A 288,358-nucleotide genomic window follows, 5' to 3' on the forward strand; every position below is an offset into this window, starting at 1 on the left:
ACACCGACTGCATCACACCGCAGAGCTCTGCACATGCAGGGCGCTGCTGTCTCTGCGCTTATTCCAAAAGTTCTTTGGTGTGGGCCTTTTATGAGACGAGTGCAATCAGATCCCACCGCTGCTATTTGCAACATATGTCTCAAGCGTATCTCTCGTGGCCAAAACATCTCCCGCTTGGCACCACATGCTTGACCAGACATATGTTGACCTGCCATGCAGTTTGTTGGCAAGCGCACCTAAAAGGCCCACACCAAAGAACAAAGAGGACCTCTCCTTGCTCCTCATCAGCTGGGATCTCCAACCCCACTATACCTTCAGTCTTCTCTGAGACCTGCACTGAGAGGAATGAAGGTGTAGAATTAGGTGTGTCACAGCCAAGTACTTGGGGGCAATCTGCTATCGGTACACCAACGTCAGATTGTACCAGGCAAATTTCCCTGCCCCAGCTGCTGCACCGCCAAAGGAAGTTAGCTCCCAGCCTTCCACATGTCCAGCGGTTGAATGCTAACTTGGCTAATTTGCTTGCACTTCAACTGCTACTTTTTCAGTTGGTAGACTCTGCCCCATTCCGTGAGTTTGTGGAACGTGCGGTTCCTCGGTGGCAGGTTCCCAAACTCCACTTTTTCTCATGGAAGGCGATTCCGGCTCTCTACCAGCATGTGGAAGGCAATGTCTTGGCCTCGGTGGACAGGGCGGTCAGCGGTAAGGTGCATATTACCGCTGACTCATGGTGCAGCAGGCATGGACAGGGACGTTACCTATCTTTCACCATGCACTGGGTGACTCTTCTGACAGCTGGGAAGGATGCAGGACAAGGTGCAGTAGTGTTGGAGGTTGTTCTGCCACCACGCCTCCACAATACTACTAGTGGTGATTCTGCCACACCTCCCTCCTCCACCCCCCCCCTCTTCTTCTTCCTCCATGGCCTCTTCCTGTGCTGATTTGACTTTGGAACCAGCGGTGCTCCGTAGGCGTTCAAGGGGCTGCGCAAGCACGCAGGCCAAAAGATGCCATGCGGTGCTTGAGCTGGTGTGCTTGGGGGACAGGAGCCACACTGGGGCAGAGATTCTGTCAGCTCTGCAGGGGCAGGTTCAGAGGTGGTTGAAGCCATGCCAGCTTAAGGCAGGTATGGTGGTTTGCGACAATGGCACCAACCTCCTCTCCGCCCCCTGACAGGGACAACTGACCCATGTGCCCTGTTTGGCTCACGTCCTTAACTTGGTGGTGCAGCGGGTCTTGGGCAGGTACCCAGGCTTACAGGATGTCCTGAGGCAGGCCAGGAAAGTCTGTGCATTTCTGCAGGTCATAGAATGCCAGTGCTCGGCTGGCTGACCTCCAAAAGAAATTTAACCTGCCCAAGAACTACCTAATCTGTGACATGCCCACCAGGTGGAACTCAATGTTGGCCATGCTGCAGCGGCTGCACAAGCAGCAGAGGGCCATCAATGAGTACCTGTGCGAGTATGGCACCAGCACAGGGTCAGGGGAGCTTGTTTTTTTTCCCCACGCCAGTGGGCCATGATCAGGGATGCATGCACTGTCCTGTCACCATTTGAGGAGGCCACGAGAATGGTGAGCAGTGACAGTGCATGCATCAGTGACACTGTCCCCCTTGTCCACCTGTTGGTGGACAGGGCACTTGAGGCAGAACAGAGGCAGGAAGAAGAGGACTTCCTTAGCTCTCAAGGCCCCCTTTATCCAGACAGTGTTCCTGCGTGCCCGCCGATCACACAGGAAGAAGACGAGGAGGAGGAGGATTGTGTCAGCATGGAGGTGGAGCCTGGCACTCAGCATCAGCAGCAGTCTTTAAGGGATCATTTACAGTCCCAAGAAACCCATGGACTTGTACGTGGCTGGGAGGAGGTGGCTGCGGATCATGTCGTCCTTAGTGACCCAGAGGACTCCGGACCGAATGCCTCAGCAAACCTACGCTGCATGGCCTCCCTGATCCTGCAAAGCCTGCGGAAGGATCCTCGTATTCGTGGTATCAAGGAGAGGGATCAATACTGGATGGCAACCCTCCTTGATCCACGTTACAAGGGTAAGGTTGCGGACCTTATCTTGCCGTTGCAGAGGAAGCAGAGGCTGAAACATCTTCGGGAGGCCTTGCAGAAAGGTCTGTGCAACGCGTTCCCAGAGACTGGGAGGTTACAAACTCCTGTTCCTGCACAACGTGTTGCTGAGGCTTCAGTCAGTCAAAGGAGCAGCGGTGGAAAAGGTGGCCGTCTGACCGATGCGTTCAGACAATTTTTGAGTCTGCAGCCCCAAGGTATGATCGGTTCCAGCAACCATCGCCAGCGTCTGTTTTACATGGTGCAGGAATACCTAGGGGCAAGATCTGACTTGGACATCTTTCCCACCGAAAATCCTCTGGGTTTTGAGGATGGATCACTGGCCAGAGCTTGCACAGAATGCAATTGAGCTACTGGCCTGTCCTGCATCCAGCGTTCTTTCGGAACGCACATTCAGTGCTGCTGGAGGTTTTGTAACCGATCACAGGGTGCGCCTGTCCACCGACTCGGTCGATCGACTGACCTTCATAAAAATGAATCAGTCTTGGATCACCACCAGCTACCAAGCACCTGATGCTGATGTAACCAAATAATTTTTTTGAAATGTCAGATCCCTTCAAGACTGCCTATGCTGATGCTGAGTGACTATCCTCTTCCTCCTCAGTGATCATGCTGATAGCTTGTAAGAATATTTTTGGTTCTGGGAGCCGACACCAGTGGCTAAGGCCCAATTTTTCAGCCCCTGTTTAACAGGGGCGTGTAATTACAATTTTTGATGCAATATTTTGCAAAGAGGGTTCGTTGCTGCACTCAGCTAGAGTATTTGTGAGGGGTTGCAGTGCTGTGGCACCAGCACCAGTGCCAGTGCCTAAGGCCCAATTTTTCAGCCCCTGCTTAACAGGGACGTGTAATTACAATTTTTGATGCAATATTTTACAGGAGGGCTCGTTCCTGCACTCCAACTAGAGTATCTGTGAGGGGTTGCAGTGTTGTGGCACCAGTGCCTAAGGCCCAATTTTTCTGCCCCTGTTCAACAGGTGCATGTAATTACAATTCTTGATCTAATATTTCACAGCAGGGCCCGTTTCCGCACCCACCAAGAGTAACTGTGAGGACTTACAGTGTTGTGGCACCAGCACCACCACCAAAGGCCCAATTTTTCTGCCCCTGTTCAACAGGGGCATGTAATTACAATTATTCATCTAATATTTCACAGAAGAGCCCGTTCCTGTGCCCACCAAGAGTAACTGTGGGCTTACAGTGTTGTGGCAACACCAACACCTAAGGCCACAATTTCTGCAGAGTATATAGGGCAGGCCCCTACTTTCAAATATCCAACTTACAAACGACTCCTACTTGCAAATGGAAGGAGACAACAGGAAGTGAGATTAAATCTACCCCTAGGAAGGGAAATTTTCTCCTGTAAGAGTTAATATGGGAAAAACGTGTCTACTCTCCATTGATGCTTTATCACCAATCCTTGTTTCACTAAAGACCCAAATTGTCAAAAAACATTTGTCATTGGGACAGAAAGTGAGGTAAAATCTTCTGAAGAGGTGCACAGACAGCAAAACAAATGTCACAGGGGTGATAACCCTTCCCTAAGTTTTCCAAAAAGCTTAAAAATATATTTTTTGGCTGGAGCTACACTTTAAAAATGTACCCGTTCAAAATTACAAACAGATTCTACTTAACAACAAACCTACAGTCCCTGTCTTGTTTGCACACCTGTATACTGCTGTTCAGAGGGCCTGGGGCCCCACGCTTTTCCTTTTTAAAATGACTTTTATCACTTTAAAAATGTCATTTTATGCAGGGACTGTTCCAAGCACGGGAAACACGCGCCACTTTACAGGCATACTATAGACACCCCCCAGGTACGATATTTAAAGGAATATTTTACTTTTTTTTTTTCACTTTAAGCATCATTAAAATCACTGCTCCCGAAAAACGGACATTTTTAAAACTTTTTTTGCATTGATACATGTCCCCTGGGGCAGGACCCGGGTCCCCAAACCCTTTTTAGGACAATACCATACAAATTAGCCTTTAAAATTAGCACTTTTGATTTTGAATATTCGAGTCCCATAGACTTCAATGGGGTTCTAACGTTCGTGCGAATTTTCGAAGGTTCTGGTGCGAACCAAACCGAGGGGTGTTCGGCTCATCCCTACCATTGGGTATCACACCTATACTATATTCTCAAAAGTATGTGGACAGCCATCCAAGTTAATAAAGTTTTGGTGTTTCCAGAATTCCCATGAAAAATGGTGGTGGTTTGAAAATCACCACTTCCATCCTATGTGCTCCTCAAGATATTGAAATGGTTATCAGATCCTACCAAAATCACCCCAAAACAAGAGACGGGTGTTACCAGATCCTGCCACAATCAACTGTGTCAAATAATCCAATTCCCAGAGACCAGGTTAGAACGTGTTTTGTTCATGGAAAATAAAATTTGTCTTAAAATGGATAACCAGGTCTAAAGCCGGCCATCGGCCGAGATTCCAGCCATGTATAGGCAGGCTAAAAGTACCCAAGTTGATCCATTGATTAACTTGGTTACAACCAACATGTGCCTATTGCTTGCAGCTGTTATAGCCGCTAGCAATAATCACTGGTTTCCTGGTGGGGATGGCTAACCCAAAACTCCTGCCAGGAGAACACAATGGCTCTGTGGGAGAAACTCCCCCAGTAAACACTGACTGTGTTGATGGGGAAATATAGCAATTTTTTTGCAACCAGTGGTTGCAGGAAAGAAAAACGCTCCATCTATGGCCAGCTTTAGATTCTCCTGAACAATACAATGGCAATATATACAAAATGAATACTGGATATTTTTCAGGTATCAATGGCCAATCTACAGTATATTAAAGAAAAAACAAAACAAAATTGGTAATTGTCACAAAAATAGTTTATTAGTTTCTATCCAATCTCCATATGCATTTTAAAAAGATCAACAATAAAAAAAAAATATATAACATTAAAAACTTGTTCAGAAACCAGATAAAGAGCCCATACTGGTACAAAGCAGCTCACTAGGTTCTATAAATAATACAAATAATAATTACCAAAAATCATACCTATATTAAAAATACAGCATTCATACAGAAAAATAAGCACTCTACAAAACTACAAACACCAATCTCTCAATAAGGCAGCAATCTGCAACTAAGTAGTGTTCTGCATAGTTTAAACAATGCATGTTTATTCCTGAATTTCATTGCACAAACCTACTGCTATTAAATAGGTTTTTGTTGATTTTTTTATTTTTTTGATATTTTATTATTATTACTGGAGTCTGTTGGAAGTGGGACCTCAAATCAAAGAGTTTATTCCATTTCCCGCAACCTCCTTGTAAACAGCAGCACCCTCATCCGCCTATACAGAGGTCTGCTTACAGAAAGTGTCATTTGGCTTCCAAAGAACTCAGATCTGAGATCACACTGAAGTGTGCGCACATAGGTGCGCTCCTGTACTGCCGCTCTAGTGTCTGTTAGTGTGGACAACAGTGTCCAAGGTCAATGAGGCAAATCCTAATCACTGGACATCAGGATGTGCCTGTTGAACCACATGCTCCTGTTTAGGTGCTTGAACAACCCTAATATTAGGATAGTAGGGAATTAGGATATTATACTTTCAGCCCGAGTTCACACTGATTTGGTGCGGGACAACGCATGTAATTTGCACAGGAATCGCAGTCTCTGGGATGCAATTTGAGCTATGACTTTGTATGGTTTAAATGGCACCACATTCGCACCAAACTCGTGCAGAACCCCCCTTTATTTTTGTCCACACCAGAAACGTGAACAACCATGTGATCCAATTCTGAAAATCGCACCGCTTTTGCAAACCAATTTAACTTTACATACACTCCGCAATTGGTTCACATGAGCGGGTTGTGACTTTGATGCGGTGTGGAATCCACAGCGAATTCACACCACATCCACTATGAACCGAGACTAAGGCCTCATGCATATGGGCAGTTTGGCCCCGTGTGTCAAATCCTGGCACCCCCCCGGGGAGGCACAGGTGCAGCATCCAGCCCCCTTTAAGCAGTCTGTCAAAATCTATTTCAGGCTGAAATACACAGCAGCTGAAACCTGCGCAGGGCGGGTATTTCACCCTAAAGGCCCGTACACACGCTTTGATTTTCGGACGTCAATTGTGTTACGGCGACAGATTGTCTGTAAATCTTACCGTTGGAATGGTGCTTTCGACAGCAGACTTCACTTTTTCGTCAGACAAAAGCTGGATATGCAGACTAACATTTTTGTCAGGTGTGAACTCAACGTCTGATTTTTGTTTCATTAGCACGGTTTTCATACGAAAAAAACTGTAAGAGCAAGACTAGGCATGCTCAGAAACTAAAGAATACATACAAAACTATTCAACATGTTACGTCATTTCTGACGTTGTATACTGTCAAGCGAAAATTCTCGTATTGTGAGTAACCTCTTCACTTTTTAAATAAGACTAGCATGCCACAAAAATTCGACGTTCTGTCGCCTGAAAATCAAAGCGCATGTACGAGGCTTTAGACCCCTTACACACGGGCTGTCCGGTCAGGTCGGCCTGTCAGTTTTTCAGGCGGATTTGATTGGATCTTGCACTCTCCCCTATAGAGCGGCGGATGTCAGGAGTCAGGATGACATGTCCACTGACAACTGCCGCTATCTGATCCTGTCCGCAAAATCCAGACGGATGCTGGTCCTATTTTCCATCTGTCTGGCTGATCAGATGAAAACTAACAGGTGGTCCATTTTCACCCGATTTCCTTAGGATTTGGCAGGCTGCTGGCCACGACACCTTTGCCTCCTGGGTGCCCAAAAACACCAGGATTTTACACATAGGGGTCAAACTGCCCATGTACATGTAACCAAAATATAATTATATATATATATATATATATATATATATATATATATATATATATATATATATATATATATATATATATATATATATATATATATAAAAAATTTATTTATTTTTTTTTCAATAAACAATGCAATGAGAAAAGTGTTCATTCGGTAACCCACCCCTACCAATCAGATTTCCCTGTGCAGTGAGAACACAAATATAAGGTGCATTGTGACTGCTCTATTTTGCACTGTTTATGGAAAACATGCCTGTTTTATTACTATATTATATTGTATCATACAATGTCTACAGCACCATTCTAGGAAAAATTCTCCCTGATAAACAGCAGCCCTTGGTTTATAAAGCCCCAATACATAGTATTAGATTTTCTGCAGATTTTGGTCTTCAGATTTACCAAAACCATATAATATGAGATCAAACCTTTATGCCCCGTACACACGATTGGATTTTCCGACAACAAACGTTGGATGTGAGCTCGTTGGTGGAAAGCCCGACCGTGTGTATGCTCCATCGAACATTTGTTGGCAAACTTTCCGCCAACAAATGTTGGCTAGCAGGTTCTCAAATTTTCCACCAACAAATGTCTGTTGTTGGATTTTCCGATCGTGTGTTCACAAGTCCGTCGGACAAAAGTCCAAAGTACAAACACGCATGCTCGGAATCACGCATCACTATTGAACTTCCCTTTTATCAGCCGTTGTACGTCTTATACGTCACATTATCTTTGTAATTGTTGGCCAACATTTGTGTGACCGTGTGTATGCAAGACAAGTTGGAGCCAACAACCATGGTTTTGTTGTAGGAAAGTCCGATCGTGTGTACGGGGCATAAGAGTTTCAATTTGTATGCAATCAGGCAGGCTCTTGCACTACATGGTTTAGGTAAATCTGAAGACAAAAATCTGCAAAAAAAATCCAAAGGCCCATACACACGATCGGACTTTGACAACAAACATGCAAATTAGCTGTTTTAAGGCAACATCCGACTGTGTGTACGCTCCATCGGATGAACTTTTTCGGTTTTCATCAGTCAAATGTTGACTGTGCGAACAGACAAACTTTCCTGCAACAAAAAGTCCTACGTTGGCTAGTCCGATCGTTTGTACACAAATCCATCGGAGTTTAGTCCAAAGTACAAACACACATGCTCAGAACCAATGCAAAAGATCAGACAACAATACAGAAGTTGTCCAAAGGGTGGCGGTAATGAGCTGAAAAACCACATGATTTGGTGAAAGTTGGCTGAAAAAGTCCTGCTGTGTGTATGCATAACAAGTTCACTGCCAATGCCCTTTGGACAGAAATCCACGGAAAAGTTTGTTTGAAGTCCGATTGTATGTACGAGGCTTAATAGTGTGTGTGTGTTCAAAACCCAAAACAGGTCATGAATAATGTGAACATCCTGACAGCTCTAAAGGCCGTACACACGGTCAGAAAATCTGAAGTTAAATTTCGTCCGATGAATGATCTGCCGATTTTCTGATCGTTAGTATGCTGCTTTTGACAGCCAATTACGAATTTTCAAACACAGACAAAAACTGGATGTGCAGGCTCCAAAATTTTTGTCTGATGTGACAACAACGTCCGATTTTCTTTTCATTAGTACGGTTTTCTGACAAAAAAAAAAAAAAAAAAAAATCTGAAGAGCAAGACTAGGCATGCTCAGAAATGAAAGAACACATACAAAATAATTCAACACATTACGTCACTTCTGACGTTGAATTCTGTCGACCGAAAATTTTCTGATGGTGAGTACCCTCTTCACCTTGGTAAACTCCAATTTGGTTAAGATCACTAGGTTCATGTTCACTGCTTTTTGCATTGCCTTACTAAATTGGACCAAACATTTTAATAGCTGGTCCCAAACAGTAAAATCCTATATGTAACCTTAGTTCGTAGTAGTTAGTTCACACCAGAAAGCGGTGCGGGAAACCAGAGTCCTGTGCGCGTTTCCCGCACAGAGTTCAAAATGCAGTGCAGTTGCGATCTGCAGCTGGTGTCAATGTTCGGTTTTAAGGATGAGCTCTGGCGTGTTCGCAAACATCACACGCAGAGCACGCCAGGAAGTCGGCACCGGGGAGCGCTAATCACAAGCAGTGAGACATTGTCTAATGCGCGGCTGCAGAGACCGGGAAATATCTCACTGCCTGTGATTAGCGCTCTCCAGTGCCGACTTCCTGGCGGGCTCTGCACGTGGCGTTTGCGAACACGCCAGAGCTCATCCTTATTCGGTTACTGACAACCCTAAACACAAGTACCATGCGATCCGATTGCAGCGAGGTTCCAAAAGTAGTGCTTACACTATTTTTAGTGTGGTGCAGTGCAACCTGAGTCCATTCAAAATGAATGGGCACAAATCGCACCACACTGAACCACATGTGAAAATCGCACAGGAAATTCCTAGTGTGAACAGACCCTGAAAGAAAGCAGTCATTAGAAATATTTGCAATTTCTTCTCTGTAATTGTTCCACCTAAAAGTGGTTGTAAAGGCTAAAGTTTTTACCTTCATGCATTCTGTTCATGAAGGTAAAAAAACCTTCAGCATGCAGCTCCCCAATACTTATCTAAGCCCGATGTGCACGAGACCCGGGGCTCTCCCAGGTTTCTCCCTCCTGATTGGCTTAGTTGCAGCCATTGGCTCCCGCTGCTGTCAATCACAGCCTGTCAGGCGGGAGTGGGGGGGGGGGGGGGGGGGGGGGGGTCGGACTGAGCCGTGCTCTCTGTGTCTAATGGACGCAGACAGCCAGCTCGGGAGCGAGCACACATGAGTGCCTCCACAGCAAGCGGCTTGATATGTGGGCACTCAGCAGGGGATCAAGAAGAGGAGGATTGGGGCTCCTATGTGCATAACCATTACACAGAGCAGGTAAGTAGAACATGTTTGTTATCTTTTTTTTTTTTTTGTTAACCACTTGCCAACCAGCTTCCATCGTTATACGGCGGCAGGTCGGCATGTTCCCGCGAATTGCCATAGCTGTACGTCGGCCCTTTAAACAGCTCTAGCAGGCACGCGCACGCACGGCGCAGAACATGATGCGCGTGGCCAGCGCCCGCGATGGCCGGCGGCCACACGCGATTGCGCGCACGAGAGCCAGAACGGGGTTGTGTGGGTATAAACACAAACATCCGCATTCTGTCAGGACGTCTGTTCCTACTGAGTGGGAACAGCGATATGCCTCCTCCTCCCAGCCCCATACAGTTAGAAACACCTAGCAGGGAACACATTTAACCTCCTGATCGCCCCCTAGTGTTAACCCCTTACCTACCAGTGACATTTACACAGTAATCAGTGCATTTTTATAGCACTGATCACTGTATGAATGTCATTGGTCCAAAAAATGTGTCAAAAGTGCCTGATCTATCCGCCGCAATAAAAAAAAAAAAAAAAAAAAAAATAGAAATGCCATAAATCTATTCCCTATTTTGTAGACGCTACAACTTTTGCGGAAAACCAATTAATATACGCTTATTGTGAATTTATTTACCAAAAATATGTAGAAGAATACATATCGGCCTAAATTGATAAAGAAATTACTTTTACATTTTTTTAAATATTATAGTAAATAGTATAAAATATTGTTGTTTTTTTTTTCAAAATTGTCGCTTTTGTTTATAGCGCAAAAAATAAATGACTGCAGAGGTGATCAAATACCACCAAAAGAAAGCTCTATTTGTGGGGAAAAAAAAAAAAAGGACGTAAATTTAGTTTGGGTACAGCATCGCACGACCGCGCAATTGTCAGTTAAAGCGATGCAGTGCCGAATCGCAATAAATTGCCTGGTCATTAAGGAGGAAATTTTTCCAGTCCATAAGTGGTAGGGATAACTTGGTTTTTGATCATTTACTTGTATATTCTCCCTGTCAGAGCAGAAGTACAAGCTAAAATGTATTGTAGGCTGCATTATCGGTCATTACAACAGTGTGAAAAGAGAAGTATGGGGTTTCTTAAAAAAATTAATTTATACTCACCTATGTGGATGCAACAATGATCTGATGCTGCATCTGTCCCTCACCTTCTCTGCACTGAGAAAAAAGTGATCAAACACCACTGATCTCTGTTCTTTCTTCTGCTTTAAGCAGAGAGTGGCGACCGTCAGTCACCGGCTCTCTGCTCTGCCCCTGCAGGGCTCACTGGAGCGTTGGGCTGTGGAGGGAATGGGAGTGGATGGGTCAGGGTCTCAGCGGTGCACTGAGAGGCTGAGCTAGCTGCCAGTCCAGGTATCTGGGTGGATCCGAATGTAAAGTTGGGATCGATCCATCGCCTGGACCGGCTGAGTGACGTTAGCCGGCAATGGACTTTAGCACACTGTCAGCTGAAAACGGCTCACCTAAAAGCTTTGGACATACGTCTTCAATTCCCAGCTTTACTCAACAAGCAGCTTGGAGAGCATGTCAGCTACCAGGCAGGAGATCAGTCAGCCCAAGCTGTCATGGAGATCTTATGACTAAATAAAAGCACACATACCAGAGATAAAGCTGCACCATTATAAACAACATAAGGGTGAATAATCAGATTCTTGTAAATGTTTATTTCTGCCTGGCTCTATTTTAGGCTGGATTCACACTTGTGCGATGACAGATATCACAAGTAATTTGCACTGCATTGCTGTGCAGATCACATGCGATGTCTGTGCAATGCAAATTTAAATCGCATCGCATTCAGACAAAAATGGTGCAGGACCCTTTTTCTGGTCACTGGAATCGGATCACATGGGTGTTCACATCTATGCGATCAGATTCCGGCACCATTTAACAGTACGCACTGCCAACCGATCTGGGGGTGTCATTAAATTTATATTGACACCCCCAGCAGTTTGCAGATCTCAGTGTGAACCAGTGTATGATGCGGGAACCAGCACTAAATCGCAGGGTTTCCCGCATCGCACCAATGTGAACTGGAACTTAGGGCTCGTTCACACTAGCTTTTCTCTCTGAAGAACTATCCGCATTGAGATCTCTTTTGACAGAGCATTTAACAAGCAGTGAAGAGGCATTGTAACGTCTCCTCACTGCCTGTTTAACCACTTGCCGCCCGTGTGGCTCTCGTTCTGGGTGGACATCATATGACGGCCTCCCAGGACAACCGCTCTCACGTGCAGCGCAGCGGACACGTCACGACCCCGATCTCTATAAAGAGCAGCGGCTCTTTAACCATGTGATCTGCTGTGTCCAATCACAGCCGGTCACATGTAAACACGGAGATGCCGGTGATCGGCGCTCCTTGCCTCACACTGACAGAGTGTGAGGAGAGGAGAACCGATCAGTGGCATCTCCTTACAGGGGGACATCTAGGTATTTAATCTGGGCACTGAACATCAGTGCCCTGATAACAATTAAGTGCCACCACTGCCCACAATTGCCAATCTGTGGCCATTAGTGATGCCAGTCAGTGCTAGCCATCACTGCTGCCCATTAATGTCACCCATCAGTGCGGCATATTCATGCCACCTAATCAGTGCCCATAAGTGCCACCTCATTAGTGCCCATAAGTGCAGCTTATCAGTGCCCATCAGTGAAGGAGAAAAAAAAATTACTTGTTTACAAAAATTTACTGACAGAAACTAAGAAAAACAGTTTTTTTCTTCAAAATTTTCATTTTTTTTTTAGGGAAAAAAAAAAACAAAACAAAAAAAAAAAACCACAGAAGTGATTACATACCACCAAAAGAAAGCTCTATTTGTTTGAAGAAAATTATAAAAATTTCACATTGTTACAGTGTAGCATGACCGCGCAATTGTCAGTCAAAGTGTGACAGCGCTGAAAAATGGCCTGGGCAGGAAGGGGGTGTAAGTGCCCTGTATTGAGGTGGTTAAACCTCTTAAACCCCGCACTAGAATGTCACAATTGCGTGCATTGCATGTGGTTGCAAGGAGCTTGCAGTGACCCCATTCACTTGAATGGTTCGAGCTGTACAGGCACTAGGTCTGCCAAAAGCAACAGGGGGTATCATTTTTGCCACAGCATGTGTATACCCCCAGTCGCTGTCTCTGCAGCTAATGGGGGTAGTAATTGGGTTGGTGGTAAAAAAGTGTCGCTCAAGTGCAACGATTTACCACCACCCATCTGCTAGAGGGATCTAGCTTTGTGATACACAATAAATATTTTGTTATTACTTTTATAATAATACTAAGGCCAAGTGCCATACACACATGCCATAAATGCTACATGCGCAGTCACTAAGCATTTAATTTAAGGCATGCTGCAATAAAAGCCAATAGAGGCAGTTTCAAAGCTTCAACACCTGCCACATTCTGCAGGCTGTGTCATTTTTTGCCTTGCCGTGAGGCAACTCAAGCGCATGCATGGATTGCATACAGCTCTATCCACCTCCAAATAAAGATCAAAATCAATAAAGAGTGTTGGGGAGCTGCAAAAAATGTGACCAAACTGCCTGTTTTTTCCGTCTGTGTGAATTAGTTACCTTCCTGTGTTAAAATACCTGCAACATGATCAATTCCCAAAGGTAAGTCAAATACATGAAAGTTTATGCTCTTGTTCCTACATTAATAATAAGGTAATGGCGCAAATAATAAATTGCATTTTTTTTTTTTTTTTTAATTCCACCCATCGCAGATTTCAGGTTGAGGAGCCACTCTCGTTGAATCTGGTAAAATCTGCTATAGCAATGTTCTTAGCCAGATTTTTTTTTTTTTTAATTGCTCTCATTCCATTATCAGTGGAGATTTTCAAGCTATTTCTATGCATGATCTAGCTCAGTGGTTCTCAACCTCAGTCCTCAACTACCCCCAACGGGCCGTGTTTTGGGAACTTCCCTTAGATAAAACAGCTCTTATCAATACCATGTCATTGATATTGATTTAAAGCAGCCGTGCAAAAGTAAAGGAAAACCTGAAAACATGGCCCGTTGGGGGTACTTGAGGACTGAAGTTGAGAACCACTGATCTAGCTCACCTCTGCATATACTTGAATGTAGACTAAATGTGGCTTGTGGGCAAACTAAGACTGGTCTATGGCATATGCAGCTCCTTGAGGGTAGGGACTGATGTGAATGTACAATGTATATGTAACGCGCTGCGTAAATTGACAGCGCTACAGAAGTACCTTAAATAAGAATAATATTGTTTAAAGCAGAGCTCCAGGCTCCTTCAGAAAATATTAAAAGTCAGCAGCTAAAAATTCTAAAATAAAGGACACTTACCTGTCCATGAATCCAGTGGTGTCTTCACCCGGGCCGATTTTCCAATCGGCTCTTGGATGCTGCCGGCGCCATCACCTCGGCAAAGCAAAACCGATAGTGAAGACTTACGGCTTCACAGCCGGTTCCCTACTGCACATGTGCGAAGCGCGCTGTGCTTTGTGAATGGCCCGGCAGCGGGGGAAGGAGGAGGGGGGGGGGGGATAAACCTGCGGCTCAGTTGGCCACATTGAAATCAGCCAGAACTGGGAGTACCTGTCAAAACAAACAACAGGTACCCGCTCCCCCCTCCCAAAAAGGTGCCAAATGTGGGGGAGGGGGCTGGGGGAGGAGGCAAACAAGCAAAGCTTCCCCTTTTGGGTGGAGCTCCGCTTTAATGTGCCTTGTTTACATATAGCAATAAAATCTTTATAGAAAAGACTATGGTCTCTGGCACTGGTATGCTGTCCGCTATAGTCCAATATTCATTAACTCTTTATTTATTACCCATTTTTCTAGATCTCATTTTCACCTTGAGCCCAGGTTCACACTGATAAGGGGTTAGAAATCGTGCGAGTTCAGCTGACAATGCAGTCCGAATTCAGGGGCGATTTGACAGACATCTGTGCAGGTTCATGCACAAATGTCTATTCAAATCGCCCCCGAAGTCACCAAAAGCAGTACAGGAACAACTTTTTGGGAACCTGTGCTGCAGCGCACCGTTTCGGGCGGTGCTTTTGCCAGCAATAGCCGCTGATTTGGCATGTGATTAGACATGTCAAATCGCATGCCAAATCGTCCCAATGTGAATATGGGCTGAGTAATTAGCAGCATTTGGAATCTCACTGTGCACTGATCATTTTCCATTCTCCTGGTTATTTTAGTTTTAATACAGGTTGTGCTACTGTAATAATGCCTATAATGGAAGACACCAGGCCACTTATACCAATAACACCCGGATTGGTTTGGTAAGCTCCTAGCCGGTCAAGAGGACTAAGAAGGTCACAGATATTTTTGATTGTGTCCAGTAATACAGGTGGGTTGTGTCTGAGGCTCAGGTAGAAGATGGTTAAAAAATTCTCAAGGACTTTTAAGATGGAATTGCGGTGGTTGAGGTCCGGTCCTCTCCCACAAACACCGCCGTTTTCGTATTGCTTCCTCCCTTTGCCCTCTTCCTCCATGCGCCTTTTAATTACATATATATCCCTGGCTAGGTGAAACAGAAGAGAGTAGAAATAGCATCGGGTTGCTCGAAGCCTCCACTTGGCCTTGTTGATGTCAGACACCAGCCCCACGCTGACAGCCCATAGCACGCTGTCACAGATGAAGTAAAGAACTCGGTTTAAATTGGCAGCTGTCAAGCAGTAGCACAAGGAAGGATCTGAGAGTTGGATAGCAGCTTTTGAAGCTTCAATGGCATGTATGAAGTTGCCCAGTCGGAACACTGAAAGACAATAAAACACAGTTAATTATTTATCTCTCTGACCTGCAATGTGACGATGTTCAGCACAGTGCAACCAAGTTCACTGAACAAGTTCAAATACTATGAAGTGCCTTCTCATGTTATAAAAGTGGGTTGATGACCTTACCAGATGCAAACACCATCCAGAATGAAGAGGAACAAGTCAGGAAGCCTTAAAGCCGAAATTTAGCTGGTTCAGCAGGGACCAGACAAAATTTCGATCGTAAAATACTCAATCAGTGCCGTTGGCTATAGGTGGATGGAGGAATTCTCCCTGATGTGTTATATTATTTTGACAGCAGGGACTTCTCCACTGTCAGAATGTGCTGATCATAGGAAAGTGAGTTTAACAAGACTCGTGGCCATTCATTAAAAAAATAGAAGAAAAGTGGTTTAACCTTAAACTACGTAGAGGGTTCTTTACTGTAAGAGTGCCAAGGATGTGGAATTCTCTTCCACAGGCGGTGGTCTCAGCAGGGGGCATTGATAGTTTCAAGAAACTATTAGATAAGCACCTGAACAACCACGACATACAGGGATATACAATGTAATACTGACATATAATCACACACATAGGTTGGACTTGATGGACTTGTGTCTTTTTTCAACCTCACCTACTATGTAATATGTAACAAGCTGGTTCAAGAGAAGTCAGTCCTTTGAACAACTTTTACTTTTGGGATAAAGGTTTTACATAAAATAAATAAAAGCTAATTATTGTAAGTACCAGCTCTGCACAGCGAACTGAGTGATTAAAGACTGCTGATTGTTCAGTTCTCACCATTCTGTGAGCAGAGAGCCGGGGACTGTAAGGGACTCAGCCCCCCCAGAGATCACTGGAGCGCTGGACTGTGGAGGAACTGGTTTAGGTGCTCAACGGGTCACGGAGAGGCTGAGCCAGGCTTCTGGGCGGATCCCTCACAGTTATCACCCTTTGCATCTCTTGACCCTCCCTCTTAGATTGTAAGCTCTAAGGAGCAGGGCTCTCGGATTCCTACTGTATTCAATTGTATTGTAATTGTACTGCCTGCCCTTATGTTGTAAAGCACTGCGTAAAGGATCCTTTCAGAGCCTGGACCGGCTCTGTGACGTCAACTGCATTCCTGTGATCCATAGGAAAAGTATGGCTAAAATAGCTTTGGCTATACTTCTCCTTTAAAGGAAGTTGAAAAATATCAGACTTACTGGCTGGATCACCAGGTGAGATAAAGAAAAAGAGGCCTGCTTGCAATCTGCATTTGGGGTGCCGTTATTACACTTGCATCAGCCTGCAGATTGCAAGGGCAGTGTATTAGAACACGATGTGGTTAAGCGCACAGGACGCGTCTTTCCAGCACTGTGTTATAGTGTGAACCATTGCTAAAGCCATCAAATGGTTGGTTCACATGTGCAGCACCATGGCAACTGCAGATCAAACAAGACCTATAATGGCAGCTTCCTGTAAAAAGTATAGGAGGGTTTAGTTCTACGTTAAGAATTTGAACACTGCAGAATAAAATCTTCGCTTTTGGGTTTAGATACACTTTAAAAGTGGTAACCCCCCCCCCCTCACAATACTTACCTGAGCCCCATCGCGATCCAGCAATGTGCACAAGAGCTCTCTGGAGACCCTCCCTCCTCACTGGCTGAGACAGCAGTGGGCTATCACAGCCACCGAGCTAATGAGCAGAGAGAGGGGGCGGGGCTGAGCCATGGCTGTGTGTGAACGGACACATGGAGCAGTGGCTCGGCAGCAAGCCACAACAAGTGGTTTGCTCTGGAAGCACTTGGCAGGAGGGAGGGCCAGGTGCGCCCCCAGGGGGCCTGGGAGGAGGAGGATCCGGGCTGCTCTGTGCAAAACCACTACACAGAGCAGGCAAGTATGAAATGTTGTTTGTTATTTATTTTTTAAAACTTACCTTTAAACCACTTGCCGACCACCCACCGCAGATATACTGCGGCAAGGTGGCTCGGCTCCACTAGCTTTCGTGGGCACGCACACTCCGATTGGCCAGCGGGGGAGCCAATCAGCAGGTCCGGCGGATGTCCGCCAGCTGCCCACGATTGTTCTCTGCAGAGACAGAACGGGGATCTGCTGAAGTAAACAAGGCAGATCTCCGTTCTGTCAGGGGATGACACTGAGATCTGCTAAGCAGGAAGATGGATCTGTGTGTTTCCCCAGTCACACAGTCCCCCATACAGTTAGAAAACACAAACAGGGAACACATTTAACCCCTTGATCGCACCCAATGTTAACCCCCTTCCCTGCCAGTGTCATTAGTACAATGTCGATGCATATTTTTTAGCACTGATTGCTGTAATCATGTCACTGGTTCCCAAAGAAAAGTGTCAAAAAACATCAGTTAGGTGTCCGATCTATCCGCCGCAATGTTGCAGTCTTGCTAAATATCACTGATCGCTGCCATTACTAGTAAAAAAATGAAAATGCCATAAATCCCCCATTTTGTAGAGGCTATAACTTTTGCGCAAACCAATCAATATACGCTTATTGGGATTTTTTTTACCAAAAATATGTAGAATATATATTGGCCTAAACCGATGAATACATTTGTTTTTTAGATTTTTTTTTGGATATGTGTTATAGCAGAAAGTTAAAAAAAATAAATAAAAATATATAAAATATATATTTTTTTAAATTGTTTTTTTTTTTTGTTTATAGCGCAAGAAATAAAAACCGCAGAGGTGACCAAATACCACCAAAAGAAAGCTCTATTTGTGGGGGGAAAAAAAGGACATCAATTTTGTTTGGGTACAGCGTCGCACGACCGCGCAATTGTCAGTTAAAATAATGCAGTGCCGTATCGCAAAAAATGGCCTGGTCGTTAAGGGGGTAAATCCTTCTGGGGCTGAAGTGGTTAATATCACTAACTTTAAAAGCAGAGAAACATTTGTGTTTACAAGAATTACATTCTAAGCTGCTAGAGTTGACGTGTTCCATAGTTCACAAAAAAGGTAATATTTTAACTTGTCGTACATGATAGCAAGGGCTTTATTTACTAAAACTGAAGAGGGCAAACTCTGGTGTAGCTCTGCAAGCAAAAAAAAAAAAAAAAAAAAAAAAAAAAAAAAAAAAAAAAAAAGCTTCCAGGTTTTATTGTGAAAGCTTAAAGGGGTTGTAAAGGTCTGTTTTTTTTTTCACCTTAATGCATTCTATGCATTAAGGTGAAAAAACGCCTGGCAGTCACCCCCCCCCCCCCCAATTTTACTTACCTGAGCCCCTTCATCTCCCCGGTGGAGACGCGCTGTCCCTCTCTCCACAGGGTCCCGGCTCTTGATTGGATAGATTGATAGCAGCACAGCCATTGGCTCCTGCTGCTGTCAATCAAATCCAATGACACGGGCGCTGTGGGGCGGGGCCAAGTCCGGCATTCGTGTCTCTGGACGCAAATGCTGGACTCGGAAGCGCGCCTGCAAGGTAACCCCCTCGGGAGAGTGCTTCTCCTAGGGGGTTATCTGATGTGGGGAACCGCGAGATCCACCGGGGGACCCCAAAAGAGGATGTTCGGGGGCCACACTGTGCAAAAACAAGCTGCACAGTGGAGGTAAGTATGATGATTTTTTTTTTTTTTTTTTTTTAAAACAAACGATCCTTTACAATCACTTTAATTGAACAAGCTGAAGTTATGCCCCGTACACACGATCCGAAAATCGGACGGCAGTTCGTCTGACTTTTTTCGTTTACTAGTGGTAAGTAGTAATTGAATAGCTTACTAAAGTCACAAAAATTCTCGTACGACAGAAAAAAAAAATTGGAAGTGATGTCATGCGCTGTAGTGTATGACAATCGTACGATCTGGTATCGTACAAGGAAAATTTTCACGCTTGTCTGATTGAATAATATCGGATTAACTGTCATGATCGGCTATCCAAAGCTCTGTACCAACGATCAGATTATCGTACGATTGCTTTGTTTTTTATGTCCGATTTTCGGGTCGTGTGTACGGGCATTAAGAGCCGATTGGCTACCATTGCACACCTGCATCAGATTTTTCACTCTCCAGTTTTAATAAATTAACCCCAAAGTGTCAGTATAAACCCAGGAATGAGAAGAGAATGTACAAGAGACATTTTGTAAAGACGTGTTTGTGTGTTATGCTTAGTTTATGGAGTATAGATCCTTACATTAGGCAGCATAGGATCCGAGAATAGCACATTCCCCTCTTCTTTACAGTACTAGATGACCTTTCACTTACTAAAGTTAACCTGTGCACTTCATATAACTGACTGATACAGCCCAGCAAATGGTGTTCAGATAACAGTGATGTAGTTGGACATTCTGCAGTCACTTCTGTGAAATAAGACACGATGGGGGTTATTTACAAAAGGCAAATCCACTTTGCACTACAAGTGTAAACTACAAGTGCAAAGTGCACTAGAAATTGCACTGAAAGTACAGTCGCTGTAGATCCGAGGGGGACATGCAAGGAAAATAATCAACATTTTAGCTTGCACATGATTGGATGATAAAATCAGCAGAGCTTCCCCTCATTTCAGATCTACCCCTCAGATCTACAGTGACTGCACTTCCAAGTGCACTTTGCACTTATAGTGCAAAGTGGATTTGCCTTTCGTAAATAACCCCCAATGTCTAATGTGACTGCGGCCTGGGTGTGCAATGGGGGAATGTGGATGACGGAGTTGCAGAAGATCAGAGCAGATGCATCTTTGCACAAATCACTGCATGATTGGAGTTCCTCTGAGAGACGTGTGATATGGGAATCTGGGCTACAAAAGAGATCTTCAGGTCTAGATGAGCTGAACTGTGAACAATGGGTAATAAATATTATTAAATATAAATATATTAAATCTCACAAAAGGTAAACCTTCTAAAAAAATAAAAAAGAAGGAGATATGATATTTTTAGAACATAATTATAATAAACCCTAAGAACTTTATTAGTTCTAAATTTACAATAGTTGTCCTTAGTCTAGGAATGTTAAATATAGATGGTAATGGGCATGATGTTCCTAACAAAATGTCTTCAGTAGCCCGTGCAGACATCCCAAGTCTCCCGCAACTCGCGGGAATCTCCCGCATTTGATGGCAGGGCTCACGGACACCCGCGAGTGTGACACAATGTCCCGAGCTGGTGAGTGTGAGGACGGCATTCATTACTGTTATACACTACAATGTCTTCTCTGGCAGCACTGTGTTCCTGGCTGGGCCTGGTGACTGTGCAGGCAGCCCCTGAATGGTGTATACACATGGTGGGAGCAAGGGAGCTATAGAGGAGGTTGCTGGTACCTGGGAGGCAGGTGAAATAATTTGGTGGGAAATCCTGACTGGTCAAATATTCTCCCAGGTAACCTTGTCTGGGAGCAGGGCAGGGGGACACTGATCAGAAGGGGGGTTTAAATTTCAGGTGATTTCCCCATTTCTTTGTATGCATCTAGGTTGCGCGAAATGCCGCGTGGCGCCACCTCCCTGTAATGGGCTTTTGCAGGTTGGGATGTCTGTCTGCCTGTGGGATGTTGCCAAATACTTGCTTAATCACTTCTGTACCACAGCCTTTTATCCCTATAGGACTGGACTGCTTCTTTGCTGTGCAATTAGTGCAACCGCAAATAATTACCCCTAGATTATTAGAGTGGTACCATATAACTGTTTTTAAGCCCAAAGCCAATTTGCCATTTAAGCTGATATTAAAGTGGTTGTATACCCTAGAACAAAAAAACAAACAAAACAGCAAGACAAAGGCATAATGAGCTAGTATGCATAGCATACTAGCTCGTTATGTATTACTTACCTGAGATCAAAGCCCCTGCAGCCATCCTCGTACATCGATCCGGTGGCCGACATCGGTCCCGGAGTTACTTCCGGGTATCGCGGGCTCCGGCGCCATGATTGGCCAGAGCCGCGATGATGTCACCCCAGCGCATGCGCGCCACCAGTAACGGCACACTCACCGAAGCAACGGCACATAAGTGCCGTTGCTTCAGTGCGCATGTGCCGATGACGTCGGCAAATACAGGGGATATCTCCTAAACCGAGATATCCAGGGTAGCTACAGGTAAGCCTTATTATAGGCTTACCTGTAGCAAAAAAAGTGTGTTGTAAGGGTTTACAACCACTTTAAAGTAGGAGTAAACTCCCATGTAGGATATTTACCTTTAGGTAAGCCTATAATAAGGTTTACCTATAGATTCAGTAACTATCTCGTAAATGTGCACCGTTTAGGAGATATTTACTTTAGACGCATACCGTAAATAGCAACTCCTGCGCGAAGAAGAAAGAAGAAAGAAGGAAGAAAGGAGGAAGAAAGAAGGAAGAAAGAAGGAAGGAAGAAAGAATTTCCCCATGAATCATTATCGCTCAATTCTGCAAGTGTTCTAATTTACTAATAGCTGTTTTGTAGCTGGTCTAAAACCGCTTTTTACATAAAAGGGACACTTTTCGGTTGCCATGGACAATCTCAAGTTTCCAGGCAGAAAGAACAGTATATAATATATATATATATATATATATATATATATATATATATATATATAGCACTGGACAAAGCATAAGGGACAAAGGGGAGGCGGAATTATTTGTAAGAATACAGTGTACTGTATGTATTATGTTTTTTTCACTTTTTGAATTTGGCGCCGGTCTCTGTCCCCATGCGTCGCGATGCTCACAGGGAATGGAGCCTGGCACTGTGATGAATCAAGCGGACGACGACACAGCCCGTACATGCAGCGGGGGGGACATCGCAGGATCTTGAGGACAAGGTAAGTAACTTTCCCAGGATACTGCGATGCAATCCCGAGTGTGGTAATGAAAATTCACCCCAAGCCACACTCGGGATTACCGACAGGGAGGTTAAAATTGCTCACGCTCGTGGAATGGCGACAAACTATGGTACCTAAAGTGGTTGTTAAGCCACTTTAACCTGTATACACCATCAGCCCTGCCTCCTATTGTAGTATCCCCCCTCTGTGTATGATTTATAAAAATAAATGCTGCAAAATACCTAATGTCACTGCCAAGATTGCGATTACATGACTAGCCAGCTTTCTCCTTTTCTCCTCTGAGAGATGCAGCGAGCGGGGCTGGGTTTTCTTGCTGATGTCAGTCTGGAGGGGAGGAGGAGAGAGCTGGCTGGTCATGTGATCGCAAATCTCTGGTCTTTAATGAGGTATTTACAGCATTTATATTTATAAATCATTCACAGGGGGGGGACACTGCAATAGGAGGCAGTGCTGATGGTGTATACAGGTTAGTGTTGTGAGAGCAGCAGGAGGGGGAGGGGTGGCTCACACACAGGACAGAGAGGGGAGAGGAGAGGAGGACACAGGACCAGAGAGGAGAGCAGAAAGCAGACTGCTGATGACAGAGGCACGTAAACTGACCACGGTGCCTTGTCTCAGCAGCCACGATACACCGTGGTCAGTTTACAGAGGGGTGGGGAGGATCAGCCAGGAGCACACGGGGACGGGGGGCTCTTAAGAATTTTTTTTATTTTTTTTATTTTTTTTTTTACACTGCCTCTAAAAAAACCTTAGTTAGACTTACCGGTGACGGTATTTCTACGAGCCTTTCAGGACAGCACCTTGGAGAGAGCGTAGCTCCACCTCTTAGACAGGAAACACTGCGTGACAACGCCCCTTTAAAAAGCAGCTGCTTCCACCATGCCATCAGTTGTTACCGAGAAATCCTCCGACATGCTGGAAAATATAATCAATTACCAGGTCCTATAATTATACTTTACATATGATAACCAAGGGAGGGAAGTAGGCTGCTGTCCTGAAAGGCTCGTAGAAATACCGTCACCGGTAAGTCTAACTAAGGTTTTCTCCCTTCGCCTTTCAGGACAGCACCTTGGAGAGGATAACCGAGAAACTTACTTCAGGGTGGGACTACTGCCTGCAAAACCTTCCTACCAAATGATTGGTCCGAGGCTGATAGTAGATCCAAGCGGTAGTGCCTTATGAAGGTCGAAAAACTGGACCATGTGGCAGCCTTGCAGATTTGCTCAGGAGATGCCCCAGCCCTTTCTGCCCATGATGCCGCCACTGCTCGAGTAGAATGAGGTAATACCCCTTCCGGAGGTTCCAGACCCAAAGATATGTATGCCTCTTTGATGGCCTGCTTTAACCATCTTCCAAGGGTGCTTTTGGAAGCTTTACCTCCTTTGTGAGTACCTTCCATTAAAACAAAGAGTGAGGATGACTTTCTGATTTCCTTTGTTCTTTCCAGATATTTAAGCAGGCACCTCCTGACATCAAGGGTATGGAAAGCTTCTTCTCCTGCTCCCGAAGGTAAAGGACAAAAAGTAGGGAGAATGATTTCCTGTGTACGGTGAAAAACTGAAGCCACCTTTGGTAGAAATGCTGGATCCGTCCTTAAGACTACCCTATCCTGTAGACATCTCATGAAGGGCTCTTTAATTGAAAGGGCTTGTAACTCACTAATTCTACGTGCGGAAGTTACTGCTACCAATAAAATAGTCTTTAACGTCAAGAAACGTAATGATGCTTCTTCTATGGGTTCAAACGGTGCCATAGTTAGACCCTGAAGAACTAAAGATAAATCCCATTTGGGAAAACTAACAACAGGTCTAGGCTTTACTTTTGCCATTGCCCTAAAAAATCTGATTATTAAAAGGTTCCCCTGACAGGGTTCTTTAAAAAAAAACTGATAAAGCAGCTACCTGCGTCTTGAGCGTACTTGCTGCTAACCCCTTCTCCAATCCCTCTTGAAGAAATTCCAAAACTGAAAATGTGGTACGAAAATCAAAGTTTTTACTGGAACACCAAGAATTATAGATCTTCCAGACTTTAAAGTAAATGTCTCTCGTCACTTTTTTTCTACTTGCAAGAAGGGTAGAAATAAGCCTCTCTGATAAACCCTTTCGTCTTAAGATTTGTTCTTCAGAAACCAAGCTGTTAGTTTGAGGTAAGCTGGATCTGGATGGAGAATTCGGCCCTGACTCAACAGGTCTGTCCTGATTGGTAATCTCCAAGCAGGTTTCACTGAGAGGTTCATCAAGGTTGAAAACCAGGGTCTTTTTGGCCAATAAGGAGCTATTAATATTAGCTCCGTGGACTCCAATCTGAATTTGGCTAACACCTTTGGTATCAGTTGGAACGGGGGAAAAGCGTAGGACAGATGGAAGTCCCATTTGTGAGCTAACGCATCTACTCCGAGAGCTTGATCCTGTCTCTGAAGAGAGAAGAAGACTGGTATTTTTGCATTTTCCTCTTTTGCAAAGAGGTCCACTTGGGGATGACCCCAACTCTTGGAAATCTTTTCGAATAATTCCTGATTGAGAGACCACTCTGCTTCCCTTATTTCTTTCCTGCTGAGGAGATCTGCTAAGGTGTTTTCCATCCCCTTTAGATGGACTGCTGATAGAGAGGCCACATTGTTCTCTGCCCATCTTAGGATCTGATGCGCTAGACCCATTAGGGTTTTGCTTTTTGTGCCCCCTTGCTTTGTTAAATATAATACTGTCGTCATATTGTCTGACAATATTTGGACATGTTGATTCACAAGAAATTCCTGGAGGGAGAGGAGGCTTAAGTGAACAGCCTTTAACTCTCTCCAATTTGAAGATCTTCTTGCTTCTGGTTTGGTCCAAACTCCCTGAACCGTTTTTTCTTTCAGGTGAGCTCCCCATCCCCAGGCGCTGGCATCTGTAGTCAGCCTTCTGGTTACCGGAAAGACCCAAGGAAGCCCTTTTGAAACGTTTCCTAGGTTCCTCCACCACCAGAGAGACCTTTTTGCTCTTGCCCCCAAGTTGAATTTCTTCTCCAGAGGTTCCTGGTATGACCAATTCATCAGGATATCCGATTGCAGAGGACGGGAATGCAATCTGGCCCACTGTACCGAAGGAATTGCTGCTGTCAACAGACCCAGAGCAGACATGGCTTGTCTTACAGAGATCTCTGCGTTGGATTGAAGTGTTATCAGGGTCAACTGCATCTTCTCTATTTTCTCCTGGGGTAGAAAAATTTTCTGTTCTATCGAGTCTATTTCGTACCCCAGAAACCTTACCCTTTGAGATGGAATTAAGTTTGACTTCTGAAGATTGAGAAGCCATCCCAAACCTCTTAAATGTGTTTGAACTGTCTGTAGGTTGACCTCTACTTGACCCCTTGAGTCTGCAAACAGTAGCAGATCGTCCAAATAGGGTACTATTGAAATCCCCTTCAGTCTCAGGGGCTCCAAAGATTCCGCCATCACTTTTGTGAATACCCTGGGAGAAGAGGAAAGACCGGAAGGCAGAGCCCGAAACTGCAGGTGCCAAATCTCCCCTCCCCCCAGATTGACTGCAAGACGCAGGAACCTTTGTGATGAGGGCGCTATTGGTATATGGAGATAGGCATCTCTCAAATCGATGGAAGCCATATGACATTTGGGGTTTAGCAAATTCCTTACTGAGAAAATCGTATCCATCCTGAATTTTTTGTATTTTATGGATCGATTTAGAACCTTTAAATTGAGAATCAGGCGGAACTTTCCTGATGGCTTTTTGACCATAAAAATGTGGGAGTAAAACCCCTTCCCCTCTTGATCTTTCGGAACCTGGGAAATGACCTTCTGTTGCATCAGTTCCTGTAACAGAGACTTCATGGCCAGAGCCTTTTCCCGATCCTTTGGCAGGTTTGTGATGTAAAACCGACTTGGGGGGCTTTGTGAGAATTCCAATTGATAACCCTTTTTGATTAACCCCAGAACAAAAGGACTCTTTGTTGTTTTTTCCCAGATTGGTAAGAAGTCCTGTAGTCTCCCCCCTACTAGATGGTTTTTTAGGGGTTTGTTCTGGGGTTCTAAAGAGTACCCCACCTCTACCTCTTCCTCTCTGAGAAGACCAGGGTCTCTTCTGTGTGTGGTCCTTTTCCTTATCGGTTTGTCGAAAAGGACGAAAATTTTTCCTCTGCTGTACCGTTTTCTTCTTCTGTGGGAAAGCTTTCTTCTTGTCTGCTGTCCTGTCAAGGACAGTCTCTAGTTCTGGCCCAAACATCAGGTCTCCTGAAAAGGGAATTCCGCACAGTTTTACTTTAGAAGCTGAATCCCCTGACCAGGTCTTTAGCCAGAGTGCTCTTCTTGCTGAGTTAACAAGCGCAGAGGACCTGGCTGACATCCTGATAGATTCTGCAGAGGCATCTGCCATATATTTTACTGCCTTAAGCAGGGTAGGGAAGGACTCCAATAAGTCCTTTCTGGAGGTACCTGCCACAACATGATTTTTAAGTTGCTCTAACCAGCACTCCAGATTCCTAGCCACAACCGTAGCCGCCATTGCTGGCTTAAGATTAGCTAGAGATGAGTCCCAGGCTTTCAGTAGCCCATCTGCCCTCTTATCCATAGCATCTTTGAGAATACCCATGTCCTCAAAAGCTAAATCAGTCTTCCTAGATACTTGAGAAAAGGCAGCGTCTATTTTTGGTTTTTTATTCCACAATAGTTCCTCATTCTCCTCAAAAGGAAACCTCCTTTTGAGGGTTTTAGAAAAAAACTGTCCTCTCTCTGGGTTCTTCCATTCCTTTTTAATAGTGTCTGTTAACACTTTATGCACAGGGAACACCCTGTGTTTAATTTCCTCCAGCCCCAGGTACATCTTATCATGCACAGACAGCTGAGCCTTTTCTTCCTGGATCTCCAGGGTAGTATAAATTGCCTTGAGTAATTCATCCACCTCCTCAAGTGACAGCTTATATCTAGATGATCTTGACTCTTCTTCCACCTCCTCCTCCTCAGAATCAATGGTTGAGGGTGGAATGCTTTCCCTTTCCTCCTCCGACTCACTTTCCACCTGTCTGGAAGTGGACTGAGGGAAACTGGAGTGAGAACTCTGCTCTTGGCTGGAACTCTGGCCGTGCTTTACAAGGGAACGCACTGTCCCTAGGGCCTCTGCTAACTCCTTCCTCACAGAAGATAAGAGCTCTTTGCACTCTTGTGAGGATTCTTCTTTTACTAAATCCACAATGCAGGATTTGCACAGTGGTTTGGGCCAAGAGTCCCTTAAAGAATTTTTGCATGAGGGGCACTTTCTCCCTGTTCTCTCTGATTTGGCAGTAGCTTTCTGAAACAGAGAAACAAGAAAAAACCCAGGTCCTTTAGAACTAAGGCTTCAGAGAAAAGTAGTACCTCCAGCCAACACCCCAAGTGCCCAGAGTCTCACTCCTTTGCTGAACTGCTAATGGAAACTGTTACCCCATAGCAGACAGCAGCAGGTTTTGAATAACCACATCAAAGATAAAACACCCAGTGATATAAAAGGAAAGAGGTGCCACCGCACCTCTCCTACCTGGGCCTGGCCGGGAACCTGGGCGCCTGCATCCGCCATTGCTGCTGACGATTCCGCTGTCTCCATAGTGCAATCTGCAGCTGCTGCACTGTGTACTAGGCTCCATGTGCCAAACAAAAGGAAGTCCCGGCCAGAGGACCCGCCCCTTCCTCCTGCGTTCCAGCAGCAGGAACCAATCGCTGCTACGCCCCGCCAGAAGTATCCGCCCACCGGAACTGACATCACCTGCTGTCCGGGATTCGGCGCCGCCATGCAGAGGCCTGGCATGGACGCTCTTACTGAGCACAACCGCGGCCCCCCGAACACCCCGGGTGGAAAACTTCCGGCAGACCATTACTCCTGTGAGCCGGAGAAGGAAAGGACACCGGAGCACCCTCCTCACGTAAGGGAAGGAGCTGGGTTGGTCTGAGTACCCAAACGTGGAGGTCCTGCCAAAACCCTCTCCTTGGAGAGAGCGCAGCCCCTCTGGTTCCCCAAGCAGTGCTTCCACCATGGCGGAGGAAACACTAAAACTGATGGCATGGTGGAAGCAGCTGCTTTTTAAAGGGGCGTTGTCACGCAGTGTTTCCTGTCTAAGAGGTGGAGCTACGCTCTCTCCAAGGTGCTGTCCTGAAAGGCGAAGGGAGAAAAAATCTGATCCCTTTTATTGCTGTCACAAGGCGCAGCCGAGTCCTGCTGTCTATGTCTACAAACGCAGCAACAGGACACGTGTACGTGCCCGCATGGGTGTCCATGAAGGACAGCGCTTCCCTGACAGGGCACTCGAGAAGAGGAGGAGCCAGGAGCGCCGTGGAGGGACCCCAGAAAAGAAGGATCGGGGCCACCCTGTGCAAAACCAACTACACAGCGGAGGTAAGTATCACGTTTGATTTTTTTTTTTTTTAAACCGAACCTTTACAACCACTTTAATGCAGAGATTACATTAGGGTAAAAAATGTTTAGACTTTAGAACTACCTTACATTTTTGTCCTCTTTTGCCATTTCCTTGTTTTACACAGGTAAATACAATCAAAACGTTAGCTGGTGGGTGATCATCCACCACACAGGAGAAAAAAAAAAATCAGTTTATGAAAATCTTTTATAACGACTCTCAGACACGTGTGCACATGAATTGATGTGATGTCACAGATTTTGCAAGTCTTCAACTGAATTTAATGGCATGGTGTATATAAATGCAAACATCAGGTTGGGTAGCACAGTGCTTAGCAATTGTGTCTTATAGTGTCCTTGGTTCAAATCTTGGCCAGGACGCTATGTACATGGAGTTTACAAGTTCTACTTGTATTCACAGGGGTTATGCCAAAGCCATGCTATTGGGTTAAAGTGGTTCTAAAGGCTGAAGGTTTTTTACCTTCATGCATTCTATGCATGAAGGTAAAAAACCTTCTCTGTGCAGTAGCCCCCCTAATACTTACCTGAGCCTGATCTTCTTCCAGCAATGTGAACAAGAGCCATTCAGCCAACGAGGGAGAGGAGCGGGGCCAAACCATGGCTCTGTGTGTGAATGAACACAAAGAGCAGCAGCACGGGAAGGAGGGGCCAGGAGCGCTGACTGGGGACCTGAGAGGAGGAGGATCAGAGGAGCTGCTCTGCGTAAAACCACTATACAGAGCAGGCAAGTATGACATGCTTTATTATTTTAAATGTAAAAGAATCCAAAGCTTTAAATATCACCTTAAATTTTCTAAAGTGTGTGTATCTACAAACTGGCTATGTACATGTGTTATATCGGTCATGCTAGTGCTAAGCAATTTGGGAAGCTTGAGGAAAGATCTGGTGAACTACTGTGTAAAAAAAAAAAAAAAAAAAAAAAAAAAAAAATTTGCCAAGAAAATTCTATGGAAAAAGACTTTCAAATTTATTAGATTCAGGTGCCCAGAGAATCGCAGAAAGTCAGATACAACTAAATGCATATAATCATATCTGCCCGGATGGTACCTGATACAGCTTTTCATTGATAGATCACTTAACAAGCAGTAGATCACAATTACACGCATTGGCCCTGCTGACGGGCTGCTGCAGCTCACAGGAATCCGAAGGACATCGCACATGTCGTCACCTGAACTTCCCAACACAAGGAAAAATGCAGAAGGATTGTGGTTACAGTGGACTGTCACTAGAGGATGATATTTTATAGCTCTCTGCAGCAAGAAACCCAGGAGTTGACATATTCAGCTCCTGGGATGAGAGATGGATCCCAGATGACAGCCATATCGTGTACACTTGTCTGCAGAACAAAATCCTAACATGAATTAAGAACCCTCTGTATGTTTTCTATTATACCTTGGTGAATGTTTCTCTACTATACGTTAAGGCCCTGGACTATTTGTGCAGCCCTTGGGGCCCCTGCAGATACTGATTTGTGATTCCCTATTGCCCTGGTACAGTAGTGATTTGTAGCAGCTTAATGTAATAGGTCTCTATTCTATGACTGTCTCATGAGGCAAGTCTCCAGTCTTAACTCCTAGAGCATGTTCACAGTCTCTGATATCCCTGCAGTCTCTGACCATCTCTTCCAAAATCTGATCATCACCTGTATTATATCCACAGTCTCTGATCATCCCTTGTATCATATCCGCAGTCTTGGACTATATCCTACTGTGCGTCTGCAGTCTCTGAATATTCACCGAAATGTATGTGTGGCCCTTTGGTGATGTCAGGGGTCATATCTGAAGCCCGCAAGTTGACCGCTGCTCTAAGGCTCCTTTCACACAGGTGAACCGATCAGATTCGCTGTCAGTTTTTCAGGGGGACCCTCCATTATCCTCTATGGAGCGGCAGATGTAAACACTCGCTGACATCCAATCCGCTAAAAGCAGGCGGATGGGGAACCGTTCCCCCATCCATCTAGGAGATCAGATGGTAATCAGATGTAGTAAATGGACAGGAGGTCTGTTTGCATCTAACCGCCCATAGAGGAGAGCAGGCTGTGTCTGCGTCTACATAAGCAAAGTGGACACGGACCAGCCATCCACCTGCTCAGTAGGGATCAGCAGGCAGATTCCCCGCTGAGCTGGCGAAGTCCGCCCCATGTGATAGGGGCCAAGGGGCTCATTTTCACACAGTGTAGTGACTGGCGTTTTTTCCATACTAGATGAACTTCATTCACTGCTTCAGTACATAGAAAAGAATTATTTTTGTACGTGCCCCAAAGCAGCCCAGAAGTGCAGTGCAGTGAACTGCAGTAAAATACAGACAAGCTGCATTTTACAGCAGCACAGAGGTAGGCACCACGTCACCACACAGCAGTGCAACATGAACGAAGTGTCAAAGAGAAAAAAAAAAAAAAAAAAAAAAAAGCATTAAGAGCTGAAATACACACTAGAAAAAAATAAACAATACAATACATAATCTTGTAGCCTCCTTACAGACATCTCTAGAGGTTTCCAAATCTGGTATCACAACCCTATGTGCTCCAGGAAAGGCAAAGGTGAACAAGCAAATAAGCAGAAAGCAGATAACAAAAAGGACATTGACAGGAGGTTTTTGTTGGGGGGTGGGGGGGTAAATCAGGAAAAAAATCTGGCACAAAGGCATGAAGACAACAGATGTTGTGACATTTAGGCCCCTTTCACACGGGGTGGACTCTGTGGAGATCAGCAGGGGATGTGTCGGCTGATCCCTTGCTGATTGGAGCAGAGCGGGTGGATGACATGTCCGTGTCCGCTCAGTTCATGCAGAACGAACATGGACACAGCCCGGTCTGCACTATGGACTACCGGGAGTAAGTGGAATCCGCTGTCTGTTTACACCTGACTGCCCTCCGATCTGATCTGCCTAGATGGAATACGGACCCCCTTAAAGTGGAAAAAGCGAAAAAAATAAAAATAAAAAAGGTCAGCAGCTACAAGTGTAGCTGCTGACTTTAAAAAAAAAAAAAAAAAAAAATCAGACAGTCACCTGTCCCACGGTCCAGCGATGCGGGCGTACGAAGCCCCGCTCCTCTCCTCGGTGCCGGCTTTCTTACTGTGGGAACCCGGATGTGGCTTCACATGCACGAGCCGCGCGCTGTGAATGGCCGGGCAATCTTCTGGGACCTGTGACATGTCCCAGAAGATTGCAGGGAGGGAGGGGGGAGAGGTGAACTTCCGGCGCCGCAAAGAGCCTCAGGAGGAAGTGGGAGCTGGATGCCACTAAAAAGAGGGTATCCGCCCCCCCTAAAAAATGACATGTCAAATGTGGCATGTCAGGGGCTCACCGTCACTTAAAGCAGAAGTTCCATTTTTGGGTGGAACTCCGCTTTAGGTTTTTTTTTTTTTTTTTTTTTTTTTTTTTTTAAAGCAGACTGGGAGGTAGGACACAAGTCTATAGGGGTGAATGGACTGACAGGCTGACCTGATCAGACCCTGCATGTGAATGGGGTCTTAAAATGCATGCCTGTGTCCAATTATCTTGTACATTTCCATATTTAACAGCACAACAGACAAATACAATGGAAGATAAAAATCAGCTTTGCTAATACAGTGATTAGAGAACAGGGGATTAGGTATTTATAACTATGGCAACTAAGGGAAGGTTCCACAGCCAATTCTAGTACTTACATTTACGGCCAGAGCTCATGTTAGATTCCACCCGTTTGAGCTTCATTACCACTTTCTCTCTGCCAGCTTTATTCTCTAACATATAACTAAGCAACATGCATGCATACTGAGTAGCTCTGAAATGGAAAAAAATGAGTATGATGGTTTTTTATGGAAAAAAAAAAAGCAAGAAAATGATTTACGTTTTATTTCTTGAAGATCAAAACTATATCTACTACAAAAAAAAAAGGCCTAAGCAGCCACTGATGACATTGCCTACTGATAAATGACAGATCACAGACAGAGAAAATGACAGCGCCTGCACAGTTGTACCTGAAAAGTCGATCTCTTCCTTGGCTTTGGTTCGTAAACTTTACAAATCCATCCATAGTAAACGCTTGTGTCAGACGGATTCTGACTACAACTGTAAGAAATGAGAAGGAAAAAACATTTAGAAAGGCTTTATACTGAAACTTCTGTTTTATTAGGAAACAAAATCCCACCCATGATATATGTAGTACAGTTTTTTTTTTTGCAAATCAATTGCAGATTTTTACCTGTAGGTATTGGTATCAAATAAATACAGTGGGTATAGAAAAAAAAAAAAAAAAAAATCACCTAATCTGCCTCAATGTGTGGTCATTTTTGCTGTGTGCTTTGGGTCATTGTCATGTTGGAAGGTAAACCTTCTTCCCATTGACAACTTTCTGGTAGAGGGCAGCAGGATTTCCTCAAGAATTTGATGGTATTTTGCCCCCTCCGTTTTTCCTTCTATCCTGACGAATGCTCCAGTCCTTGCTGCAGAGAAACACCCCCATACCAGAATATCACCACCTCCATGCTTTCTGTAGGAATGGTGTTATTTGGATGGTGTATTGGATTTCCTCCAGACATATCGTTTGGTGCTGAGGCCAAATAATAGGATTTTTATAACACATAGAGATTGAGTGAGCGCTAGGAACCAACTCAATGCTTGCCTCCAACCTGGTTTCTCCCGGTAACAGAATAAAACAAATGGTGAATGATGCAGCGCCAAAATATAAAAACACTGACTTAAAAAAAGTCCACACAGTTATTTGTATAATAGCAACTTTGGAAGGCAGCCCAGTTGAAGAGTAAGAAGGAATCTTCTGGCATAGCTGGGGATAAAACAGAGGCGCCACTCTGTGCAATAGATCAAATGATTTTTTTTAATAATCAACTGTAAACACGGTACTCACAAAAAGGTACACAGTCATGACAGGCATGTAGGTATATAATGCCGGACGTCCGTGAAGTGAATGGGATCCTTTGGCTGGATGGCTGCGATGTCCAGGGAACAGGCTGCACCGGTAGATGCTGACAATTCCTGTCACTGGAATGTACGCTGAGAGCCACGGGGATGAGGTCACTTCCGGAAAGTATTGCCAAGAAAAAAAAAAAAAAAAAAAAAAAAAAAAAGGTTGCGGAGCTATGGTCAGCTCCGCAAACGCGTTGCCTATTGGCTATACTTTCCAAAAGTGACCCCATCCCCGTGGCTCTCAGCGTACGTTCCAGTGACAGGAAGTGCCAGCATCTACCGATGCAGCCTGTTTCCTGGACATCGCAGCCATCCAGCCAAAGGATCCCACATTCACTTCACAGACGTCCGGCATTATATGCCTACATGCCTGTACCTTTATGAGTACCGTGTTTACAGTTGATTATCAAAAAATCATTTGATCTATTGCACTTAGAGTGGGTCCTCTGTTTTTCCCGGCTATGTCAGAGGATTTTTAAAACAGCTTACCTGTAAAATCCTTTTCTTGGAGTACATCATGGGACACAGAGCCTAAGTAAATAACTTAAAGCAGTGTTCCAGCCACGATTTTTTTTTTTTTTTTAAAGTCAGCAGCTACAAATACTGTAGCTGCTGACTTTTAATAAGGACACCATCCTGTCCAGGGAGCCTGCGATGTCGGCCCCCCAAGGCCGATCCGTCCATCGGATCGGGTGTCGGCGCCGCCATCTTAACGAAGGGAAACTGGCAGTGGAGCCTTGCGGCTTCACTGCCTGTTTCCTACTGCGCATACGCGAGTCGCGCGGAGCTTTGTGAATGGCCCTGTTGATTCCTGGGATACACACACATCCTAGAAGACAACCCGCCAAAGAGAACAGCGCCGCAGAATAGTAAGAGGCAGGTTAGGAAGACTGCCTAGCAACAGGGGTTTCTGTTAAGTAAAAAAATTTTTTTAATATATTTTTTTTGAGAATATTAATGTAATTTTTTTATTTTAGGGTGGACCTCCGCTTTAATGGGACGTCCCATAGCAATGCTATTTGAGGGGAGGGAGAGACAACCCGCAGGGTATCCCCACACTTGAGGACCTTATACTGCTGCCTGCAGCACACTGTGCCCGAAGGCGATATCCTCATGCCTCCTCACATCCACCCGATAAAATTTTGTGAATGTATGTACTGAAGACCAAGTTGCGGCCTAGCAGGTCTGAGTCATGGAGGCCTGGTGATGCACTAACCGACCTAGAGTGTGCTTTGACTTGAAAAGGAGGAATCTTTCCCCTTAAATCATAAAGTCTGAATTATAACTTGCCGCATCCACTTAGCGACAGTGGATTTCGATGCTGTCTGTCCTTTCTTAGTACCCTCTGGCAGAATAAATAAGACATCAGTCTTTCGAATCTGAGCAGTTGTCTTTAAATAGATTTTCACTGCTCTCACCACATCAAGACAATGTAGTGACTTTTCTTCCCTGGAACATGGTTTTGGAAAAAAAACGATGGCAGGACAATATCTTTGTGCAGGTGTAAACCTGAAACCACTTTTGGCAAAAAGGCTGAACGAGGGTGTAACACCACTCTGTCCTCATGAATAATCAAGCATGGCTCTTTACAAGAAAGAGCAGCCAATTCCGAAACCCTCCTTGCTGAGGATATAGCTACCAAAAATACCAACTCCCTTGTCAGAAGGACTAGGGGAATATGTTGTATTGTTTCAAAATGTTTCAAATGGCTGTTTTTTGTAACACAGACAAAACTAAGTTTAAGTCCCAAGGGTTCAAGGCAGGTTTGACGGGCGGAATAAGCCATGTCACCTCCTGTATAAAACCCCGGACTACAGAATGAGTAGCAATCGGTCCATTGAAATAAGACCGATAAAGCTGAGACTTGGCCTTTAATGAGTACTCAAGGCCAATTTCATTTCTACCCCTAATTGTAGAAAGGCAAGAATTCTGCCTATGATATATCTCTGAGGGTGCCAACCCTTGGATTCACACCAGGAAACATAAGCCCTCCAGACTATAATATACAGCCCTGGAAGCTGGCTTCCTTGCATTAAGGTGGAGATAACTGACCCGGAAAGCCCACGTTTCTTAAGAATGTGGGTTTCAACAGCCAAGCCATTAGATTTCTGCACACCATGACCTTCTGGGCCATGCTGGTGTTACCAGAATTACTGGTTTTCTTTCCAGCTTGATCCTGTAAAGAAGTTGTGGCAGCAACTTAATAGGGGGGAATGCATAGATCAGTGAGAACTGATCCCATGGGGTCACCAACGTATCTGTTCCACATGTGAGTGGATCCCTTGTCCTGGACACATAGTTCACTAACCTAATGTTGAATCTGGATGCTAGAAGAAGATCTACGTCTGGAGTCCCCCATCTTTAGCAAACAGCACAAAAAATGTCAGGGTGAAAAGACCATTCCTCCAGGAATAACCGCTGGCAACTCAAGTAGTCCGCCTGCCAACTCCCAGAAGGAAGACTGCCAATAGGCACGGAACATTCCTTCCTGCCCAGATTAGAATATGGTTCACCTCTCTCTGTGCTGAGAGACTCTTGGTGCCCCCTTGGTGATTGATATAGGCCACAGCTGTGGCATTGTCGGATTGGATCCTGACAGGACAATCCCTTAACCTGAAAGTCCAGGCCCTCTGAGCCAGACGCACTGCCCGAATCTCTAGGATGTTGATGGGCAAGGCTCTTTCGGTTCTTGATCACTGTCCCTGGACAGTTGTCTTCTCTAGTACTGCTCCCCAGCCTGAAAGGCTGGCATCTGCCATTACCACTTTCCAGATAACAGGTCTGAAGGATTTTCCTTTCAGCAGATTCTGGGTTAGTAAGCACAAACTGAGGCTTTGAGACACCATTGGGGACAGCTGCATTGGCAAGACCAAAGCTTGGATCGTTTTGTTCCAAGCAGATACAGTTTTGTAACAGTCTCAAACGGAACTGGGCATAGGGAACTTCTTCGAACGAAGCCACCATCTCTCCTAACAACCTCATGCAAAGACCTGACCATCCGCACCAGCTCTCGTATGGAGTTGATTTTTGCCAGAGGCAAGAACACCTTTTTCTGGGCTGTATCTATGCTCAGGCCCAAATACTCTAGCTTTTTAGCGGTTTTAAGGAAGACTTCTCTAGGTTGAGAATCCAACCCAGACCTTCCAGGTAACTGGTTGTAACGCTTACACTTTGCTCCAAGCGCGCCACCGACTGGTCTATTCGCAATAGATCGTCTAGGTACGCCATGACTGTTATGCCCTTAACCTGGCTAGAGGTGGGGCCAGCACTTTTGTGAACATCCGGGGTGCTGTAGCTAGCCCAAAAGGGCAAGGCTACAAATGGAAAGTGCTGCTGTTCTACTTCGAATCACAGAAACCTTTGGTGAGCGTGAAATATAGGGACATGCAGATATGCATCCCTGATGTCGATGGACGCCAGATGTTCTCTTCCTTGTAGGATAGAAACTACTGACCTGATCAACTCCATGCGAAAGGAGTGGATTTTCAGGAACGGATTTAGATTCTTTAGATCTAGAATGGGTCTGACATCTCCATTTTTTGGTACCGTAAAAAGGTTTGAATAAAACCCCAAACCTTGCTCTTCTGTGGGGATCTGTATGATCACCCCCTGAGCCAGTAATTGGTCTAATGCTTGAAACAGATTGCCTTTTCCCTGGATCTTTGGGAACATTTGATCTCAGAAAACGAGACGGTGGAAACTCCCGAAATTCTAGTTTATCCTAGAGACACCGTGGAGATGACCCATCTGTCCTGAATTTCCTCAATATCAGGCATCATCCAGATATCATTCTTTTCAGTCGGTGATTCCCTGCTCTGTAAGAACAATCATAGCAGCTGTTGAGCCGTTTGATCATTTTTACAGGCGGTGGGAGGGGACGCCCCCCCCCCCTCCTCCCACCACCCTCCAATGCTTCTGCCGGCTAGCGAGCCAGAGAAGGAATCTGCCAGCAGTTTAGCATGGAGATTTCCGGTGACCAGATGGTCTCCGGCAGTCTCTAGGACTTTCGGAGGCCCGAGCGCGACGTTATTGATCTCAGTCTTTCCAGCCTAGAGGAGAGATGTGGGGTCTTATAGACCCCACATCTCTCCATAAAGAGGACTTGTATGTTGTGCCCACATATGTAAACGGTGTTCACATTACACGTGAGGTATTGCCGCGAACGTTGGCACAAGAGCCACAATTCTCGCCCAAGACCTCCTCTGTAACTCTAAACTGGTAACCTGTAAAAAATTTGAAACTGTCGCCCATGGAGATTTTTAAGTACCAAAGTTTGGCGCAATTTTAAAGTGTGACACGTTAGGTATCTATTTATTCGGCTTAACATCTTTCACATTATACAAATTGGGCTAACTTTACCTTTTTTTTTTTTTGGGGGGGGGGGGGGGGGGGGGGCGGGGTTTCATGCATTAAAAAAACAAAAACACCTCGTTTAAACAATTGCTGCGCAAAAGTTGCAACAACTGCCATTTTATTCCCTAGGGTCTCTGCAAAAAAAAAAAAAAAAAAAAAAAAAAAAAACACACATATGTTCGGGGGTTCTGCGTAATTTTCTATAAAAAAAAAAAAAAAAAAAAAAAAAAAAAAAAAAAAAAATGTGATTGTTACATGTAGGGGAGGAGTGCCAGAATAGGCCCCGGTATGGAAGTGGTTAAGGTATTCAGGTGAAACTAAAATGGAATCATTTGGCTTCAACACCAAACGATATGTCTGGCAAAAATCCAACAGAGCTCACCATCCAAATAATGCCATTTCTACAGTAAAGCATGGAGGTGGTGATATCCTGGTATGGGGGTGTTTCTCTGCAGCAGGGAACTGGAGCACTTGTCAGGATAGAATATAAATGAGGGGGCAAAATACCAATCCTCAAATGCTTGAGGAAAATCCGCTGCCCTCTGCCAGAAAGTTGTCATAGGGAAGAAGGTTTACCTTCCAACATGACAATGGCCCAAAACAAAATAAAGGTGTGTTGCTCTACAGTGATTGATATTAAAAATACTGAAAACATTTTTTAAATAAACATTTCAGAAAAATCTCTCAAATGGACCATAATGGTGAAATGGCAAACTCCATTATTCAACTGTGGATAAGGTTATCCAATCCCTTCACCAAGTGAACACGCCACCACCACAATAGGTTGGACCCTTGCCAGAGAGCCTGGCCCCCTTATTACGAAGGGTCAAACAGGCTTGATGAATATGTCCCAGTAGGGGTCATCACCAGGGGATGTACAAAGGAACCACGTCAGAAACAGCTCCAGAGCATCCAGGGGACTCCACCCAAACGACGATCGTGTAGTCAGATCTACGCGATCAGAAGTCCCCCTTTTTATCAGAATCCTCCTATCACACCAGAAGTCCCCCCTCATCACATCAATAGTCCCCTATCACATCAGAGGTCCACCCTTCTTATCAGAGTCCCCCCTTCTTATCAGAGGCCTCCCCCATCACATCAGCAGTCCCCCCCCCCCCCTTTTTATCAGAGCACCCGCCCCCACAAGTCCCCCCTTATCAGAGTCCCCCCCCTCCCCATCACAAGTCCCTCCTTCACATCAAAGCTCCTCCCCTTCTTATCAGAGGTCCCTCCTACTTATTAGAGTCCCCGTTATTAAAGCCTCCCCATCTTATCAGAGTCCCTCCCATCACATCAGAAGTCCCCTCTTAGCATAAAAAAAACAGATTACAGCGCACACATACAAAAATGACTTTTATCCTGCAAGGCTATTTAAAAACACCCGAACATATTCAAAAATACTAGGGTTTGGTCACACTATATGGTCATAAAGTGCTAAGCCCACTTACTGCGACAAAGTACCCCGAATTAGTGGGTCCTACCCTAGTAATAGAATGAAAGATCCTGCGTCTCAACCATGGGAGATAAACTCCCCTATGTGGGAGAACTGAAGGGATTCCTCCTATGCACTGGTGGCCACTAATAAGAGGTAATGAAGAGGGGGAGGGGTGCTCCAGCCCAAGAGACCTGGTCAGGGTCCATACAATATACAAAAACATACTTGGGGGGGGGGGGCACACCCTAAAAATGCTTTACATTCAAGATGGTGCTGATATAAGACCAACAAACATTACAAAACAGATTACAGCGCACACATACAAAAATGACATTTATCCTCCAAGGCTAGTTAAAAACACCTGAACATATTCATAATAGAATGAAAGAACCTGTGTCTCAACCAAGGGTTCCCTCTTAGACTCCTCCCATCACATCAGAAATTCACCCCTTTTTATCAGAGTCTCTCCTATCCTATCAGAAGTCCCTCCTTATCAGAGTCCCCCCCTTATTTTCATTTGTATTCAGACCCCCCCCCCCCCCAGAGTCAATACTTTGTAGAACCACCTTTCTCTGCAATTACAGCTGCAAGTCTTTTTGGGGACGTCTCTACCAGCTTTGCACATCTAGAGAGTGACATTTATTCCCACTCTTCTTTGCAAAATAGCTCAACTTCTGTCAGATTGGATGGAGAGCGTCTGTGAACAGCAATTTTCAAGTCTTGCCACAGATTTTCAATTGGATTTAGGTCTGGACTGGGCCATTCTAACACATGAATATGCTTTGATCTAAACCATTCCATTGTAGCTCTGGATGTATGTTTAGGGTTGTTCTATTGGAAGGTGAACCTCCACCCCAGTCTCAAGTCTTTTGCAGACTCTAATGCTGCGTACACACGACCGGACTTTACGGCATACTTGGTCCGGTGGACCGGAGTCCGTCGGACAATTCGATCGTGTGTGGGCTCCAGCTGACTCCCCCCCCCCAAAAGTTTGACGGACCTAGAAATGAAACATGTTTCAAATCTTTGACGGACTGGAGTCCGGTTGAAAAGTCCGCTCATCTGTATGCTAGTCCGACGGACAAAAACTGAAGCTAGGGCAGCTATTGGCTATCAACTTCCTTACTGGAGTCCAGTCGTACATCATCACATACGAATCCGTCGGACTTTGGTTGATTGTGTGTAGGCAAGTCTGTTCATTCGCAAAGTCCGTCAGAAAGTCTGTCGAAAAGACCGCAGGACAAAGTCTGCCGTAAAGTCCGCTCAGGTTTTCTTCTAAGATTGCCCTGTATTTGGCTCCATCCATCTTCCCCCACACATAACATTTTGCTTTTAGGCCAAAAAGTTCAATTTTTGGTCTCATCTGACCAGAGCACCTTCTTCCACACGGCTTCTTGCAAACTGCAAACGGGACTTCTTATGACTTTCTTTCAACAATTACTCTTTTGCTACTCTTCCATAAAGTCCAGATTTGTGGAGAGCACGACTAAGGCCTGGTTCACACCTATGCATTTTTTTGTGCGGTTTCAGTTTTGCAGAAACACACTACAGTCCATTTAACATGGTTTCCGATGGGTCGTGTTCACATCTGTGCATGGAAAGGGCCAGGGACTTTGTTCTGATTTTTGGTTCCGTAGACTTCAATGGATCAAAAATGTGCATTGAAAACGCAAAATGCACCCAGAATGTGCAAACTGCATAGGTGTGAACCACGGCTCAGTTGTCCTGTGGACAGATCCTCCCACCTGAGCTGTGGATCTCTGCAGCTCCTCCAGAGTTGGGCCTCTTGGCTGCTTCTCTGAATGATGGACGGCCATGTCTTGGTAGGTTTGCAGTTGTGCCATACTCTTTCCATTTTCAGATGATGGATTGAACAGTGCTCCGTGAGATGTTCAAAGTTTGGGATATTTTATTTATTTATAACCTAACCCTGCTATAAACTTCTCCACAACTTTATCCCTGTCTTGTCTGGTGTGTTCCTTGGCCTTCATGATGCTGTTTATTCCCCAATAAGGATGAGCTCCTGTGTGTTTGCACACTCCACATGCAGAGCCTGCCAGGAAGTCGGCACTGCGCTAATCACAGGCGGGGAGACATTTCCCGATCTCTGCAGCCGCGAATTGGGACAGTGACTCATAGCCTGTGATTAGCAGGCTATGAGTACCTTATTCCCTAATAAACCTCTGAAGGCTTCACAGAACAGCTGTATTTATACTGAGATTAAATTACACACAGGTGGACGCTATTTACTAATTAGGTGACTTCTGAAGGGAATTGGTTCCACTAGATTTTAGTTAGGTGTATCAGAGTAAAGGGGGCTGAATACAAATGTACGCCACACTTTTCAGATATTTATTTGTAAAAAAATGTGAAAACCATTTATCATCCACTTTGTGTTGGTCTATAACATAAAATCCCAATAAAATACATTTACATTTTTGGTTGTAACATGACAACATGTGGAAAATGTCAAGAGAGCCCCCCACCCCATCAATCAGAAGTCCCCCCTTGTCTCTGTCATGAATCAGAATTACCCCCCATTACAGCAGAGCCCCCCCCCCCCCCCCCCCCCACAAGCCCTTGTTCACACCAATGAGATTTATCATGCGTTTTGACAAAACTGCATGACAAGTCACACCCTATTTTCGGCAATGGAACTGTTCAAATAGTTGTGAAAAAAAATTCCTGCACTACTTTTTGGCGATTTCATTGCGATTTGCATAGAATTCTGTTAAATGAAGTTGTAAACCGCAATGAAATCGCTGTTCCAAATTACACTGATCTACGGCTTTGAAATCGGCTGAATAAGCACAATTTCAAAGCTGCACTAACATACGAGAGTCCCTCTTACATATCAGAGCCCCCCCTTTCATATGAGAGTCCCTCCTTTCATATCAGAGTTACTCCCCCCCCCATTACATCAGAGCCCCTTTCATATGAGAGTCCCTCTTACATCAGGATCCCCCTCAGAAGTGGAGATAATAGATGTGATTGGTCAGTCTGTGTATGGAGTCTGAGGATCCCCTTCTAGTTGCAGACGGGATAAGATCTGGTAGGGGGCCGGATGTGGCCCCGGGTCATAATCTGAAGCCCCCACCATACATACAATGGTATCCAGTCTTTCAGAGGGGGGCTCTGATCTCCATTCCTGAGTGATGTGATCGGTGATCTGTGGGAAGCTCAGGGGACGCACAACACCATAAAGCAACACAGGACCATCGTTTTTTTTTTTTCTTTTACAATCGATTGATCTGGGTTGAGCAAAACCCATCAGGGGGATCTGTCACTCATCGCTCGGCTGTGACATTATTAATATTATTATGGATGGACTGATATCTGTTTCTATCATTAGTCCATAGATGGTTGAGTCTTATCTCAGTGTGTGTGACCACCATAGAGGTGACATGATCTGTCTGTGTATTCCCTCCAGAGCTGTGACAGGTCCACTTCATCTCTTCTCCATGACATGACCTGAGCCAACCAATCACTGCACACCTCTCACTGACCCTCATCAGCCACCTTACACCCAGGAGACAGAGGGGTCAGCTGACTCCTCCCCCGGCCTGCACTGTGACACTTCTCCTCACATTCACCTGAGACTCACACCTGCCTGCGCGTGCACGCCTCTCCACCTTCACTACTGAGTGCGCGCGCCCCCCGAGAGGAATGTCATGTGACCAAGCGGCCCAGTGGTACATCGCAGGGCCGCTGTTAGAAATCATGGGGCCCGTACAGCGTACCTGGGGCCACAACCCCTCTCCTGGCTCCGCCCCTGACCCCATCCTGTCACGAAATCTGGGGGAATGGTGGCTGAAGCTGAAAAATGTTCCAAAAGGTGAACCTTTAAAGCAGTGTTTTGCCCAAAAAACAATAAACATTAAAAGCCAGCAGCTACGCATACTGCAGCTGCTGGCTTTTAATAAATGGACACTTACCTGTCCTGGAGTCCAGTGATGTCGGCATCAGCTGTCGGGTGCTCTGTCGCCATTGCGGGTACGGGAACCTGGCAGTGTAGCCCTTCGGCTTCACGCCAGGAACCCTACTGCGCATGCGCGAGGCCCCGCTCCTCTCTCCTATTGGCCCGGCAACCTGGGGAGGAGGAGGGAGCCCTGCGGTGATGTCACAGCTCCATGGCAGAGACTCCCGGAAGTGGAAAGGATACCTGATACCTTGTCCCCCCCCCCCCAAAAGGTGCCAATTGTGGCACCGGGGGGGGGGGGGGGGGGGGCCGGGGGGGAAATAAGATGAGCAGAAGTTCCACTTTTGGGTAGAACTCCGCTTTAATAACCATTATTGTTCTAAACTTTTTACATCATTATAAAGCAGCAGAGATGTCTTCTTTTAGAAGTTTTTTGACAACAACTAATTATCAGGGATGAGCTCAGGCATGTCCGGACCGCAGTCTGAACCCACCTCAGCTTTACCACCAGGAAGCTTCACAGCACCCAACCAATCATAACTGGATGTGAATGTGAGAGACGTCAGTGTTTGGACATCTGTGCCCGTTCAGTTGGTGTCCCCCCCCCCCCCATACACCACAGACTTGTGTCTATTTACATTAGGATACCTCTGATCTGTCACATTTAGTGGAAAATTAGAAAAGGATGTTCTTTTCCTTTTTTTTACCTGAATGGACACAAGTCAATTCATATCTGGACTCCTGTAGACCTACATGGAGCTTTCAATCAGGTCCACATCAGTGGCAGCTGGTGCTCAAAATGTATGGGGGGGGGGGGGGGGGGGGTGCAAACTGAAAAAAAAAAAAAAAAAATCATCAATTGCTGCCACTGTGCCCATCATATACAGCTACTGTACCCATCGATTGCCACCACTGTGCCATCAATTGCTGCCACTGTGCCATCAAACATAGCTACTGTGCCCACTGGTCCACAAGAAAAACTGATAGGCAAACCTGATTGCAAAGCTTGGGTGAAAAATTCTTAAAGGGGGGCGATTCAGGGGGTGGTAAAGATGCAGCTTGGCCGTGTGTTTTTACTGTCCCCCCCCATCACATGTGTAAAATAGCATCTCACTATGTCCTCATGGTCATTATTATTCCGATGATCAGAGCACAGCAGGTTCTCTATGGCTCTGTCATGTAACATGCTGTGTGGTGCTGACAATATATGGCTGTGCTGTGTATACAGACTAGAACACAGCCATAAGAAAGTCATCACCACACAGCATGACAGAGCCATAGAGAACCTGCTGTGCTCTGATCATCAGAATGAGCACACAATGGGGGGTGTGGGGACTGAGCCTCAGCCTGTGTGTGTCAGTGTGTAAGTCAATGAGTGATGTGTGTGTGAGGTGTGTGAATTGTGTGTGATGTGTGTGTGTGTGTGTCATATGTGTGTGTCAGTGTGTGAATTGTGTGTGTCATATGTGTGTGTGAGGTGTGTGTCAGTGTGTCATATGTGTGTGTGTGTGATATGTGTGATATGTGTGTGTGTGATGTGTGTCAGTGTGTGATATGTGTGTGAATTGTGTGTGTCATATGTGTGTGTGAGGTGTGTGTCAGTGTGTCATATGTGTGTGTGTGTCAGTGTGTGATATGTGTGTGTGTGAGAGTGTGTCATGTGTGTGTCAGTGTGTGAATTGTGTGTGTCATATGTGTGTGTGAGTGTGTGAGTGATATGTGTGTGATATGTGTGTGTCAGTGATGTGTGTGTGATATGTGTGTGTGTGATATGTGTGTGTGTGATATGTGTGATATGTGTGATATGTGATATGTGTGTGTGTGATATGTGTGATATGTGTGTGTGTGATATGTGTGATATGTGATATGTGTGTGTGTGATATGTGTGATATGTGATATGTGTGTGTCAGTGATGTGTGTGTGTGATATGTGTGTGTGTGATATGTGTGTCAGTGTGTGATATGTGTGTGTGTGTGATGTGTGAATTGTGTGTGTGAGATGTGATTATGATGTGAGGTGTCAGGTGTGTGAATTGTGAAGGGGGGGGGGGGGTATTTCTTGCCTGTAGACCGGTGTCGGGATTTCTTTCAGTCTCTCCCTCCGGCTGCAGCATGGAACTTACTGAGGGAAGGGAGCCGCATAACAATAGAATCCATCCGCCCAGGAATGTATAGAGTGATCACACAGTACACAGAGAGACAGAAAAAAAGTCCCTCTCCTTCTCTCACCTCCTGAGCCCCTCTATCAACCTGATGGGGCCCAGGAAGGTTCTATATACCTGGCCAATCAAGTAGGTGCAGGTTAATAGAGTTACTTAGCTAATTCGTTTTATTAGCTAGAAATCTGTTCGCCCCCTGCTGGCTGTGCCCGGTACAACAAGGCTGGTTGTACTGTCCTATCAGCAGCCCTGGGTACATGATATTTCCCAGCCACGCCCCCTGGACTCGTAACACCGGAAGTGTATGCCTGCTGCTTCCTGGCCGCATGGTTACCATGGTGACAGCCGGCAACAAGCAGGGACACCAGCATGGGGGATGATGTTTGGAGGAAAGGCTGAGTGTGGATGACAGGTGAGATCCATCCTCCTCATATAACACACACACACATGGCTCTGTCAGTGTAACATGCTGTGTGGTGATGACTTTCATAATATATGGCAGTAATGTGTGTTACAGACTATAACACAGCATGTTACACCAACAGAGCCATAGAGAACCTGCTGTGCTCTGATCATCAGAATGATAATGACCATGAGTACACAGTGAGATGCTACTTTACACATGTGATGGGGGGAGGGGACAGTAAAAACACACGGCCAAGCTGCATTTTTACCCCCCCCCCCAATCGCTCCCTTATAAGAATTTTTCACCCAAGCTTTGCAATCAGGTCCGCCTGTCAGTTTTTCCTGTGGACCAGTGGGTACAGTAGCTGCATATGATGGCACAGTGGCAGCAATTGATGGGCACAGTGGCAGCAATTGATGGGCACAGTAGCTGTGTTTGATGGCAGCAATCGATGGGTACATTCGCTGCATTTGATGGGCACAGTGGCGGAAATGTCCCTCTTTTCTCCTCATTTGTCCCTCATTTTGGTCTGATCTATATAGTTGTATATAAAATGCACTTTTTATCTTTCAAAAAGTGTTTCCCAGTGCTAAACCTTTCATCCAATTTCTAAATTGCTGCATTTGTACATTTTAAAAGCCGGTATAATGGAATACTAGTGGTAAAAAAAAGCACTTATGGATCTAATTAACCTTTTTCCTTGGTTGATTATTCTTTAAGAGGGCGTGGCAGGGGGCGTGCCCTATGCCTACATACGTTTGCTAGTAGGCGCCCCTCATTCCTATCTCAAAATGTTGCAAGTCACAAAAGTCACAGCCGGACATACACTATACAATCTGATTGTACAACTTCCTGCAGATCTAATAACAGCTGTGTAGTGCAAGAGCCCCCCTAATGATATGGAATGCTGACCATACACTATACAATCTTATTGTACAACCACCTACAGATCTACTAACAGCTATGTGGTACAAGAGCCCACCTAATGCAATAGCAATGGGTAATGCAATGATATGGAATGCTGACCATACACTATACAATCTGCTTTACATATAACAACAGCTATGTACTATAGGAGCCTATAAGTCCCAGCTGCCAAGTTCCCCCAGAGCAGGCTCGCTCCCGAGCCACTACTCTGTATGTCCATTCACATACAGAGCCACAGCTTGGCTCTGCCTCCTCTCTCTTCTCATTGGCTCACTGGCTGTGATTGACAGCGACGGGAGCCACTGGCTCCCACTGCTGTCTCAGCCAATGAAGAGGGAGAGTCCCCAGTGAGCCAAGGCTGTCGCTTACATTGATGGATCGCGATGGGGCTCAGGTAAGTATTAGAGGAAGTTGGGGGGGAGGGGAGGGCTCCTGCACAGAGAATATGCATAAAGGTAAAAAAAAAAAAAACCTTGAGTCTTTAGAATCACTTTAAGGGTCTCTTTATAAATCATTTGTTGGACGAATATCACCAACATTTATGCGGCCTTGATGCATTTTGGCCAAAACTTCTGTAATAGATTAATTCTTATGATTGTCAGGCTTCATAGTGGCTGTAATGTGGTATATTGAGGGAGTTTAGAAAACCACACCACATTTTGGCCACTAGATGGTGATGCCGATCATATAAATAAATCTATTACAGAAATTGTGGCCAAAATGCATCCAATCTGCACCAATGTGTGTGACATTCGTCCAGCAAATGATTTATAAAAAGATACCTTAGACCTCGTACACACGATACGAAAATCAGAAGAGGAATAACGTCTGATTTTTGGATGGTCAGTACAGAAATCCATCACACAAAAGTCAAAAGTACAAACATGCATGATCGGAATCAAGGAACGACTGGGAAGAGTTCAGTCTAGTAAACTAGCGTTTGTAATCTAGAATTAACATTCGTGACGCGGCAATTGATGAAATGTAGAAATTCAGCGCACATTCTCATCTTCTTTAATGGAATAATAATGAAGCTGCTTTGCTGGTGATACTGATGTAGTTATGCCAAGCGTATTTTAAAAGGCATTTGTTTTGAATGATCTGAAAATTGCGAATCAACGTTCACCAAACTTCTACTAACATGAAATTAGCAGAAGGGGCCCAAAGGAAGGCGCTTGAGAAATGAACTTCCTCTTTGTACTCTCGCAGTACATCACTATGTTCGTGTTTTTATCTCTTTTTTTTTTGCACAAATTGGGCTTTTATTTGCTGGTAAATTGTAACAAATGTAGAAAAAATGATCCGCACTCCGGTTGTTGCTCTTAAAATGTTTTCATTTTATTAAATATCCACAGTGAACAAACGCAGATTAAGTCAGTTGACGCGTTTCATCCTAAGAGGCCTTAGTCATTACCTAAATGGTAACAAATATCCACGTTTTCTATATTATTAATAAAAAATTGCTTTTTTATAATACCTAAAACACACTCACCATGACCTTTGAACCTGAACCCGAAACTGACCTTGGATAAACTCGGATCTAGCTATATTATCTTTAATTTATTCATTTACTGAAAATTAATTAAATAAATGCAAAACATTCTCTGGCTGGATTAGGGGAAGAGGCAGGACAGTGGTGTCACACTCCCTACCTCATCCAATCAGAGAACGCATTGCATTTATTCAGAGTATGCAAAACATTCTTTGATTGGATGAGGTGAAGAGGCGGGGCGGTGGTGTCACACTCCCTACTTTATTAAATCAGAGAACACATTGAATTTATTCAGAATATGGAAAGCATTCTCTTAATGCCACCTGTCTTTTGCAGCTGACCTCCTGTTTTTAGAATGCAGCAGGGCAGCCGCTCGTTGCAGGACCCGGAAGCAAGTGCAAGATCACTAGAGTAGCTGTGACTACTTGATTTTACAGAAACCGATTCTTTGCAGCTGCTTAAAGGGGTTGTAAAGATGTTTTTTTTTTTTTTTTAAAATAACAAACATGTTATACTTACCTTCACTGTGCAGCTCGTTCTGCACAGAGTGGCCCCGAACCTGGTCTTCTGGGGTCCCTCGGCGGCTGTTTCAGCTCCTCCCCGCAAGCATTTACCACCTTCATGCGAGCTCCCTCGCACGGTGGTGAGTGCTTGCGGGCGCGCTCCCGTGATACAGCCGGCGGCTATAGACGCTCGCTGTATCACTCGGCCCCGCCCCCCGGCGCGCCGCGTCATCGGATGTGATTGACAGCAGCGCGAGCCAATGGCTGCGCTGCTTTCAATCCATCCACTGCAGCCAATCAGCGACCAGGCTGAGCTGCAATGAAGCTGACGAGGACGAGGAGCGAAGATTCGAGGCGTCAGGTAAGTAAAACGGGGGGGCTGGGGGCGGCGGTACTGTCAAAAGTTTTTTCACCTTAATGCATAGAATGCATTAAGGTGAAAAAATTTTTACCTTTACAACCCCTTTAATTTCGACTTCTACTCCTCTCCCTCCCACAGGCATTTAGTGGCTGCAGGAGGGAGATGGAGAGGATCGGTTTCTCTATATGTAGCCCCTCCTATCCAGGTCCTGTTTGCCCGCTGTTTCCTCCATCCCGGCCCCGCTGTTTCCTCCATCCCGGCCCCGCTGTTTCCTCCGTCCCGGCCCCGCTGTTTCCTCCGTCCCGGCCCCGCTGTATCCTCTGTCCCGGCCCCGCTGTATCCTCTGTCCCGGCCCCGCTGTATCCTCTGTCCCGGCCCCGCTGTATCCTCTGTCCCGGCCCCGCTGTATCCTCTGTCCCGGCCCCGCTGTATCCTCTGTCCCGGCCCCGCTGTATCCTCTGTCCCGGCCCCGCTGTATCCTCTGTCCCGGCCCCGCTGTATCCTCTGTCCCGGCCCCGCTGTTTCCTCTGTCCCGGCCCCGCTGTATCCTCTGTCCCGGCCCCGCTGTTTCCTCTGTCCCGGCCCCGCTGTTTCCTCTGTCCCGGCCCCGCTGTTTCCTCTGTCCCGGCCCCGCTGTTTCCTCTGTCCCGGCTCCGCTGTTTCTGCTGTCCCGGCTCCGCTGTTTCATCCCTCCTGTCCCCCCCCCCCCCCGCTGCAGCTCTGCTGGTTTCCCTCCTATCCTCTCCCACAGGCTGTTGTGAGGGGATCTGTCAGGATGGAGAGCAGGGAAGAAGCCTGGCCATTTCTTGTCTGAAACTACAGAGTCATTGTTCGGTTGGCTCAGTTTATGAATGAGCAAAAAGCCTCTGTACAGAGTTGTTCCTGTTCATTCATTTGGTGCTGCTGAGAGCTGTGTGCTCAATCTTCTTCTCTGTCTCAAAGGTGAAACATCAGAGGTCTGTTTAGACCCCTGATATTCCACCAAAGCCCCCCAACGGGGATCCTAAAAAACAAACAAAAAATAAAATGAAAATGTTAAAAAATAATAAAGTAACAAAAATAAAAAACTACTGACACCAATGAAGTGAAGAAGGCTAAATATAACTAAAATATAACTAAAAAAAAACAGATAAACCAGTAGTTGCCAAAGAAAAAACAAAAATGGGCTGCTCTAAAATGTCCGGGCCTATTTTTTTCTTAGTCCGGGCCTACTTCCAACTGCGCCGACATTCCACATGCAAGATTGGATGATGTTAGCTGGAGAAAATTTAGCAGTTTCATGTTTGGTTATTTTAATATTTTCCACTCTTATTAAAAATGTTGTTTATTTTTTTTTTGGGGGGGGGGTGGTTGCAAGTCCTAGGACACAAAACAGTCTGGTACCGGCACAGCCCTTAGGTATGGAATAGTTACACTGGACTAATGTAACTATGTATAAAGTTTGCATACCTCTAATTCTTCTGTAATATTCTTTGTTTTTTCATGTAGAACTTTTTCTGATTCTTTACTTTTTTTTTTTTTTTTTTAGGTAACATCACATGAATTTCTGAAGGGGTCACTTATTTAAGTCAGTTTGCAGACTGTTGTGTTCCTAGATCTCCAGCCTACAGGATGCCGATATACATTCGAAAAGGGCCCTTAGAAATCCCTCCGGGTTCTGAGAAGGACTGGGCCAGTGAAGAACATGAGGATTATTTCTTGAGAGATCCAGACCAAGCACGAGACTCTCTCCCACAGCCGTATCGCATGATCGCAAAAGTGGTAGAACGCCTGATTGACCAGACCATTGAGCTCATCAATATACGGGAACAGAGCCGCGAAGAGGAGAAACTCAAAAAGAAAACTGACATCTTACAGCCAGCTGCTGAAATCCATGTAATTATATTGCTCTGCATTTTTATTATGAATTTCAATATGAATCCCCTGTGTCATACTGCTTTTAAACCAGGTGAAGGTAATAAAAAGCTGCCTTTAGCTGGCCATACACTGCAAGATTTCTCTCATTCAACCCCTCGGCCTGAATGTTAGAAGTCTGTCTATTCCCCCCCATCCACCCTAAACAGTGTGAATGGATGAATCTTCTGCTGCCGGCTATTGTATTCTGACAGCCGCCACCAACAGCTGTTAGAATATCCAAACAGTGGCTGCATACAATAGTCGGCAGCAGAAGATTCATCCATAGACGCTGTTTAGCGTGGAAGTGGTGAATCGACAGATTTCTAACATTCAGTCAACATTTTCCATGCAACGCCTTTGATTTTCAGATCAATGGCTGTTGAGTGGGGGGGTCCTGACAGGGCCACCTATGACTTGAATAGCAACTTGTTCATGAAGAACTATCCAAAATTTGCTTCGTGTAACACCAACTTTAGGTTGATCCTGCTTTCTATGTCTCTATGTTTTTTTTTTCTGTCTTCAGTCTATCAGTCTGTGTCCTGCTACCTCCCACCAATCTTTGTATGATCACCTCTGGCAACCTTTTTGCCTGGAGGTATCACCCTTGAGCATCTGCTGCTATTTTGGTACAGCCGGTAATCACCTTTTGCAGCCTTTTTGTCTGAAAATACCATCCTTGAGCGCCTGCTCCTTTTTAAGTTGTATTTTTGGATCTGTGGAACCCTAGGTTTCTTGCAGAGGTGACTTGGAGATCCTTGAGCTATGGCTTACTGACCTTCCATCTGATGGTGCCTGCATAGTTTCAGGTCAAACGCCACTTGGCTGAGCCAACAAGGGTGATATTCTGGCCACAAGTGATCCCCACCAATATGAGGGGTATTTTCCCAATGACCCCTGATGGACTAAAATTAGCAGTGTTTACCTGAGACATGAAAAATACCTTAAGGGTTCCTCTAGGGCAGTGATAGCAAACCTTGGCTCCCCAGATGTTTTGGAACAACGTTTTCCATGATGCTCAACTACACTGCAGAGTGCATGAGCATCATGGGAAATGTAGTTCTGAAACATCTGAGGTTCTAAGGTTCGCCATCACTGCTCTAGGGTAAAAAGGCTGAAAAAGTCTGCTTTAACCACTTGCTGCCCGCCCACCGTCATATGACGGCGGGACGGTGCAGCTGTTATCCTGGGCCGCTGTCATATGACGTGACGGCCAGCCAGGCCCCCCAGGGGGCGCACACACATCGCCAGCAGTGCGCGCGCATGCCCGCCGCGTCACTGGGGTCCCGGTGCGCGTGCCCGGCGGCCGCGATGTCCGCCGAGCACCCGCGATTGCCCGGTAACTGAGCAGGACAGTGGATCTGTGTGTTTAAACACACAGATCCACGTCCTGTCAGGTGAGAGGAGACCGATGGTGTGTTCCTTGTACAGAGGAACACCGATCGGTCTCCTCCCCTTGTGAGTCCCCTCCCCCTACAGTTAGAATCACTCCCTAGGAACATAATTAACCCTACAGCGCCCCCTCCTGGTTAACCCCTTCATTGCCAGTCACATTTATACAGTCATCAATGCATTTTTATAGCACGGATCGCTGTATAAATGCGAATGGTCCCAAAAATGTGTCAAAAGTGTCCGATGTGTCCGCCGCAATATCGCAGTCACGATAAAAATCGCAGATCGCCGCCATTACTAGTAAAAATATAATAAAAATACTATAAATCTATCCCCTTATTTTATAGATGCTATAACTTTTGCGCAAACCAATAAATATACGCTTATTGCGATATTTTTTACCATAAATATGTAGAAGATTATGTATTGGCCAAAACTGAGGAAAAAATTTGTTTAAAAAAAAAAATTGGATATTAATTATAGCAAAAAGTAAAAAATATTGTGTTTTTTTTTCAAACTTGTCACTCTTCTTTTGTTTATAGCGCAAAAAATAAAAACCGCAGCGGTGATCAAATACCAAAGCTCTATTTGTGGGAACAAAATGATAAAAAATTTGTTTGGGTACAGTGTTGCATGACCGCGCAATTGTTATTCAAAGTGCGACAGCGCTGAAAGCTGAAAATTGGCCTGGGCAGGAAGGGGGTGAAAATGCCCTGTATGGAAGTGGTTAAAGTGTACCGGTCTGTCTTCCATTGTCCTTTTGTTGGGGCATTTTTATAGTCATGTACTGCAGATCCCAAATTAAACCCTTAAGTTACTAATTCTACATTAATTAGTTCCCCCTTCGGTCTTTAGCCTTAATGTTACCTAGGCCACATTCAGCTAACTTGTACTCAGTGGCTGTCCAGTCTCTCTAGGTTCTATGATCCTTGCTATAAGGGTGGAGCAGTAAGACTCGAGACCAGCAGAGTATTGTTAAAAGCTGGTAGTTCATAAATCAAAATTTGAATTGAAATGTTTTGCAATGCAAATTCACACTATAAAACAGCTATTCTAAACCTTTTTAACCAAATGAACTCTTGAAATATCTTTAAAGTTTCAGGGAAGACCCTGCTATTAATTACTATATCTACAGCTCATGGTATATTAGTGTGATGATCACAGGGAAGAATGCTCCCCATATTTGTGGTCATTGGGAAGAATCCCTTCCTTCCTTAAAAGTCCAATGGTGTCAGTGGGAACTTATCTGAGAGGCAGAAATTGGTCATTGCTCCAGGAACCCCTGGCAACCTCTGGAGGAATCCTATGGTTACACACAGTCTCTTTTTTTGTATATGGCTACACACAGTGGCAGCCGGTCCAGCCCCCCCCCCCCCCCAAAAAAAATAGAACAATTTATTTTTTTAAACAAAGGATAATATAACTAACGTTTTTTAATATCTTAAAGTAAAAAAATGTTAGTCATATTATGATTTATTTAAAAATAATTAGTTTTATGTGTGTGCAGTGCACTGCGGGGTGCCAGACTAATAGAAGTCTATTAGGTTCGTCATTGTTTTTTGGAAAATTATTTTCATTCGAGTTTTCATAGCATTACAAAAAGAGAACACATAAAACATTGAAGAGCAGCCTGACAACCAGACGGCACATTGTACATTTAACAAACAAGACCATAGCACTAGGCCAACAGTATAGCTCCAAGGCTAATACACAGCTATAAAAAAATATAAATGGGTAATATTTGCGTTTAAATGTAAACCACACATAAAATATCTGATCATATAGCAGCAGCTAGCATAAATATTGTTTGATTGCAAAATAAATATAAATAAAAGTCCATATGCAGCGCTAAAGGTAGCAATTTGTTGGGGGGCATATTCCTTCAACTAATATTGATTGAAGCTGCTGTGCATGATCGGATAGTAGAGGCTTTTGTGGATCCTATGCCCAGAAATCACCTCTGCTGATTACACTGTGTGAGAGTGGATGATGCTGTGATGTGGAGACACTCGATGTGTCTAATACCCCAATGCCTGTCACATTTGGCTTTCTGGTTAGAAGATTATATGTGAGCACTGAAGCTGGTGTGAGGATCTTTCTTCCTTCTCTCACCGTCTCCTTTGAACTTTTTCTAATACACAGCTATAACATCAAATACTTCACTGTACAATAACTCGAATATAAATTCTTTAAAATGTGAGTTCTATTGGCTCCCATTACTAATGACATTGTATGAGTCTATAAAAATATGCACTAGACCCTGGATATAGTACCCAAATACCCAACCTGCATCAAGGGAAGCTCTGTACTAAATCCCAAAAGAATTGTTACACATTTCGCAAACATAAAATATTGCAACCACCAGGAGCCTAAGGTCCGTCAATGTTTAACAAGCACGTGAATAGAGCCTGAGGCTCTAAATGGCTTGTTTTGAAGAGCACTGCGCCACGAACCCTCCCACTTTTGACTTTAGCAAATCAAAATGTGCCATTGCGTCACTTCCGGTTTCGTGTCCCAGCCAATCAGAGGCTGAAGATGGAACACGGAAGCTGCTGGGTATCGGTAGCCGTGACAGTCCAGGATGCAGGCTCAGTTTGAAGGTAAGAACCTGGAGGGGTTTGCGCCCCCCAAAAATTGTTAGCACCAGCCGCCATTGGTTACACAGAACCCTGGCTCAGAAACACTGCTATAGAGTAATACTGTGGAGAATGTTCCTCCCAGAAAGAACTACAAGACCCAGGTGACTCCTATGAGTTTCATTCAGATACACAGTCATGGGAGCTGTTCCTGGCCACACCGTGCTGCTCCACAGAATAATTTCCTGCCTATCATATCACTGATTGCACAGCTTAAACATGCCAAATGACTTGATTTCTGGGCACAACAATTATATTGCCTGATATATTGTTTTTAAAGTGTGAATATTCCATTTAGCTTTTTTTTTTCTGAAAAATACACCTTTGTGATCCCTTTTCATATTTTTCATGTATTTCTCCACCTGTTGATATGTTTCTTTTATTACTTTTTTAGGTATCCAGAAAAGTTAATTGTGTTGCTGCAGGAGCAAATGGATCGTTTTTATTTGTTGGCCTTTCTGAGGGTTTGATGGTTTACAGCTTATCGGGTGGTGACTGGATCTGTGGCTGGGAAGCAGATAAATTAGAAGTGTGCAGCCTGAGTATATGTCATGTGAAAAATCAGACCTACCTAGTTGGCACAGTGGATGACATGGGTAAACATTTGTCCTACATACTGTTACACATGAATACTTCAAAATGTTTTTTTTATATAAATGTTTCCAACTAGCCCACCCTGCACCCTTTATCAAAACCATCTATGTCCTAACACAGACCTGTTAAAAAGTTGCAGCCAAACCCAAACCAAACCACAGTTTCCGTTTAACTTCTCACTTCTTTGGGGCAGGATCACATGTGGTTGGACCCAAGCACTTTTATTATGGGAACGTCTGGACAACATGCATTACACACATTTTCATGCATTTTTATTCAGGCACTCCTATTGAAGTCTATGGGGCCAAAGATGCGCAAATCTACCCGAAAAGAAGCTCCTGTACTATTTTGAGCGACAGGTGCCTGTGCACTCACGTGTAAACAGGCAAGATTTAAAAAAATAGGTTTTTTAATGTTTGAAATGTTTTCAATTGAAGCTTAGCGCTAATAAATGCTCAGGTGTGAGTTGGGCCATATGCTGGACATACATTATGCAATTTTTTTTCCTTCAACCTCGATTTCCCCATCAAGACAGACAGGTAATCCCTCCCTCTGCACTATTGTATTCTTCCCCACCGTCAGATTACAATGACCACTGCTGCCAGCTATAGCCAGAGAAAAAAAAAAAAAAAAGACATCCAAGAGGTGCTGGGACTCTGATATAAGTTTATACGAAGTAGTGAGAGGGCAAAAACATATTAAGAGCCCACTGACTCCGGTTAGGCTGCTCAGGACAGACAAGACAAGGCTACCCTCCAGTGGGTACCCCAACAGGTTGCCACAAAAATAATGTGCATACATGGAAGGAGCACCAGACCAAAAAAAAAAAAAAGAGTCCAATTAAATTTATTGGTATTGTGCTAAAATACATCCAACGTGTTTCAGGGGTCAAAGTAACCCTCCCTTCATGGGGGGGGGGGCCCTTCAACGCTACAACAAAACATAATATAATGTAAATATAAATGTGACTGATAAGTCATGTGCCTAATAATCATGGATAATATGTATTTTATCCATGATGTTTCCATGTATGTATGTTTTTTTTTTCTGCTGTTATACAAAAAAAACCCAAAAAACAGGCTTTCCCATAGATGAATCGAAATTCAGCTGGAACCAGCTGAATTTTGATCCATCTATGGCCGACTTTAGCATATCATGGATAAGCTAATAGTTTGCAGTACTGTACAAGCCAGCTGGCAGCAATTATTATTATACAGGATTTATATAGCGCCAACAGTTTACGCAGTGCCTTACAACATGAGAGCAGACCGTACAATTTCAATACAGTTTAATACAGTAGGAATCATTAGAGCTTACAATCTAAGAGGGAGGGTCAAGAGATACAGAAAGTAATAACTGTGGCGGATGTGCTGATAAAATAAATTTACAGTTTGTTAGGTGGGGCAGGAAAGGCCTCTCTGAAGAGGAGGATTTTCAGGGATTGTCTAAAAGTGGACAGAGTAGGAGAAAGTCGGACAGATTGTGGTAGGGAGTTCCAGAGGATGGGAGAGACTTTGGAGAAGCCATGGAGGTGAGCATAGGAAGAAGAAACAAGAGAGCTAGAGAGCAGGAGGTCTTGGGAGAAACAAAGAGAACATTTTGGTTTTTATTTTGAGACTAGGTTAGTGATGTAGCTGGGGGCTGAGTTGTGGATCGCTTTTTAAGTTATTGTTAGTATCTTGAATTTAATTTGTTGGGCGAGTGACAGCCAATGGAGGGATTGGCAGAGAGGAATAGCAGACACTGAACGGTATGTAAGGTGGATGAGTCTTGCAGCAGCACTCGTGATGGACTGAAGGGGGCATAGCCTATGTAAAGGTAGGCCAATGAGGAGGGAGTTGCACTAGTCAAGGAGAGAGATAACCAGGGAGTGGATTAGAAGCTTTATGGTGTCATTGGTTAGGAAGGGGCATATCTTGGAGATTGAGGTGGCAAGCTTTGGACAGTGTTTGGATGTGGGTCCGAAAGGAGAGTTCAGAATCCAGGATTACACCTAGAACCTTGGCCTGCAGGGATGAGATTTTGAAGTGCAGATTTGTATTGGTTGAAGTCTTTGTGAGACCTATGCCCTGTACACACGATAGGATTTTCCGATGGAAAATGTGTGATAGGACCTTGTTGTTGGAAATCCGACCGTGTGTGGGCTCCATCACACATTTTCCATAGGAATTTCTGACACACAAAGTTTGAGAGCTTGCTATAAAATTTTCCAACAACAAAATCCGTTGTCGGAAATTTCGATCGTGTGTACACAAATCCGACGCACAAAGTGCCACGCATGCTCAGAGTAAATTAAGAGATGAAAGCTATTGGCTACTGCCCCGTTTATAGTCCCTACGTACATGTTTTACGTCACCGCGTTCAGAACGATGGGATTTTCCGACAACTTTGTGTTACCGTGTGTATGCAAGACAAGTTTGACCCAACATCCGTCGGAAAAATTCCATGGATTTTGTTGTCTGAATTTCCGATCAATGTCCGACCGTGTGTACAGGGCATAAGTCTTATGCTACAGGCGCCCAAGAGCATAGCTTTGTTTATTGAGACTTCTGGTGTCATCTGTTTGCCAAGGTTATAGGGGTCAGGGCCTGATTCTGTGTGTAGTAAGGGGTGCAAGCTTGTCTAGGAAGGATGACAGTGAGCTGTTGTAGATAGAAGTGGCTAGGTTGGGGCAGGGCAGGGCTGAAATTTTGAACAGTGTATCCTGTAGCCATTCTAACAGCAGATTTTCAGACCTGTTTGTGCAGGAGGCTTTGATGGAGAAAGGGTGGATGCAATTGAGGACAACCAATTTAAAACTAGCTCTTTTTTTAAAGACTGGTCTGCATATACCCTGCTTAAGCCCTGATGGCCGAAATGCATTGGATTTTTGACTGTTGTTTACCTGCATTAATAAAACAATGTTTTAGCCGACTTCCATGGCACCAGCCTTTCTCCCTTTTTGCATGGCCTGCATATTAGATCTTTGTATACATCATTGTAACACAACTGCAATAACTAACATGTAATCGTTATACTTTTCTTTCTATTATCAGGCATTGCTCGTCTCTTTTATTTTTCTGAAGAGAACCTCCATTTTGTGAAAGCTATAAATGAAACCGTAAGAAATGTTTTGTTTTAAAATGAGATGTAACCCACTACTGATACAAATACTACAGATATTATTTTATTGCTGTAAATTAATGTTCAGTTCCCCTTTGTCCTTGTTAAAACATCTGGCTAGCTTTTGGACCAGTCTTTCTCAACCTTGTAAACATGGAGGAACCCTTGATCATAGGAAGGAACGTTTCTAACGTTTGTAGTCAGTAGTAAGAATCCCCCTTACAAATACCTGAAAAGATCATAGGTTACTTATCTGAGAAAGTTGCTCAAAGCTCAAGGAACCCTTAACAACCTCTGGTCTGGAGGAACCTTGGTTGAGAAAGGCTGTTTTAGACAGTTCACCAGCAAAGAGGTTTGTTCATTGTGTGTGGAGTGGGGTGGGATTCAGCTCTACATCAGGGAGAATCGAAAACCTAGACAGAAGATCTCAGTCTTGTAACATACTCAAGCTGAAAGCAAAGCTGCCTTCTTCAAATATTCCATGTAGAGAGAGTCCACCAAAGGGCGAGAATATGTTCTTGATGTGCCCTATGTCCTCCAGTATATTGCACAGCTGTTATGGGTGGAGAATTTGTTACTGAATGCGCCTTTTTTCTTCAAAATGTAAAGGGGTTTTAGTCCTGTAGAAATTATATTACTAATGGTTTGATTAATGTTTTTAACAGGAAGATATAACCAAGCGCACCGTTTGTATTACATTTAAGCTGTCCCATGGAGGTGACTATGCTGGAGTTCTTTTGGAAGGTGTGTACTTTCTAATAATGAATTAATAAATTGTATGTAACGTTATAATAATACCAACTACATTAGTTATTTACATTCAGTTACAAGTAAAGTTCACCTTCTCTGCACTAATTAAATACCTACATTCAATTACTAAAGCTGGTCATAGATGGTGGGATTTTCTTTCCTGCAAGCATGGTTACAGTAAAGAAAATCGCTTGATTCCTCTGGAAACCCTCCCATGGAGTTATTGTAGTACGCCAGCAGGGGAGCTCAGGCAGCCATCCCTGCCAGGAGAACACACACTGATTATTGCTAGCGACTATAGCCGCTGGCAAGAGTCGCATGAAGAATCCAACATGATGGTTGTACCCAAGTCGATTTGGTGGATCAATTTGGGTAAAGTTACCATCCCTATAGGTTGTTAGAGGAAACTGCCGAGATTCCAACTGTCTATGGCTGGCTTAACAGTTAAGCCTAGTACACAGGGGCCGAATATCGACTGGTTCAATAGAAACCAGCTGACATTCGGCCTCTAAAAAAAAAAAGAAAAAGAACCTTGATGTAAATCAGCATGATAGAAACCATCTGTCTGTCACGTTGATTGAGCTTTAATGCAGGTCTTCGAGTCACAATTTTTTTCTTGTGTATCTGATATATTATCTTAGCAACTGTTACAAGAGAGACAGAGTAATTGCCCAAAAGCTGAATTCCAGGTATTGATTTTATAGCATAGCTACATTGGACCAATGTACTATAAGTATGCATATGCCTTACCTGTGGGACCTGTAGAAGCTGGAAATCACTGTAGCAGTCTCTGCTACTACAGTGAGTGTCTCTATCTTCGGGTCTTGTGCTGAACACCTTACATTTTTCTGAATGAACATAAGGTGTTCTCTGGACAAGTGAAGAGGCAGGACAGTAATGCCACAATCTTTGCCTAGTTCTATCAGGGAATGCCTTGTATTAATTGAGAAAAATGTATTCTGTGTATGGTTCCTGCAGTGGCTCGGCCCAGGACCGGAAGACAGCATGGTTCACTGTTGTAGCGGAGACCACTACAGTGATTTGCAGAGATCACACAGGTATGAACATGTAAACTTACATTTTTCTGCTGGACCAATGTAACTATGCTATAAACTCAATACCTGGAATTCAGCTTGAACCACTGGTGGCTAAAGTGGAGTTCCACCCAAAAATGGAACTTCCACTTTTTGGATTCCTCCCCCCCATTCGGTGTCACATTTGGCACCTTTCAGGGGGGAGGAGGGAGCAGACACCTGTCTAATACAGGTATTTGCTCCCACTTCCTGGCATAGATCACCGCGGTGATTGCGGTGAACAACGCCACTTCCGCCGCCTACCCCGTCCTCCCCCGTCCTCCCCCGCTGTATTCTGTGAGACACAGAATACAGCAGGGACCTGTGAGGATGCGCAGCATGGCTCGCGCATGCGCAGTAGGGAACCAGGAAGTGAAGCCGCACGGCTTCACTTCCTTATTCCCTTACCGAGGATGGTGGCGGCAGCAGCCGAGAGCCGAAGGACGGATCGGCTTCAGCTGCCGACACCGCGGGCTCCCTGGACAGGTAAGTGTCCATATATTAAAAGTCAGCAGCTGCAGTATTTGTAGCTGCTGGCTTTTAATATTTTTTTTCCAGCAAAACTCCGCTTAACCTCTATAAAAGAGACTTAAACTGCAAAAAAAAAAAAAAAAAACCAACAAAACAATCTTCTCCCGGCAAATTAATGTCATAATGTGCTACTAGGCATTGCACATTTTGAAAGACTTACCTGAAAACAAAGCCCTCCAGCGGTGTGCTGACACCGCTGACAGGGCTTCCATCTTCACTCTGTCTTCCTTCCAAGGTTTGTGGGCAGCCGTTGTTTGACTAGCGGGAGTCAGAATCGTGGCATGGCTCTCTCTATGGATGGCACGCCGTGCATTGAGAGCACAGTGCTCATGCGCTGGTGACATAACCGGCACCGCTAAAGGAAATATCTCCCAAATGGTGCATGTTTAGGAGATATTTACTGTACCTACAGGTAAGCTTTATTACCTTAGGCTTACCTGTAGGTACAAATTAAAAGAAAAAGCCTTTACTACCACTTCAGCCCCGGAAGAATTGGCTGCTCAATGACCAGACCATTTTTTTGCAATATGGCACTGCGTAGCTTTAACTGACATTTGCGTGGTCGTACAACGCTGTACCCAAACAACATTGATGTCCTTTTTTCCCCACAAATAGAGCTTTCTTTTGGTGGTATTCGATCACCTCTGTGGTTTTTATTTTTTGCGCTATAAACAAAAGAAGAGCGACAATTTTGAAAAAAACACAATATCTTTTACTTTTTGCTATAATAAATATAGTCTTGGTATAAAAAATCGCAATAACCGTATATTGATTGGTTTGTGCAAAAGTTATAGCGTCTACAAAATAGGGAATAGATTTGTGGCATTTTTATTATTATTGTTTTTTTTCTTTATCGTACATCACGGGAACAGAGCAGCTATAGTAATTACTATCTGGGTTATACGCCACCTATAGGTGAATGGACACTGGCACACCCAAAAGACAGGAAGTCCCCCCTATATATAACCCCTCCTATACAGGAAGTACCTCCGTTTTTTTCTCCAGTGTCTGTAAGGTCGTGGTCACTGATGTGATACATGTGCTCTTGGAGCATACTTGGAGGTCTGGACAGTTCTATTAGGAATCATGGACTTCAATTGGATCCATTCGAAAAAGCTGTCAACCAAAATGGATGATACCAGAGCCTCATTGGAAGGAGAGAAGATTCCTCGAGGTTTGCCTCTAATGCAGCTTTACAGCGCTGGACCTTGCGTAATGGAACCCTGTGCAGTGTTTGTTCTGACCAAGTGCCTTCCTGCAGGGTGCTATACATGTCCAGGGGAGTGGACCCCACATTAAGGGGGGGCCCAGTCTCTGAAGGTCTTTTATGACAAAGCTCACTGTGGTGGGTGAAGATTGGACTCCTGTTATGTTCAGAGTCCTGCAGCAGGAATAGTAAGTCTGCATTTGTTTGCAGTTTCTCTTTTTTTTTAAAAAAAGAAAAAAAAAAAAGAGTTCTGACTGTCTGTTTTCCCGGTGGCCACTGGGAGCAGTGTGCTGTTTAGTCATGCTATGTACTCTTACTCATGTGGACTGCTGTTATTCCTCCAGCCACTGGAGGACGCAGGCTCGCTCAGTATGGCCTTTTTTATATAGGCAGGAAGGGCGGCCATGCCATGTGGCAACAGGTTCAGTAGGCCTCTGGAGACATAGCAGCATCCCATGGATAATAACAAAGTGTGAGTACTTACTACGGGGGAACTGTGTGACAGACAAGTCACGATTATGTGCTGCATATTTACTGCTTATCTGGGGGGACTGTACAACTGTAAGTTGATACACCCCTGGTAGGTTAGCAGTTCACTTTAAAGTGTTGTTGACTGCCCTGTAGGCAGGTGCAGCGTAGTATACATGCTTGCAAACTTGTTGGTTAAATGCATGTTTAAATATACATGTTTGGAAAAACATGAGCGTGGGTGCATTTTAAGTACCGTATTTATCGGCGTATAACACGCACTTTTTTCCCCTTAAAATCAGGAGAAAAAAATGGGTGCGTGTTATACTCCGATCCCCGCCAATCTCCGCCATCTGTGCTGTGTACTCGACTCCGCTCGCAGTCACGGCCTGTCCCGCCTCCTAGCCTTTACGTCCCACCATTGGACCGGTGTTGTGTCCATCATAGGAGCCGGGCCAAGGGGCGGGACGGGGGCGTTACTGCGAGCGGAGCCGAGTACACTCGGCTCAGTCTATGTCGGCGGCGAGAGGAGCCGAAGATCTCGGGGGTGGGGGCGGCGGCGCTAAATTTAAAACAAAAACATGCTGCAGATGGAAACTGAAAGACTGCAGATGGAAACTGAATGGCTGCAGATGGACAGTGGAAGGCTGCAGATGGACAGTGGAAGGCTGCAGATGGACAGTGGAAGGCTGCAGATGGACAGTGGAAGGCTGCAGGTGGACACTGGGGAAGGCTGCAGGTGGACAGTGTGCAAGGCTGCATTGATGGGCATTTAAAATTTAAGTTTTTTTCCTTAAACTTCCCTCCTAAACTTGGGGTGCATGTTATACGCCGGTGCGTGTTATACGCCGATAAATACGGTAGCTCTATCTCCAGTATAGTGCATATGTGCTTGGCTAAATCATGCAGGTCTAGTATGGGGCCAACTGCAGTTAAGCAGGTGCTTGCTTGCAAACTAGCTGAAACGCATGGTTGCTGAAATGCGCGGTTGCTGAAGCGCACGGTTGTTGAAGATACATGTTTTTACATATTCGCATAAATATACATAGTTATACATGTTTGCATAAAGATACATGATCATTGTTGCACAGAATGCATGGTTGCACAAGGATGCATGGTTGCACAAAGATGCATGGTTATTCATGTTTGCATAAATATAAATGGTTATACATGATTGCATAAAGATACATGGTTGCATAAAGATGCATGTTTGTATAAATAGACATGGTTATTCATGATCGCATAAATATACGTGATCGCATAAAGATGCATGTTTTTACATGTTTGGATATACATGGTTATACATATTCGAATAAACATACATGCTTATTTGCATAGGACTACATGCATATGGGCTTATTTGCCCGGGTGCTTGTTTGCCTTGGGATACATGCGTGTGGGCTTATTGACCTTGTACTGCATACATAAATGCATGAATGGCAAGAATACTTGTATATCTGCATGTTTGCATACCTAGGTACTTGCATACCTAAGGGGTTGCATAGAGGTAAACCAACATTGTTTTAGGCCTGCATCCTTGGAGGACTGTATATCAGGTTGGATAATATAGTTTTTGCAATCACGTGGGTGTGTGTATTGGTCCAGCAACGCACCAGCATCTTTGCAGCCATTGTGCTACATGCTGGGTGTTTTGTGTGTCCTGTACCTTTAAGAAGGGGTGGGCTCCCTTCAGTCCACCTGCCCTCACTTATCCATTAGAATGCATGTGCCTCCACTGTGGGGACACCTAAATTTTAGTGTTAGGAGCACAGATTACAGGGTGCCGTGACGTGGCTCTGTGGCTTACGAATGCGTTTGCAAATGCGTGCGGACTGAACCCCTGTTTTTAACGCGTACTGTTAGACAGGTCAATTGGTTGTCTGCGAGCTGGTGGTAAGTAGGCTTGGAATTTTTTGTTGTTATTTGGATAATATAGTTGCTGCATTATTTACCTGTTATACCAGTTAAATGGTTCCAGAAAAGAGAGACAGCCGGGGGAAGCAGGGGCAACGCTCTAAGGTTCAGGGATCTGGCGGTGTCCACATCTCCCAATGGACAGTGGTTTCGGGTGCATCTGAGCCACTGTGGTGTTTGGCATTACAGTGTTTCCTGGCGCATTCATTTTTAGTCAGACTGCGGCCGCATCTCCTTGATCATGCCAGATCTCGGTTGATCGAAGCCTAAGCAGGATCAAGCCTGGTTAGTATATAGATGGGAGACTGCCTGGGGATACCAGATGCTGTAAGCTTTCCTCACCTGGGTGAGGGAGGCACCTGAGACTGCTGGGTTTTGAGAGTATTTCAGGCCAGAAAATCTTAGGGCACTCTCTGAGGTGGTTTGTTCCATCTTTAGCCGGCAGAAACCTGGTAGGTTAAGTGCACCTCTTGGGACTATCTGGGTCTGTCGTCAGTCTTTTGCCTTGCATTTGCTCTTGGAGCAGAAGTTTTGGGCTCATTATTGTAGCAGTTCCAAAGCCAAATAGGGACATAAGGTCTATCTTAAGAGCCGCTGAACATCATTCTGTTTCAGATAGGCTAGACTGTTCAGTGATGACCTCTCTACAAGAGTAGATTTCAGGGTCCATAATTATCTGTAAACGGACATCTTCGTGTGGCGGTTTGTTTCCAGGCTCATCAAAGATTTCTGTAATTGCAGTGGAAAGCCTTTTTTTGTGAATCTTCCCTTTGGGTTGGCCACAGCTCCGGAGGGTTCGCAAAGCATCTAGCCCCAGTGCTGGGCTTGCTGAAGACACCTCAATACTCTTTACCTCAATAATCTTTGCTCAGGAAGCAGTCAATTGCAGGGGTTCCTTCGATATATTTCTAAAGGAGGAAGCTGTGTTGGCCACAGCTCCGGAGGGTTCGCAAAGCATCTAGCCCCAGTGCTGGGCTTGCTGAAGACACCTCAATACTCTTTACCTCAATAATCTTTGCTCAGGAAGCAGTCAATTGCAGGGGTTCCTTCGATATATTTCTAAAGGAGGAAGCTGTGTTTACGTCAAAGAACTTTCTCTACATACAGCCCTACCCCAGGTCTTGGTAGAAGTTCATTCCCTGTCTGGAACTGGAAGATCCAGGCATTGCATTGCCGGAAGGCTCTGTTTCCGGGGAGTTGCAGAGCAAAAATTGGTGCTTGATATTCTTCCTTTTCAGGAATTTGGAAAATAATAACCACTGATGCCAGTCTCTCTAAGTTGACTTGAGGCTGGCTACAGTTCAGTGGGCTTGGTCTCCACAAGAGAGAATACTGTCCAATAGCTTGGAATTTTTGGCCAGTATGCCTTGCTCTGGATTATAGGACAAACCTGTTTGTAGGTTCAACCTGTCCCACTGCCAATAAAGGTACATGTACTGGTAACACCTTAAGGTCGGGTTCTCCCTTATTTGACCCCCCCCCCCCCATTTCGGATTCTGCCACATCTTTTGTGAAGAATCCGTAAGGTGGTAACACTGATATTAGTGTTGGCCGAATTAGCTCAGGGGGGCTTGGTACACAGGCATAGCGAGTCTTGCAGGGGTTGCTCCTTTGGACACTCTCAGTCCAGCGGGACCTTATGGTCTTGAGTCCTGTATCTCAGCACTGTTGAGCCCCTGGAAGCCAGCTTCGGGGAACTTCAATTACAGAACTGGAAAAAATTCAGGATGCATATTTAGCAGTGGATCTGCCACTTTATCAATGATACCTATGGTTTAAATAGCAAAAAAATATTTTTTTTCTGGGGAGAGATTCTCTATAAGGGGTGGGAGTATCTTGGGCCATCCATCATCGGATGTCAGTGTCCCAGGTAGGTGTACAAGACCACTATTTGGTCTTTTGTTTATACATCTACAGGGTTTTTACCAGGTTGATGTCAATCACGTGGAAGATACTGCCTTTGGCCTCAGCGTATTACAAATAGCAGAGTAGGTCCTTCTTTGGTGGCAGTTTCTATGATGGTGTCTCCCTCCCCTCAGGGGCATTGCTTTGGGACATCCCAGATAGTAATTACCATAGCTGCTCTGTGTCATGTGCTGTACAATAAACAAAATAGGATTTTTCCTACAGCTTACCTGTAAAATCCTTTTCTTGGAGTACATCACGGGACACATAGGCCCCTCCCCTCTTTTGGGAATTGCTTGCTACAAAACTGAGGTACTTCCTGTACAAGGAGGGGTTATATATAGGGGGGATTTCCTGTCTTTTGGGTGTGCCAGTGTCCATTCATCTATAGGTGGCGTATAACCCAGATAGTAATTTCTATAGCTGCTCTGTGTCCCATAATGTACTCCCAAGAAAAGGATTTTACAGGTAAGCTGTAGGAAAAATCTTATTTTTTACTAGTAATGGCAGTGATCTGCGATTTTTATCGGGACTGCGATATTGCGGCGGACAAATTGGACACCTTTGACACATTTTTGGCACCATTGACAATTATACAGCTATCAGTGCTATAAAAATGCACTGATTACTGTATAAATGTTACTAGCAGGGAAGGGGTTAACACTAGGGGGCGATCAAGGGGTTAACTGTGTTCCCTAGTGTGTGTTCTAAGTGTAGGGGGATGGGACTGACTAGGGAAAGAGAGAGATCGGTGTTCATACTTAGTATGAACACACGACCTGTCTCGTCTCCCCTGAGAGAACCGGGATCTGTGTGTTTACACACAAATCCCAGTTCTCGCTCTGTCACAAGCGATCGCGGGTACCCGGCGGTCAACACGCCCACCGGGCACTAGCATCGGTCAACACACCCACCGGGCACTAGCATCGGCTCTGGCGTGGTGCCGCAGGTGCGCGCACCCCCTAGTGGTCAAAAGGCGAACCGACGTACAGTTACACCGTTTCGCCCAGGGGAGCCAACCTGCTGCAGTGCAACTGCAACGGCTGGTCAGGAAGGGGTTAAAGAAAATAAATTCCTGCTCGTTCACTTTAGGCTGGCCCCTTTTGCAAGTATAGCTATGTAAAACATTCAAAATAAGTCCCTATACTGTTTATCACCCTGCTCTCCACATGCTCAGTTGCTCTCTTTTTTCTTTTTTTTTTTTTTTTTTTTTTTTTGGCACTGTGACAAAAATGTAGGCCGATCTGCTGAAAGCCTAAAGATTTACTGCTGTTGTGGGGCTCTGGGCTTCAGCAAGAAGAACAGAAGCAATGCTGGAGGCTATTTACAGTACACACTAATTTTGGTAGTGTAATTATTAATGTGGAATGTATGCTCCTTGCTAAAGAACATTATTTTTTATTAAGTTGTTTAAGGTAAAGTTCCGCTATTAGGCCTCATGCACACAGGGCGTTTTTCCTACCGCTTTTAGGAGCGTCTGTTTTTTTTTTTTTTTTTTTTACAGCTTAAAAATGCCTCTCCATGTTATTCTATGGGGGTGATTTACTAAAGGCAAATCCACTGCAAGTTGACTTGGAAGTGCAGTTTCTGTAGATCTGAGGGGAAGATCTGAAATGAGAAGCTCTGCTGATTTTATCATCCAATCATGTACAAGCAAAAATGCTGTTTTTTATTTTCTTTGCATGTCCCCCTCAGATCTACAGTGACTGAATTTCCAAGTGCACTGGCAGTGCACAGTGGATTTGCCTTTAAGCAATCAACCCCAATGTGTCCATGCACACATAGAAGCTGTAAGTGGCATAGGCGTTTTCAAGCTGCAAAAAAAAAAACCCAGGGCCAACAAGTTCTGGAGCAGCAGCGTTACAGCTGTAAAAACACCAGACGTGTCTAAATGCCGCTAAACACGTGTTAACGTTGTGTACAGCGCTAAGCCGCGTCAAGTGTTTTTAAGCTGTAGTAAGCTGTAGTAATTGCATTTGGGAGTGGAAAATAGAAGGGGGCAGAGAAACGCTAAATCCTGGCAATTCTGTCTGTTTTATTAACCGCTTAGCGACCGCCCACTGTAAATTTACCGCGGCCGCTCTCAGATCATGTACCTGGTACGTGAACTTGCAGTTCTGGGTCTGGGGCGTGTGCAACACGATGTCTGCCTGGACCCGCCGATCGTTCAGGAGAAAGGCAGAACAGCGGTCTGACTATGTAAACAAGGCAGATCGGCGTTCTGTGAGAGGGGAATGTGCTGATCTTGTGTCCCTGTCAAGCAGGAACACGGATCTTTTCATTTCCCGAGTCAAAGCACCTCCCCCACAGTTAGTAATCACTCCTAGGGAACACATTTTAACCCTTTGATCGCCCCTGATGTTAACCTCTTTCCTGCCATTAGTACAGTAACAGAGCATATTTTTAGCACTGATCACTGTATTAGTGTCACTGGTCCCCAAAAAGTGTGAAAAGTGTCAGTTAAAGCGGAGTTCCACCCAAAAATGGAACTTCCGCTTTTTGGAATCCTCCCCCCTCCGGTGTCACATTTGGCACCTTTCAGGGGGGAGGGGGGAGCAGATACCTGTCTAATACAGGTATTTTGCTCCCACTTTCGGGCATAGATAGCTGAGCCACCCGTGGGTATCTACGCCACTTCTGGCGCCTTTTCCGTCCCTCCCGCTGTCTTCTGGGAGACACACAGGTCCCAGAAGACAGCAGGGACCAGTAGAATTGCGCAGCATGAGATGCGCATGCGCAGTAGTAGTAGTACCGAAGATGGCAGTGCCTCCACCTGAGAGCTGAGGGACGGGTCGGCTTCGGGTGCCGACATCGTGGGTGCCCTGGACAGGTATGTGTCCTTATTTTAAAAGTCAGCAGCTGCAGTATTTGTAGCTGCTGACTTTTAAAAAAAAAATAAAATTAGGCAGAACTTTAAGTGTCCGATTTGTCCGCTGTAATATCACAGTCCCACTATATATTGCGGCGCTGACCACCGTCATTACTAGTAAAAAAGAAAAAAAATATATGCCATAGTTTGTATATGCTATAACTTTTGAGCAAACAAATCAATATACATGCATTGGGATTTTTTTTTACCAAATTATGTAGCATAATACATATTGACATAAATTTTTTATTGGGAATGTTTTATAGCAGAAAGTAAAAAATATTGTTTTTTTCTTCAAAATTGTCGGTCTTTTTTTGTATAAAGCGCAAACAATAAAAACCATTGGAGATCAAATACCACCAAAAGAAAGCTCTATTTGTGGGAAAAAAAGGACATACATTTTATTTGGGTACAGCGTCGCACAACTGCACAATTGTCAGTCAAAGTAACACAGTGCCGTAATGCAAAAAATGGCCTGGTCATGAAGGGGGGTAAACCTTCAGGGGCTGAAGTGGTTAATCAAAGCAATGGCATTATTTTACGCAGACTTTTTTTGTTTAATTTACATCTTAGAAAAGTATAATTGTGGGGACTGTAATAATGTCTGCAATTTATAAATGAAACAACCCCCTCTGGCTAGCGTAACTTTGATTTGTGATCATCAGCTGTCTTTTATATAATGTTGGTTTGAACTGTTTTCTCTCAAAACAAATCTATATTCCAGGTTCTGGGGAATGTTGGTTGGAAGTGTACAAGCTCCCCAAGGATTCCTGGCTAAAGGAACTGGATCATGCCCATGCCGCTATGCCGAGCACACCTATATTAAGCACTGAGGTGGGCCCTCTAACACACATAACTGAAATGCTTTTTCTAAATAGCAATAATTACCAAAACTGATATTTTTCTTATGGGGGGGGGGGGGGGGGGGCAGTTCTAAGCTGAATTACCTTTGTTCATGCTTTTCCTGGACTATAGAAGTGACATTGCCCCATCAGAGTTATGGTTTTGCAGTCCCTTGCCATAAAGACAACCTTGACCTGCTGCAATATCCATAATATAAAGACACAACAAAAAATCTAAAAAGATTTTTGGATAGATTAAAGAAGAGTAAGACCTTCTGTAAGGTCATCATTGCAATCTGTGACCACATTGGGAAGATATCTCCTTGCTTTTTGTCCCTGTGACATCTGGAAATAAGAGGGAACAGGTATAACTGCTACAAGAAGGTACTGACAGCTCTTAGGCTGGGTTCACACTTATTCAAATTGGATGTGGGTTTCCCCACATCCAATTTGCATGACAGGAGAATGTGATCGGCTCTCAATGGAGCCGGTTCACACAGCTCCGGGGCGGTCACGGAGCGCATTGCAAAAGGGTCCTGTTTGTCTTTGGCCCCATTTTAGGTCCGATTTCAGGCAAAAATTCGGACCTGATTCGCACCTGAAACGGAGAACAGGGACGCCCCGGACCCCCTGCTATGAGCCACGGCTGCAGCTAGTGTGAACCCGGCTATACTTTTCCTTACCCTACTAATAAAATGTTTTTTATTACTATATTACCTTTGGAGAGATTCTCCCTCATGTTCTGTCCTTCTAACCTCTATCCCTGAAATGAAAGTGAAAATCTTTTTAATAGTGACACAGCTTCTCTTTTATTAACCTACAAAATGTATGTTGTCCTTGGTGCAGGAATATTTAGCACACATATATAGTTGCATATATCAGATTTGCTGCATATAAGGCAGTCTTCCCATACCCCATACTGCATTTAGTGGATTTCATTAGTCAGTTTCAAATTGACTAATCATACGAAATGCAGATCAGTTGACTAATTAACCACAAAACCTGTATATTTTAATTTGCCAGTAATTAAATGAGCCTTTCTCAACCATTTTAACACAGTGGAACCCTTGAAATAATTTTTCGGTCTCAGGGAACCCCCTGCTAAAAATTACTATATCTACAACTTGCAGTATGTTAGTGTGATGGTCAGTGGGAAGGATGCTCCTTACATTTATGGTTATTGCAAAGACACCCCTTATAGATAACTAAAAAGATCATTGTTGTCATTGGCTACTAATCTGGGGGTCAGAAATGGATCATTGCACAAGGAACCTCTAGCAATCTCTGGAGAATCCCAAGGATTCCACCGAACCCTGGTTGAGAACGGTGAATTAGATGATAAAAGTAGTACATATCCTTTTCTTCATCTCAGTAACCTTTATCGTGTAAATCACTACTACAACATGTTGTATTACTTGCTTTTTTATTATTATTACTATTTTTTTGTTGTAGTAGCATTGTTCACTGTGAATATTGGGAACCTAATAATAGTCCTATTCTCCTCAGTACTTGAATCATCTCCTTTGTCTATAATGCTTAAAAAATACAGTTGAGGAAGAAGACTACCCAATGTCACCAGCATTTTTTTTTTTCACAATTTGTGATGTATTTTGATTCCCCTATAAATAGAAGTATCCTTCTCCAAAAGGAGGGGTCCACCATAAGGACTATGTTACACTAGCGGTCCTGTCGCTAGCACAACTCGCAACAACAACTCTAGAACAGGGTAGAGAAATACTTACCAGTTTCCATGTGTCGCTTCCTGACTGGCTATGTGATCAAGATGTCACTCCCTCCCTACCGGATTTTCCTTCAGCATGGGAGTAATATGTGTTCATCCAGCCAGTCAGGTAGTAATACATGTAAGCAGGTGAGTATTTTCTCTGAAGGTTCTAGCGATCTGTTGCTGTTGAGTTGTAGCTAGCAACAGACTCACTAGCATGCCATGGTCCTAGGGCCACATAAGGTTCTATCAGTTCAGTTCCAGACAGAGAGAATTATTTGTGTGGCCATTGGATAGTGCTTAATATCTACTCTATTGAAGGCGGTGTTGATTAACTGAAGGAACGTCACTCTCTACCTCTGGCATTAATAACCTACTTTATAATTAAGGGATGAACAGCACTGCACATGTTTGGATATTCATCTCTATTTAGGAACACTTTTTTTTTTTAATTAGATCTTATTAAATATTTTTCAAAGGTTACGCTCGGAAAGCACATAGCCTGGGACAACATGATCCCATATATTATTACATTAATAGAACAGAAATATGGCAATCCTTTACAACAGTTCTTACAAGCTAACAATAAAATCAATATGAATATGCATCACCACTTGTTGATCCTAATCATTTTTACTGTGCTAGCCAGTGTTTCCCATTGACAAAAGAACTGCCCAAAAAAACGTGAAAAAGAGAAAATAGTCTAGAAAAGAAAAGAAGGGAAAAAAAAGAAAAACCACACGCATATCTAGGCAGCTCCTATCTGACCAAGGAAAATCCTTCCGCACCGCCATTTTAAGTCAAGACAAAGTTATTTATGAGCACTTACTAAAATCTGTAAGGACACGTAACACTGCATGGGAGTTATTGTGGGTCTTTGGTGTTTTAAAAAACATTTTTTTGTTTGTTGAGATGGTAATATTTATTTATGACATGTTTGCAGTGTTTACAGTGTTTCCACAATCAGGGTAGTGATTCATTATTTTGGTTCATGGAAGTCCTACAATATTTGTACAATTTATGACCCTAAGGCCATCAGACTTGAAAGTCTCTGCCATAGGTGCTGATGGTCAATAGGAGAATGTAACTATTGACTGAATACCTTTTTAGCACTACAAATTACATCTCAAGGACTAATCAGTCAAATGTATTAGTTGAGTTATTGATCCAGGTAATTAATCCACTTGCCTCTGATAAAGTCAAGAATACTTTTCTGCCATTTTTGTATAAATAGGAAGATACCCCAGTGAGGTTTTTTTTATGGCTAACAAGGTTTACAGTGCCAGAACAGTATTTGAATAGTTTGAATTTGATGGCCTTTGGTCTTTTTTTTTTTTATCAGCATTAATCTATTATTTTAATACTATTGTCTATGATAGGTCAATCAAAGAAGCTTTTCCATTGTAAATAAAAATGGACCTCTGCTTTTTATTACAGTATTTCTCATTCTTACATGGAGTCAGGCATATTCTTTCCAGGTTCTTATTCATTTCTGGCAAATACCCAATAGCCCAGAGATTAGGTTTGTGGTTGGCAACCAGCATAATCAATTTGTTCCCCTTCCGTTTCACCTGTCCGCAACACCTTGGAATTTTACCAAAGTTTTTGCCTCAGTTTTGGCTTTGCTTCACGCTCAGGAGAATCATATTGTGGGGTACCTGGACAATCTTCTGCTAAAGAACTACTCTTCCCTGTCCCTGACGGCCAAAATATGCCTGATGGTACAAACTCTGCAGAGCTTTGGGTGGATCTTCAGACTGAGGAAGTCATTGCTGGTCCCATCTCATAGCTTGGAGTATCTAGACCTGACCCTAAACATGGCCTTGTCACTTCATCCTTAAGCCAGAAGAATCCCTCGATTTGTGCCTGCATGGGGAGGTATTGGGTCTCATAGTTACCTCCTTCGAGGCTTTGCCGCACACTCACTTTTACTTCAGTCTATTGCTGCTCAGTAATCTGACAGTGTAAGACAAGAAGACTCAGTCGTTTGACTGCCCCATGCATCTGTCCCCCAGGCTATACTCTCCTTATTGTAGATTTCCGTACTCCTCAATCATGGAGAAAGCCCTTTCTTCTCAATTGTGAAATGTTCTCACAACAAATGCCAGCCTGTGAGGCTGAGGTGCAGTCCTAGTACATTCTATAAGTGCTTGGGATGTGATTATTGAAAGAAGCTTGTCTTCCAATCAACATTCTGGGATTCAGGGTGATTCAGTTGATCCCTCAATGCTGGACTCCTCTTCTGCTAGGACAGTTGACAAGAATCTAGTTGGACAATGCCATGGCTGTGGCCTTTATAAATCATCAAGCAGGCAGCAGGAGATTTGATTGTCTCATAGGCAAAACTTCATGTTCCAGCCCTGTCCACCATTTACAGCTTAGGCGTGGAAAAACCTTGTCAGAGTCTGGATCCAGGGGAATGGGCCCCACTATCTTGAGGTATTTCAAGGCTTTTACCACAGATCGGGGACACGGAATGTAGATCTACTGGTGTCCAGGTTCAACATCAAACTAGACAGGTATGTAAACCAGGTTCAAGGACCCTTGGGCCTTCACAGTGGATGCTCTGATGACAGTGTTGGCTTATTTCTAGACATACTCAGACTCTTGGCAGATGCTCCATAGGTTTTTCTGGATGATCCAGACCTTCTGTTCCAAGTGCCAGTGTTCTACCCAGCTTCTCTGTCACTCACTTTAATGGCTTCGCTGTTAAAGCCATGGTCCTGAGGGACAGGTTGTCTTTGGGATTCTGTCATCCCTTCCCTAATAAAGACTAGAAAGTTGACTTCTCCTAAAGTCTACCATCACACCTTGAAGTTTTATTTTGCTTAGTGCGAAGCAAGAAACTTTCATCCTAGAAGGACTTTGTGGGATATATTCTGTCTTTCCTCCAGTCTGATCTGGATCAACATCTGGCCTTGAGTACCATCACTGGGCAAATCTTGACCTTTCTGTTTAAAAAAACCTCTGGCCTTTCATTCTCTAGTTAAGACCTTTTGTTCAGGATGTAGCTCACATCTCTCCTTTCTTTCCTCCTCTCCTGTGCCCCCATTAGACATCAATCTGATATTCTTTGTTCTACAAAGAATCCCCGGACTGGTAAATCGGGCATCCCGGTGTCTGACAGCGAGGCATTGCAGGACACTGGTACAGCGGGACCGGGGGGGGGGGGATGGGGAGGAGGTCCAGTGTAAGTTCACCTTACAGATTTTCTGTAAAGGTGAACTTACACTATAAAGTGTTTGTAAAAGGACATTAAAAAAAAACATGTTATACTTTTTATGGTGTTGCACAGAGCAGCTCCGATCCTCCTTCTCTCAGGTCTCCCACCAGTGTTCCTGGCTCTTTCCCCTTGCCGAGTACTCTCATAGCAGGCCGCTTGCTATAGGGGCACTCATGCGTGCTCGCTCACAAGACAGCTCTCTGTATCCATATGACACAGAGAGTGTGGCTCAGCCCCGCCCCCCCTCCCTTCTCCCTGACAGTAGCCGGAGCCAATGGCTCCTGCTGCTGCATCTCAGCCAATGAGGGGCAAGAGACCCAGCAGAGCCTCGGCTCCCGTGCATATCACTGGATCAAGATCATGCTTAGGTAAGTGTTGGGAGGGAGCTGCACACAGAAGGTTTTTTTACCTTCATGCATAGAATGCATGAAGGTAAAAAACCTTCATCCTTTAGAACCACTTTAAAGAAGCCCATGTCATGTACTCATAACGAATGACCCGAAAAATGAAAAAAAACAAAAAAACGAATGAAACGAAATCTAAAACTGACACCAGGAAGTGGCTTTACTGTAAATACATTTTTTTATTTTCTTCTATATACATGCTTGCTGACAAAGAGTAGTTCCCAGTGGCGTCGGGAGGGGGGCTAAGGGGGGCTGGACCTCCTAGTGGGCCCCCAAAAAGCCCCGGGACTTGGGCATTTACAAATCTATTATTAGGCCCGAACAGGGACCGATCTGACTCGGAGTGCGGCCGAGTGACATAGCAGGTCCCGCCTTTTGGAGCCTGCAGCGCCTATGATGGACGTCCCACTGGTCCAATCATAGGCGCTGCAGGCTCCAGAAGGCGGAAGTTACAATGCGGCCGCGCTGAGCACTATGAGATCGGCGCTTGAGCGGGCGGCTCTCCTCTCCTGTCCTCTCCTGTCTCTGCCTGCTGTCTAATGGGATGGGCGTGCCATACACTATGACTGAGCTGCAGGAGGAGGTCACGGTCACCTGAAGTTTGACGTGTAATGGTCAGGTAGGTCAGTGTGGATCAGGTAGGTCAGTGTGCATAAGGTAGGTCAGTTGGGGTCAGTGTAATGGTCAGTGTGCGTTGGGTAGGTCAGTGTAATGGTCAGCATGCGTCAGTGTAATGATCAGTGTGGGTCAGTGTAATGGTCAGTGTGCTTCAGGTAGGTCATTGTGCGTCAGTGTAATGGCCAGTGTGGGTCAGGTAGGTCAGTATGCTTCAGGTGGGTCAGTGTAATAGTCAGTTTGGTTCAGTGTGCGTTAGTGTGCGTCAGGTAGTTCAGTGTGGGTCAGGTAGGTCAGTGTAATGGTCAGGTAGGTCAGCGTGGGTCAGGTAGGTCAGTGCAATGGTCATTGTGTGTCAGATAGGTCAGTGTGGGTCAGGTAGGTCAGTTTTTAGTGGTCAGCATTGATGGGTAGTTCCCTATTTATTTAATACTGAAGGCTGCTATATGTAATGTTTTCTATTTTAGTTTTATTCATATTAATGCTGATTTCCTCAAGTACAGCAGATGTCATCGCTTATCTTCGTATTAATCAAAAATGTAAATGTCCATAGATTTAAATTCACATGTTTTATGCGAAATGTTCTCCTTCTGAACCCTTGGGACTGGATTGCTGCAGCTGCCATGTTATTTTGTGATTTCAACATCATAGTCTAGTATGCCAAGTGTGTTCAGTTTTTTTCACCTGCGTACTGTATCCACCAGGTGGCAGGCTTGTATATAATTATATTCCTTGTACCATAATTTCAGAACTATAAATTGTGATGTTCTGCAGGTATCGTTCTGTAGGTATAGTCCAGACTTAAACAAAGTGCCGCTCTAGACAGGAGTTCCGTGAAACACAAGCCCTGTTAGGGCAAACAGGTGCAGGCTCTGAAATGGATGAAAGAGCAAGAAAAATCCTGGACGGCCGCACATAGATACAACACCTTTTATTGTGAAATATAAATCCAAAATGGTCAGTCCATGCTATGTAGAGGTAAAGGCAATAGAATATTCCCACGCTACCCGGACCAAAAACTATAGCAACACACTAGTTGCAGCAAACACCGGGTTGGTCAAACCATAACCAAAAATAGAAATGTAAGTCAATGCAATTTACAAAAGTGACAATGCAAACACATAGTTATTATAAACAATATAAAGGGCTAGGTGCTGACAAAATAAATGTAAACTCCAACAAGCAAATAATGTAAGAAAAAAAATAAACGAGTGAATAATATCCTATATAGGATACATACAAATAAAGTGCTGGTGCCAAAAGTGAAATTCAGATACACACAAAGTCCTCAGGTGTGTAGTAATGAGTGAAAAAACATAGGGTGCTACTCCAACTAGCACTCTGCACAAATACAGTAATGTGACGGTGGTTTTGTGACTTTTTCTTAAGTGCAAATACACCTCTGTGCAATAGCCCCTTACCTTACTGTTGTAAGGTAACAGTGTGAACATGGAAATCCAAGATCCTGTAATAGGTCCCACTGAGGGCTTCTCCTCTGTGCAAGTCACCAGTGATTAATGAAAATATAAAAACTAGAGTAAAAAACAAAACACCACGAGTGGTGAGCTCGCAACTTGACGTCACTTCCGGTACCTATCTGTTCCAACGTGTATAGTCGCGGTCACATGACTTCATCAGGGAATAAAGGTTGGAAACATCACATGTGATCCAACCGTAATAATTTTTCCACTCTAAATCTCCCAATTTTAAAAAAAAATGGTTTGGTGTCCCGGAAGAAGCCCGGAAGTCCATCACTAATGGCTGCAATTGTTGGTCTATCCATTGACCTAAACTCTCATTTAATGAGCCTATTCTGGCCACAATGGGTCTGCCTTTGAGGGGATTTAACCCATTATGTACTTTCGGAAGGTGATGGAATACTGGCATTACTGGGAACTGAGGGATGAATATTTCTCTCTCTATTTCTCTCTCCAACAATTGCAGCCACTAGTGATGGATTTACCGGGCCTCCTCCGGGATACCAAACAACTTTTGTTAAAATTGGGAGATTTAGAGTGGAAAAAGTGATTACAGTTGGATCACATGTGATGTTTCTAACCTCTATTCCTCCATCCCACATACCTTTTTAGGCTTGCAGGCGGTTTCATATTTTTTAGGTAGATAGGACGGTTTTCACTTTCTCTACAGGATTTTATTTTGATGAGTCTGGAGTATTTACTTATACATAATCTCTTTGTGTTCGACGGGGACCATTACCTCCAGAAGTGTGGGGCATCCATGGGGGCCAAGTTCTCACCATCCCTGGCCAATCTATACATGGGATGGTGGGAAAAGTTCCGCATTTTTGGACCTGATAGTCCCTGCCAAAAGGACACTGTATTTTACTGCAGATATATTAATGACCTCCTCTTTGTGGTTTCTGGACAGCACATCAGTCTTGATGTATGGTTGCATTACATGAATGACAACCAATTAAATCTAAGATTCACTGGACACCACGATATGGTGTCCATTGAGTTTTTTTTGTTAGATGTGGTGTTAACTGAGGACGGTGATAGAATCACTTCCAATTTATACAGGAAACCCACTGCAGGGAATACCCTGTTGAGGACTGATTTTAGTCCTCCAGGACACACTATAAAAAGTATTCCAGTAGGCCAGTTTCTCAGGCTGAAACGTTTGTGCAGCAAAGATGTGGACTTCAAACAAGAAGCCATTCATATGGCCTCCAGGTTTGAGGCAAGACGGTATCCCAAGTCCGTCATCAATAGGGCTTTCAATATCGCTCCTTGATGTAAATTCTTAACAGATAAATTCTCTTTGAAGGGTAAACATAGTTTAGGGATCGTCTCTACGACCAGCTCCATGATATTGAGAAAAATCATTCCACCAATGTGGCCCGTCATTGGAATGACCATCACCACAAAGATGTGTCCAGTTTGGTCATCCAGGGTATGGAGTGAGATGTGTCTCACTTTTACGAGTGAGACACATTTTTAGGGTAACTTAGTAGCACTATAGGTCCTTTTTATACCGTCATTTATACATCTAATTCATGGTGATGGAAAACATGTCATGTAGCATGATGACCACTCGTTTAAATTTACCTCACCTTTTTGTCCCCTTTTTTTTCCTCCTTCTTTTCCTCCTGAAATTCTTATCGCAAATTATTAATTATTAATTGATATGGCTAACAATACTATGGATTTTTTCTACTGATTGATCTATTTATTTCATTCTTCCTCTTGTGTCTCATATAGATTAGTGTATATATCAAGTAACTGCATGTAAAATTATATGTAGCACTTACCACTGAAGGAGCTGCTGGTTATTATTTCGGATCTTTGCCGTCACCCCTCACTCACAGTTCACCATACCAGAAACTTAGAGTCTATACTGGGCCTTGCGCCCACTGATGTATGCACCAGTCAATTAGTTCTTTTTTTCCAATGCTTTTTATTAAACAACTTGAACAGTAGAGGGATGGAGGGTTTAAGGGAAAGTTCAGATACCTTGTGCAGATCACTGAGGAACTTTTAGAACCCGAAGACAAGCACTCCTTCAGTCAACGGATCTTGCTCACCTGGATAGGCCCCTCTCACTGACCTAGCAGCCGGAATGATGCACGGACAAAATTCTCTGCCACAGACTTGATAGAAACAATAATTGTTGAACAATCCTCTGCCACAGGATTTAGTATTAGTAGGACGATCCTCTGCCACAGGATTTAGTATTAGTTGGACGATCCTCTGCCACAGGATTTAGTATTAGTTGGACGATCCTCTACCACAGGATTTAGTAATGGTAATGAACACAGCAACACAGTACCAGTAATTCCTTTAAGCCATCCGGCAGTACTGTGAGGTAGATTTGGTTAGGATGCATCCTCCAATTGAGTCACCAGGCTCCTCTTGAGATACCAGCCTTTCGCTCGGTCCTCTCCAAGATGAGTCCTCCCCCGGATCTTTCAATTGCTCGGCTTCTTCCTGCAGGACAGACAGCACAGGACCACCTCTGAACCAGTAGGCCCCAGATAGCTTCTGGGCCTATTTGCAGTCATGCAGCCTCGGGCCAGCAGGGCCCTGAGACAGAAATGGAGCTGTCACATACCTTAGGCAAGGAGGGCCAGGAGGTGAGAGAGAGAAAAAATGGTGTCTGCCCCTTAAGTATCCTTTCCCAGAATGCACAGCGGTGAACCACTCCCACTGGGCTGTTTCTGGGGAAGAAGGGCACTCAATACACCTTAGCCTGTTGCCCTTCCATCACTGGCCTGTGGTGACAACGACACCTACAGACGACAATGTGGAACTGCACACAACACAGCCAATGCTGGAACAGAGGCTAATTTCACCATAATATTAAATCTGAACTATATGTACAGATAACCCGCTAAATTTACATGCGAGCACCTGGTCAACAGGAGCAGGGCGGTACATATACATTTATACTTCATGCGTTAAATACAGTATGTTCATAGCAATTCTCCGTTATTTTTCTTGTAAACATGTCATTGGAACAAAAACATTTTTCCAACAATTATTTTAATTATACATTTTTGTTTTATCTGTGATTTCTAATCTGTATATCAATTATTTATGATCTGCATATTAATTGTTTTATATATTGTCACATTGAAACATACGAAATCTTGAATTTAATTTTATTTAATGTGATTTGGTATAATATTGGTTTAAATCTTTACTTATTTTGTTATGAAAGCATTATTTACTTATGGTCTTGTTGTTTCATATGGGATGTTCTCTTAAGGGGATGCAGATTGTGGATGGTTTCCTTGATAAGGTGCCTTACATGCCTGCACCTGCTTCGGAGTTCTCCTTGATGTGTTCCTTGTTTTGACTTGATTGTGCAGGGGGGGTGGTCTTGATGAATATTCTTTTGATTGGCCATTTACCCCTATTTATATGCACAGTCAAACAATGTTACACTAGCTATGATTAAGCATCGAGCTACGGTGTGAAACGCGTTAGCTATTGCCTCTACCTCTGCATAGCATGGACTGACTGTTTTGGATTTTATATTTCACAATAAAGGTGTTGTATCGGTGTGCGGCCGTCCAGGATTTTTCTTGCTCTTTGATCATTCTGTAGCATTTTTTTGATACCTAACTCTATTGACTCCTTTGTTGCAAATGCCATGGTTAGTGTACTTGTGTAAGTAGACAAAGGGCAAAGTGCAGTACCCTACAGCAACCAATGAGCAATCACTTGAGCAATCATCGTTCATTGTGTCAGCTGCTTAAATTTGATTGGTTGCTATGGATTAATGCACTTTGCAAATCATCCCTACTATTACAGTGCCTTAACTAAGGCTGTAAATGTGTAAAGGATAAATCACTATTGGATTTCTGTCCCTGGCAAGCGAGCTTTCTAAAATGATAAATTGATGGCCGCCTACTGTTAGAACCCCAGGAGCTATTTTTCAATAGATCATTTGAGGTTACTTGATCATTTTGTTTTCATTGTGGATTTTATTTGTAATGAAAAGTAACAATTATTTGTGGCTGTTTTTTTCATTTTAGTCTACTGGTATGCATCTATCTGAGCCAAAGATCACACAACCAGTGCTTTTAATGAAGATTAAGCCACCAAAACCAATTACAGGTAACATGATTTCATTAATGATGTGTTTTAACATGTCACATTAGTTGACAATTTCACCTTGCACTTTTCACCTTCCCGTCAGGACACTGCATGCATGGAGCTTATATGTTCTTCCCCTGTTTACAGTTGCAAAGATGAACATTTGAGACATTGGGTGTCCCAGGCCATTACCATAGATCGCCAGTCCACAATACAACAGTAAAATCTAAATCTATGTTTATTGTGCTTTTAAAGTGGAACTTTACCCATAACAGTTTGATAACAATTAATGTTATCAAACATTCCACAATAATAATTGTGCTACTAAAACTAGTGCGTGCTGTAAATTGCCTCCAGCATTGCTCCTGCGTATTCCCGCTGTAGGCTGCCATTTTGTTGAAGCCCAGGGCAGTCACTTCCTTATTGGAAACTCTCCCCCTCTCCTTGGTTTCAAAAATTATGTTTTACTTTCTTCAAATAAATACAGTATCTCACAAAAGTGAGTACATCCCTCACATTTTTGTAAATATTTTATTATATCTTTTCATGTGACAACACAGAAGAAATTACACTTTGCTACAATGTAAAGTAGTGAGTGTACAGCTTGTATAACGGTGTATATTTGCTGTCCCCTTAAAATAACTCAACACACAGCCATTAATGTCTAAACCGCTGGCAACAAAAGTGAGTTGGAATACTGCCCTGCGGCCCAGTCTCTGAAGGGAGGGGATAATGCTGTGCTTCAGTATGTCACAGTACATGTTGGCATTCATGGTTCCATCAATGAACAATAGCTCCCCAGTGCCGGCAGCACTCATGCAGCCCCAGATTATGACATTCCCATCACCATGCTTGACTGTATACACTTGTCTTTGTACTCCTCACCTGGTTCCCGCCACACACACTTGACATCATCTGAAACAAATAAGTTTATTTTGGTCTCATCAGACCACAAGACATGGTTCCAGTAATCCATGTCCTTAGTCTGCTTGTCTTCAGCAAACTGTTTGCGGGCTTTCGTGTGCAACATCTTTAGAAGATGCTTCCTTCTGAGAAGATCAATTTTATGCAGTGTGCAGCGTATGGTCTGAGCACTGACAAGCTGACCCCCCACCACTTCAACCTCTGCAGCAATGCTAGCAGCACTCATCTACTGTATTTCCCAAAGACAACCTCTGGATATGGCGCTGAGCACGTGCACTCAACTTCTTTGGTCGACCAAGGCAAGGCCTGTTCTGAGTGGAACCTGTCCTGTTAAACTGCTATATGGTCTTGGCCACCGTGCTGCAGCTCAGTTTCAGGGTCTTGGCAATCTTCTTAGAGCCTAGGCCATCTTTATGTAGAGCAACCATTTTTTTTTTTTTCAGATCCTCAGAGAATTCTTTGCCATGAGGTGCCATGTTGAACCTCCAGTGACCAGTAGGAGAGTGTGAGAGCGATAACACCAAATTTAACACACTTGCTCCCCATTCACACCTGAGACCTTGTAACACTAACGAGTTACGTGACATCGGGGAGGGAAAATGGCTAATTGGGCCCAACTTGGACATTTTCACTTAGGGGTGTATTCACTTATGTTGCCAGCGGTTTAGACATTAATGGCTGTGTGTTGAGTTATTTTGAGGGGACAGCAAAAGATATACTGTAATAAAATATTTACAAAAATGTGAGGGGTGTACTCAATACTGTGAAATACTGTGTGTATATATATATATATTTCCAGCCTTGACTGTATGTCTTGGTTCACAAAGAATAAAGTACTCACTCTCATTGCCCTGTCACTGCCAGGGAGAAAGGAGAGAAAATTGGGAAGGTAAAATAACACACTATCCTTGTGAATGTAACTCTTTTATTGTATCCTTGGCAGCAGAGTTTGCCTTGTCACATCTCCTGCTTTCCTTTTCTCCCTCCCTAATCTGTGTTCCCTCCACACAGTCTGTGTCATTCCTGTTGCTTGCTTTCCCCTTCAGCAACAGTAAATCTTAAAGTGGTTGTAGAGGCTGAAGGTTTTTTTTTTTTTTTTTTTTTACCTTAAAGTGATTGTAAAGTCTTGTTTTTGTTTAGTTAAAAATAACAAACATGTTATACTTAGGGTCGGTTCACACTAGGACGACTTGGGATCCGACTTGTAAGCCCTCAAGTCGCCCCAAGAAGAGATTTGCATTACAGTGAATGAGAGCGTCTTAATTGACACTACTGAAGTCGCTCCAACTTCAGAAAAGGTTCCTGTACTACTTCGATCCGACTTCTAGGCGACCTGTACCCATAGAAATCAATGGAAGTCGCCTCCAAGTTGGATCTCTATCTATAGTAAAGCAACTTCACAGGAAGTAGTAACAAAAAAGTCACCACTACACATGCTTCCCCCTCCCTCCCTCCTGAGCTCTGATTGGCCACAGGCTAATTCTGGGGGCGACTTGAAGTCGTGTTATAAGTCGCTTTGAAGTCGCGTTGCAAAGTCGTGTTGAAGTCGTGTTGCCCATGTGTGAATCGAGGCTTACCTGCTTTGTGCAGTGGTTTTGCACAGAGAAGCCCCGATCCTCCTCTTCTCGAGTCTCACTTCGGTGCTCCTGGCCCCCCCAGCCTGATGAGTGCCCCCACAGCAAGCAGCTTGCTATTGGGGCACCCGATCCCAGAAACAGCTGAAACAGCGAAGGGAAAGGAAAGACAGATTCTGGTGGTAGGGGACTCAATTCTTAGAAGGACAGAGAGGGCAATCTGTGACAAAGACTAGAAGCGTCGAACTGTATGCTGTCTACCGGGCGCTCAGGTTCGGCACATCAGGGATCTTGTGGACAGATTACTGGGAGGGGCTGGGGAAGTCCTGGCTGTCATGGTGCAAGTTGGACTGGGCCGATTTCTCAGTCGATCACCAGTACTATAGAAGGGACAGACTGCACCTAAATGAGGTGGGTGCAGATCAGCTGGGAGTAAAGATGGCCAAAAAGTTAGAGGAGTTTTTAAACAAGGCGACAGGGGGGAGGGCCCAGAGGTAGAGATAGTCAGCATGGAAAATATTCCAGAGGGGAGTATTGGGGGCATTAGTGGTAGGTTGACTAAAGCACATAAACCCAAGGTAAGTATAGTAACAAGTCCTAGTTGCAATCTCGGACCACCCAATAAGAAGATAGTAAACTACGTGGCATGTTCACCAATGCCAGGAGCCTGGCGGACAAGATGGGTGAACTAGAGATACTGTTGTATGAGGAGGATTTGGATTTTGTGGGAATTTCAGAGACCTGGTTCAACAGATCTCATGATTGGCTGGCAGCCATTCAAGGATAAACCCTTTATCGAAGGGATAGAGAGGGTAAAAAAGGGTGAGGGGTATGCCTACATATCAAAAATAATGTACAAGTGAATGTGAGAGATGACATCGATAAGGGAGCTAGAGAGGAGGTGAAATCCTTATGGGTAGAGCTCCAAAGGGATGAAGCTAAGGGGAAAATTGTACTGGGAGTTTGCTGTAAGCCCCTAACCTGAGGGAAGAGGGGGAGACGGATCTCCTATCACAATTTGAATTAGCAGCCAGGGTGGGAAGTGTGATCACAATGGGGGATTTTAATTATCCAGACATAGACTGGGCGGAGGGAACCACAGATTCGTCTAAAGCTCGCTAGTTCTTAAATGTCTTGCAGGACAGTTTCATGGGTCAGATGGTAGACGCACCAACTAGAAATAAAGCGTTACTGAATCTACCAACAATACAGACCTGATCACAGATGTGGAAATACGGGGCAATTTAGGAAACATCGATCACAGGTCAATTGGCTTCAGTATAAATCACACAAATTGGAAAGGGGAATACAAAGAAACTAAATTTCAAATAAGCCAACTTCCCTAAACTACTAACCTTGCTAGAAGGCATACATTGGGATAAAATCTTAGGAACAAAGAACACAGAGGAGAGATGGGTTTGCTTTAAGAGCATATTAAATAAGGACGTTAGCCAATGCATCCCATTGGGTAATACATTTTAAAAGAGCGAACAACAGTCCTGGATGGCTTAACTCCAATGTAAAAATGCATATTAAAGCAAAGAAGAAGGCCTTCAAAAAATACAAGGTTGAGGGATCATCATCAGCATTCAGACTTTATAGGGAATGTAACAATAAATGTAAGAGTGCAATTAGGACGGCTAAGATAGAACACGAAAGACACATAGTGGAGGAAAGCAAAAAAAATCCCAAGAAATTCTTTAAGTATGTAAACAGTAAAAAAGGGAGGACAGACAATATTGGCCCCATAAAGAATGAGGAAGGACATCTGGTTACAAAGGATGGGGAGATGGCCAAGGTATTGATTGTATTCTTCTCCTCAGTCTTCACGAGTGAATCGGGGGGGGGGGGGCTTCAGTAACCAAAACTGCAGTGTTTATCTTCATGACACAACACAGGAAGCACCTCCATGATTAACAGAGCACAGAATTAAAATTAGACTTGGGAAACTTAACATTAAAGTGATTGTAAAGACTCGTTTTTTTTTTTAAATAACAAACATGTCATACTTACCTCCACTGTGCAGCTTGTTTTGCACAGAGTGGCCCCGATCCTCGACTTCTGGGGTCCCTCGGCGACTCTCGCGGCTCCTCACTTCAGATAACCCCCTAGGAGAAGCGCTCTCCCAGGGGGTTACCTTGCGGGCGCGCTCCGGAGTCCAGCATTGGGCGTCCATAGACACAAATGCTGGACTCAGCCCCACCCCCTGGCACCTGCGTCATTGGATTTGATTGACAGCAGCGGGAGACAATGGCTGCGCTGCTATCAATCTATCCAATCAAGAGCCAGGACCCCGTGTAGAGAGGGACAGCGCATCTCTGAAGTGGGAATTACGTGGCTCAGGTAAGTAAAACAGGGGGGAGAGAGCTGAGGTCATAGGATGCATTAAGGTGAAAAAACATGAGGGTTTACAACCCCTTTAATAAATCACTGTGACCAGATGGCTTGCACCCAAGTGTACTTAGGGAACTCAGTCAAGTAATTTCCAGACCATTGTTCCTACAGTCTACTGACTGGAATGGTACTAGCTGATTGGAGAAAAGCCAATGTAGCACCAATATTTAAAAAGGGCCCAAAATACATCCCTGGGAATTACAGACCAGTTAGCCTAACATCAATAGTATGTAAACTCTTGGAGGGGGTGATAAGGGACTATATACATGATTTTAGTAATGAGAACGGTATCATTAGCAGTAATCAGCATGGATTCATGAAGAATCGTTCTTGCCAAACCAATCTATTAACCTTCTATTAGGAGCTGAGTTGCCATCTAGATAAAGGAAGGCCCGTAGACGTGGTGTATCTGGATTTTGCAAAAGCATTTGACACAGTTCCCCATAAACGTTTACTTTACACAATAAGGTCCGTTGGCATGGACCATAGGGTGAGTACATGGATTGAAAACCGGCTACAAGGGCGAGTTCATAGGGTGGTGATAAATGGGGGGGGGGGTTCTTGGAATGGTCAGGGGTGGGTAGTTGTCAGTGTTCTGTGCTGGGACCAATCCTATTTAATTTGTTCATAAACGTCCTGGACGATGGGATAAACAGTTTAATCTCTGTATTTGCGGACGATACTAAGCTAAGCAGGGCAATAACTTCTCGACAGGATTTGGAAACCTTGCAAAAAGATCTGAACAAATTAATGGGGTGGGCGACTACATGGCAAATGAGGTTTAATGTAGAAAAATGTAAAATAATGCATTTGGGTGGCAAAAATATGACTGCAATCTATACACTGGGGGGAGAACCTCTGGGGGAATCTAGGATGGAAAAGGACCTGGGGGTCCTAGTAGATGATAGGCTCAGCAATGGCATGCAATGCCAAGCTGCTGCTAACAAAGCAAACAGAATATTGTCATGCATTAAAAAGGGGATCAACTCCAGAGATAAAACGATAATTCTCCCGCTCTACAAGGCTCTGGTCCAGCCGCAACTAAAGTATACTGTCCAGTTCTGGGCACCAGTCCTCAGGAAGGATGTACTGGAAATGGAGCGAGTACAAAGAAGGGCACTGCGCCTGGAGCCCACCCATTTGTGTGACATTGTCAAATTAATATTCACTAATGTCTTCCTGTTTTTCCTCCTGGCCAATCAGGAAGCAGGTCCTAAGACCCGATTGGCCGGGGGTTCTAAGACCCAATTGGCCAGGAGTCCTAAGTCCTGATTGGCCAAGAGAAGAAGCTACCGCCGGGACTTGGGAGGAGACGCAGGGGGAAGCCGCCAAAGCAACAACCTGGATGGGTTAAGTGTGAATCTGGCGGGGGGCCTGACCGGTGACGGGCGAGCGATGTGGCGATCGAGAAAATTGAGCACCAGGTGCCACTGCAGGGGACGGTACAATTACAATACAGTTCAATACAGAAGGAATAGGAGGGCCCTGCTCATGGAGCTTACAATCTAAAGGGAGGGGGAGGTGGTACAAAAAGTAATAGCTGCAGGGGATGATCTGATGGAGGTGACGCGGGTACAGTTCTGGAAGTGGGTAGACTTCTCTGAATAAGTGAATTTTCAGTGACCGCCTAAAGACGGACAGGGAGTTTCAGAGGATGGGAGAGGCTCTGGAGAAGTCCTGGAGGCAAGCATGGGAGGAGGTGACAAGGGAGCTCGAGAGCAGGAGGTCTTGGGAGGAGCAGAGAGAACAATGTGGGTGATATCTGCAGATGAGGTTGGTGATGTAGCTGGGGGCGATGTTGTGGGTGGCCTTGTATTTTGTGGTTAGTATGTTGAATTTTGCATAGTGGGGTAGGGGAAGCCAGTGAAGGGATTGGCAGAGAGGAGTAGCAGTCACAGATTGATTAGTAAGGTATATTAGTCTAGCAGCAGCATTTATAATAGACTGAAGGGGGCATAGCCTGTGTAAAGGTAGGCCAGTGAGGAGAGAGTTGCAGTAGTCAAGGCGGGAAATAACCAAGGAGCGAATACATTTATTTTGTGTTGTTAGGATGGGGCGAATTTTGGAAATGTTGCATAGGTTAAGGAGACATGATGTAGCCAGTGATTGGATGTGGGGACTGTAGGAGAGGTCAGAGTCTACGATTACACCCAGCACCTTGGCGTGTGTGGAAGGACCAATGGTTTTGCCATTGATCTCAAAGGTAAAGTCATGGAGAGGGGATCGGGGAAGAAGAAATAATACAAGCTTAGTTTTAGAAAGATTGAGTTTGAGGAAGTTGTGTGACATCCATACTGATATGTCACTCTAAGTTTGTGGTACGTGAGGAGATTGAGAGGGTGAGTTGAGGAGTAGAGAGATAAATCTGGGTGTTGTCAGCATGGAGATGGTATTGGAAGCCATGGGAGGTTATCAACTGGCCCAGGGAGGAGGTATAGAGAGAGAATAGGAGGGGCCAAAGGATGGAGCCTTGGGGTACCCCAAAAGAAAGTAGAAGAGGAGTGCAGGAGATGGTGTTGTATGTGAGTCTGAAAGTGTGCTGAGGTAGGAGGAGAACCAGGAAGAAGCAGAATCACAGAGGCCAAGGGAGTGGAGTTTGTTGAGTGGGTGGGTAACTGGGTCAGAAGCAACAGAAAGGTCCAAGAGTATGAGTATGGAGTACTGGCTGTTGGTTTTAGCAATTAGTAGGTCGTGAGTTTTAGTAGGGCAGTTTCAGTGGAATGTTGTGGGTGGAAGCCGGACTGTAGGGAATTGAGAAAGTTGTTGTCAGTGAGGTAGGAGCTCATACGGTTGTGGACAAGGCATTCAAGAAGCTTGGAGGCAAATGGGAGCAGGGAGATGGGTCTTAAGTTATTCAGGTGGGGTCCAGTGAGGGTTTTTTAGGTACGGGGGTAACCAGTGCATGTTTGGGTTAGAGAGTTTGGGATGGAGCAGGAAGGTGGGTGCAATAATTGTAAGGGGACAGGGTTCAGGGGACAGGTGGTGAGGGGGACCATTGAAAGGAGTTTGACAACTTCCTCAGTGGTAACAGGGTTGAAATAGGAAAGTGTGGTGATGGACCTGGTGTGCTGGTTTGGGGTGGAAGCTGGGCGCTGGATATCTCATTACGAATTGTCTTGATTTTATTTTTGAAATGATTGGCAATCTCCTGGGCAGTAAGCGAGTTGGTAGGTGGAGGCAGTGGGAGGTGAATTAAGGAATAAAGAGTAGAAAGGGTTTAGCAGTGTGGAGGCAGGAGTTGTATTTGAGAAGGACAGATTTGTAAAAGATGAAGTCTTGCAGGGATTTAGTTTTACGCCACGCTCACTCAAGAGTATGGCTGCGTCTCTTGAGACTTCTGGTGTCATCTCTTTGCCAGGGTTGTAGCAGGCGAGGCCTGGTTCTGCATGTAGAAAGAAGAGCAAGTGTGTCCAGGGAGGATGACAGGATGTTGTTGTAGATGGAAGTGTTCACGTCTGGGTTCATTTGGCATATGCTGGCCCAAACTAACTATTTCCTTCATTAACAGGTGAGCTTGCTGGGAGCGCTGTATAAACTGTAAGTAACCATCAGCTACAAACCATTTACATCACTGTGATCCAGCAGCGGGATAGGAACTTCCTGTCTCACTCCCGGAACAAAATCGAGTTGGGCTGAGCTCTGATTGGCTTAGGCAGAGAGGCAGACTAATGACATCACAGTTCCTGTCCCTCTGCTGGATCAATGCGATGTATACTGTATGTAGCTGATGTTACATACAGTTTATACAGCACTCCTAGCAAGCGCACCTGTTGGTAAAGAAAATAGTTTATTTGGGTCAACTTAGCCCAACTTTTTATGTAAAGTCACAGTAAACATGGAGTAATGGGTTGACATGATGGTACAGTTGTGGGGTATAGCAATCAATATCAGAATACATCACCCATTTATCAGTATAGGTAGAAGAGAGTAACAAACAGAATACCTTTCATATCATTGGTGAACCATCAGAAGCATTTACAGTGAGCCAAGAACTACGGTATTAACATTGAACTGTCAATGGCTGGAAGAATATTTGTTCCTATCCTTCCTGGCTGAAATACATTTACCCATCGCGAACAACTTATGGAAGTCATTTTTTGGGCTACACACATTACTGAAAAAGAGGTTTTTATTTATGTCCATAATATTTTTTTATACACTCACATTGTAAAGAAACATTTTTTTTTTTTTTGCATTCTAATTTAGTACAAATGAGTGCATGTTCTAAGTAATGCAGTACTAGTAGGTTCAGATTGAGAAAGAAGAAGGGCCACGCAGGAGCCATATGTTTCATATGTACCTGACAGCTAGAAGCCTGGAGAGATCATAATAAATACATTTTACAGACAATAGGTTATAGATTTTTTTTTTTAAATTGCATTTTTGTTAAGCTGTCATTTTTGATACAACTAGTCCCTGGCCCATAAACCTCTTCAAACTGCTCATATTTTGCTGGAACAGATTTTGCTGGTCCCTGTACAGCTCTGTAAATCTCCTCTTATGTCCTTAAGAAAACTCTTCCAGGGAGTAATAATATCTAGAATGGCAGCTTAACAGAAATGCAATTTAAAAAATATTTATTGATGGTGTACTGGTCCATTGCTTTTCATTCATCTATATTATGGAGTAGTAGGGGGAACTCCTCTATTGGGTGTTCAGCATCCAATTCTGAAAGATTATAAAAGGTAATAAAAGTAGAGATACACAGAATTTCCGGCCGAAAATTGTGTTTTCTACATTTTGCTGATAGAGAAAAAGATGCTGATAATGGCGCTAAAAACGCTCACGATTTTGCCGTGATTTTACCAAAACTTTTCTGTGCTTATGGTGTGTTTTTCATAGGTCATGTGTCTCAAAAAACGCATAAAAAATGTAGCACAGGTGCGTTATCGATGCGTTCTTGCTGCTTTATTAATGCTTTTCAATGGGGAGGTGCGTTTTTGGTGCGTTTTTTTTTAACTGACCAAAAATGCAGCAAGCAAGATTTTTAACACCAAGCGGAAGCACAACCGACCAGTGTGAAGACATACAGTGGGGACGGAAAGTATTCAGACCCCCTTAAATTTTTCACTCTTTGTTATATTGCAGCCATTTGCTAAAATCATTTAAGTTTTTTTTTTCCTCATTAATGTACACACAGCACCACATTTTGACAGAAAAACACAGAATTGTTGACATTTTTGCAGATTTATTAAAAAAGAAAAACTGAAATATCACATGGTCCTAAGTATTCTGTACTTGGCTGCATTCATCTTTCCCATCTTTCCCTCGATTTCAACCAGTCGTCCTGTCCCTGCAGCTGAAAAACACCCCCACAGCATGATGCTGCCACCACCATGCTTCACTGTTGGTTCTGTATTGGACAGGTGATGAGCAGTGCCTGGTTTTCTCCACACATACCGCTTAGAATTAAGGCCAAAAAGTTCTGAAATCTTGGTCTCATCAGACCAGAGAATCTTATTTCTCACCATGTTGGAGTCCTTCAGGTGTTTTTTAGCAAACTCCATGTGGGCTTTCATGTGTCTTGCACTGAGGAGAGGCTTCTGTCGGGCCACTCTGCCATAAAGCCCCGACTGGTGGAGGGCTGCAGTGATGGTTGACTTTCTACAACTTTCTCCCATCTCCCGACTGCATCTCTGGAGCTTAGCCACAGTGATCTTTGGGTTCTTCTTTACCTTTTTTACCAAGGCTCTTCTCCCCTGATAGCTCAGTTTGTCCGGACGGCCATCTATAGGAAGGGTTCTGGTCATCCCAAACGTCTTCCATTTAAGGTTAATGGAGGCCACTGTGCTCTTAGGAACCTTAAGTGCAGCAGACATTTTTTTGTAACCTTGACCAGATCTGTGCCTTGCCACAATTCTGTCTCTGAGCTCTTCAGGCAGTTCCTTTGACCTCATGATTCTCATTTGCTCTGACATGCACTGTGAGCTGTAAGGTCTTATATAGACAGTGTGTGGCTTTCCTAATCAAGTCCAATGAGTATAATCAAACACAGCTGGACTCGAAGGTGTAGAACCTTCTCAAGGATGATCAGATGAAATGGACAGCACCTGAGTTAAATATATGAGTGTCACAGCAAAGGGTCTGAATACTTAGGACCATGTGATATTTCAGTTTTTCTTTTTTAATAAATCTGCAAACATGTCAACAATTCTGTGTTTTTCTGTCAGTATGGGGTGCTGTGTGTACATTAATGAGGAAAAAAATGAACTTAAATGATTTTAGCAAATGGCTGCACAGTACTTGGAATTTAAAGGGATGCATTCTTCTTGAGCTTTTCTTGCACTAAGAGACCTTTCACACTGGGGCGTTGGGGGTGCCTGCGGTAAAGCTCCACTATTTTTAGCGTTGCTTTACATAGTTTTAGCGGCGCTTTTCAGCCACTAGCGGGGCACTTTTAACCCCCACTAGTGGCCAAAAAAGGGTTAAAAGCACCGTCAAAGTTGCAATTGATTTCAATGGGCAGGGGAGCTTTAGGAGCGCTGTACACACCGCTCCTAAAGCGCCTCAAAGATGCTGCTAGCAGGACTTTTTTTTGATGTCCTGCCAGCACACCGCTCCAGTGTGAAAGCACTTAGGCTTTCACATTGGAGTGATAGAGGTGCTTTTCAGGTGCTATTTTTAGCGCTATAGCGTCTGTAAAGCACCTCAGTGTGAAAGGGGTCTAAAGGTGCCGATAATGGCCAACAATAAATTCATACTCATTTAAGTTCATGATATCAATTAAAAAGTCGAATATAGTACAATTCTATAGGGTTGCACCGATATAGTTTTTTATTGGCGAGTACAAGTACCGATACTTTCGGTCAAAAAAAAGCTCCAGGGTTGGAGGCCGCCGTTCATTCCACCAGAGTCAACTACGGAACCCGTGAGTCACAGTGCCTCACTGGCACACTACCATCTCTCTGCATGGGCTTGTGATCGATTTACCTAATGTCATCAGTCTGTTGTTTAGTTTTCCAAAAATGATTGCTGCTTTGAACTTCTTATCTGTCTCTACCTATTTATTAGACAGCGCTCCCGCTGCTGAATTTTGTGAGTTCTAAACTGCCCACTAGATGGTGCTTCTATATATATATATATATATATATATATATATATATATATATATATACACACACACAGGAAATCTCATGCGATTCGCACAGAAATGGCACCACGTTCCTGTTTAAATCGCATGCAATTCTTTGCAGTGCGATTTTCACCCATTCATTTCGTATTGACGCAAATTTCACCACAAAGTATCGGTTTCGGTATCGGGAGCATTTGGGCGAGTACCGATACTTGCTCAAATGCCTGGTATCGGCACCGATACGCCCTACAATTATATGTAATTAAAATATATTTTTAAAACTGTCATTTTCGGTTTCGACCAAGTGCATCCTGCATTTTTGGTTTCGGCACCAAAATGTTTATGTGGTGCATCTCTAAATGAAAGGTATTAACACTTATATCCTATTTTGATGTACTGCCATCCTTGTATTTACTATATAGAAGTTTTAGATCCAGCACCTCGGAACATATTAGCAATAGCATATTAGCAAGAAAACAGTTTTTACAAATAAGGTAAGTATGGTGTATATCAACAGTTCAATATACAGTATGTCACAAAAGTGAGTACACCCCTCACATTTTTGTAAATATTTTATTATATCTTTTCATGTGACAACACTGAAGAAATGACACTTTGCTACAATGTAAAGTAGTGAGTGTACAGCTTGTATAACAGTGTAAATTTGCTATCCCCTCAAAATAACTCAACACAAGCCATTAATGTCTAAACCGCTGGCAACAAAAGTGAATATACCCCTTAGTTAAAATGTCCAAATTGGGCCCAAAGTGTCAATATTTTGTGTGGCCACCATTATTTTCCAGCACTGCCTTAACCCTCCTGGGTATGGAGTACACCAGAGCTCTACAGCTGCCACTGGAGTCCTCTTCCACTCCTCCATGACCACATTATGGAGCTGGTGAATGTTTGCGGTCCTCTGTTTGAGGATGCCCCACAGATGCTCAATAGGGTTCAGGTCTGGAGACATGCTTGGTCAGTCCATCACTTTAACCCTCAGCTTCTTTAGCAAGGCAGTGATCGTCTTGGAGGTGTGTTTGGGGTCGTTATCATGTTGAAATACTGCCCCGCGGCCCAGTCTCCGAAGGGAGGGGATCATGCTCTGCTTCAGTATGTCACAGTACATGTTGGCATTCATGGTTGCCTCAATGAACTGTAGCTCCCCAGTGCCGGCAGCACTTATGCAGCCCCAGAACATGACGCTCCCACCACCATGCTTGACTGTAGGCAAGACACACTTGTCTTTGTACTCCTGGTTGCCGCCACACACGCTTGACAACATCTGAACCAAATAAGTTTATCTTGTTCTCATCAGACCACAGGACATGGTTCCAGTAATCCACATCCTTCGTCTGCTTGTCTTCAGCAAACTGAGGGCTTTCTTGTGCATCATCTTTAGAAGAGGTTTCCTTCTGGGATGACAGCCATGCAGACCAATTTGATGCAATGTGCGGTGTATGGTCTGAGCACTGACAGGCTGACCCCCCACCCCTTCAACCTCTGCAGCAATGCTGGCAGCACTCATACATCTATTTCCCACAGACAACCTCTGGATATGACGCTGAGCACGTGCACTCAATTTCTTTGGTTGACCATGGCGAGGCCTGTGCTGAGTGTAATCTGTACTGTTAAACTGCTGTATGGTCTTGGCCACCATGCTGCAGCTCAGTTTCAGGGTCTTGGCAATCTTCTCATAACCTAGGCCATCTTTATGTAGAGCAACAATTCTTTTTTTCAGAGAGTTCTTGCCATGAGGTGCCATGTTGAACTTACAGTGACCAGAGTGAGAGCGATAACACCAAATTGAATACACCTGCTCCCCATTCACACATGAGACCTTGTAACTCTAACGAGTCACATGACATCGGGGAGGGAAAATAGCTAATTGGGCCCAATTTGGACATTTTCACTTAGGGGTGTACTCACTTTTGTTGTCAACGGTTTAGACATTAACAACTGTGTGTTGAGTTATTTTGAGGGGACAGCAAATTTATACTGTTATACAAGCTGTACACTCACTACTTTACATTGTAGCAAAATGTAATTTCTTCAGTGTTGTCACATGAAAACAGGGGTGTACTCACTTTTGTGAGATACTGTATGTAATCACTACATCACAATTATTAACTGATATATTACTTTTACTATTACCACATGTTGTCAACACATTTCTCATATGCGTTGTAACAATGTATAGCACCACCCCCTTCCAACCTTATACAACGTACACCAGCTTACATGCGTTTTAGCATTTGGTCCGGTTAAGAATTCACTAAAACTAAAACAAACAATGTTGCATAACTGCTTACAAATATCCCCTTTGTGTTTGTCACTTAGGAAGCACATTTAAATCTGTTCAAGAGGCTGTGCAGAAGAGTGATGACAGCAGTGTGTTTGGTACTGGACAGAATCACGTCATCAGTTCTCATCAATGGGAGCAGCAAGAAGCGATATTTATGGGCATATATGAAAAATATCTTAGCATAGATGTGCCAACGATCCCAGAAGGAGAGATATCAAGGTAAAGGAGGTCAGGACAGTGTATGAAAAATATTATTATGGCTTTATATGATGGCTTACAATCCAAATAAATACAGCCAAAACCATTAAACCATTATTGAAGGTTTCTACTTTTAGGTGAGAATGCAGAATCTGTTTCATAGGGCAATATAAGCGCTAGGTATTGATCTGTTCCAAAAAAAACTTTATGCTGCCATGTTCAAGAGAGCAGCATAAAGTTTTCTTTGGAATGGATCAATATTTAGAGATCATAGGGCTGGATTTACTAAAGGCAAATAGACTGTGCACTTTGCAGGTGCGGTTGCTCTACAGCTTCACTTTGCAAAGAATATTCAACTTCATGAAAGGAAAATAAAAAAAATGTTTTGCTTGGACACGATTGGATGATGAAAGTCAGCAGAGCTTCACCTCATTCACTAAGCTCTGGAGCAGCTGCACTTGCAAAGTGCACAGCCTTTAGTAAAGCCATCTCAGACTGCCCTATGAAATAGATAATATCTGCGTAATAGGGTGGGGGGGACCTTAAATTATAAAAACACCTGGCACCAACCCTTCTATGAAGTACATTTTATAGAGAAAGAGTCCCCACTATTCCTCACAAGGAGAAACTATGGAAAAAAGGGATTTTGAAGGTGAAGTTAATGTAAATATTAAAAAAGGGGTTCCCCTTGGGTAGGACTTTAACGGCACTAGAGTAGATGTCATGCATCAATAAGATAGAAAAATAGTAATATTTATTTGTTCTAGAAGTCACAAGATTAAAAGCATATATCATGGAGTGTACATGTCAACCATAACTGATATTGCAAATGGTCAAAAAAGATGTAGATTAGATCCTTCACTCGACGTGTTTCAGAGTTTGTAAGAGATACTCCTTCCTCAGGGATAGATAGGATATAGAAACTTATTGCAACAATCAGATGCTTATAGCACACTCCACAGGCTTAGGCAGGTGCAGGTGGACACTGGACAGGCTCCTCTCAGACGTGCTATCTTCCCTCAGGCTCAGGCTCTGAGCCACAAAGCACTGGAGAAAATCGAGGGAGGTGGGTGGAGCTGAAGCCAAAATTGAGTCACTAGGCGTGGAGTGGCGGAGGAGGAATTTAAATCCTCCTCCGGTCTGAATGCTGGGGCCTCGCTCTCTCCTTGTGGCGTTGTGACATCATTGGTTGCTAGGCGGCAGACGATCCTAGCAACCAGTGCACCAGCCGCAGTAGAGGTCAGTGGAGGATCGGCCTGCCACCCAGGGCTAATAATGTAAAATGAGCACTACAAGACCCTGGGATTTTTGAGGGTCCACTCGTGGCTATAGCCCGGGTCAAACATTATATTCCAGCTTACCAAATGACAACTAGTTGAATTTATATGCTTCTGCAATTTTTACTCATGTTTACTCATATCAAAATAGTACAGTTTTCCAAGCTAAAAAGAGATGTGCATAGTCCATTTAGTGATTTTAATATGCCTCTTTTAAATTCAAGTCCAACACGTTTCGCAGCTTGCTGCTTCTTCAGGGACCAAATGCAAAAATATCTAGGATATTGATAAAACAATAATAATACATACACATATTTCACATGAATTACCAAAAATCTATTTATTCAGCCAACTGGCTTACCACAACTTCCAACAGCATTTAAATGTTTATTTGATGTAGTCAATACCCCACATCACCAGATGGACACCAACAGTGAGAATCAGCCACTCTAACCTTAAGCCAATACGGGGAGGGGTGGTGTCAAAGCACAGAAACAGACAGTGAGGAGACAGAGGCCACAACAGGATGAACGCCAGCCAACAACATAATGGCAAGTTAAATGGTATAGCAAGCTATTCATATATACAAATAATGAAAAGCCATATCAAGACTCCTTATAACACAATCACATCACACGACAAACCAAACCACAACCAACAATCACATGTATGCAATACTCCGAACCTAACCTACACATACCACGACCATACAAAAACCCACCTAATCCCCCTAAACACTCAAACCGAACCACTGGTTTGAGTGGTTCAGTTTTCAATGTTTGGATGTGTATTGTATGCTAGTGGGTTGTGTGTATCTTGGGTAGGTAGTGTTTAGGGCAGTGGTTCTCAACCTTACTAGTGCCATGACCCCTTGATAAAATGTCCCAAGTTGTGGGGACCCCTAACAGTAAAATTATTTTCGTAGGGTGGGGTGTCAGCACCCAAGGCAATACAAGTAATTTGCGCCCCTAACCCACGGACATTTAGCGTTCCCTGAGTCCCTTCCACTCTTACAGAATGAAACCCCTTATGGTACATTTCAGGATGTATCACTCTTTCTCTTTGTTCTCCTTTCTTTCCCTTTTATCTCTCTCTATCCTGATTTCTTGTTTTTTTCCCCATCCCTCTCTCTAGCCGTCTTTCTTGTTCTTTCTCTTATTCTTTCTCTCCCTTTTTCATTGACCCCCCCCCCCCTTTTCCTCTCCCTTCCATGTATTCTCTATTTTTATTCCTTCTCTTACTCCTTGGTGGGGGGGGGGGGGGATGGGTGGCGGGGAGTTGGGATGAGTGGCAGTGCTGCTGGACTTTTTGGTGTCTCGTAGCAGTGACACCAATGCCGGCATCAGGAGATAGGGTCTCCTCCAGCCTCTCCCACTTCACATTCCTCACCAGTCAGCTGGCCTCTAGTCTCTGCCCCCCAGCCATGCTGTGAACTGAATGGGTGGCTACATAGAGGCTTAGTGGGCGGCCTCCAGAAACAGCCCAGATCGGAGGCCACAGGCTCCAGGGACAGCCCTGCTGAGAGGTTGCGAAAAGGCTGGGAGAGTGGTGCGGGCTTCAGGAACAGCCCAGGATTCGGTGACCCCTGGCAAATCGTCATTTGACCCCTGAGGGGGTCCCGACCCCCAGGTTGAGAACCACTGGTTTAGGGGGATTAGGTAGGTATTTGTATGGTTTTGGTATGTGTAGGTTGAGTTGAGAGTGTTGCACATATGTGATCATGTGATTGTTGTTAATGTTGCCTCTAGTACAGAGCCTTGTAAGTCCTTTTATAATAGAATAAGTTGGTTCCTGAATACGCTTTGGATAGTTGTTGGGATGTGGCACCGTACGTTCTTTTTTTCCCCAGGATTTGGTTGATTGTGTTATCCTTGTTTATTGTAAATGCTTAAAAAGTGTAAGCTCAAGTTTGGCTTTAACTTCAACCCCCCCACCACCACCAGAACCAGATTGACACTGCTGTTGTCCAAAGGTGTCTCTGTTGCTCCTTCACCCAGAGTGGGGGCACTCTAATACAGGAGGTGTGTTACTGACCAGATCACCAGGTCAAAATAGAGGGGAAAAAAACCTAAGAAAACAAATGCAACTATCTTGTCTAATGCCCCGTACACACGGTCGGATTTTCCGACGGAAAATGTGTGATAGGACCTTGTTGTCGGAAATTCCGACCGTGTGTAGGCTCCATCACAAATTTTCCATCGGATTTTCCGACACACAAAGTTTGAGAGCAGGCTATAAAATTTTCCGACAACAAAATCCGTTGTCGGAATTTCCGATCGTGTGTACACAAATCCGACGCACAAAGTGCCACGCATGCTCAGAATAAATAAAGAGATGAAAGCTATTGGCCATTGCCCCGTTTATAGTCCCGACGTACGTGTTTTACCTCACCGCGTTCAGAATGATCGGATTTTCCGACAACTTTGTGTGACCGTGTGTATGCAAGACAAGTTTGAGCCAACATCTGTCTGTAGGATTTTGTTGTCGGAATGTCCGATAAAATGTCCGACCGTGTGTACGGGGCATAAGGATTAGTAAGCTGCAGTATATTACATTTTTGGTTCTGGGTTTAAAGGCGAAGGCCAGCCTGAGCTCATTTGGCTGGGCTTCTCCTATGGATCACAGGAGTACAATTCATTTTGCACTCCTGTGTCCCGTTTTCATCAGAGAGCGGCTAAAGTCCACTCTCTGCTGACATCACCAAGATCAGTCTAGGCAACGTGTCATCGCGATTCTGGATACTGATGTCTGTCTCAACCTCTCAGTGAGCCGCTGAGATGGCTGATCCCCACCCCTTCACAGCTCAGCGCTCTAACGAGCGTGGAGGAGCAGTGCAGGAGAAATGTTGATTGACAGTCAGCATCGGTGGTGTTCAATCGCTCGACTCTCCGCGTTAGAGGCGCTGGGGGACAGACGCAGCATCGGACCAATGCTGCATCCACCTAGGTAAGTATTAATCTCCAAAAAACAGGATTCCCATACTTCTCCTTTAATGCCGCTTTAAGAGTTGGAGCAATTTCTATCGAACTCCTGATCTGGTCATACTTTCCAGTGCAGACAGGAGAGCGCGTGCTGTGAATCTCAATTCATGGCATTGCAGAGTGCAAAAATGCCCCTCTGACCCGAGCCTGTTGGAGGAAGTGTTCATAGGGCTGGTTTGTAAAACCTATATCAAAGGAGAAATACATCTTGTCATTACAGCCTTGTACAGCCAGTTTTGACTTTCATCCTTTAAGCCACATCTGGAAGATGAAACACTGTATTTTGCATCGCTCTGACTTTTAGAAATCACATATTTTTTCCAACCTCTGCAAGTTTCTTTAGATGAAAAGCCAACATTAGTAAGGCCTGGCTCACAATTTATATTTCTTTATTTATGTTAGCCATTTCATTTAGTAATAAATGGTTAAAAGGGAAGTATAATATATTTTCAGCAATGTATGTTAGGTATTATTTCAGGGTTTAAATTGAATTCGTTTTTGACTCCCATGTTTACATGCTTGCTCATCCATATTTTTGCAATTATAATGAACATAGAAATGTGCATATTTAGCTATGAGAAAAAGCATTTTAACTTATGCTTAAAGTTCAATTCTGGGATAATCCTAACTAATGTTAAAACTGTCTACTCCCTCCTTCTAGCACTTATGCTTACTAACCTGTGTAAGAAAGATATGTATACTTACCTATTTTCAGGCCACTCCAGTTCTCCTCTGCTCCAGCCAGTGCCAGCTACAGGTGAGAATAAAGACTGCTCGACAACGGCTAGTAAAGTCTGACATCAGCCAGAAGCTTACTATGGCTCATCTGTTGTCGGCGCTCCCTCTTCTCTCCTGCAGCAGCGTTGGCTGACACAGGGGAGCTGGATCACATGACTGGACCGGAGCTACCTAAAAATAGGTAAGTATATACATCTTTCTTACACAGGTTAGCAGGGGCGTTGCTAGGTCTACAAAAGATCTGGGGCTAGAGCCTATAGCAGCGTAGTAAAGAAAGTCATATGCTTGGGCGGGCATACACATGTATATACAGTAATATACGTGTGTGTGTATATATATCCCCAGAGAGCACCCCACTTACATCAGGGTCCCCAGAGAGCCCCCTTACATCAGGGTCCCCAGAGAGCCCCCCCTTACATCACCTTACATCAGGGTCCCCAGAGAGCCTCCTCCTTACATCAGAGTCCTCAGAGAGCCTCCCCCTTCCATCAGGGTACCCAGAGGGCCCCCCCACTTACATCAGGGTTCCCAGAGAGGCCCCCTTACATTAGGGTCCCCAGAGAGCCTCCCCCTTAAATCTGGGTCCCTAGAGAGCCTAGGCCTTAAAATCAGGGTCCCCAGAGAGCCTCTCCCTTACATCAGGGTCCCCAGAGAGCCCCCCCACTTACATAAGGGTCCCCAGAGAGCTTCCCCTCCCCTTGGGGACCCCTGCAGAGACTCGGGCTATTGGCCTCAGATTCGGGGCTATAGCCCCAAAAGCCACCCCCTAGCAACGCCCCTGCAGGTTAGTAAGCGTAGATGTTAGGAGGTAGAGGGGACAGTTTTAAATAGTTGGTGTTCTCTTGGAATTCCACTTTAACATCTGCTAAGATAGGCCAGCAGTCAAACAGGGAATGGATTGTATAAAGAATCAGTATGTATAGCCAAAACTTTACATTTTTGTTTTGGATAAGGTAGAGAGAGGTAAACCTCTGTCAGTTTATTATTTGCTGTATGTGTCCCACTGGGGAATTTTCCTATTACTACCTATGTCTGAGACGAACCAAGAAATAAAAAGAAAATCACTTTAGAGCAGCCTTTTCTCAAACTTTTTACCACATAGGAATCCATGAAGTAGGAAAATTGCCTCTTGCATAGGTGGTCAGTGGGAAGAATGCCCCTTTACAGTGGTGGTAAGAATACTGCCCTTACTTAGTTATAAAGTTCATTGCTATCATGCAGCTGGCTTATCCAAGTGGTGTTGGCCCCGGAACCTATGCAGGCACCATCGAGTGGGAGGTCAAACAACCACAGCTCAAGGAACCCCCAGCAACCTTTAGGGCAGTGGTTCTCAACCTTACTAGTGCCATGACCCCTTGATAAAATGTCCCAAGTTGTGGGGACCCCTAACAGTAAAATTATTTTCGTAGGGTGGGGTGTCAGCACCCAAGGCAATACAAGTAATTTGCGCCCCTAACCCACGGACATTTAGCGTTCCCTGAGTCCCTTCCACTCTTACAGAATGAAACCCCTTATGGTACATTTCAGGATGTATCACTCTTTCTCTTTGTTCTCCTTTCTTTCCCTTTTATCTCTCTCTATCCTGATTTCTTGTTTTTTTCCCCATCCCTCTCTCTAGCCGTCTTTCTTGTTCTTTCTCTTATTCTTTCTCTCCCTTTTTCATTGACCCCCCCCCTTTTCCTCTCCCTTCCATGTATTCTCTATTTTTATTCCTTCTCTTACTCCTTGGTGGGGGGGGGGGGGGGGATGGGTGGCGGGGAGTTGGGATGAGTCGCAGTGCTGCTGGACTTTTTGGTGTCTCGTAGCAGTGACACCAATGCCGGCATCAGGAGATAGGGTCTCCTCCAGCCTCTCCCACTTCACATTCCTCACCAGTCAGCTGGCCTCTAGTCTCTGCCCCCCAGCCATGCTGTGAACTGAATGGGTGGCTACATAGAGGCTTAGTGGGCGGCCTCCAGAAACAGCCCAGATCGGAGGCCACAGGCTCCAGGGACAGCCCTGCTGAGAGGTTGCGAAAAGGCTGGGAGAGTGGTGCGGGCTTCAGGAACAGCCCAGGATTCGGTGACCCCTGGCAAATCGTCATTTGACCCCTGAGGGGGTCCCGACCCCCAGGTTGAGAACCACTGCTCTAGGGGAACCATGGCTGCTCCAGAGTGAGGGCAATTAATCTTTTAGACTGTTGTCGCCGGGGCAGGCATCCCCATTAGCATATACAGTACCTTGAAAAAGTATTCATACCCCTTGAAATTTTCCACATTTTTTCATGTTACAACCAAAATCGTAAATGTATTTTATTGGGATTTTATGTGATAGGCCAACACAAAGTGGCACATAATTGTGAAGTAGAAGGAAAAGAGGCCAAGAGGCCCATGGTAACTCTGGAGGAGCTGCAGAGATCCACAGCTCAGGTGGGAGAATCTGTCCACAGGACAACTATTAGTCGTGCTCTCCACAAATCTGGCCTTTGAGGAAGAGTGGCAAGAAGAAAGCCATTGTTGAAAGAAAGCCATAAGAAGTCTTGTTTACAATTTGTGAGAAGCCATGTGGAACACAGCAAACATGTGGAAGAAGGTGCTCTGGTCAGATGAGACCAAAATCAAATTTTTTGGCCTAAAATCAAAACGCTATGTGTGGCAGAAAACTAACACTGCACATCACCCTGAACACACCATCCCCACCGTGAAACATGGTGGTGGCAGAATCATGTTGTGGGGATGCTTTTCTTGAGCAGGGACAGGGAAGCTGGTCAGAGTTAAAGGAAAGATGGATAGAGCCAAATACAGGGCAATCATTGAAGAAAACCTGTTAGAGTCTACAAAAGACTTGAGACTGGGGCGGAGGGTTCACCTTCCAGCAGGACAACGACCCTAAACATACAGCCAGAGCTACAATGGAATGGTTTAGATTAAAGCATATTCATGTGTTAGAATGGACTAGTCAAAGTCCAGACCTGAATCCAATTGAGAATCTGTGGCGAGACTTGAAAATTGCTGTTCACGGACGCTTTCCATCCAATCTGACTGAGCTTCAGCTATTTTGCAAAGAAGAATGGGCAAAAATATCACTCTATATGTGCAAAGCTGGTAGAGACATCCCCAAAAAGACTTGCAGCTTTAATTGCAGCGAAAGGTGGTTCTACAAAGTATTGACTCAGGGGGGCTGAATACAAATGTACACCACACTTTTCACATATTTATTTGTAAAAAAATTTGAAAACCATTTATCATTTTCCTTCCACTTCACAATTATGTGCCACTTTGTGTTTGTCTTTCACATAAAATCCCAATAAAATACATTTACGTTTTTGGTTGTAACATGACAAAATTTGGAAAATTTCAAGGAGTATGATTACTTTTTCAAGGCACTGTATCCCTTCACCTTCTGGTCACATCTCTAATGCCCTGTACACACGGTCGGACATTGATCGGACATTCCGACAACAAAATCCATGGATTTTTTTCCGACGGATGTTGGCTCAAACTTGTCTTGCATACACACGGTCACACAAAGTTATCGGAAAATCCGATCGTTCTGAACGCGGTGACGTAAAACACGTACGTCGGGACTATAAACGGGGCAGTAGCCAATAGCTTTCATCTCTTTATTTATTCTGAGCATGCGTGGCACTTTGTGCGTCGGATTTGTGTACACACGATTGGAATTTCCGACAACGGATTTTGTTGTCGGAAAATTTTATAGCATGCTTTCAAACTTTGTGTACCGGAAATTCCGATGGAAAATGTGTGATGGAGCCCACACACGGTCGGAATTTCCGACAACAAGATCCTATCACACATTTTCCGTTGGAAAATCCGACCGTGTGTACAGGGCATTAAAATTCTGGAGTTCCCATTCCTTCCTGTCTCTGTGACAATGGTCACCGCGACAAATAAAGAGTGTAAAATTCTACAGCGGAGACACAGACAGCAACTCTTCCTGCTCTATCCAAAATTAGAATAAAAGTTTTGCCTGTACCTACACTTTAACACACAGGGGAAGGATTACTTACACCAAGCGTATCTCTTTTACATGTATTGCTAAAGTAAATTAAATTCCTGTGTTCATTCCACATTGATGCACATGTAAAATAATCTTTCTTATTTGTTCAGGCACACCATGTTTCATTTTCTTCAACCTAATAAAATACTGCACAATGATACAGAAACAATGCAGTCAGGTAAGAGTTTATTTGTACTTTAAAAGAGTGCATCACTAAGGGTTCATTCACACCAGCCGCAACATTGAATGCACAGCCGCTGGCATGCACTGGGAGGAACAGTGCCGTGCCAGTCCTGGAGCATCTCGTTGTTTTTTTTACTTTATGTGTGCAAACGTATTGAAATGTCACAACTTCTATTGGCCAAATATGTTGTATGGCAGTGTGAACTGGCATGACAGGGAACAAGGCTTTTTGCCTTGTCTTGTGTTTGGACTGTGGTGGGCAAGACTGGTAAAAACTCAGTAAAAATGTGATCCTTACACACCTGCACCATCAGTGTGCTGGTTTTCTACAAAACCTGTTCCAGAATGCCTTCTTACACAGTGACAGGGTATCGCACTGTCACACCAGCCAGCAGGCGGTGCTTTCATGGTGGAAACCCCTGCAAGAGGTAACGAGATTGATGCTCGCATTCTTCACCAATTGTGACAACTTAGGGGGTTGTGTAACTCAAATGTAGCGCTTACCAGCGTGTTCAGTCCATGCCAGATATGCCTTTTCAGGGCCTTGCCTGCAAACTTATTTGAAACAGAAAATAAAACATTCACAGCAAACAGCTACCCTCAGAGGGGTTTCCATCATCAATACGAAACAAACAGTATTCAGTCTCCTGGCTCTCTTTGGCATCCCTGCTGCTCAGGCCTCATGCCTTGATCCTCCTGCCCATCTAACACAACATCTCAGTGCTTGTCCACAAACTCTGTACCTCTGTCAACTCTGTCTCTTCCCTGCAGCTTCCTGCTGGTCTGTCTCTTGGCTCGGGCCTCTGTCTGTCCTGTCCCATACAGCATGGTGCAGACATGCACACCTCTCTGCTCCCTTGCACCCACACACATGGACTCCTCAGAAGGGTGGAGCCCTGATCTATAGTCCTGATTACCCTAAGTACCCAGCACACACCTGCACCATCTGTATGCCTATCTGTAAAACCTGTTCTAGACTGCCTTTTTTACACCGTGACAGGGTGACATTGTTAATCCGCCTTTACGATCGCACAAGAGAGCCCAGAAAGGCACCAGAGGGCTACGGGGGGAGGGGATGTCCCCTCCCTCTGCCTGTAAAGCAATGCAGCAGCTGAATAGCTGCTAGGGTGGCTTTTATATTACAGGGAATCGCTGGCTGAAAACAAAGATATCTGAATGATGCCTGTAGCTACAGGCATCATTCAGATATCACCACTTCAACCCAAGGACGTCATATGATGTCCTATGGGCGGGAAGTGGTTAACATTTTAGAATAAAAATAGTGACAGCGCAGTCAAAGAGCTATAAACGGAATTTCATAACAAGAACATCATACCAACAGTCAGACATGGTGGTGGTAGCGTGATGGTCTGGGGCTCCTTTGCAGCTTCAGGACCTGGACGACTTACCATAATTGATGGAACCATGAATTCTGAGCTCTACCAGAAAATCGTAAAGGAGAATGTCCAGCCATCAGTTTGTAACCTTAAGCGCAAGTGTACTTGGGTTATGCAGCAGGACAATGATCCGAAACACAACAGTAAGTCCACCTCCAAATGGTTCAAACAAAGCAAAATTTAGGTTTTGGAGTGGCCTAGTCAAAGCCTGGACTCAAATCCAATTGCGTGGATCTGTAAAACCTGTTCTAGACTGCCTTTTTTACACCGTGACAGGGTGACATTGTTAATCCGCCTTTACGATCGCACAAGTGAGCCCAGAAAGGCACCGGAGGGCAGCGGGGGAAGGGGACGTCCCCTCCCTCTGCCTGTAAAGAAATGCAGCAGCTGAATAGCTGCTAGGGTGGCTTTTATATTACAGGGAATCGCTGGCTGAAAACAAAGATATCTGAATGAGGCCTGTAGCTACAGGCCTCATTCAGGTATCACCACTTCAACCCAAGGACGTCATATGATGTCCTATGGGCGTTAAGTGGTTAACATTTTAGAATAAAAATACTGACAGCGCAGTATTTTTATATTTGTCAGATTATGATAAAAAAAACAGTGTACTGAATAAAAGCTTTATACTGTATGCCCTTAAAAATTAATTTGGCAAATTTGTCTTAGAATTATTGTGATGTTTCCTACTTTTTAAAACTATTTGCTGTTTTAAAGAGCGTGATGTTCTCACATTGAAGAGATATATATTACTATACATATTACCATAATGGTGCATCAAGGTTTTATATTCAAAGCTTAAAATGATTGTAAAGGTTCGTTTTTTTGTGGGTTTTTTTTTTTTAAATAACAAGCATGCCATGCTTACCTGCTCTATGCAAGGGTTTTGTACAGAGCGGCCCCAAACCTCCTTTTCTGGGGTCCCCAGGCGGTGCTCCTGGCTCCTCCGCTTCGAGTGCCCCCACGGAGAGCCACGTTCCATGGAGGCACACGTGCGGGCACGCTCCCGAGTCTTGCTGCTACGTCCATTGACACAGACAGCAGGACTCGGCCCCGCCCCCGGCTCCCGTGTCACTGGATTTGATTGACAGCAGCGGGAGCCAATGGCTCCTGCTGCCGTCAATCTATCTAATGAGGACTCGAGACAGTGACTGGAGCTGCTGGGCTCGTTCTCGTCACTGGAATGATCGGGTTCAGGTAAGGAAAAGGGAGACTCTGGGGGTCAGCTGCAGCACAGAAGGTTTTTTTCACCATAATGCATAGAATGCACTAAGGTGAAAAACCTTGTGACTTTACAACTCCTTTAATTGAACAAACTGAAGTTAGAAGCCGATTGGTTACTGTGCACAGCTGCATCAGATTCTGTATGCACCAGTTTTAGTAAATCTCCACATTCCTTGTAGAATTTGGAAGGAGTAGAACCACTGTTAGGTAGTTATTGCTGTCTCTGTCCCTGTTGAACAGGTCTCCTTCCAGTGCATAGGATAAATCCTCCAATAGGGGACATGGGCAGCAATAACTACCTGACAGCAGTTTTATGCCATCTTGGATGGAATTATACTTTAACTATCTTTATGCCCACTAGATGGTGCTACCAGCAACATTCTCTATTCATTCTTGTTTGACTATATTATATATACTGTGTGTGTGTGTGTGTGTGTGTATGTGTGTATATATATATATATATATATATATATATACATACGGTGCTGTGAAAAAGTAATTTCCCCCTCCTATGCTGAATCATGAATGAACTGTGATTAACCACAATTTTTTGGAAAGCTAAGTTAAATTTCACTCGCCACACCCAAGCCTGATTACTACCAGACCTGTTGAATCAAGAAATCACATAAATAGAAGCTGTCTGACAAAGTGAAGCACGCTAATGGATCACAAAAAGCCACACATCATGCCACAATCTAAAAAATTCAGGAACAGATTAGAAACAGACATGTATCGGTCTAGGAAGGGTTTCAAAGCCATTTATAAGGCTTTGGAACTTCAGTGAGCCATGGGGAAAGCCATTATCCACAAATAGAGATAACTTGGAACAGTGATGAACCTTCCCAGGAGTGGCCGGCCTACAAAAATTACTCCAAGAGCATGACAACAACTCATCCAGGAGGTCATAAAAGAACCAGAACAACATCCAAAGGACTGCAGACCTCACTTGCCTCAGGTAAGATCAGTGTTCATAATTCAACAATAAAAAAGAGACTGGGAAGAAATGGCATCCATGGGAGAGTTCCAAGGCCAAAGCCACTGCTGACCAAAAAGAACACAAGGGCTCATCTCACATTTACCAAAAACATTTTGATTATCTTTTAGGCAAATATTCTGTAAACTGATGAGACGAAATGTAACTTTTTGGAAGGCGTCCTGTTACATCTGGCATAAAACTAATACAGCATTTCATAACAAGAACATCATACCAACAGTCAGACATGGTGGTGGTAGCGTGATGGTCTGGGGCTCCTTTGCAGCTTCAGGACCTGGACGACTTACCATAATTGATGGAACCATGAATTCTGAGCTCTACCAGAAAATCCTAAAGGAGAATGTCCAGCCATCAGTTTGTAACCTTAAGCGCAAGTGTACTTGGGTTATGCAGCAGGACAATGATCCGAAACACAACAGTAAGTCAACCTCCAAATGGTTCAAACAAAGCAAAATTTAGGTTTTGGAGTGGCCTAGTCAAAGCCTGAACTTAAATCCAATTGAGATGCTGTATCATGACCTTACACAGGCCGTTCATGCTGGAAAACCCTCCAATGTGGCTGAATTAAAACAATTCTGCAAAGAGTGGGCCAAAAATGCTTCACAGCAATGTGAAAGACTCATTGGCAGTTATCGCAAACGATTGATTGCAGTTGTTGCTGCCAAGGATGGCACAACCAGTTATTAGGTTTAGGGGGCAAATACTTTTTCACATAAATCCAGGCAGGTTTGGACAGCTTGTCTTCCTTAATAAATGAAACCATCATTTAAAAACTGAATTTTGTATTTACTCGGGTTATCTTTATGTAATAATATTTTTTTTGATCTGAGTCATTTAAGTGTGACAAATATGCAAAAAAAAAAAATCAGAAAGGCGGCAAATACTTTTTCACAGCATTGTATATACAGTATAAAACATTCTGATAACATTCAGTTTAAAACACATTTATTTATCCTTCTGTAGCTGTACCTAATGCCATAAGTGTGCACTGGAGTGGATGCCACAATTTCTTCATCTATCTGCTGGCCAAATCTATTAAGGATAAGGCAGGTAAATACTTTTTGAATAACTATAACAGTTTGCTGGGTCAGAAAAAGAATATAAGATACAAATGTGTATTGTGCTTTACTGCTAAACTTCCTAAAATATAAGGGCTTTGTGAATTTGTTTTCTCTTATGTATTTAGTTAAAAAACAAGTTTTTCTGGTTCACTGAAGCTACTAATATACTAATGACATAATAATATGTTAAATTATTAGATAATGATAAAAATATAATAACACAATGATATGCCAATAAAATATCAGATAAAAATAATGTAATTATATAACATAGTAACATAGTAATATGTTATTAAAAGTCAGTCTGACACTAGTATAGGTTTTCGTAGATTCCGCTACAATCATGCGATATTCTAACAGTGAATGAACTTAAAGTAGAACTATAGGTAAAACTTTTTTTTTCCATTTTAGGTAGAGAAAGGGAGGGATATAACCCTTGTAAGTTTTATTTTTGCGCTCTTTGTCCCATTCGGGGAATTTGCCTTCACTTCCTGTTCTATAGCCAAAATAGGAAGTGAGAGGAAATTCCTACAAATTAAGGAAATCTCTTGGGGGGGGGCCCCCCGGGTCAACAGAACTAGTGTCCCCATTGGAAGTTTTCCTCTACACTACTTTTCTGGGGACAACCCAAAATTTGGGATTTTCTTTTACTTTTACTTTCAATGATAAAGGTAAACAGAAGAGATTGAGGCTGGGTTCACACTAAAGATCGCAAGCTCACAGCAGGAGTCTGGTGCGTCTTCTTTTCACCATTTCAGTTCTGATTTCAACCCAAATTTTGGGCTGAATTTGGACCTGAAATGGACCAAAAGATGCACAGGACCCCTATGCAAATTCGCACTGGAGCCGCTCTGGAGATGTGTGAACTGGCTCCATAGAGAGCCGGTCACAATCTCCTGCTATGCAAATTGGATGTGGAGAAACTCTCATCCAATTCGCATAGGTGTGAACCCAGCCTGAGAGGGTGAATCTCCCTAATGGGTACATAGACAGCAATAAAAACTGACAAGTGTTCTAATCTACCTCCACTCTAACCAAAGCTAAAAAAAAAAGTTTTGCGTTTAGTTATACTTTAAATCTGAATTCAAGGCATACCTGTCCATCCAGTCCTAAGATTTAAGTAGGGTACACAATATTGGAAAATTGGATGAGCGATCGTCCAGTTTTCCTTGATTGTTCACAGTTGGTCGAACCGGAAGGTGCTGCTCATTGTACGAAAAATCTCATATGACAAAGGCATTTTTTGTTTTAATGTAGGAACGTTTTACATAGATTATATTGTTGTTTATTAATAATAATGTGCAGTCTTTCGTATTTGATTTTTCTTGTGCAAAAACGGTACACATTAAACGAAAATCGTTCATTCTGTTCACATATGTCACCTTGAAAATTTTCGTTTAAGTGGTCTGCCTCAGCTGTCGAACATTGTGTACACACTTTACAAAAACCATTGTTCCTCGTACAAAAATGTTCGCCCAATTTTCTTCTAGTGTGTATCCTACTTTAGACAGCTCATTCAGAGAGCACAGCCAAGTCAAAAAACATGAAACTAGTTTACTGTTTTGTGACAAATAATAACATCATGGTATTGGATGAATGTGTCTCTTTTTACAAAAGTGTCCTCCTATAGGGATTAAAGATATACGATTACATGTGGACTCTGTAGACATTGACCCGTGCCCCTGTCATGAAGAAGCTGGCATATATCAGTGAAACTGTTAGCGTATAAAGGAAAACTAATGTTAAAGAGGACATAAAAGCTGGACTTTTTTTTAACCTTAATGCATTCTCTGCATTAAAGTGTTACTAAACCCACAACAGTAAAATTAGTCTGTATATGCAGTAAAGCATGTTTGTTATACTCACTGTGGAACCTAAGAGGTTAATACTCTGCATTGTGTAAAAAGACTGTTTAATCCTGTCTCATCTGATCCTCTCCTCCTTCCACTGTCCCCAATATATTTCCTGATAATACAGAGCCAGGGGACAGGCTGCACATGCTCAGTTTGGTGTGTATTGCTAGAGAATGTTTTTTTTAATTTTTTTGGAAGAGTGCATGTGATCAGCACAGGGCCAATCAGCACTGTCCAGACAGAGGGTCAGAGCAAATGTGTCACCAAGCAACAGAACCCTTCTTACTTCAGTGTCCCTGGCAGCAGCAGCGGAGAACTCCTTACAGAGCGATCTGTGTCCCCCAGCAACAGAGCTCTCCTTACTTCAGTGTCCCTGGCAGCAGCAGCGGAGCCCTCCTTACAGAGCGATCTGTGTCCCCCAGCAGCGCAGCAGCTACAGTTCCCGGCTTTCTCGTGTGTTGTTCAGTGGAGAGGGGAGAAGCTGTTTGGCTGCCCCTCCCCTCTTCACTGAACACAAGGGTAAATAATCCTCATGACAGCGGCGGCCATCTTTTTGTAACCCGCCGGACGTTTTTTCCTAAAACATTCCAGATTTTCCCGGGACAAAGGCAAAATCCCGGGAAATTAATCGGGGCGAACTCCTATCAGGATGAGGATCCCAAAATTGGGATTGTCCCGGGAAAATCAGGACTCTTGGCAAGTATGCACATGTGCATTAGTGATACATGCACTTCTTATTTTTACAGTGCTTCACTTAAAAGTTGTGTTCCACCACCTTGTATAAGGAGGGCCACTAACTAGAAAGCTTTGGGCCACCAGGACCCTCATCACTTAAATGCTTAATTCTATGCTTGGTGTGTACTTGGGATCCGCTTCCTTTGTGCTTATATCCAATGCCACCAGCAGGATTAACCCAGAATGAGAGAACAATAACACGATAGTCGTGCAATACATTTATTAAAAGGATATATAAAAAATATATGCCGGTACACTCACATTTCCATGTGCCATGAAGCGGCACCCATTATGTACAGCCTGGTTAGTATACAGTCCTCGCCGCCGCTCGTCTCTCAAAGCCAGCGTGCGTTCCACCTGAACTGGACTTGAGGTCAATAAAGGTCCCGGTATTTCTGCCACTAGTCAGGCCTCAATGCATTTCAGCAGAAGGCTTCATCAGGAAGTCGACATCATTATATACATCATAGACATGTGCCTGAGACATCATAGGCTTATATGAGGCCTTTCTGGACACTGGAGCTGTATCCTAGGATTGCCCTATACAAGTCTATGCGGTTTCCCTTTGCAGATGCAGCATCTATCAGAAAATAATTCCTGCCTGAGGAAGAGTAAACAGCGCAGATAGACACAACTTCATAGGTAAAAAAGATAAATAATAGGTTGGGGGTGTTTGCATAGGTTAGTTCAGGAGTAGGAGGACCTACCATAAAAGTACAGTTGCTCTTTAATGGTTGGGTGCTGACAGTGTATATTTGGTGTGGAAGTCAGAAGTAGTGGCACAGAAGTCCCAGCAGTAAGCATACAAAGATGTTTGAAGTTCAAAGGAGGCCTTGGTGGATGCTAATTGCAAGTGTACCAAGTGCAATATTAAATATATTCTCCTGTATATATTAGGGCATACATCACAGACATGGCCACAAACCATGGAGCCTGTGTGGTAATAACACTGACAAACACTGACCTGATTGATCTTCTGTGCATGTGATACTTGCAAAAGGTAGCTTGGGGGGGGGGGGGGTGCCATCCCTTCTGGGAGAACACAGTGATTAGTGCTAGCTATAATAGCGGCTAGCAATAATCACATGTAAAATCTAACATGCTGGTTGTACCCAAGTTGATCAATGAATCAACTTGGGTACATTCAGCAAGCCCATACATGGTTCGAATCTCGGCCGGTCCCTGCTGAACCGGCTGAGATTCTAACTGTCTATGGCTGGCTTTTTTATACCCAGGAATCATTATTCCACCTACAATTGCATCCTGTTAGCTGTCTGGTGGTCCACAGGGTAGAATCACAGAGTTCTTTCCACAGTAACTGCCACCATTTACACTGGATAAGATAGCGGTGAATGATATTGCAATTAAAACAGTGGCGCCCGCTCCTTTAGGGGTGCAGGGGCACCGCCTCCCTAATTCATGCACCCGGCCCCCAATTGTTTGCCGTCCACCCACAAAAAAAAAAAATGGAGCAACAGCTGCCACTGATCTAAAACTTACTCCATGACCTTCAGTGGGAACAGTCCCAGGATTCTATCACTGACATTGCAAACTGCTACACATCCAGAGGACCAAGTACTAACTTTGGCAACACAAGGAAAGGACCACTTAGAAAGGTATATTCAGAAGTTGGAACATACAAACAAGGCAGAGCTTTGGCATATTAAAGAAGAGGTTACACATACCTAGAATAGGATGACTAGATGTACTGAGCACATTAACAGGGAACAGGAATGTAGAATGGATCATGCAATCCAAGATATAGATGACCTAGAAAAACGTAATTTATGCAATAATATTACAGGTTTTGGCTTGCCTGAAGCAACAGGCCCTTGGGACCTTACGCCTACACTACACTATATTTAACTGTTTATTGTTTATTAAGTGCTTTTAGAACATAGGGGACATTCACAGTTCCTTGAAATACTCAGTTTACCCAAATTAGAGTTACTACTATAAGCAACACAGTGGTTTGGTGTTTAGCACTTCTTTTATGCAGCACTGAGGTCCTTGGTTTGAATCCTGGCCAGGACACTATCTGCATGGAGTTTACTTGTTTTCTCTTTGCATGCGTGGATTTTCTCCAGGTACTCTGGTACACTCCAAAGGAATGCTGACAGGTTAATTGGTTCCCATCTAAAATTGGCCCCAGTATGATAGTCTATTGAGCTTGCCCAAGATGGCTGTGGCCCCCTCAGACCTGGTATGAGGATCATTTTGATGGAGGGAGATTTGAAGCTTAACATCAAGGACAAACACTTTAATTTAAATAAATTCCTCAATAACCACTAAGGATATAAAATCGACTTTGTGTACACCAAAAACCTTTGCATACATAGGTATTTCCTTGTAAAAGTAGTGGTGACATCTATAATACAAATATATGCTACAAATAGTCTGTATAACAGAGCTGTGAGAGGGACCAAACAGGTCTACACACTATAGCCTGTTTGCAGAAAACAAGACCAGTCACCCTGCACAAGGAGGGAGAGCAGCAGTGACCGGTCTTTATCAAAGGAAGCTCCTGCACAGAGGGAAAGTCTCACACTGAATTACTGCACAGATCTGGAAGAAATACACAAAGTACATGAAGATTCTAAGAAGAAGGCGTGTGCCTCTTGAAGTATTTAGATAAGGTTGCTTATCCTGGAACTTTAACTTCGCCTTTCACTCAGAAACAGATTCCTCCAGAACAAATTTTACATATCTAGAAATAGACTTAAAGCGGGGTTCCACTCAAATTTTTAACTTAATCTTACCCCCTTCAGTTAATTGCATAGGTGTTCAAATGCTGCACAAAATTTTTTTTATCGCTGTAATTACCTTTATATTGTACTTTATTGTGGCACTTCCTGTCTCTCCTCCCATGGGAGTAGGCGTGTTTATTGCTTTTCCCCGGCGCCGCACTGTCTCCTGGGAGCTTAGTGTCAGGCTTCCCAAGATTCAGTGCGGGAACAATGATCATGCGTGTGAACAAGCTGTGAATGAACAGCATTCACCGCATCCAGGAAATCAATGCTTGTGGGCTTCACATGCCCACAAGCAAGATGGAAACAGCCAGCATCACATTTTTAAAGTTATTCTTCAGTACAAAAACAGACAGAGGCAGAAATTTTACACCCAAACTGTGAGTATTATTTTGGGATTAGCAAAGTTTCTCAATGACCTAAGAAAAAAAAAAAAGATTGGTCTCCGGACTCCCACTTTAAAGTGGTTCTTCAGTCATTCTCCAAAAATTAAAAGTTGGTTGCTACAAAAACTTAAGCTTCTGACTCTAAATAGACTCACCTGTCCAAGGATCCAGGACTGTCCTCACCCGAGCGGATTTCTTCACAGGTCTTCGGTCACTGTTGTCGGCATGTTAACTGCGTGAAGCCGGCTGTGACTGTTTGCAGCTTCACAGCCAGATGCCCACTGCGCAATGCGTGAGTCGTGCTGCGCTTTGTGAATGGTCACACAGCCTCTGGGACCTGTGACTTGTCTCAGAGAACTACGGGAAGGAAGTGGGGGGAAATTCTGCTCAAATCACCTAGGCTAGCAGTCTCCAAGCATCCCGGCACCAGGGACCAGCCCGGCAAACGACAGCTCCTTCACTCAAGGAGGAGGGGGTGTTTGGGGGGATTTACAGCCTGTCAACTCACCTGCCTCCCACATATTTATTTGTTTTTTTATATAATCTTTATTTATGTTCACAATTCTGCCGAAACGGTCAAAAAGACAATAACGATCAAATAACAGCCAAAAAAGGGAAAAGGACAAAGCAGCCCAAGCGGGTATTTGAACAGAGTACATATTATAAGGCCCGGTTGGCCATCCAACATAAAGGGGGTGTTTTGGGACAGTGGCGTCTACTTCGTGGTAATGAAACCATATCGCTATTAATTTGTCTCTAGCCCTGCTACCAAACTTTATCGGCATTAATGAACAGACACCACTGATTTGGACAGAAAAAATAAAGCCAGATGGCAAACAGATAAAGGAAACCTAAAACATTGAAATCAATCAACAAAAAGAAAAGTAAAGAAAGAATGCACTCTAATAAATTATGCTTATTAGTCATGTATTAAAAATCTCAGATGATCAAGTCAAGTCTATAGCATTTCTGACAGTTACACTCCTCCTACCGGGACGGTGTCTGTTGGTTGTGTGTTTGTGCGGGCCTCGTCTACATAATGAATCCAAGTGGCCCAAATTCCATACCATTTATCATGTTTGTCCTTACATGTCGCCATCCATTCCTCTGCAGCCCTAATATCGTTTACAAGACGAATCCATTCTGAGCGGCTTGGAACTTGTCTGCTTTTCCAGTAGATGAGGATCAATTTCCTAGTCGCATTCAGGAGATGAGGCAGTATCCACTTTCAATAAAGGCTGAGAGGGATGGTGGGGACATGCAGGAGGAAGCCCATTGGATTGTGAGGGAGGTCTATGTTCAATATGAGGTTTATTTGGGTTCTAATGTCCTGCCAGTAAGGTTGTAACTTAGGGCAATCCCACCAAATGTGTAAAAATGAACCCCTATGTCCACAGTCCCTCCAGCAAGCATCTGAGGAGGTTGGGTATATTTTAGCGAGCTTGGTAGGGACCCTATACCATCTAGTCATTACTTTGAACCCATTCTCCTGCATTTTCATGTCAGCAGAACTAGAGTGAGTAAGGCGGTATAGATGGTCAAGTTGCAGCTCAGTAAACTCATGTTGCAGGTCTCTTTCCCATTCTCGAATGTATATTGATTTCCCCTTGGGTCCTTGCCCTAGCAGCATCTCATATAGGACAGATATAGATTGGCGGGATTGGCAGACATGCACAGCTTCTCAAAAGGAGTGGAGGAGGTGGGGAAGCATATGGCTTGAGGTAAACCACGCGCAAAATGTTAAAGCTGTCCATATCTCCAGTCGTCTAAGGGGAATCTACCGTATCAAGCTCTAAGTTCCCACAATGGGATTAATCCCTGGTCTTGGAAGAACCTACCACACCTCACCTCGCCATCTGCTGTCCAAGTACAGAAGAAAGACGAGTGTTCCCCTGGGGCAAACCAGGAGAAGGCTCCTAGGGGGGCCAGTGGGGAGAACCAAGGGGCAAGCTGTCCTGACCTGTTTAGGGTATCCCGTAGCTTCAAAGCATGAGCAGTCACTGGGGAAATAGAGGCAGACAGACCTCTATGTGCCTTGTGTAGCCATGGGACATGGGATAAGTTGCGGCCAGCCATAACATTTTCTAAGGATACCCACACCTTAGTGGACATGCCATGGTGCCAGTCCAATATCTGTTGCAGGGCGATCGCCTCATATTTGCGTATATCTGGGACACCCAGACCTCCCAACTGCTTAGGTCTCTGCAAGATGCAAAGAGCTAACCGAGGGTTTCGTCCCTGCCAGATGTATTTTAGAAACATACTGTTAAGGATTGAAAAGAAAAAAAGGAAACAATATCAAGTTAAACATTCAGTTCACAAGACCTCCTCTGAGGGGGTATGTTGGGGAGAGTGTGATATGGCCCGGGGGGGATCATCTCTAGACCTGCCCCTGTCCTGTCCCCTGTGACGTGCAGGGCACCAAGGCTGTGAGCATGCAGGGAGTGGGATCTCCGGTGAGGACCTCCAATCTGGAACATCAATGGCGGGTAATCCCAAGTGTTGCAGGAACTGCGGCAGCTCATCTTTATTGCGCAAGATGACTTGGCGGCGTCTGGAAAGATCTGGGAAAAAGGACAACTTTGCGCCATCAAAGTCCATGTGGCGGACACCTCTGACGTGAAATAGTATGCGTTCCTTCAGGGAATATTTGCTACCAGCTCTTTAGCAGGGACGGACTGCACCTAAATGGGAAAGGTGCAGATCGGCTGGGAGAGAGGATGGCTGAAAAGTTAGAGGGGCTTTTAAACTAGGCGACGGAGGCAGGGTCCAGCTATAGAGATAACCAGCGTGGAACAAATTTCAGTGAGTAGTAGAAGTGCAAGTGGGCGACACAGTGGTGTAATGGATAGAACTTTCGCCTAGCAGTAAGAAGGGTCGCTGGTTCGAATCCCAACCACGACACTACCTGCCTGGAGTTTGCATGTTCTCCCTGTGCCTGCGTGGGTTTCCTCCGGGTACTCCGGTTTCCTCCCACACTCCAAAGACATGCTGGTAGGTTAATTGGATCCTGTCTAAATTATCCCTAGTATGTATGAATGTGAGTTAGGGACCCTTAGATTGTAAGCTCCTTGGGGGTAGGGACTGATGTGAATGTACAATGTATATGTAAAGCGCTGCGTAAATTGGCGCTATATAAGTACCTGAAATAATTAAATAATAAATAAATAAGTGAATGTGAGGGATGACATCACCAATGGAGCAAGGGAGGAGGTGGAATCCTTATGGGTAGAACTACAAAGGGGAAAATAATACTGGGAGTATGCTATAGGCCCCCTAACCAAAGGGGGCAGGGGGAGGCAGACCTCCTATTACAGTTTGGAATGGAGGCAAGGATATAATCCCTCATTATAATGAGGGATTTTAAATATTCAGACATAGACTGGGCCGAAGAAACAGCCCATTCATCTAAGGCACACCATTTCCTAAATTACAGGACAATTTCATGGGTTAGATGGTAGATGCACCAACAAGAAACAATGCGTTACTAGACCTACTGATCACCAACAATACAGACCTGATCACAGGTGTGGAAATAAGGGGCAACCTAGGAAACAGCGACCACAGGTCAATTAGTTTCAGTATAAATTGCACAAATAGGAAACATTTAAGGGGAATACAAAGACACTGAATTTCAAAAGAGCCAACTTCGATAAACTACGCTCCTTGTTAGAAGATTTTAAATGGGATGAAATCCTAGGAACAAAGAACACAGAGGAAAAATGGGTGTGTTTTAAGAGCATATTAAATAAGAGTACTGGTCAGTGCATCCCAATAAATTTAAAAGGGCTAATGAAAATCCTGGGTGGCTTAACTCCAACGTAAAAATGCATATAAAAGCAAAGGAGAGGGCCTTCAAAAAATACAAGGCTGAGCGGTCATCATCAGCATTCCAACTGTACAAAAAATGCAATAATAATGTAGAGGGGAAATCAGGGTGGCTAAGATAGAACAAGAAAGGCACATAGCGGAGGAGAGTAAAGAAAATTCCAAGAAATTCAAGTACATAAATAGTAAAAGAGGGAGGACAGATCATATTGGCCCCATAAAGAATGATGAAGGGAATCTGGTAACAAAGGATGGAGAGATGGCGAAGGTACTTCATTTATTCTTGTTAGTCTTCACGAGGGAAGCAGGAGGCTTCAGTAACCAAAACTGCAAGGTTTATCCTCGTGACACATCACAGGAAGCACCCTCATGGTTAAAAGAGGATAGAATTAGGAATAGACTTGAAAAACTTAACACAAATAAGTGAACGGGACCAGATGGCTTGCACCCGAGGGTCCTTAAAGTGGTGTTCCACCCAAAAAAAAAAAATACATGAATGTGCCTAAAAAAAATAAAAAAAAAATTTGGAAATTTTTAATTTTTTTTTACTCGCCTCTAAATGCCTGTTGCTAGGGGGTCCCTTGTAGTCTGCCTCTTTCAGTGCCTGGGCTGGTGACATCACTTCCCCTTGGCACAGGAAGGGCTCAGCTCTGCCCCCTCCCTCTTGTCAATCATCTGGGACCCATTACAGGTCCCAGACGACTGAGCGGCCAATCACGGCGCGCGGTGCCGTTCGCGCATGCGCAGTGGGTGCCCGGCTGTGAAGCCACGGCCCGGCGCCCACAGTTGCAATGCAAGGAGGGGGAGATGAGTGGGGCTTCGATCCCCCGCATCACTGGACCCTGGGACAGGTAAGTGTCCAATTAAAAGTCAGCAGCTGCAGTATTTGTAGCTGCTGACTTTTAATTATTTTTTTTTTAAATGGGAACTCCTCTTTAAGGAACTCAGTCAGGTAATTAACAGACCATTGTTCTCAATTTTTACGAACAGTCTACTGACTGGTATGGTTCCAGCTGCTTGGAGAAAAGCCAATGTAGCAACAATATTTAAAAAAGGACCTAGATATATCCCTGGGAACGACAGACCAGTTAGCCTAACATCAATAGTATGCAAGCTCTTGGAGGGGATGATAAGGGACTATATACAAGGTTTTAGCAATGAAAACGGTATCATTAGCAGTAATCAGCATGGATTCATGAAAAATAATTCTTGCCAAACCAATCTATTAACCTTCTATAAGGAGGTGAGCTGCCATCTAGATAAAGGAAGGGCCCGTAGATGTGGTGTATCTGGATTTTGCAAAGGCATTCAATACAGTTCCCCAAACGTTTACTGTACAAACTAAGGTGTGTCGGCATGGACCAAAGGGTGAGCACTTGGATTGAAAACTGGCTACAGGGGGAAAGTTCAGTAGTGATAAATGAGGAGTACTCAGAGTACTCAGAATGTACTGATGTGGAAAGTGAGGTGCCCCAGGGTTCTGTCCTGGAACCAATCCTATTTAATTTATTCATAAATGATCTGGAGAATGGGATAAACAGCTCAATCTCAGTATTTGCAGATGATACTAAGTTAAGCAGGGCAATAGCTTCTCCGCAGGATGTGGAAACCTTGAAAGAGGATCTAAACAAATTAATGGGGTGGGCAACCACATGGCAAATGAGGTTTAATGTAAAAAAAAATATAAAATAATGCATTTAGGTTGCAAAAAAATGCAATCTACTCACTAGGGAGAGAACCTCTGGGGGAATCTAGGATGGAAAAGGACCTAGAGGTCCTAGTAGATGACAGGCTCAGCAATGGCATGCAATGCCAAGCTGCTGCATGCAAAGCCAACAGAATATTGGCGTGCATTAAAAAGGGCATTAACTCCAGAGATAAAACAATAATTATCCCACTCTACAAGACTCTGGTCCAGCTGCACCTGGAGTAGGCCCTCCAGTTCTGGGCTCCAGTCCTCAGGAAGGATGTGCTGGAACTGGAGAGAGTCCAGAGAAAGGCAACAAAGTTAACAAAGGAACTGGAGGACCTTAGTTATGAGGAAAGTTTACAAACCCTGATCTTCTTCTCTCTAGAGAAGAGACATTTGAGAGGGGATATGATTTCAATGTACAAATACTGTACTGGTGACCCCACAATAGGGATAAAACTTTTCCGCAAAAGGGAATTTAAATAGACACGTGGCCATTCACTAAAACTAGAAGAAAATCGGTTTAACGTTAAACTGCATAGAGGGTTCTTTACTGTAAGAGCAGTAAGGATGTGGAATTCTCTTCCACAAGCAGTCATTTCATCAGAGAGCATAGATAATTTTAAAAAACTATTAGACACCTAACATACAGGGATATACAATGCAATATTGACATAAAAGCGCACACACAGGTTGGACTTGATGGACTTGTGTCTTTTTTCAACCTTACAAACATGTAACTATTCAAAGGCGTGGAGGCAAACTCCTGAGACTGTGGCAGCTATTGTAAACTTGATCAAGAGCCATAAACATGACAGTACTCCCATACAGTGCCTTGAAAAAGTATTCATACCCCTTGACATTTCCCACATTTTGTCATGTTACAACCAAAAATGTAAATATATTTATTGAGATTGTATGTCATTGACCAGTGATGGCAAACCTTGGCAACCCAGATGTTTTGGAATTACATTTCCCATGATGCTCATCTACACTGCAGAGTGCATGAGCATCATGGGAAATGTAGTTCCAAAACATCTGGGGTGGCAAGGTTCGCCATCACTGTTATAGACCAACACAAAGTTGCACATAATTGTGAAGTGGAAGGAAAATTATAAATGGTTTTCAATGTTTTTCACAAATAAATAACTAAAAAGTGTGGAGTGCATTTGTATTCTACCCCCTTTACTCTGATACCCCTAACTAAAATCTAGTGGAGCCAATTGCCTTCAGAAGTCACTAATTAGTAAATAGAGTCGACCTGTGTGTAATTTAATCTCATTTTAAATACAGCTGTTCTGTGAAGCCCTCAGAGGTTTGTTAAAGAACCTTAGTGAACAAACGGCAACAAGGTCAAGGAACACACCAGACGGGCCAGGGATAAAGTTGTGGAGAAGTTTAGAGCAGGGTTAGTTTATAAAAAATATTCCAAGCTTTGAACATCTCATGAAGCACTGTTCCATCATCTGAAAATGGAAAGAGTATGGCACAACTGAAAACCTATCAAGACATGGCCGTCCACCTAAACTGACAGGCCAGACAAGGGAAGCATTAGTCAGAGAAGCAGCCAAGAGGCCCGTGGTAACTCAGAGATCCACAGCTCAGGTGGGAAAATCTGTCCACAGGACAACTATTAGTCGTGCACTCCACAAATCTGGCCTTTATGGAAGAGTGGCAAGAAGAAAGCCATTATTGAAAGAAATTAGAAGTCCCGTTTGCTGTTAGCAGTTAGAAGCCATGTGTGGCACACACCAAACGTGGAAGAAGGTGCTCTGGTCAGATGAGACCAAAATTTAACTTTTTGGCCTAAAAGCAAAACACGTGTGTGGCAGAAAACTAACACTGCACATAACCCTGAACACACCATGCCCACCGTGAAACCTTGTGGTGGCAGCATCATGTTGTGGGGATGCTTTTCTTTAGCAGGGACAGGGAAGCTGGTCAGAGTTGATGGAAAGATGGATGGAGCCAAATACAGGGCAATCTTAAAAGAAAACCTGTTAGACCCCTTTCACACTGGGGCGGTTTGCAGGCGCTATTGCGCTAAAAATAGCGCCTGCAAACCGACCCAAAACAACCACTGCTGTGTCTCCAGTGTGAAAGCCCGACAGCTTTTATTCCCATGATTAAAAACTTACAAGGAACTGAACTCTCTATAACCCGATAGATTTTGAAAACACTATTCACTTTATGAAACCTTTAACATAGTTCCCTTAACACAAAAAACGGGCATATATCATTGAAACAACATTGATCACCTTACTGAAGAACACAGTAAATTGGTTGGAAGAACCCATTTTTGGGGAAGAGGTCAATACAACCATTGCCTCCTTATTAAAATACAAAAGCCCTGGCCCAGGCAGACAAAATTTTATAAAACCTTCAGACACTAAAACCGCTGCACTGACATTAACATTTAATGCAATTTGGAAAACAGATCTATTATAATGACAGTCTTTGGAAGCACACATTGCAGTACTCCTAAAACCAGGGAAAGATCCAACTTTATGTGGCAACCTTAAAGTGGTGTTCCGGCCGAAATTATACTTTTTAAATAAAAATACCCCTATAATACACAAGCTTAATGTATTCTAGTAAAGTTAGTCTGTAAACTAAGGTCTGTTTTGTTAGTTTATAACAGTAGTTTGCTATTTTATAAACTTACAGCAGGCCGTGGCCATCTTAAGTGTGGGCATCTGAAGCCAGACTGTATTTCTTCCTGGATCTCATCCTTGCAGATCTCGCACATGCTCAGTGCAGCACAAGCAGTGTAATAGGTTTCAGGTTAGGTTTCCATAGCAACGTCAGTTTCAAAGGAAGTTGCTGCCCCTTCCCAGAAGGCATTGCAAACAGGAAATGATGGGATGGGCCGCGGCCAGGGAGGAGGAAGTGAAAAATGAATACAGCATATACAGTAGGTGCTGAGTAAAAAAATAAAAAAATATCCAATTTGTTTGCAGTGCACAGTTTAGTGAGGGCTGCTGAAGAGTTGTAAAAGTGGGTGGAACTCCACTTTAATTCTTGCCTTAAATTGTTGCTAAAGGACTTCAACCCCCTGTTTTCATTTAGATCAAGTGGGATTTACCCCTGGAGGAGAAGCCAGGGATAATACCCCAAAAAAACATAACAATCAAATATGCACAAATCAGATCCATATTGACCTGCTTTTTATCTGCATTAAAAAAGCATTCCTAGAAGAAACATTATCCCAAAATAGAATATGAAGTAATTGGTACAATAAATATTATTCAAGGGTTTAGGAGATATTTACTATTTCCCCGAACGATTCTGTCTTCTGCGCATGCGCCGATGTATTCAGCGCATGCGCACTCTTGAAAGGGCACGCTGTGCCATTTCAAGCTGGGGTCATGCCGTGACTGGCGGCTTCCTCGCGCATGCGGCCAGTCACAGAGCCGGAGTTCGCGGCCCCGGAAGGAAGAGGGGTGAAGAATGAATGCTCGTTGCCAGTGAGGAAACCGGGGACATCGCAGGCTCCTGTGTCAGGTACGTGACACATAATGGGCTACTATGCGATGCATAGTAGCCCATTATGCATTACCTTTGCAGGGAAACAAAGAGGAAGTAAAACCCACCAGGGTTTACTTCCTCTTTTAAGTGATCCCCAAAAAACTAATGTACCTTTCTTGACCTCAGCTGTTTTAAGTACATGGGACTCCTTTATGAAGATGGGAAACATTTCTATTAGAGTGGGTCCTAAGAACTTGAAAACCTAGATTTTCAACCTAGACTCGACACCACATAATTTCTGTCATAAGCCTTCCAAAATAGAACTAGAAAACCATAAGACCCCAACACCTACAGGTTTTTTTATTCCCATGGGTAAAAAAAAATTACCATGGATGGAACTAACACATTTCATCCACTTCCTGGGCCACTTCCACATGTTCAATAGGTCATTAACGGCCTATGAAATAATACTCACTCAAAAAAACTAAACCCTGTGACATCCACCTTAAATAATTTATTACTCCAGAAATGTTCCTCCACTATTCCACACATTACCACAGGAGAAAATTAGCTCAATTTGACCCTAGGGTCAAATTGGCAAAATTCATTTACACTGACACATACACCATCTGTGCGGTACAGTTCCCAAGAATTGCAATATATAGACTTGATGGTACAGATGCTCATCAGATAATATGATCTGCAGACACCTCCCAATCATTGGAGGTGTAATCCAGACATCAGAAATATGGTTCAAACCTTTTGTACTGGGAAACAGTTCTGCACATATACATTAATGTGACAGGTTGCACCATTCCTAACTCCCCACAACTTTAAAAAATGTTTTAATGAGTTTGGTTATTTGCAATCCAAGTAAAACACACAATATAATGAAGGTTGAACTACTATGATGCTGAAATAAAACTTTTTGTCATTTTAAAACTTATTGAGCAATTATTAAGGACATGTTCACTCCAGAGCAGTGACTGACATTTTTCTATGCGCCCCATTCTCACTACAACACAGCCCAGATGTGCGGTACAGAGAGGTACGATAAAATGCAGACATGCTGCATAATGTTGCGCCTCAATGGATGGCACCGCATGTCTGCAAGCACAACGTAATGCACTGCTTTGCAGTGACATGAATGAACTGGGATTTTGTACATTTTAAATGGAGTTCACCAAAATAAAAAACTAATAATAGGTAGCTGACAATTTAGTGAGTTCACCTCAGGTTTAGGAACTAATAAAATGAAAATTAAAAGGTACCATCATCCAAGATGAATTCTATTCAAATGGAAAGGGAGGTAGGGACAGTTGCTGAAGCTGTCTTCCTACACCCACAAGGAAAATGGACTATCTCGGTACCAATGAACAGAAAATCGGCTTAAAAAATAATTATTACATAAAAAACCATAGATAATTACAGAGATCGAAAACAAGAAAACAAAGGGGAGGAAGGTCGATACAGTATATAGGTACTTGTAGACTTCCTAAATAATTTACTGGTTATAGAATTTGCTCACAGATTTATGCAATCCTCAACAGTTTCGCAATCAAGGGACTGCTTCTTCAAGAAGATAAATCTATAAAGGTAAATAGTATATATGAAACAGTCGTAGAAAAATACATATAATATTCAGCATCAAACAACAAGGTATATGATAAATGCAGCAAAAACAGACATAGCTGCTTACCAATGAGTCCACAGCCAGGAATACACTTCAGTCACCACAGGCTTCCCCCATGGCGGACATGGGGGATTTATGCGGGTAATGATTTGTCTGATTATAAATACATATATATATATATTTATATTCAGAGAAAAAAAAGGGGGGAGTGAATGGGAGAGAGGGAAAATAAGGAATGGAAGAAGAAAGGAAAACAGAAAACAAAGAAATAGTATAAGGCTATCAAATAATAGATACACAATAATAAAAAAAATACCCATTAAATCACACTGTAAAATGTGATTGTGGTGTTACAGCACGAAGGGGGGGAAGGGGGGGAGCTTGTGGTGACTGAAGTGTATTCCTGGCCGTGGACTCATTGGTAAGCAGCTATGTCTGTTTTTGCTGCATTTATCATATACCTTGTTATTTGATATTGAATATGATTTTTCTACGACTGTTTCATATATATGATTTACCTTATAGATTTATTCTCTTGAAGAAGCGGTCCCTTGATCGCGAAACTGTTGAGCATTGCATAAATCTGTGAGCAACTTCTATAACCATTAAATCACTTGGGAAGTCTACCTTAACAATAAGTAACTGTATACTGTATCGACCTTCCTCCCCTTTTTTGTTTTCTTTTTTTTGTTCTCTGTAATTTTAAATAGTTTTATATGTAATAAACAATTATTTTTTAAGCCGATTTTCTGTTCATTGCTACCGAGATAGTCCATTTTCCTTGTGGGTGTAGGAAGACAGCTTCAGCAACTGTCCCTACCTCCCCTTCCATTTGCAAATTATAGGGAGCTGTATGATGCAGTAAAATGCACCTGCTGCACATCACTGCAGCCCAAAATGGACAGCTGGCTGCACTTTAAACCGCTCCATTTTAATGTGTGGGCAAGTGTGAATGGGCCCTTAAATGTCTTAAAGTAGCTCAAAGGATAAGTGAAAGTTTGGTTGTAAAAAATAAAACAAACATTGTTTCTGGCACTATGCTTTATCTTTAAAAACCTTTATAAAATCCTTAGCGCAGAAGTCAGGCAGCAAGTCAGCAACTGAGTTTCCATAGAAACATGAGCATTGAGATGTCTTTTTCAATATGTCATATGCACTATGTAGCCCTACAGACTGCAAATTTAAGGGAGGGGCATAAATAAGATACTGTCTATTGGTCTGCAGGGTGCTCGTGCCAATCTGAATAGGACATCTTCGCATTCAGGTGTCTGTGGAAACCCAATTGCTGATATGATGCGTGGTGTGCAATGGCTTTTGAATCTGAAAATATTTTTGTTACTCGAAATAGATGACGTGCAGGCGTTGTGTCCTGATCATGGAGAACAGCAAACGCAGCTGAGCCCTGTGCTGCCTGGGATTTTCACATCTTTTTAGCCGGCTTTTTTTTTTTTGGTCTTTTCTCTGTCAGTGTTGATCAAATAGAGAATTTACGCCGGACCCCTTTTACAACAAGACCTGCGTGAGTACTTCATAATCTCTGCTTCTCTAGACTCACCTTTGCCTTTTCCCATCATGGCGCCGACTAAGATGGCTCCCAAGTTGACTCAGCATAAAGACCCTGCTGTGATTACCCAAAAGTTTGGCTGCCCCACTGCAACAAGGACTACTCTTCCTAATGGACTACTAATATCCATCCCAGCTTGCCCGACTCAATTTCAGAGGAGAACACAGAGCTATCACAAGTGGTCTCCAATTTGGCAGTCCCAGAACTGTGATCCCTGCTTCAGTCTCTTCCCACTAAGGATGATCTGCATACGTTGGCAATGGAGTTCAAGGAAGCCTTGAATGCAAAGGTGGATGCCATTCGGCAGCAGGTTTCTTGTACAGTGACCAAGGTAAAGGATCTATTGGCTCCTGACTCGACAAGGAGGAATGTTTCCTCACAAAGTATCAACGTGCTCCTATCTCCCTGTGACTTAGAGTGGAAGATGGAGAAAATTGTTCCCATAGAAACAATATCCACCTACGAGGCCTCTCTGAAACAACTTCCAGCTCCAATTTTTAGGTGATAGTGATGGCTATTCTGAACAAAGTGCTAGGGAGTCCACTGACCGATGCCATTGAATTGGACAGGGTCCACAGGGTTACTGCCCCAGAAGCGGCTGTCCATCCAGCCCATTGGAAGTGCTTCGCTATTAAAGAGAAAATTATGCAGCATGCCTGGCACCTGAGTCCCCTGAAGTTTAATGGGACATGAGTTACTCTCCTACTCTCTGCTTGGTCCCCCACCCCCTCTACCCACTAACTCACTCACTGCCCAAGAGATTGCCAATCACTTCAAAGACAAGATTGATGCAATTCGTGAGGATACCTCCACTGTGCGTACATCTTCCCCACCCAACATACCTTTCCTAACAGCACATTCAACACTTTCCTCTTTTGAATTGGCTACTACTGAAGAGGTTACAAAACTTTTCTCAGATGCCCACTTAACCAATTGTCACCTGGATCCTGTTTCCTCACAACTACTACGGTCACCCTCTTCTTCTATCCTATGCTCCCTCACTCACATCTTCAATCTCTCCCTCTCTAGTGGCACCTTCCCCTCCCCTCTAAAACATGCGCAGATCACTCCCATACTTAAAAAGCCCTCACCGGACCCTACCAACCTGAACAACTTAAGACCCATCTCATTGCTCCCATTCACCTCTAAACTTCTAGAACGCTTAGTCTACAGCCGTCTTAGCTCCTACCTCAGTGAAAATAACCTTCTTGACCCTTTACAGCCTGGCTTTTGCTCACAGCACTCCACAGAAACTGCCTTACTAAAACTCACTAACAATTTACTAACTGATAAAACCAACAGCCAGTACTCCATACTCCTACTACTTGACCTCTCTGCGGCCTTTGATACTGTTGACCACCCGCTCCTTCTCAATTAACTACATTCCCTTGGCCTCCGAGATATTGCTCTATCCTGGTTCTCTGCCTATTTATCACAGCGCTCCTTCAGTGTCACCTACAACTCTGTCTCCTCCTCTCCATTGCCCCTTTCTGTGGGGGTCCCCCAAGGCTCTGTTCTTGGACTCCTTCTCTTCTCTATCTACACCTCCTCCCATGGTCACTTGATAACCGCCCACGGCTTCCAATACCACTTATACGCTGATGACACCCAAATCTATCTGTCTACTCCTCACCTCACTCCTTCAGTCTCCTCTTGCATTATTATCTTACTAACTGACATATCAGCATGGATGTCGCACCACTTCCTTAAACTAAATCTCTCTAAAACTGAGCTATTAATATTCCCCCCTGCCCGTGCCCCCCTCCATGACTTTTCCATCAAAATCAACAATGCAACCATCAGTCCCTCCCCTCATGCCAGGGTACTAGGTGTAATCCTAGACTCTGACTTGTCATTTCAGCCTCAAATCCAAACGTTGTCAAAAGTTTGTAGAATTCACTTCCAGAACATCTCTAAAATTCGCCCCTTTTTAACAAATGAAACCACTAAGCTCCTCATTCACTCCCTTGTTATCTCTCGCCTTGACTATTGCAACTTCCTTCTCATTGGCCTGCCTCTCCATAGACTATCCCCTCTTCAGTCTATCATGAATGCTGCTGCCAGACTTATCCACCTTACCAACCGCTCAGTGTCTGCCAACCCTCTCCTCCAATCCCTACACTGGCTCCCAATCACCCAGCGAATTAAATTCAAAATACTAACCACAACATACAAAGCCATTCACAACTCTGCCCCGAGCTACATCACCAATCTTGTCTCCAAATATCACCCAAATCGTCCTCTCCGCTCTTCTCAAGACCTCCTACTCTCAAGCTCTCTCGTCTCCTCCTCTCATGCTCGTCTCCAGGATTTCTCCAGAGCCTCTCCCATCCTCTGGAACTCGCTACCTCCACCTGTCCAGCTATCCCCTACTCTTGCTACCTTCAGGCGCTCCCTGAAAACTCATTTCTTCAGGAAAGCCTATAACGTCTCTAACTAATCTTTTACCACTTCCATCAGCTTATTCCCCACAGTTACAACCTTTTGTACCACCTGCCCCACCCTATTAGATTGTAAGCTCTTCTGAGCAGGGCCCTCTTAATCCTCCTGTATCTTATTGTATTATAACTGTATTGTCTCCCTTTAATATTGTAAAGCGCTGCGTAAACTGTTGGCGCTATATAAATCCTGTATAATAATAATAATAATACCTGACATCTCCAGAGCCACCCTTTCTATGTGTAGAGTAGTGAAACCTCTGCTCGACCTCACCTGAGATCACAGGGTGCTTTACAAATGAGGTCACCCCTTTCATATCTTTTTTTTTTTTTAAACAATAGTTTTAATTAAGGGTTTTACATGTTTACAAACCATACTTAGAAAAAAAGGTAGAATGAAATGTGGTGCATAGTACACCAGTAAACAATTCACATACTACTTATAACGTGGAGACTTCAATGTAGACCTTGATCTCCTAATGGATTCCTTTAGAGTCTCTTCAAACTTCTCCTATCCCTACTTAAAGATATTTAAATTGTGCCTGGCACTTTCAGCACAACTCTCAGGACTATACCCTTTTCTCCTCAGTGCATTTCTGCTACTTCAGGGTAGGTTACTTTCTTGTGTATCATGCCCTTCTGGACAACATTTATGAGTCCACTATTGAACCTATTCACATCTCTGATCCTGCTCCCTTCAAAATAACTGTTTATCTCACATCTCAACCTACTCAGCATTCCTATTGGCGTCTTAATGAGAGCATTCTTTAAGATGAGCAGCTGAAGGCTGAACTGCAGACAGATCTCTCTTCCTTTTTCACTTTATACAATACCCCTAATATGAAGCCACTCTCTACCTAGGAAGCTGATAAATGCTTCATCAGAGGTTCTTTCATTAAATTAGGTGCTAGGCATAAAAAGAGCTCTTTGATTTTACAGCTATGGAAGCCCTTGATTCACTACCTTGGAGCCCAACATAAAAAAATGCAGATGATTAGATTGGCAACCATACTGAAAGTCCTGCGGGAGAAAGTTAACTTCCTGCTGCTGACTAAGGTAGAAGGTAAACTGTGGGTATAGGATAGTGTATATGGAGGTTTTCTATTTGTGTGTACTTTTTTTTCTTTCCTGTGTTGGTTGAACTGGATAGATTTGTGTCTTTTTTCAACCAGATTAACTATGTAAAAATGTTATATAGTAGGCGCATGTTTTACAAATTTGGTAATAAGTCTAGCAGGCTACTTGCTCGATCCCATAGAAACCCTTCCACATGGGTCTTTGTTTCTCAATTGCCAAATCCTCCAAAATTGCAGACTGTTTTTAAGGATTTTTACTCATCCTTATATAATCTAGAGCCCATAATGCATCTGTCTCCGGACAATAGGGGCACTCTCATCACCACATATCCCTCAGAATCCTCTCTCCCCACACTCGGGGAAAAGCACATGGTCCAGATAGTCTTACAAAGTTATACTATAAAACATTTCAACAATCTTTAGCTCCTCGTTTCATAAAAGCATTTAATTCCATACAACAGGGCCTCCCTATCTTGCAGAGCCTTCAATCTCATCCATTTTTGTTACTTCAATTCCTTAGTAATGCATTTGCTCTCTACAGATGCTGAAAAGGTGTTTGGTAGAGTTAGCTGGTAGTTCATGAAACTTTCTATCCAATACACTGAGATTGGAGCCAATGTGTTGGCTTGGATTAACAATGGCACGCCCTAAGACAGGAAGTTCACTCCCTATATAACCCCTCCCATTACCAGTAGTACCTCAGTTTTTTCACCAGTGTCTTAGGTGTTGGTCACGAGTAAAGATGTGCTATGCGGAGGCTCCACTGGAGTATTCCTTTCTGGAGTAAGCCTTTGCAACCGGATCCATCCAAAGTGCCATTAAGGTCAAAGTGGATGGTACGCGGGCCTTGTGGCTGAAGAAACGAGGTTTTGCCTGTAACGCTTCTCTTTGAGATCTGAACCCTGGGATCCAGTGCTTTGGTCATACTACAGTGCCATAAAGCTTACTGGCAGGGTGCTATACAGGTCCAAGGCAGTGGAACCAGAATAAAAAGGGACCTCAGTCCTTGAAGGTTTTTTAACGGAGCCCGCCATGATGGGTGAAGATTGGGTCTGTTTGGTTGTACCACAGAATCCTGCGGTGGGATAAGGTAAGTGGAGAATCCTAAGGAATTAAAAAAAAAAATTTCTTGGGATTTCTCCTTGCAGTAAATGTTGTCATGCCTAAAGTCGCCACTGGGGGCTGTAGGGAGCACATACCTGTTCTATGCTTTCAGATCTCGCTCTGTGTCAGCAGAAGCTGCAGGCTCCCCCAGCTATACGTCCTGGCCACCGGTAAGAGGTTTGGAGGAGGGGATTTTGTTGAAATTACCCCCACCTGGGCAATGTTTCCTCTCCCCACTCCAGGAGCAGGCAGGGGGACGCTCAGGGGGACGCTGAGGGGGTTGGCGGTTTGCCACTCTGCTCCCCCTTCCACCACCCTTAACGGCGGCGGCGGCCCTCTTTCCCCATGATCTCCTCATCCACCCTCCCCCCCACACGCCAATCCGATTGGATGCCCATGCGCGAGCAGGAATCACTTTTTTTTTAAAAGAGAAGGGGGGCGTAGTGAGAAAGTAGGGGGGTGTGGCTTAGCACAGTGTTGGCGCGGGCATCACAGCGCAGGACAGCATGGTTTACAAAACCTCCATTCCCAGACCCGCTGGCTGACGGAGGGACACAGAAGCAGACCTGGGCATGTGAATGTGGGACACAGGCATTCCCCAAGGCACATTCACTCTGCATCAGGCTGAGCGTTTAATAGCAGTAACAATTACTGAACTATTGCTCAGCAGTGGGTGCGTTTTTCTTTGTAAGTACCTCTGCATTTGTGCTTAGGACTATGCATTCCAGAAGGGGACGTACAAATTCCTGAAAAAAGGGGACCAAAGGTATCACCCTCAGGCTCTGGGGACCCTAGTCTCACCTCAGCAATGCCTTCCCCTACTGAAGGGGTAACTGATCAGGGTGAGCCATCGGGTTTGTCTAGTGTTGCAACTGTTTCCAACACTTCAGCCCTTGTCTACATTACTGAGGATGTTTTCTCCTCAGCCTTGGTGGGGTTGGAGGAAAGATTGACTGCTCTAATCGCATCTTCCCAGCAGGGCAGAAAACGCAATAGGTCCCCTTCTACCGCCCAGGACTCTCGAGCAGAGGATCGGTGGGTGGGGGAGGATGAGGCCCCCTCAGGGGACCGTGAGGAAGCTGACTCCTCTTCCGAGGAATCAATTGTGGAAGAACCTTTTTCAGCTTTACAATCTGAAAAATTGCTGGTACAATCACTTACAGAAATGGTTCGCTCCACATTTAAGCTACCCTTAAATGAGTCAGCTGAAAAACCCACTTCTTCTTTGGGTTCCCTAAAGCCTCCCCAAGCTATGCATGCTTTTCCTGTCCATGCTTTGTTGGAACAGCTTATGTATTCTGAGTGGGATCACCCAGATAAGCATTTTCTCCCTCCTAAAAAGTTCTCAACACTTTATCCTATGGAGGAGAAATTCACAAAAAGATGGAATATACCGGCAATTGATGCTGCTATTTCCTCTGTGAATAAAAATTTAACTTGTCCGGTAGACAATGCCCAAATGCTTAGGGATCCAACCAATAAAAGATTGAAATTCCTGTTAAAAAGCTTGTTTTCTTTGGCAGAAACAGTAACTCAACCTGCAGTGGCGGGAAGAAAACCTACAAAGCAGAATGTTAAGGCCTCTTTATGAAGAGGCGCCCTCGCTCGCGCGAGTGGGGGAAGACTTCTGCAGTTCTCAAGGGTCTGGCAGGAAGAGTTTCGAGACAAATGGGTGGTCTCCACAGTAGCTCTGAGTTCCGGGAGTTCCCGTCTTCTCATTTTCTGAGGTCAAACTTCCCCAAAGATTCAGAGAAAAAGAAGTCTCTCTTTCAAGCATTAGACCAGCTTTTGTCTCAAAGAGTGTTTATGGAGGTTCCCATAGAAGAGCAGGGATTGGGGTTTTATTCAAACCTCCTTATGGTGCCAAAACCAAATGGAGATGTCAGACCCATTCTAGATCTCAAGGATCTTAACCGATTCCTAAATATCCGCTCGTTTCGCATGGAATCAATCAGGTCAGTAGTCTCCATCCTGCAAGGAGGAGATCTTTTGGCGTCAATCGACATCAAGGATGCATACCTGTATGTGCCTATTTTCCCCACTCACCAGAAATATCTACGTTTCGAGGTAGAAAAGCTCCATTTTCAGTTTGTAGCTTTGCCTTTCGGTCTAGCCACTGTACCGCAGGTGTTCACAAAAGTTCTGGCCCCTCCTCTGGCCAGACTAAGGGCTCAAGGTATAACAGTTATTGCATACCTAGACAACCTGCTCTTGATAAACAGGTCAGTAGCCCGCTTAGACAAAAGCGTGGTCACCACAGTCAACTACCTGATAAACCTAGGTTGGATCCTCAACCTAGAGAAGTCTTCCTTAAAACCAATAAGAAGGTTAGAATACTTGGGTCTGATCATAGATACAGACCAGAAAAGAGTATTTTTGCCCCAAGCAAAGATCAGCGCCATAAAGGAGCTGGTCCAGGTCATCGGGGCAAAGAAGGATCCTCCTATTCGCCTTTGCATGAGGTTGTTAGGGAAGATGGTGGCTTCATTCAAAGCAGTTCCCTATGCTCAGTTTCATTTGAGACTGCTGCAAAACAGTATCCTATCCGCTTGGAACAAAAAAGTCCAAGCCTTAGACCTCCCAATGCATCTATCTCCAAGGGTACGCCAGAGCCTCAGTTGGTGGTGGTTAACCAAGAATCTGCAGAAGGGGAAATCCTTCTTACCAGTTACATGGAAAGTGGTAACAACAGATGCCAGCTTTTCGGGTTGGGGAGCAGTCCTAGAAGAGGCGACTGCCCAGGGGAAGTGGTCCAGAACCAAAAGGACCTTGCTCATCAATATTCTAGAGATTCGGGTAGCACGCTTGGCCCTGGGGGCCTGGACGTTCAGATTGCAGAATTGTCATGTCAGGATCCAATCTGACAATGCCATGGCAGTGGCCTATATCAATCACCACCAGAGGGGCACAAGAAGTCATGCAGCCCAGAGAGAGGTGATCCATATCCTAACTTGGGCAGAAAACCACGTACCTTGCCTATTGGCAGTCTTCATTCCAGGAATAGAAAATTGGAAGGTGGACTACTTGAGTCGCCAGCAGTTGTTCCCTGGGGAATGGTCCCTTCACCCTGATATCTTCCTGGCAATATGCCGGATATGGGGGATCCCGGACGTAGACCTATTTAAGTCCAGGTTCAACAAGAAGATTGACAACTTTGTGTCAAGAACAAGGGATCCACTAGCATGCGGAACAGATGCCTTGATGACCCCGTGGGATCAGTTTTCACTGATTTATGCATTCCCTCCGATTCTGCTGCTTCCATGACTTCTTCGCAGGATCAAGTAGGAAGGGAAGTCTGTGATTCTTGTGGCCCCAGCATGGCCCAGAAGATCTTGGTATGCAGAGATCATAAAGATGGCGTAGGGGACCCATAGACCCTACCACCACGTCCGGACCTACTCTCGCAGGGTCCGGTATTCCATCTTTCCTGACAAACGTTAAATTTAACGGTTTGCTATTGAGACCCACATTCTGAAGAAGCGTGGGCTGTCAGGATCAGTTGTATCTACTTTGATTAATCCAAGGAAGCCGGCCTCCAGAGTCATATATTATAGAGTCTGGAAGGCATATGTTTCCTGGTGTGAAGTAGAATCCTTGCTTTTCTGCAAATAGTGTTATGCCGCGTACACACGGTCGGACTTTCCGGCATACTTGGTCCGGCGGACCAGAGTGTGCCGGACAATCCGCCCGTGTGTGGGCGGCGGCGGACTTTTCCGGCGGACTTCTTCCCAAAAGCCCGCCGGACCTAGATTTTAAACATGTTTGAAATCTTTCCGTCGGACTCAGTTTCGGGCGGAAAGTCCGCTCGTGTGTGTGCTGGTCCGACGGAAAGCCCGCTCGTGTGTAGGCTGGTCCGACAGACCAAATACGACACGAGGGGATGGTATTGCATCTCGCGCTCGCTGCAATAGGAAAAACAAATCTTCCTATTGCGGCGAGCGCGGGGCATACCAGGCCCTTAGGTCTGGTATGGATTATAAAGGGGAACCCCGCTACGCCGAAAAAACGGCGTGGGGCCCCCCCTAAAATCCATACCAGACCCCGATCCGAGCACGCAGCCTGGCCGGTCAGGAAAGGGGGTGGGGACGAGCGAGCGCCCCCCCCCCTCCTGAACCGTACCAGGCCACATGCCCTCAACATGGGGGGTGGGTGCTTTGGGGGAGGGGGGCGCCCTGCGCCCCCCCCCCCAAAGCACCTTGTCCCCATGTTGATGAGGACAAGGGCCTCTTCCCGACAACCCTGGCCGTTGGTTGTCGGGGTCTGCGGGCGGGGGCTTATCGGAATCTGGGAGCCCCCTTTAATAAGGGGGCCCCCAGATCCCGGCCCCCCACCCTATGTAAATGAGTATGGGGTACATGGTACCCCTACCCATTTACCTAGGAAAAAAGTGTAAGTAATAAAACACACTACACAGGTTTTTAAAATATTTTATTAAACAGCTCCGGGGGGGGGATCTTCCTCCGGCTTCGGGGGTCTTCTTCCGGCTTCGGGGGTCCCTCCGCTTCATCTTCTCCCGGCGTCCGGTTGGTTCTTCTCCGCTCTCCGGCCTCTTCTCCCGGTGTCGCAGGTCTTCAGCCGGCCCCTCCGCTCTCTTCATGTAGCTCTATTGCGAGCGGAGGTCCGGACTTCCGGGCTTCTTGGCTTCTTGGCTTCTTGGCTTCTTGGCTTCTCTTCTCTTCTCTTCCCCCAGATGTTGACACGACGCTCTCTCCGGCTGGACTGGTCTCTGAGGGCTGCGTTGTGACTTATATAGGCGGAGACCCCGCCCCCATATGATGTCACAGTCCCTGGGCATGCTGGGACTGTGACGTTTTAGGGGGCGTGGTCGACCACGCCCCCTAAAACGTCATAGTCCCAGCATGCCCAGGGACTGTGACATCATATGGGGGCGGGGTCTCCGCCTATATAAGTCACAACGCAGCCCTCAGAGACCAGTCCAGCCGGAGAGAGCGTCGTGTCAACATCTGGGGGAAGAGAAGAGAAGAGAAGCCAAGAAGCCAAGAAGCCAAGAAGCCCAGAAGTCCGGACCTCCGCTCGCAATAGAGCTACATGAAGAGAGCGGAGGGGCCGGCCGAAGACCTGCGACACCGGGAGAAGAGGCCGGAGAGCGGAGAAGAACCAACCGGACGCCGGGAGAAGATGAAGCGGAGGGACCCCCGAAGCCGGAAGAAGACCCCCGAAGCCGGAGGAAGATCCCCCCCCCGGAGCTGTTTAATAAAATATTTTAAAAACCTGTGTAGTGTGTTTTATTACTTACACTTTTTTCCTAGGTAAATGGGTAGGGGTACCATGTACCCCATACTCATTTACATAGGGTGGGGGGCCGGGATCTGGGGGCCCCCTTATTAAAGGGGGCTCCCAGATTCCGATAAGCCCCCGCCCGCAGACCCCGACAACCAACGGCCAGGGTTGTCGGGAAGAGGCCCTTGTCCTCATCAACATGGGGACAAGGTGCTTTGGGGGGGGGGGGCGCAGGGCGCCCCCCTCCCCCAAAGCACCCACCCCCCATGTTGAGGGCATGTGGCCTGGTACGGTTCAGGAGGGGGGGGGGCGCTCGCTCGTCCCCACCCCCTTTCCTGACCGGCCAGGCTGCGTGCTCGGATCGGGGTCTGGTATGGATTTTAGGGGGACCCCACGCCGTTTTTTCGGCGTAGCGGGGTTCCCCTTTATAATCCATACCAGACCTAAGGGCCTGGTATGCCCCGCGACGGGGCTAGCAAGGTGTCAATCTCGCCGATAAAAGCGGCAAGATTGACATCCTTTTCTAGTCCCGTCGCACCTGAGTCACGTTCAAAATGAACGGACTTGTCCGTGTGTGGGCAAGTCCGTTCATTCTGAAAGTCCGCCGGAACTCCGGCGAAAGTCCGTCGGAAAGACGGGCGGACTTAGCCCGCCGGAAAGTCCCGGCGTGTGTGGGCAAGTCCGTCCGTTTTAAAGTCCGGCGCACCTGGCGGACAAAGTCCGTCGGAAAGTGTGCCGGACCAAGTAGGATAGAAAGTCCGCTCGTGTGTACGCGGCATTAGAGATGAAGCTGGCCTTGAGTACTATAAAAGGCCAGGTCTCGGCCTTATCGGTATTGTTTCAACAACCACTTTCTTCGCATTCTTTGGTCAGTAGCTTTATACAGGGGGCAATGCGGCTTAATCCACCGGTTAGGTCACCCCTGAACCCTTGGGACTTGAGTTTAGTTCTGTTGGTATTACAGAAACAGCCTTTTGAGCCAATACAACATATTCCCTTGGTCCTTTTGACAAGGAAGCTAGTTTTTCTGGTAACCATATCTTCGGCAAGAAGGGTATCAGAGTTGGCTGCTCTTTCTTGTAAAGAGCCATATTTAATCATTTACAAGGATAGGGTAGTATTGCGTCCTCATCCTAACTTTCTACCGAAGGTAGTGTCAGGTTTTCATCTAAACCAGAATATTGTTCTACCTTCATTTTTTCCAGAACCCTGTTCTACGCAGGAAAAGTCGCTACATTCGCTGGATGTATTGAGAGCAGTCAAAGTCTACCTGAAAGGGACTGCTTGGATTCGAAAAACGGATGTTTTATTTGTGCTGCCTGAAGGTCTTAGGAAAGGACAGGCAGCAGCGAAATCTACTATTTTTTTATATATATATATATATATATATATATATATATATATATACTGTGTATATATATATATATATATATATATATATATAAATATATATATATATATATATATATATATACTGTGTATATATATATATATATATATATATATATATATATATATATATATATATGCCGAATCTACTATATAAGTGGATTCGGCAAGTAATTGTTCAAGCTTATGGTTTGAAGAGGAAGATTCCACCTTTTCAAATCAAGGCGCACTCCACCAGGGCTGTTAGTGCTTCGTGGGCAGTGCATCACCAAGCCTCCATGGCTCAAATCTGCAAGGCAGCAACTTGGTCTTCAGTCCATACATTCACTAGATTCTATCAGGTGGATGTAAAAAGGCATGAGGATATTGCCTTTGGGCGCAGTGTGCTGCAGTATAGGTCCTCAAGTCTGATGGCGCCCTGTTTTGTTTGTGTCTCCCTCCCCTCAGATAGCATTGCTCTGGGAAATCCCACATAGTTATTACTATGGCTCTGTGTCCCGTGATGTACGATAAAGAAAATAGGATTTTTATAACAGCTTACCTGTAAAATCCTTTTCTTGGAGCACATCACGGGGCACAGAGGTCCCTCCCCTCTTTGGATACACGTATATTGCTTGGCTACAAAAACTGAGGTACTCCCGGTAATGGGAGGGGTTATATAGGGAGTGAACATCTTGTTTAGGGCGTGGCAGTGTCCATCACCTAAAGGTGGCCTATATACCCACATAGTTATTAATCTAGCTCTGTGTCCCGTGATGTACTCCAAGAAAAGGATTTTACAGGTAAGCTGTTATAAAAATAATATTTTTGTCACCTGCCCTGAAATAATGATTCCTAACCTGATAAAAGAATTGGACTCTTAAGCCTCGTACACATGATCAGATTTTCCGCAGACAAAACCTCGGACTTTTGTCCGAAGGCACGTGCCTGGATTTTGTCTTTCATACAATCGGCAAGGAATTGTCGGCCAACAAACACGAACGTAGTGACGTACTACGTGGTTTTTCAGCTCTTTAGCGCCACCCTTTGGGCTCCTTCTGCTAATTTCGTGTTAGTAGAAGTTTGGTGAATGTTGATTCTCGCTTTTCATTTTGCGATTTTCAGTTCGTGCTTTTCAGTTCGTGCTTTTCATTTTGGGCTTTTCAGTTCGTTTCTGAACGGCCATTCGTTAACCAGACATGTTGTGGAATTGGAGGAGATAACGTGTTATTTATTATTGGCCTTGGAGTTATTGCTTTGACCCAAGTCCAGTCCAGGAACAGGGGGAGGAGGAGTTCTTGGACCAAAAATTGGTTGCTTTATTAATCGTGACCAATTATGTCATATGCCTTTGCTGCGGGACCTCCAGGAGAATAATCCAGATGATTTTGGGAATTATCTCCGGATGACGGACCCCTGCTTTCACCAACTCTTGGCATTGTTGACCCCCTATATTAAGAAGCAGGACACATGCACGAGGTTTTTATTTTATTTTTTGGTTGAATAATAATGATTTGATTTGTTATATTTTCTATATTTTTGGATGCAAAGAATGCACTTTTTTGTTAAGTTCTATTGGCAGATAGCATGTCTAATTGTATTTGTTTTCTTTTTTTTAATGCACAATAAAAAACATGTGTAGAATAATACTTGGCTATGTGTTTTACTTCAAGTATGGGAGTAGGCAGTTACATTTAAAAAAATACAATGTAAAATTGACAAGGCACACCGCTTTAAGTACTCCTTGCCCCATGACATGCCATAATTGGCATGTTATTTTTTTTTGGGGGGGGGAGGCTGGGTACCTGGTTTGGAGTGGGACTTCCTGTCCCACTTCCTCCTTCTGACTTCTGACCGCCTAGGCGATTCCTAGGTGGCCCCTTCCTCCCAGCAATGTTCTGGGACACGTGACAGGTCCCAGAACATTGCCTGGCTATTGACGGAGCGCAGCGCGGCTCGCGCATGTGCAGTGCACGCCCGGCTGTGAAGCCGTAAACTGTCACAGCCACACTCACAATGTCGGCGCAGCGAAGAGGAGAGGGTTAGAACGGAGGCTTCGGGCGGCCGCATCGCTGGACCGTGGGACAGGTGAGTGTCTATTTATTAAAAGTCAGCAGCTATACTTTTTGTAGCTCTTGACTTTTAATAAACTCAAAAACCAGTGGAACTCCGCTTTAAAAACTATGGGATAATGGTGTTGTGGTAACTTGCCACAAAAAAAAAAGCATAATAAAATTATTCTTGATATCACTAGAAAAAAAAAAGCCTTTGAAAATTTGTTTGCAATAACTCCATCAGTATCACCAGCAAAGCAGGATCATTGTTATCCCATTAAAGAAGAAGAGAATGTCCGCTGCATTTCGAGATCTCATAATTTGCCACGTCACGAATGTTAAATCTCCATTACGAACTTTGGTGAGACATCTCCTTAATTTGGCTAGGGCTTGTATCCTGGTTCAATAGATATCCACCTCACGTTCTGATAAGTACAAACGACTTCATGAGTCTACCCCAGCATAGGCAGAGATGTACTAAATCCTCTCTCTCTCTCTCTCTCTCTCTCTCTCTCTCTCTCTCTCTCTCTCTCTCTCTCTCTCTCTCTCTCTCTCTCTCTCTCTCTCTCTCTCTCTCTCTCTCTCTCTCTCTCTCTCTCTCTCTCTCTCTCTCTCTCTCTCTCTCTCTCTCTCTCTCTCTCTCTCTCTCTCTCTCTACTTCCTCAGGAAAACAATATTTTTTGCAAGGATGCATGACTTCCCCTTTGACTAGCAAATTTCAGCCCCTCACAGTTGTTTCAGTAGTCCTTTTAATTGAGGCCCTGCTCTAGACAATTTTTTTACCAGACTAGATTTTGATACTTTGACTATTTAGCTCTACTCCTTAGATTGTTAGTCTTTCCCTGCAATGCTTTTTTAATATCGATGCATCAGGGTCAACATTGATGGTAGAATGATTGAATTTTGTTATACTTTTTCATATTGATGCTATAAATAAATATTATTTTTTGAATAGATGAAGTGAGCCAGGAGGAAGAATATTTATTTATTTTATGATCACGTCTCTATTTATCCTTTGATGATTGGTTTATAGAGCATCCTGCAATAGCAAGCTGGGAGTAATCATTTTAGAGTTGCCTCAACAGTCTGGGTGTTCTTGTTTGCTGGAGGCTGTATGTGATAAAGAAAAATGTAGTGTACATTTATTTAAGATGGCACTGGAATTTGCATTTCCACAGCCAATGCAAATATTTCTTGTAATGCGTGTAATATTTTTATTTTCTATGATTGTCAGCTCCATGTTATGGCCATAATCAGAAAATTAAAGCATTATGACCTGTAGCTAGAACTGCTGATTATTAGCAAATCAAATTTTTATAAATAAACTCCAAAGAGTTGTAGAAATGAAGGGATGAATGTCACACATTTGTGCAGGCTCATGATACTCACCCTTCTACTCTACATTTGTGCAGGCTGGACACATTCTCCCCATATTTTCTATAATCGATTTATTTCCTGTGATCGTTGGATCCATCTAGTGGCCAAAATGCAGTATAGTTTCCCGAAATACTTCAATGAGAACATATATAGCATTTTGGCAACAAGATGGCGCTGACGAACATAGGAATTAATCTATTACAGAAAATATGGGGAAAATCTGTCCAGCCTGATCAAATATTTGAAACATTCATCCATCAAATGTTTTATAAATAGACCCACAAGTGTATATAGCATATGCCAGATGTAATATGCTTGTATTGTTCTCTTCTGTTGATTTCGACAGTGGTAACCCAGGAGGCTTGAAGGTCAGACGTCACTTCAGCAATGATAAACCATTGTAGGATAACAACTGATTGAAAAAAATGGTCATAGCTGGCATATAAACGGCTTTTTGTGTTTCCACACTGTAGAAAATAAATTGCATGTGAATCAAAGCTTGGAGGGTGAAGGACTAGTTAGTGTGCTCCGAAAAAAAAAATACATTTGAGAGTAGTCATGGGCTGTTACCATGTGAGTGTAATTCACTTATAAATAAAATAGCTGTCTATTAGCAATGGTCCTATCTTTCATGTGTCACTTGGATATTTCAGCCTTTCTTGCATTGATTTCTACTCCCTAAGGTCCTGGTCTTTATTTCACAACAACATCTCCAAGGCAGGATGGGATTTATTACTCTGGATCTAATCTCAAGATTTCTTTTCTCTTTTTTTTTTTTTTTTGTAAATTTTCTGTAGGAAGATACAGTTAAAGATGTGCTTCTTTCAGCAGCAATATTTTCGTAGGCTATTTGCCTGCCCATGGCACACTTTCCATCATAGAAGACAGGCTGAAGATAAAATGGTCTCCTAGCATGTTGGGATCGCTGCTTTTCAAGACCAACACTGCCAAAATCAGTTTAGTGGAAGGGGTTGGGGTTTGGTCATCCAATGCCACTTATCTTTGTCCCCTTGTTCCACCAGTTTAAAGCCCTTCTGTGTAACAGTGGGCTACAGCGCCCTCTGCCTTTGTTAAAAACGGAACTTCAGTCTTGCACAGTTTTGAAGGCTCTTCTTCTGTACTAAAATTGCTAACTCAGATTTCACTGTCCACTGTAAGCTTCTCATAGTGTGCATTAGAAGCTGCAGCAAGACAGACAGAGCCTGCCTGTAGGATGTCCAGTATCAGCTAGACCGAACTTTTCATTCATTAGATTTAGTTTTTTTTCAACATGGAGGCTCAGCATTAAACATGGGTAGTAACCAGGCCGGTCTTCATGCAAATGCAGCCTACCTAGGAATGCCAACTCTTCCAGACTGACATCTACCCATCAAGGCATTTTATTAATTCCTCTGAAGAGATAGCCCACTGCTTTCCTAAGGGCTGGGGGCTATTGAGAGGAGTACTGAGGCAGGGTGCTGTGATGTTATCCGGAATCTATGTATTGGAGCCTGACACTCCCTTCCACCAGCTATGATCTGCTGCATTGCATAAAAAAATACAAAGTAATGACATCACTGGGCTTGAAAAAAGGTTTGTGAGGTTTTATATAGGAATGGTATTAGCATGTTGATGAACAACATCATCGCTTCTCTGCCTTTTGGCTAAGAGCAAACATAGTATCTGTTCTTATCAGTGTCCAGTAGAGGTGCTTTGCCATCATTCTGGCCTTTTGGCTGGGATGACTGGCTGTATGGTATCCCTGCTGGTATGTTGGGGATCTCGGGGAATCTTCATTGTAAGGAACCCGAACTTGGCATGCACCAAGAAAGGTGTGGATTGGCAGTACTTCCCTAGTCTGGGGGATTCCAAGGGGCCCAATGCCTCCTGATTTGAGCAGTGCTACCTGGTCTGGCCAGGGGCTGGGAAGGCAGAGAACCTGCAATGTTAAGGGCTCCTTGGGAGTGGTATCCTTGGAGTGTTTCAGGTATATCTTGGGTGTGGGACCCCATGATGAGAAAGGGGACTTGGCCACAACACCAAAGCTTTTTTCTGCCTCATGGTCTAGGCCTTTTTGTTGAGACTGGGGCAATTTTTGTTATTTGTCTCCAGGCGTCTGTCACTTCACTTTTTTGTGTGTGACCTTTTCATTCAGGACTGTAGGGTGTGGGTCTTCAGGCCTACCCTGAATTCTAAGGGGAGTATGTGTGGACATCAGGTTCCTTCCTCCTCTACCTTTGGCGTCTCTCTTGGGGAGAGTCACCCACCCAGTACTCATTGGTTGGCTTCGGCTGATCACGGAGAGCGGGCTCCACCATGCCTTTTGACTATGTGGACCGGAGTGTGCCTTGCCTCCCTCTGGAGTCTTGTGCCCTGTGGGGTGGGGCAAGGAAGGGTCCTTCCTCCTCAGAAGGGGACCATGTGACACACTCTAGTGCACTTTTGTGTGTGTGTTCACATGCACTTTTTTGGTTTACTTTACGGATGCACTGTAAACGATTTAGATCAAATACATTTTAATATTACACAAAGATAACCTGAGCAAAGGAGGTTTTTAGGGAATTGAATGGTGTGTTTATACTGCCAACATCCTAAATAGCATCATAGAGAGAGCATGCACCAAAGTGCATTGGGGGATGCCCCCTTGGACTTTTAATGGCAGAAATAAAGTATAGAGGGTCAAAAATAGATAAAAAGGCACAAAGGTTTATTATTGTACAAATAGTAGAACAAGTATATATTGCATACAATACATTTTTAAGCCAAATGTGTTTATATCAGTACATCAATGAATCAATATAAACAAAAAATGATTTTGTTTGGTAACCCAAACTGGTGGTCAAAAAGCACTGGCCAAACCAAATTAAGGTCAGCAATATAGACTTTTAGACATATACCCGTGTAAAAGATACAGAACCAGCAGCTGGCTGTAGACGTTGCGAGTAGCCACACCTCCAGGAGCCTCCAGCTCCTGTTCCTCACACTGTTCTAGAAGCCTCTGATAGCACACCAGATTTTCCGCCATCACGGCAACTGGCATCTTCCCTGCGGGCCCCCAGGGCCTCCGTCCTGCACAGATAACCTGAGTAAATACAAAATGCAGTTTTCAAATGATGAAAAAAAGGGAAAAAAGCGGTCCAAACCCACCTGGCCCTATGGGAAAAAGTAATGGCCCCCCTCTCTTGCGAAATCATGAATGAACCGTGATTAACCACATTTTTTGGAAAGCGGAGTTAAATTTCCCTTGCCATACCCAGGCTTGATTACCACCAGATCTGTTGAATCAAGAAATCACTTAAATAGAACCTGTCTGACAAAGAGAAGCATGCTAAAAGATCTCAAAAAGCAACACATCATGATGCAATCCAAAAAAAAATTCAAGAACAGATTAGAACAGTCTGGAAAGGGACTCCAGCGAACCACGGTGAGAGCTATTATCCACAAGCTGGAGGGCCCCAAAGGATTCCTTTTATTTGTAGGGATTTCCTCTCAATTCCTGCTTTGGCTATGGGACAGGAAGTGAAGGGAAATCTCCCCAATGGGACACAGATGACAGAAATAAACCTTACAGGGGTTATAACCTTCTCTTACTAATTTGCAAAATAGAATAAAAAGTTTTGCCTATAATGCTACTAAGTTAACAGTCATATTTACTAACAATTACCTTTTGCCTTTTAGATGTTGACCCAAAAGCTGATATCGTGTGGCCGTGTTCTGCTCCCATTAAATTCTCAGCAGTCAGCTCTTGTACCTCATACCTAACCCTTGCACTTGAAAATGAAACCCTTGCAGTATGGGACATGAAGTACTCTGGTAAGACTTATGCTTATGATTTTAAAGTCATTTGCAGCATGTGGTTTCTTTAACTGATTTACTTGTAGACTAATATGGAAAATTCTTGTTTCCCAGGTTTTCCTTTGGCTGTTGTTGCCCTCCCAGAAGGACGGCATATAGGTAGTCTTTATTACTTAGAACACGATGCTTGCAGTAAAGAACCTCCAGCTGCCACTAGAGCCCAGATCTTGGTGTGGTGTACTGATAAATCTCTATACCTCGTCACTGCAGCAGGGGGTAGGGAACATGGTACGGTTCTTCTTCGAGAAAGGTGAGGCCTCTGCATGATCTACATCTTTTTCTATACAAAAGTTATCCCCGCCCTAGTTTAGATCTCACCAGGTATGAAGCTGATCTTACTTTCCAGAGATGAGAGGTTCCAGGTGCTGGCTCATGCTAGTAGAGACCAGGGATGGACTGGCCATCGGGACTACCGGGAGATTCCCGGTGGGCCGATGGCTCAGTCTGGGCCGCTTTCACTTTCAGGCGCATCTGCGGTGCGCGGCGATCTACCCGTCAACCGCCAACAGCTGACGCCTGACAGGTAGATCGAGATTAGCCAGCATGCAGAGTAGCGCAGGGAGCTTCTGTAGTAATAAGTTCTCTCTCGTGTCATCACGCTGTTCTCCGGCGGCCCCGCCCCCTCCTCTCTTCTCGTCTATACCAATTGGCTTGTAGGATCATCTGGTATAGACAAGAAGGGAGGAGGGGGCGGGGCCGCCGGAGAACAGCGTGATGACACGAGAGAGAACTTATTACTACAGAAGCTCCCTGCGCTACTCTGCATGCTGGCTAGTAAGACCCCACAATGTGCCCTGATGATGTGCTATGTGCCCCGCTATGTGCCCCATCATGTGCCCCGCTATGTGCCCCATCATGTGCCCCGCTATGTGCCCCATCATGTGTCCCGATGTGCTATGTGCCCCATCACCCCATCATGTGCCCCATCATGTGCCCCGATGTGCTATGTTCCCCATCATGTGCCCTGATGTGCTATGTGCCCCATCATGTGCCCCGATGTGCTATGTGCCCCATCATGTTCCCCATCATGTGCCCCGATGTGCTATGTGCCCCATCATGTGCCCCGATGTGCTATGTGCCCCGATGTGCTATGTGCCCCATCATGTGCCCTGATGTGCTATGTGCCCCGAGCCCTGATGTGCCCCATGCCCTGATGTGCCCCGATGTGCCACGTGCCCTAATGTGCCATGTAGCCTGATGTGCCCCATAATGTGCCCCATCATGTGCCCTGATGTGCCATAATGTGCCCTGATGTGCCATGTGCCCCGTGCCCTAATGTGCCATGTGGCCTGATGTGCCATGTGCCCCATAATGTGCCCCATCATGTGCCCTGATGTGCCATGTGCCCCGTGCCCTGATGTGCTATGTGCCCTGATGTACCATGTGGCCTGATGTGCCCCATGCCCTGATGTGCGATGTGCACCATAATGTGCCATGTGCCCCATCATGTGCCCTGATGTGCCATAATGTGCCCTGATGTGCCCCATGCCCTGATGTGCCATAATGTGCCCTGATGTGCCATGTGGCCTGATGTGCCCTGTGTCCTGATGTGCCATGTGCCCTGATGTGCCATGATGTGCTATGTGCCCTGATGTGCCCCGTGCCCTGATGTGCCCCGTGCCCTGATGTGCCCCGTGCCCTGATGTGCCATGTGCCCTGATGTGCTATGTGCCCGGTGCCCTGATGTGCCACGTGCCCTGATGTGCTATGTGCCCTGATGCGCCCTGATGTGTTATGTGCCCTGATGTGCTGTGTCCCGATGTCCTATGCCCTGATGTGCCTTGTGCCCCGATGTGCTTTGCCCTGATGTCCTAAGCCCCGGTGTGCTGTGCCTCAATGTCGTGTGCTCTGATGTTCTGTGCCCTGATGTGCTGTGTCCTGATGTGCTATACCCTGATGTACTGTGCCCTGATGTGTTGTGCCCTATTAGCTGATGTGCTGGGCTCTGTACCCTGATGTGCTGTGCACTGTACCCTGATATGTTGTGCCCTGTACGCTGATGTACTGGGCACTGTACCCTGATATGTTGTGCCCTGTACGCTGATGTGCTGGGCACTGTACCCTGATATGTTGTGCCCTGTACGCTGATGTGCTGGGCACTGTACCCTGATATGTTGTGCCCTGTACGCTGATGTACTGGGCACTGTACCCTGATATGTTGTGCCCTGTACGCTGATGTACTGGGCACTGTACCCTGATATGTTGTGCACTGTACGCTGATGTACTGGGCTCTCTACCCTGATGTGCTGTGCCCTGTACCCTGATGTGCTGTGCCCTGATGTGCCTTGTGCCCTGATGTGTTGTGCCCTGATGTGCCTTGTGCCCTGATGTGCTGGGCTCTGTACCCTGATGTGGCCTGATGTACCGTGCCCTGATGTGTTGTGCCCTGGGCCGGTCTGGATGAAGTCCAGGGCCACATTTTTGTCCCAGTCCAGCCCTGGTAGAGACTATATGCAAACGAGAGGATCCGTGCATGAGTAAGCACTTGGATAAGTGTGAAACACGTTAGCCTATGATCTGTACACTCTGTCCATGATGTCCTGTATCTGATGTGTTCTTGATTTTAAAATAAAGAAATTTGGATTATTACTTTCTGGAGTGCGGCTGTCCGGATCCTCTCGTTTGCATATATATCTTTTTCTAGTTGTCCATCAGATCTTCACAGCCGTTGCCACGTCCGAACTGCCATTGCTTGCAATACAGGTTGGGGTCTTTTGCAGGATCCATATACAACTGACCAGGGGCATTGCTAGGGGGTGGCTATTGGGGCTATAGCCCCGAATCTGAGGCCCATAGCCCCAAGTCTCTTGCTACAGGGTCCCTGCCTAACCAGCAGGTTGCGGGTGCTGCGGCGGGTGGGCTGGCTGCATGAGAGAAGCGGAGGAGTGGAGAGAAGCGAGCGGGTGGACAAGCAGAAATTACATCTCTCTCCGTCCGCTCCACATCAGCGCTCTTCACAGCCAGGCCCCTTCAAATTGGGAGCGAGGTGCGACGAGCAGCATAGAGGTGACATCTCTCACTGCCTGCTACACATCAGCGCTCTTCCATCCTCACAGCACGGTGGAGTGGAGGTCACGTGCTTCCTGCCATCGTGGAGCTCCACTTTGCAGCCAGACCCCCTTGCTTCAATGTGGGGGAGGGGGCAGTGAGATGACATCTCTCACTGCCCGCCCCACATCACCGCTCTCCTGCCCTCACTAAATGGACCAATGCTGTCAGCCTGCCACCAATGCAGCATCAATGCACATTTGGTGGCACTGGCTGGCATGGCAAGTGACAGTCTACAAATGGTGGAAAGTGATAACCCACATCTGGTGGCCGGTGACGTGGCAAGTGACAATCTGCAAATAGTGCCAGGAGACCTGGCAAGTGACAATCTGCAAATGGTGCCAGGAGACGTGGCAAGTGGCAATCTGCAAATGGTGCCAGGTGAAAGTGGCAAGTGACAATCCACATCTGGTGGCAGGCAACATGGCTAGTGACAATCCCCATCTGGTGACAGGCGACGGTGGCAAGTGACACACCCAGGGCTCCCACTGATTCTGAACCACTTTATTATATATTAGAATGTAACAATAGAAATAATGCACTTCAATCACCCTGACACCATATCAACCATTATGCCATGATGATTGAAGCGCCAACACCAGCCATCGCCCATGAAAAATTGCTTACCACCGGTCTCCCCCCCACCCCCGCATGGGCATGCAAAAAGCTTGGTGGCCGCTGCTATGGGCTCTAGCCCCAGATCTTTTGCAGACCTAGCAATGCCCCTGCAACTGACCCTTTTCATGCTGACCTCCTGTCTTCAATTCACTGTTCTAAAACAACTATAGATGATTTTGACTTTTTTCCTGCATTCTTGTTCCTACACAGCAACACAATATTGAAGAGGAAGCTCAGCCCACTTATTTCTCAGTATAAGTTTCATTGATTTCATTCACCAAAAAATGGTCTTTAAGCCCTTGTGTAAACAGGTACATGCATCATAAAATGCTATCTGTTTACTGTGCCCCAGAACCCAGGTGCCTATAGACATGAATGTCTGTATGGGGTAAACACCGGTACTCATGTAAACCAGGGTATAGTGTATGGATGTATTCTTCAAACACAGAGTTTCTGCATTTGGAGAATACCTTCATACACTACACAGATTTATGTGAATACTGCCATGTACCTTCTTAAAACCACAGGTACTGCCGGTCTTTGGGCCAGGTCTTAAGCTTGCTACACACTATACAATTTTCTTGTACAACTTCCCTTTAGATTTACCAAAACCATATGCAGTAATATCTTGGTTTACGAGCATAATCCGTTCCAGAAGAATGCTTGTAATCCAAAGCACTCGTGTATCAAAGCGAGTTTCCCCATAGGAATCAATGGAAGTTCAGATAATTTGTTCCAGTGTCACTGCTAGTGTATGCAGTTTCGCATGTGGCCAGAGGTGTTGGGGGGGGGGGGGGGGGGGGTGCCGGAGACACTCGGAAACGCTTGAAGACCACTCAGAGACACTCGAGAATTGAGTGTCTCCGAGCGTCACCGGCACCCCTGCACCTCTGGCCACATGAGGTACTGCACACCCCAGGGGCTTGAATCCTGCTCGTCTTGCGAGACAACGCTCGCAAACTGAGTCAGGATTTTTTAAAGAAAGCTTGTATTGCGAAACGCTCGTAAACCGTGTTACTCGCAATTCGAGGTTCCACTGTAATATGGGATGAAACCTAAACACTTTTACATTTTATTTCTTCTTTTTTTCATTTTATGGACTATTCATTTATATGTAGGATTTATTTATTTTAGAGATTTGCACTTTATATTTATAATTTTACACATAGCGCTACATTTATTTATTTACTAGGGCCTTGCATTACATAGTTGAAAGTAAATGTAAAGGAAATTGAACAACAAAAATTGGATAATGTGTATCCAGCTTTACTGCACCAATACTCGTGGGGGTAACACCTTGCCCAAAGGTGTGCTCACCAATGCCTGGGACCAGGTGAAGATTGCGGTCATGTGAAGAATCAAACATTAAGTCAGTCCCGACTCAGAGATGAGCCACTTGTGTGTAGCAGTAATAAACAGAGTTCTTCCATAAGATGTTTTGTCCCAGATAACTACACACTTGTACTGATATATGTGTTGCATTCGGAGGGACATGCAGAGCCATTGCCCACTTCATCAGTCCAGCCTACCTCCTAAACCTCACTCCCAGTAACAGAATGATACCTATAGCGCTGGTCTCATACATATCCTAAGTTAAATCCTTCCTATACCTAGTGATCAGGCCTTGTATCTCCATAATACTAGTCTTCTCCCGGTGACCAGAGGAGATGGACCGCTAGGGAGGGAGTCAGAGCACCAACCCCCCCCCCCCACCATCGCCTGTCACCTAACCAGGTACCAGGCCAAAGGACAGGTTGCTGTTCTTCTCCTCGGTTACCCATGGCCACTACCTCCCCGTCTTGCAAGTTAGCCCTTTTTGTAGTGGTGTTACACATACCCCATAGTACTTTTACAGACCCGTGTTCTTTAATAATACACCAAGACTTGACATGAACCCCTTGAATAACTTAAGACCAGGCTCAAAGCAGTTGAACAACTTTTACTGAGTATTTAGCAGAACATGTATAACATGAATAAATGTCCTTCTCCTAACTACACCTAAGGCTGGGTTTACACAATGTGTGGCGCGGCTTGCAGCAGGGGGTCCGGTGCGTCCTCATTCACTGTTTCACGTCCAAATTAGGTCTGATTTTTTGCCTGAATTCAGACCCGAAACGAAGTCAAAGACACACAGGACCCTTCTGCTGTGCGCTCCGCGGCCGCCCCAGAGATGTGTGAACCGGCTCCATTGAGAGACGGTCACACTCTCCTATCACGTGTATTGGATGCGAGGAAACCTCATTCAATTTGCATAAGTGTGAACCCAGCCTCAGTGTGGCTGTCCCAGCATACCTGTGAAGGTGATGTCCTAGGGGAAAAGGAAGAACTTGCATAGAGGTGTCCATGGTGGTGGGGATCGCAATGGGTCGGCACTCTGAAGGTGGACCATAAGTCCCAGCAAACTTCTGCAAGGTTTCTGCTTTCTCTAGCCTTTTAGCCCTCTCACACTTAACCCTCCAGGACCTGAACCTCTTCGCTTTTAGATTACCACAGGAGGGTAACTAAACCCCAGAACATGATCAGGGATGGCAGCAAGAAACATTACCCCTTCCCGCTGACCTGGGCAGCCAAGTAGCTAACTGAATATGCAATATAGTTGGCCACCTGCCTACGGGTCTATTCAACAGGCAGCTTGCACACCTGGGTTTCCTTGGCACAGGAGAAAGACAGAATATTGCCCTGTACACCCGCAATGAGACCTTAGTATGCCAAGTGTCTTTTTATGCTGGTGCCGTGGTACATTAGAGAGAGTGTGCTTATTTAATGAGTGGACAGGAAGTCCATAGGCTTTGTCAGGTCCTGCTTTACTTCCTAAGGCCTCTTGCACACTGCAGCTTGAAAAAGCTCAGAACAGCTTTTTTTTTTAACTGAGCTAAAATACAGCCCATTAATTGTAATGTGCCTATGCACACAGGCGTGTAAACAAGCGCCGTGTATTCTTCAAAAGAAAAAAAAAAAATAGAAAAATCAGCATTTTTGGTTAGTAATTTATGCCTCATGTACGTAAATGAATGCAAATACGTGTAATTACGCAAAAATGTGAGTGATTGCGTGCTAAATGTGTGCAAGTGCCCATTTTACATATTGTGCAGAACAAAAATACGAGAATACGTTTTCGTGCATGTGTGCAAACGCATGTGCTCGAAAATACATACAAAAAAAAAAAAATCTGAAAAAGTAGATGCTTAAACAGGAGTATCCTGTGCAAGAGGCCTAAGGCAGTGTGAATAATTATCACCGGGTGGTACATAACCAATACTTTAAAATATATCTAAAGGCAAAACTTCTCTTCTGTTCTTTTCAAGTTTCAACTGTAAAAATGTTTTATTTCTCAGCATAGACACAGTATCATCTAGCTCTTTCCCTCCCATCCTGACTATCCCTGGCCCATCTCTTCTCTCTCATTCACTAGATTTCAGTTTTTTCAATCACGCAGGCTTGCATATGCACTCTGCCTTAAAGCGCCCACTTCACCAGAATAAAATCCACCCATCAAGGCATTTTCATCTTTGACTCTTCCCAAGTCGAAGCCCATTGCTTGCATCAGGGCTTTGGGCTCTTGAGAGGAATACAAGGCAGTGTGCTGTGATGTATTTAGGAAGCTATGTACAGCACCCTACTGGCCCCTCCTACCAGCCATGATCTGCTTGCATGGCCTAGGTAAGTACAGACACACAGTGATGATGTTATTGGGTCTAAAATAAGGTATGTAATGAAATGGAAAGGTATTATTTAAACATTTAAGTAGCATGTTGATGACGGAAGAGAGAGGAACTGGGAAAGTCAAAATAAAAGTATATTAAACCTCAGGTTTAATGCAAAGAAAGACATTTCCTGGCAACTACATCCACTGGGTGGAAAACTTTATAGAAATCTGCCTACAAAAATAGAGCACTAAAACTTATATTCAGGGCTTTTTTTCTCAGAGAATAGGTGCAGGAACTCAACCATGACCACCACACTCACCTACCTGCCAAATGGCATCAAATAGTAGCTCTTCCCTCTGCATACAACCCCCTCCCTCCACTGCCCTCATCTTACCCCCCTCCTTAAAAGCTCCACCATCTGTCATATGTCTTACCTTTGTTGCAATATTAAGCTGAAACACCTATCCGGCTGTAGTGACTCCCATCATACTATACTATACTACCGTCAGTTGCAAGGGAGATTATGCAGTAGGAGCATCAACAACTGGTCACCAGGGAAAAAATGGAGACCACAGAGGGCGCAGCCTACCACACACCCTCTCATCAACAGAGGGACATCGCTGACTGCTCCTGTCCCTCTGTTGGATACTTCAGGATCCTTCAAACTGTTCCTGCCATATCGAGGTTTCGGTTACCCATGCCTGTCTGACCTGGTGTCGCTGACATCCAGGTCCATTGGTTATGGTAAGAGTACCCACTCCCATTTTTCTATTGTTGTCCTCTGTTACCGATACTAACCCTGGTGTTCCTGGCTCCTTATATGAAGAAACCTTCGTTTATGGTGCCCCTGGCTTCCTACATGAACAATCCTTCATTTGTGGTGTACCCGCCATCGCTTGGGATTGACCCACTTGGGATTGACCCACTTGGGATTTATTATTTTTTGTTTTCTATTGTTTTACAATTGGGACTTATTCACGATTAGATTGTATCACTCATGTATATGTTTATTCATGTATTTACACAGTTTTTAGCACTGTTTTTTCACTAGCGCTACATTTTCACTCACTACCATTCATGAATTTTGTCACATTCATATGTAGCTGCTTTCGTTACAGGATAGCGCAATAATTTTTTTTTTTTTTGCACGCTATTAGTCTTGCACTACACTCTGGGGGTTATTTACGAAAGGCAAATCCACTTTGCACTACAAGTGCACTTGAAAGTTCAGTCGCTGTAAATCTGAGGGGTAGATCTGAAATGAGGGGAAGCTCTGCTGATTTTATCATCCAATCATGTGCAAGCTAAAATGCTGTTTTTTATTTTCCTTGCACGTCCCCTTCGGATCAATAGCGACTGAACTTCCAAGTGCACTTGTAGTGTAAAGGGGATTTGCCTTTCGTAAATAACCCCCAATGTGTTGTAATCATTTTATAACAATGACAATAAATGAAAAACAAAATCCAGAAAAAAGTATGATAAAGGAACCAAATAAAAACAGAACCCAAATAGTGCCAAAATATGCTCAATAGTCCATAAATAGTCCCATCGATCCAATAAATGCCCGTGCCATCAAATACTATATGCGAAAATGTTTCAGTCTCCAGTGTTCAACTTGCAGTGTTTATTCACCACTTCGTGCAAAAAAATTGCATGCAATATGTGCACCTCCTTCAGATGGACTTTCACCTTAGGGTTATGATCTTACACTTAAGTAGGGTCACAATTCACTTGTGTCCCACCTTGGGGGACTGAGATAGATCTTTTCCTGTTCCTAGTGTAAAGCTGGATACACACTATACAATTTTCTGTAGATTTTTTCCTTTAGATTTACCAAAACCATATAATATGATATCAAACCTTAAGAGTTTCAATTTGTATGCAATTAGGCAGGCCCTTGACTACATGGTTTTGGTAAATCTGAAGACAAAAATCTGCAGAAAATCTAACAGTGTGTATGGGGTCTTACTTCCGATAGTGACTCCATTCAGCCATATGTATGTAAAAAGAAAAACCACTGCACATAGTGCTTAACTACTGACTACAAGTCATGTACAGACAGGGACTATGAGGATAACACACAATCATTGGCCGGCTCAGTATAACACGATGAGGAGGAGGTAGATGCCAATGACCGCAGAATTCAGCCACCAATTAAATATGAATTTTAGTTGTATGGCCTGTTTAATTGATAATCACACCAAATCTCCAATGTATTGTAGGCCTAAAGGTGGCATTTCAAGCTATTCTAAAAACACAGATTTACAGGTGACAGGATTGCTTTCCATCTACTGGAAGATTAACACATCTTTTATCTCTAATATTGTTTTTCCAAAGTACTGGCACCTCCGATAACCAGATCAGTGCAGTATCTCCCATCCACTCCCTTCCAAGTATGGTAAGATTTTATATACATTCAATTATGTTACTTTTTTTTTTTTTTAAGAGAAAACTATTTCAATATCTCTGTGCTTTCCCTGCTGGTCCTAACATTTTTAATCTTTAAGACCCCTTTTACACTGGGGCGGTGCAGGCGTTAGCGGTAAAGCGACGCTTTACCGCTGTTATAGCAGCGCTTTTCAGCCACTAGCGGAGCGCTTTTGGCCCTTGCTAGCGGCCGAAGTAAGGGTTAATAGCAATCGTGTTGCAGCGCTTCGGCAGTGCTGCCCATTCATTTCAATGGGCAGGGCGTTTTGGGAGCGGTGTATACAACGTTTCCGCACCGCTACAAAGATGCTGCTTGCAGGACTTTTTTTCCCATCCTGCAAGCGCACCGCCCCAGTGGGGGAGCACTCGGACACTGGGGTGGCTTGATAGGCGCTATTTTTAGCGCTAAAACGCCTGAAAAGCGCCCCAGTGTGAAAGGGGTCTTAGGGTAAGCTTCTATAACATTATGCTTTCCTTATAAATACGTATGCATTGGCCATGGTAACCAGTGTTATTCCATCTGTCGTTTCTAGTGCACATTGGATTAGGACCTAAAGGATAAGTTTACCTTTCTGAACATGTTACACCCATATTTAGGGTGTAGCATGTAACATGTTCAGCATCAGACATCTCCTCCCTATCCCCCCCCTCCTTGTGACAACGAGCAAGGGATCTTCTCCCAGCATTCGCTGCCACAATTCAAAGAGAGTGCGGCAGTGCGGGGCTCACACACGGCCGCATCATTGATTTACAGATCCTTGTAAATCAATAAACTACAAGTACCAACAACCTTTGCAGATGTCGGCTTGTAGTTCTCAATATACTACCAGAGCTTATTGAATGCCGTGGTAGTTGATTGATTCTTCCTGTCAGTGTAAAACTGCCTGCCCATACTACTGTATGTACGGGCAGATAACTTACACTTGCAGTCTGCAGGAGACCTGCCTGGCATCAGCGAACTGCTGATCGCTGGTGCATTGTTTTCCAGACATTGTTTTCCAGACAAAAAATAGTACATGCACATTTTTTTTACCTGCAAAAAAAAATAACGTTTATTGTTTTATGTTAAAAGGTGAATTTATCCTTTAACCGCTTGCTGACCAGCCGCCCTCATTATAATACGGCAGGTTGGCTCGGCTGTGCGAATCGGCGTAGGCCTACGTGGGCCGCTTTAAGAGAAATAGCAGGCGTGCGCGCCCGCGACGCATCACTGGAGCCGATGCTCCGCGATCGCTCCACAGAGAGCCAGAATGGGGATCTGTCAATGTAAACAAACAGATCCCCATTCTGACATTCTGTACTTTAATGCAAACATTTTATTGATAGCTGTGAATATCTAATACGTTTTTAAGCAATTATGTAGTTATTTTTTTATACTAGATTTTCCTAGGATTAATAAATCTACAAGCAAAATTCAAAGTAAAATTCTACCTAGGTTATGTGTACAGTATATGAATTCTGAATGTCTGTATATAATGTGAGTAGCATTGAAAAAATACTATTTGTCCGACCTTGCTGACACGTAATAACAATACTGTATTATAGGTGCTCTTACATTATTGGAACAGTACAGTGGAGCTTTTCGATGTTGCCAAATGTGAACCAGTTTGCCAATTTGGCTTGCCATCAACTCATATGCTGGCAAGTCCGTGGCAGCCAGTTTATGCTCTTGATACAGATAATCTCAGCCTATTTCTTAAAGGTAAATACTATAGTTTACATGCATATATCATACATATTGATGCTGATTCATCTTGTGCTGTTTTAAAGTATATGTAAATCTAGTCGATTAAATCTCATATAATCTTTAGCATGTCAATGTAATTTAAAAAAGTATTTGTAAATCTGCAGATTTCACTTAGTGATTGTAAAGATTAATATATTTTTTTTTTAAACAACAAACATCATACTTACCTGCTCTTTGTAATGGTTTTGCTGCCTGGATTCTCTTCTTCCCGGGTCTCCTGCTGGCGCTATTGGCTCCCCCAGCTTGCTGCTCACAGGTTTTGATTGACAGCAACTCTCAGCCAAGCCTGTGAGAGCCAGAAGATGGCAGAAGAGTCACTGCAGATGTGCCAGATGGGCACAGCGCTGGACTGAGACTTGGTTCAGGTTAGTATTTAGGGGGTGGTGGGGGGGGGACTATTAAAAGGTTTTTTTTACCTTAATACAGAGAATGCATTACTGGTTCTGAAGGCAGAAGGTTTTTTTTTTTATCTTAATGCATTCTATGCATTAAGATAAAAAACCTTTTGTGTGCGGCTCCCCCCTCAGCACCTCAGATACTTACCTGAGCCTCATCTCGATCCAGCGATGTTGCATGAGAGACTCGGCTGTCCGGGACTCTCCCTCCTGATTGGCTGAGACACACAGCAGGCGCCATTGGCTCCCACTGCTGTCAATCAAAGTCAGTGAGCCAATGAGGAGAGAGAGAGGGGGCGGGGCTGAGCCACGACTCCATGTCTGAATGGACACACAGAGCAGTGGCTCGGGTGCCCCCATAGCAAGTTGCTTGCTGTCGGGGCACTCGTCAGGAGGGAGGGGCCAGGAGCACCGAAGAGGGACCCAAGAAGAGGAGGATCTGGGCTGTTCTGTGCAAAACCACTGCACAGGGCAGGTAAGTATGACATATTTGTTATTTTTAAACACAAATAATAAAAAAAACAAGGATTTAAAATCACTTTTAAAAAACTTTTACCTTTAGAACCATTTTAAATAATACCTAGTGATCCTGCCATAAAGACACTTGTTAAAGTGACCTGTTATAGGGTGACAACACTTTGTCTTCATCTCCCATCTGTTCCCCGTGTGTTGTCACCATATCACACAGGCCTACAAGTGGCTATTTCAACACACATTTTGCAGGCATGGCCCACAGTCGTCACTGTCAGGAAACCTGCCTTGAGAAATACAAGACAGGAATTTACTGTAATGAGATTGCAGGATATCAGCACCATTCAGATACAAGAAAGGATATAAAAGGTGAAAACAGTAATTTGTGTGATGCACAATAAGTGAACTCGGTATCATTTAGTTTACATGTACTTTGATATCAGACCATTGCTAACGCTGGCCGTAGAACGATCAAAATTCATCTGGTTCAGCAGGGACCGTTCGAATTTTCGATCCACGTGTAGCTGTTCTTGTTTGACAGAAATTGATCGTTAGATCATCATCTGTCGAACAGGAGTTTTGCAACATTTTTGTCGACCAGCGGCTGCAACCGCTGATCAGTGAATTTTTACAGCAGAGAGTCCCATTGCCAGAATACAATGTGCCAGCATGGGGTAGTCCTCCATTAATCGTGTTTGTATGGATGGAAGGACCTGTTCATTTTTGTTTCGATCAGCCCTCTGGCTGAATCGCCCATGCAGCTGCCTTCAAATAGAAAACGCAGCATTTAACAAAAAAAGCCTGCATTTATTTCACAGAGTAGTAGTTTGTTAGGTTTCTATAAGAAAACAGAACAGATACAGCCAGTAAACCGAATGGGAGCGCAGTCCCTGGCTCCAGCATAGGACAAGACAGCAAGTCAGTATGAGACAGGGTCATATAAGGAGATCAGAAATGTTAGTTCCCAACAGGATGGGATAATGCAATGCAAGGAATAATGACCTTTACTAAGATGAAAAGGACGGTGGCTCATCCATCCTGTCAAATCAGCAGAATGTAAGAAGAGTAGAGTACAGTGTACGCAGAATACACATGAAAGAGGAAAAACACCCCACCCTAACCGAGAGTAAAGCTGGGTATACATGTTGAATCTGTTTTTGTTCAGCCAGCGGGTTGAAAAAAAAAAAAAAACGTCACAGATTTCCACATCCACACAAGCAGTGGGATTTCCCCTGCTGTACTATTGTATTCTGACAATAGAGAATCACCACCCTGTCAGAGTACATAGATCAGCGCTGCAACCTTTGGCTCCAGCAGCTGATCGAATGCTGTTTTTCCAGCAGAACCTTTGACAGAAGCCGGTCTAATGACCGGATTCTGTTTAACAAAGAGAGGTACACACAGACCGGAAATCGGACAGTTTCTGCTGAACCGGGCAAATTTTTTATGTGTATACCTAGCTTAAGTAGGAGGAAGCGAGCAGAAGAGGAACAGATTAAATAAAAAGGGGGGCTTTGGAGAGAGAAAATAAGAACCCTAGGTTCCTGGAGGGATAGTAGAGAAGGGGCAAATGTGATTAGGTCATAATGGAGAGATCAAGGCATCTTTCAATGTCAAAGAGTCCTTGTAAATGATCCAGGTAGTCCAAGTATCCCAATAGGTGGTATATTGATCAATGAGCCGGGTGGTTAATTTCTCCATGTGTTGAAGGAGGGATAGTTCAGAAAACCATTCCTGCGTTATAGAGATATTTATTTTTTAAATTATTATAGGTACTTATATAGCGCCGTCAATTTATGCAGTGCTTTACATATACATTGTACATTCACACCAGTCCCTACCCTCAAGGAGCTTACAATCTAAGGTCCCTAGACATAATTAACCTACCAACATGTCTTTGGAGTGTGGGAGGAAACTGGAGTACACGGAGGAAACCAACACAGGCACAGGAAGCACATGCAAACTCCAGGCAGATGGCGTCAGGGTTGGAATTGGAACCAGTGACCCTTTTGCTGCTAGGCGAAAGTGCTATCCTCTTACACCACTGTATCGCCCGGTATATGTGTGGTCTTTTAACCTCCCTGGCGGTATGATTATTTCGGATTTTAGGTGCTGAAAGCGGTACAATTATTTTGCATGGAAATTTGGCGTTTTATATTGTAGGTCTGTAATTCTTAACAATAACACAATTAAATCTGTCCAAACAAGAGTCTAGTAGATATCCCGGGTATGATAAAGTTTGAAACACAAAAACATAAATTATAATATAATAAATAAAAATAAATAATTAAAAAAAAATATATATTATAATAATAAAATAAATTTCCCCACGATTCACTATCGCTCAATTCTGCAAGTGTTCTAATTTACTATCGCTGTTTTCTAGATGGTCTAAAGCCACTTTTGACGTAAAGGGACACTTTTTGGTTGCTATGGACAATCTCCAGTTTCCAGGCAGAAAGAACAGTATATATAATCTAAAACTGCATGCAGGGCACTGGACAAAGCACTGGGGACAAAAGGGATGTGAAATGATTTCATACAGTACTGTAATCTGTAAGATTACAGTACTGTATGTGTTATGATATTTACAATTTTTTTAATTTGCCGCCAGGCTCCGCCCCCGTGCGTCGTGACGCTTGCAGGGAACGGAGCCTGGCAAGGAGAGGCTTCGGAGGAGACAGAGCCCACGGACACTGCGGGGGACATCGCAGGATCCTGGGGACAAGGTAAGTAACGCCGCACCAGGATCCTGCAATGCGATCCCGAGTGTGGCTCGGGGTTACCGCTAATGGGACTGAATTTTAATCCTGAGCCACACTCGGGAAAACCGCCAGGGAGGTTAATGTTGGGGGGGTCACTGCCCTAATAGCTAACATGGCTGTTAAGGCCTTTTTTGACAGTAGAGATGGAGCCAGAGAGAAGGGCTATTATTGGAGTCATGGAGATGTCTGAGCCTGTTGCTTCATGTAGTGAAGACACGGAACCAAAAAAGTTTGATCCAAGGGCAGGGCGGCCATATATGTAGCACAGTCATGAGCTCGCTCTCACTGCACCAACAACAATCAGATGTAGAAGAGAGAATCCTTAGGATATCATATGGGCACCTATATCAATGTGTTAGTATCTTATAACTACACTCTTATGCCGTGTACACATGGTCGGACTTTTCAGCTACAAAAGTCCGACAGACTTTTGACAGATTTTCGAAGGACTTTTGGCAGACTTTGAACGGACTTTCTAACGACCAGACTTGCCTACACACGATCACACCAAAGTCTGATTTGTACATGATGATGTACACCGGACTAAAATAAGGAAGTTGATAGCCAGTAGCTGCCCTAGCGTCGGTTTTTGTCCGTTGGACTAGCATACAGACGAGCGGATTTCTGGGTCCGGCGGAGTTACGACGTAAAGATTTGAAGCATGTTCCAAATCTAAAGTCCGTCAGATTTGCGACTGGGAAAGTCCACTGAAGGTCCAGTGAAGCCCACACACGATCGAATTGTTCGCCGGATTTGGTCCGTCGGCGTCCGTCAGACCAGTCCGGTCGAAAAGTCCGACCGTGTGTACGCCCCATTAGGCTGTGGAGGCTATGCATGCCTTATGAGTAAGAGTTAATGTCTTCCGCAGATCCGATTCTTGCAACTGTTTCCCCAGCTCCTTTTCCTGTGCGTTTATATAAAATGGGGGGTTAAGACTGGTATATTGAAATAATAAAGTTCTTTAGCAAGATTCTTTTCTTCAAATGAATTAAGGTCTCTATGAAATGCCCGAAGCTGAAGACATTGAAGCCAGCAGCCAGGGCAGGGGTCTTATGCACACACGGCCGGACTTGCCAACGGGCTAAACTCCGTCGGCATTTCCGACAGAAAGATTTAGAACATGTTCTATATCCGAGTCCGTCGGTATTGCCGACAGAAAAAGTCCGATGAGGCATACACACGGTCGGAATGTCCGACCAAAAGCTCCCATCGGATTTTTTCTGCTGTGTGTATGCGGCATAAGTCCTTGGCCAGATGGGAATATGATTGAAGGCACCCAGCAATCAGGGCCTGGCAAATAGGAGTAAGAGGTCCTTGCATGCAACAGAGAAAAGTACTGTGGAGTCTGGGGGGAGGGAGGGCTTGGTTTTTCAATACCAGGGGCCAAAAAAAGGCTGCATTTTACTTGCTTTGTCTTTAGTTTCAATGCACCTCAATATGACATGCTACATCCAATGAAATGCAGTGCAATACAAAGCAGATCACACTAGGGGGTTTATTTACTAAAACTGGAAAGTGCAAAGTCTGGTGCAACTGTGTATAGAAACCAATCAGCTTCCAGGTTTTATTGCAATGCAGCTCATACTCAGCCTTTTCTTGTCAATTGTTGCATATGCAATTCAAAGGTAGCCTTTGCTGGCAAACAGCATTTGAAAAGGATGCCCATGGATATCTGCCCTAATACTGCTAAAAGCTCATCTTCAGAGCTATATTAAGCTTTAAGCCTCGTGTACACTGGGCTTAAAAAAACATCCCTTTCACAGGCATTTGACTTTTTTTTTTCTGACCGTAAACTCACCTTAATGTTAGTCTATTATGTGTCCATGTACACATAGGGGGAACATTTACTAAAACTGCTGTATAGTAACCAATCAGCTTCTAGGTTTTTTTTTTGTCAAAGCTTAATTGAACAAGTTTAAGTTAGAAGCTGATTGGTTACTATGCACAGCTGCAACAGATTCTGTGTGCACCAGTTTTAGTAAATCTACCCCATAGTCGTATTAGAGGAGAAGCATTATGTTGATGTGCCTAAATGTGTGTAAACATGCCTAAACACTAAGCGTGTTTAGGTGTGCTGCACTGCATTTCATTGGATGTAGCAGGTCCTATTGAGGTGCATTGAAACTGGCCAGAATAAATTAATATTCTGGCCAGTGGAATAAATGAATGCTCAAGAGCTTGACGTGCCTAAACGAAGCTGAGCAAACGCTCAGTGTTCATGAACCTTTAAGCTTTATTCACCCAAGTGACATTAGCATCCCTCTATATTCCTCAAACACAATTCAGGAGTCCATTCTTGCAAGATTTAGCATCTTCAGCTTGTGACCATTTTGTGTATCATTTGTGAGAGTTAGACAATGAGGCTTATAAATCTAGAAGAATGTATTGGCGACATGTCAAAATATACAGCAACAGTGTGTGTGTGTATATATATATATATATATATATATATATATATATATATATAATAATTTTTTTTTATATCTTTTCATGTGACAACACTGAAGAAATGACACTTTGCTACAATAATTATTATTATTTACCCGCTTCACATCCGTGCTATAGCTGAATGACGGCTACAGCATGGACCTACTTTGCCGGGAGGCAGTCGATAGACCTCCTCTTGTGCTCGAGCGGCCACTCTGTGATCTGCAAGTCTAGGTATCAGCTGTCAGCTGATCATGTGATGTAAACAGAGCCGGTAATCGGCTATTTTTTCTGATATCGTAAGGAGAAAAAAAAAGCCGATCACCGGAGGCTATCAGAGGGACATCGGTCCTGATCAAGGAGAGAAGCCGCCAGCTTATCTGTGCCCACCTGTGCCACCTACCAGTGCACAACAGTGCCGTCTACCAGTGCCACCTATCAATGTCACCAATCAGTGCCTCATCAACAGTGCTGCCCATCAGTGTCACCTACCAGTGCCCATCAGTGCCATCTATCAGTGGTACCTATCAGTAACACCAATCAGTGCCACCCATCAAGGCCCATCAGTGCCATCTTATCTGTGCCCATCAGTACCGCATTATCTGAACCCATCAGTGCCGCCTTATCTGTGCCTATCAGTGCCCATCAGTGCCGCCTCATCAGCGCATATAATGAAGGAGAAAAATTACCTGTTCACAAAATTTTATAACAAAACTATGAAACATGATTTTATTTTTTTTTTCAACATTTTCTGTCTTTTTTTGATTGTTTAGCAAAAAATAAAAACCCCAGTGGTGATTAAATACCACCAAAAGAAAGTTCTATTTGTGTGAAAAAAAATGATAAAAATTGAATTTGGGTACAGTATTGCATGACCGCGCAATTGTCATTCAAAGAGTGACAGCGTTGAAAGCTGAAAAATGGTCTGGGCAGGAGGGGGGTTTAAGTGCCCAGTAAGCAAGTGGTTAAGGTACTTATATAGCACTGTCAATTTAGGCAGTGCTTTACATATACATTGTACATTCACATCAGTCCCTACCCTCAAGGAGCTTACAATCTAAGGTCCCTAACTCATATTCATATACTAGGGCCAATTTAGGCAGAAGCCAATTAACCTACCAGCCTGTCTTTGGAGTGTTCAAGGAAACCGGAGTACCCGGAGGAAACCCACGCAGGCACAGAGAGAACATGCAAACTCCAGGCAGGTAGTGTCGTGGTTGGGATTCGAACCAGCGACCCTTTTAACTGCTAGGCAAGAGTGCTATATAAAGTAGTGAGAGTGTACAGCTTGTATAACAGTGTCAATTTGCTGTCCCCTCAAAATAACTCAACACACAGCCATTCATGTCTAAACCGCTGGCAACAAAAGTGAGTACACCCCTAAGTGAAAATGTCCAAATTGGGCCCAAAGTGTCAATATTTTTTGTGGCCACCATTATTTTCTTGCACCGCCTTAACCCTGTTGGGCATGGAGTTCACCAGAGCTTCACAGGTTGCCACGGGAGTCCTCTTCCACTCCTTCATGACGGCATCACGGAGCTGGTGGATGTTAGAGACCTTGTGCTTCTCCACCTTCCGTTTGAGGATGCCCCACAGATGCTCAATAGGGTTTAGGTCTGGGGACATACTTGGCCAGTCCATCACCTTTACCCTCAGCTTCTTTAGCAAGGCAGTGGTCGTCTTGGATGTGTGTTCGGGGTCGTTATCATGTTGGAATACTGCCCTGCGGCCCAGTCTCCAAAGGGAGGGGATCATGCTCTGCTTCAGTATATCACAGTACATGTTGGCATTCATGGTTCCCTCAATGAACTGTAACTCCCCAGTGCCACCATGCTTGACTTGTCTTTGTACTCCCCACCTGGTTGCCGCCAAATATGCTTGACACCATCGGAACCAAATAAGTTTATCTTGGTCTCATCGGGCCACAGGACATGGTTCCAGTAATCCATGTCCTTAGTCTGTTTGTCTCCAGCAAACTGTTTGCGGGCTTTCTTGTGCATCATCTTTAGAAGAGGCTTCCTTCTGGGATGACAGCCATGCAGACCAATTTGATGCAGTGTGTGGCGTATGGTCTGAGCACTGACAGGCTGAACCCCCACCCCTTCAATCTGTGCAGCAATGCTGGCAGTAGTCATACGTCTATTTCCCAAAGACAACCTCTGGATATGACACTGAGCACATGCACTCAACCTCTTTGGTCGACCATGGCGAGGCCTGTTCTGAGTAGAACCTGTCCTGTTAAACCGCTGTATGGTCTTGTCCACCTTGCTGCAGCTCAGTTTCAGGGTCTTGGCAATCTTCTTATAGCCTAGGCCATCTTTATGTAGAGCAACAATTCTTTTTTCAGATCCTCAGAGAGTTCTTTGCCATGAGGTGCCATGTTGAACTTCCAGTGACCAGTATGAGAGAGTGAGAGCGATAACACCAAATTTAACACACCTTCTCCCCATTCACCCCTGAGACCTGGTAACACTAACGAGTCACATGACACTGACACCGGGGAGGGAAAATGGCTAATAGGCCCAATTTGGACATTTTCACTTAGGGGTGTACTCACTTTTGTTGCCAGCGGTTTAGACATTAATGGCTGTGTGTTGAGTTATTTTGAGGGGACAGCAAATTGACACTGTTATACAAGATGTACATTCACTACCTTACATTGTAGCAAAGTGTCATTTCTTCAATGTTGTCACATGAAAAGATATAATAAAATATTTACAAAAATGCGAAGGGTGTACTCACTTTTGTGAGATACTGTGTATGTATATGCAGGGCTTTTTTTTCTCAAACAATAGGTGCTGGAACTCAACCACTACCCCCAAAACCCCCCCCCCTAAACACACTCTCCAAATCACATCAAATAGTGGGTGTGGTCAGTCAAATTTCACAAACAGTAGGAGGGTCCTAAAGGGGCATTAAATACCAGGATTGCATTACATACAGAGTGCAGAGTTCAGGGGGGTTACACACAGAGTGCAGAGCTGCCACTTGTAAACACGGAAACCTGACTTCTGTGTTTACAAGTGATTGTGGTGAGAAGCCCCCCCCCCAGGGTCTGAGCCATAGGAGGTGGAACTGAGTTCCACCAAGTTCCCCCTGAAAAAAAGCCCTGTGTATATGTATATGTATATGTCAGGGGTTAGCTCAAAGGGCATCACCTTCCCTGGGAAAAACGGTAGTCCAAATGGCAGGTTTCCTATAATCTGACTTGTAGCCAGTTTTATTTTTAAAGGTTGCATGAAGATAACGCAAACAAAAAGAGCAAGGAACCACCTTGTCACCCGACTTTTTCTCCCTGTTATCACACATCCATTTGAGAGGGACATGCATCAGTAACTAGTTTGAATGGTCTTCCCAACAGGTAATACTTCAGGGCATCGAAGGCCCATTTAATAGCTAAATATTCCTTCTCAACAAAGGCATAGTTTTTCTCATGTCTGTTCAGCTTTCTGCTCAGGTAGACCACTGGCTGCTCCTCACCGTCTCTGGTTTGGGACAGTACCGCACCCAGTCCCACATCAGAGGCATCTGTCTGTACCACAAATTCCTTTGTGAACTCTAGGGTCACGAGCACAGGTTGTACACAAAGAGCTTGCTTCAACATATGAAATGTCTTCTCTGCCTTAGGATTCCACTTAATCATGACCGACCCTTCGTCAGATCTGTCAGTGGGGCTGCAATGGTGGCAAAATTGGGTATAAAACGCCTGTAATATCCTGTGATCCCAAGAAAAGAACGAACTTGCTTTTTATTTATAGGTTGGGGCCACTTTTGAACTGCCTCAATTTTATTGATCCGAGGCTTGATCAGTCCTCAACCAATAATGTAGCCAAGGTATTTGGCCTCCCTCAAGCCTATGGCACACTTTCTGGGGTTGGTTCTGGGAGTCCTGTTTTCCTAAGGTAATCTACTACTGCTTGCACCTGGGGCAAATGAGATTCCCAACCTGGGCTGTGGATGACTACATTGTCCAAATAGGCAGCTGCGTATTGGCCATGTGGTCTTAATGTTTTATCCATCATTCTCTGGAATGAGGCAGGAGCACCATGCAAACCAAAAGGCATCCGCTTATACTGGAAATAACCCTCAGGGGTAGAAAATGCTGTTTTCTCTTTTGCAGATTCTGTTAGGGGTATCTGCCAATAACCTTTAGTCCAATCTAAAGTAGTTATGTACCAGGCACTTCCCAATCTGTCAACAAGCTTGTCGACCTGAGTCTTTGGGTAAGCATCGAATTTGAACACACTGTTCAACTTCCTGAAATCATTACGAAACCTTATAGTTCCATCTGGTTTTGGGACCAACACTATGGGACTTGACTAGTCACTGTGGGACTCCTCTATCACATCCAACTCTAACATGTTCTTTACCTCATTTGCAACTGCTTCTCGCCTTGCTTTTGGGTATTCTATAGGGCTTTACATTTACGCGGACGCCTGGTTCCGTAATTATGTCATGCTGTATAACTGTGGTCAGTCCAGGCAAGTGAGAAAAAAAGTCTCTATTTTTACTCACAAACTCTTTAACGTCCTTCTGTTGGGCCACTGACAAGGTTTCAGTTATGGGTACCTCAGGTGTCCCAGGGCACATGTCCTTTTGGGGTATTGGGACTGCCAGTAACGTCTCTCTTTCCTTCCAAGGTTTCAAGAGATGAATGTGATATATTTGCTCTGGTTTCCTTTTTCCTGGCTGGTAAACTTTGTAGTTTACTCCACTCCTCTTTCCATAATTTCAAAGGGACCCAGCCACTTTACTAGTAATTTATTCTAAACCGTGGGTACTAGTACCAGCACTCTGTCACCAGGGTTGAAAGTTTGGGTCTTGCCACCCCAATTATAAACCCTTCTCTGGGCCTCCTAGGCTTGCTCCATATGTTCCCGCACAAGCGGCATGACAGCCGCAATTCTATCTTGCATCAGCGAGATATGCTTGATGACGCTTCTCTAAGGTGTGGTCTCTCCCTCCCACGTTTCTTTTGCGAGATCTAGCAATCCCCAGGGATGTCTACCATACAGTAGTTCAAAAGGGGAATACCTCATAGATGCCCGAGGTACCTCTCGTATAGCAAACATGAGGTATGGCAACAAAAAAATCCCAATTTCTCTCATCTTTGTCCACCACCTTTTTTAAACATGCTTTTGAGCGTTTTGTTAAATCTCTCTACAAGACCATCAGTTTGGGGGTGGTAGACAGAGGTACGGAGATGGGAGATTTTGAACAACTTACACAATTCTTTAGAGACTCTGAGTATACATGGTGTGCCTTGATCTGTTAATACTTATTTTGGAATACCCACACGACTAAATACCTGGACAAGCTCTGTGGCAATAGTCTTAGCTGAGGTTTTACTCAAGGGAATGGCTTCAGGGTATCGTGTGGCATAGTCCAGTATTACAAGTATGTGCTGGTGGCCCCAGGCAGACTTTACTACTGGTCCCACCAGATCCATGCCAATGCTTTCAAAAGGCACTTCAATTATTGGTAACGGTACCAGCAGACTGCGAAAATGGGGCGATGGTGCAGAATACTGACACTGGGCATGATTTACAATATTCTTTGACATCTTCATGTAACCCAGGCCAAAAGAATCTCTGGCTTATTCTCTCCTTGGTTTTCTCTATACCCAGATGTCCACCCATTAAATGACCATGGGCTAAATCTAATATCATCCGACGATAGGGTTTGGGAACCACTAGCTGCTCTCTACCTCATCCTCCCCTTGCTTTACCACCTGATACAGCAAGTTATTTTGAAGAGCCATGTAGGGAAAATACACCCCTACATTAGGTTCAACAGGTCCCCCATCAATCATCTTAATGTTTTCTCTGCCTCTAGTGAGTGTGGTGTCTCTTAGTAGTTCGGTAAAAAATCATATTTCCTTTCCATATTTTTCTTCTAAGTCAGGCACCACATTCTGCCCACTATCACTATTAAAGTCAGAGATAATTTCTTCATTATCCTCAAGCTGGGGGCTGGATTCCAGCTCCTCCTGCTCCCCAGCCATTACAGAAAAAGGAAAAGAATCTACCCCTTCCTTGAACACACCAACAGTTTCCCTTTCAATTTTGCAATCAAAAGGGTCTGGAGCAGTGGCGGGCCATACATTAGGAGCGCCTGGGCACCGCCCCCTCTATCCACAGCCGACACGCCCCCCCCCCCCTCTATCCATGGCCGCCACCCCCTATTGATGCATCCGGCCTCTTTCAGGACGCCGGGCGCACGAATTACAGCAGCTGGGCTTTCTTTAAGCACATGATTAGTGCCAGAGGCTCTACTAGGCTTCAGAATAGGGTGGGCTCCCGGTGCAGAGCATTGCGCTACAAGCCCACTCAGGTTTTACAAAGGCGGATTGAAACACTGATCCTCAATCCGGCCAATCAGAAGCGGGTCTGAGACCCATTCAAGGATTGGCTGAAAAGAGAAGAGTCCCGATTGGCTGCCGAGGAGGAGGGAGGAAACGGAAGCCGCCGCCACTGTGATGCCCGTGGAGAGCAGAGGAAGGGAAAGCCATAGATGGGGTAAGTACTCCAGACCAGTGGCGGCCGGTGGTAATTTTTTTTTGGGAGGGCTGCAAACAGTAACACCCCCCCCCCCCCCCCCCCCGGTCGGTCGGGTGGGTCTGGAGTGAGTGAATTCCGATGTTTCCTCAGTGGAAAATCTCTCCCCTCTTCATGAAGCAGTGAGGGTATCACTCCCACTGAATGTGTCACCGTGCCCCAAGGGGTATCAACCTCAACCCTCAACCACAGCAGTCTGGTAGTGACTTGTATTTTACAGTGCACACATACAAGAATGACATTTCCTGCAGGGCTAGTTAAAAACACCTGAACATATTAAAAAAATACAGGGGTTTGATCACACTATATGGTCATATAGTGCTAAGCCCACTTACTGCGACAAAGTACCCCGAATTAGTGGGTCCTACTCTAGTAATAGAATGGAAGATCCTTTGTCTCAACCATGGGAGCTAAACTCCTCTATATGTGAGAACTGAAGGGGATACATCCTATGCACTGGTGGCCACTAAATGAGAGGGAATGAGGAGGGGGAGGGGTGCTCCAGCCCAAAAGACCTCAACGTTAGGTAAGCTAAGACCGCTGAGGAAGTCCTGCTGGACGATACGCGTGCGGATTGGTTTTATCCCGTTTAGACGTCGCTGCAGCCGCTTTATCATTCACTGTCACCTGTAAATTACATGCGCCTTATTTCCTAGCACTGGGTATAGTGCTACATATGTGAGTACCTGTCTTTTAATAAAAGGAATCATTTTAGTTATACAGAGAGCACTATATTATTTCTTTATTTATTTAATGCGAATTTGGATGAAATCTTTTAAGCCATATTAAGGAAGAGGTTTCCGGCTTTCCAGTCAAGATACTACCCCGACCACTATTTAGTGGTGAATGCTTATGAGACTTTCCTGTTAGTTCAGGGGACCCTGTAACAAGGTGAGCGGTTTGACTGGCAAGAGAGGGGAGCACGTATTTAAGAGCACTTTTTAGATTTGCATGAAGCACTCTGCATCACCGTTGATACTCTCTGATTTTTCATTCATTTATGGACATTTATGATAATTGATTAGTAACTTCAGCGCTGCACTATATTTTTTACTGGAAGTTGAACATGGCACCTCATGGCAAAGAACTCTCTGAGGATCTGAAAAAAGAATTGTTGCTCTACATAAAGATGGTCTAGGCTATAAGAAGATTGCCAAAACCCTGAAACTGAGCTGCAGCACGGTGACCAAGACCATACAGCGGTTTAACAGGACAGGTTCTACTCAGAACAGGCCTCGCCATGGTTGACCAAAGAAGTTGAGTGCATGTGCTCAGTGTCATATCCAGAGGTTGTCTTTGGGAAATAGACGTATGAGTGCTGCCAGCATTGCTGCAGAGGTTGAAGGGGTGGGGGTTCAGCCTGTCAGTGCTCAGACCATACGCCACACACTGCATCAAATTGGTCTGCATGGCTGTCATCCAAGAAGGAAGCCTCTTCTAAAGATGATGCACAAGAAAGCCTGCAAAGTTTTCTGAAGACAAGCAGAGTAAGGATTACTAGAACTATGTCCTGTGGTCTGATGAAACCAAGATAAATGTATTTAGTTCAGATGGTGTCAGGCGTGTGTGGAGGCAACCAAGTGAGGAGTACAAAGACAAGTGTGTCTTGCCTACAGTTAAGCATGGTGGTGGGAGTGTCATAGTCTGGGGCTGCATGAGTGCTGTTGGCACTGGGGAGCTACAGTTCATTGAGGGAACCGTGAATGCCAACATGTACTATGACATACTGAAGCAGAGCATGATCCCCTCCCTTCGGAGACTGGGGCGCAGGGCAGTATTCCAACATAACAACCCTAAACACATCTCCAAGATGACCACTGCCTTGCTAAAGAAGCTGAGGATAAAGGTGATGGACTGGCCAAGTATGTCTCCAGACCTAAACCCTATTGAGCATCTGTGGGGCATCATCAAACAGAAAGTGAGGGAGCGCAAGGTCTCTAACATCCACCAGCTCTGTGGTGTCATCATGGAGGAGTGGAAGAGGACTCCAGTGGCAACCTGTGAAGCTCTGGTAAACTCCATGCCCAAGAGGGTTAGGGCAGTGCTGGAAAATAATGGTGGCCACACAAAATATTGACACTTTGGGCCCAATTTGGAAATTTTCATTGTAGCGAAGTGTCATCACATGAAAAGATATAATAATTTTTTTACAAAAATGTGAGGGGTGCACTGACTTTTGTGAGATACTGTGTGTGTGTGTGTATATATATATATATATATTAAGCTGTACCCTTTATCATTGAAAATCTGTCTTTTTATTTGCTGTGACTGTGCCTGAAAGGAGCTTTTAGAAGACCGATGTAATTTATCTGCCTCACCCCTAGTAATCACTCAAAGAATGTAATTTTATAACAAGTTAGTAGGTGAGAGGCAGCAGCAGAGAAATGATCTAAAAAGTCCACATGTGTTAAGACAGCCAGAACTTTACAGCAACCAAGACTGACATGACCGTCATCACTAAACCATCATCAGTCTAGGAAGCAGAAGCTGACCTATGTGGAGTGATAACCACATGCAAGCACTAGAATTTCCCATTTCACACAATGTACTCTGTAATCATTCAATCACTATTTTACTTTGCTCCTCAGAAAAGTGAAGGTTTCGGAAAGTCGGAGTTGAAATAAAAAATAGTTCCTGCCTACAGTGCTCTTGCAAATGGATTACAGGCAGATCAATTGCACCCATAATTTTTCACTACAGAGCTTGCTGCTGCACAGTGGTGACACTCTAATGCCGCGTACACACGAGCGGACTTTACGGCGGACTTTGCCCGGCGGACTTTTCGACGTACTTTCCGACGGACTTTGTGAATGAACGGACTTGCCTACACACAATCCACCAAAGTCCGTCGAATTCGTACGTGATGACGTACGACCGGACTAAAACAAGGAAGTTCATAGCCAGTAGCCAATAGCTGTCCTAGCGTGGCTTTTTGTCCGTCGAACTAGCATACAGACGGCGGACTTTTCGACCGGATTTCAACGGATAAATTTTAAACAAGTTTCAAATCTAAGTCCGTCCAACTTTTGAGAAAACAAAGTCCGCTGGAGCCCACACACATCGAATTGTCCGAAGAAATCCAGTCCGCCGGGCAAAGTCCGCCGTAAAGTCCGCTCGTGTGTACGCGGCATTATTCTGTTTCTCTCAATGCAAGTCTATGAATAAAACAAATTCCTTGTAAGAGCTGCTAGCAAGTTAATATATGAAAGTGACATAATAAATCATTTTTAATTAAACAATACATTAATAACATCAGTTTTCACTGACAGTACACTATATTTTATCATTAACAAACAGCTGGATGGAGATGCTTCCATAAGTCCAGAAGGTGTTTTGTGCTTCTAGATGTGACATTTTCTTTATTTTACAGGTAATGAGAAAGTGACACCTGGAGAGACCTTGTCGGCAGATAATGACGGTTGCTCAGTCTTTGTCTTCAGTTTAAACAAGTTAATAAAAACACAAAAACCTGTTGGGGTTTTGTCCCAAAATTTACCATGGGAGCAAAAGTGCAAACTATTGTTACAGTCAAGGTGAGGATATAAAATAAAAATATGAAACTTCTTGTTAACATTAAAGCAGAATGACATTCTGGCAAATGAACCCAACACTGATAATATATCTGTACTATTCTTAACTAGAGCAGCATTCCTCAACCTTTTTTCACTCATAGCACCCATTACAAGTATGCAGAATCCTTAGGCACCCTGTTAGAAAACCTGGGATGCACACAAACCCCTTGGTTGAATTGACTTCACACCTCCCTTTACATCAGAGACGCCCATCACATCAAAGCCCCCCCTATATATCAGAGACCCCCATCACATCAAAGCCCCCCCTATATATCAGAGACCCCCATCACATCAAATCCCCCCTATATATGAGAGACCCCCATAACATCAAAGCCCCCCCTATATATCATAGGCCCCCCCATCACCACAGAGTCAAAGCCCCCCCCAATCACATCAGAACCTCTCCTACACACGAGAGACCCCATCAGAGTACCCCCAATGACAGAGTCTCCCCGTCACATCAAAATCCCCCATCAGCACAAAGTCCCTCCCATTACAGAGTCCTCTGAACCGGGGCAAACTGGGTCTCATGTTTGTGGAACCCCAGAGGAACCCAATTGGCACCCTTGTTGATAAACACTGAACTAGAGGATTTATTATGCTGCAAATGTATAGTGAACTATAGTTTCTCATCACTTCTTTTCAACTTGCATAACAAGTAACTAAGCTTCCTCTACTAGTCCAGGTCTATCTTAAAGAGGAGGTCCACCTTACAAAAATTATTAAAAGCCAGCAGCTACAAATACTGCAGCTGCTGACTTTTAATAAATGGACACTTACCTGTCCAGGGTGCCTGCGATGTCGGCAGCAGATGACGATCAATCGCTCAGTTCTCGGCTGCACCTGCTGCCATCCTCGTTCAGGGAATCAGGAAGTGAAGCGTTGCTGCTTTACTGCCCGGTTCCCTACTGCGCATGCGCGAGTCGCGATGCACGTCTTTACTGGTCCCTGTTGTGTTGTGGGTACTGTGTGTTTCCCAGAACACAAGGGGGGGGGGTGGGCATCTGCCGCTAGCTATTCCTGGAAGTGGGTGCAAATACCTGTATTATACAGGTATCTGCACCCCGTCCCCCTGAAAGGTGCCAATTGTGGCACCGGAGGGGGGGAGGAATCCGATGAGCCGAAGTTCCACTTTAGGGTGGAGCTCCGCTTTAAAGAGACACTGATGTTGTCATTTCTCTCTACATACATATGTACACTGACTTTACACAAACATGAACTTTAATGGCATCCCAGTCTTAGTCTGTAGGGTTCAATATTGAGTTGGTCCACCCTTTGCAGCTATAACAGTTTAAACTTTTCTGGGAAGGCTGTCCACAAGGTTTAGGAGTGTGTCTATGGGGATGTTTGACCATTCTTCCAGGCTCGACTCACAGTCTGCCACTCTAATTCATCCCAAAGGTGTTCTGTTGGGCTGAGGTCAGGACTCTGTGCAGGCCAGTCAAATTTCTCCTCCCCAATTTCGCTCAATCATGTCTTTATGGGCCTTGCTTTGTACACTGATCCAAATCATTTGGTGGAGGGGGGTTGAGGTTTGTGGTAGTTTTTTAAGGGTTGGGCTTGGCCCCTTAGTTCCAGTAAAGGGAACTCTTAAGGCGTCAGCATACCAAGACATTTTGGACAATTTCATGCTCCCAACTTTATGGGAACTGTTCCAACATCACTGCGCACCAGTGCACAAAGCAAGGTCCATAAAGACATAGATGAGCGAGTTTGGGGTGGATGAACTTGACTGGCCTGCATAGAGTCCTGACCTCAACCCGATAGAACACCTTTAGGATGAATTAGAGCGGAGACAGCAAGCCAGGTCTTCTCGTCCACATCAGTGCCTGACCTCACAAATGCTCTTCTGGAAGAATGGTCAAACATTCCCATAGACACACTCCTAAACCTTGTGGACAGCCTTCCCACAAGAGTTGAAGCTGTTAAAGCTGCAAAGGGTGGGCCAACTCAATATTGAACCCTATGGACTAAGACTGGGATGCCATTAAAGTTCATGTGTGTGTAAAGGCCGTCGTCCCAATACTTTTGGTAACATAGTGTATGTGACTGACAGATTACATCAACATTCTTATCTCTGTACAGAAGGGGAGATCGATGGTATAGAAGCCAAAAATGGGAAACCCAAATTAATATCAAAACACAACTTAATCTAAATTGCATGTTTTCGGTATTAGGTGTAATGAATAAAGGTTCAATCCACTGCCAGATAGCAGTCTATTGTCAACCACTCTCTACTTGGATGGAAAATGGAAAATTTACTTTTGTCAATGTTAATGTTAGATTGGCTGCAAATGTGTGCTAACTACACCCCTGCTTTTAACAGACGATTAGACAGGTTAATTTGGTTGGTCAGCAGACTGGTTGGTGAGCTGAGCTATGGAATTGTTTTTGTCTTACATGTATATGGCCCTCCATGTGCTCCTTGCTGTAAAGGCCAGTTATAGGTGGGGGCGATGGCCAGTTTTTTGTCACAGCCGAGCAGGGATGATATCCTCCTCATTGTCCCAGAAAGTTAAAAAGACATGACCGAGGATAGAAGGCTGTTCCACTTCTCCCAAAACAGGCAGGGCCGTTTTTTCCACTGGGCATGCTGGGCAGTTGCCCGGGGGCCCTACTTGTCTGGAGGGTCCCATCCAGGGCCGATCCTCAGCACTGCAATCTGCTGCTTTAGTTGACTGACTGCACTGGTTGCTCACTTGCTAGAATCGCCGGCCGCCCGGTGTCTAGCTAGCAATCAGTGACATCAGTCAGAGGCCGCGGCCTCCCCAGCTGCTAGTGAACAAGCTCCGCCCACCTCTGCCATGTTCTTCAGACAGCGTGGAGAGGGAGCGGAGCCGAAAGACAGCCCTTGATAGCTGGCGCTGCCATGCTGCTGTGAGTGACACACTGTACTGCACCAGGCCGGCAGCCTCAAGTAAGTCTAACACTGTCTACTTAAGTAAGTTCAAGTTGTGCATCAAACACAGCCACTGTCTGTGCCCCTCAAAAGCTGCCACTGTGCCCATCAAACACAGCCACTGTGCCCATCAAAGCTGTCACTGTGCCCATCAAACAGCCACTGTGCCCATCAAAGCTGCCACTGTGCCCATCAAACACAGCCACTGTGCCCATCAAAGCTGCCACTGTACCCATCAAATCTGCCACTGTGCCCATTAAATGCAGCCACTGTGCCCATTAAATGCAGCCACTGTGCCTATCAAAAGCTGCCACTGTGCCCATCAAAAGCTGCCACTGTGCCCATCAAAGCTGCCACTGTGCCCATCAAACGCAGCCACTGTGCCCATTAATGGCAGCCACTGTTCCCATCAAACCTGCCACTGTGCCCATCAAAGATGCCACTGTGCCCATCAAACGCAGCCACTGTGCCCATTAAAGGCAGCCTCTGTGCCCATCATACGCAGCCACTGTGGCCATTAAAGGCTGCTACTGTTCCCCACAAAAGCTGCCACTGTGCCCATTAAATGCAGCCACTCTGCCCATCAAACGCTTCCACTGTGCCCATCAAACTCGTGTTATATTGTCCAAATGTTGTGTTAATGTTTAAACACTGATTTTGTTGGAAGTACCAAGAAATATAGCCTTATTGATAATTTGCATTTTTATTCTCGTGCGTGATTGTGTAGACAGGGCCCCAGTGCACTGAATTGCCCGGGGGCCCATAATGCTCTTAAGATGGCCCTGAAAACAGGGAAAGTTATTTTTGGTGGTGTTCAGCTTTATGCCATTCAGGTAGCCATACATGTTTAAGCCGGACATAGACGACTCGAATTTCGGCTGGTTCAGCAAGAACTGTGTGAGATTCAAACCATGTATGGGCAGGTTGAATGATCAACCAGCCTGTCAGATTTTACATGCAATTATTGCTAGCGGCTGTTATAGCCGCTAGCAATAATTACTGTGTTCGATGGGTTCCGATGGGTCCTTGGGGGGGAATCCCCCATTAACACTGACTGTGTGGATGGGGGAATCGAGCGATTTTCTTTCCTGCAGCCCATGGTTGCAGGAAAGAAAATCGCTTCATCTATGGCTGGCCTTAGATATATTTGCTTGTACCAAGCTTTAGGTGACTGAATCTATATCATGTTTAGCTGGAATGGCGTACAGCTGGATAAAAGCTGGATGTTTAGCACCTGAGCTGAATTTCTGGATTTTACAGGAGACAATAGAAGAGGTTATACAATGACCACACGGATATCTGAGACCATGGGGGGTTATTTACGAAAGGCAAATCCACTTTGCACTACAAGTGCAAAGTGAAAATTGCACTGAAAGTGCACTTGGAAGTGCAGTCGCTGTAGATCTAAGGGGACATGCAAGGAAAATAAAAAACAACATTTTACCTTGCACATGATTGCCTGATAAAATCAGCAGAGCTTCCCCTCATTTCAGATCTTCACCTCAGATTTACAGCGAATGCACTTCCAAGTGCACTTTCATTGCAATTTCAAATGCACTTTGCACTTATAGTTTGCACTTGTAGTGCAAAGTGGATTTGCCTTTCATAAATAACTCCCCCATGTTCAATCCTGATAGTATATATCACATGCAAGGCCCCATCTGCCAGGAAACTGGAATGTGAAGGGAAACTGTATTAATATTATGATTTTAATGTATAGCATCGCTTATTTTCTTTTTATTAGGCTACAAACTCTACCAGAGAGGAGAAAGCAGATTGCAGAATCCTGGTCTCTTCTAAGGAAACAAGCATCTGATTTAATGCACAGAGACACCCCGAGCAGATGAGGGAACAAAAGCTTGCAATGTGCTGTGCATATGGAAATACTGGATCTACATTTCTAATTTTGATTGATAGCTGGAAAAAAAACACCCTGAGAGCCCATTCACACTTTGGATCCAACTTGAAGTCGCCCTTGGTTGCCTCAAGTCGCGCAACATGTCAAATTCCATGTTAGTCAATGAGAGCCATCTTAATGTACACTACTGAAGTCGCTCCGACTTCAGAAAAGGTTCCTGTACTACTTCAATCCAACTTCTAGGCGACCTGTACCCATAGATTTCAATGGAAGTCGCCTTCCATTGAAATTCCTTCCAGCAAATAAAAATAAAAATTGCATAAACAATTGCTACACAAGTCATACTGTAATTTAATGTTATTAAAAATTACCTTTCAACTAATACAAGATTTTATTCCACTGGTACAAACCCCTGACCTGCTCCACTCCATAGACCCCTCTGCCGATCCCCGCTGTTGGCGCTGTTGTAAAGATGTGGAGACCCTATATCAGTGATGGCGAACCTTGGCCCATCTCATGTACTCTGCAGTGTAGTTGAGCATCATGGGAAATGTAGTTTCAAAACATCTGGGGTGCCAAGGTTCGCCATCACTGCCCTATATCATACCTATTGGACCTGCCCTCTGATCGCCCCCTACTGGCAGACGGTGCACTCCTTACTCCACTCCATCTTTGGTTCCTGGGTGCCCTTCAACCCTAAAACTTTCCTCCTGGGCCTCCCACTCCCCTCTTTTTCTAAACTGTCTAAAAAGCTCTTAGCCCAGGTGCTAACAGCTGCGTGATGTTTGGTAGCCCTGAAATGGAAAAGGAGGGAACCCCCCTCATTGTTTGAACTGCACTCCACGATCAGAGATGTTAAAATGGATGGAATATCTGACAGCTTCCCTAAATAAAACCCTCAATACACACAATCGAATGTGGGAGCTGTGGGATATGCTGGAGGCCCCTACAACCTGATATCCTGATGAACCTTGACCTCGGGGAGGTCGCATGTGGTTGGTGTCCCCGGGCGGTGAAGAGGTCCCAGGGCAGGTGGTTGTCCTCTCCTATCTTTTCTCTCCCACTACTTTCTATCTGGCCATCTCCGCTCTCTCTTGCTTTTCTGATTCTCCCTAACCCTCTCCCTAAATTCCCCTTCTCCTCCATTCGCCAACACGCACTTTTACAGGTTAGACTCTGTTGTGATGCAGAAATTCTGAATCTTAATCAATCTGATGATACCACATACTGTCTTTGGATATACGATTTGCATGTCTTAACCGAGTTTTATCACTGGCCATAATGTATGTTGTATGTTGTCTACAACAATGCGTGTCTTCTTATATTTTCTGTTGGAAAATTTTGAAAATCAATAAAAAATTGTCAGTTTTCAAACGATGACCTTTTCTTTTCAATCTGCAGCTCTGTCATTTTTTTTTGTAAAATGCAATGCAATACGTCAACCTGCAGGTGTTCTGTAGACAGAATGTGTGCAGGACGCCCCCAGAAACATAATTTCCTGCTTGTGTGATTGGCCCGATTTTCCCAGAAGTCTACACTAAGATACAAGTCAGATTTCAGGCATCTCCTGCAACAAAAATGTCATTTTTGGCGAGATACCCCCAATAGGAAATCACGTCTAAAGGGATGCAGACCCTGAAATTTTCCTCATTAGAGCCCTGCAAGTGCAGCAGCTGGTTGATAATTAAGAAACCACTCCCATTAGATTACCTTACCACATGGACACAGAGGAACAAATGGATTTCTTCAGAATAACAAAAGGTAGGAATCTGCAACAAAGTTTGTTAAAATCTTTGCAATGTACATAGATCATCCAGCCAGAGGGGAATGTTTTTTTTCTCAACAAAAGTGGAGTTACTCTTTAAGACAGGATGTTCATTGAAAGTGAGGTTGAGCTCTATAAGGTAATCTTCGCCAGAACTTAGTGACTGTGATGCTATTTGATTTTACAAAAAATAACCAATCACATGCAAGGAAAATAAAATAAAAAGCAGCATTTTTTACTTGTATATGATGGGATGATGGAAGTCAGCAGAGCTTCACCTCATTCACTAGGGCCTCAGAGAAAATTCCCTTGCAACGTGCAATTTCCCTCACAAAGTGAACAGTCTTTTTGACTTTAGTATATCAACTCCTTTGTCACTCTTTTAAAACCCAAAAGCAAAGGCATGTCTGCAAATAAAAGGTTTAACCGGTTCCCTGACCGCCACATGTACTTATACGTCGACAGAATGGCATGGCTGCGCAAATGGGCGTACCTGTACGTCCCTTTGAATTTGCCGCCATGCCATCGCGAGCGCACCGCAAGCTCCATGAGTAGGATCATGGGTCCCACAGACTCGATGTCCGCGGGGATAGTCTCACGGAGAGGAAGTACGGGGAAATGCTGATGTAAACAAACATTTCCCCGTTCTGCCTAGTGACACTGACACTGATCACAGCTCCCTGTAATCAGGAGTGGTGATCAGTGATGTGTCACACGTAACCCCTCCCCCCCCACAGTTAGAATCACTCCCTAGGACACACTTAACCCCTACAACGCCACGTAGTGTTAACCCCTTCACGGTCAGTCACATTTACACAGTAATCAATAAATAAATGGATATGTACAGCGCTGCGCTAAACCAAAGAAAACACCAGGATAGCAGCTAACACACCTGTAGACTCTAGGTAAAAAGTGAAAAAATATATATAAAAGTGTAGCGCTACAAACTGACAAACATAAAAATTAAGTGCATACACACAATGAATAAACCTAGAATGAACTAAGTATGACCATAATATGGATTGCACAATATGAATGTGCAGTGTTAAAGCGGGGTTCCACCCAAATTTTGAACAATATCTGTATGTATTCTCTTCCTTGCCTAGATGCTGACATGCCATTTAAAAAAATTTAAATCGCCGTAATTACCTTTTATTTTTCTATTCTTCTTTGCACTTCCTGGTTCTCCTCTCATGGGAGTAGGCGTGTTTCTAGCCTCTCCCAGACTCCTGGGAGCTAGTCTCAGGCTTCCCAGGATGCCACTGAGCATGTGCAGGAACGAGCGGTGAATGCTGGGAGCACAGCATTCACCACATCCAGGAAATAAATGCTTGTGGGCTTCAAATGCCCACAATGAAGATGGAAACCGCCTGCAGTGAATAATATAAGTTATTCTTTCCGACGAAATCTGACACAGGCGGACATATTACACACAATATGTGAGTATGTAATGCTGAGAAGAAAAGTTTGTGAATGAACTCAAAAAAACGATAGATAGGTGGACCCCCGCTTTATCCTGCAAAAAAATAAGTGAAACAATAATTAATAAACCTGATTGGTAAAAACAGTGACTGAAAATGAAAACAGTGACAGCTCCAAAGAGTCCTAAATGAATTAAAAAAACTTAAAACGTTACAGTCCATAATATAGATTTGTAAAAAGATTTGTGGTAAAACACCACCAAAAGTCTATGAAGGTTGCACGTAGCAAAAGATTAACAAGTGATTCCCAGGTTCACAGGTAAGTGGATGATTGATTCCAGGATCTAACAGGTAAGTCAATACTGGGGAAACCACAAGTGAACAGAAGATCTAGATCAGTGGACTTTTTTGCATAAAAATGTTATAAAAACACCAGTAGCTTTGCAGTGAGTTTTTCAACTTTTTTGCAATACCATTTTTTAAGCGTTTTTTTAGCGTTTTTTCACATTAGCGTTTTTTTAGCTTTCATTAGCTTCTGATAATAATCAAAGGGTGAGAAACTTAGAGAGAGAAATTGTAATGTGGAGGCAGAAATTGTCTATGGGAAGGTCCTGATATTCCTGGAGCCATTAGCTGAAAACCTGTGTACGATCGAGCTGTCCCGTCTGTGGATTATTATCAGAAGTGCCAATAGACCCAAGAGGGTCTTTGATGGAGGTGATCAGGCATTGCACATGGAGGTGGTGGGGATTATCTATCAGCACTTATTTCTGCAGAGACGGTCACAGAGCATGGATTGAGTTTATGCACGTTTCTTCAGCAATCAAGAGTTCTTATCTATTTATTTCATTGTGCATGTGGACTTTTTTGCATATATGGATGTTTATTATTAAGTTTATATTCAAAATTTAGCGCATTATTACTATCTTTATCTATAACTAAAGTGGAGCAATGGGGTTGATTTACTAAAGGCAAATCCACTTTGCACTACAAGTGCACTAAAAGTGCACTTGTAAGTGCAGTCGCTGTAGATCTGAGGGGAAGCTATGAAATGAGGGGAAGCTCTGCTGATTTTATCATCCAATAATGTGCAAGCTAAATTGCTGTTTTTTATTTCCCTTGCATTTCCCCCTCAGATACAGCGACTGCACTTCCAAGTGTACTGAAAGTGCACTTGCAGTGCACTTGTAGTGCAAAGTGGATTTGCCTTTAGTAAATAACCTCCAATGCTCAGTTTAACCACCCAACCATGAGCTTTAGTGAACTACTGTTCCCTGTTCTAATAAGCACACTGGGGGTTATTTACTAAAGGCAAATCCACTTTGCACTACAAGTGTACTGCAAGTGCACTTTCAGTACACTTGGAAGTGCAGTCGCTGATCTACCCCTTAGATTTAGAGCGACTGCACTTCCAAGTGCAAATTCAAGTGCACTTTTCACTTGTAGTTTGCATTTGTAGTGCAAAGTGGATTTGCCTTTCATAAATAACCCCCTATATCCCACCTTTCCACAGCATTTTTTGTAGCCATGATAGGAGAGGCAGGTTTGAAATTTCCAGACAGTGGGGGTTATTTACTAAAGGTAAAGGCAAATCCACTTTGCACTACAAATGCAAACTACAAGTGAAAAGTGCACTTGAATTTGCACTGAAAGTGCACTTGGAAGTGCAGTCGCTGTAGATCCGAGGAGGGCATTCAAGAAATATAAAAAATAGCATTTTTAGCTTGCACATGATTGGATGATAAAATCAGCAGAGCTTCCCCTCATTTCAGATCTTCCCCTTAGATTTAGAGCGACTGCACTTCCAAGTACACTTTCAGTGCAATTTCAAGTTCACTTTGCACTTGAAGTTTGCACTTGTAGTGCAAAGTGGATTTGCATTTCGTAAATAACCACCCATGCCTAATAATTGTAAGACAGTTTTCTTTGTTGTGGGGAAGAAAGGCGTTTTTGGAACTAATTTTATGCATAGAATTCAAAGTTAAGATAAAATACTATATTCATAAAGCCTGGTCCCCAAGCATGCTGGAGAATAAAGTATAAATATAGTTCATGAGTAATGCCTACGAAAGGCAAATCCACTTTGCACTACAAGTGTGCTGCAAGTGCACTTGAAAGTGCACTTGGAAGTGCAGTTGCTTTAAATCTGAGGGGAAGATCTGAAATGAGGGGAAGCTCTGCTGATTTTATAATCCAATCACATGCAAGCTAAAATGCTGTTTTTATTCTCCTTGCATGTCCTCCTCAGATCTACAGTGGCTTCACTTCCAAGTGCATTTGCAGTGCAAAGTGGATTTACCTTTAGTAAATAACCCCCCTTATCTAGAACATCAGAGCACCACTACAAAGCCAAGGTCTTCCCCTTTCCTTCCAATTGCTAGATAAAAGACCGACTGCCGTCCATCCAAGTACTGCTTAATGCTCATAGGTGTGCGCAGCCTATTGCATTAGGGTGTGCACCTCAAATGTAATAAAACATGGACAGTGTTAGTAGAGCAGGGGACTTGTCAGTAGGGCAGAGGTTGGTTTCAGTAGGGCAGTGGATGGTGTCAGTAGGTTTTTAAAACATTTTTTTTTTTTTCCAATTCTTTTTAGGAGCCCTGTTTAGGGGCTTTGGTGAACTATCAGTAGGGGAAATCTGCGCCACACGGGGTGATTAGGGTGTGCCCAGGCACACCCGGCACACCCCCTGCGCACGCCTATGTTAATGCTTATCTTTAGACCCAGTATCACTAATCCATCATTAAACTATACTATTAAAATGAACACGCTTATTCTTATTTTGTTCTATGGCCAAACGTTGCAGGCATCCTCATTGTTAACTGCATTGTTGCATTAAAATAATACAAAAAAGCACATTTTACAAAATGTTAATTAATATGAAGAATTACAATCTGTATCTGGTTTATTAAAATAATGTGATACTGTATATGAATCCGTTCACAGTATAGTATAACACTGACAACTGATGGACATAACTATTTTCTGTTTATCTGTTTTTTCATTGAAAATAAAATTATATAATCTATTTGATGAATTAAACAGTTGGTTATTTTACAGGCAAATTGTCTATTGATTTATCTCAATTTAAGATGGTGAAAGTATCTGTTCATGGCTGCAATAGCAGGTTCCCCAGTAGAAAAAAATGCCATAATAATGCATATAAGGTTATAAAAAGAATATTGAGATGATCAGAAGAGCTTATCTATTAGTAATATCAGCAGATGCCATTGTTTATATGTAAAGATGGCCATACATAGATCGAAATTTGTCTGGTTCAGCAGAGACCTGTCGGATAAATGCAGTTCGATCAGTACCGCCGGCGCTGATCAGTGTATTCTGACAACAAACACAATAGCTCAGCAGGAGGAAACTGAATGGACTGCTTAAAGTGGATGTAAACCCTCTCCTATACCCAGTGAAGTGAACAGCCTCAGATGATGCACAGAGATGAAACAAATCTCCCTACATACATTTTACATCTATATCTGCTGTCTTCAGCTTCGTTCTTTAGAAAGTGCATATCATGTTAGAATTTTTTTCTTCCTGTTCCAGCAGGGGGAGGGGAGTCTTGACATACGCAGAGGAACAAAGATACTTTCAGAGCTGTGCTGTGAGTAAACCAGCTCTCTGCTAATCTATTTATAGCAACCTCCCAACACAAATTTCCAGCTGCTTTTATCTCAGTTGTCGAAGAGCTTGTCAGAAGTTATCATGCTGATAATAGAAGAACGGAGCAGCAGAAAGACACAGGACTTATGGCCTTGGAGAGAGATAAGAAAACACTGCAGATATATGTGCCCAGCTCAAAGTTCATGAATAGGGTATACATCCACTTTAAGTGTGTGTTATTTAGTTACCTTACAGTCCATGTTTTATGTTTTCATTATCCTAAAGCCAGCCATACATAGATCAAAATTTTGCCGGTTCAGCAGGGACCGACCGAATTTCGATCAATGTATGGACAGGCTGATAATACCCAAGTCAATCCATCAATCGACTTGGGTACAACCAGCCTGTCAGATTTTTGCCATGTGATTACTGCCAGCAGCTATAGCACTCCCCCTCCTCCCGCCGGCAGAACACAATAGCGCAGCAGGCGGGATTCCCCGGGGGTTCAGGCGATTTCGTTTTCTTCCACCCTTGGCGGAAGGAAAGAATATCTAGTTATGTATGAGCTGCCTAACATTTCATGATTTCTATCCCTGTCTGTAAAAGCAAGATCACTAAAAGTAAAATATATTTTCTTTTGTCTGTTTGTTAAAAAGAGATCATCTTAAGATACATAATGGTATCAAAATATGTGTTAATGTTTTCAGGACACATTTGTTTTTTCTATTTGTATATGGGCAGCCATATTTGCTCATTACATACGTGATTTCTGTTCTTTGATTAGTAATGTGCACAATAGTTGTGTCTTAGACCACCTATAAATGGGTTGATAAAAATATTCTATGCTCCTGATTACATTTTCCAATTAGGATTATATAGCAGTTTCTCTTCTCACCCTAAAGCCCAGTTTAGCTCTCATTTAAAAGTTGGTTAAATGTTGTAAATAGGTATCAGGTGCAGTAAAATAGTAATTATATTCATAAAAAAATGTGCATAGCTACTTGTCCAGGGAAACTGCTTGTAAATTCGTTCTGTGTGAATATGACAAAATTGAATGTTCCCAGGTTATTTCCTCCACAGGTCATATGTTATTCGTTCATAAAAAAATAGTGTGGTTTGTGACAATACTGCATTGTGACCACTAGATGGAGCTGGGGATCGTAGGAAACAAGTAAAGGAAATCAGTATTTATTTCTGACAGTGACTTCATTACCAGCATATACCCGCAGAGGAGCATAGCTTAGATAGGCAACATCAAAGCGTGTCGCACAAAAATGATTAACCATAGGGCCTGAGAGATACAAAGTAAAGACAGTAAATGATAAATAACCAAACCCACCAAAAAGTGGGAATGGTGTATACCATACAGAAGTAAAAATAAAGAGAGTTCAGGAAAAATAGTGAAAAACAAGGGAAAGATATACATGGTTAAAAAAAAAAGTTAAGCAAGACAAACAACATGAATGAATACCATCAGTACACACAAGCAATGATGCACAAAAGAAAATATAGAACAAAAATGAAACCGTAAAAACAAAAACTACTGGTCACACAGAGTGGCACATCCAAAAATATAGAAAAAGAAACTGTAAGGGAAAAATTGCATACAATAACACAACAAACAATATGGCCTCTATGATTAAGCCCCACATTGGCGAAATTAGAGGGAGTTCTTCAGGTCGCACAAGTGTGAAAGGGGTCTTATCTTTTACTATCTTAGCTCTATAGTCTGCCGATCCTGCAACAAGTAACACATATTGTATAATATAACGTAGCCTCCCTGGCGGTATTCCCGAGTGTGGCTCGGGGTTAAAATTCAGTCCCATTAGCGGTACACCCCGAGCCACACTCGGGATCGCATTGCAGGATCCTGATGCGGTGTTACTTACCTTGTCCCCAGGATCCTGCGATGTCCCCCGCTGTGTCCGTGGGCTCTGTCTCCTCCGAAGCCTCTCCTTGCCAGGCTCCGTTCCCTGCGAGCGTCGCGACGCACGGGGGCGGAGCCTGGCGGCAAATTCAAAAGATTGTAAAAATCATAACACCTACAGTACTGTAATCTTACAGATTACAGTACTGTATGAAATCATTTCACATCCCTTTTGTCCCCAATACTTTGTCATATGCCCTGCATGCAGTTTTATATTATATATACTGTTCTTTCTGCCTGGAAACTGGAGATTGTCCATAGCAACCAAAAAGTGTCCCTTTACGTCAAAAGTGGCTTTAGACCAGCTAGAAAACAGCGATAGTAAATTAGAACACTTGCAGAATTGAGCGATAGTGAATCGTGGGGAAATTTATTTTGTTATTATTATTATTTTATTTTTTTTAATAATTTATTTTTATTTATTATATTATAATTTATGTTTTTGTGTTTCAAACTTTATCATACCCGGGATATCTACTAGACTCTTGTTTGGACAGATATAAGTGTGTTTTTGTTCAGAATTACAGGCCTACAATATAAAACGCCAAATTTCCATGCAAAATAATTGTACCGCTTTCAGCACCTAAAATCCGAAATAATCATACCGCCAGGGAGGTTAAACAGTGGCATTATAGTGGTTGGGATGTGACAGCAACATGTAAGTATGTGGGAAGCGGGGGGAGGGGTCGGGGGAGTAGGGTGGTGGTTTGTCACATCCTCCATGTTTCCCTCCTCACCTCATTGGGTGCCAAGCAAGAGTCACATGAGAGGTCTTCCCAGGGGTGGGTTCTTCTAGGCTACGCTAGACACTTGTAACAGGATCACTGGGGTACATATGGGGTACCTTTACTGGAACAGATGACTGAACTGAAATAAACACTCTCCATGTATTATACACCACTACGGTCAATTGTGCATTTAGGAGGGGCATGCAGAGCCCTTGCCCTCTCTACCTGTCCAGTGTATCACTGCTACCTCGATCTAAGTAATGATATGAAGCCCCACTGTACACCTAGCTCTGACTCCATGCATGTACTTTGATTAACTCTTCCTCTTCCGTACCCGTGTACAGGATGAGGGCACCAATGGTGCAGATCTACTCCCATTGCCATGGGAGACAGATTGCTGCTGAAGGAGTGCTGACAACATCTCCAGCGCTGCAAGAGGCTATCTTACCCACCACATACGTACCCTTGGTACCCACTTGTATCTTTACACTGTATTAACTCTTGTACTGTTATCTTCATACCCCAATGTGTTTAGTGACCCGAGCTGTAGACTATATGTGCCAGTTACTTGCGTTACACCCCTTTAGCAACTTCAAACCAGGCAAAGTTTCAAAAGCTTTACTTGAATAAATTACCATGATGACATATACAGACAACGGTCTGGAATAAAGTGCAAACATTTCCCTAACATCCCTAGTCCCTAACTCGGGCTTCTGGCTTCCCTAGCGTACCTACATAGGAAAGACTCCATCCTTGGCAGAGTCTATCCTTGGCATAGGAGGGACTGCAAGCCTCAGAAATCCTCCTAGGCAGTGGGAACTCCGAATTCAGCACTGGAAATCCAGACTCTGGTGGTGGCAGGGAACGAGTCCGGCCAAACCGTAACTTTTTATGGTTTTGCTGGTCAGTTCCAGTTTTTGCTGGAACTGAACCAGCAAAACCATAACAAGAACCCCCTAGGCAGCTCCGGGGTCTGGGCCTCCATCCTTTTTATAGCACGCAGGACTGGGGTGTCAGACCAAGACAAACGCAACTAATGCCCAGCTTCCCGGCAACGTCAACCACTACCTGCCTATAAGTAGTGCATCACCAACATAGGACCTATCCTAACTATTGTCTCAATAGGGAACAACATAGGACCACGACCAATAGAAAAAGAATCATATCTGTATATGGCACAAAATGGTATTCCACAACCACTGACTTTTATGTAAACCAAAAACTGGTAAAGGACACAGGCCAAACTACATTTTTCATTTAAGCCACACAGGCCAAGGGTTTCTACCTCAAAATTCTGCTTGCACTCTTTTTTAAACTTTAGTCAGTGTCAGCTCTGGGATGGGATATGGTCCATGAGCATGCACTTCCAGCACAAAAGTGGATATTTTTTATCCAAAAATGTTGTGGTCTGATTGGTTAGAAGAGTTGGAGGCTAATTCCTTCCAAATGACAGTTGTATGGTTCTCTTTAAATGAGGTGATGATCTTTCCTACATGGAATAAGCTGCATGGCTAGCAGAGCAAGTAGATGACATCTTCTGACGTACAGGTGAGGTGATAATCTTTATCCTTTTACGTTACTCTGCTAAACGGATTGAGATCAAACATCACCTCACCTGTAATCTCTCATACAGCTGAGAAAATAAAATTAGATTGATTTCTCTAATGTGTGATGACAGATCTTTAGGCTGCTCTGGAAGTGACAGATCAGCCTTGCAAGTTAGTGATTATATGAGAAATATGAGACAGTTTTGATATACCATCTACAAATATGAGGCAAGATTGTAAAATTAGTAGTACGAGGAACTATTTCTTCTTATATAGGTTATTTTTCATGTTGCTCTCTCCATCAATCCTGGTGATTTTCTGAAACAGCTTAAGGCCATTCTGTAACATTCTGTAGGCATTTTTTTAAACTTTTTTTTGGTGGTGTTCTTTGCACAATACATCAGCGAATCAATCCAATTACATTATTGCTGTTATTATTTAACCGCTTCAGCCCCGGAAGATTTGGCTGCTGAATGACCAGGCCATTTTTTGCAATTCGGCACTGCGTCGCTTTAACTGACAATTGCGCGGTCGTGCGACGTTGCACCCAAACAAAATTGTTGTCCTTTTTTTCCCACAAATAAAGCTTTCGTTTGGTGGTATTTGATCATCTCTGCGGTTTTTATTCTTTGCGCTATAAACAAAAAAAGAGCGACAATTTAAAAAAAAAACAATATTTTGTACTTTTTGCTATAGTAAATATCCCCATTTTTTTTTTTTAAAAAAGCTAATTTTTTCTCAGTTTAGGTTTACACACACAGATCCCGGTTCTCGGGGTGTCACAAACGATCACGGGAGCCTGGCGGTTATCGGGACCGCCAGGCACTCGCATCGGCTCCAGGGGCGAGAAGCAGGCACTCGCGCCTCCAGTGACGCACACGCGCCCCTAGTGGCCACAGTAAAACTGCGGCGGCTGGTCGGCAAGTGGCTAAAGAGTAACTCCCACTTTTGTTGAGAAAAAAAACATTCCTCTCTGGGTGATTCCTGTACATTGCAAGGATTTTAACAAACTTTGTTGCAGATTCCTACCTTTTGTTATTCTAAAGAAATCCCTGTGTGTTTGTGTCCATGTACACAGTGAATTTAATGTGAGTGTTTACATAATTATCAAGCAGCTGCTGCACCTGCAGGGCTCTAATGAGGAAAAAACAGGATCTACAGCCATTTAGATGTGATTTCTTATTGGGAGTATCTTGCCAAAAATTACATTTTTGTTGCAGGGGATGCCTGAAATCTGACTTGTATCTTAGTGCATATTTCTGAGAAAATCAATCAGCCAATCACACAAGCAGGGGGGGGGGGGGGTTGCTAGGGGAGGCGTTCTGTATACCATCTGTGTACAGAACACCTTCAGCCATATTTGGATTTTACAGAAAAGTACAGAGCTGCAGATTGCAAAGGTAATTTTAAATAATATTCAATTACAATATGACTTGTGTCGCATTTTGTATACACTATATTATAATTTTTTTTATTTGCTATATTTTCCCCATGAAAGTGGAGTTACCTTTTAAAGATGAACTCCATGGAACATAAAAATTGCCCCTTGCAGTGTGGGGGCAGCTTTTATAGATTTAGGACAGTCTTTATCATACCTTTTAACACTGGGAATGCTTGAAATAACTTTCTAGTCTCGGTGAACCACAATAATAATTACTATATCTACAACTCTCTGAACATTAGCATGATGATCAGTAGGGAAGAATTCCTCCTTACAGATAGCTAACAAACATCATTAGTGTCAGTGGTCACTTACTGTATATACAAAAGGCAGAAATTCCTCAAGGAACCCCTAGCAACCTCTGGAGGAACCCTGGTAGAGGTCTACTCTATGTATCGGAAAAAAAGCACTTTTAGTTACCTGATCCTCCACTCTTGTAGACTTCCTCGGCACTGCTAGACTGGTCCCTGCTGCCTTCTCTCCCCTTCATTCCGGCAGTTGCAGGAGGAGTCTGGAGCGCTGGAGGGGGACCCCAGAAGAGGACCGCTGAAAATGCTTAAAGTGATAAACCCACATCAGTAAAATCATTCTGTATATGCAGCATGGTAGAGTGACAGTGTGGCCCTAAATAAAAACTAAAGTGAAGGAGTATCCTAGATGTTGGTACAACTAGGGCTACTTAGTGTGCGAATGCACCATGCCCAAACAAAAGGGTAAGCTGGACAGTGTATCAATCTATATACCATAAATATAATCCTCAGAAATATAACATAGTGAATTCCTTCCATGAAGGAGGGAAAAAAGGAAATTGGACAATAAATCTGTGCAGTGTAAACAAAGTCCACAAAAATGTGACAAGGTGAATTCCTCCCGTGGACGTCTTCGGTCACATGGGGGTGATGAGTAGCTTGTCTGAAGTTACTTATCAATAACGGATATTGAAGAAAAATGGATACTCTTACCAACTGTGATGGACCCTAATTATCATACGACAAAAGGGTCATGTAAGCTTGAAACCACATGAGGTATGGATCAGGAGCAGAGATCTTGAAGATCAGACGTGTCCTGGTATAGTATCCACAGCTCAAGATCCATGGACTTCACACGTACTCTGCGGTCCGGACGTTGGTCTCAGAGCACACCTCCTCATAGGCACCAAAGGGTAGACATGTTGGAAAAAAAGGAAGGGGAAGGAGGACTCCAAATAGTGCAGGTCAAAACCAGATGGTTTATTGGTAATAAGTCAGATATCAGCTGACAATATAATAAAAGTGATCACAAAACAATAAAATTTAATATTTTTGCCCCAGTTGAAGACCTTCTAGAGTTGAAACGCGTCGGACCAGCATCTCCTGTACCCCACATTGCTTTTATTTCATTTTATTGTTTTGTGATCACTTTTATTATATTGTCAGCTGATATCTGACTTATTACCAATAAACCATCCGGTTTTGATCTGCACTATTTGGAGTCCTCCTTCCCCTTCCTTTTTTTCCAACATGTCTACCCTTTGGAGCCTATGAGGAGGTGTGCTCTGAGACCAATGTCTGGACCGCAGAGTACGTGTGAAGTCCATGGATCGTGATCTGTGGATACTATACCAGGACACGCGTGATCTTCAAGATCTCTGCACCTGATCCATACCTCATGTGGTTTCAAGCTTACATGACCCTTTTGTCGTATGATAATTAAGGTCTATCACAGTTGGTAAGAGTATCCATTTTTCATCAATATCCGTTATTGATAAGTAAATTCAGACAAGCTACTCATCACCCCCATGTGACCGAAGACGTCCTCACGGGAGGAATTCACCTTGTCACATTTTTGTGGACTTTGTCTACACTGCACAGATTTATTGTCCAATTTCCTTTTTTCCCTCCTTCATGGAAGGAATTCACTATGTTATATTTCTGAGGATTATATTTATGGTATATAGATTGATACACTGTCCAGCTCACCCTTTTGCTTGGGCATGGTGCATTCGCACACTAAGTAGCCCTAGTTGTACCAACATCTCCTTCACTTTAGTTTTTATTTAGCGCCACACTGTCACTCTACCATTCACTTTGCACCTTGTATGTTTGAGTGTTGGCTACTCTTTTCTTTATCAATTTCTGTAGCGCAGTTTTTTCCCCCCACATCCCCTGTATATGCAGCATAGCATGCTTGTTATACTCACTGTGGAACTTAAGGGGTTAATCCCCTGCATTATGTAAAAAGTCTGTTTGATCCTGTATGCACAGATTCTCCCCCTCCTGCACTGTCTATCTGGGGAAGGCCAGTTAACAGTGGCAGAGTAGCCAACCTGCACATGCTCAGTTGTGTCTTTTATGCTGGAGAGAACAGTTACTTGTTCTCAGAGATAGCCAGGTCACATGATATTGACATCACACATGTGGGCGTGTATACAGGCTGTAGTGGAAATCTCCTCCTTCCTGAACTCTCAGCACTGGAGAAACTGTGCAGTTTATCATGTAAACGTGGTATACAGATCATGCAAAAAGGTATATAGTGGCAGTATTTTAATATAAAAAGATTTATAAGCTGTGGACACTGTGTGGGGGGGGGGGGGGGGCAGATGAACTATTTTCATATTACTGGGTTTAGTAACACTTTAAAAACTAAGGGTTTAACATGAAAGTGATTAAAAATAACAAACATGTCATAGTTACCTCCACTGTGCAGCTCGTTTTGCATAGATTGGCCCCCGAACATCTTCTTCTGGGGTTCCCCGGTGGCTCTCGTGGCTCCTCCCGGCATCAGATAACCCGCGCTCTCCAGAGGGGGTTACCTTGCGGATGCGCTCCCGAATCCAGCATTTGCATCTATAGACACAAATGCCGGATTCGGCTCTGGTTCCCCGGTGCTCTTGTCATTGGATTTGATTGACAGCAGCAGGAGCCAATGGCTGCGCTGCTATCAATCTATACAATCAAGAGCCGGAACCCCATGGAGAGAGGGACAGCGTGTCCCCGCCCAGGACATGAAAGGGCTCAGGTAAGTAAAATGGGGGGCTGGGGGGCCGGTGACTGCCAGGTGTTTTTTCACATTAATGCATAGGATACATTAAGGTGAAAAAACACGAGGGTTTGCAACCCCTTTAAAGTAGAAGTCCACCCTAACACTAAAATCTCTACATCCACAGACATCCACGATCTAACACTAACCTATCTAACCCTGTAAAGGAGATATCGGTATACATACCTTTTCTGAATCCGCTCCAGTCCGATCCCGCGCTGAGCTGTCAGCGGTGGCTTCTCGGTGTAGGCGTGTGCAAAGGACACAGCCGACAACGGAAGCCCCATAGTAACTCTATAGGTGACGTCACCTCCCATTAATTTCAATGCCGTGGTCAGCCGTGTTCTCTGCAGAACTTCCGCCGCTGGAGACCGGACCAGATTGGCTTTAAAAAAAGTATATATACTGATTTCTTCTTTACAGGGCCAGATAGGTTAGTTTTAGATCGTGGCTGTCTGTAGATGTAGAGATTTTAATGTTAAGCCTCGTACACATCATGATCGGATTTTCTGCAGACAAAACGTCAGACTTTTGTCCGAAGGGCGTTGGCCCAAACTTGTCTTGCCTACAAATGGCACACAATTGTCATCCAACAAACACGAACGTAGTGACGTGCTACGTGGCTTTTCAGCTCTTTAGCGCCAACCTAATGTTGTGTTTGGTGAGCATTGATTCCGAGCATGCGTGTTTGTACTTTGGACTTTTGTCTGACGGACTTGTATACACACGATTGGAAAATCCAACAACAGACATTTGTCCGCGGAAAATTTTAAAGCCTGCCATCCAACATTTTTCCGGTGGAAAATCAGACAAGAATTGTCCGATAGAGCGTACAAACGGTAGGATTTTCCGCCAACATTCTGTCAACACACAATTCCCGTCGGAAAATCCGATCGTGTGTACGAGGCTTTGGACTGGACTTCCACTTTAATTTACATAGTGTGAAGAGAGAATACAAGTACCTGCAGAATATTCCCAGGAAGCTTTGGGTTTCCCGTCTGTGTATTTCCATGTGACCCCTGAGCTGGACAGCGGTTATGTTGGAGCGTATCAGTAGGCCTGATTTTATCACAATAACCTGGCTCTATTGAAAAGCAATCGATTTCCTTTTCATCTTTGATGATCCATTTTGATGGGATTGTCAGAGCGGGTTTCTAGAGCTGCCATTGTTGCTATTAGCACGTCAGTAGTAGTGAAGATTTCATATCATTCATCACATTATATATACAGGACGCTGAGCATAGATCATCAAAAGTTTTCTGCAGAAAAAGGAAAACAGCTGTAGGCTTTGTCAGTGTTCTAACTAAACTCAACATATTGGCTTTATTTATCAAAGTGCCTGATGGAAGAAATGTCACAAACAATGTGTCCCCCCTGCAGCAGCCAATCATATTCTCTATATTGCAGTTTAGAAAATGAATGCAAAAAGGGATTTGTTTAATTTCAATAACAGCAAGTAAGTGGGATGGCCCAAAAAACCCAAACTGGATTGAAATCTTAGATCTGATATATTATTGTTTCTTTGCATTAACCACTTCAACTTTGCCATATAGCACTGCACTACTTCAACTGGTAATTGCGTGATCACGCAACACTACACAAACAAAATGTAAATGTAAAATTGTAAATGTAATTTTTTTTTTTCACACAAATAGAGCTTTCTTTTGGTCCCATTTAATCACCACTGGGTTATTTATTTTTTGAGATATAAACGAAAAAAGACTGAAAATAAAAAAAATAAAAAATAAAAAAAAATTTCTTTCTGCTATAATACATCCAATAAAAAAATCAAATCTCTTGCAATATTTAGGCCAAAATGTATTCTGCTACATGTCTTTGGTTAAAAAAAAAAAATCCCAATAAGTGCGTATTGATTGGTTTGCGTGAAAGTTATAGCGTCTACAACCTACGGTATACTGTATATACTGGAATTTTTTTTTTATACTACTAATGGCGGTGATCAACGACTTATAATAGGACTGGGATAGTGCGGTGGGCAATTTCACACTAACTGACACTGGGGGGAACTTTCTAACTGCCACTGACATCACCAGTGACACTAATACGGTGATCAATGCTAATAATATACACTGTCACTGTACAAAAGACACTGGCTGGGAAGGGGTTAACATTTAAGGCGATTCATGGGTTAAATGTGTGCCTAACCAGTGTTAACTGTATACTGTGTGCTGCTTTTACTAAGCAATGTGCCGGTTTTTACTCCCTTTGCAGGAAGAAATAAAATGGCACATCTCTGCTGTCAGTAGAGAGCCCTATGTTGTTTACCCACACAAGGCTCTCTTTTGTCATTTGATCAGCAGATCAGCGGGTTCCATCCAAAAATCACTGGGCCGAACCTGCTGATCGGCTTGTGCTGTAGCAAATGATGGCACAGCTAGGGCAGAGGGCGCGTGCTCCTGCGCCCCCTACCCAGAAATACCAAATCATGTACATGTACGTGATTTGGAACAGGGGGGCCCATCTGCCACAGTTTCAGTGATGAAGTGGGTAAAGCTCAACTCCAGGATAAGGGAATATTATCTAATTATAAGTGTCATGTGTATTAAATCTTGGTGTGCTTTTCATATCTCTTCCAGATCTGTGCAATAATCCAGTGTGAGACTTTCCCTCTGTGGACATCAGGGACAGTTGGGAGCTATGAAAAAGCCCCCCCACACCAAAAAAAAAGAAAACTAATGTAGCCACCACATCTAAGGATTAGTAAATTGCCATATATTACATTTTTGGTTTTGGGTTTTATACCACTTTAACCACTTTGCAATGCTACTAAACCCAGGACCCTGCATTCACTATATCTGGTCTCCCACATTACACAGAACATGGAAATGTAATTGTTTTAGTAAATACAAACTGCTAAATATCTTTTTTCAACCGCAGTATATAGCAGTCTTGTGACCTCTATCAGTCTATTGTTAAAGCTTTTAGGAGGCGTTTTCATTCTCCCCTGATTGTCCTATGAGGCTGCAGGACCCCTGACTCTCTGTCTGGACAGTGCTGATTGGCCCTGTGCTGATCACATGCACTCTCCCAAGAAAAAAGAAACTCTCTAGCAATAGACACCAAACTGAGCATGTGCAGCTTGCCCCTAATGTTCTGTTCTATCAGGAGATGGATTGGGGGCAGTGGAAGAAGGGGAGGATCAGAGAAGACAGGATCAAACAGCCTTTTTACACAATGCAGAAGATTAACCCCTTAGGTTCCACAGTGAGTATAACAAGCATGCTACATACAGACTGATTTTACTATTGTGGGTTTAGTAACAATTTAAGACATCCACATGGCCCTTTTTTTTATACATAGACCCCTTTATGTATAATTGTTCTTTTTTTTTAACATTCCAAAATTATTATTTTTTTACTAGAATTACATGATCAGACACATGGCAACCTTTTAACCTAAAAGAAATGTTTATTATCCTCTATCACAGCGAGGATTTCAAACATTTTCCGTGAAGCTTAAAGAGGAGGGCCACTAAAAAAAAAAAAAAAAAATTAAAAGTCAGCAGCTACAAATACTGCAGCTGCTGACTTTTAATTGGACACTTACCTGTCCCAGGGTCCAGCGATGCGGGGGGATCGAAGCCCCGCTCGTCTCCCCCTCCGTTCGGCGGCGCCGGCATTGCAACTGTGGGCGCCAGGCTGTGGCTTCACAGCCTGGCACCCACTGCACATGTGCGAGCGGCGCCGAGTGCCGTGATTGGCCGCTCAGTCACCTGGGACCTGTAATGGGTCCCAGATGATTGACAGGAGGGAGGGAGCAGAGCTGAGCCCTTCCTGTGCCGAGACGGAAGTGATGCCACCAGCCCAGGCACTGAAAGAGGCAGACTACGAGGGACCCCCTAGCAACAGGCATTTAGAGGTGAGTAAAAAAAAAAAATATCCAAATGTTTTTTTGTATTTTTTTTTTAGGATTTTTCATGTAGTTTTTTTTTTTGGGTGGAACACCATTTTAAGATTCTTTCACGCTGGAAGCGTTTTTGGGGTGCTACAGTGCAGTGGCGCTTTGTGGGTGGTTTTAACCCTTTTTCGGCCACTAGCAGGGGGTTAAAACCTCCCCGCTAGCGGCCGAATAGCGCTGCTAAAACGACTGTAAAGCTGCGCTATTTTTCACACTCTCAATGCCCAGGCGCTGGCAGTGTGAAAGGGCTCTAAATCTTCAGATCCTGAATATGACAAGACAAGCTGTTCTTCAAAGTGCTTCACATATTCTGTCATCTTGACCTAGTAAGATTTTGAATAAACTCGTCACACTTCAATATGTTCAGTCATGTAATGGAGCCGCTTCATGGTCAGGATGGAGCCTCTAATTTGATCTGATTTTCCAAATATAAGAATGGGTGTAATAACATTAGACTCTGTACGGCAGTTTTGTATGTTGTATTTTTATGCGGTCATGCTGCAGATGAGATCAGTTCATAATAGTTTTTTTTTACTTTTCCCGAAATAGCAAAGAGCCAAGAATAGCAAAAAAGAATCTGGGAGCTATGGGCAAGGAGCTGTTCATGCTTGCATACAGACATCAAGAATGAAGATTTCACTTTTCAAATTAGAAGAATCAGAAAAAAATCAATAGGATTGCGGATTGGTTCATCTTTTGTCTTTTTTTTGCTCCTAACCTCCAATCCCCTCATCTCCAGGTATTTCCTCTACTCACCTCTTTCAAGTACAATCATTTTCAATCTCGTCATACGCTAGTAGATTTTCAAAGGAAAATGTTCAGTTTATTCGATGACTTCATGAATGTTGTTTTAAAGCACTTTGTTTGCTTTTAACCACTTTCTGCCCACGCTATAGTCGAAAGACGGTTACAGCGCAGGCTTCCAGTGCTGGGAGGGCGCCCATAGACGACCTCCCCTGATTGCGCTGCTCGCGTACCCCCTGCGGGCGCGCTCTGTGATCGTCGAGTCCTTCGGACTTAGTTGATCACCGAGCAGGGCAAAGAAACAATCCCAGCGGCCCTTTACCACGTGATCAGCTGTCAGCCAATGACAGCTGATCACAGAAGTAAACCGAAGCCGGTTATTGGCCTTTTTTCTCCTCACAATCAGTGTGAGGAGAAAAGAAGAAAGCCAGTAACCGGCTTCTTTTACAGGGACAAGGTGAGTATAGTAGCAAGTCCTAGTTGCAATTTTGAAACGCCCAATACGAGGACAATATGCGACCGGTCTAAACTATGTGGCATGTTCACCAATGCCAGGAGCATGGCAGACAAGATGGGTGAACTAGAGATACTGTTGTACAAGGAGGATTTGGATTTTGTGGGAATTTCAGAGACCTGGTTCAACAGCTCTCATGATTGGCTGGCAAACATTCAAGGGTATACCCTATACCGCAAGGATAGAGAGGGTAAAAAAGTGGGAGGGGTATGCCTATATATCAAGAATAATGCACTGAGGGAGCTAGAGAGGAGGTGGAATCCTTATGGGTAGAGCTCCAAAGGGATGAAGCTAAGGGGAAAATAATACTGGGAGTATGCTATAGGCCCCCTAACCTGAAGGAGGAAGTGGAGACGGATCTCCTATCACAAATTGGATTAGCAGCAAGGATGGGAAGTGTTATCATAATGGGGGATTTTAATTATCCAGACATAGACTGGGCGGAGGGAACCGCGCATTCATTTAACCACTTGAGCCCCGGACCATTATGCTGCCTAAGGACCAGAGGTCTTTTTCCAATTTGGCACTGCGTCGCTTTAACTGCTAATTGCGCGGTCATGCAATGCTGTACCCAAACAAAATTTGCGTCCTTTTCTTCCCACAAATAGAGCTTTCTTTTGATGGTATTTGATCACCTCTGCGGTTTTTATTTTTTGCGCTATAAACGGAAAAAGACCGAAAATTTTGAAAAAAAATGATATTTTCTACTTTTTGTTATAAAAAAAATCCAATAAACTAAATTTTAGTCATACATTTAGGCCAAAATGTATTCGGCCACATGTCTTTGGTAAAAAAAATGTCAATAAGCGTATATTTATTGGTTTGCGCAAAAGTTATAGCGTCTACAAACTAGGGTACATTTTCTGGAATTTACACAGCTTTTAGTTTATGACTGCCTATGTCATTTCTTGAGGTGCTAAAATGGCAGGGCAGTACAAAACCCCCCCAAATGACCCCATTTTGGAAAGTAGACACCCCAAGGAAATTGCTGAGAGGCATGTTGAACCCATTGAATATTTATTTTTTTTGTCCCAAGTGATTGAAAAATGACAAAAAAAAAAAAAAATATTTACAAAAAGTCGTCACTAAATGATATATTGCTCACACAGGCCATGGGCCTATGTGGAATTGCACCCCAAAATACATTTAGCTGCTTCTCCTGAGTATGGGGATACCACATGTGTGGGACTTTTTGGGAGCCTAGCCGCGTACGGGGCCCCGAAAACCAATCACCGCCTTCAGGATTTCTAAGGGTGTAAATTTTTGCTTTCACTCTTCACTGCCTATCACAGTTTCGGAGGCCATGGAATGCCCAGGTGGCACAAAACCCCCCAAAATGACCCCATTTTGGAAAGTAGACACCCCAAGCTATTTGCTGAGAGGCATATTGAGTCCATGGAATATTTTATATTTTGACACAAGTTGCGGGAAAGTGACACTTTTTTTTTTTTTTTTTTTTTTTTTTCATAAAGTTGTCACTAAATGATATATTGCTCACACAGGCCATGGGCATATGTGGAATTGCACTCCAAAATACATTTAGCTGCTTCTCCTGAGTATGGGGATACCACATGTGTGGGACTTTTTGGGAGCCTAGCCGCGTACTGGACCCCGAAAACCAATCACTGCCTTCAGGATTTCTAAGGGTGAAAATTTTTGATTTCACTCTTTACTGCCTATCACAGTTTCGGAGGCCATGGAATGCCCAGGTGGCACAAAACCCCCCCAAATGACCCCATTTTGGAAAGTAGACACCCCAAGCTATTTGCTGAAAGGCATGGTGAGTATTTTGCAGCTCTCATTTGTTTTTGAAAATGAAGAAAGACAAGAAAAAACATTTTTTTTTTTCTTTTTTCAATTTTCAAAACTTTGTGACAAAAAGTGAGGTCTGCAAAATACTCACTATACCTCTCAGCAAATAGCTTGGGGTGTCTACTTTCCAAAATGGGGTCATTTGGGGGGGTTTTGTGCCACCTGGGCATTCCATGGCCTCCGAAACTGTGATAGGCAGTGAAGAGTGAAATCAAAAATTCACGCCCTTAGAAAGCCTGAAGGCGGTGCTTGGTTTTCGGGGTCCCGTACGCGGCTAGGCTCCCAAAAAGTCTCACACATGTGGTATCCCCGTACTCAGGAGAAGCAGCAGAATGTATTTTGGGGTGTAATTTCACATATTTCCATGGCATGTTTGAGCAATATATCATTTAGTGACAACTTTGTGCAAAAAAAAAAAAAAAAAAAATTTGTCTCTTTCCCGCAACTTGTGTCGCAATATAAAATATTCCATGGACTCGACATGCCTCTCAGCAAATAGCTTGGGGTGTCTACTTTCCAAAATGGGGTCATTTGGGGGGGTTTTGAACTGTCCTGGCATTTTATGCACAACATTTAGAAGCTTATGTCACACATCACCAACTCTTCTAACCACTTGAAGACAAAGCCCTTTCTGACACTTATTGTTTACATGAAAAAGTTTTTTTTTTTTGCAAAAAAACTACTTTGAACCCCCAAACATTATATATTTTTTTAAAGCAAATGCCCTACAGATTAAAATGGTGGGTGTTTCATTTTTTTTTTTCACACAGTAATTGATTTTTCAAACGCATTTTTTGGGGAAAAAACACACTTTTTTTAATTTTAATGCACTAAAACACGCTATATTGCCCAAATGTTTGATGAAATAAAAAAGATGATCTTAGGCCGAGTACATGGATACCAAACATGACATGCTTTAAAATTGCGCACAAACGTGCAGTGGCAACAAAATAAATACATGTTTAAAAGCCTTCAAAAGCCTTTACAGGTTACCACTTTAGATTTACAGAGGAGGTCTACTGGAAAAATTACTGCACTCGATCTGGCCTTCGCGGTGATACCTCACATGCATGGTGCAATTGCTGTTTATGTTTGACGACAGACCGCCGCTTGCGTTCGCCTTAGCGCGAGAGCAGGGGGCGACAGGGGTGGTTTTTTTTTTTTTTTTCTTTATTATTTTTTTGCTTTTTTAATCTTACTTTTAAACTGTTCCTTTCATATTTTTTTTTTTAATCATTTTTATTGTTATCTCGGGGAATGTAAATATCCCCTATGATAGCAATAGGTAGTGACAGGTACTCTTTTTTGAAAAAATTGTGGTCTATTAGACCCTAGATCTCTCCTCTGCCCTCAAAGCATCTGACCACACCAAGATCGGTGTGATAAAATGCTTCCCCAATTTCCCAATGGCGCTATTTACATCCGGCGAAATCTAAGTCATGAAATACTCGTAGCTTCCGGTTTCTTAGGCCATAGAGATGTTTGGAGCCACTCTGGTCTCTGATCAGCTCTATGGTCAGCTGGCTGAATCACCGGCTGCATTCTCAGGTTCCCTGTTGAGACAGGAGAGCCAGAGAAAAACACGGAAGACGGTGGGGGGCATTCCCTCCCACGGCTTGTAAAAGCAGTCTAGAGGCTAATTAGCCGCTAGGATTGCTTTTACATGAAAGCCGACCGCTGGCTGAAAAGAATGATACCAAGATGATACCTAAACCTGCAGGCATCATTCTGGTATAACCACTCAAAGTCGTGAATGGCGTACCTGAAGACAAAAAAATGGTTAACAATGGTTAACAATAAAGCACAGTAAAGTGTAAATAATTACACACCTGAAAAACAAACATGATAAAACATAATAACAATAACAATAAAACATTGCAGAATAGAATACAGTAAAAAAGAGCAGAACAATAGAGAGAGAGAATAGAGAGAGAGAGAACAATAAAACAACAACTATTTTTTTTTATTTCATATTTTTTTTTTTTTTTACACTTTTTTTGTAACTAACTTTTATAACGGTAACCGGTTCCAGGTTCGGGTCTCTCAAAATGCGATGGCATCTTGGGAGACCCTGTGAAAGTGTGCCTAGTCTGTGCAATGCTGTACCCTACGCTAATACTCAACTAGTGAATGGTAGCGTTCAAAACATTCACCAATGCAAGACCAGGATTGTCAGGACAGGAGGGACAATAATAGCGGGTGTCACGCCTATATCCGCGCTCTTACTGCAGACACAACATCTTTTTTGGGGGTTCGTTGGGTAGGGGTACTCGGGAGGACATAAAAATGCCTCTCATGCAGCCGACTGCATTTGGTTGGGGATGTGAATGGGGGAAGTACGGGCGCTGCAGAAGCGGTGGGTTCCCAATTAGGATTGGCGAATGCAGCAGGAAGGGCACTATGGGCACGATGGGCCTGTGTTTGTCTTTTTGGTGGCAGCGGGACACTACTTGTGCTTGCCATCTCACCAGCTTCAACTGCACTTATGGGACTCGCCACGTCACCACGTGTTACTGCAGTGCTGGTTTGACTACGACCGGGGTGTACTAGGCCGCTGGCGCTTGCCAGTTCACCAAAACGCTACCAAAAAACGTTAGCGATCGCAGGGATCAGGCCTGACTCTGCGAACGCTGCAGTTATGCGTTTAGTGTTTTGTAAGTGTCAGTGATCGATCGATACTGCACTTGGGTGGGCTGGGCCGGGCCGGGCGGAGGGGCAAAACGCAGGTGCTAGCAGGTATCTGGGCTGATCCCGCTAACACTGCGTTTTTGGGAACCCTAAACTGCTGGTGACGCTAGTATAGATCTGATCGGATCAGATATTGATGCGATCAGATACTATACCACTAAGGGAGGTGTACGGTGCGTGCGTGGGTGTTAGCGGTACTGGCGCTAATCTGACGCTGCCTGGGGCTGGTGCTTGCCAGTTCACCAAAACGCTACAAAAAAAACTGTTAGCGATCGCAGGGATCAGGCCTGACTCTGCGAACGCTGCAGTTATGCGTTTAGTGTTTTGTAAGTGTCAGTGATCGATCGATACTGCACTTGGGTGGGCTGGGCTGGGCCGGGCGGAGGGGCAAAACGCAGGTGCTAGCAGGTATCTGGGCTGATTCCGCTAACACTGCGTTTTTGGGAACCCTAAACTGCTGGGGACGCTAGTATAGATCTGATCGGATCAGATATTGATCCGTTCAGATACTATACCACTAAGGGAGGCGTATGCTGCGTGCGTGGGTGTTAGCGGTACTGGCGCTAACCTGACGCCTGGGGCTGGTGCTTGCCAGTTCACCAAAATGCTACCAAAAAAACTGTTAGCGATCGCAGGGATCAGGCCTGACTCTGCGAACGCTGCAGTTATGCGTTTAGTGTTTTGTAAGTGACAGTGATCGATCGATACTGCACTTGGGTGGGCTGGGCGGAGGGGCAAAACGCAGGTGCTAGCAGGTATCTGGGCTGATCCCGCTAACACTGCGTTTTTGGGAACCCTAAACTGCTGGGGACGCTAGTATAGATCTGATCGGATCAGATATTGATCCGATCAGATACTATACCACTAAGGGAGGCGCATGCTGTGTGCGTGGGTGTTAGCGGTACTGGCGCTAATCTGACGCTGCCTGGGGTGACGCATATCACCGCCGGGCGATCAGGGGGCTAAACCTTTATTCGGTAATAAACGGCGGGTGCCCTGACACTATAAAAAATAAACGAACTAACCAGCGTCATCCGTAACGGTTATACGGTGATCAGTGGTGAAAGGGTTAACTAGGGGGCAATCAAGGGGTTAAAACATTTATTAGGTAGTATATGGGGGTCCCTGACGCTATAAAACGCTGACGGCGAACCTAAATATTTACCTCACTAACTAGCGTCACCAGCGACACTAATACAGCGATCAGAAAAATGATCGCTTAGTGACACTGGTGACAGGGGGTGATCAAGGGGTTAAAACTTTATTAGGGGGGGTTAGGGGGGTACCCTAGACCTAAAGGGGGGTAATACTCACTGTCCCAACACTGTAACTGTCACAAACTGACACTATGCAGTAATCAGAAAAAAAAAAAAAAAAAAAAACTGCTGGTGTCAGTTTGTGACGGGGGGGGGGGTGATTGGGGGGGGATCGGGGGGCGATCGGGGGGGGGGATCGGTGTGTTTTGTGTGCCTGGCATGTTCTACTGTGTGTGTGTGTGTTGGTGCACTCACATAGATGTCTTCTCTCCTCGGGCCGGAACGGAAAATACCGACCCGAGGGGAGATGACATCACTTCCTTTGCTGCTGTTTAGCATACAGCAGCAAAGGAGTGTTCTCATTGGCCGGCGGCGATCGCGAGGGGGGGGCCACGAACGGATGGTCTCCCCCTCATCACCGATCGCCGCTGGACAAAAGACGACCGCCTCGGGCACCGGGGGGGGGTCCGATCGGACCCCCCACCCGCGGAAGGCAAATCACGTACCCTGTACGTGATTTTGCCTGTCCGTGCCACTTTGCCGACGTACATCGGCGTGAGGCGGTCGTCAAGTGGTTAAGGCTCGCCAGTTCCTTAATGTCTTGCAGGACAATTTTATGGGTCAGATGGTAGAAGCACCAACTAGAAATAAAACATTACTGGATCTACTGATTACCAACAATACAGACCTGATCACAGATGTGGAAATACGGGGCAATTTAGGTAACAGCGATCACAGGTCAATTAGTTTCAGTATAAATCACACAAATAGGAAACATAAAGGGAATACAAAGACACTGAATCTCAAAAGAGCCAACTTCCCTAAACTACAAACCTTGCTAAAAGGCATAAATTGGGATAAAATATTAGGAACAAAGAATACGGAGGAGAGATGGGTTTGCTTTAAGAGCATATTAAATAAGGGCATTAGCCAATGTATCCCATTGGGTAATAAATTTAAAAGAGCGAACAAAAATCCTGGATGGCTTAACTCCAATGTAAAAATGCATATAAAAGCAAAGGAGAAGGCCTTCAAAAAATACAAGGTTGAGGGATCATCCTCAGCATTCAGACTTTATAAAGAATGCAATAAGAAATGTAAGGGTGCAATTAGGACGGCTAAGATAGAACATGAAAGACACATAGCGGAGGAGAGCAAAAAAAATCCCAAGAAATTCTTTAAGTATGTAAACAGTAAAAAAGGGAGGACAGACCATATTGGCCTCATAAAGAATGAGGAAGGACATCTGGTTACAAAGGATGGGGAGATGGCAAAGGTATTGAATTTATTCTTCTCCTCAGTCTTCACAAGTGAATCGGGGGGCTTCAGTAACCAAAACTGCAGTGTTTATCCTCATGACACATCACAGGAAGCACCTACATGGTTAACAGAGGACGGAATTAAAATTAGACTTGAGAAACTTAACATTAATAAATCACCGGGACCAGATGGCTTGCATCCGAGGGTACTTAGGGAACTCAGTCAGGTGATTGCCAAACCGTTGTTCCTAATTTTTACAGACAGTCTATTGACTGGAATGGTACCAGCTGATTGGAGAAAAGCCAATGTAGCACCAATATTTAAAAAGGGCCCAAAATACATCCTTGGGAATTACAGACCAGTTAGCCGAACATCAATAGTATGTAAAATCTTGGAGGGGGTGATAAGGGACTATATACAAGATTTTAGTAATAAGAACAATATCATTAGCAGTAATCAGCATGGATTCATGAAGAATCATTCTTGCCAAACCAATCTATTAACCTTCTATGAGGAGGTGAGTTGCCATCTAGATAAAGGAAGGCCCGTAGACGTGGTGTATCTGGATTTTGCAAAAGCATTTGACACAGTTCCCTTAAAGTTTACTGTACAAAATAGGGTCCATTGGCATGGACCATAGGGTGAGTACCTGGATTGAAAACTGGCTACAAGGGCGTGTTCAGAGGGTGGTGATAAATGGGGAGTACTCAGAATAGTCAGGGGTGGGTAGTGGGGTTCCCCAGGGTTCTGTGCTGGGACCAATCCTATTTAATTTGTTTATAAACGACCTGGAGGATGGGATAAACACTTCAATCTCTGTATTTGCAGACGATACTAAGCTAAGCAGGGCAATAACTTCTCCGCAGGATGTGGAAACCTTGCAAAAAGACCTGAACAAATTAATGGGGTGGGTGACTACATGGCAAATGAGGTTCAATGTAGAAAAATGTAAAATAATGCATTTGGGTGGCAAAAATATGAATGCAATCTATACACTGGGGGGAGAACCTCTGGGGGAATCTAGGATGGAAAAGGACCTGGGGGTCCTAGTAGATGATAGGCTCAGCAATGGCATGCAATGCCAAGCTGCTGCTAATAAGGCAAACAGAATATTGGCATGTATTAAAAGGGGGATCAACTCCAGAGATAAAACGATAATTCTCCCGCTCTACAAGACTCTGGTCCGGCCGCACCTGGAGTATGCTGTCCAGTTCTGGGCACAAGTCCTCAGGAAGGATGTACTGGAAATGGAGCGAGTACAAAGAAGGGCAACAAATCTAATAAAGGGTCTGGAGGATCTTAGTTATGAGGAAAGGTTGCGAGCGTTGAACTTATTCTCTCTGGAGAAGAGACGCTTGAGAGTGGATATGATTTCAATTTACAAATACTGTACTGGTGACCCCACAATAGGGATAAAACTTTTTCGCAGAAGAGAGTTTAATAAGACTCGGGGCCACTCATTACAATTAGAAGAAAAGAGGTTTAACCTTAAACTACGTAGAGGGTTCTTTACTGTAAGAGCGGTAAGGATGTGGAATTCCCTTCCACAGGCGGTGGTCTCAGCGGGGAGCATTGATAGCTTCAAGAAACTATTAGATAATCACCTGAATGACCGCAACATACAGGGATATGTAAGGTAATACTGACACATAATCACACACATAGGTTGGACTTGATGGACTTGTGTCTTTTTTCAACCTCACCTACTATGTAACTATATGACATCAGTCCCAATCTGTACCCACCAGTGTCACTAATCAATGCCAACCAGTGCCACCTATCAGTGTCCACTAGTGCTGCTAATCAGTGCCCATCAGTGCCCACCAGTGCCACCTATCAGTGCCTCATCAGTGTCACCTATTAGTGCCGCCTACCAGGGGACATCAGTCCCAATCTGTACCGACCAGTGTCACTAATCAGTGCCAACCAGTGCAACCTATCAGTGTCCACTAGTGCTGCTAATCAGTGCCCATCAGTGCCCACCAGTGCCACCTATCAGTGCCTCATCAGTGTCACCTATTAGTGCCGCCTACCAGTGTCCATCAGTGCTGCCTATCGGCGCCCATCAGTGCCACCTATCAGTGCTTCTTATCAGTGCCCATCAGTGGCACCTCTCAGTGCCCTTTAAGTGCTACCTATCAGAGCCTATCAGTGCTTTCTCATCAGTGTCCACCAGTGCCGCCTTACCAGTGCCACCTACCAGTGCCCATCAGTTCTGCCTCATCAGTGCCACCTCATCAGTGCCTATCAGTGCCCATCAGTGAAGCCTCATCAGTGCACATCAGTGAAGGATAAAGATTACCTGTTTGCAAAGTTTTATAACAAACTATGAAAAAAAAAATGTTTTCAAAATGTTCAATCTTTTTTTGTTTCTTAATCACCCAGTGGTGATTCAATATCACCAAAAGAAAACTCTATTTGTGTGAAAAAAATTGATGACATTTTTTTTGGGTACAGTGCATGACCGCACAATTGTCATTGAAAATGCAACAGCTCTGAAAGCTGAAAATTGGCCTGGGCAGGAAGGGGGTACAAGTGCCCCGTAAGCAAGTGGTTAACATTCAATTTTGGAATTACTGTCAGTTCCAGAACGAAAACCACATACACTGTTATAAATTCATCCGAGAATTCATCTGAGAAAAATATTCCATTCTGCTCCTCAGAATTTTCTGGTTACTGTGGTCAAAGACAAATGTCTATCTGACCCCTCACTAACAGAAAATTGAACCAATGTTCTTAAAGTGAAAAATGTAGAAGGCAATTCTCCTAGTGTATGGCCAGCTTAACCCAATCAGAAGTGATGAGCCACAATATGTGTTTAACGCCCTCCTCCCTATCACACAACATGCAGCCAATGGAATATATTATGGGTAAGTTGAGTCGCCCCTCGCAAGCTTTATGTCGGTTTGTGTCAGAGCTTACACAAGGCTTAGGACTTTCCCCCTGCCCTCACAGGCCTGCTCAGCACAGGCACCATAGTGGTCCCACCGGTGCAGAGAGAGCAGTGACCCTCCCCACTCTGGGGGTTTGTTGGAGATCACGTTCCCCTGTGCCTTTAATGCCGCGTACACATGGTCGGACTTTACGGCAGACTTTGCCCAGCGGACTTTTCGACGGACTTTACGGCGGACTTTCTGAATGAACGGACTTGCCTACACACAATCCACTAAAGTCCGTCGAATTCGTACGTGATGACGTACGACCGGACTAAAACAAGGAAGTTCATTGCCAGTAGCCAATAGCTGCCCTAGCGTGGCTTTTTGTCCGTCGAACTAGCATACAGACGAGCGGACTTTTCGACCGGATTCGATTTCGACGGATTGATTTAAAACATGTTTCAAATCTAAGTCCGTCCAACTTTTGAGAAAACAAAGTCCGCTGGAGCCCACACATGATCGAATTGTCTGACAAAATCCAGCCCGCCGGGCAAAGTCTGCCGTAAAGTCCGCTCGTGTGTACGCGGCATAAGTGATGTAGCAGAGATGTCAGGCTTGCACCGGGATGTTGGGGTGGAGAGCTAAATTGCATTGGGGGGGGGCCTGATAAGCTACACTGATGGGCAGCACTGGTAGACACTGATAAGCGGCACTGGTGGGCATTGATTGGCACTAATAGGGCTGCACTGATAATCAGGGCATTGATGTACTCTGTTAGATGCAGTTTTCAACTTAACTGCTTCTAGTTTATATTGCTTTGCCAAATTTAGCTCTATTAAAGAAGTAAGACACAGAATCAGGAGTATCTGTATATCAGCTCCGAGCCTTAAAGGTCCCGTACTGTCAACTGAACCTGTCGGCTCTTTATTGGGGCTTTTTATAGACTGGTTACAGGATCGCATATTTCAGCAAATTTCCATAAAGGTAACAAGCAGTATAATTTCAACATACATGACGCTGGACACATCTGGAAAGACTTAAGCTACGTCTTACAACTGACACGCACACATTATACAGAAAAATGGAAAACAACTTAAGTAGAACTCCAACCTATTATTTCCAACCTTATCAATTTCCCCCTTTGACATCATCCCCTCCACGATTCTGGGTCCTTGCAAACAAGTGAACAACCGATACTTCAAAGAGTGCTATCCCTGACCGCGGGTTGTCAGAGGAGGATAAGTCTTCTTTATTTACCCTCATCCCTCAAATCCATACCTGCATCTTTTAACCCCTTCCCGCCGACCGAACGCACATATGCGTCTTCGGCTTTCCGGGGTTATACCGGGATGATGCCCGCAGCTGCAGGCATCATCCCGGTACCGTTGTTTTCAGCGGGCGATCGGCTACCCGAATATAACAACCGATGCGGCTAAAAGCCGCTCGGCTGTTATACCGGAGGAGCGGGAGGGGACATCCCCCCCCTCCCGCCGCCTCCCGCCGCTGTTACCGGGCCTCCCGTGCGATCGGGAGGCCCGGTGTCCATTCGGGAATCTCCGGCGGCTGGGGGCGGGCTGGAACGAAGCTGTGAGCGGCTTCGTTCCAGCCTTCTAATTGTAAACGCGGAAGCGACGTCATGACGTCACTTCCCGTTTACTCGGCTGCCAATGGCGCCGAATTTAAAAAAGTACACAGTATTCAGAATCGCCGTTTTTGGCGATCTGAATACTTTGAAGTGTAAAGGAGGGATGGGGGGTCTTTTAGACCCCCCATCCCTCCATAAAGAGTACCTGTCACCACATATTACTGTCACAAGGGATGTTTACATTGCTTGTGACAGCAATAAAAGTAAAAAAAAAAAAAAATTTTTAAACACAATTTATAAAAGTACAAAAATAAATAAAATAAATAAATAAAAAAAAAAAAAATAATTTTTAAAGCGCCCCCGTCCCCGCGAGCTCGCGCAGCGAAGAAAACGCATACGGAAGTCGCGCCCGCATATGTAAACGGTGTTCAAACCACACATGTGAGGTATCGCCGCGATCGTCAGAGCGAGAGCAATAATTCTAGCCCTAGACCTCCTCTGTAGCTCAAACCTGGTAACCGTAAAATTTTTTTAAAGCGTCGCCTATGGAAATTCATAGGTACCGTAGTTCGTCGCCATTCCACGAGTGCGTGCAATTATAAAGGGTGACATGTTTGGTATCTATTTACTCGGTGTAACATCATCTTTCACATTATACAAAAAAATTGGGGTAACTTTACTGTTTGGATTTTTTAAAATTCATGAAAGTGTCACTTTTCCAAAAATTTGCGTTTAAAACACCGCTGCACAAATACCGTGTGATAAAAAATATTGCAACAATCGCCATTTTATTCTTTAGACTCTCTTCTAAAAAAATATATATAATGTTTGGGGGTTCTAAGTAATTTTCTAGCAAAAAATACGGATTTTAACTTGTAAACACCAAATTTCAAAAATAGGCTTAGTCATGAAAGGGATAAGCAAAGAGAATAGAAAAGGGGTGATGTCAAATTACCCTTTTTGTCATTAGAGTTCCTAATACCTTTCTCTTTCCATTCTGTCTGTTCGTGCCTTAATCTTCCTATATAAGCAACAGTTTATCACGGTAAGCAGTACAAAAACTAAAATTAGAATAAGTATCGGATTGAGCATCCAATTAAAAATTGCCGTAGCAGTGGGTGACCATCCAGCAAATACATCATACCAATGATGTGTTGTTTCATCTCTTATTTGTGAGGATAAATGTATTAATTTCCCTTTATCTATAACCGCAGATATTAGATTATTTTGAAGGGTATATTCTTGTGTCTCTATGTGTTTTCTAAGTATTTCGGACTCATTTAAGATTTGCTGTAAGGGCTCTAATGATATTATAAAAGGAGTAGTATCAGTAAGATTATCTACCGTCCATTCTAGATTAAATATTCTATGTGCATCTGGTTCAAAAAGGAAAGTGTCATTTTGCCATTTAATCATTTTAACATTCTTTACGCATCCTGAAAAAGGGGCCGTTTTATTTAAACTTTCCATAGTTTCCTGATCATTTGTGACTAAACAAATATGTTGTGGTCCTATCTCCATAAATCTGTTTCCTACACCTGCTGGTAATCTCTGAAACTTACATATGTTAGATTGATGTTTCAATAAGCAAGGTTCATAGACTGGAGAACTTCTTCCACAGACTATTCCCTTATTAGTTTTAACACATAGACTTAGATCATGAGTCATGTTTTGTGTATCTACATAGTGTCCATAAATCTCAGGATACCAAAATTCAGGTAGATCCTTTCCTATCAGGAGTGGCATCACTATTAACTTACACATTACCTGGACCTCCTCCACTTTGTATACATCAAACCTTCCAGCACACCATCTTTCCTCACATTCAACTTCTTTTCCTGGTACTTCAAACCATGTACTTTCTAAATTTAAACCCTTGAAATAGTTCATCCAAGTGCGATAATTCCCTAATCGTAGCTCATCTCGAGCTCTATTAATTTGAATGTGATAAGATAGTGTAGAAAAAGCACATTGAGTAATGTTTATGAACTCCTGATTTTCTTTCCACAACTCCAGACTGGCTAGTGCTGTGTGATTAACCATAATATTGAGATATTTAGTTAATTGTACCTGGCTAATTTGTGTTTCGAATGTTGTAGGTAACCATTTGCTTGTAATTATTAAACTATCAGCTATGTGACTTCCTGCATGGTTCCACTTATTTTGTATCATTTCCATCTGTATCCCATTCATTATTCCCATTCCAGTTCCTGCAGCTCCCAGAACTGTATCATACCATTCTCGGCGATACCTACATTCTGGTAGCTGGGGAAAAGTTACATTAAATTTGATTTTTGTTTTCTGTTGTGATACCGAAACATTTATGCAAGATCTAGGAATAGGAGTTAATACAGAGGATTCGAAGATGGTGGGTAGAGCGTCTTCTATTTTTATATTGAAACCATAATGTTGCCATTGTATATATCCTCCTGTTGTGTTTTCCCATTTCCTTACTGGTACAAAATACCATGCTGTACAAATATAAGTTGCAGATTGATTGGTACTAAGAGGACCTATTAGATTGAATTGCCCACTTCCCCTTGCTGGTCTAGGACCTTTTCCCTTCTGTGCTATCTCGTATTCTTTTGAATTCGGAGTTCTAAGTAACTGTAGTAATTTGTCTTTTACTTCTCTCCATGTTTCAGATGGACCTAACTTATGACATTTATGTGGTGTGTTATTAAAGGGCCATGTTAAATTGTCCCTCCAATGGAAAGTTATGTTTACTTGTGCTTGTGATTTAGCTTTTATCCACACTACTGGTGATTCCATATTCTGCATCATATAAAAAGGACCCTCCAGTCCTGACACCGTGAAGTTTCCTACCGTATACCATTTGTAGTAAGGATATTGTGTTATACTCTTATCCTGATTTACCCATCTAAGATCAGTACTATTTTCATGAACTGTTACATTGATACCCGGAGTTCATGTATAAACAAACATTTGAAAACATTCAAGCACTATTATCATAGTTAGAAGGATCTTCATTCTGTTTCTCTCGGTTCAAGACTCTTTTTGCAGTGTGATGCGTGGATCCAGGCTGCTTTTCCTTCCAATTTCACTGAAGTGGCTGTGGTGAAAAGCACTTGATAAGGACCTTCAAATCTAGGTTCCAATGTCTTTCTGGTGTGTTTCTTAACATATACATAATCTCCTGGTAGCAGTGTATGTGTACCTGCTATTGAGTTAGGGTCTGGAAGAGAAGAATACACACTTTTGTGGATCTTAGTTAGATGTTGTTGTAATTGTATCACATATGCAGTCAAACTATCACATTGCAATTGCATACTCTGTGGAAAGTATAGACCTAATCTAGGTGCATTCCCAAAAAGTATTTCATATGGGGACAATCCTGTTTTCCCTGTTGGAGTGTATCTTATAGAGAACAAAGCCAAAGGCAGGCATTCTGGCCATGGCTTGTTTAACTCTTGCATAGCTTTTTGTATTTTCAACTTTATTGTCCCATTTACTCTTTCCACTGATCCTGAACTCTGTGGATGATAAGGGGTGTGGAAACTTTGTTGAACCCCTAACATGGTCATCACATTCTGCATGATTTCTCCTGTAAAGTGTGTCCCCCTATCTGATTCTATGGTTTCAGGAAGACCAAACCTAGGTATTAACTCAGTGATCAGTTTCTTGGCTGTGGCTTTTGCTGTGGCTGATTTTACTGGATAGCTTTCGGGCCAACCTGAGAATAAATCGATACACACGAGGACAAATTCAAAGGGGCCGCTCTTAGGCATTTGTATGTAGTCAATTTGCAGTCTCTGGAAGGGGTATTGGGCCCGAACCTGGTGTTTTTCGTGGGGTTTTTACTCTCTGTCCTGGGTTATTCAGGAGACAGATTTGGCAGGCTGCACAGTAGTTTCTTGCAGTACTACTGAATCCAGGGGCGAGCCATCCTTGGTTCACAATCCTATACATGGAATTGGAACTGACGTGTGTGGGTAGGTGAACTGCCGCTGCCATTGCTGGGTACAGAGAGGCAGGTAGGCATACTTTGCCTCCTTCCCTCCATACATTGTCAAGGTCTGGTGCTGCTCCCATCCTGATCCACTTATCTTTCTCGCTCTCCCCTGCTTGCTCCTGTAATTTACTCAGCTGCTGCCATGTTGGTTCTGGGATACTCACCTCTACCGCTGCTAAGGTCTCAGGGCTTCCTTCCCCTAGAGCTGCCTGTTTTGCAGTCAAATCTGCAAATGCATTTCCTTTTGCCTCAATTGTTTTTGCGCTCGTGTGTGCCGCTATCTTCATAATGGCCACTCGTTTAACCTTTTGAAGATTGTTCAGGACTCTCTTAATCCCTTCTCCATGTTTTACAGGTGTACCTGCTGCTGTCAGATAACCTCTAGCCCTCCATATGTGGCCATAATCATGCGCTACACCATAAGCGTAGGCAGAGTCAGTGTAAATATTCCCTTCTCGTCCTTTTAAGTATTCTAGGGCTTGTTCTAAAGCTTTTAATTCTGCTTCTTGTGCTGACATGTGGGCTGGTAAGGGCTGTGCTTCAATCACCTGTGTATCAGTCACTACAGCATACCCTGTGTGATATTTACCCTTGTCATCAGCAAACCTACTACCATCTATGTACAAAGTGTGCTCAGCATTTAAGATTGGTGTATCTGTAACATGTGGGAATCCCATTGTCTCCTGTTCCATGAGCTGAAAACAATTGTGCTCATCTATCTCTTTAAACAGAAGGGTGTCAGTTTCCTCATCTCCTTCCTTATTAGCACTATTATTCCCCCTTGCCAAATCTTGTGACTGAAGAGGCAAAAAGGTGGCCAAATTTAAGGTTGTACAGCGCTGAAAAGTGACATTTGGAGGTAAAAGTAAAGTACACTGTAACCTTAATTGCCTAGCCATTGAAATGTGTTTGGGCTGTACTTGAGACAAGATTGCATGTATGTCATGTGTAGTGTGCACTACAACTGGATTGTCTAGAACAATCTCTGATGACTTATCTAGGATTATCGACACCGCTGCTACCGCCCGTACACAGGACGGTGAACCTCTGGACACTGGATCTAATGCTGCTGAAAAGTAAGCAACGGGTCTTTGTTTTACATGTGCCTGTGTCAAAACACCTGTGGCGTGTCCAGTGATTTCAGCAATGTACAAATGAAATGTCTTGGTGTAATCTGGAATACCAATAGCCGGGGCAGAAATCAATAACCTTTTCAAAGTGACAAACGACTCATAAGCTACTTCTGTAAGCATATACGGTACAATTTTCAAACAATCGTATAATGGCTGCATCAAAGCGCTAGCGTGTGGTATCCATTGTCTACAATATGACACAATGCCTAAAAACATACGCAATTGTTTGAAATTCCGTGGGGGTAACATTCCCTTTATCACTTGAACCCTCTCCTCAGTGAGATGTCCTGTACCCTGTGATATACAATGTCCCAAAAAGATAACTTTTTTCTGACACACTTGCAACTTTTTCTTATTAACCTTGCAACCTTTTTCTGTCAAAAATCGCAACAAATTAAGGGTGGTAGCCAAACAAGTTTCCTTGTCCGGGCAGCATAACAATAAATCATCCACATATTGTAACAACACACAGGAATCTGGTGGTACCCATTCTCCCAACACCGTTTGCAATGCTTGCGAATACAAGGTAGGTGAATGCGCCATACCCTGAGGTAGGCGTGTCCAGGTTAGTTGTCGATTTTTGAGGGAAAATGCGAACCACGGTTGGCATTCTTCCGCAAGCGGGACGGAAAAGAAAGCGTTGGCCAAATCTATAACCGTAAAGTACATACTGGTTGATGGTATTTGTGACAATAACGTATGTGGATTGGGTACTAAAGGTGTCATCGGGGCTAGTATTTTGTTGACTGCTCTGAGGTCTTGGACCATTCTGTACTTAACCGGACTACCGGCTACTGTTTTCTTTTTAACCAGATACAAAGGAGTATTCGCCGGTGATTTTACCTCTTTTAGAGCTCCACTTTTTAACAAAGATTGGACCTGCATTTCTATGGCCGCCTCTTGGGGTGCACTGAGTGGATACTGTTTTTGTTGGGGAAGCACGGCTCCTGGAATCAGCTGTAGGGTAACCGGAGGTATGGGCAAAAGTCCAACATCAGCTGGATGTTTCTCCCATAGTTCTTCCGGAAGGGATGACAAGATCTGATCCAAATCTGGAGGAGATGGACCGGACAGTTCCGATTCCTCCTCCAGGTATTGTATCAGGTTACACATCTCCATGTGTTCTTGATTATCCCCTATAGCTAAGGTGACAGTACCATCTGGGTGATAGGTAATGTTAGCTCCTATTTTCTGCAAAATGTCAGCTCCTAGCAAATTAGTGGGGGCTCCTCTAGATACCAGAAAACGTGAAAGGAACATGTGGTTCCCTATTTTAAATTTTAGAGGTTTTGTCAGCGGGGCGTCGGCTAAAATGCCATCATATCCAGTTATCAATATAGTGTCAGGTGATTCTTGCTCAGGGAGTAGTTCAGAATCAGAAAGTAACGAGCGTGAAGCTCCTGTGTCAACTAAACAAGAAATTTTCTTATTACCAACCGTTATAGTGGTCTTAAGCATCTTTGTTTTGGATCTTTCTAAAACCGGGGCGAGTCATGCCCGTGGATCATCTCCCTGTCGCCTTATGTCACCATTATTGTTGTTGCCCCTGGGCTGGTTTCTTCTCTGATTAACTGGAGAATCAACACCTTCATCTCCTTCATCCCTTATTCTTTTCCTTCAGTGGCGTCTGATGTGACCAATCTTGTTACAGTAGTAACAGGTAAGGGGTTTGCGAGAGGAACCTCTACCTTGCTCTTGGGGACCCACAATCGCATTGATTGCATGATGTTTCCTCCCTTTGGTTTCTGCTAAGTCCGCCTCTATGCCTTGTGCCTTCTGTAACAACGACCCTCTATCTCTAATTGCCCTCCACTCTGGTGTGCAGGCTTTCAGTCTTTCACTTATCTGTGGATTTAATCCTTCCATAAACTGTCTATTGAAGGCTCGGATCGTGACTGGCAGAGCCAAATCCAATCCCTCATCTGCCATCATACTTTCCATAGATAAGTAAAATTCCGATACAGTCTGTCCTGGCATTTGTTTCATGGGTGATATTGACCCCCTCTCCTGTTGTTTTGCCTGACAGAAAGCTTCTAATCTAACAATAAAAGGGGCCCTTGAGTCTATGTGTCTGACATGTCCTGCCTCTAGATTGCCATCCCTGTCAGCTCGGTCTGCAGGTCGGTGCGGACCTATTTCAGTCATAAACTGGTTAAACAGGGTCAGAGTCATTTTATGTCTACATAAATCCTCCCCATCCTGCCAGGTTGCTTCATGTGTATTCATTAACTGTGTCACAAATCTACAGAAAGCAGCTGGCTTTGCTACCGGGTTCTGGGGCGCTCTGTATTAATGCCATAAGGGTGTCTGCTGACCAAGGCTTCCAAGTCCTTATTTGCATCCTACGAGTAATAGTAGGTGGGGCGTGTGGATGGGTTACTTGTCCAAATTCTGGATTATTTACCTGTACAATGCGTGTATCAGTGCGTACGGGGGCTACAGTTTCTGAATGAGGTTTTTGTGCCCCACAATGCACACATTCTATTGCCCATTCTGGATTCTGGGTTCCACAAACCTGACAAACCCATCCTCTCCCCTCAAGTACAGGATATAACCCTGGCTTATGCAAATTTTGCTCTATGTCAGTGTATGGGGGTGGGATGGTTGAACTAAGATTATTTAAAATTTCAACATTTTTTGTTCTTCTATCTTTCATATCCCAACCATCACAATCTGGATTATATTTCCACCCCTCTTCTTTTGCTCTATTTGAGACCTTAATTAAGCATTGAACCTGACGCATCCATTGCTTCTCTAACACCTCTCCTTGTCTGTCCCTTTTTATTTCACTCCATACATCCGGGTCTAAACCCGCTGCTCCTTTCACCTTAAATTTACGAAGGACATCCTTTAAGTCCCGCGCTTCATCTTTCCCATAGATGTTTTTAATTATCTGTGGCACCGTATAATGCGCCACAATTCCCTGACGGGGTTTCGTGTTCTGCTGGCCCATTCTGACAGTCCGTGCCTAGGTAGCGTGTGGGACACTTAGTGTACAGTACTAAATACTAAAAAAGCTACACTAGTTCCTCGTTGCCTTCCTCCTAGGGTGCCAGAATACTAAAAACCTCTCCAGGATGAGATTTCTGAAATCGAATTACTTTATATGCTAGCCAACTGACAAATATTATGACCAGACTGACAGCTACAACATATACAAGCATTCCTATAAGTGACCAAGTATCCGACTAGATCTCCGGGCTTTATGGAGACCTCATTCCCCCCGTATCTGGGATCCCTCTCATACACTCTTATCCCTGCTTTATGGAGCAGACAGGGCTTATACTTTCAACCCATCTATGGTTTATGAATTAAATTGAATATCAAACTTAAGCGTCAGACCCCCAAACTCATCATGTGAGGTACAGGCGCATTCTGTTGCTCATTGGGATGATATTCTTTCAATTCATACCAACCTTGGCAAGGCTCATTCACTTTCTCAACAAGACAGACAGACAACAAACAACAAATAATTCCAGCAATATAAACCAAAATATGCAGTAATTCTAGACTCACCACTACAGAGGCTGGTGTTTTAAAACCAGGAGAACCGTAACTGACAGAACGGATAGGCACAAATCAGGGGAGCACAGAATATAAGAAAAATAAAGCTTTTTCTTACCTGGCCAGGTTTTCAATCTGTGGTTCCCGGAATGCCTGTCCTTTTGTTCCGTCAGTCCAATTCATCCACCTCTTGAAGTATCATCGGTGTGTCCCTACTTCCGGGCGCCAGAATTGTTAGATGCAGTTTTCAACTTAACTGCTTCTAGTTTATATTGCTTTGCCAAATTTAGCTCTATTAAGGAAGTAAGACACAGAATCAGGAGTATCTGTATATCAGCTCTGAGCCTTAAAGGACCCGTACTGTCAACTGAACCTGTCGGCTCTTTATTGGGGCTTTTTATAGACTGGTTACAGGATCGCATATTTCATCAAATTTCCATATAAGGTAACAAGCAGTATAATTTCAACATACATGACGCTGGACACATCTGGAAAGACTTAAGCTACGTCTTACAACTGACACGCACACATTATACAGAAAAATGGAAAACAACTTAAGTAGAACTCCAACCTATTATTTCCAACCTTATCAACTCTGTCACACTTACTGGATACTGGCTCTTCTCTCCTCCGCTGTGACAGCAGACAGCCGGTGACAAAAGGAATGCTGATAACCGGCAAGTTTGTTTACATGTGATCAGCTGATTGGATACAGCTGATCACATGGTAAAGGGTTGCTGAGATTGGCCCTTTACCGCAATCTGTGCTCAACTGTTTTCAAAGCACACAGCGATCACAGAAGGGCGCTGTATGCACCCCAGGGAGCGCAGGGGGTTGGGGGGGGGGGTTGTAGTCTTTCGGCTATAGCGTGGGTCTGAAGTGGTTATAAAAAAAAAAATAGTCTGCTTACTCTAAAATGCCTGGGCCTATTTTTTTGTCCCAGTCCAGGCCTGTACACAACACTACCACCTAATGGCATAACTACTAAGCATAGTATAATATATGAGAATCGTTGTTGCACCTTTGTCTGTATAAACAGTATGCTAACAATAAACTCATTTACATGGTTTTAAAAGAGTATGGGGACCATATGAAGCAAATTGTCAATTTAAGCTTCTCAGGGTACTACTAGAAAGCAGCTTTACACTCATTCTACTAAAATAATTCATATTAAGCCCTCTCCTTACTGTCTTGGCCTTTCTAACATTGGAAATAAATGGAATCTCTGTTTCTTCATTCTTGTACATTATTGATGGAAGCAGCTTGGGGTCATAGGACCACCAGCAAACCCAGGACCACCAGCATTTCTCTGCCACAGACCCTGCTAGGGTTTACTTTAGTTTTTCTGCATCCACATGAATATTCACTAGTATGTTTTTTTTTATTGCTTTAACAACAAAGATAGTTTTGATTATGAATAAGATCTTAATAATGCATATGGCTTTAGGTTTCATTAAAAATGTATCAGAGCTGTCACAGAACAAACATACATAAGCAACATTTTCACAAAGAAATGAGGACGGGTACGTGAACTAAATTATTGATCCCAGACAAATATGATTTAACACAATTAAGTTTTACTCTAAAGAAGCCTCTATGATTAAAAATTTAATCTAATTTCAGCACTTTGCTTGTCAAGTCATTTACAGTTGGGGAATTATTGCAGCCTTGGAGCAGAGGTCATTCTGTGGGTTCCAATGGCAGATTTCAGCTCTTTGAATGCATAGGTCACCTAATTCTCTGAGGTACTGCTTATTTATTTTCAAAGAGGAATTAAAAGTTTCTGATGTGTTATGGATGTGTTGTGTTAACAAGGCTGTGCGTTGTGATCCATTTAGCTGAACTTGTCAGAATAACGCCATAAAAAAAGAAGAATTGTAGATTGTGAAAATGCAATATACAATTATTTGACCATATATGGCCATACATCAGTCATGTGCACACTACTTGCCCCCTTTCATGGGAAGGCACCAGATTGTCATAGCTTCCCCTGGAGATTGGGTAAAGGCCCCTGGGACCCACTTCCTATTCACCAGGTGGGTATGTGAAGGTTTAAAAAAAAAAAAACAATGTTAAAGCTGAATTCCTGGTATGGTTATTTTAGTTATAATGGTCCTGCTTGGGCCAATGTAAATATGTATCTGCCATAGCTGTGGGATCCCTCTAGAAGCTGGAAATCACTGGAGTAGGCACTGCTACCACAATGATCTCCATGAGCTTCCAGATCCTGCACCATCCAGGGATCAGTTAGCATGATAGGTAGGCTCCTGATTCATGGTTTTGATACTGCGCCTTGTCTCATTTACAGTGAGTGAACGGAGGGTACAGTCAGGACTGGGATGAGAGAATTCTTTCTTTTTAAGGACCACGAGAGAACAACTGTATATAGGACAATTTGTCCCTTTAGAATTGTACAGCGGTTTCTGAACTATGAATCAGAATGCATGTTCTCCCCCCATCCTGAGCTGGATGTGTGAGACCCCCTTTCCCCTGGTGTTGTGGACCAGATACTCCATGGTTCTCATCTTTGCTTGATATATAATACCAATAGGATTCCCTGAAGAAGCCTCTGGCGAAACGCGTAATGATCACTATTATTGATGGTACATTGATCCCTACATCTGGCCCTGCATATGGAGGAATAATTCTTATCCTTTTTTCTTACTACCACAATCTGAATTGGAGTGGGCCATTGAGACAGGTCTTTTTGTATATGTACACACCTTAGCTATCCTACCTAAGGGGGAATGTTACACTCATTTGTTTGCACCTACTTTTGATATGTTTTTATGAGGTTTTAACTATGTTGTTAAATACATTTTGATATTTTTTTGTAACATAAGTACTCCTTTTTTCATACTTGGGATTATAGCTGGCAACTGTTAAAGTCCTATACTTTGTTTTTGTTCTTCTATCTCTGGTATAGCAAATACATACGAATGCCCTGTACACACGGTCAGACATTGATCGGACATTCCGACCACAAAATCCTAGGATTTTTTCCGACGGATGTTGGCTCAAACTTGTCTTGCATACACACGGTCACACAAACTTGTCGGAAAATCCGATCATTCTGAATGCAGTGACGTAAAACACGTACGTCGGGACTATAAACGGGGCAGTAGCCAATAGCTTTGATCTCTTTATTTATTCTGAGCATGCGTGGCACTTTGTGCATGGGATTTGTGTACACACGATCGGAAATTCCGACAACGGATTTTGTTGTCGGAAAATTTTATAGCCTGCTCTCAAACTTTGTGTGTCGGAAAATCCGATGGAAAATGTGTGATGGAGCCTACACACGGTCGGAATTTCCGACAACAAGTTCCTATCACACATTTTCCGTCGGAAAATCCGACCGTGTGTACGGGGCATTACAGTACATTGGCCTGAGCTGCAATTGTGTAAAAATTGCAATTCCTGGAATTCTGCATTAAAGTTAAAGAAAAGGCTAGTTTTAACTATTCTTACACATGTTCCCTCTCACCTCCTCCTACCTATCCTGATTGCCTGTATTTAAAAAAAAAAAAAATAAGATCTGTGTACATACTTTTTTTTAATCCACTGTGGTTTGGTTAAGTGATTCAGCAGCTTCCCTGTGTCAGAGAGCAGCTACTGCAGGGTGGGGGAGGGAGCACTGACAACGGCTGGGCCATGAGAACCTATGGGTGATGTCTGGGAATTCACACCAGTTGTCGAATGCCCCCTTACACAACCGGAGCTGCTGGATCACATGGCCCCACTGGAAAAAAAAGGTATGGGCGCCATTTAGAGAATGCTCTGCATTTTCAGAATTAATACATAGCATTCTGTGATTGGGCGAGGTGGAGAGTGTGACAGCACCACTCCACCTGTCCACCTTCAGCATTTGAATATGAATATGCCTGTTGATGACTCATAAACTCAATTAACCTCTCGGAATACACTGTTTACTAAGGACAGCCTCTCCGGATACACCAAATAGTGCTTAGTTCAGTTTTTATTAATAAGTCGTTTTTATCAGTACATAGTAATATTTAGCTATAACGAAAAAATAATGTTAGAAGCAGAATAAATAATTATATATCAGTTTAGTGATTTTGTAGATTTAATATGTTTTCGAGAAGTGGAAGGAAGAGGCCTTTAAAAGGTACAAAGTGTCCCCCAGTTTGTGACTGCCTTTATTTCCACATGCACTGAACTTGGTGATCCAATCTGTAAGCTGGCAAGGACACCTCAAGGTTATGTACTGATAGAACACAGTCATCAGAACAGTCCGCAATTATCTTGATTACTTTCCTCACCGTACATACTCTGACACCCATGGAAAAGATATGTTGATTCATTTTCGTAACACAAATCACTTTGTAAATGACTTCCTGTTAAACTGACATTCAACCAAGGGCATAAATTATATTTGTAATTGGCCCTCAGGAAGGATGGCAGGTTGTAGAATACACCCACATGGATGTGGGCTAGTACTATTGTTGGCCGGCTTTATTGTACTCCACTTGGAAGAAATAACAATCCAAACCATAGCATAAAAAAAGAGCAATAATTTTCCATTAGGATTTTTTAAAGAGAAGCATGTACGTAGGCAGGTGCCTACTTGGTTGCTTGCTGCTGGTTAGGGAGTACGGGCTGCCCAGGTGGGGAAGGATTAATATTGTGTCTGCCCGTTTTCTGGATTTTTTGTTTCTACCCTTCACTTTTTTCAGCCTATAAATCAGGAAGAAGGCTGGGCTCAGAGAGTGAACGGGACTGCATGGGAAAGAGAAGAAGGTCCAGTCCAAAAGAAGATGTGACCCAGAGCAACCCTCGATCACCACCACTCTAAGGGACCCTAATGGACTTCTACCTGCAAAGATATGCCTGGGCAGATGAGAAATAGTTAGTTAGGGACTATGTTCAAGGAATGTACTGTTGCAGCCTTCAAGTAAAATTTTAACTGTTGTTAAGCCTGGTCTGAAGTTTTTTTAAATGGGCGCATGGTAGTACGTGGCATATCAGAAGAACAAGGCCTGTAAAGTACACACAGGGTGCAGGAGGAAAGCCACCACAAAGGGTAACTCGGAAGGAAAGTTGGAGTAGGAGAATAGTTACCTCAGGTAACCCTGAACTGGTGAGAGGAACAGCAGCCAGCCAGTGAGGAGCGGTACCAGGCTCGGGTGACAGGTAGTGCTCTGGCTCCCTCCCTAGTAGTTGTTCCCCCAAAAAGCAACCGGGACCGACCCATTGGTAAAGAGATCCCATGTAATCAGCCGCATGGTATGGGAGAGTGAAGGTGTTAAGTAAGTGCACACATGAGGTGTGTGCTAGGTGCACAGTGGGACCCCTTTCTGTCACTGAGAGTGAGGTGGCAGAGATATGCTGGACTGGTGGATAGGGCATGAACTCAGCAGTGTCTCTCCTAATTGCAACATTAATCAGGCAAAGGTGTGTAGTGACATGGGACGGAACACTTCACAGATGAACTCTGTATGTTACACAACTGTACTCAGAGTACGGCTCATCTCTAAGCTGGAGTTCCGCCTTAATGTTGACTTCGGCTGTTCCCAGGTATTGATCAGTGCGTACATGAGAGGTGAGGTACTCCTGTCTGTGCAAGGGCAAGGAGGCCCTGCCCAAAAGCTTTTGATAAATCCACACTATTCTTTAGGCTCCACCCTGGGGAAGACAGAAGATCCCTTGAAATGGTTTTAATATGTAGATGCTAACAAAGGATCCCTCAGTGTGTATACCTGGGATACTCCAGGCAATGGCAAGTTTCTTGAATTGGGCGCTACACAACTCTCCCACTACTCAGCTCTGAACATTTGAGAATGTATGATTCAGCCCATACCAGCTGCTCACACTGTTTCTTGTGGTCACAGTCCTGACTGGTTGCCAGGTCACCATAGACATGAAAAAAATATTACCAGGTGACAAGGTATTTGAGTATGCAGTTTCCTGCAGTTCCAACATGAGACTTCCTCAGTCAATGCAGTTCTTTCAACCACCACAAAATGGTGCCTAGTAGAAATCGCATTTCATCCATCATTAAACACTCCCAAAACAAGAATTTATTATTGACGCAAAGGATATCGGTGAACGGGAGAAAGTAGAAAGAAGGGCAACCAAGCTGATAAGAGCCATGAAGGAGCTCAGCTATGATGAGATTAGCTGAACTGAACTTATTCTCTCTTGAGAAGAAATGATTAAGGGAGATATGATCACCATGTAGAAATACATAAGTGGTTCATATAGTGAATTTGGTGTAGAGTTATTCACTTTAAGGTCATCACAAAAGACATGGGGGCACTCTTTACGTCTAGAGGAAAAGAGATTTAACCTCCACATACAGAAAGGCTTCTTTACAGTAAGAGCCAGTGCTGTCTCTTGGCCTAGGTCGACAAGGCCCAGGCCTAGGGCGGCACTTTGTGGGGATGGCAAAAAATCCTCACCCCGCATGAAAAAAGCCCCCCCCAACCCATCCTCCCCAGTCTCGCCTCGCACGGCCACCTCCCACACATATACAATCCCCGGCGGCCGGCAGCTTGCTGTAGCACGGCAGTTGTTATGTGCAGTATGGAGTGGCCAGGTGGGGGGGGGAATAGCACACCCATAGAGCGGCCAGTGACTGGCCTTGAAACTGGTTGATGCTCCGCCTACTCCCCTTCACTGGCATTACATGTTGCAACTCCTCCCCGGGGCGGGGTCTGTCTGTGTCCAGGAGGAGAGGGAAGAGGACGTGGGGAACCCCCAGGCAGTGGCGTTGCTATGGGGGTGGAGGGCGGAACGCACCCAGTGATGTTCACTGGAAGCAGGTGTTGTCGATCCCCCCCAGCTGTGAAGTGGTGACAGCGCACTGCTTCTCAGCTGAAGACTGAAGGTACTGGCACTGTGACAGGGGAGAGGCGGGCTGTCGGATGGTTTCCCCCGCTCACCCCTTCCCCTTTCTCTTTTCCTGTAAGCCGCGCAGGATGAGAGAGAGGGCTCTTTTCAGATTTTACGCCCAGCTTCCTGCCTATTTTTTCCCCCCTCCCCATTGGCCACAGCGGAGGCCAATCAAAAGAGACTAGGGGAGCATCATGGGACATGTAGTTCCAGAAGATTGGCGGCCCCATTGTTCTCCAGAGGGAGCTGGATACACCCCCCAGCATGCACTCTGCTGGGGGAAGAGAGAGAGAGATCCCAGGAATAGGGATGAGCTTCGAGTTCGAGTCGAACTCATGTTCGAATCGAACATCGGCTGTTCGCAAGTTCGCCGAACAGCGAACAATTTGGGGTGTTCGCGGCAAATTCGAATGCCGCGGAACACCCTTTAAAAGTCTATGGGAGAAATCAAAAGTGCTAATTTTAAAGGCTTATATTCATGGTATTGTCATTAAAAGTGTTTGGGGACCTGGGTCAATGCAAAAAAAGTTTTAAAAACGGCCGTTTTTTCGGGAGCAGTGATTTTAATAATGCTTAAAGTCAAACAATAAAAGTGTAATATCCCTTTAAATTTCGTACTTGGGGGGTGTCTATAGTATGCCTGTAAAGGGGCGCACGTTTCCCGTGTTTAGAACAGTCTGACAGCAAAATGACATTTCAAAGGAAAAAAAGTCATTTAAAACTTGCCGGTCCGACAATACACATAGAAGTTCATTGATAAAAACGGCATGGGAATTCCCCACAGGGGAATCCCGAACCAAAATTAAAAAAAAAAAATGACGTGGGGGGTCCCCCTAAATTCCATACCAGGCCCTTATCCGAGCACGCAACCTGACAGGCCGCAGGAAAAGAGGGGGGGACGAGAGAGCGGCCCCCCCTCCTGAACTGTACCAGGCCACTGGCTCTTCTGGTTCTTCCTCCGGTGTTCTCGTCCGGCATCTCCCCTGCGGCGTCTTCTTCCCTTCTCCTTGGGCCTCTTCGCATCCATGATGGCATGGAGGGAGGCTCCCGCTGTGTGACGCTTCTCCTGTTCTGACGGATCTTAAATAACGGGGGGCGGGGCCACCCAGTGACCCCGCCCCTCTGACGCACGGTGACTTGACGGGACTTCCCTGTGGCGTCACGGGGAATGCCACAGGGAAGTCCCGTCAAGTCACTGTGCGTCAGAGGGGGCAGGGGTCACCGGGTGGCCCCGCCCCATTATTTAAGAACCGTCAGAAGAGGAGAAGCATCACAGAGCGGGAGCCTCCCTCTATGCCATCCTGGATGTGGAGCGGCCCGAAAAGAAGATGAAGAGAAGAAGATGAAGACAAGAAGATGAAGAGAAGAAGATGAAGATGAAGACAAGAAGATAAGGAGAAGAAGATGAAGAGAAGAGCGGGAGCCTCCCCCCATGCCATCATGGATGTGGAGCGGCCCGAGGAGAAGGGAAGAGGATGCCGCGGAGGAGATGCCGGACAAGAACACCGGAGGAAGAACCAGAAAAACCAGAAGAAGAAGAAGATGGAGGAAGAAACCGAAGGAAGATAGAAGATAGAAGAAAGAAGAAAGAAGAAGCATTTAAATAAAGGAATTGTCAAAAACTGTCTCTTGTCATTTTTAACATTTTTGACAGTTTTTTAGTGAAATGGTAGGGGTACTTTTGTACCCCCTTACCATTTCACACAGGGGGGAGGGCCGGGATCTGGGGGTCCCCTTGTTAAAGAGGGCTTCCAGATTCTGATAAGCCCCCCGCCCGCAGACCCCCACAACCACCGGCCAGGGTTGTGGGGATGAGGCCCTTGTCCTCATCAACATGGGGACAAGGTGTTTTGGGGGGCTACCCCAAAACACCCTCCCAATGTTGAGGGCATGTGGCCTGGTACGGTTCAGGAGGGGGGGCGCTCACTCGTCCCCCCCTCTTTTCCTGGGGCCTGCCAGGTTGCGTGCTCGGATAAGGGTCTGGTATGGATTTTTAGGGGGACTCCACGCCGTTTTTAAAAAAAAAATTTGGCCGGGTTCCCCTTAATATCCAAACCAGACCTGAAGGGCCTGGTATGGAATTTAGGGGGACCCCCCACGTCATTTTTTTTTTTTAATTTTGGTTCGGGGTTCCCCTGTGGGGAATTCCCATGCCGTTTTTATCAATGAACTTCTATGTGTATTGTCGGACCAGCAATGCCTTAATAGCCGCCAGTAGTTTTAAATGACTTTTTTCCTTTGAAATGTCATTTTGCTGTCAGACTGCTCTAAACACGGGAAACATGCGCCCCTTTACAGGCATACTATAGACACCCCCCAGGTACGAAATTTAAAGGGATATTACACTTTTATTGTTTGACTTTAAGCATTATTAAAATCACTGCTCCCGAAAAAACGGCCGTTTTTAAAACTTTTGCATTGATCCATGTCCCCTGGGGCCGGACCCAGGTCCCCAAACACTTTTTTATGACAATACCATGAATATAAGCCTTTAAAATTAGCACTTTTGATTATTCATGTTCGTGTCCGATAGACTTTTATTGTGTTCGCATGTTCGAACTAATTTTTTGCCTGTTCGCATGTTCTGGTGCGAACCGAACAGGGGGGTGTTCGGCTCATCCCTACCCAGGAACAAGCTGAGGGAGTGAGAGCAGCCAGTTACAGGAGACAGGAAAAAGAGGACTGTGTTGGGGGAAGCCAGAGAGAGCGCCACGTTGCCCAGCACCACCAGAGAGCGCACCACATTGCTTAGCACCACCAGAGAGAGCACCACACTGCCCAGCACCACCAGAGAGAGTACCACACTGCCCAGGACCACCAGAGAGTGCCACGCTGCCCATCACAACCAGAGAGAGCTACGCTGCCCAGCACCACCAGAGAGAGCGCTACACAACACAGGGTGAGTGAACATCCAGCTGGAGGGATCACTGCTGCTGTTTCGCTGGGTCTGGTAAGAGGGCCTGTCGGCCATTATGCATTACTGATCCTACTAGGTACTGAGGGGGGGTGACACCATGTTTTACCGCACCAGGTGACATCCGATCTCCCCATAGAGGAGTGCGGGGCTCTGACAGGTCTATCTCAACACGCTGAGCAGAGACGGACCTGTCATCCGCCTGCTCAGCGGGGATCAACAGAGTGATCCCCACTGAGCTAGCGATGTCCGTCAAAACGGATCGACCCCATGTGAAAGGGGCCTTACAGTGTCGCCTCATGAGATCATTTACAAGAGAGTGTTTAGGGGCAGGGCAGGGTAGGGGTTGGGTGGGGCAAGTGGTGGTGAGTAACTCTTAAGGCCTGGCTAGTGGCTCATGATGTGAAATTTTGAGGCCTGCGTTGTACATTCACATTGGTCCCTGCCCTCATGGAGCTTTAAAGTAGGCACTTGGTACCCACTTTTAATGTACAGAGAGGAAGAGGTGGAGCCTAAAGAGGAAGCGGTGTGCTTTACAGATGACCGGGTGGGTCTTAAACAGAAAGGGGTGTGGCCTTCGACAGGATGGAGCTGGCCATATTTAATATAGGGGGTGTACGAGTTTAGTCAGGCCTAGGGTAGCACAAAACCTAAATACACCACTGGTACTTATAGGTAATAAAACCAGAGATTGTTGATTCATGGAAAATCCAATTACCTTCTTGGAGATCAAGAAGGCATTTATTAATCTTCTGCTGGAGCAAATTGAATCCTGTTTTTTTTTTTTTTTTTTTGCGTTCCTCTGCATAAACTGTGGGTGTAGAATTCTGTATATGGAGGTTTTCTATTTATTCTGTTTATTGTTTTTTTCTATTGGTTGAACTACATGGACTTGTGTCTTTTTTTTAACCTGACATATTATGCAACTATGTACTGTATGTAGACCACCATTCGCCAACCAGTGGTCTGTGGACCACTGGTGGTCCACGAGAAAATTTTGGTGTGGTGGTCCCCAGGGGTTCTGCTTCAATCAACATTGTGGCAGATGTATACATCCCAATGTTGTTTCCAGTGTTGTTCTTAATGCAGTATTGACTGTCAACGCACATTGATACCTGATGCCTCCTTTGTAGTTCGGGCTCCTGCGAACTCAGAAGGAGGCGCTGGGAGTAGTTCAGAGAGCGGGAGGTGAAGAAGGTGGGGACTTCCAATGACAGCGTGAAGGAGCACGGATCTTGATAAGGAGGTGAGATTCATTGATGAGTCTGTATTAGGCAGCAATGTGATGCAGAGTGCGGAGGGGGGGGTGTGTGCTGCAGAGGGCAGAGAGCCGGAGCATTGTTTGTATAAGGCAGCAGTGTGATCCAGGGTAAGGGGGGCAGAGAGCCAGAGCATTATGTGTATAAGGCATGTAATTCATGTTAGTGGTCTGCGGGATTCAAAAATGTGAATTTAGTGGTCCGTGAGGTCCGAAAGGTTGGCGACCACTGCTGTAGACTATAAAAGAGAACTGATTCCTCAGGAAAGATTGCTTATTTGTACACATAAATTCAAACCTCAAGATCACTTTGTGTACCTGAATCCAGGAGGCTCATGCTGTATATATATGTATTTTACTGCCTGTATTCTCACAGTCTGCTTTACAGAAACTCTGTTTTGGGGATTAAGCAAAGATCTCTATATATTATTGTCTATGTGCATTATATGATGTCCTAGTTCTTATCTGAAAGTAGAAATTCAGGCTAAATACCATTCACCTTTTAAACGCTGCAAACCCCACTGTCCCCCATTGTGCTGTGTACAATTAAAGTGGTTCTAAAGGCTGAAGGTTTTTTTACCCTCATGCATTCTGTGCATGAAGGTAAAAAAAAACCTTCTGTGTGCAGCAGCCCCCCTAATACTCACCTGAGCTCCATCGCAATCCAGCGATGTGCACGAGTGTCTCAACTTCCCAGAGACTCTCCCTATTCATTGGCTGAGACAGTAGCAAGAGCCATTGACTCTCTGTCAATTATAGCCAGTGAGCCAATGAGGAGGGAGAGTCCCTGGAGAGCCGAGCCAGTGAGGAGAGAGAGGGGTGTCTGAATGGACATGCAGAGCAGCAGCTCGGGAGCGCGCCTGCTTGGGTGCCCCCATTGCAAGCTGCTTGCTCTGGGTGCACTCGACAGGAGCCAGGAGCACAGGCGGGGGAGCTGAGAAGAGGGGGATCGTTGCTACTCTGTGCAAAACCACTACACAGAGCAGGTAAGTATGACATGTTTCTTATTTTATTTTTAATTTGTGCCTTTAATATCACTTTAAGCTCAAAACGCTATGTAAATACCTTTTTTTCCTAGTTTTCCTATACGATCATATGACTGCAAAGCCCCGGCCCCTGTGTGATGAGCAGCTGGTGGGAAAAAACTCCCTCCCCATCTGACAATGCCTAGAGCAGTAGATGTTAATCAATCGCATCAGCTCAAGCAAACCCTAGCAACCTCTGAAGGAACCCTAGTTGAGAAACACTGATGTAGAGGTTTAAAGGGAGACGTTCTTTGCCGTATGTAAAAAAAAAAATAAAAAACATTTTTTAAATTGGAAAAAATAATTAAAAAAAAAAGTAATTTCCTTAATTGGGGGGATGGGGGGGGGTGCTATCAACCCTAGTTACACCACTGGTGTGACTTATGTACTGCAATGTGAGCCCCACAGTACACCTCCTGAAACACCCAACAATAAGGTAAAGAGACATAAGAATTGGCCCGCTATATTTTGCAACCTTTACTATGTCGTTCTTGCCAACATACAGTATTTTTTGACTGTAAAAATTCATTTTTTTTTAAGAGTGTGAACAAAACATCTGGTTTGTGTTGGTGGTGAATAGTGGCTTAGTGAAGGAGAGTCTGTCAAAGGCACTGGCCTGGGATGGCTCTCTAGGGAGCACTGACTTTGTACTATGGGCCCCCATTATTATGGACCTCAGGTGTGGAAAAGGTTCCCAATGTGTTAAATGTGTAACCACTGGTAAAAGAGAGGCCTTTCAAATAAACTGCAATGAGTAATTCCTAACTAGACTTAGGGCCAAGTGAAGTATGGAACCTGAGATTGTGTGTGACCAGTGGATGACAAGTAGGTTTTTGGATCTGCTGTCTTGAAACATTCACTGTGGGCCCTGGTGCAGTAAATACGCATTCATAGCTCCCAACAGTTGCTCACTTGGAAGGGCTGTTACTCTTCTACAAGGGTAGCCAAACTTTGGCCCTCCAGCTGTTGTGAACCTACATTTCCCATGAGGCAATGGTGGGATTTGTAGTTCTGCAACAGCTAGATGACTGCAGTTTGCTCACCCCTGCTCTTCTGGGACCAACCCACGTGTTCCTCATATCTTCTCACTTCTCCCAGGCAGGGAGGGGAGGAGGACAGAGGAGAGCAGCGGATGATGGAGGCACATAAACTGACCACGGTGTCAGGACTCAGCAGCCATGATAAACCGTGGTCAGTTTACAGGGGGAGGGAAGCACCAGGCAGGATCAGCCAGGTATTTCAGGTGATACAGGAGGCCAAATTACACAGCACAAGCACTGTGCTAATATTCATGCTTCAAATGAGCAGCATCTATTTTTTTTTAGAGTAATAAACGGTTTAATATCAATAAATTGTTTTACATTGTCATACAAATATATATTTGGCATCAAATCTTTATTATTTTTTGGCAATAACATGGTGTGGGCAGATTTCTGCCAGTCACAGGCTGTGTTGTGCCCCTCCAGCCTGTGTTTTAGAATATGAGGGAGGTGAAGCCCCCATCAATCATTGTGTTTATCTGGTTAGTGGTCATGGAGGAGGAGGGAGGGAGTGGGCTGTCATTTACCACTGTGTACACACCCACATATGTGACTTTATGGGCTGCTCAGATGTGATAGGGAGGAAATGCTCAGCATAGAAACTCACTGAAACTGAGCATGTGCAGAGCTGCCAACACTGCTCTGCAAAATCCCTAGCTGAATTGGGGACATGGACAGAAGGGGGAATGGAGAACAGCAGGATCAACCAGATTTTTTTTTGCAGAATAAAGAAAACAAATCTCATAATGACTGAGTGAGTATGAGCAGCATGTAATACACCATTTATTTATTTCGTTTTTTTTATGATGTGGGTTTAGTGACATTTTAAAGCCGAGTTCCACCATAGAATTAACTTTGCATTATTCAGCACCATTAAACCTAATAAACAACATTTGGGAAAAAAACTTTTTTTTTTACTCACGTTTTAATGTCTGTTGCTAAGGGGTGCCTTGCAATCTGCCTCTTCCTCTCCCTGGTGCCTGACGTCATTTCCCTCGACGCCCGTGCTCACTAGTGCTCTTGAGAGATGTGTGTCATCATTTCCCAGGAGTCAGTGGGCAGCGTCGAGGGCTTCGTTGCCATCACAACAGGGCAGGCACTTCCGACGACGACGACCGTTGTGATGGCAATGTCAGAAGTGTACGGCGCTGCGAGCCGTACATACTGCGCATGCGCGAGAACGGGCGGTGCATGCTGGTCGCTCAGCTGCACCAGAGCCTGGAAGATAGTGCTTGTGGGCTTCACATGCCTACAAGCAAGATGGAAATTGCCAAGAACGAGGAATAAAACATATCTTGCTCTATTAAATCGGCAATCGAGCGGCGATTGAAAAGAGAAACATGAGTGCTATTAATAAGATTTTTAAAATAAAGATATTCATCCAAAAAAAAATTTTTTTTTAACAGTTGGAACTCCGCTTTAATAACAACCATGTGTAGATGGATGGGACTGGAAACCCATCAGCAGACAAAACTGAGAGATACAAAGCTGGTGCATGAGTCAGTCTGATGGTAACTATGCAAAATTGAAATATCAGTTTTGTGTGGACTGGCCCTTTAAGTGGGCCGTAAGGACTAGGCTGGATCTAGTATTGGGTTAACAAGCACCTTCTCAGTACGTTTCGTCCAGAAACACGTTTAAATTCAGGACCTTGCTGCACAAAACCTTGGATTTCCATTTCACACAGGGAGATTGAAGTGACCGTGACATATTCACTACAACCTCAGCTTATTAGCAGAGCAGGAAAACACATTCCTACCACTTGTGTAATTACATTAACATCCTGTTCATAAATGGAAAATCAACAGATGTCTGAGAAAGGATCAATATAAAGGTGACACTATATGAACTCTGTGATGGATCTAGTGTATGATCAGTGTGCAGTAATGTAGAATATTTTATGTATTAACAGAGCCAGACATGCTATATCTTCCCAGATAATGTAATAAATACTAAGCAGGGGACGGAGCTCTGAACACAAAACAAAATGATGCAGCCTGAAACCATAAAAACGAGCGTTCCATTATCTACACTCAGTCATGTTTTCAGGCTTTTATTCAATTCACCAGATCAGATTAGCTTTATAATGTTATTTATTTCATTACACATATTGGTCACTAATTATCTTTTGTGTTGTAAATTGAACTTCAGACATGTGGGAACAAATGTTGTGGGTTCCCAAATTCAGGGAGTTTGCTTTGTCAGTTCCTGGAACTGCATCAATCCGAGGTTGTGTGAAATGGTGGCACTTGAACTATATAATTGTGCAGTTTGAGTGCGTAATAATTTGTTCTAAACACTGCACTCTATATAAAGTGCATGGAAACAGCTACACACATGTAGCATAGTCCCGGGTCCCTTGAGACCTAATGGTGACCTCCAGAGTTAGGGACAGCTGACATCCTTCATTGTAGTGCAGGTTACAAGGCATGGTGGGTGTACTGCAAGATGAAGTGGTGGGCGCCAGACACTTTTTGAATGCCAAGAGATTTACTGTCTCTTGAACAGAACTGTGGGAGAGAAGGTTAGGGCCAGGACACCCTTAAGTAGATGCAATGATTATTGGCAGACTCTGAGATGTCTATAGGCAGACAGCTATACAGGTGAAGGGCTCCAGCCAGACAACACCTCTGTATAGGTAGGACTGCTGTCTCCTATGGCAACAATCTTGTAGCAGTTAATAACGGTATTCGTATTTAACTATTGGCAACACAAACAGTTCTCCACTTACTCCACAGTCACTCACTGTGGGTCTTCACTCAACGAACTCCCAGTCTTTTACTAGACTTCGGATCCAATAGCCACTGGATCCCCTGAGCTTCTCCACTTTTAGCACTCAGTATCTTCCTCAAGCATCACCCCCACTTCCCTGCTGGGTCCTTGGCTTGGCACTCACAGATACTCTTCAAGCATCACCCCTGCTGACCCGTTAGGTCCCTGGCTTGGCACCCACTGATGCTCCGCAAGCGTCACCTCTGCTGTCCCGCTGGGTCGCTGGCTTGGCACTCGCTGAAGTTTTCCCACTTCTTCACCGTCCCCGGCTGGTGAGAAGACTGCTCTGGTACTGGCTTTAGCTTACTCACAGTGATCTCCAGTCAGGCCCGGTGCTACTACTAGGCAAACTAGGCAGCCGCCTAGGGCACCCTGCTGCCTAGGGCGCCCAGCCACTGGTTTTCCTACTCTCTTCTCTCTGCAGCAAGCAACTGAGTCTCAGCATCAGCAGGCAGCAGCCGCTCTGTTCACACATAGTGTCAGAGGCGCAGCAGTGGTGGAGGACCGTGTCTGTGTCTCGACTCCCGCAGCAAGCAAACATTCATTGATGGGCGCTGGTGTGGCAGCATTTGATGGGCGCTGGTGAGGCTGCATTTGATGGACGCTGGTGAGGCTGCATTTGATGGACGCTGGTGAGGCTACATTTGATGGACGCTGGTGAGGCTGCATTTGATGGATGCTGGTGAGGCTGCATTTGATGGACGCTGGTGAGGCTGCATTTGATGGATGCTGGTGAGGCTGCATTTGATGGACGCTGGTGAGGCTACATTTAAAGGGCGCTGGTGAGGCTACATTTGATGGGCGCTGGTGAGGCTACATTTAAAGGGCGCTGGTGAGGCTACATTTGATGGGCGCTGGTGAGGCTGCATTTGATGGGCGCCGGTGAGGCTGCTTTTGATAGGTGCTGGTGAGGCTGCATTTGATGGGCGCCGGTGAGGCTGCTTTTGATAGGTGCTGGTGAGGCTGCATTTGATGGGCACCGGTGAGGCTGCTTTTGATAGGTGCTGGTGAGGCTGCATTTGAGGTTTAGCCTAGGGTGTCAAAAATCCTTGCACCGGCTCTGTCTCCGGTAACAAGGTGGATGGTCCCTTAGTGTTGACAGCTTTCCATCTACCTCTGACCACAACTGGTTTCCCATTCGCGCTGAACCGCTACTTCTGGTTGGACTACAAGCCAGCAGTCCCAACCCTACGCTGCTCTCCGGCTCCTGGAAAGGCCCTCAAGCAGCCTAGCAGCTAAATGTCCCCAGGATAGACCTCAGGCTTCTGGCCTAGCAGCACAACACACGTCCAGGTGGCACCGAACCCCAATCACCTGACTCCACCCCAATAAATAGGCTCTCCCAGGAGGCCAAGGGACCAAAGAAAATCCCTGCCCATTGGCTGAGACACCCCATCCATTCATGTCTGAGCCTGCAAAGCCCTTGTTGTATCTAATATAACTAGCATTGTGCCACCTAGTGACAAAAAAGAAAGGTTGCAACAAGTCCAGATTTAGAGAGGAGTCAATTGATCTCCTAACAATTGGCCAAGGCAACTATCGCCTGGCAACTAAATTTGATAGCAACCCTGCCTAAACATCAGGGTGCTATATACAGGAGTTCAGTTATACTCCATCACAGTAGTATGATGCTGGTACATTATGTTTTATTGTAGTGTTTTATGTCTTTTGAGAAACATTTTAACAAATAAAATAATAAATAAATAAATAATAAATAAGTAATAAAATAATGTAATATTTTTAAATGCTATACGACTAGTTATTCCAAAGGGAGGTTTTCAGCACCTTCAAAGTCCCAACTTTTTTCCTTTTTTGTCTATACTTTATTCCAGGATGTGGTGCTGACATTCAACTGAATACACTTTTGTTCAGAAAATATACTCCATCACAGTGCACCACTTGTAAGCACAAATATTCACAAATATTCATAGACTTCCCCTGAAAAGCAAGAAAAAAAAAAACAAGAACTAAACCCTAAAATTTCAAAATGTAATACTGTATGTTATAGGTTATCAGTCATTGGATGGGGTGGCTGCATTTGTTTTCTTTTTTTCCTGGCCTTAACGTGTTACTAAACCCAGGAGCCTGCATTCACTATATCTGGTCTGCCACAGTACACAGAACATGGAAATTCAATTATTTTAGTAAATATAAACGGCTAAATACCTTTTTTCATCAACAGTATAAAATAGATATATACAAACAAAGACTGTTGTGCTAATGCTACTGACAGACTGTATCATATACACTCACCGGCCGCTTTATTAGGTACACCGGGGTTCTTTGCTGGGGCCAATCCTATTTATTTGTTCATAAATGACCTGGAGGATGGGATAAACAGTTCAATCTCTGTATTTGTGGACAATACTAAGCTAAGCAGGGCAGTAACTTCTACGTAGGATGTGGAAACCTTGCAAAAAGATCTGAACAAATTAATGGGGTGGGCGACTACATGGCAAATGAGGTTTAATGTAGAAAAATGTAAAATAATGCATTTGGGTGGCAAAAATATGACTGCAATCTATACACTGGGGGGAGAACCTCTGGGGGAATCTAGGATGGAAAAGGACCTGGGGGTCCTAGTGGATGATAGGCTCAGCAATGGCATGAAATGCCAAGCTGCTGCTAACAAAGCAAACTGAATATTGGCATTAAAAGGGGATCAACTCCAGAGATAAAACGATAATTCTCCCACTCTACAAGACTCTGGTCCGGCCGCACCTAGAGTATGCTGTCCAGTTCTGGGCACCAGTCCTCAGGAAGGATGTACTGGAAATGGAGCGAGTACAAAGAAGGGCAACAAAGCTAGTAAAGGGTCTGGAGGATATTAGTTATGAGGAAAGGTTGCGAGCACTGAACTTATTCTCTCTGGAGAAGAGACGCTTGAGAGGGGATATGATTTCAATTTACAAATACTGTACTGGTGACCCCACAATAGGGATAAAACTTTTTCACAGAAGAGAGTTTAACAAGACTCGTGGCCACTCATTACAATTAAAAGAAAAGAGGTTTAACCTTAAACTACGTAGAGGGTTCTTTACTGTAAGAGCGGCAAGGATGTGGAATTCTCTTCCACAGGCGGTGGTCTCAGCGGGGAGCATCGATGGTTTCAAAAAACTATTAGATAATCACCTGAAGGACCGCAACATACAGGGATATGTAATGTAATACTGACACATAATCTCACACATAGGTTGGACTTGATGGACTTGTGTCTTTTTTCAACCTCACCTACAATGTAACTATGTAACTATGTAACCTGTTCAATTGTTTGGTAACACAAATTGCTAACCAACCAATCACATGGCAGCAACTCAATGCATCTAGGCATCTCGACGTGGTGAAGACGACTTGCTGAAGTTCCACCCGAGCATCAGAATGGGAAAAAAAGCGGATTTAAGTGACTTTGAACGTGGCATTGTTGTTGGTGCCAGACGGGCTGGTCTGAGTATTTCAAAAACTGCTGATCTACTGGGATTTTCACACACAGCCATCTGTATGGTTTACAGAGAATGGTCCGAAAAAGATAAAATATCCAGTGAGTGGCAGTTGTGTGGATGAAAATGCCTTGTTGATGTCAGAGGTCAGAGGAGAATGGGCAGACTGGCTTGAGATGATAGAAAGGCAACAGTAACTCAAATAACCACTCGTTACAACCAAGGTATGCAGAATACCATCTCTGATTGCACAACACATTGAAGCAGATGGGCTACAGCAGCAGAAGACCACACCGAGCGCTACTCCTGTCAGCTAAGAACAGGAAACTGAGGCTACAATTCACACAGGCTCACCAAAATTGGACAATAGAAGATTGGAAAAATGTTGCCTGGTCTGATGAGTCTCGATCTCAGCTGCGATATTCAGATGGTAGGATCAGAATTTGGTGTAAACAACATGAAAGCATCGATCCATCCTGCCTTGTATCAATGGTTCAGGCTGATGGTGTAATGGTGTGGGGGATATTTTCTTGGCACACTTTGGGCCCCTTAGTACCAATTGAGCATTGTTTAAATGCCACGGCCTACCTGAGTATTGTTGCTGACCATGTCCATCCCTTTATGACAACAGTGTCCCCATCTTTTGATGGCTCCTTCCAGCAGGATAATGCACCATGTCACAAAGCTCAAATCATCCCACCACTGGACAATGAGGTCACGGTACTCCAATGACCAGGGAAGTGGTGGAACGGGAGATTCGCATCATGGATGTACAGCTGACAAATTTGCAGGAACTGCGTGATGCTATCATGTTATTATTGAACAAAATCTCTAAGGAAGGTTTCCAACACCTTGTTGAATCTATGCCATGAAGAATTAAGGCAGTTCTGAATGCAAAAGGGGGTCCGACCCGGTACTGTATGTCATTTTTTATTTCATTTGAACCATAGTTAGAACTTAAAAATTCAGATTTTCTCATACCCTGTTTGTGAGATTGGCTGGAAAGAAAAATACCAACCGGTCTCAAATAATTGTATATATTGAAAGGATTCCAAGAAGATATGTCATCATAAGGATGAATTCATTCAGCATATTGAAAAGTGTTGAGTGCTGTCAAATAACTGTTATTTAGGATCACAAGTGCCAGAATGAGCTGTTTTTTTTTCGGTAACTTCTGAATCTTACGTTCGAAGCCGTGATTGAGATGTCAGAGTAACCTTACACAGTAATATTGTTTTACATAGATGAATATGCTGGCTGGTCACATGCTAAGGCTTAGTGGTGGCACATCTTGTACAAACCCCTAACCCATTATAAGCCATTAATGGCTCTTATAAGTTGATGGCTAATAAGGTGAGCTCTCATTCATCAGTATGAAAATTTGCTCTATTAAATATTTCTTCTCTTGAATGGCAGTCATGAGGTCACAGTCTCCGCTCTAATTCATCCCAAAGGTGCTCTATCGGGTTGAGGTCAGGACTCTGTACAGGCCAGTCAAGTTCCTCCACCCCAAACTCGCTCATCCATGTCTTTATGGACCTTGTTTGGGCACTGGCCCGAATCATTTGGTGGCCCGAATCATACCAAGACATTTTGGACAATGCGCCCAACTTTGTGGTAACAGTTTGGGGATGGCCTCTTCCTGTTCCAACATGACTCTGCACCAGTGTACAAAGCAACCTCCATAAAGACATGGATACACCCGACAGAACACCTTTGGATTGGATTAGAGTGGAGACTGCAAGCCAGGCCTTCTCATCCAACATCAGTGCCAGACTTTATAAATGCTCTTCTGGAAGAATGGTCAAACATTCCCATAGACACACTCCTAAACCTTGTGGACGGCCTTCCCAGAAGAGTTGAAGCTGTTATAGCTGCAAAGGGTGGGTCAACTCAATATTGAACCCTACGGACTAAGACTGACCATACATTATACAACTTTCTTGTACAATTTTTCTTTAGATTTACCAAAACCATATAATATGAGGTCAAACCTAAACACTCTCAAAGGGTATGCAATCAGGCAGGCCCTTGCACTACATAGTTGAAGGTAGATCTAAAGGAAATTAAATAAGAAAATTGTATAATGTATGGCCAGCTTAAGACTGGGATGCCATTAATGTTCATGCGCGTGTAAAGGCAGGCGTCCCAATACCTTTGACAAAATAATGTATCTAAAGGGAAAAGGTCTAATAAAAATTAACAGGGGCCTATTTAGAATTGGGATTAAAATATAAAAAAAATAATAGTGACTACTGTTTTTTTGATGGGGAAAAAGTATGCTGGCAGTGGAACCTAATGAGGACGTTCAGCTGTGTGCTGTGTTTGATTAAATTTTTAATGAACCAATTTTTTACCCTTGGAATACCCACTTCCTTCAGAATACTAACACACCTCCAAATTTTCTGAGATAAGAAAAAGGGACAGCTTTTTTAGTAGAAAATATGTAGGATTAAGGCGCTCCTTATGTGGACTATGAAAAATGAATAAACCAAAAATAATTGGTTAAACCCACAAGTGCAAATTTTTCCCTTTTCCCTACTTTTTCTTTATTCTGGTTTTAATTTTTAGTAATGAATGCAATAATATAGAGACGGAAGGAAAGATTTAGTGTTGTATAACACTTTTGGTAGTTGAACAATGCATTTTATATAGGTTGGATCCTTGTCAGCGGCTATGGTATTTGTACAAAAAAAAACATGTAATATAAGTAAAAATGAAAAAAATATATATTTTATAGTGCCTACTGTGTATGTTTAGTGAATCGCTCACACTCTGCACTGCACTACTTGTGCTAAAACTTTATAAAACAAATTAATAAGTGCTGCACTTCACCTTCGCTATAAAAATCTTCCTGTTATATTATGAAACCACAATAATAATAAACTAAATAGAAAACATCATAAAATTCATGTGAATAAAAACATAAAAAGCTTTTTGTCCTATTATTGAAGACTACATGTGCTCCTTAGAGGGGAGCTCGGTGTATCTCAGAGAACATCGTGACGTCATGAAAGCCCATCCCTTACGTGTTACGCCACAGGTTCATGTGGCTTCCTTAGGGGGTTGTAGATCCCTCCAGGGAGCACAGCTAGTCCTCAATAATAGGACAAAAAGCTTTTCTGACCATATGTAAACGTGTGGTCAGATCTCAAGGTGGGAGCACATCTGGTGGAGGGTGCACAATAAGCACAAATTTGAGTGTGAGCTCAGTGTTGTGAGATTCAACAAGTAGTCGCACACAAATATTTCTACACAAATTAATTTTATGTGGACAATTTTTTTCCACATTTACATAGTTCAGTTACATATGCATGGACTGGTTCTATGAGTTTATATGTTATATGCCATGTTTTTTTTCCATGAGTTTTTATGATGTTTTCTATTTAATTTATTATTATTGTGGTTTTATTATATACTGTAACAGGAGGATTTATATAGTGAAGGTGAAGCGCAGCATTTATATAGTGAAGGTGCCACCAGAGTGCCACCAGGCAAATTGCATCTGGTGGCAGACTGCTGGTGGCAAGTGGCACACTGTATCTGGTGGCAGCCTGTGGGTGGTAAGTGGCACACTGTATCTGGTAGCAAGTTGCACACTGTATCTGGTGACAGGCTGCTGGTGGCAAGTGGCACACTGTATCTGGTGGTAGGCTGCTGGTGGCAAGTGGCACACTGTATCTGGTGGCAGCCTGTGGGTGGTAAGTGGCACACTGTATCTGGTAGCAAGTTGCACACTGTATCTGGTGACAGGCTGCTGGTGGCAAGTGGCACACTGTATCTGGTGGCAGGGTGCTGGTGGCAAGTAGCACACTGTATCTGGTGGCAGGCTGCTAGTGGCAAGTGGCACACTGTATCTGGTGGCAGGCTGTCAGTGGCAAGTGGCACACTGTATCTGGTGACAGGCTGTGGTTGGCAAGTGGCACACTGTATCTGGTGGAAGGCTGCTGGTGGCAAGTGACACACTGTATCTGGTGGCAGGCTATGGGTGGCAAGTGGCACACTGTATCTGGTGGCAGGCTGCTAGTGGCAAATGGCACACTGCATCTGGTGGCAGGCGGCACACTGTATCTGGTGGAAGGCTGCTGGTAGCAAGTGGCACGGTGTATCTGGTGGCAGGCTGCTGGTGGCAAGTGGCACACTGTATCTGGTGGCAGGCTGCTAGTGGCACACTATCTGGTGGCAGGCTGCTGGTGGCAAGTGGCACAGTGTATCTGGTGGCAGGCTGCTGGTGGCAAGTGGCACAGTGTATCTGGTGGCAGGCTGCTGGTGGCAAGTGGCACAGTGTATCTGGTGGCAGGCTGCTGGTGGCATATGACATGCTGCATCTAGCAGCAGGCAACTGTGGAAAGTGATACGCTACATCTGGTGGCAGGCTAATGGTAGCAAGTGACAAGCTGCATCTGGTGGCAAGCAATGGTGGCAAGTAACAAGCTGCATCTGGTGGGAAGTGACAAGCTCAGGTTCCCACTGATTCTGCATGATGGTGAGTTGAACAATTTCACTATATATTACAACGTAGTAATAGAAATAATGGAATTTGATCATCCTGACACCATCAAGCATGGTGTCAGGATGATTTTAAGTGCTAACACTAGCCATTTTCCTGACAAATCACCTCCACCGCCGATTTCCCCATCAACCCCGAGACTACATCCCCCACCCTCATCTTTTTTTGGGAAGGGGGGGTTGTCCCTGAATGGCAGTTTGGAAATGTGGTCTCCCTATGTTGCTGCTGGTGAGAGACTACATAGCAGGTGGTATTAGTGGGGTTGCTGCTGCTCAAAGGCTGCACAGCTGGTATTACTGGTGAGAGTATATTTAATTTGTTTTAGCGAAAAATTGTTTGCATTTTCATTTTGTTTCCATAAAAAGGCCCACCAAAATCCTCAGCACCAGACCTATGATGCTCTTAATCTAGCCCTGATCTCAAGGTGTTCTTATTCCTATGAGTGTAGAGTTCTGCTATACAGTGTCTTGTCTCCATGTTCTCCTCCCCGAACCAGGGCCACATCACTTCCTAACAGCAGCAATGTTTCAGCAGTCAACCTCTGTTTGATAGTTCTAGTGTTCATCTTAATAAGAGATGTAGAATTTCACAAACAAAAATCCAGTTGTGACTGAGGATGAAACCATTTTACTCTGCAAGCATCACTAAATGTATACTTACCAGCATCTTCATCTTATGCCCTGTACACACGATCGGACATTCCGACAACATAATCCATTGGATTCTTTCCGACGAATGGTGGCTCAAACTTGTCTTGCATACACACGGTCACACAAAGTTGGTTGGAAATTCCGAACGTCAAGAACGCGGTGACGTACAACACGTACGATGAGCTGAGAAAAATGAAGTTCAATAGCCAGTGCAGCTCTTCTGCTTGATTCGTAGCATGCGTAGCACTTTGTGCGTCGGAATTGTCTACACACGATCGGAATTTATGCGAACGGATTTTGTTGTTAGATCCAGCTCTCAAACTTTGTGTGTCGGAAATTCCGAAGGAAACTGTCTGATGGAGCCTACACACGGTCGGAATTTCCGACAACAAGCTCCGATTGCACATTTTCCGTCGGAAAGTTCGATCGTGTGTACAGGACATTAGTCTCCAGTGCACCCCAACCCACACTTGATATGCCCAGCTTCTGGACGGTCCCACCCAGACCACACCCACTTTCCAGGTGGTCCTGCCAAGACCACATCCACTTTCTGGTCAGCCCCACCCTTACGTATGTAGGGACCGCCCACTCACAGCCAGAATCCCCTCAGCTAATACACTTTTTGAGTTGCTGTATATGCTCAGTAACTCAAATAATGGTGATGCTGTGATCTCAAGACATAGCCCAAGACATGATATCATCAGGATAGAGGTGTGGGACTGTCCATATCTTGGATAGCTGGCATCTATGCAAGTGGAAAATATGGATCGGAAAAAACTTTAATTTATGTTAATGGGACAATTAATGTAATTTCCTGTTTCTGTGCACAGATTATGATATTAACTCTTTAGAATTTCATGTGTAATTTTTTTTTTTTTTTTAATTGAGGTCAAAGGTCATCGCTTTTGGGAGCTGCATGCTGATTTCAATGCAGCAATGCACCGTTCTCCTGTCATTAATTGGATTCACAGGCTAAGCCTTTAATTATTTAGTTCACAGTCCACCATAAATTCAAACAGAGCTAGTTGTTAGATGGTATTGATGAGAAAAAATACTTAAGCATGGGTATCAGACTCCACCATGCATATTAAGAACTGTTCCGTGTAATTCAATAAATATGCTGCTAATTGAACAGCCACATCACAGGCAAGGGCTTTACATATAAATACAAATAATCCCCTCCTAGAGTCAATTTATGGAAGTTCTTCTTCTGGCAGGATCTCCAGGAAAGAAACCTTGCAACAGATTCACGAAAAAACATTTGCTATATTAATCGCTACACAATCAGACATAATTCTAAACATACTGATAAATAGATTTAGGGGTGTAAATACTCTTTAATTAACTTTCACCCAGGTTGACCCTAATGTGAGTCTGCTTATCTAAAGAACTGTGGTAGGACTGTAGGGTTGTTCTTTGGGACCAGGGAATGATGTAACTGGTATATGACCTTTGTAAGGCTCATTGGAAGGCTATATAAATTAAAAGAAACCTGGAATATAAAGATTTGATACAGAATACAATCATCTTTTAAATACACTACTTGACTTTCACAGGCAACCTTCCGAGACGCACTGCTAGATCCCACGCACATGGAGCTCCAGGTGGATGTTGTCTTTTATGCCCAAACTTATCCAAAATTTCTGCACTTGCTATCTCCCAGCCTTCTTGGATATGTGATGTGGATATCCCAGAAGACTATCAGCATCCAAAGCTACTTCACTTTGGCCTAGGTGAGAAATAAGAGAGAGAAAAGAGAAATCCATAGAAAAGGAGGTATTTACTAAACAAAACAATTAAAATGTATACAGTATATGATTATGTAAAGGGGAGTTACTGTAACGAGAATCATTTAAATAAAGTGAAAGGTCCACTTTATTGAGAAATACTATTGTAGAAAGTTGATACAGCAAGGATTTTTTTTTAATATATGAGAAGTATTGGATGTTATGTAGGACCAGTATTGACGATCCTTGGGCTGCAAATGCAGGGTGTTTTGGACATCAGTTTAAGATGCTTTTGAGATCACTCAGAATGTAGTGAAGTTCCAACTTGAACAAAAGGTCGATGAGACTGAACTTTAGACAGGAACTCAGACGAAATGATTGCCCTGCTATAATAGATTGGAAATCCCTGCAGCACACTCTACTTAAAGTGACACGAAATGCTGGTTATATTCAAGTATATACTGAATCAAAAAAGTACCTTCTATTGCTCTCAACCTGTAAGTAGGAGCGTAGCCACCCTCTCTTACTCACTCCCACGATGGACTAGGGGTCTCCATGGTCTCCAAACTTGTAAATAAAGGGCCAGATAACTGTCCTTTAGACTTTAGGGGGCAGGACTTTGGCCAGTGGGAGTAAAAAATGCCCCATTGTTAGTGGGAGTAAACAATGCTTTAGGCTCGGTGGTCAGTGGGAGGAAAAAATTACATTACAAATTTACATGGTCAGTAGGAGAAGAAATAGTGCCCCATTGTTGGTATTAGTAGGGGGAATGGTGCCTCATTGTTGGTGTCAGTGGGAGGAATAGTGCCCCATTGTTATAAGTAGAGGGAATAGTGCCTCATTGTTGGTGTTAGTGGGAGGAATAGTGCCCCATTGTTGGTGCTAATGGGAGAAATAGTGCCCCATTGTTGGTGTTAATGGGAGGAATAGTGGGGGGGGGGGGGGATGGTGTTCCATCATTTATGTCTGTGGGAGGAAATGTCCCCTTGTTGGAGGAAGGAATAGTTCTTCATAACTGGTATCAGGTGGAGGAATAGTGCCCCATCGTTGGGGTTAGTGGGAGGAATAGTGCCTCATCATTGGGGTTAGTGGGAGGAATAGCTCCTTGTATCAGTGGGAGGAATAGTGCCCTAAGGGGCAGATACAGGAAAGCAAAGAGCTGCATCCATCCTGTGGACCTCAGTTTGGAGACCAATAAACTAGGGGATTTGTAGTGGTCATAGAGCAGTGCACATGACTGCAACTAACGTGCACTGCTCATTCCAAACAAAAGAAAGTGCGGAGGAAAAGGACAAGAACATTACAAGGGGGCAGAAGAACAATAAGAAACCATTTAAAAAACAGATTACAGGGCCATTAAGTAGTTGATGTGTATTGTTTATATTTGGAAACTAAAGATATCCTTTAGTGTCACTTTAAGTAAGGGAGAAAAAATTAATGTTTGATCAAAAATTATATGGAATGGCTGCCTGCTTTATGGATCCTTCAGAAACTTGCCATAGGCATGTTTAATTTTCTGCAACAGGCAGAAATCTTTATAAAACATTTGTTTTATAAAGAGCATCAAAAAACCAAAGCACGCACAGGTGAACAACATATCACTACATTTTTATTGTTTGCTTATCTTGGAATTCTCCATTAAAAATGTAATAATAACCATTTTAAAGAAGAGGATGGACTTTGCCCTTTGTTTCTTAGTTCTTTTTTGTTTCTTGTACAAATAATGAACCCAGCTCGCCCATGTATTCATACATGTCATTTATTTCAACCATAGATCTCTAACTATGTAAGTTTTCTTTCTTTTCTTCGCCTTTTATGGGTCACCTGCAATTCAGGAACCTCATGAATAAAAATGCAATTAGCGGCGATTCATTTAATTCCCGCTCATGTTCTATCTCTCTCTTGAAAAGGGATTAGATGTCAAAAACTTACCGTGAAAAGCATTCAGCATCTGCTTCATGAATAATTATATTGCCTTGTTTAAATTAATCTTTTCATAATACTTTTTTTTTTTTCAAATAATCACTACTTCTTTGTCTAATAGAGTCTCACATATAGGGGTTAATAGTAGCACAACCCAACAGGGAACTCACAAACTCAAATCAATGGCAGGGGGCACTTGAGAGCTTTTTTGGGCTGTGTATTCATACTGGAGATCCTACTTAACAAGCGTCTCTCCTTCTAAATAGGAACCACATCTGATAAGATCAGGATATTTCCTAATGGCTTCTACACCATGTGGAGATTTGGTATGAGAAGCTGAAGAGTTGTCCCCAAGATAACCTAGGCTAGGTTCACACTAGATTGCAGTGTGGAAAACCCGTGATCTGTGTGTGTTTTCCGCATGGCGTTCAAAACGCACTGCGATCTGCAATGGGTGTCAATGTTAAGTTAATGACACCCAAAACGCAATGCGTTTGCCTTGCACCAGGTCGCATGGTATAAATGTACCATGTGATCTGGTTGCAGTGCATTTCCAAAAGTAGTGCATGTACTATGTATGGTGCAATGTAGTGCAATCTAGGCCCATTTAGGGTGAACGCATGTAAATTGAACAGGAACGCGCTGTGCATTCCTGTGAGATTCATAGTGTGAACCAAGCCTTAAAAAAGAATTCCAGGTATGGATATTTTTGCAAAGTTACATCTGGCATCTGGGGTCTGGTCTGAGCCTAAGTTATAAAGTGCAGAATAATAATCACGAAACTCAGAGGCAATTTGAGAGGACCTGACTGAGAACTCATCAGAGGATAGGCGCAACTTATGTACATACATCAGCGCACGCTTCTTCCTGAGAGCTCTTGCCAGCATTAGGCCACGTTTATTGCCGTGCTCATATTATTTATGTGACATGTAACATAATTGTGTACGTGCCTGATGATCTAGTAAGCGTAGGAATAGTGCTCTCAATTCAGTCAGTTGTGTCAGAGCCTCTGGGTCTCCGCCATATTTATGCCGAAGTTCCGCCTGTTGGAGGGCCTGAAGTACCCTGTGGAAGTCAGCTTGACGGGCTTTCTTGAGCTTGGAGCCCAAAGAGATCAGTTCTCCCCTCACCACCGCCTTATGACCCTCCCAGATAAACCACTTACTAATACCTTTCATGTTATTCTCTTTAAAGTAATGGGTCAGGACATTCATGACTCCAGAAACCACCCCTGCATCGTCCAACAGGGGTTTGTTCAGTCGCCACGACCAGGCCCTATGGCTACCCGTCAGCAAAGCTAGAGTGTGACCATCACTGGGCATGATCAGAAATGGTTGTATTCCCAATGAACAAAGCCTGCAACAGCTCAAGGGTCGGATGATCCACACAGAGAAGATCTATACGGGTATATACATCATGTACCTTTGAGTAGTAGCTGTAGTCCCTGTCTGAGGGGTGAAGAACTCGCCAGCTGCCTATCAGAAGGTGAGTCTGTAAGGATATGCGAAAGTGCTTGAGAAAAGCGTGGGAGTGAGAGGGACGCCAGTGCGACGTGTCAAGCAGTGGGTCTGGGCTAACCTTAAAGTCGCCCCCCAAAATCAAAGAGCCCTTTCTGAAGTCCACTAAGCCATCTAGAGTTTTGTCTATAAAGGTAAGTTGGTTGGTATTGGGGGAGGAAATAGTAGCAAATGTGAACTTCTGTCCCACGATAGTCCCCTTTATGAAGGGGTATCGACCCTGAGGATCCACCCTGTGGCTTGGAAGGGGCAAGGCTTGTGTATAGCAATAGCCGTACTCCTGGGTTTTGCGACCGGCAAGTTGCTCAAGAACCACTGGCTATACAGGTGAGTAGGCAGCTTGGGCATCGACTGGGGGGTGAAGTGTGTCTCCTGCAAGAAAACCACCCGAGCCCCTAACTGCTTCAGTTACCACCACAGCTTGCTACGCTTACATGGAGAATAGAGACCACGTACATTGTAGGTAGCTACCTTAAGAAACGCCATAGGGGATCCGTAGGACAGGTAAGTTGTGTGCTACGATGGCGGGCAGGGCATGAGAGGTGGAGCAAGAGGCAGTTCCTGTGAAGAGGTGTGGAGCAAGAGAAAGGAAACGAGGGGAAGGGAAGAAATAGTGTTTAGAAACATCAGAATAAACATAAAAAACATAAAATGTCATTGGTAACAGTACCACGTTATGAAATACCTGTGAGGCGGGTGCCGGGTGCGACTCCACTAGCGAGAAGCCAACAGACCCCGGCCCTATATCCCAAAAGGGAAATATACCTGTACCTAGTAAGGTACGGCCTACGTTTGGAATGTGGGCCAACATGAGAGGGAAGGTCGCGAGGTTCAGCCCCCATCCACTACCGCCCCTCGGCTGTTTGTCTGCTGACAAGGGGGGAGAGCACTGTGGCTTAACTGAGGGGTTCTGTTTAGAGCTAGGGCAGCCACTAAGGGGTGTGATAGAGGCAAAAGGCAACAAGGGAGAGCATAGTCCATTTAACTTGTAGTGTTGTATATTCCACTGGGGATTCACTCAAAGGGAAACCGGCTTGGCGGAGTCCATATCCAGGCCCAAGGCAGGGGGCTGCCCCTGAGGACCAAGACCTCTCTCAGAGATCAAAAAATACAAAAAAATAAGAAAGACTAAAAAATATATAGGGAGAGGAATGCCGGAGACTGTCCTTTCAGTCCCTTGGAGACGTTGGGCCAGGGGGAGAGACAGAGGGCGGACGTCTGCGGTCTCTCTTGTGACTTCTGCGCTTGGCTGGAATCCAGGGCTGAGGGAGTTGAATGAGGGGGTATTCCTGCGGTCCCCTCCAGTCTGCAAATTCAACTGGTCCAAGCCCCAGGGTGGTCAGGAAGTGTCATCCTGAAGGTAGAAGGGAAATCTCCAGTAAGGCAGGCCCGCTTTTTCGATAGCCTCTAGCAGGGGGCAGAGTGCTCTGCGCTGCATGAGGGTACGCCTAGAAATGTTCTGGTAAAAGAAAAGATGCGCCCCACTGAAATCAAAGTATGGTTTTCAACGCATTTTTTGCATGATCCGGTCCTTAAGTGTATATTTGTGAAGTTTACAAATCTAGGGTTATCCACATCTTGGGAAGGAGGCCTGAGTGCCCTGTGGGCACGATCAATCTCAATGGATGCTGTAGCAGGCAACCCTCAGATTTCCCGGAATATATCCTCCAGAGTAGGGACAATACCTTTAGGAGCCGTGGGTTCCGGCAGGCCGCGAATGAGGATATTTTCCTGCCGGCTGCGGTTCTCAAAGTCATCCAACTGACACAATAAAGTCTCAATTTTCTGATCTTGGGTGTTGCATCTGTCCTGGAGCATAGAGATGGCAGGCAGGACCTCATCAAGTCTCTGTTCCAAGGTTTCCACTCTGACCCCCGATTAATTGGTATCAGTTTTGAGCTGGGCTATGTCCTCCTTAAAGGCCTCTCAACCCTGGTGGTAAATTTCACTAGGTCCTCCCAGGTGGGGAGGAACCAGATGTGGCGTTTAATGTCCTCATCCCCTAGGAAGTCCACCATGTCAGAGCCCCTATCATGTGAGGCCGATCTTGGAGGCCTCATGTCCCGGTCCGTGGATCCCGTTGAAGAAAGCCTCCAGCTGCTCTTGCCGGGTCCCATCCGTCCTCAACTGCTGGGAGAGTGCCCGCCGTCCCTGGTACATGTTTTCTGCTGTTTTGGGGGCGATATCTCCCCTGTGTGCTAATGATTTAGCGCCGGTGGACACGGAGCTAAGGAGATGCACGTCCTCACTCCTCCATAGTCAAGCCACAGCCCCCAATCCAATTGCTTTTGAAGACAATTCCTTTTTTTCTTTTTCCATTGATTCCTTCAATAAACTGTATTGAAGCTGTCAGTTTATTGCCCAGTTTTGATTCGGAATTGATTGCATTCTGGTGGTTAATGAAGCTCATGTGTTGTAGATTGCTTAGATTCAGAGGATAACATGCAATCGTATTTGCAATTCCCAGTGGAAAAAAGTAGTTGAAATTGATTGAAAATTGCCATGTGCATGGCCAACTTTTTCTATTAGATGGTGTTTGCCATATAAAGCAGATTACAGCCATTTAAAGTGACTATACTCTTCTGAGGTATCAGAGGACCACTGTTAGCAGTTTTCCTGTAAAATTAGGCCACTGCCAAATAAATGTGTTTACTTTCCACCATCACTCTTCCAGAGGCATTAACGTGCCAATGTGGTCAAAAATGCATGTTTTCAGTAGGGTTGCCACCTCATGTTTTTTTAGTTCACACATGCTCACTGTTGCTAGGTAGGCGATCCTGCCAACTTCTGAAAGTCGGCTCCCAAACATGTGACCACCACGACAGTCAATCACAGGGATAAGTGATCAAGCAGACCGTCCTGCCTAACATAAGGTGACCATCTCCACTTGCCGACCGCCGCACGCCGATGTACGTCCCTACTTTGGGGACGGATATCATTGTTATGGCAGCAGCTAACTAGCGGTCAGCTACAAGATAAAAGTGGTCTCTGCGGCGGATTCGCAGCAAGATCACTTTTTACCGGTGGCGGGAGAGGGGCCTCCCCTCCCACCGCAATCAGGTACCCTCTGCCGCTTACCGGAGCCGTCGGCAGCAGCGGAGACGATCGCGTCTGTCCCGTGGGCTGACATGAACACGAGTGAGAGGAAGATGGCCCCACCCATCTCCATGACACTGCAGGACGGAAGTGACGTCAAAACGTTACTTCCGACCATAGCTCTTAAAGGGTCAATTTATTTTTTTTATTTTTTTAAATGACATTTTTTTTTTCTTTTTTTATTGCATTTTAGTGTAAATATGAGATCTGAGGTCTTTTTGACCCCCCAGATCTCATATTTAAGAGGTCTGGTCATGCTTTTTTTCTATTACAAGGAATGTTTACATTCCTTGTAATAGGAATAAAAGTGACACATTTTTTTTTTAAAACAGTGTAAAAATAAAAAGTAAAAAGTAAAATAAATAAGAAAAAAAAAAAAAGTAAACGCGCCCCCTCCCACCGAGCTCGCGTGCAGAAGCGAACGCATACATGAGTAGTGCCCACATAGGAAAACAGTGTTCAAACCACACATGTGAGGTATCACCGCGATCGGTAGAGCGAGAGCAATAATTCTAGCCCCTGACCTCCTCTTTAAAGCAAAACATGCAACCGATAGAATTTTTTTAATGTCGCCTATGGAGATTAAGGGTAAAAATTTGTCACCATTCCATGAGCGGGCGCAATTTTGAAGCGTGACATGTTGGGTATCAATTTACTGTTCTGGGTCAAGAGTACAGGTCCAAGTGCAGGTCCCCGTCACAAGCAAGGGCAAGGTGGCAAATAATCCATATCCTTACCTCCCACAATTAAGTCTGTACAAGCCAAGGGGGAAGGACCAGGGAAGACCAGATAATTTCGGCATGTGACATCATCAATGACCCCAGACAAACTCTGCTGACAGCTGGAGGGGCTTGAAGGGGTATGGTTTAATAACACCTGGGTCTCCTTTGTTCTAGATCATGAGTGCAGTCCCACGTGTGTACTGCAGTTCATCGTCACAAGCAAGGACAAGGTGACAAATAATCCATATCCTTACCTCCCACTATTAAAGTATACCTAAAGGCAAAACTTTTTTTTAGAAAAATAATAAGGGCTCTGCGCTTAGGATACAACTACAGTTGCAGCCTCCCCCAAGTGGTGGAAATAGTGTTCCCATCCCAGAATGTGGAGAATCTATATCCGGATGGTGTCATGGAAATCCATATAAAGCCCCCCAGTGATGGGTGTAATAAAGAATGCCATCATATAGACGGAACAGACCCACAACACCATCATCCTACAATACAGGTTTTCCAGAGGTACTGTACTCCACTATGGGCAGGTGGCATCAACCCATTAACATTTGATGACTTTGAGGAAAGGAATAAGCTCTTTGCGGTGGAGCTGTTCCCACCAAGGATAGCCTCCTGCAGATATAAGTTAGTCCCTACTGGGAGTAGGGTACATTGGTTTATAAATATATTGCTATAGATAAACCTTTGTATGATATGCTTTCTAGTACTGTAATGTTGCATTTTATATATATTCCTTATCTGTTATCCTGTTAATGGACGGGCGAGCGGCGATGCAGTGTTTTTACTGTTTTAATTATTAGGGAGTATGCTGCTTACAAGCTTATACATATGTTCCTGGCCCTATTCATATAGTAATTTACCCCTAATTTCCATCGGGGGGAGGTGATCCTCTAATTGCGGTAATGGGATTCTGCATATGGAGTAATGAATAAGGGGAGGAACCCACATGGCCGCTCCCCCTTAAAAGATGTGGGGTGTAGTAAGATGGCGCCGCCTCAGACGATGTCTATGATGAAATGCGTAAGGCGGAGCCACGCGCCCACATTACTTCCGGTACGCTATCAGGGAGCTTGGAACGCAGTTGGCGCGCACGCTGCATACCGGCCCCTGACCACTTGTGTCTACAATAGACTGTAGTTTCGTTTGGGAGGTTTTTTACCAATTGCATGGGACGCTTGTTTTTAATGCGTTTTTTAATAAACTAACCTTTGATACTACACTATGGGAGCCCATATCTTTTCCTATGAGGATTTATCACTGGAATTTCACAGATGTATTTTTGGAACTGCTCTGTACCTGGGAATCACTGGATATAACAGAGGAAAACCCAAGGTATCCTGACCTGGTGAACCAGTTGGAGGAGCTATCAAGGGACGAGACATCTGGTTATTCCTATATGTCAACTACCCCTGCAGGGGTAATAGGAGCTGGTGAGCGGAAACTTTTTTTTTTAGTTTTGGATAGAGTGCAAAGGGATTAGAATGCCTCTCGTTTTTTTTTTTTTTTCTGTCTGTGCCCCGGTTAAGGAGATTCACCCTCTCTATTGTTTCTCATTACCATTATCATTTTAAATGCAAGTAAAAAGTCCCAAATTTTGGGTTATCCCAAGGAAAGCAATAGAGAGGAAATCTTCCTATGGAGGCACTAGTTCTGGTGGCCTGGGGGTCTCCAAAGGATTCCCCTAATTTACAGGGATTTCCTCTATCTTCCTGTTTAGCTATGGGACAGGAAGTAAAGGGAAATCTCCACAATGAGACCCAGATGGCAAAAAAAAAAAAAAAAAATCTGACAGGGGTTATAACCCTCCCTTGCTCTATCCAAAATGAAAACAAAAGTTTTGCCTATAATTCTGCTTTAAGCCTGCACTAGCCAAGGGGGGGATCAAAAGGGAAGACCACATAATATCGGCATGTTACATCATCAATAACCCCAGACACAGCTGGGACCAGACACACCCCTTTCCCTCCCCTGTCCTGCTCCAGGCCAATCACAGAGACGTTGCTAAAATGGATTACCCTGCAGCCTTCTGGGCTGGGAACACCATTATTAAAGCTGTAAACAAACCAAAGACACATTCCTTTCAGGGGGGAGGGGGGAGCAAATACCTGTCTAATACGGGTATTTTGCTCCCACTTCCGGGCACAGATACCCGAGCCACCCGCGGGTATCTACACCACTTCCCGCCCCCCCCCCCCGCTGCATTCTGGGAGACACACGGGTCCCAGAAAACAGCAGGGACCAGTGGGATAGCGCAGCGCGAGCCGCGCATGCGCAGTAGGGAACTAGGTAGTGAAGCCACAAGGCTTCACTTCCTGATTCCCTTACCAAGGATGGCGGCTCCTCCACCCTAGAGCCGAGGGACAGATCGGCTTCGGGTGCCGACATCGCGGGCGCCCTGGACAGGTAAGTGTCCATATTTTAAAAGTCAGCAGCTGCAGTATTTGTAGCTGCTGACTTAAAAAAAAAAAAAAAAAAAAAAACAGTGGAACTCCGCTTTAAATAGGAGATAGAATCGTGGACAGCCCCTAAAATTTGGGACTGACACCAGAAACTGGGAATGTCTTGTCACCATAGTGTAATAACCCAGTTAAACGAATGCTGGGACTGGGCAGGAAGATGTTAGGCTATGGTCGGAAGGGCCCAAATTGCGTAGCAAACGTGTTTGGGATGGCTCGCCACATGACAGTGTAATAAATGTTGCCTAGTTTGTATAATCAGTGGTGACTGGTATGGCACACTTTTTTAATCTATGTTTCAAATAATTTACTAATGTGATCTATGCCTATAGCCTATGAACAATAAGGTTCATTTTTTACAGAGATTGTTCATTTTTTTGATTGACAGCACAGACCTGTTTGAGGGACTAGAGCATATGCAAGGCAGGGGGGCGAAGGGAATAACAGAGACAAGGTTGTGAGGTGAGAAGACCTTGGTGCTAGTCGAAAATGTCAAAAATAATTTATTTATTTCTGTTTTCATAAAGATTACAAAAACTACGGAGAACATCTGCAGTGTGTTATACGACCTTTATTATTTGTCAGTGCTTTGGCTTTGCTGACATTTTGATAAGAATTCTCTTCTTGAGTCGCAGTACAGTAACAATTTTCTTATTCGGGTCTTCAGGTTAAAAATTTTAAGATCCCTTTACCTAAGGCATTTAGTTACACCCTTCAAAGTATATCCATGGTCAACATGGAAAATCCTATATCATTTCCACATTGTATTTCAATCATTTCTTGCCTACTCCTAATAATCTGAAGGACCTTAAAGTGATACTAAAGTCTTTTTTTTTGTTAAAAATAACAAACATGTTATACTTACCTGCTCTGTGTAGTTGTTTTGCAGCCCAGATCCCCCTTTTCTCGGGTCCCTCTTCAGCGCTCCTGGCCCCTCCCTCTTGTTGAGTGCCCCCACAGCAAGCAGCTTGCTATGGGGGCACCCGAGCCACAGCTCCGTGTGTCCATTCAGACACAGAGCCACGCCCAGCCCCCTCTCTCTTCTCATTGGCTCACTGACTTTGATTGACAGCAGCGGGAACCAATGGTGCTTCGCTGCTGTCTCAGCCAATGGGGAGGGAAAGTCCCAGACAGCCAAGTGTCTCGTGCAACATAGCTGGGGCTCAGGTAAGAATTAGGGGGGCTGCTGCACACAGAAGGCTTTTTATCTTAATGCATAGAATATATTAAGATAAAAAACCTTTTGCCTTTACAACCACTTTAAAGTTTTACTTCCTCAAATTCTGTGACATGTAGTCACTATGCCTTGAGCCTGCCTTCTGGCTACAGAGGTGCTGAGAGGAGGAGTTTCAGGGGACGAAGTCAGTACAGGAATCACTGCTTGCAGTCAGTAAGGTACCATGGGATACAGTGGCGGCTGGTGTGTTTTTTTTTTTTTTTGGAGGGGGCGGCAAACAACCCCCACCCACACTCCTGTATCGGCAGGTGGTGGGCAGCGGCTCCTTTGTCCTCTCAGCCTCTTCTGCATCATGGTGGTTTCCGCCGTGCGTCTCCTCCCTCCTCCTCCTAGGCGTCCAATAGGATTGGTTGACGGGTCTCAAAACCCACTTCCTGATTGGTCGGGAGGAGGATCAGTGTGGCAATAGCGAATATTCATTCGCTATTGTCACACAACTGGGTGGGCTAAGAACGCAGTGCTCTGTGCTTCAAGCCCACCCTTTTTTGAAGCCTATTAGAGCCTCCATCCCCTTTGGAATCCATGGTCCGGCGCTCAGTATGTAGAGCAGGGGGCTGGACGCATGAATAGGAGGGGCAGCGCCTGTGCCCCCCTAATGGACGGGCCACCACTGATGGGATATGTAGTCCTTAAAAATTGAAAGTAAATAGCAGAGGAGAAGCTTCAAAGCATGCAGGGAATCCAAGAAGTAGTGGAAAGAGATGGCCAGCAGACAGGCAGAACCCACAACATGTAACATTTTTTTTTCAAGTAAGCATCTATTGGATTGTCAGTTATAACTATTGTTTGTATTTTTCTTACAATGCTGATGTTATAAAATGAGTGTGTAGCAATATCCCCGCAGGAGTTGCTAATGTTAAGGTCCCCACTGCTGCACAGCCAGTCACTTAGCATTTCCTACACAGAAAACAGTCCTTGGCTTGTTTTTTGTTTTTTTAATTAGGGGATGATAACTTTGATGGGGTAGGGAATTATGGGAGTCCCAACTTGGAAAATGTCCAGAACAAGGACAAAAGGGGACAACTTCCTCCCTATTTACACAAAGTTTCTCTGCTTTCTTTCTCCTGCAGAAACTTGGTTCACTATTTACATCACCCACTGATCACTCCGTGGATTCAACAGTCTTGTCAATTCAGCAGCAGCCCATTACAGGCTACGAACATCCCGTCCCTGTGTGGATAAGTTTTAGTACATTTTGTAGTGAACAGCATCTTCTTCTGCCTCCCTGTAGACACTGAGCCCAGTTCTACCACTGTAGAAGACTCCCAGACCACTCCCAGACCATCCACCTGCCACCAGCCCACCTGGCTGCTTGTTTCTGACTGGCACGCACACATAGAGATTTCCCAGGGCAAGGTTAGATAACACTTTTTCCACATCTGTCAACTGGAATGGACGGACCCTGGAGCGGCTCTCTCTGGTGATTTCGCCTGGATTGCTGTGTCAGCTGTTACTGACTCCCGCTCTGTGACCTGTCTCAGGTCGAGACGTTGAGGTGAGAGTCCATCTGTTTGCGGTGGAGGGATCACTGGCACTTATCTGAGATCCATTTTTAAGTGAGTCACCTGCACAGCATTTGTTCTTAGCTGTATCCACACCGGCACCTACTGGGACTTTATGTTATATGGACTTTTTAAATTACGCAGCACTTCATTTTTATATGTTTATCTGAGGTTTTGTTTTTGAATTAGCCTTTTGGTGTTTGCTAGCATTTTATTATTGTATAAGCTCTCTTGGGTCAGCTCTGGATATCTTCTATATATATTTTTTAGCTAAAGATTTGGCACACCGCGGTCTTCAAGACAGCACTGTTACAGCTGACAGTCTCTCCCCTTGTCTTGTCCCAGCACCGTGCTGATCTACTCACTCTCTGCTTGCTCTCTCCTGCTGCCTCTCCGGCATGAATTCCTCCAACTGCCTCCTGTCATGGGATCCTTCTAGGCCAGCTATCCTGAGCTCCAGCCCAAGGTAAAACTCCTTCCCAGCAGTGGTCACCCAAGGGCCACCGACAGCCTCTCCTCAGCATTGCTTCTCTATCTTCCACCCAACTCCCCTGCTGGCATGGCCCTATTTATGGACTATGTTAGTCTCCTGTCAGGCCCATACCTGGGAAAAGGTGGAGGGCCCATAAATATTTAAGGCTCCTCCTCACCTCCACCCACTAGTTCCAGAACATTCTCTGATATTCTAGAAATGGGGAGGCACCAGAGAGCTGCCGGGGTGAGTCATCCAGCCCTTGTAACCCTGACCCAATTACAGACTCACCATGTACCATGAGTCAGGATATAGTTTACCTACTCTCGCTACTAGTAGCACCCACTAGAGGGTGCTACAAGTATATGCTGTGTCCATAGATTTCCTTTAACAATCTACGGTGTTATTACTTAAAAATATTAATAGGCAGTTATATTTTATTCTACATACCTGGCTAGAACTAGACCCTGTGGAAGTCTAATCAACATTTTCACAACTCTAACTTTTGTGTTACAGAAGTGGCAACTGTTCTTTCAATCTTTCATAAAATAGAATCTATCAGTTTGTACTACAAGGGTCCATTTTGGGTCCTTTACTAAATAACATATGGATGCTGGAATTTGTGTTATTAAACTGTCATATTTTTAAGAGCTTTCAGCAGCTGATTTAATTACTTACTTAAAGTGGAACTTCACCCCCTCCACTGCCACATTTGGCTCTTTTTGGAGGGGAGCGGTTACCTGGTTTTGACAGGTATCTACTACCACTTCCGGTCAGATGTGCCGCAGCGATTTCCCGCACACAACACAGGTTCTAGAAGACAATGGGACCATTCACAAGGTGAAACGCGGCTCGTGCATGCACAGTAGGAGCCAGCTGTAAAGGCTTCACTGCCCGTTTCCTATACTTGAAAAAAAAAGGAGATTAAGGTCCGGTGTGACCCCTCTGACACCTCCATCCCTAATAGTGCGCAAAAAAAACAAGAAAAATAGCCCTGGGACTTTAGATGAGGTGAGAGAGATTTAGCCAATGTCCACAGCGAACACTGAGACAAAATCAATTTATTTGTTTCAAAATGTTATGTAACGGAGCCGCAACAACAATGATTGTGAGTTACCCGGCATAATAGCCAATGTACACAACACAGATGAAAGCAAATATACAAATATTTATTACAAATATTATACATCAATGAGCAACAATAAAACTTGAAAGTTGCTGGGTCAGTAAATACACATACAGAATAAGAAAATAAAATGTACATACATGTGGACATGGAAGTATGTAAACATAATGCAGACATCAATAATACCCAGCATGTACCGGCATAAAACAAGCATCAATAAAGCCCTATGCATTTTGCAAGACCCTGCTCACTTCTTCAGGGGCAGATGCATGAATGTTGTATCTGCAATGTAAGTAATAAGATCAATAGATGTATGTTGTTGATAAGTGGGGGCAGGCGGAATAATTGGCAAGAGAGGTCTGAAACCGAGACCTCATACTTACCGAAGGTCTGAGATAAATCAACAAACTCTGGATATCAAGATGGCCCCCCAGCGTCATGTACGGGCGATGACGCATTTTTCTTTTTTTTGAAAGCCTATGGCATGCATAACACACTCAAAAAACTTCACCCGGTGCCAAAAAAATGTGCACACACATAAAGAGTGAACACAAAAAAGTGCAACGGGTACACATGCTGGGAACATATCCATTGCTATATTTCTGATGCTCCAACGCTGGACCTTTGGGTCTCAGCTTCTGCAGCTGCAGAGTCATCGGTAGCCACTCTACCCATCTCTCCCCTCCTCCTGCCCAATCATAGAGCACTTTGTATTATGTGAACCTATTTACAAAATACAAAGCCCTCTGTGTATGGACAGTAAAGGTGGGGGTGGGGGGCAGAGCTGTTGCTGCATGAGAAAGTGTCAACGGTACTGTCTGAGCACCAACAGTGTAGTAAAAGCTGTACTCCTGACGCTCAGTTAAACTGTCCATTGTAAATAAAAGAGATAAGTCCATGAGGTGGCATGTACCTAGTTGGACCCAATCTATAGTGAGTCAGCACATTTTAGAAAGTCTCTGAATTCCTGGAGTTCAGTGTTACCTCTATCTTTTGAATACTGAAAGTTCAGGAAAACAGCGCTGAAACAGCAGGCCCCAGCAGTATTCTAAAGTTATAAACTGTATATTAACAAATTGTTTACTGAGGAATTTTAAGTTAAAAAATGTGGAGCCTTTAATACTACTACTCATCCAGGGTCCTCAAACTTTCTCAACAAAGGTCCAGTTTATAGTTCTTCAGGCTTTAGGGGAGGGGGGTGCCAAACTGTGGAAAACTGATTTCAATGGGAGAAATTGTGCCCCATTGTTGATGTCAGTGGGAGGAATAGTATCTCATGGCCCTGTGGGAGGAGGATGTCGTCCATGTTTGCCAGAGGCCCCAGCTCAAGCTGTGGGCTAGGTACATTGACGACATCCTCCTCCTTTGGGATGGGAACCGCAATGATCTTGACCTCTTTATGGAGGAACTTAACCAGAATAATAGGGGCATTGTACTTAATTTCGAGGCTAGCCAATCTAATGTTCAATTTTTAGACCTCAATATTACCATACAGGACGACCAGTTTATGACCTCTACGTTTTTTAAGAAAACGGATCGTAACTCCTATATCCCTCTAAGTAGTTGCCACCATAGGTCTTGGCTTCGGTCTATACCTAAAAGTCAATTTATGCGACTTAAACGCAATTGTTCCGACGACTCCCAGTTTTTACAACAGGCCGGAATTTTGATCAATAGGTTTGTGGAAAAGGGGTACACCAGAGAATCTCTGACTCATGCTTTGGAGGCGGTAAAAGCTATAGATAGGAGACAACTTCTGAGCGAGAGGGTGGTTCCCAGAGAGAATTCTGTTACTTTGCCCTTTATTACCACTTATTCTATCCAACATGATAACATTAAAAGCCTGTTCAATAAACACTGGCACTTATTGGGCAATGACCCCATCCTAAAAGGGGTTATCCCAGACAAGCCACAAGTGATTTTTAAGGGAGCACCATCCCTTAGGAATAGATTAGCCCCGAATGCTCTTGATCCCCCCGTTAGGGGTATTCAAGGCCTTTTTGATAACCTGAAAGGGTACTACAAATGTGGGAGGTGTCGGGTTTGTAGGCTAAATTCTGTGCCATCTAGACGTACCCTTAAATTTACCTCCTCCAGTACACAAGAGGAGCATGACATAAAACCCTTTATCACCTGTACCACAGAGGGGGTCGTCTACCTACTACAGTGCCCTTGTGGCCTACAATATGTGGGTAGGACTAGACGACCCCTTTCTGTTCGTTTGAATGAACATATTACCAACATTATTAATGGCTTTCCTAAACACTCTGTTTCAAAGCATTATTTGGTTTCTCATAACAAAGATCCCTCTAAAACTTTGTTTTTAGGGATCGATAGGTATCGGCCTCACTGGAGGGGGAGTTCCCTGACTAGGAGCATTTCTAAACTTGAGATGCTGTGGATACATAAAATCAGGTGTTACGTCCCACATGGACTTAATGTTGATACCGATACCAATGCCTTTATTGACAACTCATAATAAAAACCCCCTGGTTTAGTCCATTGGTTTTACTATTGACTAATAACCACTGTTGTATATATCACTATTGGCTTATACCTCCCTTTAGAGATTTTTTTGGGTTGTTATATATCCCAATGAGGCTGGTTCTGGTGTTTATGTATTTTCCTTATACCCTGACCCCTTATATCTCACTTGTTCGATTCAAGCTCTCTTTGGGTTGGTTCACATCCCAATGGGGCTTGTTCTGGTGTTTGTGCACTTACCATAAGCCCTGTCCCCAATTCCACGTTTCTATGTGATGGGGGTTCTATGCCATCCACCATGTTTATAATACATTTTTGTATTTTTATTTTATTTTTGCTTTTCATATGTATTTATTTAATAATAAATGAGTACTGTTTATTATTTCTGAATTGTTTGGTATATGAGGCTGAGAAATCATCTTTCCCTCCGGCTGTGCTATCTAGAATTTTGTCCCTTTGTGGTGCCCCCTGATTATGCCAACAAAAATTGGATCAATCATCATATTCATTGATCCTGGCGTTTTGGCTGGGTTCTGATGTGCCCCTCACCGGTAGTGAGTTGGGCCCTCGTAAAACCAATTCAATGAATTTAATCTTAATTTAAGTCTGATTTAATTTAAATTGGCATCCGTTTCCATATGTGATATGGGTGAGTTTATTTGGTTTTTCTTTGTCTCTTCCCTTTTCCCCTTTCCATTCCCATCAATTTACAATGTTTACCACACTAACAAAATCGGTATCCGTAATAATAATATGGGATCCCTTAGTTAAGATGGCGTTCCTATATCTTCCGCCCTTACTCGGCGGAGCGCAAGGTGATTTCCGGCCTTTGTCGATTTCGAGGCTTGGGTATATCTGTTTGCTACATATGAGCGACACGTCAGTGCGTCGCCCGTGCCCCAGACGACGTCAGAAGTGTGACGAAACGTACGTCGGGCGTGCTGACGTGCTGACGTGCCGTATCCACCGTCTGTAGGACGGGTGTTCGTGCTAGCCGGCCGGCTTTCCATGCTGTTTTTTACTCTACACACTGTAAGTGTATTTTTAATGTCTTTTAAATAAATATCCATCCAGGATTACGCTATGTTGCTCTTCCTTCCTTTTTGGGGCATTGTTTGTGAGAACAACTCTAAGTTATGGGCATAGCCCTCTCTGCATCCTGGGCTCTTTTTGTGGAAGATAGTGAGCTATCTACGGTCTGAGGAAGTGTCTAAACGGTGTTCCCATCTCACTAAAGGCCCCGACCGGGTTAAGGTCACAAGCTTTTTAAGCTTGCCATTTGGTAAGCGCCCATTTTATTCGTAACACTGTGGTGTGGTGAAGGTCCATCCAGCCCCATCTGTGTTTGCCTATAAGGGACTTAGTTGTCCGGTTTATCCATTGCACCTTTGAAGATTTTCTTCCATTTATTGGACTTTATTTTGTCACTTGATTGTTTATGAGTTTTATTTATCACTATTCACTACTTGAGATTCTACCTATATCATTTAAATCATAGCGCTGCTTCTTTTTGTTTATTTACTGTATAGTGTGTGTATCTCACATATAAGCGGCTGCTCTTTTTTCAATTGCCTGTCAATTATTTATTTGCTTGATTGTTCTTTTTTGTATAGATCATATAGCGCGGTGGTTTCCTCTTTTATTTAATAGTATCTCATTGTTGGTGCCAATGGGAGGTATTGTGCCCCATCATTGGTATTAGTGAGAGGAATAGTGCCCCATTATTAGTGTCATTGGTAGGAATCGTACCCCGTTGTTGGTGCCAATGGGAGGTATTGTGCCCCATCAGTGGGAGGAATAGTGCCCCATTAATCGTGTCATTGGTAGGAATAGTGCCCCATTGTTGGTCTCAGGGGTAGGAATAGTGCCCCATCATTGGTGTCATTAGGAGGAATTTTACCCCATCGTTGCTGTTTGTTGGATGAATTTCACCCCATCGTCGATGTCAGTGGGGAGAAAGAATGCCTCTTTGGCGTCATTGGTAAGATTTTTGCCTCAGCATTGATGTCATTGGGAGTAATTGTGCCACATCGTTGGTGTCAGTGGCAGGAATTGTGCCCTATGATTGGTGTCATTTGGAGGGATTTTGTCCCAATATTAGTGTCAGTGGCAGGTATTGTGCCCCATCATTGGTGACAGTGGATGGAATAGTGCCCCAAGGGCCAGATAAAGGCAAGCAAAGGGCTGCATCCAACCCCCAGGCTGCAGTTTGGAGACCACTACTCTAGTCCAAGCAGTCTTTACAAAAGTTTGAAGGATTCAACTGCTGAAACCAGATCTACAATGACCCTATCATTTTCTTCTAGGACAGTGGTTCTCAACTTTCCTAGTGCCGTGACCCCTTAATAAAATTTCCTAAGTTGTGGGGACCCGTAACAGTAACATTTTCGTAGCGTGGGTTGTCAGCATCCAAGGCAAGACAGGTCATTTGAGCCCCTAACCTATGGACATTTAGCGCGCCCTGAGTCCCTTCCACTTGTACAGTATTAAAACCCCTTATGGTACATTTTAGGATGTACCACTCTTTCTATTTGTTCTCCTTTCTTTCCCTTTTATCCCTCGCTGTCCTAATTTCTTTTTTTTTTTTTTTCCCATCCCTCTCTCTAACCATCTTTCTTTTTCATTCTCTTATTCTTTCTCTCCCTTTTTTCTTTGTTCCTCCCCCGCCACATACAGGACCCCAAAATCCAAGCACCGCCTTCAGGCTTTCTAAAGGCATAAAATTGTGATTTTACTCCTCACTATCTATCACAGTTACGGAGGCCCTGAAATGTCCAGATAGCACAACCCCCACTTAAATTACCCCATTTTGGAAAGTAGACACCCCAAGGTATTTGCTAAGAGGCATGGTGAGTATTTTGCAGATCTCATTTATTTTTGAAAATGAAGAAAGACAAGAAAAATGTATTTCCTTTCATCTCCCTTCCATGTATTCTATATTTTTATTCCTTCTCTTACTCCATGGTGGGGGGATGGGATGAGTGGCAGTGCTAGTGGGATGAGTGGGATGGCTCTTTCCTGAGTGGCTCTGTCACGAGTGATGCGCAGTTTCACCGACGCAGTTATCAATTCTGATCATGTCTTCTCTGCTCTTTTACAGGTAATTGTCTCCTATCTCCTATCCAACTGTACATCCCCACTGAACTGGCTTTGCTGAGTCTGCTATTAATATTTTTGGTAATTGTCTCCTGCTGCCATATCTTTAAACTTCCATATTTACTGCTAGCTCTATAACAAACACACTGCAATAGCAATATTACTGGTGATTGATTCTCAACTCCATGTGGCTTGAGTGATCAAGAGAGGTAATTAGCTTTACGACCCTAGCCTGTGTCTGGCCTGGCCCTGGCCATCTCCTCCCCATATTCAGGTGTCTCACATCAGACCCAATAATGACCAACTGAGAAATGCATCCCAGCTTAGGCTGTCTATAAATTTATGGCAGCTTATGGGGTGGCGCAGACAGGGGCATGGCGCAGACATCATGGCTCTTTCCTGAGTGGCTCTGTCACGAGTGATGCGCAGTTTCACCGACGCAGTTTAACGAAAGCAGGATAACTAAAGCTGCATGAACAACAGGAACTCTGCTCCACTCTGCAAGACGACAAGCAAACCAACTTTGAAATTTATTTTATATTAGGTTAGTTTCCCACTCTCTAGCCACTAACATGCTCCTTATTCTCTTCCTTCTCACATTGGTGTCTTCTATCCTCAAATTATCTTTACTCTACCCCTCCTCTCTTCCCTGCAGCATGCACATATCACCCTCACTCCTACCCTCTCCCTACTATGGCACCCATCATCTCCTGCATTTGCTGCACCCACATGCTGACATAAACTCCAGGGCCACTAGACACGTGCGCTCATGCACATCCTACTCCCACCTTGCCTTCCTCACCCTCCTCCTTCTCCTAGTCTCAGGTGATATTTCTCCTAATCCTGGTCCGCCATTTTCCAAATGCAAGCCACATATCCAATACCCCTCCCCCTCTGGCAACCACCGCAATCCACTCAGTTTAATTTCTATCCCCCTACTTCCTCAAAGCACCCCACCAATCTCATGTGCCCTGTGGAACGCCCGCTCCATCTGTAACAAGCTAACATCTGTACATGACCTCTTCATCTCTCATGGCTTGAACATACTGGCCATAACAGAAACCTGGCTGCAAAATTTTGACTCAGCTTCTCCTGCTGCCCTCTCCCATGGTGGTCTCCATTGGACTCACTCCTCCAGACCCAACAGACAGAAAGGAGGTGGAGTTGGCTTCCTTCTGTCCCCACAAAGCACCTTCCAAGTCCTTACTGTCCCTCCCTCTCTATCCCTCTCTTCTTTCGAGATGCACTGTATTCGTCTGTTTTCTCCCATTTCTCTGAGGATTGCAGCAATTTATAGGCCTCCAGGACCGGTATCGCGCTTCATTGATGACTTTGCTGCCTGGCTACCCTACTTTCTCTCCTCTGAAATACCCACCATTATTCTTGGTGACTTTAACATTCCTGTCAATGTCAACAGCCCAACTACAGCTAAACTTCTCAACTTAACCTCATCTTTTGACCTAACCCAATGGACACATACTTCCACTCACTCCAATGGTAATACCCTTGACCTTGTATTCTCCCATCTCTGCAACCCTGGCAACCTCACCAACACCCCCTTTCCTCTATCTGATCACAACCTCATTACTTTCACTGTATCCTTGCCTCCAACCACCCATCCCTCCAAGCAGCAAACAATTACTTGTAGAAACCTTCGCCACTTTAACCCTTCTCTTCTCTATTCTGCTACTGACAACCTATATGACATAATCTCTCCCCTGTCCTGTCCTGACCTGGCCACTTCTGTCTACAACAGTTCACTCTCATCATCACTAGATGCACTTGCTCCCCTAACCACACGCAGAATTAGGCCCCGACCGTTACAACCCTGGCAAACTGACAACACTAGAAATCTCAAGAGACATTGCCGTGCTCTTGAACGACTGTGGCGTAAAACCAAATGCCTGCAAGATTTCACCCTATATAAATCTGCCCTTCTAAAATACAATTCATGCCTCCATGCTGCCAAACAAGCCTACTTTGTCTCTCTTATTAATTCCTTGTCATCCAGTCCCCGTCGGCTCTTCTCAACCTTTAACTCTCTGCTTCGTCCACCACCCCCTCTACCCACTAACTCACTCACTGCCCAAGAGATTGCCAATCACTTCAAAGACAAGATCGATGCAATTCGTGAGGACATCTCCACTGTGCGTACATCTTCCCCACCCATCATACCTTGCCCAGCAGCACATTCAACCCTCTCCTCTTTTGAATTGGCTACTACGGAAGAGGTTACAAAAATTTTCTCGAATGCCCACCTAACCAATTGTCCCTTGGATCCTGTTCCCTCACAACTACTACGGTCACCCTCTTCTTCTATCCTATGCTCCCTCACCCACATCTTCAATCTCTCCCTTTCTAGTGGCATTTTCCCCTCCCCTCTAAAACATGCACAGATCACTCCCATTCTTAAAAAGCCCTCACTGGACCCTACCGACCTGAACAACTTAAGACCCATCTCATTACTCCCATTCACCTCTAAACTTCTAGAACGCTTAGTCTACAACCGTCTTAGCTCCTACCTCAATGAAAATAACCTTCTTGACCCCTTACAGTCTGGCTTTCGCTCGCAGCACTCCACGGAAACTACCTTACTAAAACTCACTAACGATTTACTAACTGCTAAAACCAACAGCCAGTACTCCATACTCCTACTACTTGACCTCTCTGCGGCCTTTGATACTGTTGACCACCCGCTCCTTCTCAATAAACTACATTCCCTTGGCCTCCGAGATTCTGCTCTATCCTGGTTCTCTGGCTATTTATCACAGCGCTCCTTTAGTGTCACCTACAACTCTGTCTCCTCCTCTCCATTGCCCCTTTCTGTGGGGGTCCCCCAAGGCTCGGTTCTTGGACCCCTTCTCTTCTCTATCTACACCACCTCCCTTGGTCACCTAATAACTGCCCACGGCTTCCAATACCACTTATACGCTGATGACACCCAAATCTATCTGTCTACTCCTCACCTCACTCCTTCAGTCTCCTCTCGCATTACTAACTTACTAACTGACATATCAGCATGGATGTCGCACCACTTCCTTAAACTAAATCTCTCTAAAACTGAGCTATTAATATTCCCCCCCGCCCGTGCCCCCCTCCATGACTTTTCCATCAAAATCAACAATGCAACCATCAGTCCCTCCCCTCACGCCAGGGTACTAGGTGTAATCCTAGACTCCGACTTGTCATTTCAGCCTCAAATCCAATCATTGTCAAAAGTTTGTAGAATTCACCTCCGTAACATCTCTAAAATTCGCCCTTTTTTAACAAATGAATCCACCAAGCTCCTCATTCACTCCCTTGTTATCTCTCGCCTTGACTATTGCAACTCCCTTCTCATTGGCCTACCGCTCCATAGGCTATCCCCTCTTCAGTCTATCATGAATGCTGCTGCCAGACTTATCCACCTTACCAACCGCTCAGTGTCTGCCAACCCTCTACTTCAATCCCTACACTGGCTCCCAATCACCCAGCGAATTAAATTCAAAATTCTAACCACAACATACAAAGCCATTCACAACTCTGCCCCAAGCTACATCACTAATCTTGTCTCCAAATATCACCCAAATCGTCCTCTCCGCTCTTCTCAAGACCTCCTGCTTTCAAGCTCTCTCATCTCCTCCTCCCATGCTCGTCTCCAGGATTTCTCCAGAGCCTCTCCCATCCTCTGGAACTCGCTACCTCCATCTATCCGGCTAGCCCCTACTCTTGCTACCTTCAGGCAATCCCTGAAAACTCATCTCTTCAGGAAAGCCTATCACGTCTCCAACTAATCTCCTACCACTTCCACCAGCTCATTCCCCACAGTTACAACCTTTTGTACCACCTGCCCCACCCTATTAGATTGTAAGCTCTTCTGAGCAGGGCCCTCTTAATCCTATTGTATTGTATTGTATTGTATTATATTATAACTGTATTGTCTCCCTTTTCTATTGTAAAGCGCTGCGTAAACTGTTGGCGCTATATAAATCCTGAATAATAATAATAATAATAATGAGTGGCAGTGCTGGCGAGGAGTTGGGATGAGTGGCAGTGCTGGTGGTGGGTGGGATGAGTGGCAGTGCTGGTGGTGGGTGGGATGAGTGGCAGTGCTGGGGGGAAATCTGATCAGCCAACTTAGATGCTCTTGATCAAGGTCATCTGCTGATCTGAGAACTGTAGTGGGGACTTTTAATGGCAACTACTTGTATAATCAGTTAGTGTTACTCACTGTGTCTCCGGCTTCACGGTGTCTCCGACTTTGTTGTGTCTCGCAGCAGTGACACCTATGCCGAAATCAGGAGATAGGGTCTCCTCCAGCCCCTCCCCCTTCACATTCCTCACCAGTCAGCTGACCTCTAGTCTCTGCCCCCAGCCATGCCGTGAACTGAATGGGCGGCTGTGAACAGGCTGAGTGGGTGGCTGCGGGCTCCAAGGACAGCCCTGCTGGGCGGCCGCGAAAACGCTGGGAGAGCGATGCATACTTCAGGAACAGCCCAGGATTCGGTGACCCCTAGCAAATCGTCATTTGACCCCCAGGTTGAGAACCACTGTTCTAGGATGATGGCCTAGCCTGGACATTTCTAGAAAGCTGACAACTACACAATATGATATCCACCAAGAAGTAAATATAACAAAAATCACTTAATTTCCAGTGAAGTGCACCTTGTGCCAGGGTCCATCACTGATCTAAAATGTGGGAGGAAAATTATAAACTGGATGATGTGAGATAAAAGTAATATGTCTATCTCAGGCATGGAGGAAATTACATTCCCTGACATTTAGGTCTGGGAGTAAAACAGATAGTTTCATTACAAACACGACACACCATGTAGATCTCCTGGGCTTAGCACTCATTCCAGTAAACCTACGTGTACTTATTTCCTTCATACTGTGCTGTGTGCAGTTTCTTTCTCTAAACCAAATTGATATGTCTCCGACCCCTAGTCTTCCGTCTGTTTCTCAAAGAATAGTAATTGATATTGTACAAGCGTGAAAGATCTCTACAGTTTTTATATAAAATATCTTTTAATCTGATTGGTAGGAGCATGACTGCATCCTGTTTAAAGGAAAATGACCTGCCAACGGGGATATGGTCCAGAGATGTAGAGGAAATAAGGTAGAACAAAGTCAAAGTAGGAAATCTAAATGTGTGTTCCAACTTTTTTTTTAGTTTTCATAACCCATATTCCCCATCTACTGGATATTTACAGTGCCTTGAAAAAGTATTCACACCCCTTTAAATTTTACACATTTTGTCATGTTACAACCAAAAATGTAAATGTATTTTATTGGGATTTTATGTGATAGACCAACACAAAGTGGCTCATAATTGTGAAGTGGAGGGAAATTATAAATGAGTTTTCCAATTTTTTTACAAATTAATATTTGAAAAGTGTGGCGTGCATTTGTATTCAGCCCCCTTTACTCTGATACCCCTAACTAAAATCTAGTGGAACCAATTTCCTAATTTCCTAGTCACCTAATTAGTAAATAGAGTCCACCTATGTGTAATTTAATCTCAGTATAAATACAGCTGTTCTTTGAAGCCCTCTGTGGTTTGTTAGAGACCCTTAGTGAACAAACAGCATCATGAAGGCCAAGGAACACAAGGAACACACAGGACAGGTCAGGGATAAAGTTGTTGAGAAGTTTAGAGCAAGGTTAGGTTACTAAAAAATATCCCAAGCTTTGAACATCTCACAGAGCACTGTTCAATCCAGTGAGAGTATGGCACAACTGCAAACCTACCAAGACATGGCCGCCCACCTAAACTGACAGGCTGGGCAAGGAGAGCATTCATCAGAGAAGCCACCAAGAGGCCCATGGTAACTCTGGAGGAGCTGCAGAGATCCACAGCTCAGGTGGGAGAATCTGTCCACAGGACAACTATTAGTTGTGCACTCCACAAATCTAGCCTTTATGGAAGAGTGGCAAGAAGAAAGCCATTGTTGAAAGAAAGCCATAAAAGATCCCATTTGCAGTTTGCGAGAAGCCATGTGAGGGACACAACAAACATGTGGAAGAAGGTGCTCTGGTCAGATGAGACCAAAATTGAACTTTTTGGCCTAAAAGCAAAATGCTATGTGTGGTGGAAAACTAACACTACACAGCACCCTGAACACACCATCCCCACTGTGAAACATGGTGGTGGCAGCATCGTGTTGTGGGGATGCTTTTCTTCAGCAGGGACAGGGAAGCTGGTCAGAGTTAATGGGAAGGAGGATGGAGCCAAATACAGGGCAATCTTAGAGGAAAACCTGTTAGAGTCTGCAAAAGACTTGAGACTGGGGCGGAGGTTCACCTTCCAGCAGGACAACGACCCTAAACATACAGCTAGAGCTACAATGGAATGATTTAGATCAAAGCATATTCATGTGTTAAAATGGCCCGGTCAAAGTCCAGACCTAAATCTTGTTGAGATGCTGGCCCTCGATAATGACACCTTTGACAAATTCAAAACCCTCTGGCTTATTTGGTTAGAATATTCTACCTCAGACTCCCTTAAAACATTATTGACACCCCTAAATCCACCCGGCCGGTTACCATGACTGCATAAGCCAGGTTTGATATACCAAGGTCTGCTCAGTCTCCCTCGGTCCCCCTTTACCCCTATCTTCTGTTTCCCTCTCTACTCCCCCCATACCCTTTTATTCTTTTCTTACCCTCTCTCTCCATATTGGTCTTTTCCCTTTCTACTTATATCACAGTCAGATGTAGCGCTATACAATGGTATGGACTCTCACGACTCCAGGTATAGTGTGTCACTGTCTCTTTTTGTAGACGGCCATGTAATGATACATATAATGGACATGTTTCCAATGATAACAGAAAAGTGAGATTTGTATTGTTTTACCCCATGATATAGACATCTGAAAGATATTTGTATTGTTTTATCATATGTTAAAAACAATAAAAACATATTTGACTCTAAATCTAGTTGAGAATCTGTGGCAAGACTTGAAAATTGCTGTTCACAGACGCTCTCCATCCAATCTGACAGAGCTTGAGCTAGTTTTCAAAGAAGAATGGGCAAAAATGTCACTCTAGATGTGCAAAGCTGGTAGAGACATCCCCAAAAAGACTTGCAGCTGTAATTGCAGTGAAAGGTGGTTCTACAAAGTATTGACTCAGGGGGGCTGAATACAAATGTACCCCACACTTTTCACATATTTATTTGTAAAAAAATGTAGAAACCATTTATCATTTTCCTTCCACTTCACAATTATGTGCCACTTTGCGATGGTCTATCACATAAAATCCCAATAAAATATATTTGTTTTTGGTTGTAACATGACAAAATGTGGAAAATTTCAAGGGGTGTGAATACTTTTTCAAGGCACTGTATATTTAAACCCCCATACTTGCTTGTGATAACACAGATGTAGACTCATATCCCGCACTGGTTTTCAATCACTGAAGCCTGTAGTTCACAAATTTTGGCATCCTATACAACCCCTCTTTTATGCTGAACCCTTTTTGTTTTATTTTGCTTAACCTGGCTTAAAATATTCCAACAATATAAAAAAATGCACAAATGCATAAATTCTACCATTGCGGATCATAGTGTGAATGGGGCCTTAGGTCTAGATAGTATAGTCTGTAGACAGATCCTCCCTTCTTCTTCATGTATCCTTATGCACCGTACACACGGTCGGACTTTGTTCGGACATTCCGACAACAAAATCCTAGGATTTTTTCAGACGGATGTTGGCTCAAACTTGTCTTGCATACATACGGTCACACGAAGTTGTCAGAAAATCCGATCGTTCTAAACGCGGTGACGTAAAACACGTACGTCGGGACTATAAACGGGGCAGTGGGCAATAGCTTTCATCTCTTTATTTATTCTGAGCATGCGTGGCACTTTGTGCGTCGGATTTGTGTACACACGATCGGAATTTCCGACAACGGATTTTGTTGTCGGAAAATTTTATATCCTGCTCTCAAACTTTGTGTGTCGGAAAATCCGAGGGAAAATGTGCGATGGAGCCCACACACGGTCGGAATTTCCGACAACACGCTCCGATCGGACATTTTCCATCGGAAAATCCGACCGTGTGTACGGGGCATTAGTATAGTTCCTAGCTTCATAGCAGACACTACGCTGGGAAAATCTGTCTTTTTAAACTTCAGAAGACTGGAAAAACATCTGTGCTGTAGTTTAGAAGAAAAACTGCATTGGATTCAACTTCCATGCCTTATTGGAGAGTTAAGCTGTCCGTTGAGGTTGCTGATTCAGCAAGTAGTCGTAATGTCCAAACAGGTTGAGATCTGTGAAGGTTTGTCATTGCATAAAGTGACAGTTGAAACAGAACAGTAAAAAGATTTTTAAAACCTTCAAACTTGAACACTTTTTGTTTATAAATTTAACCACTTCCCGACCAGACGCTGCAGTTACACCGTGGCAGGTTGGCTCCCCTGCGCGAATCTCCGTACCGGTACGGCGGTCCATGCACTAGCTTTTGCGCGTACGTGCCCACCGCGGGTTTGGCAGACTCGATGTCCGCCGCCCACCCACGATCACGGGAAAGTAAGCCAGAATGGGGATCAATGTAAACATACAGATCCCTGTTCTGACAGGGGAGGAGAGAGAGATTTGCTGTTTCTAATGATCAGGAACAGCAATCTCTCTCTTCTCCTAATCAGTCCACTCCCTCTGACAGTTAGAAACACCTCCCTAGGGAACACTTAACTCCTTGATCGCCCCCTAGTGTTAACCCCTTTCCTGCCAGTGCATTTTTATAGCACTGATCACTGTATTGGTGTCACCGGTCACCAAAAAGTGTAACTTAGGGTCAGATGTGTTTGCTACAATGTCGCAGTCCTGCAAAAAATTGCAGATCGCTGCCATTGCCAGTAAAAACAATTAAAAAAAAAAAAAAGTCCCTAAATCTTTCCCCTATTTTGTAGACGCTATAACTTTTGCACAAACCAATCAATATACGCTTATTGCAATTTTTTTTTTTTTACCAAAAATATTTAGCAGCATACATATTGGCCTAAACTGGATTCAGCATGAAGAATCGTTCTTGCCAAACCAATCTATTAATCTTCTATGAGGAGGTGAGTTGCAATCTAGATAAAGGAAGGGCCCGTAGAGGTGGTGTATCTGGATTTTGCAAAAGCATTTGACACAGTTCCCCATAAACGTTTACTGTACAAAATAAGGTCCGTTGGCATGGACCATAGGGTGAGTACATAGATTGAAAACTGGCTGCAAGGGCGAGTTCAGAAGATGGTGATAAATGGGGAGTACTCGGAATGGTCAGGGGTGGGTAGTGGGGTTCCCCAGGGTTCTGTGCTGGGACCAATCCTATTTAAATTGTTCATAAACGACCTGGAGGATGGGGTAAAACAGCTCAATCTCTGTATTTGCGGACAATACTAAGCTAAGCAGGTAAATAACTTCTCCGCAGGATGTGGAAACCTTGCAAGAGGATTGTTGTGAAAAGTTTTATTAATGTATGTTGTCAGATGTCCCCCAGTGTCAGTTTTGCTGTAATACACTCATGCGAGCGTACTCGCACATACAGACGTTGGTGGAAGACCATTGGCTGCAGAAACCTTCCCATGGACACGGCAAATCTGTTTGCTCTTTTAGGGATGTTTGTTCATGCCTAACCAAGAGACTGTCCACCTCATGGCAACTGCATTAACGCTCCTAGCAAACAGTTCTGCGTACATGGGAACCATAGCGTAGAGTACGGCTTGCGTCATTGGTAGCAGTGGGAATGTGCACCCGATCACATTCAGAGCCATGTAAGTAGTGTTCTTGCTGCATGGCTCTGCACACGACCATCTGCACATGTCATTACTGGAATTCTATTTGAATATATACATGTGTGTGATTGGTTCTTTTGAAAGAATATAAGTGTCTGATTGGCTGATTCTGAAGCCACCACCTTCTTTTGTTATTTATGTTCACAGTATAAATAAAACTATTTTGCTAAGCTCAATGTGATACGAGCATCTGTCTATGTTACTTGGAGATAAACAAGCGCGCTTTCCCTGATTTATACAAGAGAGCTACAGTCAGGTCCATAAATATTGGGACATCGACACAATTCTAATCTTTTTGGCTGTATACACCACCACAATGGATTTAAAATGAAACGAACAAGATGTACTGCAGACTTTCAGCTTAATTTGAGGGTATTTACATCCAAATCAGGTGAACTGTGTAGGTATTACATCAGTTTATATATATGCCTCCCACTTTTTAAGGGACCAAAATAATGGGACAGATTAACAATCATTCATCAAACTTTCACTTTTTAATACTTGGTTGCAAATCCTTTGCAGTCAATTATAGCCTGAAATCTGGAACACATAAACATCACCAGACGCTGGATTTCATCACTGGTGATGCTCTGCCAGGCCTCTACTGCAACTGTCTTCAGTTCTTGCTTGTTCTTGGGGCATTTTCCCTTCAGTTTTGTCTTCAGCAAGTGAAATGCATACTCAATTAGATTCAGGTCTGGTGATTGACTTGGCCATTGCATAACATTCCACTTCTTTCCTTTAAAAAACTCTTTGGTTGCTTTCGCATATGCTTCGGGTCATTGTCCATCTGCACTGTGAAGCGCCGTCCAATGAGTTCTGAAGCATTTTGCTGAATATGAGCAGATAACATTGCCCGAAACACTTCAGAATTCATCCTGCTGCTTTTGTCAGCAGTCACATCATCAATAAATACAAGAGAACCAGTTCCATTGGCAGCCATACATGCCCACGCCATGACACTACCACCACCATGCTTCACTGATGAGGTGGTATGCTTTGGATCATGAGCAGTTCCTTTCCTTCTCCATACTCTTCTCTTCCCATCACTCTGGTACAAGATGATATTGGTCTCATCTGCCCACGCCATGACACTACCATCACCATGCTTCCCTGATGAGGTGGTATGCTTTGGATCATGAGCAGTTCCTTTCCTTCTCCATACTCTTCTCTTCCCATCACTCTGGTACAAGATGATATTGGTCTCATCTGTCCATAGGATGTTGTTCCAGAACTGTGAAGGCTTTTTTAGATGTTGTTTGGCAAACTCTAATCTGACCTTCCTGTTTTTGAGGCTCACCAATGGTTTACATCTTGTGGTGAACCCTCTGTATTCACTCTGGTGAGGTCTTCTCTTGATTGTTGACTTTGATACACATACACCTACCTCCTGGAGAGTGTTCTTGATCTGGCCAACTGTTGTGAAGGGTGTTTTCTTCACCAGGGAAAGAATTCTTCGGTCATCCACTACAGTTGTTGTTTTCCGTGGTCTTCCGGGTTTTTTGGTGTTGCTGAGCTCACCGGTGCGTTCTTTCTTTTTAAGGATGTTCCAAACAGTTGATTTGGCCACACCTAATGTTTTTACTATCTATCTGATGAGTTTGTTTTGTTTCTTCAGCCTAATGATGGTTTGCTTCACTGATAGTGACAGCTCTTTGGATCTCATATTGAGAGTTGACAGCAACAGATTCCAAATGCAATTAGCACACTTGAAATGAACTCTGGACTTTTTAGCTGCTCCTTGTAAATGGGATAATGAGGGAATAACACACACCTGGCCATGGAACAGCTGAGCAGCCAATTGTCCCATTACTTTTAGTCCCTTAAAAAGTGGGAGACACATATACAAACTGTTGTAATTCCTACACCGTTCACCTGATTTGGATGTGAATACCCTCAAATTAAAGCTGAAAGTCTGCAGTGGAAGCACATCTTGTTCGTTTCATTTCCAATCCATTGTGGTGGTGTATAGAGCCAAAAAGATTAGTATTTTGTCGATGTCCCAATATTTATGGACCTGACTGTATGATTGTGCTTATTAGTGCATGGAATTATTTGCTTATAGGAGAAGCTTTAATTAATCCACATCAAGATTTGAACAAATTAATGGGGTGGGCAACTACATGGCAAATGAGGTTAATGTGGAAAAATGTAAAATAATCCCATTTGGGTGTCAAAATATGAATGCAATCTATACACTGGGGGAGAACCTCTGGGGGAATATAGGATGGAAAAGGACCTGGGGGTCCTAGTAGTAGGTTCAGCAATGCCAAGCTGCTGCTAACAAAAGTAAACAGAATATTGGCATGCATTAAAAAGGAGATTAACTCCAGAGATAAAACGATAATTCTTCCGCTCTACAGGACTCTGGTCTGGCCGCACCTAGAGTATGCTGTCCAGTTTCTCAGCACCAGTCCTCAGGAAGGATGTATTAGGAATGGAGCAAGTACAAAGAAGGGCAACAAAGCTAATAAAGGGTCTGGAGGATCTTAGTTATGAGGAAAGGTTGCGAGCACTGAACTTATTCTCTCTGGAGAAGAGACGCTTGAGAAGGGATATGATTTCAATTTACAAATACCGTACTGGTGACCCCACAATAGGGATAAAACTTTACTGCAGAAGGGAGTTTAATAAGACACGTGGCCACTCATTAAAATTAGAAGAAAAGAGGTTTAACCTTAAATTGCCTAGAGGGTTCTTTTCTGTAAGGCCCTAGGGAATAAATTGGTGATTGTTGCATTTTTTTATGTCACATGGTATTTGCGCATTTGTTTTTCAAGCACATTTTTTTTTTTTTTGTAAAAAATACACTTTATTGAATTAAGGAAAAAAATAAAACACAACATATACCCTGTATAATAATAATAATCATAATATACCCCAATTCGTTTTGTAAAATATGAAAGATGATGTTACCTCGAGTAAATAGACACCTAACATGTCACGCTTTAATATTGTGCACACTCGTGGAATGGCGACAAGCTACGATACTTAAACATTTCTCTAGGTGGCGCTTTCACATTTTTTACAGGTCACCTGTTTAGAGTTACAGAAGAGGTCTAGAATTATTGCTCTTGATCTAACGTTTGCGGTGATACCTCACATGTGTGGTTTACATATGCATGCGCAACTTACGTATGCATTCTCTTCTGCGTATAACATGGCGGGATGGGGGCACTTTACTTTTTTTTTTCCTATTTATTTTATTATTTTTTTGCTTTTACACTGTCCCTCCACCTTTGGTGGAAGGAAAGAAAGTTGTATAATCTATGGGCTGTTTAGACAGGAAGTGTTATTCTGCCAGTAACACTTCTTGTCTCCGGGTAAAAACAAAGGAAAAAAGCCTAAAAAAGAAAACAAGTGCAGCCACCACACTGAAAGACTGTAGACAACAATATACTCAATTTTTGTTCTTAGGTTTAAATACACTTTTCATGTGACTTTCTGCAAGGACCTTCAATAAAAAATATTCTGATTTAGGCCCATCAAACTGAACTAAATGTTTTAGACAGAGAAGGGGCTTGCAGATCCTCTAAGGTGGACCATGATTTCTCTGGCAATTTCATATAAAAAAAAAAATAGTTTCATCTGTGGCCAGTACAAGGAAAACAACTGTGTGGTATTTTGTCACGATTTTGCAGCCGGGTTTTGATGCGATTTTGCCGCGATTTCAGGGAATGCCTGTGTAAAACTTGAGGTCTATGGACCTCAACTCGCATCAAAATTGGACCAAAGTAGTGCAGGGACTACTTTGAAGTCGGTGCAACTTGAAGTTGCACAAATATGAATGGTGGTTATCATTGGGAAGCATTGGGTATGACTTGTCATGCGACTCTGATGTCCAAAGTCGCAGGAAAAGTCAAACAAGTGTGAAAGGGGCCTTAGGGCTTATGCACACGGGCAAATAAAACCATACAACGTTCATATCAGCGCATTTCTGTGAGAGGTATGGTCAGGTGTTTCTGACAATGTACAATGACAGGCTGACACCGTCCATCCAACCCCACACCATGATGCCCCCATCTCCAAATTTCACTGTTGGTATGGAGGTGTTTTTGGGGTGATCTGCAGTGCCATGTGACCTCCAAACATGGTGTGTATTACAGCATCCAAAGAGTTCAATTTTGGTCTCATTTGACTAGACTATATTCTCCCAGTATTTCACAGGCTTGTCTAAATGTTGTGCAGCAAACTTTATTCGAGTTTTAACATGCTATTTCTTCAGCAATGGAGTCTTGCGTGGTGAGCGTGCATACAGACCATGGCGGTTGAGTGCATTACCTATTGCTTTGTTTGAAACAATTGTACCTGCTAATTCCAGGTCTTTCTGAAGCTCTCCACAAGTGGTCCTTGGCTCTTGGACATTTCTTCTGATAATTTGACAAAAAAATTGCAATTAAGGTGTATCCTCACAGGGTGACTGTCATGGTTATGCAGTAATCTTTCTCTGTCAGCTTACCTCATCTCAAGTGTTCAGACTAGAGGCCAGCCACTCTCACCTGGCTGTTTTTATAAACTCTCCTCTCATGGCTCCACCCCAGGCCCTATCAGGGAACCCTATATTAACCTGTGCACTGCAAGCCAGCGGTGCTGATCAACCATTGTGTAGTCATTGTGTGTTTGGTTTCCTGTTTCCTGCTTGCTGTGTGCTCTTTGTCTCTGTTACCGGCCTTGGCGTGTTCCTGACTATTCCTGTCTGCTCGTGACCCTGACCTTTTGGCGTGTCCCCGACTATCCCTGTTTGTCTGTGACCCTGAACCTTTGGCGTGTACTCTGTTGTTCCTGTCTGCTGTGACCCTGACCTCTGCCTTATTCGTTTACTATCCTTGTTGTTCCAGCCTGCTGCTTCCTTCTCCTGTAGCCTACCGTGAGCTGTGAGACCCTGGGGGCCTCGACCTGGAGCCAGACTGCAGCGCAGTCCATCCTCACCACTAGAGGCTCTGGTGAACACCTGCTGGCTCTTAGACTCCGTGCCCTGGGGAATCTATGCTCTAGCTCCCAGTGGGATCTGTGTTAGTGTTCCAGTAGACCTGCTTCCTGAACCTCCCTGGGTACTATCCGCAGCAGTCAGTCCTAGGGTCCACTACCTAGCGGTGCACTTCTGACTCCTACGGAGTGCATCTGTCACCTGGTCTCAGGTGACCTGACAGTGACACTGTGGATACACAGATAATAAAGTGCCAACATTCTAATATTGTTTAGAAGAAAGATTGGAAATGGGAAAATGGACTTTATAGGCAACTCATATGTTGCTATTACATTTTTCTTTACTGTTTATACACAAGCTTAATGTATTTTAGTAAAGTTAGTCTGTAAACTAAGGTCTGTTTTGTTAGTTTATAGCAGTAGTTGGTTATTTTATAAACTTACAGCAGGTCGTGGCCATCTTAAGTATGGGCATCTGAAGCCAGACTGTATTTCTTCCTGGATCTCATCCTTGCAGATCTCGCACATGCTCAGTGCAGCACACGGAGTGTAATAGGTTTCAGGTCAGGTTTCCATAGAAGCGCCAGTGTCAGAGGAAGTTGCCGCCCCCTCCCAGAAGGCATTGCAAACAGGAAATGATGCGATGGGCCGCAGCCAGGGAGGAGGAAGTGAAAAATGAATACAGCAGATATACAGTAGGTGCTGAGAATTTTTAAAAAAAAATATCCAATTCGTTTACAATGCACAGTTTAGTGAGGGATGCTAAAGAGTTGTAAAAGTGAGTGGAACTCCACTTTAATTATGGTGAAAGTATGTTCTCTCCACTTCCGGATTATGGCCCCAACAGTACTCACTGAAACATTCAGACGTTTAGCAATCCTTTTGTTACCAATGCCATCAGTATGTTTTGCAACAATAAGGTTGTGAAGTTCTTGAGAGAGCTCTTTGCTTTTACCCATTATGAGATATTTTTTGTGTGACACTTTGGTAATAAGACACCTTTTTAAAGGCCATCGGTTGAGACTGAACCAGCTGATATTAATTTGCACTGACAAGGGGCAGGGTTGCTTTCTAGTTACTGATAGATTTCAGCTGGTGTCTTGGCTTTCCATGCCTTTTTGCACCTCCCTTTAGTGTTCAATACTTTTTCCCTGTGTCATTCCATTTTATTACACATAATTTTATTTCTGAACTTATTTATTTTGGTTTCTTTGTATGTATGGTTTGCATGGGTTGTCACCAACATGTGGGGAAAATTTCATGTCAATATCACCTTTAGAAATATATTTACCTAGAAAAATTGTGACGTGTTTAATACTTATTTTACCCGCTGTATGTCACAATGACTAAATCTGTGTCTCTAGTGCACGTTCAAACCTTAATACCATAAATAATAACATGATATTAGATTTTTACTCCAGGAGTATATAATGAGTTTGTAAATTCTAGAGGACTCATAATGCATAACAGTTTAACTAAACCCATTAGATTTTAGTCAACTAAAATACAACTAAAACTAAAACAATTCAGATGACTAAAATACAACTAAAACTAAAATGACATTTTAGTCAAAAGCCTGAATACATCTAAATCAAAATTTGACATCAAAATTAATAGACATGTGCAGTTAACTTTAGTTCCGAATTGAAATTTGGACAAATTTTTCATTTTGGGAAATTTGGATGTATTTGAATTTCCAAATTACAATAGTACCAAATTTAAACAAATCCGAAATAACGAAAAAAAAATTTGGACGAAATTCAAAATCAAATCGATTCGAATAGTTTTCAAATCAATTTAGAATTTGAATATTTTTCAAATTTGAATTTAAAAAGTTTTCAAATTCGAAAAGTTTTCAGTTTGTTTTCCAATTTCCAAAAAGAATAAAAAAGAATAGAAAATTAAAGGAATAGAAGAGAAAAAAATAGCATAGAATAGAAAAGAATATAACAGAAAATAAAAAATATAATATAATAGAGTAAAACAAAAATAAAATAAAATAGAAAATAAAAGAGCAGAATAAAAGAGAAATGAACAGAATAGAATAAAAAAAAGAATAGAATAAAATAGAAATAATGTAACCATCTTCTGAAATTTGAATACATAGGAAAAGAATAAAATAGATACGAATAGAATAGATAAAAATAAGAATAGAATATAATAGAATAGAATAGACTATAATATAATAGAAAATAACAGAATTAAAAAAAAACAATATAATAGAAAGAATATAACCATTTCTCAAAATTCAAATAGAATCAATTTGAATTTGAATAGAATAGAAAAAAAAACAGAATAGATTAGAAAGAATATAACCATCTTCCGAAATTCGAATTTGGAATAGAATAAACTCAAATTTGAATAGGAAAGAATAGAATATGATAGAATAGAAAATAAGATAATAGAATAGAATAAACAAATGGAAAAAAGCATAGAATTAAAAAAATAATAGAATAGAAAGAATATAACCATTTGCCAAAATTCAAATAAAATCTATTTGAATAGAAAAGAAAGGAATAGATTAGAATAGGAAGATGGTTATATTCATTCTATTCTATTATGTTTTTTTTTTCTATACTATTCTGTTATTTTCTGTTCTATTCGAATCTATTATTTTCTAATCTATTCAAATTGATTCTATTTGAATTTTTGGAAATGGTTATATTCTTTCTGTTCTATTCTATTGTTTTTAAAATTTTATTCTTTTGTATTCTATTCTTTTCTATTTGAATTTTAGAAGATGGTTATATTCTTTCTATTTTATTCTTTTTTTTTTTAATTCTATTCTGTTCTTTTATTTTCTATTCTATTCTATTCTGTATTACTCTATTATATTCTATTCCTTTATTTTCTATTCTATTCGATTTTTTTTCTATTCAATTCCTTTATTTTCTTCTATTTAATTCTCTTGGAATTCAGAAAACAAATCAAAAACTATTCGAAATTGATTTGAAAATTCGGATCGATTCGAATACGAATAAACAAAACAAATTCCGACAATGAAATAAATGAATTCAACAAATTTATGTAAATAACGAATTGAAACGAAACAAAACTATTTTTTGTTCTGCACATGTCTAAAGATGAACACTGGTTTGCATGTAATCGCACTTGGAGTGATTCCTGCAGTTAGAGACAGATATTCACCTCTGGACATGAACTGTCAGTGTTCAGGTTGCCGATCCAACCCTAACTGCAGACAATCGCTCCATGTGTGTTTATATGCAGACAGCCGCAGACAATGTCAGCCTGTCATTGATTTGTACAATGATCAGAAAAGCCTGTCCATACCCATGGCAGTAATATACTTATGTGGGCAGTGTACAGCTCTAATTGCCTGTGTGCATGGCTGCCGTGTAAGTATTGAATTCTATCACTGCAAATCAATGTAAATAAGGACCAGCAATCACATCTTTTAAATGAAGTAACTTTGTCAAGGATGCTTTTGATAGTTTCATTAATTGGATTTTAGTGAAAACGTTACATTCGGCATTATCTTTTCCTAATCTCTATTCTTTGTGTAATAAATTACAATTTGAAAAGGTCATAAATAACGATCTTTGAGAAGCGTCAGCTCAGAACGTGGAACCTGTGAAGTTCAAGTATCCATTGATTAGTTGCTGTCCTTTGAGAGACAGCTAATTAATCTTTATTGTAGTTTTTGCCGCGGAACTGAGACACTTTATCTGTCGTGTCTCCTGTGCTCTTTTTTGCGTCTCAGATCAACTGGAGACACCAAATCTTCTAAAATGGGAAACAATGGTGACCTCTTCTACCGTCACCTTGTCCTTTCCCTTGCAAACGAGCGTTCATGGAAAACACCTTTATTTCAATATTCCAGGTCCCACTACATTTATTTATTTTTTTTAGGTCCCACTAAATCTAAATAGTTATCTCATCTCATAAAACAATCTCTGTTCTAATTTAGGGAAGGGTTAAAGGATATCTAAAGGTTCGTTTAAAAAAAAAAAAAAAAAATGTCATACTTACCTCCTTTGTGCATTTGGTTTTGCACAGAGTGGCCCCGATCCTCCTCTTCTGGGGTCCCTCGGTGGCGCTCCTGGCTCCTCCTCTTCTTGAGTGCCCTGTTGGATAAGCGCTGTCCCTCGGAACACTCGTGCGGGCGCGCTCACGTGTCCTGCTGCTGCGTCCATTGACACAGACAGCAGGACTTGGCCTTGCCCCTGGCTCCCGCATCATTGGATTTGATTGACAGCAGCGGGAGCTAATGGCTGCACTGCTATCAATCTATCCAATCAGGACCCGAGACATCGGCTGGAGCTGGTGTGCTCATCCCCGTCGCTGGAAAGACCGGGTTCAGGTAAGTAAAAGGGGGGCAGCTGCATCATAGGAGGTTTTTCACTTTAACCGCTTGCCGACCGCCTCACGCAGATATACTGCGGCAGAAGGGCTCATACAGGCAAAATCACAGGCATGTTCCCCTTTAAGAGGTGGTCAGTGGGCACGCGCCCATAGCAAGCTCCGTGAGTCGGGTCGCGGGTCCCGTGGACTCGATCGCCACGGGGATACCCGCGATCTCCTCACGGGGAGGAAGAACGGGGAGATGCTAATGTAAACAAGCATCTCCCCGTTCTGCCTAGTGACAGTGCCACTGATCTCTGCTCCCTGTCATCGGAGCAGAGATCAGTGACGTGTCACACACAGCCATGCCCCTCACAGTTAGAAACACGCCCCTAGGACACACTTTACCCCTACACTGCCCCCTAGTGGTTAACCCCTTCACTGCCAGTGTCATTTAAACAGGAATCACTGCATTTGTACAGCACTGATTGCTGTATAAATGACAATGGTCCCAAAAATGTGTCAAAAATGTCCGATGTGTCCGCAATAATGTCGCAGTCACAATAAAAATCGCTGATCGCCACCATTTGAAAAAAAAAAAAAATATTAATAAAAATGCCATAAAACTATCCCCTATTTTGTAAACGCTATAACTTTTGCGCAAACCGATCAATAATCGCTTATTGCAATTTTTTTTACCAAAAATATGTAGAAGAATACGTATCGGCCTAAACTGAGGAAAAAAAAATGTTTTTTATATATTTTTGGGGGATATTTATTATAGCAAAAAGTAAAAAATATTGCGTTTTTTTCAAAATTGACACTCTTTTTTTGTTTATAGCGCAAAAAATAAAAAACGCAGGGGTGATCAAATACCACCAAAAGAAAGCTCTATTAGTGGGGAAAAAAGGACGTCAATTTTGTTTGGGAGCCACGTCGCACGACCGCGCAATTGTCAGTTAAAGCGACGCAGTGCCGAATCGCAAAAAGTACTCTGGTCAGGAAGGGGGTAAATTCTTCCGGGGCTGAAGTGGTTAATGAATAGAATGCATTAAGGTGAAAAAACATGAGGGTTTACAACCCCTTTATAGTAAAACAAATGGCAAACCTTTTTTTTTTCATTTTGGAGAGTGTAAGGGTTATAACCCCTGTTGGGTTTTTTTACAATCTCTATTATTTTGGGGAGATTTCCGTTCACCTCCTATCCTGTAGCCAAAACAGAAAAAGAGGAATCCCTGGGTGTCATTAGAACCAGTGTCCCCATTAGAAGATTAACCCCCTATTACTGTTCTGTGGACAACCCAAAATTTAGTCCCCCTAATGGGGGCACAGACAAGGATAAATCCCTGACAGGGATTTTAATCCCTCTCCACTCTGTCTAAATCTAAAAAAAAGTATTGCCCTTAAAGAGTAGGTAAACCCTTATGGGTTTTACTTCCTCTTTATTTCCCTGAAAAGTTAAAGCATAATGGGCTAGTATGCATCGCATACTAGCCCATTACGTGTCACTTACCTGAAAATTAAGCCTGCGATGTCATCGCTGTCCCTGCTGGCTGGAAGCCTCCATCTTCAGCTCTCTTCCTTCCTGGGCCGCGGACTCTGGCTCTGTGACTGGCCGGAGTCGCGTGACATCACTCCCACACATGCGCGCGGGAGCCGCCAGTCACGGCCCGATTTCTTTAGAAACTTCACGATCATGCCCTTTCTTAAGTGTGCATACACCGATGACATCAGCGCAAGCGTATATTGTAAATATCTCCTAAATCGTGGAGATTTAGGAGATATTTCCAGCACCTACAGGTAAATGTACAGGGTTTACAAACACTTTAAGCAGGGGTGTCAAACTGATGGCCCTCCAGCTGTTGCAGAACTACAAGTCTCATCATGCCTCTGCCTGTGGGTGTCATGCTTGTAACTTACAGCCTTGCAATGCCTTGTGGGACTTGTAGTTCTGCAACAGCTGGAGGGCTGCCAGTTTGACACCTGTGCCTTTAAAGTGTTAGTAAACCCAGGACCCTGCATTCACTATATCTGCTCTCCCACAGTACACAAAACATGGAAATGCAATTATGTTAGTAAATATAAACTGCTAAATACCTTTTCTCATCAGCGGTATATAGCAGTCTTGTGACTTTTATCAGTGTCGGGTTAAAGCTTGTAGGAGGAGTTTTCATTATACTCTGACTGTCCTATGAGGCTGCAGGACCCCTGACCCGCTGTCAGTTCTGATCACATGAACCCTCCCAAGAAAAAAAAAGAACTCTCTAGCAATATACACCAAACTGAGCATGTGCAGAGTGCCTCCAAGGCAAGCCTCAGAGAAGATAGGATCAAACAGCCTTTTTACACAATGCAGCGGAATAACCCCTTAGGTTCCAAAGTGATTATATGGAGTATATGAATAACCCCTTTTGCTCCAAAGCTTAGTAAATGAGGTAAAGCTTCACTTTGCAAACAGTACCCTATCACATTCAAGAAAAAAAAAAAAGCATTTTTGCTTGCACGTGATTGGATGGTGGAATTCAGCAAAACTTCTGCTCATTTGCTAAGCTCTGGAGCAACTGCCTTATTTACCTTTAGTAAGTCAACCACATAGTGTTCTATTAAGTATACATGTGTAGTGCTCACCCCCAAAAGGGCAGCAGAATTTAAGAGGTTTAAGGTTATTTCCCAGACAGTACGGAGGCAGCCAGGCACACAGCAACAGTTCATTCACTCCAGCTCAGTAATGAGTCTAGGGGATGCGTTTTTGAGATTTATTGCTGTAAAACTTGTAACAGAAAGAGAACAATGGGGGATGGGATACTCCAAAACAACTGAGTGCAAATTTAAGCTGAGGGCACTTCTCTCTTTAGCAGTAGCACAGTCGCTAGGTTCACAGCTGAAGACCATGAACAATGAAGTTTAGCACAATTGTAATAGATTGAAGCAGTCTATCTCTTGCAGCTGACGACCACAAGACTGTAAACGGCTCTAACCAACAGCAGATTGGAACAGCCTGGACTCTTGCAGCTGAAAACCATAAGAAAGTTTGGGCAATCTGGGATAGCTGGAACAGTCACACATCCACAGCTGGGGACCATGGATAACCGCAGCACAGTGTTCAGGCTCTAATCACAGAGCCAGGAGGGAGATCCTGTTTGCAGGCTCTGTCCGACTGTGACTGGCCCTTTGCCCCAATCTGTCATCAGTTGTGTCCTAAGGTGTGATCACGGGAGGACGTCATATGACGCCCGCCCAGAACTGGACGACCACACTTTAGCCGTCATTCGGCTATAGCACGGCCAGGAAATGGTTAATGCAATCTCTGCATTAAGGTAAAAAAAAACTTTCTAAATGCAGACCCCCTTCATACTTACCTGAGCCCGATCTCAATCCAATGCTATGCACAAGAGCCAGGGAGTGGGGGGCAGGGACAAGCCATGCTCATCTATTGGCACAGAGAGCCAGCTCAGGAGCAAGCCCTCACAAGTGCCCCCAGTGCACAGAGCAGGTGCATATGACATGTTTGTTACTGAAAAAAAAAAAAAATGGGTTCGCAAATACTTTAACTGCATTGGGTCTTTGCCCATGTTAAAGTCTATGTCCAGGCATTACCAAAATTTACCCCCAAAACTCCCTCTCCTCCTAGCCAAGCACTTTTTTTCTTTTACCTTGTCCCTGTAGCAATAAACAGCCTTAGTTGCCCTCTATCCAGTAGACCGGTCTGAAAACGCTGGCTGGGAATTTAGTACAGCAAATGATGTCACCCGAAACAGGAAGTTAGGAACTGTGTTGTCCACCCAAACAGAAAGTCTGATTTACATAGTAGGTGAGGTTGAAAAAAGACACAAGTCCATCAAGTCCAACCTAGGTGTGTGATTATGTGTCAGTATTACATTGTATAT

General features: G+C 43.9%; 2 protein-coding genes and 1 pseudogene across 3 annotated transcripts; 2 read left to right on the forward strand and 1 right to left on the reverse strand.

Moving 5' to 3' along the window:
- Positions 1-12,519: 12,519 nt before the first annotated feature.
- On the reverse strand, positions 12,520-45,384 carry PEX11A (peroxisomal biogenesis factor 11 alpha). Of its 2 annotated transcripts, none has more exons than XM_073618458.1 (4): positions 45,300-45,384; positions 32,585-32,675; positions 32,273-32,388; positions 12,520-15,475 (listed from the first exon to the last, which is right to left on the reverse strand). In XM_073618458.1, the coding sequence occupies exons 2-4, from the start codon at positions 32,638-32,640 to the stop codon at positions 14,907-14,909; spliced, it is 741 nt and encodes a 246-aa protein (XP_073474559.1). In that variant the 5' UTR covers positions 32,641-32,675; positions 45,300-45,384; the 3' UTR covers positions 12,520-14,906. The 2 variants fall into 2 exon arrangements, with proteins under 2 accessions (XP_073474559.1, XP_073474560.1); XM_073618459.1 differs by lacking the exon at positions 45,300-45,384 and adding an exon at positions 43,945-44,050.
- A 286-nt stretch (positions 45,385-45,670) lies between these two features.
- On the forward strand, positions 45,671-180,302 carry WDR93 (WD repeat domain 93). Its single transcript, XM_073618461.1, has 16 exons — positions 45,671-45,807; positions 50,613-50,959; positions 55,400-55,601; positions 58,635-58,699; positions 59,367-59,445; positions 70,143-70,252; positions 81,726-81,807; positions 96,085-96,268; positions 105,353-105,420; positions 110,004-110,090; positions 146,321-146,455; positions 146,552-146,747; positions 156,148-156,208; positions 157,783-157,939; positions 173,970-174,132; positions 178,815-180,302. Exons 2-16 carry the CDS (start codon positions 50,696-50,698, stop codon positions 178,915-178,917), a joined length of 1,956 nt encoding a protein of 651 aa, XP_073474562.1. The 5' UTR covers positions 45,671-45,807; positions 50,613-50,695; the 3' UTR covers positions 178,918-180,302.
- LOC141135992 (U2 spliceosomal RNA) lies at positions 144,287-144,454 on the forward strand (annotated as a pseudogene).
- Positions 180,303-288,358: the final 108,056 nt, after the last annotated feature.

The sequence above is a fragment of the Aquarana catesbeiana genome, linkage group LG03 (genome assembly GCF_042186555.1).
Source record: "Aquarana catesbeiana isolate 2022-GZ linkage group LG03, ASM4218655v1, whole genome shotgun sequence".
Classification (NCBI taxonomy): Eukaryota; Metazoa; Chordata; class Amphibia; order Anura; family Ranidae; genus Aquarana; species Aquarana catesbeiana.

What these genes read in the sequence shown, in the direction of transcription:
- PEX11A (XM_073618458.1), bottom strand. Translation starts at nt 32,640, where the DNA reads ATGGATGGATTTGTAAAGTTTACGAACCAAAGCCAAGGAAGAGATCGA. An exon ending in GGAAGAGATCGACTTTTCAG is followed by an intron (nt 32,389 to 32,584) that starts GTACAACTGTGC and finishes TTTCCATTTCAG; the next exon opens with AGCTACTCAGTATGCATGCA. An exon ending in CATGAGCTCTGGCCGTAAAT is followed by an intron (nt 15,476 to 32,272) that starts GTAAGTACTAGA and finishes ATTGTCTTTCAG; the next exon opens with TGTTCCGACTGGGCAACTTC.
- WDR93 (XM_073618461.1), top strand. Translation starts at nt 50,696, where the DNA reads ATGCCGATATACATTCGAAAAGGGCCCTTAGAAATCCCTCCGGGTTCT. An exon ending in TGCTGGAGTTCTTTTGGAAG is followed by an intron (nt 59,446 to 70,142) that starts GTGTGTACTTTC and finishes TCTATATTCCAG; the next exon opens with GTTCTGGGGAATGTTGGTTG. An exon ending in TCTCAGCCTATTTCTTAAAG is followed by an intron (nt 157,940 to 173,969) that starts GTAAATACTATA and finishes TTTATTTTACAG; the next exon opens with GTAATGAGAAAGTGACACCT.